The 259103-nt window shown below is 45.9% G+C and overlaps 1 protein-coding gene across 13 annotated transcripts; it reads left to right on the top strand.

Annotated features, from left to right (window-relative positions):
- The first annotated feature begins 65894 nt into the window (after positions 1–65894).
- On the top strand, positions 65895–257392 carry Pcbp3 (poly(rC) binding protein 3). 13 transcript variants are annotated; one of them, XM_057751299.1, is made up of 17 exons: positions 65895–66065; positions 133035–133133; positions 197587–197719; positions 221067–221221; positions 222355–222378; positions 223379–223411; positions 223979–224095; positions 231137–231268; positions 232383–232511; positions 235470–235544; positions 238699–238740; positions 246468–246608; positions 249834–249912; positions 250550–250609; positions 252684–252736; positions 255999–256168; positions 256756–257392. In XM_057751299.1, exons 3-17 carry the CDS (start codon positions 197710–197712, stop codon positions 256790–256792), a joined length of 1257 nt encoding a protein of 418 aa, XP_057607282.1. In that variant the 5' UTR covers positions 65895–66065; positions 133035–133133; positions 197587–197709; the 3' UTR covers positions 256793–257392. The 13 variants fall into 13 exon arrangements, with proteins under 13 accessions (XP_057607282.1, XP_057607278.1, XP_057607279.1 ...); XM_057751295.1 differs by having other exon boundaries at positions 235470–235613; XM_057751296.1 differs by lacking the exon at positions 133035–133133 and having other exon boundaries at positions 235470–235613.
- The last annotated feature ends 1711 nt before the right edge of the window (positions 257393–259103 follow it).

Raw genomic sequence — 259103 nt, 5'->3', positions numbered from 1 at the left:
AACCTCAGAAGCTTCTAGCTTCCAGCCACAGTTGTCATTACAAGTTCACGATCCACAGACATCTGGAGGAGCATGGGTGGGCTCTGCAGCTCAATCCCATATATTAAACCCATGCAGAGGTTCCCGACTTGTCCCCTAATATCAGCATTATTGTCCCCAGAGAACAAGTGTCCTTGCCCACCCAGCATCATCCAAAGTCAGTCCACCAACACCCTACCTCTCCAGTAAAGGTGTGAGAGGCAAGGCTGTCTTGTGGGGTCTGGGCTCTGAGGTTAGGAGCAAGCAGTCCATCTCAACTCGGGGGTACCTCTGGGGAGCCCTTTAGCTCCAAACCTACTACCAGTGAGACTGAGTGGCACTTCTGCTATGTTCCACTGTGCAGGGGAATTTGAAGAATGAGATGGGTACTTGGCACTATCCTAGCCCCTGGCTGGCAGGGCTCAGAGGGAAAGAACCCCAACTGTCACTTCCTCCCACAGTCCAGGCTTACTTGAGAACATTCGGGTCCACCTAGGACAGATCCAGGAAGAGTAAGAACAGAATGGGGCTCCCCTGCCAGGCCCACTCCAGCCAGGGAACCCAGAAACCGTGCTCACTGTTAATGGTCCCAAAGTCCATAATGTTCCAGACCAAGGACCTGGCCCCTGGGGCCAGCCTAGCCTTTGCCCAGCTCCATGAAAGCCAGGCCTCACATCTCCACAGCACCAGGGCCAAGCCAAGCTCTACTGGGATGACTGTTTTCCAAGAACCCACCTTCCTAGACCAGTAAGCAGCAAAACATAGCCCAAGACCCAGTGGAAATCTCAGTGTATACTGGTGGGAGAGGCCATCCCTCCCAGTCTGAACCATGCCTTTATGGCAACTTGACATAAACGAGCATCATCAGGGAGGAGGGGGCGTCAATTGAGAAAATGACTCCATAAGATCCAGCTGGAGGGGCTTTTCTTAGTGATCGCTGGGGAAGGGCCAGCCCATGGTGGGTGGGGCCATCCCTGGGCAGGTGGTCCTGGGTTCTGTAAGAAAGCAGGTTGAGTAAGCCATGAGGAGCAAGTTGGTAAGCAGCACCGCTCCATGGCCTCTGTATCAGCTCCTGCCTCCAGGTCCTGCCCTGTTTGAATTCCTGTCCTGGCTTCTTTCAATGATGACCAGTGATGTGGACATGGAAGCCAAATAAACCCTTTCATGGTCTCATCACAGCAATAGTAAGTCTAACTAGGACAAATTGGGGCCAGGATAGTGGGGTGTTGCTGTGACGAGCCTGGCCATGCTGTTTTGGGGAGGACTGTAGAAGAACTTTAGAACTGGGCTATAGAAAAACCATTGAGCCAGGCACTGGGGGCGCAGGCCTTTAATCCCAGCACTCGGGAGGCAGAGGCAGGCGGATCTCTGTGAGTTCGAGACCAGCCTGGTCTAGGAGAGCTAGTTCCAGGACAGGCTCCAAAGCTACAGAGAAACCCTGTCTCAAAAAAACCAAAAAAAAAAAAAAAAAAGAGAGAAAGACAGAAAGTCAGTCATTGGGTGTCAAGAGCTCAGTGAACTGCTATGCAGGAACTTGGAAGATGAGAACGTCGAGAGCAGTGGGGATGACGGAGGCCTGGCTTGTGAAGTTGCAGAGGGAAGCAAAGACTCCACTGGGCCTCCTGTGTGAAGAATCTGTGGATTTGGTCAGCTGGGGCTGAAGAATCAGCTGGGATTAATATGAGACGAGAATCAAAGAGGCGAAATCTTCCGGGCAGTGTTGCAGCACGCAGAACTGCGTTCCAGGGTGGCTGAGGCTGTACCTCACGTTGGCAGCTGAACTTGGTAGTATCAGAGTCACCCAGGTGATGTTGGTTTTGAAGGGGTCATGGAGACCAGCTGAAGCTTGGCAGTGTGTGCCAGGGTTGGAACCACCGGAGAGAGCCCAGGAGAGGCGATTGGTGAAAGGGCACCCCAGTTGCAGCAGAAGACCCCAGCGTTTTGGAGACGTCAGCGCCACAGGATGGCCACCAAGAACAGCAGCAGTGGATGGGTGGAGCCAGCCAGAGCCTAGAAGACAAACTGTGCTGCAGAGGGCAGAGCCGGAGAGGTGACCTTTATGAGGAGCCCGGAAGACCGTGAGTGAACCCCAGACATTGGATGTTGAGTTATTTATACTGTTGGAGTTTGGTTTTGCTTTGAGTTGATTGTGACCATGCCCTGGTTCTTCCCCTTTGGAGTAAGAAAGCGTTTATTTTTGGTTTTACAGGAGCCCTTAGTGCCAAAGAGCAGCCAGATGGCCTTCAGCCAGTGGAGGAGTTGAGTCCCACTGCCATCTAGGATCGGGGGCAATGGTCAGTTTGAAGCATATCCAGTGAGGGGGAAGGGAGCTAAGGTGACCATCCAACCTTGGCAAAGTGAACCCTGGGCCTAAAGTAGAGAGCCAAGGGAGGGGTGTATGGAAAAAGAGAGAAAGAGCAGAGAGGGAGCACTTGGGGCATATCCACAGCACAGGGTAGAACACTAAGGGCCTGGTGCTATGTGTTGGAGGAGCATACGTACCATCTCTGTGGCCAGGATGAATCCCAAATGCCTTAAAGGCAGTGGGATGTGAATATCCCTCCTCCACAGCCCCTGCTTCAGTGACATGCAGATGCTGAAGCAAGGCTTAAACCAGCATATGGACATGGGCACACAGGTCCACAGGCCTAGGATGGTCCTTCCATCAGCACTGACATGGGCATGGGGACAGGAAGAGTGGGCAATTGTTCCCTCTGCCAGGAGGGCCCTACACTCACTTCCAGGTCAGTGAGAGCTCAGGGTAGTGTTTGAGAGGTCCTAGTGGAACAGAGTCCCAAGCTCATCTTAGGAGGTTCTCTTTTCCTATTCTGGGCAGGTCATCTCAAACTGTCACTGTGGATGGTGTCTCTCATTCTCAGGATGGTCTGAGTAGGCACCTTAGGAGACCTGCTACCCACTCCCAATCCTCAGGTCCCCTTAGGGAGCCTCCTCTCTAGCATAGGTCTGGATGCTTTCAGTGGGGAGGAAAGGCATATGCTAGACCCCCGTCAGCAAGGAAGGAGGGTAGAGCAGGCAACCTGGTGAAGGGCCTGCTGTGCTACACACACACACACACACACACACACACACACACAAACACACACACGCGTGCGCACAGTATGCATTCACATACCTCTGAAGTCCTGAAAGGTGATGCATGAGGCCCTCCTTGTCCCTGGACCCTCAGCACAGCCTCGGTGTCACAGTCCTTGGTACCACTTCGGGCTTCAGCATCCAGGCTGGCCTGGACAGGCCTTTCCTCCACCCCTTTCATCTCATTTCTGGCCAGCAGCTCCCTGGGGAGAAGATGGGAGGAAACTAAAGTGGAGCCTTCAGAGTTTGGCCCCGGCCCTCTGGTCGGGCGGTCAGGCACACTTCTGAACGTGTGATGCTTGTCTTTCTCCTGATACCATCCTTTGCCCTCTTCCCTCGTTCTGTGGGTGCCTGGGCTCAGGAAATCCATTTCTTGTTGGTTTGTCTGTTATGTTTTGTTTTTTCCAGACAGGGTTTCTCTGTGTAACAGCCCTGGTTGTCCTAGAACTCAATATGTAGACCAGGCTGGCCTTGAACTCACAGAGATCCTCTTGCCTCTTTGCCTCCCAGGTGCTGGCATTAAAGGCGTGGCCATCATGCCTGGCTTAGGCACCTCTCGTGAAGCTGAGGAGTTGGTCTCTGCTGGTGCCAGTCTTGTACTCCTCAGAGCCACCTGGGCCGGGAGGGGTTAACTGGGAGCAAACAAACTATTAAGGTGTGTCCACACAGAGCTGTTAGTAACATGCTCCCTGACTCCTTTTTTACAATGTGCAGTTCAAGTGTGTCTTCATAATACAGAATATGAAGGTGCCCCCATCTGTCCTGTTGTCCCCTATGAGAATGGGATGGTTTATTCTGAGCCAATATGAGGGACCATGGCTCAGGAATGCAGACTCGGGCTGCTCTGAATAACATGCTCCAACACAGAAGCAGTCACGTGAACTTTTATTATCACAGAACAAAAGAAAGTCATAAATCAAGGCATTTTCCAAACACATCGGGGAGGGAGATGACAGAAAAGCAGGGGCGTCTCTGCTTTAGGCTTCAAATGCTGTCCGATGATGTTCTTAGCTGGGCGCTTGGCGGAAGCTGTCAATATACTCTAACAAGGAATCCTGCAGAAGATGGGGAGGAAGGGTTATAGGAGTCGGAGGGGTCAGGGACACCACAAGAAAACCCACAGATCAAATAACCTGGGCTCACAGGGGCTCACAGAGACTGAGCCACCAACTAGGGAGCCTGCATGGGACTGACCTAGGCCCTCTGCATATACGTGACACTTGTGTACCTTGATCCTCTTGTGGGACTCATAACAGTGGGAACAGGGACTATTTGTGACTCTTTTGCCTGTTTGGGGGACCCTATTCTTCATACTGGGTTGCCTTGTCTAGCCTTAATACTAGGGGAGACACCCAGTCTTATTGTAACTTAATATGCCATGTTTGGTTGATATGAGAGGAGTGGATGCAGGGACTGGTGCAGAGGGGAGGTGGGAAGAGGGATTTCAAGGGGAAGAGGGAGGCGAAACCGTGGTCAGAATGTAAATAAAATTATATATATATGTGCATACACACATACACAGACACATATACACACACACACATATTCTAAAGGTTTTACTTAATAATCTAAAAGGTGTTCGGTCAGACACAGCCAAGGGCAATTGGCTGCTATTCAGGAGACTAAAATAGCCCAAGATAAATTGGCTCTGGATCCGCAACATTCCGGAGCTTCGCAACATTGAGGCTCCAATCAGTGGATCAGTCTTGTGAAATCGCCAACGCAAGCACGTGGCTTTTCTGAAAACCACAGTTCACAGCGCAAAAATCCTAATGAGTCTGTTGGCAATCCCAGGAGTCGGGAAGTAGTGAGAAAAGGGTCAAAATTTCATGGTCGAAAACCGAAACTAAACTAAATGCTGGGCATGGGAGTGCACACCTTTAATCCTGGCCCTCAGGAGGCAGAGGCAGGGGGATCTCTGTGAGTTTGAGGCCAGTTTGGTTTATGTAGTGAGTTCCAGGAGAACCAGGGCTGTGCAAAGAAACCCTGTTTCAAACAAACAAAAGAGTTCACCTTCAACCCCAGCTACACAGTGATTTCAAGGACAGCCTAGGGTTACATGAAACTGTCTTTTAAAACATGGCAATAAGCTGGGCGGTGGTGGCGCATGCCTTTAATCCCAGCACTCGGGAGGCAGAGGCAGGCAGATCTCTGGGAGTTCGAGGCCAGCCTGGTCTACAAGAGCTAGTTCCGGGACAGGCTCCAAAGCCACAGAAAAACCCTGTCTTGAAAAACCAAACCAAACAAAACAAAACAAAAAAAACATGGCAATAGAGACCACAGGACAAGAAAGGTGTTTGTAAAGGACTGGCTCTCAACAAAAGCATCTTGCGGAGGAAAAAGACAGTCTTGAGACGTCAAGGAGTTCAAGAACACCCGAGGTCCCTGTGGGAACAGAGTAAACAACGTGAAAACAGGAGCTCCCCAGGATGTCATCCCAGGCCCTGTGGGGGAAGGGCAATGCATCTGTATTAACAACTTCAGATGAGCCTCGTACCAACTGCTCATCAGCCAGCCAGGAAGAGAAAGAACCAGGCAAAGGCTGGATCCAATAGTCCCCTTCAAGGTCGTGCACGCAGTGACCTAAAGACTTCCCATTAGGTCCCATCCTTTGAAAGTACCATCCCCATTCTGTAATACCACACTGGGAACAAAGCCTTCAATGCACAAGCCTTCAGAGGACATTCAGCATCCAAACTGTTATGCTAAGTTCTGGGACCTCATCTAGAATGCCAACGGCAAGAATCCTTCCTTTAGGCAGGCATTCAGAATCCAGAAAGCAAAGTCTCCAAAATGAAGAATTATCAGGCAGACATTAAAGGGTACCAATAAATGAATAACAAAGCAACCCACATCTGGAAGAAAAATAGACATACAGGGCATATATACAGAATACATAAACAACCCTCATAGCTCAAGACTAAGAAGATGAGATGCCCAAATTTTAAAATAGGAAAGATCTGTGCCAGCAGATGGGTTAAAGGCACTTGTCACCAAATCTGACAACCTGAACTCAATTCCCAGGATCCAGGAGAAAACTGACTACTACGAATTGTCTGCAGACCTACACACGTGTGTTGTGGCAAGCACATGTGTACATGCGTGCACACAATAAATAAACATAATAAAAACAGATTATGCAAGATTTCAACAGATGGGTACTGAGCTTGTGAAAATATGCCTGATGTCACTATCATTCATCACCGATCAATGGGGACCACAGCGTGTTCTCAGAAAAGGCTAATATTTAAAAATCAGACAATGCTAAGTGCTGGTGAGGACATGCAGCAATCTCGGGAGTGAAAGCGGTACATCTGTTTTAGAAAGAGTCCAGTGTGTACACCCCCCGCCCCCCGTGCCGCTCACACGGGGCAAAACGTGTTCCCACAGCACTCATGCACACAGGGTTGTCACACTTGAATTCAAAATTGCTGACAATTAGCCGCAACCCAGGCATGCCACAGGACATGGAGGACAATCCCAATGCCTCCATGGAGACTAGAGCACTGGGTGATTCCTCAGTGCCACAGGAATGCTGAGTCTTGGTGACAGGACGCCTGGGCAAGCATCCCTCCTGTGTGTGATGTCCAGGGACAAGGTTCTGTCGTGGTAGGAAGCCTGTGGCTAGCAGAGGATCTCAGCTCAGGTGGGACCCCTCTGACAGGCAGAATGGGAAGGGTGTGAACGTTAGTCACAGCCTCTTTAATCAACAGTGCGTGCGGCTCTTCTGTTAACCACACCTCAATAACATTGATTTTTCTGTTCTGCTGTACATGGGTGAAAGGCCTGGGGTGGGGGCAGATTGCAGGCTCCTCTCTGTCCTACTGGATTCAGGCCAACCCAGTCATGAAGACAGCAGCAGGAAGCTGGGTCCTGGGAGGCCATGGGTGGTAGGGACAGTGGCCAGCTGGATGGTGATACTCTGGCCTTTAGTCACAGGTGGAACACAATGTCCCAGAGTCAAGATGTAGGGTTCAGGTCTGGTATGTTTCAGCCACACAGATTTCCACGTGAATAAAAACACTAAGGAAAACTAAACGATTAATTTTCTTCAGCATGTTCTCTGGTGAGGAACATCAGCAGTGTGACGTGGTCTCATGGACGTTAGTCTAGTAGCAGGATGCTGGTCTTGTTTGATTTCCTCTGGTCCATGACTCAGTAGAAGAATTAAAATGTTTTCAATGCTATGATCTTTTTCTCTGTGTATACATGCATGTGCAAATGTGTTCCTTCTCATGCATTGATAGATGTTGACATTGGGTATCTATATCTCTCTCTACTTTTTAAAAAAATGTATTTTATTTATTGTGTGTATGTGTGTATGTGTGTGTGCACCTGCTATGGATCACATGTAGTGACCAGAGAATAACTTGTGGAAGTGGGTTCTTCCCTTCAACCCCATGGGTCCTAGGAATTGAACTCCAGCCCCAGCCTTGAGCAGCAGTGAGCCATCTTACCAGCCTTTCTGTGTTGTTATGTGTGAGAGGGTCTCTCACCAACCCTGCAGCATACTGTTTCAGATACATTGTCTAGCAGACAGCCTTTATTATCCACCTGTCTCCACTCTCCCAGCGCTGGGGTCTCAGTCATGCACTGCTAACCAGGTTTCTATGCGGGTACTGGGGACACACTCAGTACAGCAAGCACTGTACCCGCTGAGCCATCCTCCCAGCCCCCCAATGCTAGGCTGTAGTGTACTTTTTGTTGTTGTTTAGTTACTGTTTGGTGTTACAGAGTTAAGATCTGTGGTTTATGGGTTTTTTGGGATGGGGGAAGCTGAAGAAATGGTTCAGAGGTTAAGAGAACTTGCTGTTCTTACAGAATCTGGATTCTGTTCCCGGTACCCACATGGCTGCTCACAAGAGAGAGTGAGTAGGACAGAATAGTTTTGGTCCTCAGTGATGGTAGATGCGAAGGTTCAGCTTGGGGCAGGATCACTTCTGGGCTTTGAGGATTCCATTAGTTGGTCTGGGTGGTCTCTCAGCTGTGCACCCACTTCCTGTAGTCAGCTGGGGCTGGGGACAGAAGCTAGCCTGGCGGCGCTGTCCTGACAAGTCAGGTGTTTTCCTCAAGTTCTGTGCTTTTCTGTAAATCTCAAGGCTGGTGGTTTCTGATTATAATGGGCGGATCCCGATAAGCTGCCTTTTCTGAAAGCCTGGACCCTTGCCTTAGCTGTGGAAGAACTAACAGCAGGGAGAAGCCTGGCAGCTCTGTTTTGTATCTGACTTCTTCACTTTGGATGGGACTTTGGCCTACTACACACAAGCATGCTAACCACCCAAGGAATGTGTCCAACCAGACACCAGCGAGACCACAGAAACCAGGAATAATCCTCAGAACACACCAGAGTGTGTTCTCCAGACACTGTCCAGACCCTCAGTCCCCTTAGGTTCCAGGAACGTCAGAGCCAGATAATCACATCACCTGGGATGAGGTCATCGCCCAGGGGAACACTTACCTCAACAGGCATCCGCTGAAGCCCCGGGCAGTAAGAGTTCTCAGAGCCTCCTTGCTGAACCAAGACTGAACCAGTGATCAAACCAAGCGGCAGCACCTCTTTCCCTTCCCCCAATCACACAGGCTGAGATGCCGGGGAGGGGGGGGGAGTTGGGGTGGTGATGGTGTGTCTTCGTCTTCCCAACATTGTTTGTGAGTGGCTAGACCCGATGTGATGAAACCTCTAGCATCAGTTACTGGTCCAGGACTGCAGTGATGCGATCTTGCCATAAAACTCTGCGGCACTCCTCATGGGGGAAACAGGGCACCCTTCACCTGGATGCTGGGAAGCTTTTCTGTATCACCTCGTGCAGCTGCCTGTGAATCTGGAATGATCTTAAAACAAGGAATCAATCCAAATAATCCCCACACGGGCCTATTAACCAGGAAAGAGTCAGATACTCAAGGCAGGGTGGGGATCGGCCTTGGCAGGCATCTGTTGCATTTGGCTGCGGTTCAGGGAGATGCTGTAATCAGGCACAGGTTGGCGATACCCTCTAGTCTCTCATGCCACTGGCATCCAGTGTAGTGCCAGACTCCTTGACCCACTTCGCAGGAGCCACCGTTGCCGCCTGCACGGGCACAGATGGTGAGAGCTCAGCAGCTGACAACCAAGCGCCAAGTGTTGTCTTCCTGCGCGCTGGGGAGCCAAGGACCCGGGGACGAGGGAGCTTGTCTGCTCTTCCTGGTCTACTGGGCCCTGCATGCTCTTCCAGATTACAGAGACGGGTAGTATACTGGACATCACTGAGCAGGAGCTGCCCTACAAAGAACCCTCGGATCTCAGTGTTTGTGTCGCTCCACTGTGGCAAGAAGCATTCCCTTCACTGCTGAAAGCGGTGATGTTGAGCTAACAAAACCCAACAGAACTGATTAGAGATGGTTGCCAGTGCATGTAGGTGTACGGTTATGCCACTAGGGGGCAGTGTGGTTACACGATGGCTTCGGGGCAGGTGCGGGGGGGGGGGTTCTTAGCAGGTCAGGTTGGGCCTAATGCCTCCCCTTGGGATAATGCCTCCTCAAGTTCAGGCCAAGATAGTCCCAAGACATCTCTGGCTTCCAACCCCAGGATGCAACTGTCCCAAAACTCCCCGGATGAGGGACAGATCACCAACACTATCCACGGTGGCATAAAGGAGGTACTCTGCCCAGGACAGAGAGGTAGAGAATCTTTCACCTCCCAAATCTTGGCCTGATGCTATCCTTGACTTGGAGGTATCCTTGGGGCCCCTAGATAGAAGGAACTAGCTGCCGACCCTCATTGTTGCCAGCAGGAAGACATTTTAGGTGACAACATTGAATCTCTTCTACACTGGCCTGGGACACAGCTTCTTACCTCCCTGAAAACCCAAGGGTCCAAATTCCTCAAATTCAAACTGTGTGTGTGTACAATACCCTAATGCAGCACCCCCAAAGTTCACCTGGCTCTATCCAAAGATGAGTCTAAGGATGAGGAGAAGCCTTCATTAGCTCAGGAAAGCTTAGCTTTTGACATGGCCCTGCTAAAGCTGGTGGCTGGCAGGCTGTGGGGCCTCCCCTAGAGGGTGTGTCTTCCCCAGGAGGGTCTGGGAAGCCAGTGTGTCTCCAGAAAGGAACTGACAGAGCTCATTGGGGACAGTCTCTTCTTGTTCTAAGGTAGTGGTTTTCAACCTGTGGGTTGCAACCCCCTTGCCAAACCTCTGTCTCCAAAAATATTTACATATTTTGCATATGTAAATATTATACAATATAATATACTACATAATACACATAATAATATTTATATAATATATTAAAATTCATAACAGTAAAAATTACAGTTCTGAAGTAGCAATAAAAATAATTTTATAGTTGGGGGTCACCAGGACATGAAGCACTATATCAAAGGGTCTCAGTGTTAGAAAAGTTGAGGACCACTGTTCTAGGGAGAGCAATTGTTACACATCTAAGACTTATCATATCTGAGGCTGCATCCCCCTGGTAACATGATCCCCAGGGATCAAGTCGCAGTGGATGAAGAGCAGGATGGTCCTTGTTCTCAGAGCAGACCCCCATCCCACCCTGACGGGCCCTGTTGTTGTCTGCTACGACTTTATTCTTTTTAGTGGACAGTAAAATGCATGTAACATGACATTTATCATTTGAAGCACTTTCAGGTGACCAGCCAAGCAGCAGAAGTCCTTTACATTGCTGTACAATCATAACCACCATTTCTAGAATATCCTATCGCCCCAAACTGAAACCCCACCCCCATTAAACACAGACCCCTTCCCTCTACCCATTCCATGCAGCACCTCTTTTCTTTCTTTATCGATGGGATGATTATGGCAGGACCCTCAAGAGTGAAATCAATGGCATCTGTGGTGGTTTGAATAGGTCTGGACCCCATAGACTCATGCATTTGAGTGCTTGGTCTAGAGGGAGTGACATTATTAGGAGATGTGGCCTTGCTGGAGGAAGACTGTCACCAAGGGAAGGGCTTTGAGGTCTCCTATATGCTCAAACCACACCCAGTGAGACAGTTTACTTCCTATTGCTTGCGGATCAAGATGTAGAACTCTCTGCTTCTACAGCACCATCTCTGCCTGCATGCCGCCATGCTTCCTGCCATGAGACAATGGACTAAACCTCTGAAACGATAAGCCAGCCCCAATTAAATGTTTTCCTTTGTAAGAGTTGCCATGGTCATGGTGTCTCTTCACAACAATATAAACGCTAAATAAGACACCATCTTTCCTGTGACTGGCTTGTTTCACTTAGCACAATGTCTTCAAGGCCCTTCCATGCTGTAGCATAGTCTAGACAGCTTTTCCCTTCTAAGGATGCATAAGAGTCCATTGTGTGAGTGGGCTTCATTCCCTTTCCCTATCACCCATGATGGATGTGTGGGTGGCTTCTGCCTCTGGCTATTGCTAATAGTACTGAGTTTCATTTTTCCATGACCACCATTGCCAGATTGGTAAGAATTGCCCTAGTGTTTGGGTTTTTCAGTGTCCTGTCTTGATTTAGCCAACTCGACCACTGTCCGTTGATTCTCCTTCTTCTAGCGAAAACTGCTAGAACCATCAAGGGTCCTCTGCCTCCCTCTATCCCTGAGGGTACCGTTACTTGGCAAGGATCAATTCCAAAATAACCACACTCTGATATTTCATCAGTATTTCTTAGCAATGGTTCCTCATGCTGCGCTCTGGGAACTTGATTTTCTCCAGTTGTTTTTCTTGAAACTCACAGTTGACATGGAACCCTGTCAAAGTCTGGCACTGGGTCCCTGGCTCAGCACTTTCTTTGGGGCAGAGGTGCTGAGGTCGGATGCAGGCTCCAGGCGGGTCCCCTGATTCGGGAACACCTGAGCCTGTGAGAGTCAGGAACTGGACTACAAAAGGCAGGACCATAGCTTCAGAGACTGTAGCCCCTAGGAACCCTGGGATATGTGGTCACGTGCTTTCTGTCTAGGTTGGGCTGCCATCTAAGATGGAGGAAATGTGAGCTAATATACCTGCTCATGTTGGGTAGGGTGGGCTGCCCTCTGCTTTGCCCATGCGTGCTGAGTGTCTGTAGCTGTCCCCTCTACTCAAGGTCCTCTGATGCCAGCTGGCCTGAGGGAACCATCCTAGCTGGTGGGGGTCATAGCTGTTGTAGACAGAGTTGGGGATCCATGGTTACAGAGCTGAATGATGCTTCTTGGTGGTGGGAAATCACTCAGTTCTGATCCATGGCCTCCATTGGCTTCATAGGAAGATGGCCTGCCTGCCTGCTGGCCTGCCCGCCTACCCACCCTGTGTCCTTGAGACTCTTACCATCCCGCTGCCTGAGAGGCTTTGAACTAACACGGGTTCCTGATGTGGACACAGAAGGCAAGAGGACTCCCACCCCCCCAAATCCGGGGCCCTGACTCCAGAACTAGAGGTTTTTCTCACCATAGCCAGTCTCTGCATTCTTTGTCCTCTGAGCCCCCAGGACCAAGACAGGTAAGGAAGGGCAGGGTATGGAAGAGGGATGGTGTGGAGGAGGCCAGGCAGGGGCAGTCCTTTCACACTGCCTCAGCATCCTGGCTCCCACAGATTTGGGGGGGGCGGTGTAGATGAGATGAGAGTGGCAGAAGTACTGAATTTCAGCATTTTATGGGCAGGGACCAATGAACAACTCTTCAAAGTTCATAGGTCATGGTAAAGAGCCCCAAATGGCATGGGCACTGGTACAGGACTACACAGAGCTAGGAAGCAGGACCAGGGACTTGGGGAGCCAGGAGGAACAGCTTCTCAGACCCCAAAGATTCTGTGGAAAGAGTAGGGAGTGATGGGGTTCTATAATGCAGGCAGAAGTCTTTAGGGCCCAGTCCACGTGACCCAAGCATCACGCAGGCATCCCCAGGTGGGAATGCAAGCTGACAGGCATATTGCAGGCAGTCAGCGAGGCGTGTAGGTCTTGGAAGGGAGTCAGGCCCTGATGGCCACCCTCAACATCTGCCATGTCCGTGTTGTTTCCAACTTGTAAAGAGGAGCCTCCAGTCTGAAATTCTTGGGTGTAAAGCCTGACTTTTTACTAATTAAGAGTTTACAATTAGTTAAAACTAATTAAAATGGATTAAATTTGTACTAATTAAAACTAATTGAATTCTTTTCGAAATGCTGCACAGACTAAACCAAGCGATGCCCAGCCTCCTGCCGCTGGAAGTGCAGGAGCTTCTGGGATGTGGCAGCAGGGACAGTGGTGATGGTTAGGGTGAGGGTGGCTATGGCAGGGGCTCCTTTGCTGGACTGTCTGTTAGTTCTGCTATCATACAAGCATACTCAGGTGGGACTGCCAGCCTTGTGCCCACCTTGTGACTGGTTTGGAGGTGTGGCTAGCCACCTCCAGTCACTGAGTTCTGATTTTGCCCCAGGGAAGAAGAAAGGACTTGATTCTGTTGTCATAGAGTTGGGAACTCCTGAGAACTGCTGGAGGGCCGAGAGGATCTCAGGGGGGTTGGGTAGACAAGTCCACCAGGACTCATTCAGCAAGCTGGCAAGCAGGGGAGCCATGTTCTGGTGACTGGCATGCTGGGTTGTGCAGTGGCTTGACCTGGGCTTGACTGTGGTATGAAGTGGCTATGGCCGGTGGCTCTGGACTCCTTGATTCACCTCCACTAGCAGCCTTCACCTGGCCTCTTGTAGCCAGGACTTTGAGCTAGTGGGTAGTGACTGTCTGTAATGCTTCTTTTCCCCCTGCCCTCTCTGTCTTCCCAGAGTAGGAACTCTGGGCTTAGCTTGGTTGCTCGTCTCTGAGGTGGTCCAACTATACCAGGGCAGGGATGAGGTGGGGCTGTTCCAGACATCCCATGCTGGACCACCCTCTGCCCTGCCTAAGTAACCTTTTAAATTAAGTAAAATGTCTACTGTGGTTTCCATGGAGCCAGACATACTCTAGGCACTTGATCGCTGCATTTGGACACTGAATGCCCACTGTTCACGTTGTCCAGAGAACCCTCGGGTAGCCCTGATCCAGAGAGGCCCCACAGCCTTCTAAACGTGTCTCTGGTGAGCATCACGGGGACTGAACCCGAGGGGGCTACCTCTGCCCCACTGTCTGCCTGTAGGTGCTCCTTCTGGTCAGGGCCCAGAAACAGCATGAGAGGAGCAGAGAAGACATGAACGATGATGGTGCCCCCAACATGAGGTGTGATTGGGTACTGGTTTCTTAGCCTGCATGGCCACTGGGCCATAGATTGGGGTACCCACAGAGTCAAGTGGAACACTGCCAGCCAAGAGAGGAAACTGTGGAAAAATAAGTGGAAACTGTGTTCTGTGTCTCTGGCCATCGCTGCCAGAGACACAGAACACAGACAGGAAATGTTAGGGTACTTAGAAGTGAAATGTGGAAACAGATAGACTGGGTATGAGAAAACGGCTGAAATAATGGAGGCCGGGTCCCTCCAATGCTCCCTGGGCAGTGCTCCCCGGGCAGTGCTCCCTGCGGTCAAGATTCCTGTACCACGGGTGGGTGGATCGAGACAGTCCACAGGCTGCAGCAGAGGCAGTAAGCAGGCTTTGGGTTTGTCCGTGTGGAGAATGACTCTCCAGCACATGTCTAGAGCAGGTGGCTAGTGACAGGTGTGTGTCTATGTGTGTCTGTGTGTCCATGGGTCAGTGAAGAAGAGGGAACCAACATACACCCACATTCCTACCCATGCACACACGAAACAAGAGCAGCAGCCTCCAGCTTCCAGAGTCTGAAAGATTTTATTCAGATTGCTTTTTTTTTGAAGTGATCTTACAGTGGAAGATACAGGTTGACCATGAACTCACAGTGATCCTCCTGTCTCAGCCTTCTAAGTGCTGGATTATAGGTGTGAGCCATCAAGGCTGAATTTTTGGCCAGGAAAATTCTTAAAGCTTTTGTTCTATTAAATGGACAGCTAATTTGCATAATCCAAAGGTTAAAAATAAAGTACAAACCCACATACAGTGTAAAGTTTCCTCCTACTGCCCATACCCTGTTCCCAGTGTGGATAGTTTCCCATCTGTGGCTCCCATTCAGAGAAACACGGGGCCTGTGTGGAGCAGAAGTTCCCAGGCAGAGCTCGCAGGTAGAGGCTTCCATTTAGGAGTTCTAGGTCGAGGTGCCCAGGTAGAGGCTACCAGGCAGAGTCTGGCCAGTACACACATGCACACGAACACACACACACACACACACGCATTCACACCCCCCCGCACGTGCGCGCACACGCACACACACACACACACGTGCTCACTTGCACACACATGCACGCGTGCGCGCGCACACACACTGGACAGCAAGCCAGCGGCACTGCTGTGCATGTTCACTGAACATCTTGGAGATCGCTCCACACTCGCTCTCAAAACACATCCTTGTTCTTTTTTAACAGCAGTGAAGAACAAACCGCCTGAATATTCATGGCTTCACTCGCACACCAGGATATTTATAAGGTAAATCGCTAGACACAGAGTTCACTGCCACCGTGGCCCAGGGCAAGGCAGAAATATATTTTAACCCCATCATTCCACACAGCCCATGCTTCCCACCATGGGGTAGGCACCCAGCCCGCAGCTAGAGCCCACCATATGGGAATGAGCTCAGTATTGGGGCAAGAATTGGAGTCCAGGATTCAGGCAAGCTCTGGAAGTGATGGGGCCACTATGGCATCGAGTGAAATGCTCTGAGGCTTGACTTTTCAAATAAGTGACCACAGCCCCACACAGTGACTGCAGTGACAGAGACCCCCCTCTTCTTGCCACTCTGAGATCTCCTGTGCTATGGGATGTCTTTGATTCTCAGTCACTCTTGGAATCAAGAGAAGAAAGAACCAAAGACAGGAAGCGGTTGAACTCCGTCCCCTCCCCACCTTCCTGTTGCGGCACTTGTCCGCTGTACATGGAGAGACGCTGACACCAGGCAGTCTTGTGCGATGTTGCAAGTTCAAGGCCTGGATGACTCATGGCCATTGCCTCAGACCCAATACTAAAGTAACAAGGAGGGGCAGTTTGTGACCTTAGCCCCTTTGCCGAGGCACTGTGCATGAGGAAGTCAGACTCTAGTTAGGGCAGGACTGTGTATCTGTCCTTGTGCGTGAAAATGACATCACAGTCCCCTTTCCCAGGCGTGCACCACTGGGTCACTAAATCAGAGCTGAGGCTGGGTGTGGAAGATGTACTTCCAAACATACGCCCTGAATCTAGCAAGACTCCCTCAGTTCTACAAGGAACGTTCAGCACACCAAGCCTGCTCCTAGGTCACACACACCTCACACCAGAAGAGAGCACCAGATCTCATTGTAGATGGTTGTGAGCCACCATGTGGGTGCTGGGAATTGAACTCAGGACCTCTGGAAAAGCAACCAGTGTCCTTAACTGTAAACCCATCTCTCCAGCCTCGAAAATAATGTTTATTTTAAAAGAAAAAAAATCATATTAGAAAAGATTTTGCTGGTGGCAAAAAAGGGGCCTGGTCTTTGAGAGTGTTTATAAGGGAGTTCTGAGATTCTCTATCCCACCTTAGGGATAACTATAGATTCTGAGACAGAATCTCTCCTTCCTCAAATAACTGAAGGTGGGGTACTTGGCACTGTGGTGCTGGGGACCTGGATGTCAGGGATGTGCCATTGCCCTTGCTGTTGGTGGTGGTGGGGACTAGATTCAGATCAAGATAAACCAGGGCAGGGAGGCCCGAGCTTGTTGGGGATTGATGTCCTACAGCTAAGGACGCAGAGGTAGATGCCTGAGAGGCAAAGATGGCTGAAGTCATAGAGGTAAGAGATAAAAGGCGGTCTGCCAACCTCTGAACCCTTCTCCACACACACACCCTGCCCAGAGCATGCTGGGCAAGCACTCTACTGCCTGAGCAGCTGCATCTTTCGGTCCCTGGATCTTGGTTTCAAATCTGTGTTCTGTGACAGGAACCAGGGTTCCACGGACAAGTGACTGAGCCTCTGGTCTGAGTGATGAATGTACATGATGAGCCTGGAGCATCTGCTCCCGGGGGGTATGAAGTCACATGACAGCAAGGGACCACAACGCTGATGGGCAGTAGAGAGGGCATGGAAGCGATAAGGGAGACACCAGAGGCCAACACTGGGAAGTATTACCAGACTATAGAACCCATGGAAAAGTAGAGTCCACACCAAGGTAGTAGGTGAGTTAATATGTAAGGGAGAACACAAAGTCCGTGAGACTGTTTTTTAGGGGGCAGGCGCCAAGCCCCACTCTGAGTGTGTTTGTGCTGGTATACTTTCTTCTGAAGAAGACACCGAGAAAGGAGAGATGGAGCAGTTGAGGGACCTGGACACCTGCAGCAGGGGCCAGGCCTGCAACGCCGTGCTGAGTTGGGCTTACTGTGTGCTTCCTTACATGGCAATGAAAATGATTCTCACATGTGGCTTTTTTTGAGACAGGGTAGCCCCCATTGTCCTGGGCCTCACTCTGTAGACCAGGATGGCCTCCAGCGCAGAGATCCACTTGCCTCTGCCTTCCGAATGCTGGGATTAAAGGCGTTCACCACCACTGCCTGGCTGTACTTGGGGTCTCTTTTCCCCAACAACCAGGAGCCCAGATGACTCTGAAGAAAACAGTGGACACCCACAAGTGTTGGTGCAGAACATTCTGCACCAGTATGGCCAGGGCAAAACCAAGGAGAGTGTAGAAACTGTCACTGCCTGGAAGGGCCCGAGGAGGTATGGATTGTCTTCAGTGTTTCTCTGAATGTGATCTCTGAGCAGAAAAAGATAGGAGAGGGAAATGAGGAAACCAGAAGGACAGGTTTTGGCGGCAGTTCCTTAGTCCTGGTGGATAGCAAGGCCAAGTTTCTCTTTCCAGTGGGAGGTGCTGATGGTGGGACTGGTGTGGGCCCTGTGGGGACTCCGAGGAAGGGTCACAGCTTCCCTGTGCATCAAAAGCTGCTAGGGAAATAGGGTTTATTTATTTTATTTTTATAAATTATTTTTCATTTCATGTGCATTGTTTTTATTTATTTTGTTTTTTTCCCCCTGAATGTATGTCTGTGTGAGGGTGTCAGGTCCCCTGGAACTCAAGTTACAGATAGCTGTGAGTTGCCATGTAGGTGTTGGGAATTGAACCGGGGTCCTCTGGAAGAGCAGCCAGTGTTCCCAACCACCGAGTCATCTCCCTATCCCCAACACTGGGCCTTCTTTTTAAAATTTAACTTCTAAAATCTGCTTTTTAAAAAAGTTTTATTTATTTATTATGCATGCAGTGTTCTGTCTGCATATATGTCTGCACACCAGAAGAGGGCACCAGATCTCATTGTAGATGGTTGTGAGCCACCATGTGAGTGCTGGGAATTGAACTCAGGACCTCTGGAAAAGCAACCAGTGTCCTTAACTGCAAACCCATCTCTCCAGCCTTGAAAATAACGTTTATTTTAAAAGAAAAAAATCATATTAGAAAAGATTTTGCTGGTGGCAAAAAAGTCTATGGAAAGTTGTCATTCGTTAGGGACATAGCGTAGGTAGCCCAACACCTGCTGCAGGGGTGAAAATAAAAATGAACCGAACAGGGCTGAATTTCCACACTGGTTCAGCACCTGCCAGGCACGAAGAAAGCCTGGGCTCAGCCCCAGCTCCATTTAAAAAATATGTGGTCAAGGACAAAAGCAAGCAGAACATGCAGAGCGGTGTGAGGAAGAGGACGGCTTGCCCTCTTAGTAGGGGGAAAATAACAGGAAAATAACCACTCCCTCTATAGAACGCAGCACGGCAGTTCCTTCAAAAGTTAAATGTGGAGAGGCTGGAGGGATGGCTCAGTGCTTAAGAGCGCTCACTAGCTGCTCTTGCAGAGAACCTGGGTTCGAAACCCAGCACCCACATGTCTGATTGCAGCCGTCTGTAACTCCAGTCCCAGGGTATCTGATGCCCTTTTTCAGCTTCTTTGGCCACTGCACACATGTGGTGCACAGACATACATGCAGGCAAAGCAACCATACACACAAAGTAATAAAATACAATGATGGGCCTCTTCTGTGGTCAAGCCATGGCTTTCCAGTGTTTCCCAGAGAGAAATGGGAGTAAGTTTTGATCAGCTTTATGATGTTAAAATCTAGACCCCAAATCTCCTTGTGTAGATGAGTGGGTAGGCTAGGCTCATCTAGAGAGGGAAACACTACACGACTACGAAGGTGGATGATTTACTGACCCACATGACGTGGGCAATGTTTAGAGGGATCACACAGAGTGACGGAGCCAAAGTGCCCCCGCCGCCCTTTGGCCTCCACAAATCTATGAAAAGGGCAGGTTTATCTACAATGGCCAGATCAGGATGACAGCTGCCAGAAAAAAGGAGCAGATTCCAAGACCACAGAGAAATTCTGGGTGGAATGTTTACATGATCTTGATCTTAATACGTGTGTGTGTGTGTGTGTGTGTGTGTATATGTGTATGCTCGCTCGCATGTTTGCACAGGCACATGTTTAGGTGTGTAGCAGGACAAATGCATGTGGAGGCCACAGGTCAACTTGGAGTGTTGTTCCTCGGGAGCCTTATTTTTCTGAGACAGAGTCTCTTATTGGTCTGGAACTTAACGATTAGGCTAGTCCAGCTGGCCAGTAAGCACCAGGAGTCTACCTGGCTCCACCTCCCTGGTCTTGGGATTACAAGTATGAACCACCCTTTCCTGAGATTTTTTTAAAAGTTTTGTTTATTTATTATGTATATAGTGTTCTGCCTGTACTTCTGCCTATAAACCAGAAGAGGGCACCAGATCTCATTATGGATAGTTGTCATTATGGATAGTTGTGAGCCACCATGTGGTTGTTGGGAATTGACCTCAGGACCTCTGGAAGAGCAACCAGTGTTCTTAACTGTTGAGCCATCTCTCTCTCTCTAGTTCCCTTCCCAGGATTTTTACATGGATTCTGTGGACCACACTCAGGTTCTCAACCTTGTGCAGTTAAGTGCTTTACCACTGAGCCATCTCCCCAGCCCATGATGTCGATCTTAAAGACAGTTTTGTAAGAGCGGATGTGTCAGACTGTATTGTTAAGAGTGCCATTTTGGCCACAATAAATCTGAGAGGGGGATACAAGACATTGGGCATGAGGATTTGGGGGTAAATTATGATGTAGTAATGTAATTTCCAGGACCATAGAACTTGGCTATTCTCCATCCCTCACAGAATGTTTTCTTTCTGGATTTTAATTATATATATATATATATATATATATTTTATCATTTTATCTTACGTATATGGGTACTATGTCTGCATGTCTGTCTGGGTACTATGTGTGTCTTGGTGACGTTGGAGGCCAGATTCCCTGGAAGTGAAGCTACAGACAGTTGGGAGCCACCATGTGGCTCCTGGGAATTGAGCTGGATTCTCTGGAAGATAAGTGTTTTTAATTACTGAGCCACCTCTCCAGCCACTCTTTTCTGGATTTTAGAGTGATAACTAACTCGAGCTCCCCAAATCTACAAACCCAGCAACCTGTGCTGGTTCACGTAGCAGAAGCTCTACCACTGGAAAGGCCAGCCTCGTCCACTCTGCTTACACAGCCCGTGGTCTGGGTAGAGTGGAGTAGAGGCCGGAAGTTGCATGCAGCTGCAGATGTCTGTCTTTGAATATGTCTGGGTTTGAAAACAAACCCGTGTTGTTCACTCCCCGGGCAGACCCAGGGTAGGTACCTGGTGGATGGCTTGGAAGGAGGACCAGAGCCTGTAACAAAACCTAATGGGGGTGGCCAGACTGGGTCCCCACCACTAGCACACCGACGGAAATTTCCAGAGATATTTCTACCCCCCTCACATCTTTAATTTTTCAAATGGACCTCTCTCCAGTTGCCAGGTTAGCTCCACTGCCAAGGCCAGGCGGACGCTGGCAGCTCCCCAGGGAAGCATTTTAATCTCCTGCATCAAACCAGACCCCTCTCCCATCCGCCATCTGCCTGTCTCCAGCCACCTCCACCCAGGGAAACCAGGATGGGGCTGAGGGCCTAATCGGATCACAGCTCCCGAGCTGTGCACTAATCAGATTGCTCCACAGCCTGGCCCTGCCAGGGGAGCCTTCAGACTCCAGTCTGAGCCGGCTCAGCATGCACACCCTCCTCCCATCTCCGTTGGAAAGGAGGGAAGGTGTGTCTGGCATCTCAGAACTGCTCAGAGGTCTGCCTTAATGCAGTTTGCTTGGGGTAAGATCTGGCTCCTGTCTGTGACCTTGGGAGAGCAAAGCATTCTCTCTGGGTCCAGTCTCTGGTACCCAGTGGTCAGTAAAGAAATCCCTTGTGGCCGTCATTCTTGAGCCCTCTTGGTATTTTTATAGGATGTAAACAACCAGCCATCACATTCCTCTCGTGTAAAGTGAGTATCCTTCACGGCCCTGCTGTTTTGCTTCCAGGGAGAACAGGTCAAACTTCCCCAGAGCAAGCTGTGCAGCTGGGTCAGAGGTCAAAGCCAGCCATTTGGCACATGCAGAACAGACTGCAGGGGGATTGTAAGGGAGGCAGGGGCCTTGGCAAGAATTTTGGATGTAGGTTGGGCAGCAGCTCTGGCTCTAAAGGAAGGGCAGAAGCTAAGGGGAAGGAATGGAGGTAGCGGCACACCTGGTTGCCCCAGTGACTCGGAACCTGGAGTGATTGCTTTCTACTGTGTGCTGTCTGGGTTTGATAGGCCAACTGTGGCCATCCTTTCCCTGTGACTTCATATCTATACCCCCTCCTCCTGCTCTGCCTGACTGTCTGTCCATCTTCCCCCAGGCAGACACACCCTCCACAATGGGAGTGTCTGCCCTGGTAATGTGAAACCCAGGGTCCAGCCTCTGCCCAGGTCCTGTTCTGGAGCAGGCAAACCACTTCTACCATCAAGGCAGCCACTTCTACCATCGAGGCTGTTTTGTGGTCAGTGTTTGGAAGTCGCAGATGGACGTGCCCCCTCTTTCTCGGATGGCCCTGGGTAGGGTATGAAGTCTGAAAATGCTAACGTGATTGCTAAGGCTACTTTGATACTGTGAGGAAGGCTCCCTTGAGGATACCTTTTAAGAAACGCTGCCTGCCAGAGCAATGAAACTGGAGCCCAGATAACTTGGAACCTGTCGGCTCTCTTCTGGACTGTCTAGACTCAAGAGTCAATGTTCAGACCACACCACAGTTTGGACCTGTAGCTCTAGTATTCTTAAGGCTTGGGGTCCAGGTCTACGTATTGTTTACCTTCAAAGAAATAACTAAGTGGTTCAGTTTCACGAAGAACGAAAGGAAGAAAACATAAGGCAGTTTGCTCTGAATATCTTTGAGATTGGAGGGTGCTTCTGAACAGTCCTGATGTCTCTTCTCACACAGCAAAGCCCATGGAGCCCTTAGCTGCTGGAGTTATCTTTCTTAATATCCCTATGGCACCGCTCTGTACTCGGCCCTGTGTGAGCCCTGTGTGGCAGTAACCGTGCCATCGTCCTAGAAACATTGTGAATTGAAATCGTACCTCTCTCCAGAGATGGATGTAGTAGGGAGCTGTGGGCCTCTTCCCACAGCCCGGCTCATGACTGCCTAGCTAGCTTATGCCCCAAAATAATGACACACAAACTGTATTCTTTTAAACACTGCTTGGCCCATTTCTATTCATGTGTGTAGCACCCCAAGGAGCGCTTACCGGGAAGATTCTAGCCTACGTCCATCCTGGGTCGGAGCTTTATCGCGTCTGCCGGGGAGAGGGGAGCATGGCGTCTGCTCCAGAGAGCAGAGCTGTCGAGTCTGAGCTCACTTCCTCTTCCTCCCAGCATTCTATTCTGTTTACTCCACCTATCTAAATTTTGCCCTATCAGATGGGCCAAGGCAGTTTCTTTATTAGCCAATGACCTTCCTCCATCATTTCCCCTTTTTCTGTTTAAACAAAAAGGAAAGGCTCTAACATAGCAAAATTACATATAGCAAAACAGTTATCAAGTAAGAATTACAGTTACAATATTTACATCTATTTTATCTTTATCATAACTAAAGAAAACTATAACTATCTATCTATTCTTCAACTCTATCAAAGACTCCAGAAGGATATAATATTACCTAAGCAAACAAGAAATAAGCAACTTCTAAACTCTAGAAATGACAGAGACATCTCGCTACCTTGACAGTCACCCAAAGTTTCTCTGTACCGTTGGGGCATCCATCTTCGGCCTAAAGGCCCATAGTTTCCAGCACACATTTCCATGAAGCAGGAAATTTCAAAGGCAGTTCAGTCACTATCTGCTGTGTCCTGCAGAATGTCTTACATGAATTCATGTCTCTTTCATGAATCAGGAACCCCAAAAGATCATCTCACCTTTAGGCAAGTTCAGCAGTCCTCTCTCTGCGGGTTCTTTGTGTCCAGTTTATACAATAGTCCAGGCAAGAGCAGTTTCTTGCCCAAATAGCTATCAAACTCCATAAGGTGCCTCTTCGATGCCCGTCTTCTTTCTTCTTGAAGTAGATTGGTGCTGCCAGGAGCAGAGTGTCTCATTGTCATGAAAAACCCTAAGTTATTAAAGCACTTAAAATGCCATATTTTATAATCTTTGAAAGATATGAAGAATGTCTATCTAAAATGTAAGCATGCACATCTAGAAAATCTAACATGACTACAAACTTGACTATTATTGATAATTATCCATTAACAACCTATATACATTACATTTTTAAGTGAACTACACAATCACAATACCTTAATCAATATCAGAAATACATATACATATAATAAAATTGACCTTAAATTAATATCAGTAAACCAAGATTCATATCAATGCAAATTATTCACATCTATATTATCTCCCCCTTTAAATGTAAAATAACATTTATAAACAATATATGGGAACATGGGCGCAGTTTTTTCTCTCCAAACTGCTTCCTGCTGAATGGGGGCGCTGTTATTCAGATCTTTCATGGAGTAACCTGTGTGCCAGGGTCATCTCAGTCGGCAGTTGAGTGAAGTAATTTTCTGAAGGGGTTCACAGCAACCTTTCAGGAGGGCGTGGTCTATCATACCATATTGGAATAGAAAAAATCGACAGGGTCTCATCCTCTGTGAAAACAAAAGAAGAAACTCCTTTCCAAAGCATCATGTCCTTAGATTCAAATTTTAAAGTCAAGGTATTTTGAAAATATCTATCTTGGATTAGTTCAGCAGCATTTATAAACAAATATATTTTAGCATCTGTTGCTCCTTCCTCAGCATTCAAACAATTCAAAGAGAGCATAATAGCATACAGTATCAAGATTCTCTGTGTATTTTCCATCTTTGTGCAGCTTTATTTTAACTCTATTTTGTTTATTTTTACTTTTGTTTTATATTCTCTGTATATATTTGTCCTGGAATAACTCTTTAGACCAGGCTGTCCTTGAACTCTCAGAGATCCATCTGTCTCTGCCTTCCAGGCATTGGGATTAAAGGTGTGTGCTACCACACCTTGAAGTCACAGAGGTCAATCTCCTTTGCCTCCAAAATGTTGGGATTAAAGGTGTGTACTACCACACCCAACTACTTTCTTTCTTCCTTTTTTACTTTTAAGAACTAAATTTTTAGCCTGCATATATTTTTAACACACTGTAAATCATTTAAACATTTTCTTTGACTTTGAATCTTTCTTTTACTGTATATCTCTCTTTTTCTGACCACACGAGTCTTTAATTTACCAAGCAATATCAGTAGGATGAAAGCCGTGGCTTTGACGGCTGGATCCAGCCATTCCTTAGCTTTCCAGCCTCATGGCTGAGGTACTGGCTGTAGCCATGTTTATCACTACAACTCTGTGGCGTTTCAAGGTCCTTGCCAGCAAACAAGCTACAACACTCAAATGCTCTCTCTGTAGCTGACCTCCTGCCTCAAAGAGTCAGAGTTTGCCCTGGCAGGACGGCCCAGAAAGCCGGCATTTTAAAACAGCACAACTTTTTTCCTGCTAAGGCTGAAAACCAAAAAGCATGCCTTCAGCTTTTCACCAACACCGTTTTAAGTATTTCGTGGCAGAACCTCTTAAATGAGCTGCAAGGTTTCACAGCTGAAGCTGAGTCAGGAAGCCTCTCTTAGATGAGAGCACTTGCTTGCCTCTAGCAAGTAGAGCAGACACGAGAAATTGTTGCTACCAAGAAAACATGCTTTACTCTATTCTTTCCCAAGCTTTCTGTGGATTCAGTTGTCCACACGTTGGGGGCCATCTGTAGTGGGGGCTGTGGGCCTCTTCCCACAGCCCGGCTCATGACTGCCTAGCTAGCTTATGCCCCAAAATAATGACACACAAACTGTATTCTTTTAAACACTGCTTGGCCCATTTCTATTCATGTGTGTAGCACCCCAAGGAGCGCTTACCGGGAAGATTCTAGCCTACGTCCATCCTGGGTCGGAGCTTTATCGCGTCTGCCGGGGAGAGGGGAGCATGGCGTCTGCTCCAGAGAGCAGAGCTGTCGAGTCTGAGCTCACTTCCTCTTCCTCCCAGCATTCTATTCTGTTTACTCCACCTATCTAAATTCTGCCCTATCAGATGGGCCAAGGCAGTTTCTTTATTAGCCAATGACCTTCCTCCATCAGATGGAGACCCGTGTGAGGAGGATACTGATCCCCTGCTGCGGTACCCAGTGGGAAGGGCAAGATGGTAGCTCTGAAACTCCAAGCTCAGTCACTTTCCTGGGCCTGCCTCCTCTCCCCTTCCTTCCCTTATCCCTGCTCACACCCTCCCTCCCTCCCCAGCAGGTGCGCTGTTGTTGGAGGAGAGTGGGCAGGCAGTTTCTGTAAACAGCATTTTCTTGGTGTTTTCCCCTTCCTAGATCACACAGAATGGTTTCAAACTCTATACTCCCAGCATGCATCTGTTTCTCCCTTTGACTTTTAAGAAACGTCATCATAAACGTTACTCTTGCACATCCACAGATTCCACTTCGGTTTAGGGGAAAAATCTGCCATAGAGTCAGCAATTCATTTTTTTCCTATCTGAATTGTTTTGAATTTTTCAGAGAATGGCTGTCCTGGTATGCGCCATCTCTCATGACTGTGCCACCTCTGTTTTTCTTTCATGTGCAGCCTTGTTCTCCAGTTCACAGATCACACTCGTGACTGTATCTAACCTGCGTTTCACTCTGAGAGGGCGAGACCCGGAGTCTTGTACTCAGGTTTCTGGAGCACCCGCCTTCTGCCCATCTCATTCTTTTTGTGACTTCCTGCTACCTTGTCACCGGGCAGAGCCTGGCGCTCCCATTGTTCTATTTCCTGCCTCGGAGCTCATCTGGCTGAGTCATCTCCCCTGTGCTACCAGGCCTGGGATGTGCGGAGCCTCACCTCAGCCTCTGTCTCTCTGCCCTGCTCTGTCCTAGACAAACTGCAGTGGTTGCTGAATTCTGTGATGTCTTAGGAGTCGGGGGCATTGCCCACGTGTCTCTGGGGCATGTCTGCCCTGAGTGATGTGTGATGTCTTTACAGGACTGTGACATTGGAGAAATGCGCTAGGAATCCCAGGGTTTGTCTGGGATATGTCCTGGGCTCCCATCTACATACATCACAGCCTCCGTCCACCCTCAACCCTATGCCGCCCAGGGCTGTCAGTAGGCAGGGTTGTCTCGCTGCCCTTTCCCTGACAGCCATCTTCATGTTGACCCTTCCCTTGTCCATTTTCAGGCTGCTTTTGGAGGGAATGGGTTCCCCAGTTGCTGTAGCTCCAACAGGGTGATGGGATGCTCCAACCTCACTGAGTTCTGTGAGGAGACGTGGGGTCTCTGAGAATCACTCTAGTCCACTAGAGGCCGTGAGTTGGCTTCCTGACCTCTCTCCAGGTTCCACGTTTCCAGGTAGAACCTGTGAGTGAGGCCTGTTTATTTCTCTGTATTAAATTTATCTTGGTGAGAACTTACAGAGGGTTTCTTTCTTGAGAACAGTTGTTAATATCACAAGTTTAGGAAGTTCAGGGTTTTGTGGCGATTCTCTCTCTCTCTCTCTCTCTCTCTCTCTCTCTCTCTCTCTCTCTCTCTGTCTCTCTCTGTGTGTGTGTGTGTGTCTCCATCTTCATCACCTATTCTCTGCTTCCTTCTCTCTCTCCCTCCCTCCCTCCCTCCCTCCCTCCCTCCCTCCCTCCCTCCCTCCCTTTCTTTCTGGCAGGAGAAAAATCACAAAACACCTGGCACTTGTTTCCCATGCTGGAGCCTGAGGAAGATTTGACTCTGATCGATGTCAAAGTTGTGGGGCAGCCACATGGCGGGGGGGGGGGGGGGAGTGTATGGGTGGCCTTTGGTGACCTCCCTGTTTGGTGGAGGGCAGCCGACCTGAGTGGCAGCAAACAGGCTCCCAGGTACTGGCCCAGCAATCGAAGGCACTGTTGCCCATAGTCAAACCAATGTAGGGGGCCACCCAGCCCTGCCCAGGGGATATGCAGCCCGGGGACAGGCTCTATGTCCTACAGCCAAGGCCCTCATACCTGGTCATAGACCTCCTCTTGCTGGTTCCCCACAAAAATCTAGTCAGAGGCTAGGTTCCATGCCAGCCTGGCCTCCTCGACTACAGGGTCAGAAAGATGCCTAGCTCCAAGCCAGAGCGTCTGTCAGAGGGCTCCTGTTACAGGGTATTTTCTGATTGTGGGTTTAGTCTGGTCTAGACATTTCTCTTGCTCCTGACCTCTTTTAAAAACATTTGTTTTAGAGTGGGCGAGGTGGCTCAGAATGTGAATGGTTTTTGTCCCCCAGTCTGGCAACTTGTGTTCCATGAGACCCACAGGTGAAAAGATAGAACTGGCCCCTGTAGGTTGGCTTCTGGCCTCCACACATGTTCTGTGAACTGCGTGCTCACACAAATAACACACATGGACAGACACATATGCACACAAATAAGGCAGTATAATACATAGTCTTACATTGTGCTTCGGGGCCTTGAGCTGCATCTCTGTTGGAAGGGTGTTTGTTTAACACAATAAGGTCCAGGGTTTGATCATCAGCACCTTATAAACCAGGTGTGCCAGCTAGTTTTTTTTTAAAAGAATTTTTTAAAATTTATTTATTTATTTTTTAAAATTTTATTTATTTATTAAAGATTTCTGCCTCCTCCCTGCCACCGCCTCCCATTTCCCTCCCCCTCCCCCGATCAAGTCCTCCTCCCTCGTCAGCCCAAAGAGCAATCAGGGTTCCCTGCCCTGTGCGAAGACCAAGGACCCCCCACCTCCATCCAGGTCTAGTAAGGTGAACATCCAAACTGCCTAGGCTCCCACAAAGCCAGTACGTGCAGTAGGATCAAAAACCCATTGCCATTGTTCTTGAGTTCTCTAGTCCTCATTGTCCGCTATGTTCAGCGAGTCCGGTTTTATCCCATGCTTTTTCAGACCCGGGCCAGCTGGCCTTGGTGAGTTCCCGATAGATCATCCCCATTGTCTCAGTGTGTGGGTGCACCCCTCGCCGTCCTGAGTTCCTTGCTCGTGTTCTCTCTCCTTCTGCTCCTGATTTGGACCTTGAGATTTCAGTCCAGTGTTCCAATGTGGGTCTCTGTCTCTGTCTCCTTTCATCGCCTGATGAAGGTTAATATTCAGGAGGATGCTTATATGTTTTTCTTTGGGTTCACCTTCTTATTTAGGTTCTCTAGGATCACGAATTAAAGGCTCAATGTCCTTTATTTATGGCTAGAAACCAAATATGAGTGAGTACATCCCATGTTCCTCCCATGCCACCTGCCCTCCCAGGTTCTCAGGGCTTGTGGTTAGCTTTCTGCTCATCATGGTCTGTGTCCATCTTGTGGAGGAGGCTCTAGACAGTTCAGTCTGCAGCTTTGGTCTAATGTGAAAGACCCTGCACTCAGCCTGAGTGTGAACCTGTTGAGGTTGACATTCCACCTGTCCCCACCGAGGCCACCTGTCCCCGGGCCCAGGCCACCTGTCCTGCCCGAGGCTATTGCAGGCCTGCCTCCTGCCTGCCTTATCCTCTCATTACTTCATCTGACTGGCTTATTCGTCTGTCCTAACTGGATAGGAATCACGCATAGGGTAGCAACCTCAGACCTGTAGGTGAACGCGAATAAAGTAACCCCACACTAGCTCAGAACTGAGTATAATAAGGGGTTCTTTATTTAGGCAGGGCTCATAGATCACAGTCCTCTGCACAAATGGGGAACAGGAACTGAATCCAGCAGCCAAGCAAGAGAGGAGAGAGAGACAGAGAGACAGAGAGAGCACACAGGCGCGCAAGCACACACATTTTTGATACCCAAGGCCACACCCAACCTGGTCCAGCATCTCAAAGGCCATTGGCTGAAGGAGGTTCCCCAGCACCTCCCCCTTTTGTCTAAATAAAATAAACCCAATACAAAACTATATACAATAAAAAGAGACATCAAGTATAAAAATTAGAATTACAACCAGCATAAACAATTTTAAGCAAGAAACATATACCAAATGTTTTAATAATTATCCTATCCTAAGGAGCTTAAGTCTTATATTAGAAATGGCTTGACTAAGTCATGAGATGAAAGTAACTATGACTATCTAGTCTTTAACTCCATCGAAGATCTGAGAAGGGAGATAATATTACTTGAGTAGGCAGGAAGTGCAATCAAGCAGCTTCCGAAATGTGCAGTAAGATAGAGACTGGCTACCAAGGCAATCACCCAAAGTCTCATTTGCAATGTTGGAACTTTGGCCATTTTCAGAGGCAGGAAATTTTTCAAAACTGTCTTACCCTGTCTTGGCAAGGTTTGGCAGTCTTTTTTTTTTTTTTTTTTTTTTGTAACCTGCTTGTCCAGTCCAGATACCATGCATTTTGTCAGTGGTTGATGCATGGGCAGTTCCTTGCCCAAAGACCAATTTTGCCAAGAAGAAAACAGGTTCTAAGTGGAGTGTTTTTGGTGCTCAACATTTTCTTGGGAATAAATCAGTGCTGACAGGAGCAACTGTGTCTCACGTCAACAGAACCCTAAGTTATTTAAATGACCTCAAAATGTAAACAATATATAAGAATCTTGATCAGAGGTAGAAACGTATAGTGCAATATGATAAATATGTCCTAAAATTATATCAATATACAAAATATCTTAAACAGAGGTAGAAACATGCATACATACAATATGACAAAATAACTTTGCATAGGTGTATAAATATTGTAAACAGAAATAGGAGCATATTCAATATAACAAATATAATTTGAATTTGTATTAATATACAAGAATCTATACAATGTATATTGCCTATAAATAATAGCTCACAAATATTTGCGCTATTACTCACTGTTAATAGTGTGAGTATTGTCACACTAATCTATCTATTATACCATTCAATTTTCCTTTTTTTTAAAAGTGAGATTCCTGAGCCTACAAAACTTCCACCCCAGTCCCCAATCCTATACCAGTTATAATCAACCTCTAATTGATGTTCCTAACCCTGAGGACAAACTCTGTTGGGAGAGGGGCCGTCGTCTTTTAGAATTACTTCCAGTTATCATGGGGGTGATGTTCTTTCTATGAGATCCTGTAAAACTAAAATGATGGTTAAGTTTCAATTTGCAATTGTATAATTGCAAATAGTCTCTGAGTAGTCAATAGGGTTTTTTGAAGTTTTAATTTGGAGTTCTGACCAGAACATTGTAAGAAGGTGCACCATTTCAGCTAACCAAGTTGGAACCATCTTGACAGTTGTACCAAAAACCAGTCTTAGAGTAGTGCCATCAACATCATGACATCGTATCAACCAGGTGGAGTCGTTGTTGTGGGCCCCCATTTTCTTAAGGATATATTATGAAAAACAAAGCTAATTCCAAAAATCAAATAAATGGATGTATAATAAAAATTACATAAACCTTGCAGAATACGATCTATTTTGTAAGCAAAATGGTTATTAAATTCCTGCATGGTGATATTGTCTGTAATTGTATAACTTTGAAATTTATTAATTTTTAATACTTACCTCTGTTAGAAGATTTCAGTAAACTGTTGTAGGTGTAATAATCTTTATTGGCCAGCGGGTGTCTTGGTTGCTGCCGCATGGTGGAGAGTCACGACCAGTGGCAGGGTGAACAGTCCCGTTGGTGCTGCGCATTGGTGCCTGATTAAATACTGACAAATATGCTCTGCTTGCCAAATTAAGAGCAATTATTAAGAACAATTAACACAATTCTGTACACGGAGAGAGTCTTTTGGTGTCCAGAATATCAAGAAACCCAAAGCTTGCCAGCAGTCATGAGCCGTGAACAGGGCCTGTGTGCAGTAGGCGGATCACGGTGGGAACAAAATCCGGGGAGGGGGTGCTGGAGAGGTTGCAGCAGTGTGCGGCAGGCCGGAGGCAGTTGCGGGAAGTGATGAGCTGGTCCCAGTAGATGTGGGCGGGCTCATACCCACTTTGGACGGCAGATGTAGGTGAACATGAATGGAGTAACCCCACACTAGCTCAGAACTGAGTATAATAAGAGGTTCTTTAGGGGGGGACTCACAGATCACAGTCCTCTGCATGAATGGGGAACAGGAACCGAATCCCTCAGCAAGGCGAGAGAGGAGAGAGAGCAGGTGTGTGAGCACACACCTTTTTGGTACCCAAGACCACATCCAACCTGGTTCAGCATCTCAAAGGTCATTGGCTGAAGGAGGTTCCTCAGCACCTACCCTCCAGCGTCCTAAGCCTAGGTCTGTCCAAGGGCTGGCAGAGCAGAGACTTAGGGCTCTGAGCCCTGAGAACTAGGGACCTGTTATTTTAGGACTCAGAGATATCACACTGACTTCAGCAGGTGTCATCGTTCTCCGCTTCCAGAAGCTCTGAAAGCAGCAGCGGAGACCACTCCACATCACTGTGTGGCAAGGCTAGTGTTGCAGCCTCAAATCTCTCTGTTTTACATCCACAACCACTCCAGACCTGACTAGCTGAAATCCTTGGTTTTAAGTGTCAGCCTGTCCCTAGGACTTTCCCAGTTCCATGTTTTCAGCTCTTTACAGCCCTTATATCCATCACCATTGCCCCTGTCATTTCTGCCCTGGCCGCTCTCTGAAACTCCAGTTGCTGCCTCATTGCTTCAGCCACCACTGCCACCATCACTGCTGTTGTTGCTCCTAAGTTGCCAGCTCAACCCACTCTAATGATACGGATCAAAAGTGGGCAAGTAGATCGCCCCAGAAAGGCCTTTCAAGGACCTAATGATGCAGCAGCAGGAAACAGCACGAGGGGGTCCTCCCAGCTGGCTCAAAAAGTGAGCCAAATGGCTTGCTTGTTATGGTTTGTTTTTCATTAGCTTTCTGTTGGGACAGGAGGAGAAGTGCTCTCTGCTATGACTTGGGTGAAAATGGCTGTGGGGTTATCTGGAGCAGGACTTTTTAAACTTTTCTGCTCATGACATCTGTGTGTGTGTGTGTGTGTGTGTCTGTGTCTGTCTGTCTGTCTCTCTCTCTCTTTGTTCTCTTTCTCTTTTCCTCTCTCTCTGTCTCTGTCTCTCTCTGTCTCTCTGTCTCTCTCTGTCTCTCTGTCTCTCTCTCTGTCTCTGTCTCTCTCTCTCACACACACACACCACTAAAGTCCCAAACCTGTGAATGTTGATGATTGATTTCAAGAAGGGCTTAGAAGGATCCTATGAAAGTTCCCATCAAGTTACCTCACCCTGGGTATGTAGGTACAGTCAATAGATAAATCAAACATGTACCTGGGTGTGGTGGTGAATGCCTTTAATTCCAGGACTCCAAAGACTGAGGCAGGTGAATATAAGTTCAAAGACAGCCTGGTCTACATAGAAAGTTCTAGGCCAAGCTATGATCACATAGTGAGACCCTGTCTCAAAACAAAAACAAGTCAAACATATACGGACTACAAATCATAAATTATATTTTGAAGTGACTTTGGTATACATATAATTTAACAATTTATTAAAGAAGAAAGAAAACTTGAATGCTGAGGTGATATACTATGTAAAGAGCCGTGGACATGGCAATTCCTGCCACCTCCTGTTTTGGCACATCTTGCTTGCTTGAGCTGCGGGTCCCACTGGCTTGACTGGACTGTTGGCGGGACCCTGTGTACAGCTCTTTCTCCTCTTCAAAACAGCTTTTGGGGCTGATTTGTATTTTAAACACAGAAGTGCCATGGCTCCCAGCCTTGCACACTGCATTACGTGGCCTGTCCTGGTTCCATTAGCTAATTATGCCTCTTATCATCTTTCATTTGTAGAAATAGAATTTGGCTGGATCCTCCAAGCTCTTTCAAGTCACAGTGACTCTCTTGTCCCTCATTTGTCTTCATAGTTGACAGCAGATCTTGCCCCAGCCTTCTTGGCCCCACCCTGCCCCTCCCTGGGAAGCACATGGTTGCCCTTGTCTTGTGCGTTACTGTTCTTATCTTTGTGAAAAAAAAAATACTTGACAGAATAACTGAAGGATGGAAAGATTTATTTGGACTTGTGGTTTCAGAAGGTACACTCCGCCATGATGGGGAAGGCAAGGTAGGGAAAGGCATCACATCATAAGATCTAGGAAATAAAGAGTATCAACACTATGAGATTTCCTCCTCTTTCTCTCTTATTCCTGCCACACCCCCTAGCCTGTGGAGATAGGATAGCCAGGGTAGATTTCAGTTCATTCTTTCTAGAAACACTCTTATGGGCATTCAAAAAAGATGTGCTGTACCAATTTCCTAGGTGATTCCAAATTCATTGTAGCAGAGCTCAGCTCCAGCCCTGAGTAGGAGCAAAACAGCGCCTAGGATCCTTAGGTGACCGCTGGAGTCTTTGGACTTGTTCAACCTGCTGCAAAATGAGGTGGGAGCTTCCTAGTTTAGGCTCCTGGATTTCATGAGCCATTGGCCTGCAAGTTGGCATCAAGGTATAAGTGACTTTGAGACACCCCCTCAGTTCCTGTAATGTCTGGCCACTTTCCTCAAGGTGAGATGTCCCCAAGTACCACACAGGCTGAGCCAGGAAATTCTAGGGCCACTCAACAGGTAACAACTGATGAGTACCACCGGGGACACTCTTACTGATCTGTGTCTCCATTCTAGCGTCTTTCCGACTGGATAGACTTAGGTGGGGTCTTGATGGAACACAGGAAAGCAGTCTCTCCTTACCCCAGCAAATACCTTCTGAAGATCCGACTCCTCCCAGTGGTACTTGCCTTGCACCAAGGAGGATCAATCAGCAATGGGTTGCTGACCCAGTGTATTTGTGACCCTACTTCTTGACCCTGGCCTTCCGCAGAGCCAGGCTTACTGGCCTGGGATGTTTGTGACCTCACCCTCCTACCTGCGTCCTTCCTGCAGGGCCTGGCCTGATATCCTTATCACATATTTGCATCCTTAAGCTCTGAGCCCCACTTAGAGACCGTGCCAGAGTTGATGCCCCACCGCTTCCCGTGGTCTGACTGTTTTCCTAAGAAACCAGGAAGGCAGCTGGCAGCTGGGTGAAGGCTCTGTCCTCTGCTGGCACAGATAGGGTTACTGAGGACAGACGCAGCAGACCAATGAAGGAAACTTCCAGACGGCAGAGGTGTAGCATCAGGCTACAGTTAACATAGGCCTGTGTTACCAGGATACTTATCCCCAGCAGGACAGTGGTAGCCCTGTACTTATGACCCCGGTGACAGTAAATTTTCACCATGTGACATGATGCTCTCCTGGGGATACTTCTCAAGGACCTCAAGGCTCAGTATGGAAGTAAACCTCTTATGAGCCTCCTCCACCAGTTGTCTCTATGTCCAAAGTCTCTTGGAGGGTTTGGGAACAGGGGCCAATCAACTGGGTTTTGCTCACGTGGCCACCTGGCTTGCCTGTGGCTCCCCATGGACTAGGGAGTAATTTTCAACTTTTTGCTGAGAAGAAAGGGTACCTAGGGGATTGCTAGTGTGATGTCTCTCTCCCCGAGCCCTCTTCAGTAGGAATGGGAGTGATTTATTAGGAAACATGAGTTTTGAGCTGCTGCCAAGCTACATGAACCTTGGAGGTGAGGGGCAAAGGTCCTACTTTGCCCAGATAACACACAGCCAATGCTCTGAGAACCGGGTGACTCTCACTGACAGGCACTGAAGCTACAGGGTGAGTCCAGGACCTCAGGAGCTCCGTGAGAAGAGGCTTTTCTGATTTCATAGGCCCCTCCTTCCAGAAGAGTATGAAAAAAAAATCGTTTTCCAAATGTGTTGATAAAGAGAACAGTGTGTTAATAATATATGTGAAATATTCTCTTTGACCTAATGTTCTTTTTTTTCTCTCTCTTCTTAAAATGTTAATAATAATTGCAACCCTTGTGAGAGCTTGGGCCTGGCCAGGGAGGCAAAGGGACTGGAGGGATCTTGGAGGCAATGTAGGTGAGAATTAGGGCACAGGGGACATCAGGATCCACATGGGAAGCAGCACACAGCCTCTGTGTGTTGGAGGGAGATTGACAGGCCAGTGTATGACCCATGAAGGGAGTCAATCCTTGTTCAGGGGCTCAAATCCAGATCCCTGAGACTTGCTTCTGCATGAGATGCTAATCCTTACCTAGGACCAAGAGATCTCTATTTGGAGCTGTTCTCAGATGAGCTGTGGCAACCTCAGGGTGCACGTCTGATTGAATTTCAGTGCTCCCAGATCTATCCTGTGACCCAAGGCAGACCTATGGCTGCTTCTACAGTGAGTTATCATTTGAAAGACTGCTCCCCCTGCCCCATAGCTGGCTGGTTCTTTGTGCTGGGCCCCACTGCTGCATCTCAGGTGTTCCTTGAGAACTGCGAGAACTCAGCAGTGCCTTAAACCCACTCATTCAGACATGATCGTGTCTGCCCATGACTGTAGCTTCAGAAGGAAGAACAGGAGAGAGGGTCACAGTCCCGTACAGATCCCAGGGGACACCAGGCCTGCTTCTGGCCTCTGGCCCAGCTGAGTAGCATCACCACTTGGCTCCAGGCCACTCTGCAGACTCCTTCTCAAGGGCAACCATGGGAACTGTATCGGAGGCAGCACGACCTTGAGTGTGTGCGAAGGTTCCTGCACACAGTACAGTTCTGCCAGGTGTGAGGACTGGGTGGAGGGAGGAGGGAACATGAGCGATGGATGAGGATGCTTCTGGTTCAGAACCCTCTTCAGAGATCCTCTGGGACTAGTTTGCAAACCATGGACGCTGGTACGTATCACAGTGAGAGACAGGCCTCAGCCTTATCAAATCTTTGTCCAGCTCCTTCTGTGAGCTAGTGCTCATTCAGCCTCTCATCTACTCATTCATCCATCCATCCATACTCATTCACTCACTCACTCACTCACTCATTCATTTACTCCCTAATTCACTTATTCAATCATTCATGCTTTTCTTTTCTTTCTATAATCATGCATCCTTGGGGTCGCCCTATGGTGAGGCAAAAATGTCTGAAGCACTAGCAACTCAAGCATGTGAGTAGTAGTTCAAGATGGGTTCCTGTCTGGTTGCTGTCCAACACGGGGAGTGCCCCATCCCCTCTCCATCCTGCCCTTCTCTGTGGGCCCTGGAGAAGGTGGGCGGAGCTTAGTGGAGGCAGTGGCTTTATGGGATGCTAGAGATTCTCAAGAGCATTTTCGCCCTGTAAGGTCTGTCATGTTTCGGTACATATTTCAGTTTCATCATAAATAGACTGATGCTCAAATACAGCATTGCTTCTCCCCTGAAGATAGATTTTGGGTAATTATTTCTGTCACCAATCTGAATTGACACAGTAATTGGGAAACCAGCTGGATACTGTTCATAAGGAAAGTTAATTAATTAAATTTTAAACTATTTTTTTCTTCCCTTCCTTTTTTAAAAACAGGGTTAAAACTAGTTGATATATGTGCATGACAAATTTTAAACAGGATAAAGGTGGTAAAAAAAAAAAAAACAACTGGAGACAATCTTTCTCTGTCCTGTCTTACACAAGTCTTTCAGAAAATGATTCACAAGTCCAAGTGTGTATGTAGGAGAATGTATGAGCCCACACAAATAAGTTAAAACCATCAATGAGATCACACTATGTAATATAGCTCTGTGTCTTGACATTGAATAAATAACAAACTGGAGTGCCTCATACTTTAGTTTGAATAAGACCTAGCTTATTCTTTTGAACTTTCCTATTTTTCCCTAGTGGGTTGCTGTCTGTTATTGGGGAAGATGTGTGAAACTTCTCTTATGACCGGTACTGTTTGCTTTCTGTGTTTGGAGCCATGGTCTTAGGTGTATATGGATTTGTCACAGTCTTAACTGGGGAGCCATTCTTGTCATTGTCAACCATCACAGTGTCACCTAGGTTGACTTTGGCAGGCAGCCATCATGATTTAAAAGTTCTCAGATGGGTAACATTGGTTTAATAAATCCCCAAGACTGGTGGGCAAGCCTGTGAGGCAATTTCTTGATTAAGGATTGATGTGGGTGAGCCCAGTACCACCATTGGGTGAGTGGTCCTGGATGCTATAAGGAAACAGGCTGAGCAAATCATGAGGAGCAAGCCAGTAAGCAGCACTCCTCCATGACCTCTGCATCAGTTCCTGCCTTGAGTTCCTTGCCTTCAGTTCCTGTCTTGACTTCCCTAGATGATGGACTACAAGTTATAAGCTAAATCAAACCTTTTTCCCCTCAAGTTGCCTTTGGTCATGGTGTTTGATCACAGCAATGGAAACCCTACCTAAGACAGACTCTAGAGCCCTGTTCTCCCTACCAGGGTCCCACAGAAGTCAAGCACACAGCTCTCAGAGTGGGAACTGATTTGTAGGCTCAGTATATTTCCAACAAAACTCCCATGCTGATGGATTTCTGTCTTTCCTTTTGTGTGTTGTGTTCTTGTATCTGTGTGCATGTTTGTATGTGTGTGGCCAGTACGTGCACAGGTGTGCAGACATGAGTGAAGGCCCCAATTTGATGTTGACAATTATCTTGATTGTTTCCCCCCTCTCATTTGGTGAGGCAAACCCAGAACTCATGGGTATGGCTTGCCACACTAGGCAACTTTCTGGGAGGATCCATATCATCACCTTCTGAGGCTGGGATTACAGGTAGGCACTCCACCCACCAGATATTTTACATGGTTTCTGGGGAATCTGAGCTCAGGTCCTCACACATGTGTGATGAATGCTTTAACCACTGAAGCCTCTCCCCAGTCCCTCACCCTGGTGAATTTTAAACCAAACGCTGAAGTTGAGTTCAGAGTGGGAGGAAATGCAGCCACACAGTGGGGCAGCTATCTCTTGATTCCCTAAAGACATTTGTATCTGTAGCCTCAGGGTGTTGGTCACGGTAAGGCATGGGGGATAATTAGAAAGCAATGGTCTAAGCATCTACTGCCTTTTTTTGTTTTGTTTTTTTTAATGTATTAATTCTGTAGTAGCAGAGCAGCTAGCCGCTAGTACATATTCTCTATGAAATCCTCAGAGCGAATGGGGTGTCCTGTCTTTACAAGTCCTCAGACTGAATACGCTGAGCTCCTGTCTCCTCTCGCTTTATATTCCTCTTTCCGCCCAGCCATATCCCTTCCTGTCTCCAGATTTAATTATATAGTCATATTAATTTAGTTCATGGTGATGACTGGGATTCACAACTGGTTCACACTGAAAACTCAACAGAGCTCCTGATGCTGGCATGAGCCACCTCTGGCTCACTGCTAATCTGTATTTTGTTTGCCAAGAGATTTTGTTGTTGTTGTTTCCGAATATACTCTACCTTGCAACCCACAGATCTTGTCTGGCTTTGTTTGCTATATGTTATTTAAAGTTATATGTGAGTGTGAGCCAGGTTGGGATACCCTGTATCAGAGATGGGCACTGGGTACCAGATGGGAAGTCAAGGGTGCTCAGAGGAATTAGTCCATCTGTGCTGCCCCAGACCATTGTTGGTGTGAGTGACACCCACACAGATGCAGGCTTCACACCCAACCGTGCCTTTTATTCCATGCTAATAGTGCTTGTGACACTATAATCTTCATCAAAACTTGGATTTCCTGTAAATCTTATAGGCTCTCACTCAAACAGTAAATACTGTTATAAATTCTTTAATCTCATGGAAACAGTCAATGAGGTGATTTTGTGTGTGTGTGTGTGTGTGTGTGTGTGTAATACTGGCTGTCCTAGAACTCACTCTGTAGACCAGGTTGTCCCCAAACTCAGAGATCCACCTGCCTCTGCCTCCTGAGTGCTGGGATTAAAGGTGTGTGCCACCACTGTGCCTGGCTAGAGGCACTTCTTAAAAACTTCTGAAGTCACATGCAGTTGACTTGAAATACTTCAATAAATCAATCTTTGCTATGAGATATTTTCTTACTTTGAGAATGTTCTGATCCCTGGAACACATAGAAAATAGTTCTAAACTTAAGCAAGTGTTCATGCCTTTGTACTTTTTTTTTAACTTAAAGATAAAAAAAAAATCCTTAATGGGGCTAGAGAGGTTTCTCTATGGCTAAGAACACTTGCTACTCTCACAGAGGACTTGGGTTTGGTTTCCAGCACCCACACTGGGCAGCTCAAAACTGCCTGGAACTCTAGTCCTAGGGGATCTGATGTCATATTCTGGTCTCTATGGAGACCAAGCATAAACATGGTGCCTGCATGTGTACCATGTGTACCATGCAGGTACTCACACATATGCATAAAATAAAAATAAAAATATTTTAAAAGTCCTTTATTATTTCATTTATACAGACCAGTATCCAAAGACTCAAAGGGATTTTCCTGCAATTGTATACACACACACACACACACACACACACACCCTTAGCTTCCCCTTCTCCCTTTCCCTCTTCTCAGACCTGGAGTCTCCTCTAAAGACTTTTGAAGGTTTGAGCCCAGTGCTGCACTGGTCTCAGAGTAGGTGGTCCTTCATCAATGGGCTAATATAGTTGTGGCTTTATAATTTTATGGATTATTGGGAGTTGGTGGAAACTGTAGGATGTGGGGCTTAGTTGGAGAAAGTAGGTCATTGGATGTGTGCCTTTGAAGGACATGTCTCGTCCCCACCTCCTTCTTTATTCTCTCTGCGTCTGGGCCACCATGAGGTGAACATCTTTGCTCATGTGTTCCTTATCATCATGAGTTGCCTGTCCTGGGCCCAGAACAATAGAGCTAACTGTCGACGGAATGAAACCATTGGTTCAGTTAAATCTTTCCTCCTTGAAGCAAACTTCAGATATTTTGCCACATGGTGGATAGTAACTAACACATTCTGCCACCCTCTCTCCTCCAGCCCCTTCTTCTCTTGAATTCCATTCTTGCAAATTCTAGCTCCTCTGGTTCCATCAGAATTCTAGCTCTGTCTCTAACTCAGCAGGCCCACCCCTGTGCCTTGCTTCTGAGCATTCTGCTTGGGTCAGGGAGACTTGCTCTCTTGACGTAGCCTAGGGGACCGAGTGCTCTCACCTCCCTTGTTTCCCCCATACCCCATGGCAGTCTCTGTTCGATGTTGCCTGCTGTCCACTGTCTGAGAAACTGTTCATATACTTTGCCCAGATTTCTACTTGTTTAATGAGAATAAATCTGGACCTGATTATTCCGTTATGGCCGTTAGTGGAAGTCAGTCTTAGTTTAACTGCAGACATTTTTGTCTTGCCATCTTTTGAGAGATAATTTCGTTGAATAAAGAATTCTCAGTTAAAGTTATTTTCTCTCAGACCTTTGAAATACTCTTTCATGACTTCCTGTGTTGCTGTTTGACTGGCACTTAATTGCGATTTAATTAAATTACCTTTGGTTTTTCTCTCGAACTGCTTCTAGTCTCTCTTTGTCTTTGAGATTCTTCCAGTTTGCCTTAGATATATTCAGATGTGACTTATTTGCTCTTCTTGGATTCATGGGAGCTTTAGGGTCTGACTGACATGTGGGACTTTTTTTCTTGGTCCAGCTCTTTACCATCGCCTTGGCTCATTCCATCTGTTTTCTCATTCTAGTTCATCCCAGCCAACGCCACGGATCCTTGACATACTAAGTACTACCTCTAACACTTGTATTTCTCAGTTCCATCCCTCTGTGCTATGGACCGGTGCTGTTATTGTTTGAGTATGAAATAGCCCACACATGTTCAGTAGTTTGAATAATTGGCCCTCAGCTTATGGCACTGTTTTGGGAGGCTGTGGAAACTTAAGGAGGTGGGTGGCATGGGCCATGGGATGCAGGCCTTGTGGGATATAGCCCAGCCTCCTGGCTGAGCAGTCTGGCCTCTGACTAGCACTGTGAGGTAACCAGCTACTTCCCTGTCCTATTGCCCCAGCCACAACCTCCTCCAGCCGTCCTCCTTTTCCTGCCGGGAGGGACAGTAAGCTCTCAACTATGAAATGAAATAGCTGAGATGAAATAGCTGAAATGCCTCTCTCCCCTAGGTAGTTTCCGGCAGGTATTCTGTCAGAGAATGGGGAAAGTGACTGATGCACTTCAAGTTCAGATTTCACGCACATCTGTGTAGGATTTGTTGCCAACCCATTCATTGGTTTCAAGCCCATCCATCCTTTTTTTAGTTCTGATTGTGTGTTTGTATCTGCCGCCTTGGTTTTGATGGTCTCATATCTATCTATTTTCAGTACCTTATTTCTTTATTTTTTAGACAGGGTCTTGCACATCCATCCTTAAACTCAAAGCCCTACTACCTTTTTCCCCCACATGTTCTCTCTTCTTTGATTTTTTTCTTTTTTGAGATTACTCTCATTCCATGTGGTTTTGATGACCTCATATCTATCTATTTTTAGTGTCTTATTTCTTTATTTCTTAGACAGGGTCTTGTGTGTCCTTGAACTTGCTATGTAGCATCTGGCATATGTCATCATACTCAACTTACGTGGTGCTGAGGATCTAACCCAGGGGTTTCTACCAACTGAGCTGCATCCCCAGCCCAATCCCTTCCCTTGTTTACTAAGCATCCTTTCCAGAGGACACTGCCAGCTCAGGGCCAAACTGAGCCACATTCTGCCATGGGTTCCTGGGAGGTAGTGACTCATACCTCATGCCGGCTGTTAGAGAGGGCTCTGTCTTCCTGATTGTAACTTCTCCTGACCACTTGGCTGCCTCTAAAGTAAAGGTTTCCTCTGGAGGCATGATCCTTTCAGTCCAAGTGTCTCTCCTCATGGTCCCTGTAGGTCCCAAGCTCATTGTTGTCGTTTAGAATCGGGGAGCTTGTTCCCAAGAGTCCTAGTGCCCTTGAACGTGGCTGCTGTAGGTGTTTTGGGACCCCACAGATTTCTTTCCTGATGGTTCCCCAGTCATGCTTTAGACACTGGGAACAGCTTGTCTGCCATGATGATTCAGGGATTCTCTGTTGGAAGGGCTTGACTGAGAATCAACTTGCCAATGGAAAAACGGATTATTTCTGAAAATGTCCTTGCCTCCAGTTTCCCCCTGTGGGGATGATGTAAAGAGAGAAGGTAACTGGGGAGTTGCTGGGGGTAGAGGATTTGTGGGCCTCCTTAGCATTATTTCTCTATGTCCCTTTCACATGTTGGGGAGTGGAACACAAGAGGCAAGGGAGCATGGAGGTTGGAGTCCAGACCCAGCAAAAGGCCATAGGCTCTGCCTGCTTTCCCATGAGAGGCAGGCTGGAGGGGCGCAGACCTGGGCTCCAGCGGCTACAATTTGGAGCTCAGCACCAGCCTGTTCATTCAGAAGCTCTTGTGTACCTTACCCCATCCTGGGTTCCACAGGCTGCAGCCATACCCAGGATGTTGTGTTCTGGACTTCCAGGACAAAAACCATTTCTCTATTCCCATTGGAGGAATCCTTCCCAGGTGTCACTTGAGCCCTTTAAGGGAAACCTGTAAGAATTTCTCCCTAATGTTTGTTGTTGTGACCTTCCTGTCGTTGCCTAGTTGTTCTCGTTCCTGCTACGGAAGCACATAGCTGTGTCTGCTGCAAATGCGCATGCTCAGAGCCCTGATCTGTTCTCATTAACTGTAAAGCCGCGCTGGGAGTGGGTCTGTGGTTCTATGGAAGGATGTAACAGGCCTCACCAAACAGAAGGTGGGCGCTGGTTAGGGAGAGCTGGAGGCAGCACCTGGTGGGGCTAGGGGCTCTGGCTGAACCCACCACCATGAGGTTGTTGTCTGTGGTGACCTCTGCCAGTACGGCCTGATTCATATCCAGTCTGTCCTTGTTACATTGAACCCCATGTTCTGCTGGTTACTGAGCAAGGCTTTGGAGTTTTCTATGAAACTATAAATGCATCTATCCCCTTCAGACTTTGCAACTTCACTTTCTGTATTTTGAGACTTCTACATGCAAACAAACTCAGCCATGTTTTCCTGTAGAACAGCCGCCCTAGTGTACCAAGACCCCTGCTCTCGCCTCCCAGGGCTCCTGGCCCTGTTCTCCACCTGTGGGTGCCCTTGTTCTGCTCTGCTCTCTTTTCACACCTCTCGATCACACCTTTTCGTCAGGACAGAGGTCCTGTCCTACACAGTCTTACAGTCCTTACTTTTCGGCCAGAACATGGTTCTTTTGCATCTCAATTAACTCCATGGCTTGAACTCAAAGCCCCACTATTTATATTTTTTTCCACATGTTCTTTCTTCTTTGATTTTTTCTTCTTTTTTCTGTTTGTATTGAGTACTCTTATTCCATGTTTATCCTCTCAGATCCAGTCAGTTATAAATCATGATTCTTTCCATGGTGACCTTTGGGACTGGGTAGGAATGGCTTTAGATTGCTGTAAAGGACTCCTATCTCAGGCCAGGGCCCCAAGGACTGGGGACTCTTCAGAGGCACTTTCCACACCTACATCATCCTCTCTGCCTCTCCTTCCTTCAGCTCCCTTCCTCACCCCAAAGCCTTCTTCTGGGACCTCATCCTCCTTCAGAGTGGGGCCTCATGGATGACACAGTGGTATCTTCACAGCAGATACCACTTTTGTTGATTTTCATCTTATAGTCTTTGGCATTCCTTCCCTCCCTCTTCCCCTCCCTCCTTCTCTACCCCCTTCTCTTCTTCCCTCCTCTTCCCTCCCCTCCTTCTCTTCCTCCCTTTCTCCCTTCCTTCTCTTCTTTCCTCCCTCCCTTCTTCCTCTTTCCTCCCTCCTTCTCTCCCTCCCTCCCTCTCTTCTTTCCTTCCTTCCTCCTTCCCTTTCTTTCTTCCTACCCTTCTTCCTTCCTTCTCTCCTTTTCTTCCTTCATCCTTCCTTGCCTTTCTCCCTCTCTCCCTCTTTCTCTGTCCCTCCTGTGATACTAGGGATTAAACATAGAGTTTCACAAATACTAGGTAATACACTATGACTGTGCTAAATTCCAAACCTTCTTTTTTATTCAGAAAATGAAACAAAAACTTTTGAGCTATCAAGACCTGAGTTAGATCCCTGGTACTCACATAGTTAGAAGGAGGGAATGGATTCCTGTAAGTTGTCATCTGTCTTTATATGAATGCCATGGTGTGTGTGTGTGTATGTGTGTGTGTATGTATGCACACTTTAATGATTGGTGTGCAGGTATGTTTGTGCATATGAGCCATGGTGTTTCCAATGACTTTTGTTTTCTCTCTGGATACCCTGGCCAAGCACCCAGGATATTAATGGACATTGTCTTAGCCCTTTGATGTGTTCTAGAGACTTCTGCACAGTGTAGAAAGGAATGGACTGGGCAGATGCTGCCTGTGGTGGATGACACTCCCATTGTCTTCTCACAGTGACAACAGACTCTTTTGGGCTCTCCTGGAGTCAGATATAGGAGAGAACCAGAGAACCAACAGAACCAATTAAGATCTTGTTTAGGAGGCCCTGAAGTTGCCTGCTGAGCCTGGAATGTGCTGCAGCCCCAGGGAGGAGCCTGCCTGAATCTTCCTGACATGGCAGCAGAACCTTATGGACAGGATCAGCTCTTCAAACAGACCCTCTGCCTTGTCCTTTTCCACCGCACAAACATTTATTTAATTTAAAGTTTGAAGGCAATGGTTTAAAAACGCAAAATCTCAGAAGCACCTTCTGCTTGGCAAGACAGATCATCCTAATTGGAGTGGAAGCCGCGTGCATCCTGCTCTCAGACAGGGTAGCGGGCAGCTGACAAGGACACACTGTGCATTTCCATCCCATTCCAAGAGTGCTCGCAGGTCTCTGGGGTAGAAGGACCCATGAAATATTCAGAACAGAAGTGAATAAAATATATAGGATCTAGACATGGGTGAGGGCAAGCTCTGGGTCCCATAAAACCCATGAAGCAGAGAATGTGCTGGAAGGGATGACCAAGCTCTCCAGTCCTACCTGGAACATGTATGAGGTAAGCTAGGTGCCAAACGCAACAGATACATTTTGGTGGGCTGTGGTTTTGCCGATGGCAGGGGAGGGGAACTGGATGGAGACACCCATGCCTACTGGCACCACACCACATAGCTCTGGACCCTTTTTGCCATGTCCCCATGTCGTGGCAGATCCAGGCACAGCTGCTCTGTGCAGTCATCCACTGTCAGCATTGTGCGGTGCAGACATCCAGCAAGGCTAGAACGGATGCAGCTCAGTCTAGAGATTGTCCTGTCCTGCAGAGTGTGTGTCTCTGCATTTTCCAGGTAGACATCAAACTGTCGCTTGCCCTCAGAGCTACTTTCACCATTTCTAGTATTACATAGAGGGAAATATCCATAAAGTGGAAGACAAACATTCTTTGGAAAACAGCGCAGCCTGGTTTTCTGTTTCTTTAATGTATGCTGTTTTTGCCACTGAGCGCACAAACCCACAAGAAAGCCTGGCGTATGATGTAAGATCTCCATCTTACTCTTGATCATGTATTCATGGGCAGCATTTTATAAAAGACATACAAAGCCCATGGAGCTACCTGTGGCTTCTGGGCAGAGCAAGAACTTCTTGATGGTATCACCTGCAGGGCATCTATAGTGTAGGGCACGTGCCTCCTGCCAGGTTTGCCCTCGCATTCTAAGAGGTCAAGTCCTGTCTGGCTTCAGACATCTCCCTTCATGGTGTCCCTTCTTTTCTTAAGCCCCGCCCCCAGCACCATGTCACAGTTGCAGCCTGCCATACCAGTAAAGGGCATGCAGTTTATTCACCTGTGTCCCCAGAAAGTCTCTTGGCCAACCTTGGATGTAGGACCAATCCTAGAGCTGTCTGCTCGATAGAAGGAGCTGGTAGCTCAAGGATTTGGCTTTGCCTGAAACCCTTGTTACTCTCCATTCCGAGGTCCTCATTCTTCACCGAGTTTGCCCCAGCCCTAGCTGAGTCCTTGTCCCCTCAGAGCTATCCCCATCATTACATATATACAGCATTATATAGATGGAAAAAATCATCGTGGGGAAAACAAGCGTATCTTGGAAAACAGCGTGGCACATTTTTCATGGTGAGATCTGCGTGATAAATACTGCACAGGAGGAAGAGGTTGGACCAACTTTTATCTCCCTCAGACCTCACTGCCAGGGCAAGAGAGGCTGGGTCACTACCTTTGAGGACCTTGATGCTTCCCTAGAGACAGAAATAGCTGAAGAGGAGGCAGGCTTTCTTTAAAAACAAACAAACAAACAAACAAACAAACAAAAACCTCACAAGCCCTAGCTCCCACATCTCTTTTGGACTCCAAAGGTGGTCTGACCTTCCCTTGGGAGCCATCGAGATTTGTAAGTTGGGGCTGAAGAGATGGTTCAGTGGTTAAAACACATGCTGCTCTTATAGAAGGACCTGAGCTTGACTCCAAGCACTAAAGTCTGTGCCTCAAAGTGGCCTGTAATTCTAGCTCCGTGGGTATCTAACACCTCTGGCCTCTATGGGCACCCATATTTGCATTCCTGTGCCCACTCAAGACCCCCATATACACATAATTAAAAATAACCAAATAAGCCGGGTGTGGAGGCACATCCCTTAAATTCCAAGCATTCAGGAGACAGGGGCAAAAAGATCTTTGTGAGTTTGAGGTCAGCCTGGTCTACGGGGTAGGTTTCATGACAGCCAGGAATATATAGTGAGACACTGTCTCAAAAAGAAAAATAAAACTTAAAAATCTTCAGTTTTATGAGGCCAAAGGGCTCTGTGGTGAGGACCTGGCAGACAGTGGCCTGCACCAGAGGTGTGTCCTGGGCCTGTGACATCAAGCCCTGTCCTAAGGCCCAACTATTTCAGGCACCATAACTGTCCAGAGAAAGAACACCATGTGTTTATATAAAAAAAGACTTACTCAAGAATGTTCTTAGCAACTTCATTCATACTAGCTCAGAACTGGAAAACACCCAAGGGTTCATTGAAAAGTGAGCAGGTAACAATGATTGAGAGGTATACAACAAGCCAAGACGAGTGGTATTGATGTCGGCAGTACACAATGAATTTCAGTATAATCACCTCTGGTCCAAAAGAGGTCAGGTAGAATGTGATTCTGTGTACATAAACACTAAGTGCTCACATGCCCACAGTGGCAGAAACACATGGTGTTTGTCTGGACTCCAGAGTATAGGGAGGAGGACCGCCATGGGCTGGAGGAAACTCCGGATGATAGACATCTTTCTTATCTGCGTTGTGAATGTGGTTTCATATAAGAGTGTACCAAGGTCAACACATTGTAAAGTTTAGCTATGTGTAGTTCATATATGCCAATTTTGCCTCAGGAAACCCAAAAACAAACAAGGTAGAGTAAACACAATCCATTTAATGTATTCATTTAAACATTTATTTATTCAGAGACAGTTTTTCTTTGTCTCTTGTGCCTGGGTTTGGAGGGCTGCCTGTTTGTTTTTAAACCATATTATACTTTACAAGTAGGAAAATGCATGCATAGATACACACATGCATATAAACAATGCATGTATGCATGCACAGATATACACATGCATACAAATGATGCATGCATGCATAGATACACACATATGCATACAAACAATGCATTCATGCATAGATACACATGCATACAAACAATGCATTCATGCATAGATACACACATGCATACAAGCAATGCATTCATGCATAGATACACACATGCATATAAACAATGCATGCATGTATAGATACACACACATACATACAAACATGGGGACTTCAGCAATCTGTACCAAGCTCTACTCCTTCAAATAGCATCTGTGTCCCACAGCTGCCCTCTTCCCCTCATCAGGTACTATCCCATCCCCATTAGCAAGACCTCCTTCCAATTTCCAACTTCAAGTTTTCTTGATGTCACATGGAATGTGTGTTCTCTTGGGTTTGACCTCTTTCATTTACTCTGCTCTCTGGGTATCATATGTGGCCTGCTCATAGCTGGGATAGTTAAGTAGTGTCTTGCACTATGGATGTGCTCTGGTCAAGTTGCCCACACACCTGTTGCTGAATGCTGGTACTATCCTGGTTCCTAATATTTGAATAAGACTGCTGTAAACATTATCGCTAAGGCTTTTTGTGGGCAGAAGCTCCTGTATCTTTGGGGGTAGCAATTATCTAGAAGTGGAATTGCTGAGCTTATGGGGTGGAAACTCTCAAAATGTTTTATGTAGTGTCGGCATCATTTATACTGCCACCTGCAAGGTATGAGTTCTCACTGCTGCACATCTCTGCCTGCACTTAGTCTTGTCGGTTTGTAGTTTTAGTTATACAGAACAGTGAGCAGTGTTTTGCCCTTGGCTTGATTTGTGTTTATCAGATAAGTAATAGTATTTGCTGTGAGACTTATATATGATAATTGACAGTCAGGCTCTCTCACACACACACACACACATACACACATAAATGACAGCATTTACTAGGAAAATAGATCTCTTAAGGTGGTTTTTGTTCAATCTGGACCATCTATATCAGCTCAGATCCACACCTTGCTGACTGTCATAAATTCTACTTGCTTTTTTGCCATTTTGTTCTTATCTCTGTCTCTCACCCCCAAGAGAAATCCTTGGCAGTTTGATCCCCAACAAATCTTTCTTCCTACCCATGGAGTGGTCTCTCTAAGCCATTGCTTGTATTGCCTATGTGGGCTTGCTCTGGTGCAGTCTGCCAGCTTTATTGGATTGTTATTTTTTTAAAATCTGGATGGAAGTTCTTTGTCTTACAAATATCTTATCAATGTCTTCACCAGTTCAGGTTTGTGATTGCATTTTCTCAATGGTGTCTTTTGATAAGCAATTTTTTTTAACTTGATGCAATCATATTTGTTGATTTTAATTTTACTCTGAGTATCATTTTTATCCATTTTTATCCTGCCTGAGGAATCTCCACCAGTGCCAATATCAAAAACCATTTTTGATACTTCCCCTGGAGGCTCTGTAATGTCTTTGTCCCTTCTCTAGCTCTTCCCATTTATGGTCCAACTCACATCAGTCTTTGTGTGGTGTGCAGTAAGGGCTATGGCTCCTCCTTTCTCCTGACATCAACTGTTGCAGCACCCTGGACAGAGACCATTTCTTTATCCATCCCAGGGGCTATGACTGTGGGTCTCGCTGACAAGCTGTGTTCTAGAGAGATAGGATCAAGTGCGGGGTACTTCTTTTTTCAGTGTTGATATGAAACCACGGCTCTTAACTCAAACACAATAAAGAGACAGTTTATTCTGAAGTCAGAGTTGAGTGACCATGGCACAAGGTCACCCCAGTTTTCATGTTTAGATATGATAACAGTTTTGAGGGTTTTTTTTAATACTGAAGGAACAAAGACCGTCCTAATTAAAGTAGGTGTGGTGGTGCATGCCTTTAATCACAGCACCTGGAAAGTAGAGACTGGCAGATCTTTGTGAGTTCTAGGCCAGTCAGGGCTACATAGTGAGACCCTATCTCAGAAAAAGAAAGGAAAGAAGAAAAATAAAGACATAAATCGAGGTGGCTTTTAACAACAGTGGCATTAATGTCAGCCAAGGTGGGAAATTTCAGCCATTAGGCCTCAGATGTTGCCTGGTGGCACTCTCAGCCTTTTGATTGGTGGAGAACAGGTCTTTGTTCATTGTTAAGTAAATACAGTCCAAAACGTTTCTCTGTTTGTCAGCCACAGCATGGTAGGTCACACACAGAGGTGGACAAGGGATGGCTATTCAGGGGGCTAAGGATAGCCCAAGATAAATTTTGATTAGGTTCTGGACCAGCAACATTCCAACTTCTTTGTAATCACTGCAGTGCTAATCAGTTAGCTTTGTAGAAAGTTCACTTGGAGATCAGTATGGCGGTGTCTCAGAAAATTGGGAATCAATCTACATCAAGACCCAGTGATACCACTCCTGGGCATGTACCCAAAGAATGCATGCTCACACCACAAGGACACTTGCTCAACAATGCTCATAACAGCATTATTTGTAATAACCAGAACCTGAAAACAACCTAGATGCCCCTCAACTAAAGAATGGCTATTAAAAAAATGTGGTACATTTACACAATGGAATATTACTCTGCTGTACAAAAAAATGACATCATGAAATTTGCAGGCAAATGGATGGAACTAGAAAAAAAATATCCTGAGTGAAGTAGCCCAGACTCAGAAAGACAAACACCTATGTACTCACTCATAAGTGGATATTATATGTAAAGCAAAGGATAACCAGTCTTCAGTCCCATGATCCCAGAGAAGCTAGGTAACAAGGAAGACCATAAGAGGGACACATGGATTGAAAGGGAAATTAGGTTAGATCTCCTGGGTAAATTGGGGATGAGGGGGGTAAAAGGGGGGATGGGAAATGAAAACATGAGGGAATGGGATGTTCATGGGGGGGGGAACTGGAGTAGGAGAGCAATAAAAGAGATATCTTGATAGAGAGAGCCTCTACGGGGTTAGGGAGAAGCCTGGTGCTAGGGAAATTCCCAAGAATCCTTAAGGATGACCTCAGCTAAGACTCCTGGAGCAATAGTGGAGAAGAAGTTCATTTTCTCTGTAGTCAGATTGGTGAATACCCCAACTCTCATAATAGAGCCTTCGTCCAGTAACTGATTGAACCAGGTACAGAATTCACAACCAAGAGAGAGACGAGGGAATATATGAGCAAGGGAGATCAGGATCATGATGGAGAAATCTGCAGAAATAGCTAAACCAAGCTCATGGAAACTCATGAACTCTAGACCGACAGCTGTGGAGTCTCCATGGGACCGAACTGGGCCCCCATATGTGGGAGATGGTGAAGCTTGGACTGTCTGAGAGGCTCCTGGCGGTAGGACCAGGCTCTGTCTCTGGTGCATGAGCTAACTTGTTGGAGCCCATTCCCTATGGTGGAATGCCATGCTTAGACTTAATGTGAGGGGAGGGGCTTAGTCCTGCCCCAACTTTAATGAGCCAGACTTTGTTCACTCCCATGAGAGGTCTTACCTGCTGGGAGGAGTGGATGGGGAGTGGGCAAGGGGGGAGGTGAGGGGTACAGGAAGAGGTTGGAATATAAAATGAAACTTAAAAAAATAAAAAAAGAAAGTTCACTGGAAACTACAGTTTCTTTCTTGGAAATTCTGTTCATATCATTTGGCCTTTTTTTTTTTTAAATCACAAACAGAACAGATAATTTTAAATGTTTTCTTTCCCTATCTATTGAGTAGGTCATATGATATTTTTTTCTCCTTTATTTTGGTGTTTGGTGATGATGTATCATCTTTACTATGTGTGTGGCTCTCAGAGGGGTTTCCATGCCAGTTCTGTGAGGAGCTCTGGCCTGGGGGTTGTGCCATCAGGTGAGCAACATGCTTGTCCCATCTGTTTTCTGGCTGTGCACATATAGAAGGCATTTGTTCTTCCTTAAAGGTGACAGTTATCAAGTTATTAAGCCACCAATCAGGCTAGACACGAAGATTCTACATCTAAAATACACACAGGAACTTTCAAGGTTCGGGTATCTGCCAGTGGTCTTGGCGGATGGATCTGTTTCATCTGGCACCAAACTTCCGGAATCTTCTTTGTATGCAACTGATGACCAAAGACCCATTAGGGATGTTCAACTCTCAGGGCTGACAGCTGTAATAACTGCGTTTCCTTTACTTGTTTCTTCCTCTGCCGATCTCATTGATCATTTAGGAGATCCCAGCTTGGATTTGGTTGATTCTCCAACCCTTTCCACGCATGTTGGCCCCCATTATTTCTTTCTGTTCCCTCTTAGCTGAATGTTTTAAGACCATTGAGATAGTTCCCCCAATTCTCTTCATCTTTCTGTCTTGCTGTAGAGGTTTTTGTGCCAATTTTGGGGGAGAAGAAGCCAGAGAAGCAAGAAGCCTCTGGATGGACTTAGGAGTATAGCACTGCTTCTTGCCGTGTGACACACTGATGTCAGAAGCAGGTGTAGAAACGTTGCCATGGAGGATGGGGTGGAGTTATTCACAGTGGTTGCAGCTGCTGCTTTGGATAAGGAAGAAAATCCATTGTCTGTGCAGGCTAGGTGATACCACAGCTATCCTGAGCTAGTTATTAGTCGCGGTTATGTCCCACAGAGAGCACCAAGCTGTAAATACAGTGGTAACTCCCAATTACCTCAGCTTGACAGGTCTCACTTCCTAAGACCTACTAAGGTGAAGCAGGAGACTTATATCACCAGTCTTTGAGACACTTCTTTTTTTGTAGACAGGGTCTCTCAATTGTAGCCTTGGCTATCATGGGACTCACTATGTAGACCTGCCCTTGAACTCACAGAAATCCACCTGCCTCTGCCTCCCAGGTGCTGGAATTAAAGGTGAGTGCTACCAAGCTCGGCTAAAACACCAATGCTTCTGGAGACTGACCGCATGACAGCACTTCCGGAGCAGGCAATGGGTTGCTCACTTTCCCGTGAGTTTCTCCAGGTATACTGAACAGGAGCAGAGAGAGTCTTTCTTCCTTCCTTCCTCTGGGTACCATTTGGTGCTAGTGTAAGATCACCTCTGAAGTGGTGGGAGGCTAAAGGTCCACTCTTGAGCATGTGTGAGGGGGTGTGGCAGACCAGAGGGCAACAGGGTCTCAACCACAGAGCTGTCCTGCCTGTAGAGGCAATTGGGACCCCACAATACCAAGGTCTGGGGACACCCTCATTTCAGTAGCAGCAATCTATCTGGGGTCTTGCCGGGGCATTCATGAAGCAGTCACTTCCCGTTCTTTTCCTACATGTTGTTCCCATGATGAACAAGCACCGTCAGAAAGCGAAGAGGGGTATAGACGGTGGAAGATGGAACTAAAAGGAGAACAAGAGGCAGGGAGCAAGCCAGACCCTTCCCTTGCCAGGAGGAGCAGAATAGGGGAGTCCTATGGCTGGGACCCTTCTCTACTGAGTCATTTGGCTTGACCCAGGGATATTGTGTATGACCTTTGGATGCTGAGTATTAACCGACAATTTGACAAAAGCTACAGCCACCTTGGAGACAGGCTTCTGGGTATGCCTGTGGTGGCTTAAATGAGTTAACTGGGGTGGGAAGACCCACCCCACTGTGGGTGGGCCATTCCCTGGTTGCCATCCCAGACTGCACGAGAGGAGAAAGGGAGCTGAGCCGTAGTGTGCATTCATTAATTCACTAGATGTGACCAGCTGCCTCAAGCCCCTGTAGCCTTGTCTTCCCCACTCTGCCACGGTGGAGTATGTACTTGGACTGTGCGGAGGAATAACCCCTCCCTCTTCGAGTTGCTTCCATTGCGGTGTCTTATCACAGCAGCCGAAGGTGTGTATCGTCTCAGGGTCCCGCCTCTTAGAGAATCAGGCATTGGCATGAAGCAGGTGGTATCTGGGCCTGGGGTCATCCGCTGCCTGCTACCTCCGAGTGTTTCATGCTTTAGCTCCTCACACATGCCGGTCACTTGGAAGGGTACCAGTTTTCCATGACTTTGGAAATAAATATCTTCACTTTGTAAAACCTCTCTTGGGACAAAGTATGTGCCGGGCAGCTTAAAGGGGGTAAAAATAAGCTTAAGCCAAATACTTGGGTTTCAAGTGACAGACAGCAAGAAGGGCAGTGTTTTCTGTTTCCAGGATTGAGGGCTTTAATCCAAAGCCCTACTCATGCCGAGACACAAACTCCCAGGAGGGATCAGCCACGTCATCCCCATCAAACTCAGTCACAGATTTTTCTCCCCTTGAACATTTTTAATTCCGGTTTTGTCCTGAGATGAGTGTCATCTGTTATCACTCGAAACACACAGGGTGGTGGCTTCTCAGGCTCTCATGACTGAGCCACTTGAAGGCCCGTCCTGCAATGAGGTCACAGACGTCCCAGGATTCATGCTGCTATGGTTCTGAGCGGCTAATCCCAGGCTTATGGGGACCTGTCCCAGCTTTGGGCTGATTAAGATTCTGCTGCTTTTCCCATGTGTTAAAGGGACAGGGACATAGTGTCGCTTCCATTGCTGCTGCTGCTTTTGCTTTTAAGTAAAATGTAACTCGATACCTACCTCATGGCCATGTGCTGGACAGCACTCTTGGCAATCACCAGCTTACCTTGAAGCCAGTGAAGGTCCTTGTGAGAGGCAGGGAGAGGGCATAGCCCAGCCGCCTCCATTTAGAAATTAAGATGGCTGTTGTAGAGTCCTTTATTTGTTGCTGTGATAAAAACACTCTGACTAAAACCAACTTGGGAAAGGAAAGGGTTTATTTCATCTTAGTCCTTCAGGTTCCCTTCTGTCTCTGAGGGAAGCCAGGCATGAAAACTCAAGGTAGGAGCCTAGAGGCAGGAACCGCGGAAGAATGTTGCTTACCGGCCTGCTCTACCTCCACAAGGCCTTGCCAACATGGCAGTGCAGACTAGTATTTCGCACAGTGGTTCAGACCCCAGAGAGCCCAGAAGAGACAGAGTGGCAAGTACTGTCCTTTCTAGTCTGACTCAGGGTCTGGTTGGTCACCTTTAACATGCTTTGAGTGGGACCAGTCATGAGAGTTCAGGGGAACGGCTTCTGCCTTGTGTCTTCAAGAGCGACTAGCAACTTCGGAAGAATATATGCCAGAAACATTGCCCCTGCATAGTATAACATAAACCCTTACACCAGCTCCTTTATGCTTCCTTTTCTTCACCTCCACCATGCTTAGGGTGAAGGGCCGATTGCAGGTGGATGCGGTTCTTTCTTGGGCATTCACGCAGTTCCCCTGGTAAGAGCAGGGCATACAGATATGGCAGCTACTATGTGCCAAGTGCTGGTGACTCAGGGCTGTTCATCTGACTCTTCTGCCAGCCCTGAAACCTTTTCTCACTCCTGTTTTACAGTTAGGGGTTCAAGGTGAGGGTTTGTTTCACAGACTTGTCAAGAGAATAAACAAATATCGTCATCTATAACTCCAGCCAGCTGAACTTGTTCTAGATTTGGTTTCAATTTCCCTTTTGATTGACTGTAGGTTTTTTTTTTTTTTTTTTAACTTTTGAAACCTTTTTCTGGGGCTGGAGAGATGGCCCAGTGACTGGGTTCAATTCCTAGCACCCACATGGCAGCTCACAACTGTCTATAATTTCAGTCCCAGGGGACCCGACAACCATGGCAAGATATTAATACACATAAAATAGATAAATTAAAAACAAAATCCTTTTTAGCACTAGGGGTATGGATGGGTGCTAACTAGAGTTCATACCTAGCATGCATGAGACTCTTAAGTTCAATCCCCAGTAAAATGCATGCATGGATGTATGGGGACACACACTCATATGCTCTCTCTCTCTCTCTCTCTCTCTCTCTCTCTCTCTCTCTCTCTCTCTCACACACACACACACACACACACACACTCATATGCTCACTCTCTCTTTCACACACACACATGCACTCAGTCATACACTCACACAATTCACACACACACACATTCACACACACACTCATACACATTCATACACTCATACACATTCACACACTCATACACATTCACACTCATACACTCACACTTATACTCTCACACACTCATGCTTACACTCACACACGCTCACATACATAAGAATGCATAAACATGCATGCAAGTTAAATTTTTTAGTATGATGCTCTTTAAATTTTTTTTTTGGTTAGTCAGCCTATCACGTGAATTGATTTCCTCAAATATATGTGGTTAATTTAACTTGAAATACTAAGCACCGTGTAAAATATACCCAAACTCAAAAGGGTTGAGATAAAATGAATAGTTAAAAAAACTTCTACTATTTTACAAAAAAACTGCACTGTGCATGCAATTTAACACAATTACTAATTTAAAGTTACTAATTTAAAATGAGTAATTATGGCACTATTTTAGGAGGCTAGTGTGAATGAATATGCTCTATTATTTGAAACACCTCGGTTTAGTGTCTTGTGAAACTGGGATTCCAAGGGTCTCATCTGAGACTCTTGCTTCAATAGCTGGCTGTCAGAGCTAAAAAAAAAAAAAATCTTGGAAAAATACACAAATTGAATGTAAAAAGTGTGTTTCTGGCTGTACTTACAAAAATCATGGTATTCTTTGTTCAGGCCGTCCATCAATTATGCAAAGGCTTTTGGTGAAATTCGGCTGGTAAATTTCCATTTTCCCCGACATCACTGTCCTAGCATGCTAACTGGAAAGTACACCGTTGGAACATTTCTAAAAAAAACTAACACAAAACTCACGGACATCTTTCATCTGGAAGAGGTTTATTTACTTATCTTGGCATATTAGAAAACTGTCCCCTCATCTTAAAATGAACACGCATGCCCACTGTTCTTTATAGGACACAGGTTTAGCAGATTTTAGAAACAAAGATCCCAGTTCTGGATGTCTGTTTTCACAATGACATCGTGTCTGTCACTTCTCCAAAGGACAATTCTTTTTCACTGGTTGTTGAAAACACTTTTATCTAGAAGGGACAGATTCTTTATAAGATGGCCAAGGTTCTGGTGGCATTGCTCACTCAGGGAGACAGGAATGCAGGGGCTTTGTTCCCGCTCTGCCTTTGGATAAAGCATTAGGGGAGGTAAGGAGGGATGGTAGCCTCAGTGTGGGTTACGGTCCAGGGGCTGTGTGCACCCATGTTCAAGTGCCTGTGTAGTGAGAGTCTTCTAAAGTAGCCTGTCTACTTTGTGAGGGACAGTTAACGACATCATCTAATATCCATACCTAGAACAACTAACTGTCCCTGGGCCCATGGGAGTCCTCTCAGGGCTCCTCTGTCTCCACCCTGTCTTTCCCTTACATCTCAAGACAGTAGGGCCAAACCAATATCTCTACGAAGATCTCATAAGTTCCCTTGTAGATCCCAGTCTGGGTCCCTGGACCAAGTCCTGGAGTTCCCTGCCAGCTTTGCTAGCATACTATCCAAAGATGGGGTGGCTCCTTCCGCAGCCAGTGGCTGGCTGGTGGTAGGTTGTTTCCAGGGAGTGATAGAGTGACTTGGCTGGGCAGGTCATCCCCTTAGGAAAGGACAGTGTTGTGTGATGTTTTACTCTTTTCTTTTTAGGCTTTTGAGGGGGCACTACTCAGTTCCCAAATAAATCACATGCAAAGGCTTACTTTTAGTTATGAATGCCCGACCTTAGCTTGGCTTGTTTCTTGCCAACTTTTCTTAAATTATCCCGGCTACCTTTGCCTTTGGACTTTTTCCTTTTCTTACTTCTGTAATCTTATTTTCACTCTTACTCCGTGGCTGGCTGGGTGGCTGGTTACTGACATCCTCCTCCCCTTCCTCGTGTTTCCTTCTATTTTTCTCTGCCTGCCAGCCCCGCCTATCCTGCCTCGCTACTGGCCATTCAGCTCTTTATCGGGTGTTTTCCACAGGCGAAGAATCACAGCTTCACAGAGTTAAACAAATGCAGCACGAACAAAAGCAGCACATCTTTACATCATTAAACAAATGTTCTGTGGAATAAATAAAAGTAACACACCTTCAGATAATATTCCTCAACAGGATAGGGCTGGCATGTGAATTGGGGAGATCTGTATCACCTGCAGGGAGGCATACTCTGTACCCCTGAGAGTGGACACCGGCCCACTTCTCCACAGTAAAGAAGTCTGGTGTGGGATGCCCCTCTGTATGTTGTGACTATGCTTTATTACCATTGGTTAATAAAGAAGTTGATTTGGCCAGTAGCCAGGCAGAATAGAGCCGGCAGGAAATCCAAACAGAGATAGAGAAAGAAGGCAGAATCAGGGAGACACCAGCAGCAGCTGGAGAAGCAAGATATGAGGTGACAAGTCTTGTGGTAAAATATAGAATAGAAATGGGTTAATTTAAGTTGTAAGAGCTAGTTAATAATAAGCCTGAGCTAATAGGCCAGTTTGTAATTAATATTAAGCCTCAGAGTGGTTATTCGGAAGCTGGTGGGTGGGAGAGAAACCTCCAGTTACAGAATTCTGGTTAGTTAGCGCCAATGGCCTGTCAGGTAGAGGCTGAAGATAAGTGCACTGAAAAGTCCCAGGGATTCCTCCTGCAGCCCAGCCTCAGTGATCACACTTCTGCCTCCCTTTTAGATTCTCCATACCAGTCACTTCCTTCTTGGCTGCCCATGGCTGTTCATAGCACACAATCTGAAGTGATTTATACAGGGAATCCATCACACGACTCTTTGCATTTGGTGTCACCTTTGCATTACTCTAACAAATGCAATCAATTTGAAAGGAGGAATGTTGGGTCTAGGGTGATGGTTAAGCCGGATGACTGCAAAAGTGAGGATCTGAGTTCAGATCCCCAGTGCCTATGCAAAAATCTTGGCATGACATATCTGTGATCCCATTGTTTGGGAAATGGACACAAGAAAATCTCTGTACTTCAGTAGCCAGCCAGCCAGCCAGCCAGCCAGCCAGCCAGCCAGCCAGCCAGCCAGCCAGCCAGCCAGCCAGCCAGTCATCCAGCCAGCCAGCCAGCCAGCCAGCCACCCAGCCAGCCAGCCACCCAGCAAGCCAGTCAGCCAGCATATCTACATTGGCAACTACCCAGGTCCAGTGAGAGACCTGTTGTAAAAGTAAGGTGGAGAGTGACTGGAGAGATGTTCTGTGGTTAACAGCATAGCTGTTCTTTTGAAGAATCCCAGGTTCCAGTCCCAGCACCCACATGGAAGCTCATAACTGTCTTTAACTCCAGCTGCACGGGATTTGACTCCCTCTTCTGGCCTTTGTGGGTACCAGGCAAACTTGTGATGTAGGTTAAAGACCCATTACATATAAAATAAAGTAAAATAAAAATTAGGAAAGAAATAAGGTGGAGTGCTGGTGAGATGGTTCAAAGGGGAAAGGCATTGGCTGTGCAAATCTGGCAATCTGAATTAGATCCTCAGAACCAACATAATGGTGGAAGGAGAGGCCTGGTCCCACAAACTTGTCCTTGGACTTCCACAGGCACACTGTGGCCCGGGTGCCCTATTTATCATGCCTATATACACAATAAATTAGTTAAAAAATAATAAGATGATGAGGGATTGACGAAGTTAGCTGATGTCAACTTCTGCTGCCCACATGTGTCTGCACACGAAACTGCACTTGTGCACAGACCCTTGATCATGTATGTATAATACATCTGAGTAAGAAAGCTCTCTTGCGGCTGCTCCTGGAACTCCATCTTCTCCGGGCCTCAGCTCCTCCTGCTTGGGTTGCACCTTTCAGGAGCCTCTTCAGAGATGGTCTGTGACTCTCTCAGCCTTTGTATTTGAACGATGGGTTAATTGGGCTTGTGGCAGGAGTCGATACTCTTTCAGCTGTCCAGCTACTGGGTGCCTTGCTCCTTCCACAGCTTCGCTTGTTGACTTGATCACCGCTGCCTCTGCTATTCTGGAGTTTCCCCTGTTCTCTTCTGCTTCTTTCTATTCCCGACTCAGGCCACATTTCTGAGAGGAGACGGGGAGAAGAACTGGAGGAAGCTTTCTCTTGGGCCTAAAGCAGTGGTGTCAAGGGGGCAGCATAGGAAATGTTTCCTAGGGCTCACTCAGTGAACTTGAGGCTGCTTCTTATACAGACTGGGATATTTGGACCTATCACAGTTGTTTGCTTTGGACCAATCCCAACCTCAGTGCTAATCATAGGTTTGTGTTTGAACCAATCATCATCTTGCTTCTTGACCCGGTCATGGTTATGGATGCTGTTTTGGTTTTGGCCAATCACAGCCTGGCCTTTAGCAGCTGCAGCAGTCCCTCAGCCAGACCATCAGTGTCGCAGCCCCCCTTGTCCAGCAAGGATGACGCGACCACCGGAGCTCTTCTCACTGCAGTTTTATTCAGGACCTTTTGACAATTGTAAAATCTCTCTCTCTCTCTCTCTCTGGCAAACCTCTCCCAGCCCTTAAGTAGGCCTGGGCCGCCAACCTCAGATTGCCAGGTGGGCACTGCCCATAGGTTCACGCATATGCAAGCAGCTGACAGTCATTGCGTGATAATAGCATAAGTCAGGCCTAGTTAATATTAGAAGTTGATTATCACAGAGAGCACTCGCTTTCGGGATCGCGGAGGGCGGGAGCCAGCACCATCAGGTGTGACTCCACACAGCTCTCTACATTGCCAATCAGGTGTGGCGTCACGCAGCTCGCTACACATCAGAGGGAAGCTCTCCCATTTGTTAAGGGAGAAATTCTCGCAGAATTATGTGGGGCTGTGATAGCAAAGAGTTTGGTATCCATTGTTTCGGACAGCCCTGGGGGAGTTCATGCCTTCAGCTGTGGGCCAATCAGCTGTGACTGTTGTCTAGTTATACCAAGCCATCTGCGGAGTTTAAGATGACTGGTACTGGGCTATGGGTGGTATGACTGGCTCTTAGACTGCCCATTGTTCTGCTCAAGGGAATAAGGGAGAGGCCAATAGCTGCTAATTATGGAGTCAAATTGCCCGTCTCCATTGTCTTTGCTTATTTACAGGAAAATGAACATCAGAAAGAGTGTTTATGACAGAAATATTAAAAGTGACTTCTCCCCTCCCCCCCAGACATGGTCTCACTATGTAGCCTTGATGGGCCAGGAGCTTGCTATGTAGATCAAGCTGGTCTTGAACTCACAGAGTTCACCTGGCTTTGTCTCCCAAGTGCTTGGGTTAAAAGTGTGTGCTGCCATGACTACGAATCTTAGTAGATTTTAACAGTGTTTTAACAATGCTTTGCACCTGCTCGGTGCCCCAGGGAGAGGCAGTGCCCTTACTTTATTGCAGAGGAGCTAGTGTAACTGTTTTTTCTGGGACCTTTCGGCTGAGGCAGAGGGTTGGAGTTTCAGAGGAGTAGAAGTTGCTTTGAGGATACAGACTGTCCTGGGCCGTGTGTGTGTGTGTGTGTGTGTGTATGTGCATGCGCGTGTGTGCGTGCACGCATGCATGTGAGCGTGTACATGTGTGTGCGTGCGTGTGCAGGTAGAGGAGGGCTTCTGCATCCCAGGCTCTTAGTAGTTGCCTGCATATTTTCCATCATTCACATTGTTGAATTTTCACCTTAAAACATTTTCCAGAGCTCTTTAATTACAAGGGAGTAGAATGCACATCTATTTACTCTATCGAGAAAATTGGTAAAGTCTTGGTAGGGTTGGACGCCTTCCCTACCAGCTTCTGTTACAGGAATTGTCTAAATAGTGCCACCGTCTTAAATCCTCTGTGGATATCAGAGACGATCATGTCAATGGAAGTTTAAGGTGGCTCTAGTTTTAAAAAGCAGCAGGTGAAAGTGAAAGTCCATTCTAAACCCTAATGGTTGGCAGGTAGACCAAGGTCAGGCCACTTGCCCTCGTCAGTCTGCTCAGCCTCTCCCCAGGATCTGGAGTCTGAAAGCATTGCATCTCCTTCCTAGTATCTTTCTAATTACCTAGCGGAGATTTGGAGGGAGGATGGTGGGTGCCACGGGGCTCATGACTTAAACAAAGAGTGGTTCTAATTTTAGTCTTAATGGCGCCAGTAGAGGCACGGAGAAGGGGAGGGGTGGTTGGCCGCCATTTCACTGAAAGTCTTCCTGAAATAAAACCCCGCTGACCCCAGTGCTCTGTTGCCACGTGTCATGAACAAAGATACAGTTTTTTTTTTTTTGTTTACACAAACACATTAGAAACCTTGTAAAAGCAATGAAGCTGGAGCTGCTTGACTGCAAGTAGGGAGGGGCCCAAAGCTCTTAGGATACAGAAGTAGCTAGAGTCCCCACCCATTTTCAGCAATGCAGGCTCCAGGGTCTAAGAAGCCTCGGTTTCAGAGGTACCTTCTTCAGAGCAGGTTGCTGACTCACTTGCCTTTTGATAAGAGTACTGAGAGCCAGAAAACTGCATCAGCTCTAGTCTACTGGGGACAGTGGGTTGTAGGACCCGGGTCCTTTCCCACAGTCAGATGTTGGAAACCCCACAGCTGTCACCAATGGGCTGGTACACACAATCCTCCTGCATAGGTCCAGTCCCCCCCTCTTTTTAGGGTTCCCTGCTTGGCTGAACCCGGGTTACTGACTCTGAGATGCTTTCCTTGTCTGTAGAAGAAACATCCATCAATGCTGACATTTCCCACGGTACAGCCACCCACAGGCAGCAAAACAGGGCTCGTCTGTCTCTGGTCCTTGTGCTCACCATGGTCTTTGAGGATTGGGGGACAGAGGACTACAGGGAGGTGTACCCAGGTGAAAGGTGACTATAGCCTTCTCAGGATGCGGAAACCGTGGACTCCCACAGAACATGGTTCTGGGGGAAGGTCTAGGAGGCAGGGAGGCTGGAAATGCAAGTTATATCAGCTGTGAGAGAAGACTGCGTATATATGACAACTGGAGGCCCGCTGCCTTTCCCTGGAGGTCTCTGGGTAAATATGGTACCAATTCATGCTCTCCACAGCTCTGCCCCCACAGTTGGGGACCCTCAGTGGGGTTGTCCATAGCTTTACTGTCTCTGTAGCACTCTGTCCCTAGTCACAAAGGACAGGAGCCTGTCAAGTGAGGCAGCATATGGCTGCCATGTGTGACCGTTGCCTCTTACACAGAGCCATGAGGCAAGTTAGGAGCCCTTTACTGGCCCCACCCAGTGGCAATCAGTTTCAAGATCAACCAGCTACACTAGGTGAGATGTATTTATTATGTTAGGATTCTACTGTCTAGAAGGAACCAGCCTTGAAGAGGAAGATGATGATTGCAGTTCTATTCAGTGCAGCCCTGGCTTCTTGCCTTTTGATTTTCCCTACACCGCCCTGGCTCCCAGAGTTTCCTAAGAGCAACCTGCTTAGCTCAGGCAGCTTTTCCTGAGAGAGCACAGCAGCTGTCCTGGTGCAGGGAAGGAGTTAGCAGTAGAAACAGCTAGAGATATGGCCTGCAGCAAGAGGGGCGCAGCCTCTCCAGTTTTCCACTAGGGAAAGTGTATGCTCCTGTTCCCTGCCTAGTGCAAAGGGCCGTTCTGATGGTCAGGTGGGTCCTGGCTCCAGGAAGGCTCAGCAAGGAAGTGGAGCCCAGCTGAAGGTCAACAGAGGCACTCAGGGGCCTGCCCCATACTCTGCCCCTCTGCTCTCTGCCCACCCGAAGGAGAGGGGCTGCAGCTGTAGAAGTGGTGTGGCTTGGGCTGCGCTCCACTGGGGGTGGGGGTGGTAGGGGGGAGGGGAAGGCCTGCACGCCTCAGGGATTTGACATTAATTACCTCGTGAGTACTTTCCATGTGTAACTATTTTACAGGCACTTTGAGCCGTCTAATGTAGAGCTAAAGGGGCTTCCACCACCCCCACCTGTCCAGATGTCCCAGCCTTTGGAAACTGCGGCCTCCCAGCTCTCGGGTGGCAGGGATGAGTGCAACAATCTGGAGGGCCAAGTGTGCAGAGACTTCCTAGGGCTTGGTCTGACATCACAGTAAGCAGATGATAATTACAAGGTTCCTTCGCTCCCCACTCTCCACACCCCAACAAGACACCATGGAGTTATTTATAAACGCAAGCCCCCGGGTGCACTTCTCCTGGGAAGGACCACGCTGACAGTGCACTAGCAGTGCTAATGGAAGACAGGAAGGCTGCCTTTGGAGGGATGTAAGGATCTGTGGAGGGGAGGGCAACGGGTCAGCAGCTGCCACAGCCAGGGGCGGGGCTGCCTGCCCTGGCTTTCAAAGAGCTGCTGGGAAACTGAACTGAGAGCCTTACTCGATTGTCTTTCATGTCAAGGGTGGGACCCTGAGTTGAACTGCTTTTTCTCTTCCCAGGGTTGACAGGAACTGGAAATAATTGAAAGTTGTTAGGGTCCAACATGCTGCCTTGAAAACACTATCATTAGTCTCCTAATGACTAAGTGTGTCTTCCAGGAGATGTAGGCAGCTGAGGCCCCCGGCTCCTGGAGAGCGGAGTAGGAGGCTGGCAACCTGTAATCTGGATAAAGGGGGGGTTGCTTTGGCAGAGCTTGCTTCAGTTCTAGCCTCCGGAGCCTCTGTGCAGAGCCTAGGGAGCCGATGGCCTGCACATGCTGCTCCTGGAGGCTTTGGATCTTAGTCGAAGACCTTGCTCAGGTCTGGGTTTTACTGGTGGGCTGGCCTCAAGCCTTCGTGTTCATCCCCCCCGCCCCCCCGAGATCCTTGCCTCAGTGACTCCCAGCATGCTGCCCTAGGCATCCTCCTCCAAACCTCTGTGTTCTTCTCCACCACAGAGTACCCTTCCCTCTGCCAAGCACAGGATTAATGTAATGTGCACTAATGCTTGCCCACATGTTCACTCGTGTCCCCCGGTGGGAGCCCGTAGCCCTGCCCTGAATCCCTTCTTTGGAAAGAGTCACGGTTTGCTGCAACTGGACTTAGCCTCTGAGTAGGGCTCTCCACAGCCCCCTCTTGCCCACACCCAGGCCCTTTCTTCTAAAAGGTTGCCGCTGAGTCACACAGGTGATAGTTGAAGACAAATAAGAATGCACCGCTTTCTGACCCTCCTATCCCAAATGACTACTGTATACGATGTGGGGTTCAGAATCCCTCAGAGTGGATTCCAGAACATCATCCCTGCATGGCTCTGGGAATTCCCAAAGGCCACATGGTTACTGTGACAGGCTCCAGCCTTACAAAGGTCTTCCTGACTCTACAAAGAGGTCATAATTGTAACAGGTGGAGAGTTGAGAGCTATGTATAAATCCTTTTGTATGTATGATATATCATCATTGCCATCAAAGTGAATTGTTGGTGGGCTTGAGGCCTCGGGGCAGGATGAGAGTTTTGTCATCTCTGCTAGAGTCCCATTGTCACCTGCTTCTCTTCTCACCCACCTGTACAACAACAAAGAAGTCATCGCGTTTCCCAGAGATGCTTCCTGCATGTCTGGTGGGTAATCGGAGAACTGGATCACTCTTCCAACCTGTGAAAGGCCAAACTCTGATTGGTCCAGGCTGCTGTAGAAAGATCTTAGGAAACCTGGATGTCTTGGCACTGGTGGAAGGCAGGGTCTCAGTACTCTCAGCTTGTTCCAGGGCTGGGATGACAATATGGCTTGGTTCCTTCCCTTCATGTTGTGCAGAAAGGATTAAGTCTAAGCTGATAGGGTGCAATCAGATGAAAGATAGTTTATTTAGTGTGATGAAAACCATAGTTAATAGAAACAAACCAGAGCAAGACACCTCTCTAGAAAGGTGCACAAAATATAGTAATAATAACAATGACAATAATAATAGTAATAATAATAATTAATTGACATGTTGTCCAATAGCTGCCACAGCCAGTTCTTCTGCCGGCCTTCAGCCTTGAGTCATTTGTGGATAGGTGTGCAGGCCCAGCAGATGAGAGTACCTGGACGCAAGTTCTGCAGTCTGGGTTGCGTGGGCTAGCAAAGGCTCCGGTCAAGAGGGGCAACCCACGAAGGGCTGCTGGTCAACGGATCAGGCCTTCATGGTCGTTAAGGGCCGTGGGTCCAACTGACCACCCCAGAATACCAGAGCGCGAGAGTGGGTGTCTTCAGTCTCCCGCTAGCCGCGTGTGCGAAACACACGCGGGCACCTGCAGGCGATCGCACCGGAGAGGCAGGCCGCGAAGCCATCTCACATCCACGTAGCACACCCTTCCCGCTAGCCCTCTGGAGGCCCCGCCCCAGCCCCGCCCTCATGCTGCCCCCGCCCCCACCAGTTGACTTAGCCTACCCAGAGGCCCCGCCTCATTCCAGCCCCAGCGTGGGGCTCCGCCCAACCCTAACCGCCCTTCGACGCTAAACGGCTTCTAGCCGGAGAGCTTCCCGCGCTTGGATTGGCCGTGCTGGTCACCGTCCTGCCGTTCCATAGGATCCCGGCGCCCGCTTTCTCAGGCCCTGCCCTTGGGCGGGGGCGGGGCCAGAGCCGGCGGGCTGCGCGGGAGTGGTTGGCTGCGCGGAGAGGGCGGGTCCTCGCCGCGCGCAGTGCTCGGGCCAGAGCTCGAGGCACTGCTTACCGTCGCCTGAGCTAGGAGACGCCGCGGCCGCCGCTTGGTCGCCTCGGGCTTCGCGTCGCGCCGAGTCTGCCTCCTCTGCCTCCTCTGCCTCAACCGATTGGCGGCGTCGGCTCCGCCTGGCCCGCGGCCTCGCTGTCCGTGGCGGGGCAGGTGAGTGAGTGGCGGCCGGTTGAAGTGGAGGGGGGGGAGTCCAGCGCGGGTGTGTGGGGGGGTGGTTAGCTCTCACGCCGCGTCCCAGGTCAACTGAGACCCCGCGAAAGGCCGGAGGACTGGACAGTTCGCGGTCACAAAACTTCATCCGAGCTGGGGTGTTGGGGATCCTGGAGGTGGGTTGAAGTTGGCGATGTCAGGGCTAGGGCCGGAACCCCAGGTTGAGGCGAGGGTCCCAGGCTGAGGGCGGAGGTCCCAGGAGAGAGGATAGGGGTACCAGGCAGAGGGCGAGAGTCCCAGGCTGAGACGGAAGTCCTAGGTTGAGGGTGGGGATCTCAGGACTGAGGGCAGGGAATCTTCCCTGCTGAAGGCTGAGGTTCTAGGGCTGAGTGCGGGGTTCCAGGTTTAAGGGAGGGGATTCCAGGCTTGAGGAGAGGGTACCAGGCAAAGCAAGAGGATGAGGTTCCCAGGCAGAGAGAGAGAGAGAGAGAGAGAGAGAGAGAGAGAGAGAGAGAGAGAGAGAGAGAGAGAGATTGAGTAGAGTGGTTCCTGTTGGCCCTTGGGCGTGGAGCTGGGGCCAGAGCAGGGTCCTAGAGGGAAGTTTCCAGCGATGGGCTCAGTCTCCAGCCCTGCATGGTCATGCCAGAGGGTTCAGTCAAGGCCCAGGGTCCTTGTGAAAGTCTGATGGTAACTGGCCCTTGCCCATGTCAGGGAGCCACTCAGGAGAACGCAGGCCTCTCCACTGCCTCCCCAAATTCAGAAGTTGTCAGTGGGCACATAACTCAGCAGGCTTTCGGGTCAGCTTACAATAGCTGCGAGCTCACTGGGACTTGCAAGGCTTGGACGGGTGTCTTGTGATTGAGATGAACAGGGGGAAAAAAAGGAAACTCAGAGGGATAGATGTGGGGCGAGGGTGGGGCGCGGCCTCTTCTCCTCTCCCCTCCACTGCGGTCTCCTTTCTCTCTCTCTCTTTTCTCTTGGCTTTCCTTCTGTTTTCTGCGCCATCCATTAGAGCCAGAACAGGTAGACCAGATAGAAACTGGTTCCTCTTTTTGATCACTGCATTTTCTTTTTTGGGAAAGAGGTGTGCTTAGACCTGTTTTTTATTGTTCCCCTAAGAGTTTTGTTTAATTTGAAAGGGTTTAGCTGTCTAGCTTCCTTCCTTACTCTGCACTATATTGTTTGTATAGGAAATTTGTGAGTTAATGAAGTTGGGTCCCAGGATTGGTGATTTTCCTTCTACTTTTCTTTTCGGCACCATGGGCCTTCAAGTCTCATTAGCTTTGTATGTGAGCCAATGGTTGAGGAGGCTTTTTAGTGGGTGCTGCACCAAAAGGAATCCTGGGTGCCGGGGCCTTGGAGGCCAGGCTGAAGAGCTAGCATGCCAACTCTCCCTCTCAACACATTTCTGTGACACAGCCTTCCAGAAACTTAGTTTTCTGAGGCAAACTTGTGCCCCATTTCTCTTCTTTGGATTGAATTGTGATTTGGGTTCCAGAGGAACTGCAGGGTGTGTCTATCTAGAGAACTGACCCTCAGTCCCCACAACAAGGGCAGTTTATTATCTAACATCCGAGATGCCCATTTTGTGTGTACAGAGTACTGCTCACTGGAGATGGCTGGAGCGTCAGAGGGGCTGGAGAGGCTCTGCACGATGGCTCGAGATGTGAGATGCTCTAGCAAACTGGGAGTTCAGATGTTGTTCACCTGAGGCCTTCTGTTTCCAGCCACGCTGCTTTCACGTGTGTGTAGGTGCCATTGTTAATGCAGCGCACCTGCTTTGGAGTTCATATCACTGCATGCACATAGTTAGACCTTAATATTATAAAGTTTTGGAAAAAGCGTCTCCAGGCTGGTGGGGTGGCTTAGAATGGGCCTTGCAAACCAGATGATCTGAGTTCAGTCCCTGGAAACCATGGTGGAAGGAGTTGTCCTCTGACTGCTGCAGGAACTCTGTGGCATGCGTGTTTGCACATGCATGGGCACACACACACAACAGCAAAATGAATTTGTTAGAAATAGGGTCTTTATAACTGAGAAGATTGTACACTGTATCTGGAATTCAGAGCTGGTGTTGCCACCGTGATGTCATTTGTAGGTAGAAGAAAATTCACACAGATTTATGATTTGTTTTTACAACTTTTTATAAGAAAAAGGCACGCAACATACAATATACAAGACATGATTACATCTTGTCATTTTTTTAGTTAGGATCTTGCTCTGCAGCCCAGTTCCAAGCATGTCACTGTGAGACAATATTATCATCTACATAGTCTGCATGCAAAACTGAGTTACAAAATAATCACTGAAAATATTATAATGTTTTTAAGTTTATGATATTGTGTTAGCTACATTCATGTAGCTACATTCATGGCTATTCTTGGCCTCATGTGGCTTCTGGGACACAGGTTAGACATGTCTGAAACTTGAGATCTTTCTGTATCAGCATTCCAAACGATGAGCTTAGGCATGTGTCACCGTGCCAGGCCTTGTTAACTGTCTTGAAGAGGCTGTCCTTTTGGTCTGTTGGATACCAGAGAGCATGCTGCATGTGTAAATTGTAAAAGCCCCATGAGGTCCTTGAAACAGTCCCGACAGTTGAAGGTGGATTCTCTATAGGTTTCATTGAGATCTGGCATGTACTGATGTGTCAGGGGCAAAGTCATTTCTGTTTGCACAGAAACCTCAGGGCTTTATTGTGCAGGAGATAAGTGGAGCAGATTGGTATAGATGTATGTTGTATTTCCCCTTAGTGGAGGAGGGTGGTGTTTTGGAATATAATAAAAATAACCTGCTCACACGTTGAAATTGTCTCCCCCTAGGCCTTTGCTGAAATGCTGAAATCTTGGGGCAGCTCTGAGCCTGTGACTGGCAAGTTGCGGGTCCACTGTCCATGGTACTGAATCAGTATTTTTCCCTCACCGCCTAGGCTTTCCTTCAAACTTTCATTTCAGTGAGAGTGGGATTGGGAATTATGTTAGAAATAATTTCGGGATTCATATTACTAAAGAAAAAAATGGACAGGCTAGCTTTGTTGAACTTGGATGAGAGATGCCTTTAAAACAAATTAATTTCTCCTTTGAAAAAGATAGTTATTTTTTTTTTCTCTCCCGGTGGGGAGTTTTATGGCTGTGGACATCAAGTAGTGAGCACTGAAATTAAACAAGTGTCTGTTTTCTTAATAACTACCATCAAACGAAAAGAACCCTTGATTGCAGTGTGCATAGGTGTCTGCTTGCAGGGCAGCTTTTCCCTAAACAGGGCCACTTGGTACACCCTCACACTTAGCCTCTTTCTAGGGAAGGTGATTGTCAGGCATTCATTTTATGTTGAAGCAGTGTCTACTTTTATGTGTATAATTTTGAGGAATGTAAACAATAAAGTCTTTATTTCTCTTGTGGGTAATTTTGTTGGTTACTTTAGAGTTGTTCCATAGGTTAGCAATAAAAAATGGTATGTGTCACTTGCATAAGTTCCTTCACATGGCAGGAAGTTGTACATCAAGCTGAGTGGATAGTTCTGCTAGTGGAATAAGTACCTGAACTAGAGGTCTGGCCTACATTTCTTACGGCATTTCTTTTGTGGCGGAAACTTCAGGGATGCCCCCTCCTTTTTCATCCGGGTTCCAGGAGTACTGTGAGATACAAGGACCCATTTCTTGCTGAATCCTGTGCTGTGATGTGGGAGTCCCTTGGGGGAGGGAGACAGAGTTCTTGTCCTAGAAGTGTTCACCGTTTGGCCCGAGGAAGAGCATGTAAACAGATGGCTGCAAGTGCCTACACCGTGATGCGGTTGGGATGCATAGCCTGCTGCGTGTGCTGCAGGATGATAAGCTGGGAGCATCAGAAGGCATCAGGGAGGAAGCAGCCTCTGGGGTAAGCCCTAAAGGACGAGTCGTAAGTCTGGCACAGATGGATTAGAAAAAGGTGAGAAGGTCAATGTAATTGGAAAACAGAGTGTTGATACGGAAGCGGAGGACATGTGTATGGGTATTACCAAAGAGTTGGGATTCCGGTGGGACATAGGGGGTGAGTTGAAGAGGGGTTGCGTGGTGTGTAGAATGATGGGATGGCTTCCTGAAACTGTGCCCTCATCCCCAGAGCCTGTGATGTGTTATGTTGCTTGGCAGGAGAATTAGGATCACAGATAGAAAAAGGTTGATCATCATTTGGTTTCAAAATAGGGAGGTGATGCTGGATTGTCCGGGCAGGCTCACAATGATCACAAGCCTCCTTAAAGATGAAAGAGGAGGGCAGAAGAACCAGTGTGAGAGTGATGAGAGGCGAGGGTTTTAGACGCCAGCGCTAGCTTTGACGACAAAACAGGACATGCCAAGGGTTTAGCAGCCTCTGAAAAGGACAAGAAAAGGGTCTCAGAAAGGATCTTGGCTCCTAATTTTAGCCCAGTGGGACCCATATTTGTCTGCTGACCTCTAACTGTTGGGTAGCAAAGGGTGATATTTTTTTTTTAAGCTAATACGTTTGTGGGAATCCATGGTAGCAGCATTAGGAAACCAATGCAGCTTGGGTCTCGGCTTTCAGCCGCCTTAGCTGGAATGTTTCGGGGGAAGTCACATAGTCAGGTTGGCCCTAGAAGATAAGGTGATCCCTACTGTTTGGGAGTTTGTTCCAAGTAAACAAGATTTCGATGCATTTCCAGACAAGACGAGTATCCGAAGCCGCCGTATCTGACCCGAATTTTACTTTCTTTCTCCCCCTAGCAGCTCGCTCAGCCTCTGTCTGCTGGTCTTCATGCTCCGCTGGCTCTCCTTTGCTCTGCTCTGGGCCCCAGGGAGTGTGCCTGTAAACACACAGACTGGGGCTCACAGCCTCCTTGTTGTCAGTTACTTTCAAAAACTTGGTTCCCAGCCACGGGAATTCTTTAATCTTTAGGTATTTTGTTGCCAATCAGGTAGGTGGGTAATATCTTACTGTTATAATTTGCATTTCCTTGATCACCAGTGAGTCTGAGGACATTTACTACCCCACTTCCATCTTTCACTGCATGGATTGTCTTCCCTATCAGTTGTAATCTTACCTTGCTCATCTATTTATGTCTGGTTTATGTCCTTCTTGTACCTTTCCTGAAGTTCTTTATAATATTTTTGATTCTACTTTTGTCCCATTCCTTATTCTTTAAAAAGATATTGATTTGATGAATAGATATTTAATTCTAATGTAGTCGAATTCATCAGTTTTCTCTTTACGACTTGTAGTTATTGGCTCTTATTTGAGAAATCTGTGTAACTTCAAGACTATAAGACAGTCTTTTAAAATGTTGAAATATTTGGCTTTTATATTTTACTTGGAATTCATTTTTGTATGGATTGTGAGATAGAGATTTGCTTTTAGAATTTTATTTCAAATGCCTAACTAATAGTGCTATTACCATTTATTACCACCCATCCCCAGTGATCTGCAATGCTGCCTTTGAAACGCCGAGTTTCTCACATGGTGTGGGTGAATTTCTGGTTTGTTTTTCTTTTGTTTTTGCTTAAGACAGGATTTCTCTGTGTGGCCCTGGCTGTCCTGGAACTCACTCTGTAGACCAGACTGGTCTTGAACTCAGAGATCCATCTGCCTCTCCCTCTCAAGTGCTGGGATTAAAGGCGTGCGCCACTATGCATAATCTTTGTGTGTGTGTGTGTGTGTGTGTGTGTGTGTGGTATGTTTCAACATAATGATAATCTATTTCTTTATAGTCCTTAAATCATTTATTTTTTGTTTTATTTACTTTATATGGAATACTAGGCGAAGCTCCTAGAAATTGGGTAAGATTATCCTTGTATTGATTTTCACTTTGAGAATAATCCTGTAAGAGCTTTAGTTATGAACTTTGCTTCTGTATTTTAGTAGATTCCTTTTATTAGGTTATGGATTGTCTCATCTACTAAAAGTTTAGTGAAAACTTTTTTTTTAAAACGTCAACTCAGCATCATGACAGATGCGTGTAATCCTAGCCCTCAGGAGACTGAGACAAGAAGGAGTTTGAGACCAACCTGGACTACACAGTGAAACCCTGTGCCAGAAACAAGAAATACATTTAATTAAATGTTTTAAATATACTTACTTAGATAATTTTGTGGTTTTTCTTTGTTACACTTACATTGAAATAAGAGCTTAAATCTTTAACTTTGAAGTTATCGTTGATTTTCCTGGGATACACTTTCTTGGTCCTGATGCACCACACTAAACTGTATTGGTATTGGAGTCATACTAATATTTCATTTAGGGTCATCACACATGTTTATAAGGGGGTACTGGCCAGTGATTAGCTTCTCCTGCATTGCCCACTTCAGGTTTAGTGTCAGGGTGGCTGGTGCTTCACCCTCCCTGGAAGAGTTTTTGAAGGGGAACATACTTTATACTTCAGAAGTTGATAAAATTACCTTTCTTTGATGTCTTGCTATGTAGTCGAGGTTGGACTTAAGTTCCTTGGATGCTCTGGGTCTGTTCCTTGGAGAACCTGGAACTTTTGGCTGGACAGTCAACTGGAAGGGCTGCGTGGAATAGTGAGTGGAATAGTTCACGTCAAGTATAGGAAGTCTGAACCCTGGGAAATACTAGCAATATTCACCAGGCTGAAAAGACTAAAGGATGTTGGTGTTGTGGAGGGCACCCAAACCCTTAATGTGTTGCTCTCAAGGTATTAGGTCTCTCAGATTTTTGGTTATAAGAGACCAATGAATGTGAAGCTGGACCTCATCTGTGATTTGTGGTTTTATGCATAACCTCGTGAGTCAGTCAGCTTGGCATCTCTATGCCGAGTGTGATAACTCCGTATGCAGCAGAGAGAGATTTACTTTGATTCATGATTTTGGAGGTTTAATCCCAAGAAGTCCCTTGGGTTTGGGCCTGTGATAGGTAAGTATATAATGGTGTTAGCATTTGCCACATCAAGCCAGTGCCATGTCTTCCAATTGAGAACCAGAAACCCTGGTCTCACAATGCACTGTGTGGGCTCACCACCACATCACCTCCTGGTACAATTACCTGGGGACTAAACCCAGGGTTTACATTTGGACCTTCAGGGAACACCATTCTTTCTCTTTCTAAAACTTGTCCTGGGCATGCTGCATTTCTATAGAGAGAAGTGCCCCTTTCTCTTTCCCTATATCTATATCTTAATCTTCTTTCAAGGTGAGTACCCCTTTTGGACTTCTTGTTGGTATTCTCTGTGTTCACTCTGACCCTTAGTGAGCTCTCGCGTCTCCTCTTTTTTTTTTTAATATTTATTTATTTATTCATTATGGATACAGTATTCTGTCTGTATGTCTGCAGGCCTGAAAAAGGCACCAGAACTCATTACAGATGGTTGTGAGCCACCATATGGTTGCCGGGAACTGAACTCAGGACCTTTGGAAGAGCAGGCAATGCTCTTAACCACTGAGCCATCTCTCCAGCCCCTCGCATCTCCTCTTACAGCGCTGTCCTGCCTTTGCAATGCACAGAGCAGGGCTCTTTTCTTTTTGGTCAGCTGAGCGGAGAGCTTCAGATGCAAGCACATACTTCCCTCCTTTGCCTGAGCTCTTTACAAAAAGCTGGATGTAGTTAAGGTGGGCCACTCATCCCCAAAAGGAAAAAAAAATCCCTTTTGGTGAATGTGGGTAGAGCCTGTGACTTTCTTCTAGACCACAGAATATGGCCAAGGTGACAGTGTCCCTTTCATGTTGTATTATAGAATACTATCTTGTTGGGGATTTGATTTGTAGGTTCTTTTTTTTTTTTTTTTTTTTTTTGACTTGATGAAGTAGGTAGGAAAGCTAGGGATGCATTAGAGCCTCCCGAGTCCACCTCCTGGTGGACTCAGAACCAATAGTCAGAAGCAGGGAATACTTAGTTCAGGGAAACAAAAACTGTTCATTACTTAAACAGACCCCCAGCCCAGCACACACATGGGTTCCATCTTCAGGTGAGAGAGCAGCCTGACCAGCAACCTTGCGAGTCCCTACATGAGGATCAGTTAAGCCTGTGTAGGCTCGTGACTCACAAAGGTGGTGAGATGATACGGGTATATTGTTTGAGCTTCTAAGTTTGTCACAGCCTATACAGCCATAGAAAACGAATGTGCAGACGTCTGCTGGCACCCTCCCCCTAGTTAGACCCATGACAAATACATTTGGATTGCTGGAGTCAATCTATTTGAGGTAGTTTATATTTAAGAAACATTTTCCTACCTATAAAGTAATATGGATGCTTTGTACAGAAAAACTAAACAAGAAGAAAAGTAGATAATCATCAAAAGATACCCAACACTTTTCACCCTCTCTCTTTCTCCCTTTCCCTCTCTGTGGTGTATGATATGCCAGGCATTCTTAAAGTAGTTGTGATTCATTCCATAACATAGTCCATGGCTAATTTTTTTCCTTTAGGCCTGGGATTGTAGCTTAGTGGTATAATGTATGTTTAGCATTCATGAGATCATGTGTTCTTTCTGCCACTCCAAAAAAAACAAACAAACAAATGAGTAAATTTTCTTCTAAATCATAACTTCTATCCTATCATGGGTAACCTTCTGAAATATGGTTATAAATGGCTACATGCTATTCCAGTAGATATTCCAGTTTATTGAACAACTTTCTTATAACTGAAAATTTAATTTACTTTCTGCAGTATTTAAGCTTTGGTAAATATTCTATACAGAATTATCATGTATTGAGGCCAAAGTTTTTTAAACCTTTTGATACCTTTCTATCTAGCTTGCAACATTTCCAGACAATACCGTCTAATTTAAATGTCTGTTCCTATAACGTGCCAGGTTGGAATAGGAGAGAAGCATTGATTTTTGAGCATTTAGGTTCCTGTTTTCTTAACCCTGTTTGCAAAGTACTTTTAAATTATTCATTAAAGTACAATATAGATTCTATTTATAGATGTGTGTATATGAGACAGTCCCTTAATATTTGGGAAAAAGCTGGCTATTTTCATCACTTCCTGTCTTTGTAAATCTTTTTATATATCTATCTGTCAATTGTTTCTGGGCATTTGAATAGAGACAGAAAGACATATAAGGTGTTGTGGGCTTGTATTACTCAGATGAAATGGCTGTTCAGAGCTTGCCTCGTTCTTGCCATTTATTAACTGGTTGACCTCATGAAGAGGGAGATCAGTAGGATATTAATTACTAAAAATATTTTCATAATCTTAAAGTATTATGAATAAAGAACAGCATTAAAAGCAGAATGAAAAAATCTGAATAATCTTGCCACTGTGGAACATAACCGTGGTGCCACCTTATTCTTGTGATGTATGGTTGGATTCTGATGACTCGAATTTTCTCTTGGAGACTTGTGCATCCACGCTGTGAGTGAAGCTAGATTCCAGTTCTTCTTCCTTTCGTCTTCTAATCTGAGATGTATACTTAAGTAATCCATAGTTTTCCTTTTTTCTAATATATGTGCATAAGGTGATATATTTCCTAGTAGATAATACTTCCACTGTATCTTACAGAGTTTGATTTGTTTTTATATGTTTTATAATTTCCATTATTATTTTTTCCTTTGACTGACAGGTAATTCATAACACTATTGAGACGTTCCTGACACAATATTTTCTTATTTTGTTTTCCAGATAGTTAATTGTTCACTTTCAGTCAGGTGTGGTGGCGTATGCCTTTAATCCCAACACCCAGGAGGCAGAGGCAGACAGACGTCTGTGAGTTCAAGGCCAGCGTGGTCTACAGAGTGAGTTTTAGGACAGCCAGGGCTACATCAAAATCCTGTCTTGAAAAACCAAACCAAACCAAAACAAAACAAAATCTTACTTTCTATGAGTTTTATCCTTTGAAATTTGCTGATAAATTTTTGAAAGACATTCCTGTATATTTGAAAAAATTAAGTTCAAAGTGTTACACATTATATTTAACTAAGTTGTAAACATATTAATCATAGCTGTTTTCTTATTAGTTTAAGTCTGGTTATATCTGTTACCAATATGATCTCATTATTATTATGGATGGCCCTATTTCTCCATGTAGAGGTGTTACATATACATACATACATATATATATATATATAATATTTGAGGCCATATTATTAGGAACATGCAGATTTAATTTTTTTTTTTTTTTTCACTTTTGAGGCCGAGTCTTATGAAGTACAGGCTGGCCTTAGCCCGTCCTGCCCTGCTGCTCTACCGCCCATGAGCTGAGATCGGCAGCACACTTAGCTCACTTGGTCTTCTTAATGATCTGCTTTTTTGGCCTTGCTCATCTCTAGTCCAGTGTTTGCCTTTATGGTGGGCGTGTATTGTGTTCATATAGCCAGACATGATCATTTTAATCTCATAGCTACAAAATATCTTTGTTGATGCTCTGAGACTTTAAATATCTCCCTTGGAAGGAAGGAATTTGTTAGATTTTTTTTTCATCTAATTTGACAATTTTTGTCTTTTTCTTGGAACATTCAGTTTATTTACGTTAAATGTAATTACTGACATATTTGAATTTAATTTCATAGTCCTGTGTATTTATCTTACATTACATTTTCAGTGTTGATTTTTCTCCCATTTAGAATTGATATTGTGATTTTGAAAAACATCATTTGGTTTTCCCCAGCCTCTCCCATATACTGGGAGCTCTGTTCTAGTTTTCTTCCTTTTAGTAGTTATCGTGGTCAGAGAGTGTGTTATAGGCCCTCCAGATAATGTGACACCCTTTACCCCTTTACCTCGTTTAAACTTTTTTTGTTTTAATTTTATTTCGAGACAGGGTTTCTTTTTTTTAATTATTATTTTTATTCTTTTTTAATTAAAATTTCCACCTGTCCCCGTTTCCCATTTTCTTCCCCCTCCTCCCAAATATTGCCCCTCCCCCCACTCCCCTTTCCCTATCCCCACTCCTCTTCTCCTCCCCCCACTCCATTCCCCCTCCCTCTCGATACTGAAGAGCAGTCCAAATTCCCTGCCCTGCAGGAAGACCAAGGTCCTCCCACTTCTATCTAGGTCCAGGAAGGTGATCGTCCAAACAGGCTAAGCTCCCACATAGCCAGTTCATGTATTAGGATCGAAACCTAGTGCCATTGTCCTTGGCTTCTCATCAGCCTTCATTGTCTGCCATGTTCAGAGAGTCCAGTTTCAACCCATGCTTATTCAGTCCCAGTCCAGCTGGCCTTGGTGGGCTCCCAATAAATCAGTTCCAATGTCACAGTGGGTGGGTGCACCCCTCGTGGTCCTGACTTCCTTGCTCATGTTCTCCCTCCTTCTGCTCCTCATTTGGACCTTAAGAGCTCAGATCGTTGCTCCAAATTGAGTCTCTGTCTCTATCTCAATCCATCGCCAGATGAAGGTTCTAAGGTGATATGTAAGATATTCATCAGTAGGATAGGATCATTTCAGGTTCTCGAGTTGGAGCCTGTCCTAGAACTACTTCTTGTAGACCAGGCTGGCCTAGAACTCAGAGATCCGCCTGCCTCTGCCTCCTGGGATTAAAGTGCTGGGATTAAATGCGCCCAGCTCTCCCTAAAGCTTTGATTCACCTTGGTGTGGCCTTGCTCTTCCCTGTCCTCTGGTGTCTCACTTCCTTCTAGGACTGTTCCCCTGTGCGGAGTCTTCTGTAGATGCTCTCAGTTCAGCTCAGCTGCTGTTTACTACTTTAGATTTTCCCTAAAAATATTTTTATTTCACTGTTTTCCAGTTAATCAAAACGTTTTTGGTATAACTGACAGAATTCATCCTTTTAACTTTTACAGTTCTGTAGCTTTGGCATATTTATAGTGTATTCAACCGTCATCACTCCATAATTCTGGAATCTTTTCATCATCTCTAGGAAAACTGGGTGTGGTGGCAAAGACCTTTAATTGTAGCACTCGGGAGGCAGAGTCAGCCGGGTCTACCGGACAGCCAGGGCTGCAGAGAAACCCTGTCTCAAACAACAACAACCCCCCCCCCCCAACTTCTCGCACGTTAATAGTAACTTCTTGTTCTTTTTCCCTCCCATCATTGGCTCCTTTTAGCTTATTTTATGTCTCGAAAGATGTGACTACTGGAGACATTTTGCCTGAATGGAATCGTATGACATGTGGCCTTGTGTGCCTATTTTCTTTTATTTAGTGCAGTATTTTAAAACTTCTTTCATGCTGTAGTGTGTCGTAGTGTTTTATTCCTTGGTTTATAGCCAAGGTATTTTATGTGTCCAGTTACCCCTAGGTGGACATTTGGATTATTTTATCTTTTGCTTTTTTTATATATATATTCTGAGACTTACGCGTCTATTATGACTGACTATGTACACGTTTTTTTTCTTAGTTTTTTGGATTTACATCTAGGAGTAAGGTTTCTGGGTCAGATCTTTGTTTAGTTGTTTTTGATGAGCTTCTAAAGTGTTTTTCAGAAATGCTACACCATTTTACATCCCCATCAGCAGTGTATGAGGTTCCAGGTTCTTCATAGCCACTTGAACCTTTTATATTTTCCAGTTTTTTAAATCATAATATCTGAGTGGGTAGGAGGCGGTATCTCACTTTATGGCATGAATTAGCATTCTCTGATGACTAATGGTAGTGAATACCCTTCCATGTACTTATTAACCATTTGTACATTTTCTCTGGAGAACTGGCTGTCCAATGCTTTACCTGTTGGGGTGCTCTGTGTTGTGTGGGTCAGTTGAAGAAAGAGGTCACTCCGAGATGAAATGTTAAGGCCTGTGTGACAGCAGGCAAGTCAACTCATGATGAACTGAACCCCGAACAGCCGTACAAAGGCATATTTATTAATTTTTATACAAAGTTGTTTTTTGGGTATTTTCTCATACCAAAGTCCCTAATTTAATCTGTATGTCTCTCCAAGGAAAGCATCTCATGCCCTCATGACGTCAGTCCTTTACTGTGTATCCTTTGTAGTGCACAGTAATCCAAGAGCCTCAGGTGTGCCAGAGGCATCTGTGACCAAGGTCATGCCAAGGCTGTAACGCCCATTCATAAAAATGATTCTACACATCACGGAAAGCAATCAGTGCTTTCCACAAAGATTCTTTACTGCTTTCCATAATGATTCTTCAAGGTCAGAGTCCTTCTAGAAAGCAGCTCTCACTCTCGCGCTTGCGACAGACACACTGGGAACTGTTTGCTCTAATGTCTACCCCGACCCAGAGACTCTGCTCAACTCCTGTCACCCATTCTAAAACTGGAGTCTTTGTCCTCTCACTGCGGCCTCGCAGGAGCCCTCTTCACTAGCCCCACACCCTTGCCAGCACTGCCTACGGTGAATGAGGGTCTCCTTTCCTACATCCTATCCAGCACTACCTATGGTGAATGAGGGTCTCCTTTCCTACATCCTATCCAACACTACCTATGGTGAATGAGGGTCTCCTTTCCCACCCTTGCCAGCACTTGTCAGTTGTTTTGTCGATCTTAGCCATTATGACTGGGATGAGGCAAAATCTCAAAGCTGTTTTAATTTACGTTTCCCTGATTGCTAAGAATGACGAACACTTTTTCAGGTGTTTCTTAGCCATTTTTTTTTTAAAACAAATTCTTCTATTGAGAGCTCTCTGTTCAGATCCCTAGCCCATTATAAAAAGTTATACAATATATTCCCCCCTCTTCAACTTGTCCTAGCCCATTTTGATTGATTGGGTTTTTTAAATTTTCTTTTTGTTTATTCTTTGTGTCTTTCACATCATTCATCTCCATCCCATTCATTTCTCTGTCCCTTCGTATCCACCCTCTGCTCTTGCAGGCTCCCTGATCCCCTAAATAAAATTAAATAAAATTTAAGAGAAAAATAAAAGGAGAAAAGAAACAAAAACAATCAAACAGAAAATGAAAAGGAAAAAGCAGTCTCATCATGGAAGCTGTAGTGTGACCAGTGAGTCTTGCAGTAATCCTTTTATCCATATAGCTTGACGTGCAAGCGTTCACTGCAAAGGGTCATTGGTCAGGTTCGAGGCCTCTGGTTTCTGCTACACTATCGATGCTGGGTCCTAAGTGGGACTCCTCTTGGTTTTCCTATTGCCCTGTGTTGTGGAGATCCTGCAACTTTGGATCTGCAGGCAGGACCGGCTCCAGCAGATCACAGATGGGCTGGATATTGGGGTGGGCCAACTCATATCCCTGGTGCTGGGCCTGGGTAGTTGCAAGGTTGATCAACCAGTCAGCTCTCCCTTGTCCTCACCACCAGGATGAGCTCTCCAGTTTTGCCCTGGCTACTTCATCCCTTGCAGCTGTGAGCTAGGGGCGGGGCCAGTCTCCTGCTTTCACAGCCTCTGGGTCAGCTCTCCCAAACTTACGCCTTCAGGCCAGCTCTACTGTGTTGCCCAGGCATGGTGTAGGGGCTACAGGGCTGCAGCTGGGGAAGGACAGGGCCAGCTACAGCTCTTAATGACCTCAGGGCATGATCTCCCAACTGCTTAGGCATCAATGGGCGGAGTTTGGGATTGGGGAAGGCCTCCCCCCACTCCCTCACCCAGGCCATCACATGACAGATGAGCTCTTCCATGCTCACAGCTTCAGGGCTGGCTCACCCTCATCTCTGCCAACAGGATTGGCTCTGTTGTGCTGCCCAGGTGCAGGACCTGCTCTCCTGAGTGTTGCAGCTGCGGGGGACAGAAGCGACTCTCTTGTTCTTAAGCTCTGTGACCTCAGGGTCAGCTTTCCCCCTGCCTTAGGTGTTGGGGGGTGGAGGGTATCTTTCCCTCGCCCTGCCCTCACCACCACATGACAGATGAGGGAGGGGTGTGGCCAGCTATCTCATTCTCACACCCTCATCCTAGTCCAATTTTAATTTGGACCATTTTTTTTTTGGGGGGGGGCTTGGCTGTTTGTTTTTTTTTGGTGGGGGGTTTGTATGTTCTGGATATGAATCCTCTGTCACATGGATAGCTGACGGAGATTCTGTCCCACCCTGTGGGCTTCTTTTTCACTTAATTGACTGTTCCTTAGCTGTATAGAAAAAGGTTTTAGTTTTGTGAAGTTCCACTTGTCAATTGTTGGCCTAATTCCTAGGCAAATAGAGGCGTATTTGGGAAGTCCTTTCCTATACTGTGCCTTCTAGGGTCCAGCCTATGTTTTCTCATGGCAGCTTTAGCATTCCAGGTTTCAAATTGAGGTCTTCGATCCACTTGGATCAAATTTTTGTGCAGGGTGATAGCTATGGACCTAATTTTATTCTTTTGCATGTGTATCCAGTTTTCCCATTCATATTTTTTTCTCCAACTGTAATGGTATTTTCTTGATAGTGTCTTTTGATCCACAAAATATTTTAATTTTGGTTAAATTTAGTTTGCCTGTTTGTTTCTTTTGTTGTGTATGCTTTGCCACTTAAGACACCAATGTTGGGGTGGTAGTGTAGCTCAGTAGTCGAATGCCTTCTTAGCATTCCACGGGATTTGGGTTCACTTCTAGAACTATAAGAGAACAGACAAAAATATAGGAAGGTTTAATCCCAGGTCATGACGATTTAAACAACCAAAGCAGCCAATCTAGAAGACAACAATGGTTAATCTCAGGTCATAATGATTTATATCTTTGTTTTATTCTGAGAGTCTCTCAGCCCCCTCCCCCCTTCACTATGCACCCAGGTTAGTCTCAAAACTCATGATGCTTCTTTCTCAGCTCTGGAGTAACTGGGGTTACATGTATGTACCATATATATGCCTGCCTATTTTCAGTTACTTTTGTTTTGTTTTTTGTTTTTCGAGACAGGGTTTCTCTGTAGCTTTGGAACCTGTCCTGGAACTCGCTCTTGTAGACCAGGCTGGCCTTGCACTCACAGAGGTACACCTGCCTCTGCCTCCCCGAGCGCTGGGATCAAAGGCGTGAGCCACCACTGCCTAACTTTCAGTTACTTTTTTGCACTTGATGTGTAGAGGAGTTGAAGTTCTTTGTTCTGGCTGCGTTATCTAGTTGAATACAGTGTCTAGTACTAGTTGTTGAAGAGACCACTCCCTACTGAATGCTCTGAGTGCTGCTATAAAAATAAGTCAGTTGACTCTAACTTTGAGTTTATTTCTGGACTTTTAATTCTGTTGCTCTATATACCCATATATCTTATATTTATACAGCTCACACATGGATCAAACACCCCAGTTTAAAACATGGACAAACTGTTAGAAGGAAAACATAGGCAGTGTTCTATAAGATTAGTTACAGGGAACACAGGAGTGTTCCATAAGATTAGTTACAGGGAACACAGGAGTGTTCCATAAGATTAGTTATAGGGGGGGCTGGAGAGATGGCTCAGCGGTTAAGAGCATTGCCTGCTCTTCCAGAGGTCCTGAGTTCAAATCCCAGCAACCACATGGTGGGTCACAACCATCTGTAATGAGGTCTGGTGCCCTCTTCTGGCCTGCAGACAGAATATTGTATACATAATAAATAAATAAATATTTTAAAAAAAAATTAGTTATAGGGAACATAGGAGTGTTCTATAAGATTAGTTACAGGGAACACAGGAGTATTCTATAAGATTAGTTATAGGGAACACAGGCAGTGTTCTGTAAGATTAGTTATAGGAAAGGACTTCCCTGAATTTTTTTTTGTGTGTGTTTGTGTGGTCCTATGGATTAAACTTAGGGCCTTCGGCATTCTAATAAGCAATTATATTCCTCATCCTCTTTTTAGTTTTTTTGTTTGTTTTGAGACATTTGTCCACTAGGTTGCCCGGGTTGACCTTGAACTTACCTTATTGATCATGAGGGTCTTGAACTTGTGAACCTCCTGCTTCAGCTTCTTAAGTAGCTGGGATTCAAAGTCTTTCCTACCAAGCCTGGCTCACACAGCCTTGATTACTATAGTTCATGGGAACATGTGAGTTCTCTGCCTGTGTGTTCTTAAGATCATCTGGGGGCCTGGGGACTCAGTGCAGATGGTAGAGTGCTTGCCTACAGTTCATGGAGCTTTGGGTTCGGTTCTCACCATGTAAAGCAAGATGGCAGTGTCCACCTATAATTCCATACTTGGGAAGTGGAGGCGGGTTCAGGAGTTCAAGGTCATGTTCCTCTGTACAGCAAGTCTGAAGCCAGTCCCTAGTGTAGTGGTGACATTGCTGCTGTGCTGCGGGCTGGTGGACTCTAAGACTTAGGGACCAGCAGCAGGTAATTAGGTCCGCAGTGGGGTTAATACTTTTATCTAGGATCACTTTCTCATAGGAAGTGCTGAAAAGGCAAGTTGTTATGAGAGAGCTGACGCCTGTGAATTTCCTTCCTTCTCTCACGTGTGCCCTTTGTGCTCAGGGCAGCTTCCTTTGTGCTTCTCTGCCATGCCTGGGGGGGTGGTGGTGGTGGTGGAAAGGACTATGGGGGCGGGATAGCCAGGATACAGGCTTCATGCTGGTTGGAGTTTGTAAACACCAGAATCAGGAGTCAAAGAAGCTTTTTATAAGTTGCCCAACTTCAGCTATTTTGTAAATAGCAACACAAAATACTCTAAGAGATGCTCCCCACGGGAAGGCTTACCCTCTCTGAGGAGTGGATGGGGGGTGGAATAGGGGGAGGGAAGGTGGAGGGAGTGGAAACTGTATTTGGCATGTAAAATGAGAAAAGATAAATTTTTAAAAAATAAATAAAAAACGGAGGGAGGGAAGGAGAGAGGGGGAGGGAGGGAGAGGGGGGGAGGGAGAGAGAGAGGGGAGTGTGGTGGCTCAGGCCTTTAATTCCAGCATTCAGGAGACAGAGGTAGTCAGATCTCTATGAGTTTGGGACTAGCCTGGTCTACAGAGTGAGTTCTAGGCCAGCCAAGGCTTTAAAATGAGAGCCTGCCTCAATAAATAAATAAAGACTAAACATGGGCTATTGCCATCTTAACATTTTTTTTTCCATTAACACGTGTGAAGGATTTCTCAGTTACAATAACTTTTGGTGGATTTCTGATGGCTTTCTATCCTTAATGTGATTCTTTTGTTATTTAAACATATTTAAGATAAATTATTTAAGATTTTTTATATTGTAAATCCAATATAGAAGCAATTCTTGTGAGTGCTTCCCCCATAAATGAGCTATGCTTTCTTGTGTCATAATTTGTTGAAAATTCTCTCTCTCTCTTTGTCTCTCTCAGGATTTCATGTAGCCTAGGCTGGCCCCCAAACTTGATTTTTTTTTACACGAGGATGATCTTGAATTCCTAATCCCCCTTTCCACCTCTCAAATGAGATTATAGGCATGTGCCATTATGCCTGGCTGAAAGCTCTACTTTTAAGTACTATAATGTGGCAACTCCAAAAATTGGATTCTTTTTCTCTCCCAAATGTGTTGCTGTTGTAGGCACTTACTGCTTTAGTTTTTGATTTGCTTACTGACTTTTTTTGCTGTGCAGCTGGCAGTTTTGCCGCATGTCTCAGCCTTTAACCTGCCAGCTTGTAACCTAGCCTTAGCCCTCACTTCTTCCCACTTGTATTTCATCTCCCGAGTCAACTCTTTGAGTGCTCAGGACCGACCGGCGTCTGTAGAACCTTGAACTCTGATGGATATGGCCCCCTAGCTTTCTAGGAACGTGTCGGGGTTCTTCAAACCCATTCCTCAGCTTTCCTTGTAAGCTTTAGGGGATATTTTTAGGCTATTATTTGCTCAAACTGCTCTCCAGTGTCGTAGGTAGTCACAAAACCAAACAGTGGAGGCCACAGTTTTAATAACAACGTGTGAAGAAGGTTCTTTGTGTGCTGGGTGAGTTCTGAGTTGGGCCAAATGAAGGTAGCCTTATAAGCGTGTTCTACGAGCTGGGTCAGCTGGCGCTCTTCTGGGGTGGGGCTTTGCAGCTGTTCTCTCTGTAGTGGCTTTGAGGCTGTTGGTTTTTGAGACTCCTGTGATAGAGGGATGGAGATAATAGGAAAGGGGAAAGTTATAACACTGTAGATATTCGTGAATATTCAACTGTTTCTTTTTACCAAATGCTTCTCGGTCTATGACAAACTTCTAGTCAAATTTGAGAATCCTGAAATTGGTTGCTCCAGTTTTTGCCATTTTTCACTGCTTACATGTGAGAGATTTTGGATGTGTTTCTTTTTCTGTTTTCACTGACACCCCTCTCACATTTGTTCCCAATGTTTCCCCTATATATCGAATTTAACGCTGACATTGTTGTCTTCCAGCACATTGGAGGTAATTGTCCGAAGTACTTTTCTTGTTCTTGGTCAGCCATCAGCTGTCAGTGTAACTTCTCTGCTTGTAACCCATGTGTCTCCATTGCCATTAAAGGGTTTTCTCCCCGCCTTTATGTTTCTGTAATTTCACTTAGTTCAACACACATCAGCCTGAGATGTGCCGTGCTGGTATACTGGGCGTGGTAGTCCTCATAAATCTGGAAATTTTGCTGCCACAATTATTGGATGTTAGATCCTTGCTATCTTCTTTCCTTCTGGGACTCCAGTTAAATGCCATGTCATATGTTTTCATGATTTTGACTGCAGATGCTTTGGTTTGAATATTTTCTTTTGGCCTAATTTTTAGTCCTTCTGTTAGTGTCTTAAAACTTACCTATGATTTTGTCATGTTTCCATTTTAGATTAAAAACTTAAAAACTCTTTACTTGTTATAGTTCCTGATGACCAGTTTTTGCTTTTAGTGATAGTACATATCGTTACTTCTTTAAAAGATTTTTTTACTTATTTATCTGTGTATATGTGTCTATGCACACATGTGTATGTGGGTGTGTGCATTTGTATGTGTGTGGAGGCCAGAGAGGGTATGGGAACCCTCAGGTCTAGATTTACAGGTGTTTACAGGACATCAGACTTGTTGCAGGTGCTGGGATCTGAACTTTGGTCCTTATTACTCTTAGTTGCTGAACTAGCTTTCTAGTCCAAATACAGTTTTTTTCTATCATTGTCAAGCATATATAACATAAGATCACCATTCACAGCATATGTATTTAGAGGTTTATTTTATTTTATATTTTCACTATTTTAAAAATATTTACTTAGTGTATGTGTGTGCCTAAGGTTTTGTATGTAGGAGCCTGCAGAGGGTATCAGATCGCCTGGAACTAGAGTTACACCACGTGGCTGCTAGGAATCAAACTCAGGTCCTCTATGAGAACATTCACTACTCCCAGCCACTACACCATCTCTCCAGCCTTTTATTTTTTAGTTACATGTATGTCATGGTTTGTGAAAATGAATGCAGATGCCTGCAGAAGCCAGAGATGCCAGCTACCCTGGAGCTGGAGTTACGGGCTGTTGTGAGCTGACCAAATTGGGTGCCGGGACTTGAACTCAAGTCCTCTGCAGGAATTGTGAGCACTCTTAGGTGCTGAGCCATCTCTCCAGCTCCTTAAACATACACTTTAAGGTACAGTCGTGTGGCATTAATTGCATTCATACTGTTGCACAGCCGTCTATCTCCAGGGGTGCCCTCTTTGTAAAACACTGAGACTTTGAACCAGTTAAACAATAACTTTCCTGTTTCAACTCCGAACATCACTATTCTACTTTATATCTCTGAATTTGACTATTCTAGGTGTCTCACACGAGCGGAATAATAATAGTACTGTCCTTTTGTGACTGTCGTACTCACTCGTTCATAGTTGATCCATGTTGTAGTATGTGTCAAAATTTCATCTTTGTTAAAGGCTAGATACTATTCTGTTCTCTAGTGTCTGAGGGCTTCTATTGCTGTGATAAAATACCATGATCATAAACAACTTGGAAAGGGAAAGGCTTATTTTAGTTATAATTCTCAGGTCATACTCCATTGCCAAGGGAAGTCAGGGCAGGTGCTCAAACAGGGCAGGAACCTGGAGGCAGGAGCTGATGCAGAGGTCATGGAGGGGAGCTGCTTACTGGCTTGCTCAACCTACTGCCTTAATAGTACCAACCTCTAGGTGGTACCACCCACCATGGGCTATGCCCTCTCACATCAATCACTAATTAAAAAAATGTCCTACAATTTTGCCCACGGGACAAGCCGGTGGGAACATTTTCTCAATGAGGTTCCCTCTTCCAAAACTGTAGCTTGTACTAAGTTGACATAAAACTAGCCATCATATAATTTTGTATATTACATTTTCTATGCCCATTTGCCCCTTGACGCATGTGAGTTGTGTTTTGTTTACCTTTTGACTATGGTGAATAATGCCATCTACATAGATCTATGAAAATCTGAATCTGTGCTTTTACAAACTTCATTGGAGTATGTGCTCCAAAGCATACATTATTTGTCCATAAGCTTACCGACATTTGATTTCTGTTTTTTCCCTTTGTATTAGCCATTATTATGAGTGAAGGTAGTTTCTGAGATTTGATTTGCATTACTATAATTAGTAGTGCTGACCAACTTTTCATGCACATGTTACCCATTAGTGTATCTTCTGAAATATTTATTCAGATCTTTCCTATTGTTTAATTGGGTTATTTGCATTTTTATTATTGAGGACATTGGATACTTCTAACTTCTGTGTCTTTACGGCTCTACTTGAGTGTGTATATTGGGATATTGTTTTTCCTTCATGGTGTCTAATTTCTTTATGTGTGCTAGACATATTTGTAGAATTACTTGGAGGAATAGTTGAGAGCCTTGGTAACTGTTGTACCTGTTTTTATTGGGTACTTCCATATTTCTTTAGTCTTTTTTAAAATTTATTTTTATTTCATGTGCATTGGTGTTTTGCCTGTATATATGTCTGTGTGAGTGTGTTGGGTCCCCTGGAACTGGAATTACAGACAGTTGTGAGCAGCCATGTGGGTGCTGGGAGTTGAGCCCGGATGTTCTGGAAGAACAGTCAGTGCTCTTAAGTACTGAGCCATGTCTCCAGCCCCCAGTTCTTAATGAAGGCACTGTAATTCAGTCCTGTGGCCATGCAGATAAACAGAAAAAAGCTATTGTACCTGGGAGGGCTAGATTGCTTCTCAGGACTTTTCTAGCTTTAGATTTTAGCCCTTTGTGGATCCAAAACAAAATGGGAGGTGCTTTGCCAGTATATGATCCATAGTAGGCAGGGAGGCATGGATGGGAGAGAACCTTTGTGAGCTCATCTGTGTGACCAGCTGAGCTGTTTCATTAGCTAAGTATTTGCCATGGGCCTTGCTGTTTAGAATACAGTCTTGCATCTTATAGGGCAGGGGTGGCTTTTTCCACTCGGCGAGGCCCATGTTTTGGAGCTGTATCTAAATGCTTTTCTGCCTTTCTCAGATTAGCATGGTTTTGCCTAAGCGTGACTCTATGTGATGGCTCAATTGAACCATTTCTGTCTGTCCCAGACCTGAGGGTTGGGTTTGTATGTGGATTGCCTTCGGGTAGTTGGGGGTAATACTGCCACCAATACTTTGTGATATATAAAGCAGTTCTTCATTCTTGCTGTCTGACAATGGGCTTTGTTCTGGTACCACTTCTCTTCAAGGAATCCTTTTCTGTCTCTTGTAATATGTATTTAATGATAGGAAAGTTTTAAGAGAGGGAAATTTCTGATTTAGCTGTTTCTTTGGAAATTATTTGACCCATTTTCTACTTCGTTGTGTTTCTCCATTGCCTGGAAATGAAGTGGTACATTTTTGGCAGTTTTCTGGGCAGATATTACAAAGGCATGGTAGTCTGTCTTTTTTATTTTTAACTGTATCCACATGGGAAAAATCAAGTCTTTTCTGCTATTACAAGAAAAAGATCCCAATATGCTCCACTTTTTTTTTTGAATAAGGCAAAAGGTAAATACAGTAAATGAACTTGATGAAGAAAGCAGTTTTGAATACAGTTTGTAGTAGTGTAGACACTTTGGAGTAGATATTTCTTCTTGTTCAAGGGAGCTGGTTTCTGGGCCCATTCCCTGAGTATGTTTCTGTTCGGAAGAAAGGCAGATGGAATTGCCTGGCCTGTGCTTCTCCTGGGGCCATTATGGACGCAACGTGAGATGCCTGATGTGCAAACATGTTCAATAGTAAAAGCTTTCTGAGTAGAGAAGCCATTATTATTTTATCCTGAAATACTTTTAGGGAATTAATAATTTATTTAGCTCACTAAGTTCGTCCTCTGAGGCTGACCATTCCTATTGTCTGGTGCCTGAGCCAGTCCTGGGGACTGGTAGTGTTGCCGAGGGAGGGAGTGTTACGAGTTAACCCGCCTGGAGTATACTGAATCATGCTATATTCGTCGGCTTTGCGTTGGTAAAATACCTGTGACATTTCAGTTATAAGCTGGAAATAGATTTTTCTTGATGATAGTGTTGGAGGCCCTAGCCCCAAATCTGGATGCGTCATAGCTTTAGTCTTGTGATGAGACTGCACGGCATGGTGGGAGCTCATGGTAAAGTGAATCCCTTCAGTGTGGTGCACACCTTTAATCTCAGCACTTGGGAGGCAGAGGCAGGCAGACCTCTGTGAGTTTGAGACTAGCAGCTACAGAGAGAGTTCCATGACAGCCAGGGCTACACAGAGTAACCCTGTCTTGAAAACCCAAGAAAAAAACAAATCGCTTTAATTGGGGTCAGGAAGGAGAGCCGGACAGAGAGAACCAGGTGAGGGTGTGCCCTAATGACCTAAAGATGCTCTACCTTCTTTCGGGACTTGTCCTGGGGATTACGTTTTCAGAGGTATAGGCACAGAGACCATATTTAGATTATAGTAGTCATCTTGTCTTTTTCTCTTCTTTTTATTTTTTCTCCTTTTTTTTTTTTGGTTTTTCGAGACAGGGTTTCTCTGTGGCTTTAGAGCCTGTCCTGGAACTTCCTTTTTTGTTTTTTAAAGAGACATGGTCTCATTCTGTAGCTGAGGCTGGCTTAGAACTCATGATAAGTCTGCATCAGCCTCCTCAGTGTTGGGATTATAGGTATGAGTCATCATGTCCAAGGCAACCTCATTTCTTATTCTTATTAATGTCTTCCATAATCCCTTTTGATTAAACGGTTGCTAAATTATCTGCTTTTCTTTTTTTAAATAACGTCTTCCTTTATAGCAGAGAGAGAGAGAGAGAGAGAGAGAGAGAGCGCGAGCGAGCGAGAGAGCGCAATGTCTCATCTGTGGCTGAGCACTCCACAGATACTTCTTTGTACTTGGGCCAGTTGTGATGTTTTCATTAACTCATCTTCTGTACAAGGGAACTTCTTAGATAAGATCTGAAAGCTTCACTGATCTATGGGTAGAGGGATACAAATTTAGAGGGAAGTGTGATACTGTGTCCATTTAGCAGAATGATAGTAGATTCACTTTTGTGAACTCCCCAACTGTGTGTTCTTGGCCAGTTTTACAGCACCTAGCTGTTTTCTTCTGTGGAGTGGGCCTTAAATACAGCCTGGAAGTGGGTGGTTACACCCATATGTGCCACTATTGCACCCATGGGAATGCTATTGTGCCGTGTCTATCATTATTGTAGTCCACATGATTCACAAATGACAGCATTTTTGACTGTTGATGAATTTTTCTTCCTAGAAGCCTGCATAGCACCTTCATACTGTGAGAGCTAGCCAGCAGGGAGGAAGCTTCTGGTTAGTACCAACTTGATTTCTCTATATCCTGCGACCAATCTGTGTGGTGTTTTTCCACCAAGTGCTGGTGGGTAGAGCAATGACAATAGCCTGTATTTCTTTTTGAGGGGATGGTCTCTAGGACACCTCTGACTAACAACTTGAAGGGAGGTATTCACTCTACCTGGTACTGGGCTTTTGTCTATGGCTTCTGTGTAACGTAACTCCAATTAGACTCCTTTATAATGTGTGTGTATGTGTTTGTGCGTGTGTATGTTTGTGTGTATGTACACATACATACTTAGTATATATACATACACATTCATGTACATATCTTTTGAAGTAGTATGCTTCTGTGTTTGGTTAGTTTTTTTGTCACCTTGACCCAAACTAGAGTCAGCTGGGAAGAGGCACTCTGCATTGAGAAAAATGCCTTCATAAGATTGGCCTGTAAGCAAGCTTGAGGGTATTTTTGTAATTAGTAGTTGATATGCCAGCGCTCAGCCCACTGAGGATGTGCCTCTCCTGGGCTGGTGGTCTTCACTTGTGTAGTAAAGCAGGCTGAGCAAGTCATGTGGAGCAAGCCAGTAAGCAGCGCTCCTCCGTGGCCTCTGCGTCAGCGCCTGTCTCTAGACTCTCCAGATTTCTGCCTTGAGTTCCTGCCCTGACTTCCCTTGATGATGGACTGTGATGTGGAACTGTGAGGTGAAATAAACCCTTTCCTTTCTGAGTTGCTTTTGCTCATGGTGTTTATCACAGAAACTGAAACCCTAACTAAGACAGCTTTCCATATGGCTCTTTCAAACATCCTTGGTGTTATATATATTTTTAATATTGTTGTCTTATCATGGAATTGGAATTTGCATAATGTGCATCTGTAGGTGGAAGCACAAAGGCTCTTTGGAGGGAAAATGTTTATGCCTTTGTTGGATTGGAAATTAAGCCATGTCCTCCCATGCAGAGCTGTTTTTTTCTTTGGGGGCGGGGGAATCAAAGCAAAACCACAAAGACTACTGGTAAACTGTGGTTACTCCAACTTGTGATTTCGGCAGACAGTCTGGAAATTAGATACGTGAACCTGCTACTTCAGGAAAACTGCCTGTATTTCTTGCAAATGATACAATTTGTGGCTTCAGGCAAAAGTTAGAGTTTTGGTGAACTTGTATCTACCATGGTTGGTTTGAACTCAGGTGTGACTAACGAATGTGAATTTGGCACGTTGTGTGATGAACTATGTTCTTAGGGGACATGTGTCATTCAGTGAGGTCATATTTGTCATTAAAAGACTATACAGAGGCAAAATACCCGTTGTAGAGCAAGGCTTAGTAGGTGGTACTACGTAGTAGTCTTCATAATTGATTGGTAGTGTTTCAGGTTCCGCGGTGCAGCTAACTTGTAAGAAAACTACCAGTCCAGTTTTAATGTTCTATCAAACAAGAATGATTTGTTATGCTGCTTGAATTCTCTGTGTGTGTCCCACCACGAGTCTGTGTGAGGCTGGATTTTCTTCCCATATTTTAGCCCAAACAATATAGCATTTCAGACTGAACCTATAAGTACATGTGCCAACGAGGCTGCTTTCTGTTGATCTTGGTTTTAAAGTTTCTTCTAAAAAATTTGCTTTTGCTGTTAATTTTATTATTTTAGTATTTATTATGTAATGAGTTTATGATTGGTTATAAATGAATTACTAAGTCAATAATTTAAAAATCTCTTTGTTAATTTCTGGTAATGTAAATTTCAGTAGCTAGATCCTTCCTCAGGCAGTTAGAGGTCTGGCAGTGTAGTGGATAAAGTTGCTTGCTGGATTAGCCTGGTGATCTGAGCTCAGTCCCCAGGGGAGAGAACTGAGTTCCACAAACTGTCCTTTGACTTCCACTGTGGTGTGCGTGTGCACTGTGACACACATGTGAACCAATCCTCACTGTGCTTGCTGGTTTTTTTCATTTGCTTTTGTTTTTTATCGTGATACAGACTACAGTCATCCAAGAGAAGGGAGCCTCAGTTGAGAGAATGCCTCCAGAAGATTGAGCTGTATGCAAACCTGTTGGGCATTTTCTTAATTAGTAGTTGACGTGGGAGGGCCCAGCTCATTGTGGGTGGTGCCATCCCTGGGCTGGTGGTCCTGGGATCTATAAGAAAGGAGGCTGAGCAAGCCATGAGGAGCAAGCCAGTAATCAGTCAGAAACGACCTCCCTGTTGTTGTAGGGCTTAGGATATTACGGCACCTGAGGAGAGAGTACTGTCGTCAAGCTGTCCGCCCGACCTGATTCTGGGTGCAGTGAAGACTGACTTGTTTGTGTTTTTAGGTGATTCTTGTGGAATGACAATTGTCTGAGGGATTCATTTTAAGTATAATTACTGTAAATACTTGCAGAAGCTGATGTCAGAATTTATTTTGTTTAGTTATTTGATTTTTCAAGACAGGGTTTCTCAGTGTAACAGCTATGACTGTCGAAACTTGCTTTGCAGACCAGGCTGGCATCAAATTCATAGAGATCCACCTGCCTCTGCCTACTGAGTGCTGGGATTAAAGACATGAGCCACCACCGCCCAGCTCAGAATTTATTTTGGAGGCAGTCGGCCCTACGAATGACCCCACTCTGTGGCAGAGGTCTGACTCAAGTGATTTTGTTATCCAGCCACATTTATTAGTGCTCGGGCTGTAGATGATTCTGCCAGGTGTGGAGGAGAGGAGCTTGGGTGCTGTGGAGGAGGGGAGCACAGGTACTGTGGAGGAGCATGGGTTCTGGGGAGAGGAGCACGGGTGCTGAGGGGGAGAGGAGCACGGTGCTGTGGGGGAGAGGAGCACGGGTGCTGAGGGGGAGAGGAGCACGGGTGCTGAGGGGGAGAGGAGCACGGGTGCTGTGGGGGAGAGGAGCACCGGTGCTGAGGATGGCCTTTCTACTCATATGAGAATTTGTTGGGTTCTTTAGGAAATAAAGGAAATTGCTAGGGCATGCTTCATTAAACCGAGAAGCTGCAGAAAAAGAGCAAAGATGAGGAAGGGATAGGAGTGTTGGTGCTGCACTCTGTGGCTGCTTCTACAAGGACTCTGAGTAGGAGGGAATAGGCAGCTGTCCGCAATGACTGGAGCAATGTGGCAGGCTAGACTCGCTGGACAGGAGTCACCTTTCGCTGCCTGTTGTTAGGAAGCATAGCCAAATACCTTGCATTTCCTGGGGCATGTAGGCATTGTGCAGTGGAGAATCAGCAGTGAAGGGACCACGTCTTAGTACCAAGGAGCTTGTCACTGGGTGCCACGGATAATCTCAATTGTCTTCTTGATCTAGAATCATTTGCGAGATGGCCCTGGGCATGCCTGCTGGGGTTATCTTGATTAGGTGGTTTTGAGTCTCACAAACGTCCTTTGTGACAATGGTGCCACTATGGGTGGCACCATTCCCCTGGCAGGAACCCTAGACTGAGCAAAATGGGAGCTGAGCGTAAACACTCAGCACTTGTTTCTTGATTATGGATATATATATACACACACATATGGCTAGCTGCCTTGGGCCTTTGATGTCATAGCTGCCCTGTGGTGGCTGACATAACCTTGAACTGTGAGCTCGTCTAGTGTTTTATCTCAATAGGAAAGGAAATGAAGATACTGGGGAAACTACTTGTGAAAGCAGTTGTCCTAGAGGAGTGTGGGAAATGGGGACAGGGCTGGTGCTGTCGTACTGTGTGTTCATCCTTTCCGTAAGGGCAGCCCCAGTGTTGCTTGTGAATCTACAGTGAGCCTCTTCCTGTGGGGACCTAAGAGTAAGGAATCCTGACTGATTGCATTTCCTTTTGACCATCTTTAGACTAGTTCTTAATCTGTATGGCTGTTTCTGACTTATTCTTACAACACATTAGACTCGAATAGATCTTTCTAATCGGGATTTTGGAGAACAGCATCCACGGAGAACTTTTCCTGCTGTGACTGCAGTGAGCTGTGGCTGGTGTCAGGTGGGTCTGGTCTCTGAGCTCCCTGAACATAGAAATGAAGTCAGGAAGTCTGAGTAGGGACAAGAGCCCCATGACAAATGCCACATGTCTTTGGACTCCCCTGCCTACTGTAGGGTGATTCTCGTCACCTGGAGAAGTGTGTGGCTGAGGTTCCTGCTGAGTGCAGTGGAAGGAGGGCAGATTGAATTTGACATATTTGTTAAGTTCCATCCCCTCTTGTTTAAGAAGAGCCGAAGCCTTCCATGCAGGATTCTCAGCGTGGAAGAGCACCAGGAAGGCTGGCAGTGACGTGGGACAGTTTCTCTTTGCTCCCACTCAGAAGCCCTGGGTTGCTTCTGCCTAAGGACTTACTTTCTGATCCCTTCAGTAGTACAGGTTAAATGATCCATGCCTGTTTGATTTTTAAAAAAATTTTCTCCTTTATTAGTGAATGAAGCCTTTTCTCTATTTGTGGACCATGTTTGAGTTACTATTTGAGGCGCAGGACTATGGCGGGTGATGTTAGTGGGCTGGCTGGGCCTTATGCAGCATAGCTCCTACAGAGGGAACCACTGCTTCATAGCCTGGTTGTGAGGAAGCGTGTTCTGAGGTGATCCAATGGCTGGCATAGCATTTGAAAGTCACTAAAATGCTCGGGCTCCTTCCCTGCGAAGGATGGCTGGGAATGGCGCCCCACAGTAGAGAAGCTTCCTTGAGTGTAGACCGGAATCATTAGTCATGATGCATTAGGCTTAGGTTAAATCCAAATGAAGAATGGCCATGGCAAAGTCTTGATTATCGGAAAGTTAGTCATTTGTTCTCTGAGTCAGCTTAATGGTGTATAATGTTCACATCAATTTCTCTTGGGGCTGGGCCAAGAGGCTGGCACGATTGCCAGTGTTTTAGCAATGAGCTAATCAGCCCTTGGCTTCCATAGCTCTGGCCAAGAGTTGCTCTGGAATTAGTGATATCACTGCATTAGACCCAAACTCTCATGGAGATTTTCTTTTTCTTTTCTTTCTTTTTAAAAGTTTTTCGTCTTAAAAATACTTCTTTTAATGGGTGTGATGTTTTGCTACCATGTATGTATGTGCGTCACATGCATGTCTAGTGCCCAAGGAGACCAGAAGACAGTATTAGATCCTCTGGAACTGGAGTGAGATGCTTGTAAGCTAGCATGTGGGTGCTGGAAACCCAACCCAGGTCTTCTGCAAGAGTAGTAAATGCTCTTAACTGCTGAGCCGTCTCTCTAGCACTTCCTTCCTTCCTTTCCTCCTTCCCTCTCTTCATCCCCTCCCTCCCTCCCTCCACCCCTCCCTCCTTCCTTTTTTCCTTCCTTCCTAAAATAGTATTTTATTGTTTAGCACTTTCATATATCTATCTATCTATCTATCTATCTATCTATCTATCTATCTATCTATCATCTATCTATCTATCTATCAATCATCTGTCTGTCTGTCTATCTATCTATCATCTATCTATCATCTATCTGTCAATCATCTATCTGTCAATCATCTGTCTGTCTATCTATCTCTATCTATCTATCTATCTATCTATCTATCTATCTATCTATCTATCTATCTATCTATCTATCTACCTACCTATCTCACATTCACCCTCTTACCCCATCCACTGCCTCTGGAATCCTTATTTCCCTTCTTTTCCTTAAATTCTCCTCCTCCTTTGATAATTTAAAACAACAACAACAAAACCCACTGAATTTAGTTAGGGTTGGTTGCATGTGCATGGATGTGGAACTGGTTACTGTGTTCTGGCGAGCTTAATATACCCCTGAAAGAAAGGATTACCCGTTCCCCAGCATCCACCTCTTTCTTTCCTGTCTCCCCACCCTTTCTTATAGCTTTCTACCGCCCAGAATTCCACTCCCCCATTATATGTGTTCTACCATCCCCTTTCCACCTTAAGTCTCTCCCACTCCCCACTCTCACGAGCACTTTCTAGCTTCCTGATCTCTGCAGATACTCCAAATTAAACACACGTGGAAGCTAGGATCCTCACATCAGACAGAACAAACAGTACAATTCTATTGTGACTGAAATGGTGATGCCTCCCGTTGTATTTTGTTTTTCCTTTTCACCTTTAGAATTCTTTTGTCTATCCTGGGTCTCTTGTGTTTCCAAATGAATTTTATGATTGCTTTATATTTTTTGTGAAGAGTGGTACTGGGATATTGATTGAGATTACATTGAATCTGCAGGTTACTTTTGGTAGGATGGTCATTTTGACACTGTTCATTTTTTTTCTGATCCATGTGAATGGGAAGCCTTTCCATCCAGTGTTTTTCTCAATTTTTTCTTCATTATCTTAACAGTTTTCATTAGAGAGGTTTTTTCACTTCCCTGGTTAGGCTTATCCAAAAGCTTTTAGGTTTTGACACTATTGTGAATGAGATTTTCCCCAGTTTCTTTCTCAGTGTGTTTGTCTTTGGCAATTAAGAAGGCTGCTGATTTTATTCTGACACTTTGATGAAGTTGTTTATCAATTATAAGAGCCTTTTCTGTGTCTAGTGAGATGACCATGATTTTTGCTATCGAGTCCATTTATGTAGCTTATTATACTTATTGATTACATATATTAAATGGTCCTTGTATTTCTGGAATAAACTCAATTTGATCATGGTGAATTACCTTTTTGATGTGTTATTGTATTTGGCTTGTAAATACTTTGTTGAGAAAATCTTCATCTCTGTTTTTTAGGGAAATTACTCTCTCTCTCCCTCTCCCTTTCCTTCCTTTCTTATCTCCCTCTCCCTCCCCTGTCTCTGTGTTTATCAGTGTTTGGTATCAACTTCATAAAAATAGAGTATGATCTTAAATTACTGCTTGATTATCAGTGTTTGTTATCCAACTGTTCAACTTGTTTATCTCATCTTGACTTAATTTTGGTAGGTCATATGCATCTAGAAATTTACATGTTTAGACTTTCCAATTTAGTAGAAGTAAGACATAATAATTTTCAGAATATTATTGGTCTCTGTTGTGAGGGTTACTTTTTCATCTCTAGTTTTATTAAATTGAGTGTTCACTCCCTTTCTTTTGGTTGGTTTGACTACAGTTTTGTCAATTTGTTTATCTTCAAAGAGTCAGCTCTTTGTTTCATTGATTCCTTTTTTCTCCCATCCTGTTAATTTCTGTTTTATCTTACTGATTTTTTTCTGTTTACTGATTTGGGATTTGGCTTGTTCTTCCCAGGCTCCTAAGGCGTGTCAATAGGTTATTTATTTGGGATCTCTCTGATTTCTTAATGTAGTCACTCAGCCATAAATAACTCTCATGTGACTTGTTTGTGTCCCGTAGGTTTTAGTATGCCATGTTTCCATTTTTGCTTGATGCCTGTAGTGTTTAATCTGAATTTGTGTTGTAGGATTTCTTTTGCTGTTGGTTTGTAGTTTTATTTCATAATACTCAGAAAGAACATAAGGGGTCATTTTTGTATTTGTTGAGACTTCCTTTGTGTCCTGTATATGATCTCTTAGAGAAAATTCCATAGGCTGCTCAGAACATGTATTCTGTCATGTTTGGATGTGATGTTCTGTAGATGTCTATTGAACCCATTTGCTCTGTGGTGTCATTTAATTCAAATATTTCTATTTTTTGTCAGAATGACCTGCCAATTGGTGAGAATGAAGTATTAAAGTCTCCTAGTTAGTCAGTGACTTTACATCTAGTAGAATTTGTTTTCGTTTGTTTGTTTTTGAGACAGGGCTTCTCTGTGTAACAGCCCTAGCTGTCCTGGAACTAGCTCTTGTAGACCACTCTGGCCTTGAACTCACAGAGATCCTCCTGGGATTAAAAGCGTGCACCACCACCACCCAGTGTAGAATTTGTGTGTTTTTTTTTTTAAAGATTTATTTATTTATTATGTATACAACATTCTGCCTCCATGTATGCCCGCACGCCAGAATAGGGCGCCAGATCTCATTACAGATGGTTGTGAGCCACCATGTGGTTGCTGGGAATTGAACTCAGGACCCCTGGAAGAGCAGCCAGTGCTCTTAACCACTGAGCTATCTCTCCAGCCCCTAGAATTTGTTTTATGAAATTGAATGGACCTGTGTTTGGAGCATGCATGTTCAGAATTATAATATCCTCTTGATGGACTGTTTCCTTAATCAGTAGGAAGTGACCTCCTCAGCAGGTTTGGTTTGAAATCTGTTTTGTCAGATGTTTGAACACACACACTCGGTCGTTTCCCAGGTTCATTTGCTTGGAGCACTTGTTTCTGTTCACCCTAATAAAGTGTGCTGTTCAGTTTTTTTTTTCTTTCAACTTAACGGAAGCTAGAGTTATCTGGGAAGAGGAATCTTAATTGAGAAAATGCCTCCATAAGATTAGCTTGTAGGCAAGTTGAGGGGCATTTTCTTAGTTAGTAATTGATGTTGGGGAGCAGCACATTACGGGTGATGCCACCCCTGGGGTGGTGCTCCTGAGTTGTGCTAAAGCAGCCTGAGCAAGCCATGGGGAGCAAGCCAGTGAGCAGCTCCCCTTTGTGGCCTCTGCTCCATTCTTGCTGAGAGCCTGTGCTTACTTCGCATCATGATGGACTTGAAGCTGCAAGGAGAAACAAACCCACATTGGTTTTGGTCAGTATTTTTATTACAGTATTAGAGTGCAAGCAAAGACAAGATAGTGTCTGTCTTTTCATGTGAGGTATGTTTCTTGGTGTCGGCAAATAGATGCTTTCCTCTGCTTGGTCCCATCTATTAGTCTGTGTCTTTTAACTGGGGGACTGAGAGCATTAATATTCAGAGTTCCTGCTGAAAGATTCCCTTTCAGGGCATAAAGTAACATCACTGTAGACTTCTGGTCTCACCTCCCATCCATATTGTAATTCACATTTACCTGTTTATATTCCCCTTCTAGTTCTGTAGGTCTCATTGACCTTAGATTGTCTACCTGTGCTCTATCTAACATTAGGTCCTTAGTGACGATTACCTAAGGAACAAAAGCCATCAGCATTCTCAATATAGGTGAGTGTAAAGACCAAGTTTCATATCTGTAGTTGCTGTTCCTAATCATTTCTGTTCATTATTGAGCCCACTGCAAGTGCACTTTGCTGCATTATCCCACCATGCAACCTTTCAGGATCGCCAAAGACACGCTTGACTGGTGCATCCAGCTGCCCTGTCATAGCATCTGGATCCAGTCAGAGCTTCTTAACTGAAAAACAAAAACAAATTTTAAACAATATTTCTTATTATTCCATGTGTAAAAGTGTTTTGGCTTCATGTACGTATGTGCATGGGGGGGGGGTCAGAAGAGGATATCTGATCCTGGGTGGTTGTGGGTAAAGTGTTTGCATGAAGACCTAAGTTTGGATCCCAGGACCCATGTGTAGCTGGACAGAATAGCAATGCCTGTTATCTGTTAAACAATGCTTTTCGATTATTTAAGATGTCTTGTGGTACGTTCATCAAACCAAAATTATTAAACAATGTCCATATTTTACTAATAGAAAAAGAAATGGACAGTGTCGCAATGACTCTGACTAGATTGCCATTTTCCTTTCCATTAAGATTAAAGAATAATAATATTTGCTTATATCTACCAGGCTTCTAAAATTATGATTTCTAATGAGTCTAACCTTTTGTTTCTATCACTATTATTAAAATATTTGGTACATGGAATAAAGATAATTCTGTTTAAAAGGAATTACAACTAACATTATATTGATATCTGATTTCTTCTGTAATATAAATATAATTGCCTGTTTACTTCCCTGAGCTGAAATCTGATATAATATTAGTATTAAGATACTAGAAGATACCAAGTTATCATTCACAAGTAAGAATTGTAATGGTTTAGATATTAAAAATGAATCTCTAAGAATTAGGGTCAGTGATTCCATATGAACTTAGAGCTGTAAAATCAACTTGACTAAAATATTACTAAAATGAAAAGATAATGAATTATGTTAAACACCCAAATGTAAAATATTTCATAGAGTTCAAATAAATGCAGGGGAAAATAATCTAGTTTTAAAATTATATATAATTTTATTTGGTTAAATTACCTCTCGTTTTATACCTTCACTATATTAAGGTGGACAGTATTTTTGATTATTTTAATTTTCAACATAAGACTATTATTATATGTTACATATCAATGTTTTATTTGTCACATATAAATGTTAGATGTTATATCACATATAAGTAGTATTTAAACAAAAAAAAAAACCCTGATACCCAGATAATGATGATGATGATCTGACCCAGCAGTTTATTCTTTGATCGACTTAGAGGTTTTTCTATCTCCTGAGAAGGCCTTCCTATCTATTTAGCATCAAGTATCATCTGTATCAGATCCTAGGATGATGAGTCTTCAAACAGGGCAGGACCCTGGAGGCAGGAGCTGATGCAGAGGCCATGGAGGGGTACTGCTTACTGGCTTGCTTCTCATGGTTTGCTTAGCCTGCTTTCTTATTGAACCCAGGACCACCAGCCCAAGGTTAGTACCACTCATAATGGGCTGCCCACCCCCATCAGCCACTAACTAAGAAAATGACCAATAGGTTTTCCTCCAGCCGCCTCTTATGGAGGTGTGTTCTCAATTGAGACTCCCTCTTTTCATGTGACTGTAGCTTGTGTCAAATTGACATAAAAACCAGCCAGCACATGTGCATATATTCCTAAATAGAACCTGATCAGTCTGTATAATATTATTTGTATGTATCTTTTCAAGAATGACCATTTGGTGTTGGGTTTGGTGTGTTTGTTATTCCTTAGGGAAGACTATTTTTCCTTTTCTCAGCATTCCTTAATTGCCTGTAGTTTCTGTGTAGGCTTAAGTTCTTGTGGTCTTCCCTTGTCTACGCTGCATTGTCTACTGTTGTTGTCCTTGTTCAGTTCATGTTTAGGTGATCATGTTGGTGGGACTTTCTGGCTGTAACTTCAGACATTAGTAGGAGACAGTCTTACAGTAAATTCCTTAATACTCTGGTTCTTAAGTCCTTCTAACCACTCTTCTGAAATGTTCCCTGAGCCTTAGTTGTGTAGCTGCTTTGTAGATGCATTGATTGGTACTGGCTCCACACCTCTGTGTTTTGATTGGTTGTGTGTGTGTGTGTTTTATAATAGTTTCCCCATTTTAAAGAGACGTATCCTTGATGAGGGGCGAGGACTACACTTATCTGCGGGTATAAAGACAGGTATTTAGAAGGTGGGTAGAAATTATTTACTCTGGTTTTAGAAAGTGGTGGTTGTAGCTTCTCTTCCAGGATCCATGATCCATGACTTCAATAGCCTTAGGTAGTGGTTAGATTTCCAAGACCAGGCATGGTTTCCCACTTGTTGAGTTGGTTTTAAAATTCATTTAGAGAGCTGTTGGTGACTGACAAGGTATATGTGCCACTATTGCATGCTTAGGGTTATCATGCCGTTCTGGTTGTGGTTCACAGGTACCATAGCTGGGTATGGCTGTCGATTGCTTTCCTTCCTTTGGAAGCTTGCATAGTGCCTATTTCTACTATGAAAGCTATTCCTGAGAGAGAATTTTTTTCAGATCATTGCTTCTCAGGGTTTTCTGGGCTCTGTGATTGAAGTGTGTGATGTCTTCATCAATATGAACTTATCTTCCACCTCTGGGGGGCAACCAAAGGCAGTAACAATATCTTCAATGCTTTGGGAGTCTTTTGGACAACCCTGACCAACAGCTCATAAGAGAACTTCTCACGCTGGGTGTTGGGGTTTTATTGAGTGGTCTTCGGCTCTTGGGGGGAGCATTGTCAACTCAGACAAGAAAACTTCATGTAAACTATGTATATTTATATATAGATGCCTGTGTATTATAATTTTTAAGGTGGACAATAATGATTCATGACCTTTTCAGATGCTCTTGGTGTTATTTTACTCATTTCCCTCCATCTTGTGTTTACTTCCCTCCCCTCCTTCATTAGAGCCCCTTCCCTCTTTCCCATTTGATTAGATTTCATGTACCCTACTGTTCCCCTCTGTATTGCTCCCCAGTACCACCCACCCCAACAATGGCTTCTTTTTCCTTTCCTGCTTTCTGCAGTTGCTGCAGAAAGAAGACTTGATCTATGAGCTGTGATGAGAGGCCATTTGCAACACTTATCCTTCTTCTGGGATCGGGTCAATATGATCTTTTCTACTTTCATGCATTCACCTACAAAGCCCATCATTTCATTTTTCTTCACACCACTGAATAGTGTTCTATAGTGTACATGTGCCATATTCTCATTATCCATTCCGCAGTTAGTGTATCTGTACCATATTCTCATTATTCCGCAGTTAGTGTATCTGTACCATATTCTCATTATTCCACAGTTAGTGTATATGTGCATGTTCCATATCCATTCTGCAGTTAGTGTATTTGTACCATATTCTCATCATCCATTCCACAGTTAGTGTATTTGTACCATATTCCATATCCATTCCGCAGTTAGTGTATTTGTACCATATTCCATATCCATTCCGCAGTTAGTGTATTTGTACCATATTCCATATCCATTCCACAGTTAGTGTATTTGTACCATATTCCATATCCATTCCACAGTTAGTGTATTTGTACCATATTCTCATCATCCATTCCGCAGTTAGTGTATCTGTACCATATTCCATTATCGATTTTGCAGTTGAAAGACATCTAGGTTGTTTCCATTTCCGAGCTGTTGTTCCTGAAACAAGAGCGAGCATGGTTGAGCGAGTGTCTGTGAAGTAGATGTTGAGTCCTGTGGGCACAGGAGTGGTAGAGCTGGGTCATATAGTAGATTTATTTTTAGCTTTTTGAAAATTCTCCGGGCTGTTTTCCATAGTGGCTGCACCAGTTTGCAATCTCACCAGCAGTGAATGAGCGTTCCCTTTCTCCTGCAATGCCCTCCCCCAGGATGGTTGTTGCTTGTTTTGTTGATCTTTGCCATTCTGATTGGGGTAAGATGAAATCTCAAATTGTTTTGGATTTCCCTAGGGACTATTAACATTTTTTGAGATATTTCCTATCTATTTTTTCTTTCTTTAAGAACTTTGCTTGGTTTCCAGGCCCATTTTTTGAATAGGTCATTAGGTTTTCGTTTTTCTTTTTTTTTTTTGGGGGGGGGGCTCTTTCTGTAGTCTAGGTGTTAGACTTCTGTCAGATGTATAGCTGTCAAAGATCCCCTCCCTTTCTGTGGAGTTCCTCTTCACCCTGTTGATTGTTTTATTTAGCTGTGCAGAAGCTTTCTAGTTTTATGAAGTCCCACTTGTCAGTTGTTGGCTGTAATTCTTGGGCGAATGGAGTCTTATTCAAAACGTCCTTTGCTGCACCATGTCATGTAAGGCACTTCTCATGTTTTCTTCTAGCAGTTCCAGTGTTTCAGGTTTTATGTTTAGGTCTTTGATTTATTCAAAGTTATTTTTGTACAAAGTAATAGAAGTCTAATTTCATTCTTCTGCACGTGGACATATGCTTTCCCAGCACCAGTTTTTGAATATGCTTTCTTTTATTCAGTATTTCACACCTTTGTTTAATATTAATTTGACAAAGTTATGTGTCCTCATGATTGGCTGTTCGGTTTTGTTCTGTTGGTCTACATGTCTGTTCTCGTGCCAGTACCATATTGTTTTTATTGTTATGGCTCTGTAATGTTTCTTAAGATCTGGAATGGTAATCCTTTCAGCATTGTTCTTTTTGCTCAACATTGTTTGATTATCCAGGGTCTTTTGTGATTCCATATGAATTTTCGGATAGTTTTTTTCTGTTTCTGTGAGGAATGAGATGGTGGTTGTCATTGTGTTGCACCAGATATGTAAGTAGCTTTTGGTAAAATGGCTGTTTTCACAATGTTATTCTACCAACCCATGTGCAAAGGATGTCGTTATAGTTTCTAGTGTATTTATCTCTTTATTTAGGGTTTTACAGTTTTCATTATAGAAATCCCTCACTTCCTTGGTTAGGTTATCGCTAGAATTTTATCCTTTAAGGCTCTTGTGAGTGGGAGTGTGTCTGTGATCTCTTTCCCTGTATGTTCGTTGTGTAGAAACGCTATTGGTTTGTGCTAGTTTATTCTGCAACCTGCTACATTGTTTTCTGGTAGAATTTTTGGGATCTCTGATGTATTGCATCATCCCATGGCAAAGAGGGATAGTTTGACTTCTTTTCCTATTTTATTAGTATCCCCTTCATCTCTTGCTTTATTGCTACAGCTTTGTTGTTGTTTGTCCTCAGTGGCGCTTTGTGCTTTAGTAGTTATGGCTTCGTCTTCATTTCCACCCTGTCTCTGCTCTGCTCACTCCTCTCTTCAACCTGAAATACTGCTTCCGGTATTTTCTTTAGGCTTGGTTTGCTGGATATCAATTTTTTAGGGTGTATTGCAAAAAAGTTTCTCTTTTTCTCCTTTAATTATGAATAATTTCGTTGAGTTATTAGTTTAGGCTGACATCATAGTCTTTTAGGACTTGGCATGCATCACTCCAGGCCCTTCTGACTTTCAAAGTTTTCATTGAGAAATCAGCTGTTATTCTGATGGGTTTTCCTTTATATGTGACTTGTGTTTTTCCTCCTGAAGCTTTCATTACCCTTTCTTTGTTATGTATACTTAGTGTTTTAATTATGATATGCTGTGGCAACTTTCTTTATGGTCTTGTTTATTTGGCATCCTTGCGCTGCTTATGTCTCTGTATGGGCGTGTCTTTCCTTGGTTTGGGGAAGATCTTGTTGAAGATCTGCTCCATGCCATCGATGCGGGATTCTTTTCCCTCATACACCTATAAAGCATATGTTTGGTTTTTTCATGATTCACATTTCCTGTATGCTCCTTTCTCGTAGATTTGTTGTTAAATTGTAGTATTCTTCATTTTAGCTTGAGTCCTCTTCAGCCTTTCTATCTCCTTATTAAATTCTCTTCCTGTCTTGGAGTGTTTCCATCATTTCCTTCAGCCTTACGTTTGTGTTTTCTTGGGCACCTCTTAAGGTATTTCTTTTTAAGCTTTGCAGAAACTGGTTACAAGTACCTGACAGAGTCCTTCCCTTCAGGCTGAACGGAGTCTTGGCTGCTACATCTCTTCACAATTGATGAACCCATCAAGGTGTTTTTTATTTCCCAGGGGCTCACTGTGCAATTTTTAGTCTTCACATTTAAAAGTCACTCATAACAGTGTATGATTTCCTTTAACAGAGATAGATAACATAGTTTTTCATTTTATTTATTTATTTATTTATTTATTTATTATACAATATTCTGTCTGTGTGTATGCCTGCAGGCCAGAAGAGGGACCAGACCCCATTACAGATGGTTGTGAGCCATCATGTGGTTGCTGGGAATTGAACTCAGGACCTTTGGAAGAGCAGGCAATGCTCTTAACCTCTGAGCCATCTCTCCAGCCCCATAGTTTTTCATTTTTAAAATAGGATTCCCAGTGCATATTTAATAGACCCTATTTTACAAATAGGGTCAAGTACTTGGGAGTGTGGTCTTCCCAAGGGAAAGTGGCCTTTACAAATGGGACTTCAAATATAGCATGGGCTCTCTTTTGTTGTAGCTTTAGAAAAGTTTTATTTGATCTAATTTATTTTATGTGTATGGGCATTTTGCTTGTCTGTCTGTATATACATCACATATGTGGCTGGTGCCTGCTGAAGCCAGAATAGAGTGTCAGATCCCTGGAACTGGAGGTTCCAGATGGCTATGAGCCATCATCTGGTGCTGGGAATCAAACCCAGGTCCTCCGGTAGAGCAGCCATGATCGTAACTGCAAATGCATTCCTCCAGCTCCCTCTTCTAGCTTTTATCTTAAAATAGACCATATCCTATATGGGGAGATACCAGTAAAAGTCTCATATAGTAACATATTTATTGTATGACAATTACTGTTGTCTGATTCATCAAGCCATTGAGTTTATTGAAATTATAGGAATATAGGTGAGGGGTCACTAACCGAAGAGTGGACAGCTCAAAGCTGTCCATCAACAAAAAGCCCACTTAAGCATGAGTGATAACAGAAGTTACAACCGTGGAACTCTCTGTATGAAACTCAGGCAGCTCAGTAGATTGGGGTGTCCTCCAAACAGTTTGCTTGCTTAGAGTGGGTCCTCTTCCAGCAGCTGTTTACTGCTTCCATAACCATGTGGAGGGAGTCTTCTAATCCCTATTAGTTCTAGTAACTTCTTGATGCTTGTGAGTTGTTTACTTCTTGAGTCTCATCTGGAGGGAATGTTCCAGTCTAGAACTTTGTGAGCCTTAGGGAATCGCCCTCCAAGATAGATCCACCAATATGGAAGATATTGTTATACAACACTTCTCGCTCCCTCTTGCCCATCATTTACTCAGTATATACCCTACTGGCCTCCATGTTTTATGTAGACCATGCTGGTCTCAAACTCACAACGATCTCCCTGTCTCTGCTTTCTGAGTGCTGAGATTACAGGTGTGGATGCCATGCTCAGCTTCCCCTTCTGAGTGCTGAGATTACAGGTGTGGATGCCATGCTCAGCTTCCCCTTCTGAGTGCTGAGATTACAGGTGTGGATGCCATGCTCAGCTTCCCCTTCTGAGTGCTGAGATTACAGGTGTGGACGCCATGCTCAGCTTCCCCTTCTGAGTGCTGAGATTACAGGTGTGGACGCCATGCTCAGCTTCCCCTTCTGAGTGCTGAGATTACAGGTGTGGACGCCATGCTCAGCTTCTCTCTTTCGCTCTTTCTTTTGTCTTCCCATGGTGTTTCTTGAACTTTTTAGGGTTGGTATAGACACTAAGGATAAACGTTGGGCCGCTGTGCCACAGCATCAGTCAGCCACTTGTTTTGTCAGGGGTGTGTGTCTCTGTGGGACACCATCTCCTGCAGAAGGTAGCTTCATTCCGCAACCAGTTGCTGCTGACAATAGCAGCAATCTCTGGGTATAAGCACAAATATAGAAGGCAATTTAATGGGCACATCAAATCCTTAGCAAGATAATAGTAGTGACCTTTATCCTGGGACCTGTGATCTCCTAACCATATGTTTTGTCCTGGCTAGCACCTGATATATCTCCTGTGAAGTGGCCTTAAAGCCAATTAGAAAACCATTTGTTAGATCATGATAGTTCTGCCACAGTTGCTCTAGAAGGCGCGTGTTGCCTGGTATTTTGGTACCATGGCCTTTAGCATTCATGGCATAATAGGCATCTTGATGACAGTGTCCTAGCAGCCTGCACAGCACCTGCTGGCACTATGGAAGCCAGCAGTAAGGAGGGAGTTTCCAGGTCAGTTGCTATATAACACCATAACAAATTTTACATTTTATGTAGAATTTTGCTCTATTAAGAGGCAAAGATGGACGAGGCAAGGCACAGAAGGCTAGATGAGAATTAAGAATAGAGTTTTCCAGATCTACAAAGAGGAACTCTGTCTTGAAAAAAAATGAAAAACCAAAAAAAAAAAAAAATTCAAGAAAAAAAAGAATAGCAGTTTCAAATTTTATCTTCAGTTCTGACATAACCTCTAAACTTTAAAAACTGATTTCCTATTTAATTTGTAAGCTGAGCTGAACAGAAAATTCTCAAAAGAAGTTCAAATGACCAAAAGACACTTAAGATCATGCTCAACTTCCTTAGCGATCAGGGAAATGCAAATCAAGACAACTTTAAGATACCATCTTACACCTGTCAGAATGGCTAAAATAAAAAACATCAATGATAGCCTTTGCTGGAGAGGTTGTAAAGAAAGGGGTACACTCATCCATTGCTGGTGGGAATGCAAACTTGTGCAACCACTTTGGAAAGCACTATGGCGGTTTCTCAGGAAATTCGGGATCAACCTACCCCTGGACCCAGCAATACCACTCTTGGGAATATACCCAAGAGGTGCCCTATCATACAACAAAAGTATATGCTCAACTATGTTCATAGCAGCATTGTTTGTAATAGCCAGAACCTGGAAACAACCTAGATGCCCTTCAATGGAAGAATGGATGAAGAAAGTATGGAGTATATACATATTAGAGTACTACTTAGCAGGAAAAAACAATGACTTCTTGAATTTTGCATACAAATGGATGGAAATAGAAAACACTATCCTGAGTGAGGTGAGCCAGACCCAAAAAGAGGAACATGGGATGTACTCATTCATATTTGGCTTCTAGCCATAAATAAAGGACATTGAGCCTTTAATTCGTGATCCTAGAGAAGCTAAATAAGAAGGTGAACCCAAAGGAAAACATACAGACATCCTCCTGAATATTAACCTTCATCAGGCGATGAAAGGAGACAGAGACAGAGACCCACATTGGAGCACCGGACTGAAATCTGAAGGTCCAAATGAGGAGCAGAAGGAGAGAGAGCACGAGCAAGGAACTCAGGACCGCGAGGGGTGCACCCACACACTGAGACAACGGGGATGTTCTATTGGGAACTCACCAAGGCCAGCTGGCCCGGGTCTGAAAAAGCATGGGATAAAACCGGACTCGCAGAACATAGCGGACAATGAGGACTGCTGAGAACTCAAGAACAATGGCAATGGGTTTTTGATCCTACTGCACATACTGGCTTTGTGGGAGCCTAGGCAGTTTGGATGTTCACCTTAATAGACCTGGATGGAGGTGGGGCATCCTTGGTCTTCGCACAGGGCAGGGAACCCTGATTGCTCTTTGGGCTGACGAGGGAGGGGGACTTGATCGGGGGAGGGGGAGGGAAATGGGAGGCGGTGGCGGGGAGGAGGCAGAAATCTTTAATAAATAAATAAATTAAAAAAAATTTGTAAGCTGCCAAACTTATTGTTTGTTGTCTTTAGATGTTTTAAAATTCTAGTTAAATAGAGTGCTCATTATGCTTTTTTTTTCTAATTACAAACTAACTTTATTTCTATAAAAGAATAAAAATAGATGCTGTGAAATATTAAGACATCAGCTTGCTTAATTGCAAACATCTGTATTTTTTTATGGATTGGTAGATTAGTTTTTTTTATTTTTTATTAATTTATTTATTTATTAAAGATTTCTGTCTCTTCCCTGCCACCGCCTCCCATATCCCACAAAGCCAGTATGTTGATAGCCAAAACAATCTTATACAATAAAGGATCGTCTGGAGGCATTACCATCCCTGACTTCAAACTCTATTACAGAGCTACAGTATTGAAAACAGCTTGGTATTGGCATAGAAACAGAGAAGTCGACCAATGGAATCGAATAGAAGACCCTGGCTTTAACCCACAAACCTATGAACACCTGATTTTTGATAAAGGGGCTAAAAGTATACAATGGAAAAAAGAGAGCATCTTCAACAAAGGGTGCTGGCAAAACGATGTCAATCTGTAGAAGAATGAAAATAGATCCATATCTATCACCATGCACAAAAATCAAGTCCAAATGTATTAAAGACCTCAATATCAGTCCGAACACACTGAACCTGATAGAAGAGAAAGTGGGAAGTACTCTACAACACATGGGCACAGGAGACCACTTCCTATGTATAACCCCAGCAGCACAGACATTAAGGGCCTCATTGAATAAATGGGACCTCCTGAGACTGAGAAGCTTCTGTAAAGCAAAGGACACTGTCACTAAGACAGAAAGGCAACCCACTGACTGGTAGAAGATTTTCACCAACCCCGCAACTGACAAAGGTCTGATCTCCAAAATATATAAAGAACTCAAGAAACTAGACCGTAAAAGGCTAATCAACCCAATTATAAAATGGGGCAAGGAGCTGAACAGAGAATTCTCAACAGAAGAAGTTCAAATGGTCATTATGCTTTTTAAAAAAGTCTTTTGCCCAGGATGTTTAGCTGAGCGTACAGAAACAACTTAGAGATACTAAATAACGTTCCTTGTCGATTGAACCAAACTGTAAAGCCCAGTTCTCTTCACTTAGATCCTGTATTATGTTTCCATCGCTATGATGAAACACTAGAACCAAAAGCATCCTAGAGAAGGAAGGGTTCATTTGGACTTTGAGTCCATCTCACTGGGGGAACAAGGCAGCTAGTGGCAGGCGTGGTGGCGGTAGCAGGATGTCGAGAGCTCACATCTCAGTCTTGAGCATAAAGCAGAGAGGAAACTGGAAGTGGTGTGGTCTCCAAACTCTCAGTGCTGGCCTTCAGTGATGTACTTCCTCCATCAAAGCTGCACTTCCAAAAACCCCCAAAACAGTGGCACCATTTAAGGACCAAGTGAACCAATGGAGGACCATTCAAACCATTACAGATCAGACTTCCCCCACCCTCAATTGCAACCACCTTTCAAAAAATACTTGCAAGTTGAATTGACACAAGTTATCAAACATAAAATCAGTGGGAATATTGAATATCTGTTTTTCTCCACACATCCCTTCTCTTGCACTAAGATATGGAGGAGGGGCCAGAGAAAAGGACCGAATGTTAGCAGTTTAACAAAGTAAAAGGTCAGACACTAAAATGCTTTCAAAGCAAACAGGAAACACTGATGCTTCAAACCAAATGCTTTGAAAGTGAACCAAAGGCACCTAATAAATAGGATGCAAAAAAAGCCAGCATGGAATAAACAAATAGACCATCACCCAAACAAAGAGAGGTCTAAGACCCCAGAAAGAACTCACCAGCATCCACCCAAGGAAGCAGCCTTTGATGGCTGGGCACAAGGGGCCCATGATGGTATTTGGCTCTGATCCCAGTGGCTTTTTTTTAAATTTTTTTTTTTTATGTGTGTGTGTGAAAAGTTGATGCTGGGTCCCATATTGAGGACCTAAAGAGGATAAACACACACAGCTCTGATCTCAAAGGAGGCCAAGGAGAGTATATTCCCAAGTCCAAATATGAGTGGTCATGGCTTGGTAACACAGATTTAGTTTACTTCATATTCCATGTTCCGGTGCGGTGAGCAATTAATGAATTATGTATAGTAGCAGAACAAATACGGTTGTAAAGACACTTTTAAAATATGGTGGGTTATCAAATAGGGGACTAGCAAAGCAGGGAAGCCTTGGATGCTGTTGTGGTGATGGTCTTGCTTTTGAGTCAGTGGGAGTGAGGGTCTATTTATTAATGTTAAAAGATTTCCCTAATTAATAATCACAAGATGCCAGGTCATACAGAAGTGAGCCATGAGTGGTTATCTGCATATACATGATGATGTGGAAAATCCTTGGGATTTAAAACAAAACCTACTATAGCTAGTCATTGATTTTTACAGTAAAAGATAAACTCAAACATTAACTTGATTCTTGTATATTATCAACATTTGCTCATCAGAATTTAACAGTGTACAGTCACTGAAAAATGAGCATATAGTTAGCAGAGATCTAACATAAAACTATAGGACTGTGATGCTGGAAGCTAAAATGCTGCTAAATCTTATGACTAAATGGAGAAGACATACAATGGTCATGGAGTGGGAAATTTAACAGTAAAGTATTTCTTCCAAATTACTATATATAAAAGGCAGAGGATCAAGAAGAGCTGTAACAAAAGAAGAACAGGTAAATCTGCCTTAAAGATTTACTTTCTTTTCTAGACAGAGTCTCACTATATATTTCCATATGGGCTGGAACTCACAAGAGCTCCACCTGCCTCTGCTTCCCAAGGGCTGGGATTAAAGGCTTCTGTCATAGCTACGTGATGAAGGTTACAAGCTGCTCTTCAAAAGATCAGTACACACATCTGTGGTGCAGAATTGGAGACCCCGTGTGCACTGCAGGAGTCCTCCTGAATCATTTATACGTTTCTCCAATCCAAAAGCCAGGAAGTGGAGGCAGGATGACCTTCCCAGCAAATGGTGTCAGAGCAATCCTTCACAGGCTGAAACCTTCTCCCACAGCGTGTTTCTCACCTCATTATAGTTAACTCAGAATGAATGCCAAGCTCAAATCTAACATTGTAAAACTCAGGGAAAAGAATAAGCACATTCTATACTCAACATCAAACTTTATCTGTAAGAAAAAGATAAATTGAACCTCATCAGAATTAAAAAGGTCATTTTGGGAAGATGCAAAGATAATTTTAGACGGGAAATACTTAAAATCATACACTCGAGGAAAGAGTAGTCCTATACTATATGAAGAGCTCTCAGAACTCATCAGTGGCAAAATAAAGGGTTAAATAGAAAGGGTACAAGACAAGACATCTAAAGGGGTATACAGATGGCCCATAGCATATGAAAACATCTTCCATATTATTGACTATTTAGGGAATGAATGAAAAAAGATTACAACAGCAGCAAATGACAGCACATGGAAGAAGTCGATTCCTCATACTTTGCTGTTGGGTTTGTAACATGGTACAGCTCTCTAGAAAACAGTTTGGTAGATGCTTAAGATCCTAAGTAGCTGTTACCATGCAAACTAACTATATCAAGTCTTGAGTATTTATCCCAGAGAAATGAAAATTACGTTTATTGAAAACTTATTCACACATTATCTACAATAAGTCCATTGAAGTAACCAGAAGCTGAGAAAGGCCTGGGTAGACGTTCTTCCGTGAATGGACAAACAAGTAAACAGATAAACCTATCTGTGACATAAGCTCACCCAGCAATGAATAGGACTGATCTCAAAATAGAGTGCCATAGTGATTCAGTCCCCAGAAAAGTAAACTGAGGAAGCACTGATCCCTGAGGACTTTATACTGTGCAATCCGATTTCAGCGTCACTATTGAAACGAGATTACGAACCCAGAGAGCAAATGAGAGGCTGTGAAGGACTAAGGAGTGGTCTTTGGAGGGATGTGCTTATGGCTATGCGAGAGTCATAGCACTGTCTTAAGAGGAAGCTGGGTAAAGGGTGCGTGAAGCGTCTCTGCTGTTTCTGCAATTGCATGTGGATTTATGCTTACCTCAGAATCAAAAGCACAGTTATAAAATGGCAGCTGCCCCATACTGATGCTCTTTCCAAAGACTGGTATGTCCCTCCCAGTAAATGGGAAATGGGAAGTGGAGGAAGGGCGGGTACTTGAGAGGTCATGGCATCTGAGGACAGGGCACAGGTTGCAAAGGCCCTTAAAGGCCAATGGGAGAATTCAGCTTTTCTTTGGCTGGACTAGGAAATCATTGCAGGAATATTAACAGATGATGAATGACCTGGACCCTCACAGGGTGACTTTGCCTGCTATTCCAGAAAACCTGTTAGGCGGCTCTTCCATTAACTTGGGGGAAAGCATGCTGGTGCCTCCAGTAGAGATGTGAGCCAGGTGGGTGCTAGGTATGATTTGAAGCAGGGTTTTCAGTGCTTGTTTAAAAATGTGGATCTGTAGAGCCATAGGATGCAGCGGCCACAGACCCACGGTTGCAGTTTGGATGCTTCAGATTGGAGACAGCAGTATGTTCTGCATGAGTTTGCTTTTAGGAGAGAGATGTGGTTTTGAAGTGTAGGGCTGATTTACCCTTGGTGGATGGACAGGGAACACAGGAACCAGTACCCAGGACAAGGACAACTCTGGAGGTAGCTCCAGGAGGCATTGGCTTTGGAAGTGTGGAGTTTCAGGAGGCCTGGGGAAGGGCAGGCGTGGTCCACTGTGAAGTGAAGTCTGACTGGAAAGAGGGCAGCTGATGACTGCTGTGATTGTTTTGTTGTTGTTTGTTTTGAGATAGGGTTTCTCGGTGTCACTCTGGCTGTTCTGGAACTCACTCTGTAGACCAGTCTGACCTCGAACTCAAGAGATCCACCTGCCTCTGCCTCCCAAGTGCTAAGATTAAAGGTGTGTGCTGTCAGAAGTGATCCTTAATGTAGCCTATGGTTGGATTCCTGTAGAGAAGAGGGCCCAGGAAGTGGCTCTCTGGGTAAAGTTGATTGTTATGCAAGTATGAGACCTGAGTTCAATTCTCCAGCACCCACATGAAAGCCAGGAGGGACAGCATGCCCATGTAATCCCACCACTGTGGCGAGGAGGCGGGAGGATTCCGGGGGCTCTGTGGACAACCAGTCTAGCCCAAACAGGTTAGGTGAGAGACCCTGTTTCAAAAAATAAGGTGGAGAAGCACTTGAGAAAGACATTCCCACACTAACCTTTGACCTCCACATGTTCACACTGATAAGCATGCAACAACATGAATGCACCACACACGGTAAGAAACTGGGTGGTGCTTAGCAGAGAAAGCAGGACCAAGCAGGATTTTTTTCCCACCAAGGTAATTTTGTATTAATTTTTAGAGCCAGCATACATAATAATGGGTATCTTAATGATCCTTAATATATGTTTATTATTGTACTTTGCCCATATTTAACCCATTACTGCTTTTTCTTGTCTCCATTACTGCTCATGCTGGTCTTATTCTTTTACCCACATAGTTCTTTTTGTCTCTCTGTCTGTCTGTCTGTATCTTCTGCATCTGTCTCTCTGTGTGAGTCTCCAAAGGAGGAATTTTATTTAAATTAAAAAAATCCTTTAAACATTTATTTATGGTGTGTGTTATATGCCCGCATGTGTGTATCATGTGTGTATATATGTGTGTGTATGCCTACACTCAGTGTGTGTCCATACCATGGCACATGTGATATTTAAATTGGGTACTAAAAGGCCTCCTCATGCCACTCAGAATTTGTGCCCACTGGGCCAGTATTTACTATGTGGTCAGAGGACAGCTTGTGGGAACAATGTCCCTCCATCCATCTTGTGGGCTTAAGGGGATTGAACTCCGATTGTCAGGCTTATGGAGTGCTTTTTATTGCCGAGTCATCTTGCTGGCCCCTTCGAAGCAGACATTTTTTAAAGTGCAAGATATATGAGCTTTTGTTTAGTGTGCTCGAGGAGCTGGCTGCAGACGAGAGGCTGCCGGAAGTGCCCCTCCTACCGCTGCCGCTGCCGAGATCTGAGGGAGTGCTGGGTGCCATGGAGGAGGTAATGGGATAGAAGAAGATGCAGGCAGACATGGAGACATAAAACACTGTCTAAGTGAAGGGCAATCGTATTTGAAGTAATTTGAAGATTGACAGGAAATTCATAAAAGGAATATGGAGTTCCATTTACAATGGTAAGGGATCGCCTCGTCCATGGCTTCCTGACCTCTGGGAGAACCATAGTTGCTGCTGGCATGGTTCCAAAACATGAAATGTAAAATGGAATTGGATAATCTCTCCTAAATCAATTTTGTGAGCCAAATGACCTACAGAGCGGTGTGATAGAGTGCAGGTGTACAGCGTGGACAGCCGTCTGCTGAATACATCACAACAATTGGGTTTCAAGATCGCCAAATGCTAACTTCTTTGGTTTCTGGGACCTGGTCTCTAGGTAACTGCCCCCGAGCTGTCCATGCGTGTGTCTTTTTTTCTTTGGAGCACTGATTTGAGGGTTGCTTCACTGGGTGTGAGGAGTTCTCTGGCAAGTCTCCTATGAGGACTCAGCCTGTGTGCATGGGGTGTGGATGACCTCAGGCTGCTTCCTGAAGGCGTGACTCCTTCCTGGGTTTCCTATAATGTTGCTTTTTATACTTATCCTGGGAATACCATTGAGGTCAGGGCTTCCTCCTTTGAGTAGAGGCTTCCTCGTGAGGTCACTGAGCTGGCCACGGTGTCACTAACCAAATCCACCCAGGTGGGATTTGTGGGTACAGTGGGTGACTTTGAGGGTGAAATATAGTCAATACTCCTTACCAGCTGAGATACTGGACTGATAGAGATTCCTATGCTGTTTTGGAGCCTCACTTGGTTGGACCATCCTCGGTGAGCATGGAGACAAAGGCCTCTCTAGCTGTTTCTTAGTGACCAACAGTTAATTGCTGGGTTTCCTTTCCTTGAGATTTTTGGGATAAATGATAGCCCACTTCTACCTAACTTCACTTTTTAAGATATTTCAGGGTTCTCTAGTATTTGTTTGTAGGGAAAATGGCTGCCAGAGTGGACCTGCACTGGTGACATCAGTTATTTGGGGCACTAAGAACCAGGGATTTGCATCTGCTTTTGTGTGGTTACATGTAGGTAGGTTCATCGATCTTTTTCCCCCTCCTTCAACTCTTTTAAAAACCTAGAAACCATTCTTAACTATAGGCCACATAATAACTTGTAATCCACACTTTGCTATCCTTTGCCATAAGTCCAGGAAGCAGAAGTAAGATACTAAGCTGGTCACATGTCACTAACTACATCCACCCAGGGCCAGAGCAGAAAGCATGACCAGGGAACACTGTGCCGGTGTGAAATTTGGTCTTGGAAAGGACCCTTACTTGTCTGTATTATAGACTTCCACCATGAGTTGCCAACACTGTCTTGTATTTAGAAATTATTCACCTTCCCTGTGGCTGTAAGAACACCAGGCGCATTAGGCCTAAGCAAGTCTTTTCTTTTCTTTCCTGAAGCAGGAAAACCTCTAGGAGTGGGGAGTTCAGCCATGCCCTCTAGCCGGGAAAGGCAGAATCTCTGGGGAAATCACAGTTGGTCAGTTTTTTTTTTTTTTTTTTTCCCAGAGCCACTGATATGACGCTATATCCTTAGCGCCTGGCAGCATTGATTGACTCTGTCTGCCCCACCTGTGTCTTCAGGCCACGGATCTCTAGGGCAGAGTCTTGAACATGGTCACTCTCCTGATGGCATCGGTTTTCCTTTCCCTGCGTCTCTGTGCTCCCCTCTTCCTCACCAGTACTTTCTGTTCCTCTCTCCTCCCAATAACCCCTCTTTACATTTCCTTCTGTCCTTCCTCCAAATCCTGTAAATGCTGTACAATGAGGTTTTTACTTCATCAGCAAATACTGGTCCAGTGGGCACAAATTCTGAGTGGCATGTGGAGGCCTCTTAGTACATGCCAAAGGGACAGGTACTGTGGCTGAGGCTCTTCCAGCGGTGAGGCCAGGGCAGCTTGTTGGATCACTGAAGCTTTGGTGCTAGCTCTGAGGCTCACCCCTGCTCACTTTGGTAACTCAACATGCACATTTCTTGCTGGAAGAAGGAAGGGGAGGGAAGGGAAGGGGAAGAAAAGGAAAGGAAAAGTGAAGGGGGGAGGATGGATGACTGGAGGGAGGAAAGAAAGATGGAGGAGGGCAGGAAGGAGTGGCCATCCATCTGAAGAGCAGGTCCTCGGGTCTGATAGAAGCTCCAGGAAGGATTGTGTTTTTGTCTTCAGAGGTCAGAGCTTCTCCATCTCTCAGGTGTACAAGACTACTGAGTTTTATTTTATATGCATGAGTGTTTTGTCTGCATGGATGCCTATTCACCATATGCATGCCTTGTCTGTAGAGGTCAGATGAGGGTGTTGGATCCCCTGGAACTGGAGTTACAATTGGTTGTCGGCCACTTTACGAGCACCAGGAGTCAAACTCAAGTCCTCTTGCAGAGCAGTCAGTGCTTTTACTTTTGAGCCATCGCCCCAATCCCTCTCCTGAATTTTAAAACTCTAGATCTACATCCAGTAGATGTGAGGGTTGGGAGTCTGCATTTTTCCCCCTGTCTTTCTTTGAGAGGCCCTGGCCCAGACACATGATCCTCTGCAGACATAATCAGATTTGCTACAATAGTGGCTGCCAAGTATAGGTTGTGTTATTAGGATCAAACCGTCCAAGTGCAGTGGAGGCTCTGATGGAGGGGAAAGTCCTGCTTTCCTGTGTGCCGCCTGTTCATTGTTTGGTTCCTGTGAGGCGGGGAAGGGTATAGGCGGGAATGTGTCAGGAGGCTCCATGGTGAACCATCTGCTTAGGTCCTCATCCTCATCCCAGTGTCAGCCCAACAGTGCTTCTGCATCCTTGGGCAGCTGGCTGCTCACAGGTAAGATAGACGCTGAGGTTTAGAGCAACTGGGATGAGGGTATCCCTCCAGGCCAGCTCACTGGGTCATGATTTAGCTCAGGCTGCTCTGACTTCAAAGCCCCTGTTTACTGGAAATGGCAGTACTGAGAAGGTGAATCTGGCTCAGGGAATCCTGACTGCTCATTCTCTGTGCTTCCTCCTGTGCGCATGAGCGATGCTGTCTAAAGGACTGATGTTGGAGAGAGCCGACTGGTCCTGTGGGAAAGGAGCATATTTAGAATCACCATGTGGGTGCCGTGTGTGTGGCAGGGTGGATTGCAGCATCCTGCCTCACCACGGAGGTGAGTCATGCTCTGGTCACCCTGAAAGTGTCCTGATGCTTTTGGGACCACTTGGTGGGAGGAGGTATGCCTGGAGGGGTGCAGTGGGAATCGGATGGCTTTTAAAAGTCTTGTCCACATTAAGTGGGATGGACTTGGGATGTAGTGTTAACCAAGAAGTCAGAGTTTTGGACATTATAGGACTTTTGGAATCTGTTTCAGAACCTCCCATGTTCAGGAAATAAAGTGAAGGGATTATTTGTAAAACATAGCTTAACATGATATACACAGAGAAAGGAGTCAGTGTCTCATTTAAGGAGAGCAAGAAAAACCAGCCAGTGTAGCATGTGGAAGGGAGGATTTGATACAGAAAAGGGTTAATCCCTTCCTGGCTCAGAACCACCCCAGAGGAGTACTGGCCAGGAGCTAATGCATATTGATGGGTGTGACTCACATGGCTCTGGAAGCTTTTAGGCCCTGGCCCTGTTTCAAGACAGACCCAAGACGCCGCCTGATCTTTCTCTGGTAGGAAGAACCCTTTGTCCCCGTGGGGTTCTTTGACTACTCAGGGATGTGTTCATTGTTTAGAGAGCTCTGTTTGTGGAAGGGTGTGGCTGTGTTACAGGTCTGGTGGGCACATCTTCTTCAGTGTAGCTATAGGCAGAAGGACCCTGAGGATGAACTGTGGAACCTCAACCTGGGAACCATGACTTCAAAGACTGGCTCCCTTGCTTGCTATGAAACTTTTGGGCAAAGTATTTAGCCTTTTGGGCCTTAGTTCTCAAATCTGTGAAAAGGAAAGTGTAGTCCCACATTTGCCAAGCTGGTGTGAAGAGCACAGCAGAGGACAGGGAAACACCAAAGGTGGCAGGTGCTCACCGAGAGGGTCTTCATGAGACAGTGACTCTCTAATGTGCAGAGTTTTCATGTGTCCAAAATGATATCCCCCCTTTTTAAATGAACATTCAGTGTCCTAAGTTGAATATTCAACATTGGAATTAAGGACTATTTTTGAGTTAGCAATAGTATGTTGCTTTGTGTCTCTTAGAACCATGCCCACCCCATAATGTATGGCAGGAATTCTGCTTCTTAAATGTACTACAAGCAGCACAGTGCCTTAGATAGCAGCTTTGGGTTGTTTTACCACTTGGTTGCCCAAGTTCTAAACACATCTGTCTTTGCTCTGTCATCTGTGACAAATTTTCAGGATTTGAACTGCTGTGAAAAAATGGCATTTCCCTCTAGGAGTAGACAGTGACCTGAGTCATTTTCTTTAATGCTTTTTTTTTTTATTTAAAAATGTTTTATTTTAGAGTTTTAGGTTTCTAGAACTATTGTGCAGATTATACCCCACACTCAGCTGGTCATTTGACATTGGCAAGGCACTCTTGTCCTGGCCACCGCCATCGCAGAGGCTCTGCTACTGTGGTCCAGGTTTCCTCAGTTTCCCTCTCGTCATTTTCTCTTCTGTCGTAGGGAGGCCACTAGTTAGTTCCCGGCCGCTCACACATACACACACTTTTGTGTGGATGGGTGTTTTGTCTGCATGTATATCTGCACCACGTGAGTGCAGTGCCTACAGAGGCCTTAAGTTGGGTTCCTTGGAGCTATTGTAAGCCACCAAATGACTTCTGGGAATAGAACCCAGGTCCCCTGGAAAAGCGGCAGCTCCCTTAGCTGCTGAGCTCTCTATCCAGCTCTCATTCTCCTATTTTTGATGACATTGACCATTTTTCAGAATGTTCTTTACTAATACCTGCTGGGGTCCATTGTAAGTGGCCTGGGGTCCTGAATGTTGGGAAACAAAGCCACACAGAAAAGGTCTGTATGTGCAGGGAACACTTGTAGAGAGGTGTGCCCACTTCATTCTCTACAGAGGATCTTTATGCGTGCTTTGGAATTACCTTTGGAGATTTGTCTGTTCTCTCCTATTTATTGGTATGAAGTTGTCTATTTTATACTTTGGTTATACTTGTTTTATACTACTTTATTTTTCAAATTATTCCAACTTTGGGCTTTTGAAGTTCTTTCAATTGACTTCTGTATCTTGTTACTATGTCCCTCCCACTCTCTGTTAAGAACTTTTTTCTTTCTAGGTTTTATGTTCTGGGTTCACTTTGTTTATTTCCTGCCCCTGTCCTGGGATCATCCACATCTCTAAGGATTTCTTTTTTTTTTTTTTTTTTTTTTTTATTTTTATTCTTTTTTAATTAAAATTTCCACCTGCTCCCCGTTTCCCATTTCCCTCCCCTCCTCCCAAATATTGCCCCCTCCCCCCACTCCCCTCCCCCTATCCCCACTCCTCTTCTCCTCCCCCCACACCATTCCCCCTCCCTCTCGATACTGAAGAGCAGTCCAAATTCTCTGCCCTGCGGGAAGACGAAGGTCTTCTATCTACGTCCAGGAAGGTGAGCTTCTAAACAGGCTAAGCTCCCACAAAGCCAGTTCATGTATTAGGATTGAAACCTAGTGCCATTGTCCTTGGCTTCTCATCAGTCTTCGTTGACCGCCATGCTCAGAGAGTCCGGAATCAACCCATGCTTATTCAGTCCCAGACCAGCTGGCCTTGGTGGGCTCCTAATAAATCAGTTCCACTGTCACAGTGGGTGGGTGCATCCCTCGTGGTCCTGATTTTTTGCTCTTGTTCTCCCTCCTTCTGCTCCTCATTTGGACCTTAAGAGCTCAGACCGTTGCTCCAAATTGAGACTCTGTCTCTACCTTGATCCATCGCCAGATGAAGGTTCTAAGGTGATATGCAAGATATTCATCAGTATAGGATAGGGTCATTTCAGGTTCCCTCTCCTTAGTTGCCCAAGGTACCAGCTGGGGACATATTCCTGGACACCTGCGAACCCCTCTAGAGTCAAGTCTCTTGCCAACCCTAAGATGGCTCCCTTAGATAGGATATATACTTCGCTGCTCCCGTATCCATCCTTCCTATATCCCAACCATCCCAATCCCCCGAGCTCCTCCCATCCTCCCCTTCTCATATTTCTCATCCCATTTCCCCTTTGCCCCATGCCACCTCACCCGCAAGTTCCCATTTTTTGCCCTGCAATCTTGTCTACTTCCCCCTCTCCATGCGGAAGACTATATGATTTTCTTTGGGTTCACTTTCTTATTTAATTTCTATAGGATCGCACATTATATGCTTAATGTCTTTTACTTATGGCTAGAAACCGATTATGAGTGAGTACATCCCATGTTCCTCTTTTTGGGTCTGGGATACCTCACTCAGGATAGTGTTTTCTATTTCCATCCATTTGCACGCAAAATTCGAGAAGTCATTGTTTTTTACTGCTGAGTAGTACTCTAATATGTATATATTCCACACTTTCTTCATCCATTCCTCCATTGAAGGGCATCTAGGTTGTTTCCAGGTTTTGGCTATTACAAACAATGCTGCTATGAACATAGTTGAACAGATACTTTTGTCATTTGATGTGGCATCTCTTGGGTATATTCCCAATAGTGGTATTACTGGATCTTGGGGTAGGTTGATCCCTAATTTCCTGAGAAATCGCCACACTGATTTCCAAAGTGGTTGCACAAGTTTGCATTCCCACCAGCAATGAATGAGTGTGCCTCTTTCTCCACAACCTCTCCAGCAAAGGCTATCATTGGTGTTTTTGATTTTAGCCATTCTGACAGGTGTAAGATGGTATCTCAAAGTTGTTTTAATTTGCATTTCCCTTATCGCTAAGGAGGTTGAGCATGACCTTAGGTGTCTTTTGGCCATTTGAATTTCTTCTGTTGAGAATTCTCTGTTCAGATCAGTGCCCCATTTTTTTATTGGGTTCATTAGCATTTTAAAGTTTAGTTTCTTGAGTTCTTTATATATTTTGGTGATCAGACCTTTGTCTGTTGCAGGGTTGGTGAAGATCTTCTCCCAGTCAGTGGGTTGCCTTTTTGTCTTAGTGACAGTGTCCTTTGCTTTACAGAAGCTACTCAGTTTCAGGAGGTCCCATTTATTCAGTGTTGCCCTTAATGTCTGTGCTGCTGGGGATAAACGTAGGAAGTGATCTCCTGTACCCATATGTTGTAGAGTACTTCCAACTTTTTCTTCTATCAGGTTCAGTGTGTTCAGACTAATATTGAGGTCTTTAATCCATTTGGACTTGAGTTTTGTGCATGGTGATAGATATGGATCTATTTTCATTCTTCTACACGTTGACAACCAGTTCTGCCAGCACCATTTGTTGAAGATGCTCTCTTTTTTCCATTGAATACTTTTAGCTCCTTTATCAAAAATTAGGTGTTCATAAGTTTGTGGGTTAAAATCAGGGTCTTCTACTCGGTTCCATTGATCGACTTCTCTGTTTTTATGCCAATACCAAGCTGTTTTCAATACTGAGGCTCTGTAATAGAGTTTGAGGTCAGGGATGGTAATGCCTCCAGACGATCCTTTATTATATAAGATTGTTTTGGCTATCCTGGGTTTTTTGTTTCTCCATATAAAGTTGATTATTGTCCTCTCAAGCTCTGTGAAGAATTTTGATGGGATTTTAATGGGGATTGCATTGAATCTATAAATTGCCCTTGGTAGAATTGCCATTTTTACTATGTTGATCCTCCCTATCCAAGAGCAAGGGAGATCCTTCCATTTTCTGGTATCCTCCTCAATTTCTTTCTTCATTGACTTAAAGTTCTTGTCAAATAGATCCTTTACTTCCTTGGTTAGGGTTACCCCAAGATATTTTATGCTATTTGTGGCTATCGTGAAGGGTGATGCTTCTTTGATTTCCATCTCTGCTTCCTTATCCTTTGTGTATAGGAGGGCAACTGATTTTTTGGAATTGATCTTGTATCCTGCAACGCTACTAAAGGTGTTTATCAGCTGAAGGAGTTCTTTGCTGGAGTTTTTGGGGTCGCTTATGTACACTATCATATCGTCTGCAAATAATGAAAGTTTAACTTCTTCCTTTCCGATTTGAATCCCTTTGATCCCCTTATGTTGTCTTATTGCTATTGCTAGAATTTCAAGCACTATATTAAAGAGGTATGGAGAGAGTGGACAACCTTGTCGTGTTCCTGATTTTAGTGGAATAGCTTTGAGTTTCTCTCCATTTAATTTGATGTTAGCTGACGGCTTGCTATAAATAGCTTTTATTATATTTAGGAACGACCCTTGTATTCCTAATCTCTCTAAGACCTTTATCATAAAGGGATGTTGAATTTTGTCAAATGCTTTTTCCGCATCTAATGAAATGATCATATGGTTTTTTTCTTTCAGATTATTTATATGATGGATTACATTGATAGATTTTCGTATGTTGAACCAGCCCTGCATCTCTGGGATGAAGCCTACTTGATCATAATGGATAATTTTTCTAATGTGTTCTTGGATTCGGTTTGCCAGTATTTTATTGAGTATTTTTGCGTCGATGTTCATGAGTGAGATTGGCCTGTAGTTCTCTTTCTTGGTTGTGTCTTTGTGTGGTTTTGGTATCAGAGTAACTTCAGCTTCATAAAAGGAATTTGGCAATGACTTCTCTGTTTCAATATTGTGAAATACATTAAGGAGTATAGGTATTAGGTCTTCTTGGAAGTTCTGGTAGAATTCTGCATTAAAGCCGTCTGGACCTGGGCTTTTTTTGGTGGGAAGGTTTTTTATAACAACTTCTAATTCTTCGCGACTAACGGGTCTATTTAGATTGTTCACCTGGTCCTGGTTTAACTTTGGTATATGGTACTTATCTAAAAAAGTGTCCATTTCTTTTACATTTTCCAATTTTGTGGCATACAGGTTTTTGTAGTAAGATCTAATGATTCTCTGAATTTCGTCTGTGTCTGTGGTTATGTCTCCCTTTTCGTTTCTGATTTTATTAATTTGCGTATTCTCTCTCCGCCGTTTGATTAGTTTGGATAGGGGTTTATCAATCTTATTGATTTTCTCCAAGAACCAGCTTTTTGTTTCATTGATTCTTTGGATTGTTTTCTGTGTTTCTATTTTGTTGATTTCAGCCCTCAATTTGATTATTTCCAGTCTTCTACTTCTCCTAGGTGAGTCTGCTTCTTTTCTTTCTAAAGCTTTAAGGTGGGCTATTAGGTCTCCAATGTGTGCTTTCTCCGTTTTCTTTATGTGGGCACTTAATGCTATGAACTTTCCTCTTAGCACTGCTTTCATAGTGTCCCATAGGTTTGAGTATGATGAGTCTTCGTTTTCATTGAATTCAAGAAAGACTTTAATTTCTTTCTTTATTTCTTCCTTGATCCAGGTGTGGTTCAGTAGTTGACTGTCCAATTTCCATGAGTTCATAGGCTTTCTGGGGATAGCATTGTTGTTGAATTCTAACTTTAATCCATGGTGATCTGATAAGACACAGGTGGTTACCGATATTTTTTTGTAACTGTGTAAGTTTGCTTTGTTACCGAGTATGTGGTCTATTTTCGAGAAGGTTCCATGAGCTGCAGAGAAGAAGGTATATTCTTTCTTATTTGAGTGGAATGTTCTATAGATGTCTGTTAAGTCCATTTGATTCATTACCTCCCTTAATCCTCTTATTTCTCTGTTAGGTTTCTGTCTGATTGACCTGTCCATTGGTGAGAGAGGAGTGTTGAAATCTCCTACTATTAGTGTGTGTGGTTTGATGACTGCCTTGAGTTTTAGTAACGTTTCTTTTACATAAGTGGGTGCTTTTATATTAGGGGCATAGATATTCAGGATTGAGACTTCATCCTGGTGAATTGTTCCTGTTATGAGTAAAAAATGTCCATCTCCATCTCTTTTGATTGATTTTAGTTTGAAGTCAACTTTCTTAGAAATTAGTATGGCCACACCTGCTTGTTTCTTAGGTCCGTTTGCTTGATAAACCTTTTCCCAGCCCTTTACTCTGAGTAGATGTCTGTCTTTGTGGTTGAGGTGTGTTTCTTGTAAGCAGCAGAATGTTGGATCCTGTTTTCGTATCCAATCTCTTAGCCTGTGCCTCTTTATAGGTGAGTTGAGTCCATTGATATTAAGTGATATTAATGACCAGTGGTTGTTAACTCCAGTCATTTTTCCTTTCTTTCCTTCTTTCCTTTGGTAGTAGAGTTTGTGTGTTTCCCTTCTTCAAGTTGTGCTGGTGAAGGGTCATTAGATGTCTGAGTTATTGTGGGCATTGTTGGACTCCTTGGTTTGTGATTTTCCTTCAATTACTTTCTGAAGGGCTGGATTTGTGGCTACGTATTGTTTAAATTTGTTTTTATCCTGGAAAATTTTGTTTTCTCCATTTATAGTGAACGAAAGCTTGGCTGGGTATAGAAGTCTGGGCTTGCATCCATGGTCTCGTAGTTTCTGCAGTATATCTATCCAGGACCTTCTGGCTTTCATGGTTTCCATAGAGAAATCAGGTGTAAGTCTGATAGGTTTACCTTTATAGGTAACTTGACCTTTTTCCTTTGCAGCTCTTAATATTCTTTCTTTATTCTGTATGTTTTGTGTTTTGATTATTATATGACGAGGAGATGTTTTTTTTTGATCCAGTCGATTTGGTGTTCTGTATGCTTCTTGGACCTTCAAAGGAATATCTTTCTTAAGGTTGGGAAAGTTTTCTTCTATAATTTTATTAAATATATTTTCTGGACCATTGAGCTGTAGATCTTCTCCTTCTTCTATCCCTATTATTCTTAGGTTTGGTCTTTTTATTGTGTCCCAGATTTCCTGAATGTTTTGTGATGAGAATTTGTTGGTTATGCTGTTTTCTTTGATGAGAGTGTTTATTTTCTCTATGGTATCTTCAGTGTCTGAGATTCTTTCTTCTATCTCTTGTAATCTGTTGGTGGTACTTGTCTCTGTAGTTCCTGTTCGTTTATTCAAATTTTCCATCTCCATCCTTCCCTCGGTTTGTGTTTTCTTTATTACTTCCACTTCATTCTTCAAGTCTTGAACCGTTTCCCTTACCTGTTTGATTACTTTTTCTTGTTTCTCTTGGTTTTCTTGGGTATCTTTGAGAGATTTATTCATTTCCTCTACCTTTTTGTTTGTAATCTCTAATTGGTTGTGGCAGTTTTTCACCTCCTGTTTAAGGTCCTCTATTATTTTCATAAAATTCACTTTTGAGTCGAATTCTTCTAATTCTTCTGGATTAGGGTGTACACTTCTCATTTCGGGATTCCTGGATCCTGGTGATGTCACGTTGCCTTTCAAGTTGTTGGGGGAATTCTTGCATTGGCGCCTGCCCATCTTTTCCTTCAAATGGAGCCAGGAGAGGCCTGATGTCTTGGACCAGTCTTTGCTGTGACTAACTCTCTAGGTGTATCTCCTCAGTGTAGGGGCAGGAACCGTTCTCTTCCAGGTGAACTCCTCAACACCAAAACATGGATGCGTGGTATTCCAATGACCCGCGTAAAGAAGGCCGAATGCAAGGGGTCGGGCGGGGTCAAGTAGAACACAGGCGACACTGCAGTACAAGCTGGAGGTGCCTGCGCTCCCTTTCGGGGGTTGCTGAGGCCTGCCCGCTAGGCAGGCACTCACTGCTCTGGTTGGGTATCCTTAGTGTAGGGGCGTTTGTGCTCTCTACCGGGACCGTCCGCCCCAGGATAGTACACACTCACCCGTCCCGATGAAACTTCTGGCACCTACACAGGAACTCCTGGATGCCCCAATGAGCCAGGGACTAAGGGAAGTAGGGCGCAGGCAGAGCAGGTCCAGGAGATCACAGCAGAGACTGCAGCCCCAGCAGCAGGGGCCCGCTTTCCCTGGCGGGGACCTTGAGGCCTGCCCTCTAGTCAGGCACTCACTGGTCTGGGCTGGTAGCCTTAGTGAAAGGGCAGGAAACTGTTCCACAGCTAAGGACCTTGCAGACAAGGCAGGCTTGGGGGTGGGGGTGGGGGCGGGTGTGTAGGAGAGAAAGCCTTGCAGCAGGAGCTGGGGGAGGGGTGTTTGTGCTCTCTACCGGGACCGTCTGCCCCAGGATAGCACACACTCACCCGTCCCGATGAAACTTCTCGGCACCTACACAGGAACTCCTGGATGCCCCAATGAGCCAGGGACAAAGGGAAGTAGGGCGCAGGCAGAGCAGGTCCAGGAGATCACAGCAGAGACTGCAGCCCCAGCAGCGGGGGCCCGCTTTCCCTGGCGGGGACCTTGAGGCCTGCCCTCTAGTCAGGCCCTCACTACTCTGGGTTGGTAGCCTCAGTGAAAGGGCAGGAAATTGTTCCACAGTAAAGGACCTTGCAGACAAGGCAGGCTTGGGGGTGGGGGTGGGGGGCGGGTGTGTAGGAAAGAAAGCCTTGCAGCAGGAGCTGGGGGGGGGGGGCGTTTGTGCTCTCTACCGGGACAGTGCGCCCCAGGATAGCACACACTCACCCATCCAGATGGGACTTCTCAGCACCTATGCAGGGATTCCTGGTGGCCCCAATGAGCCAGGGACCAAGGGAAATAGGGGGCAGGGAGAGCAGGTCCAGGAGATCACAAGCAGAGACTGCAACCCCAGCAGCAGGGGCCTGCTTCCCCTGGCGGGGACCTTGAGGCCTGCCCTCTAGTCAGGCACTCACTGGTCTGGGCTGGTAGCCTTAGTGAAAGGGCAGGAAACTGTTCCACAGCTAAGGACCTTGCAGACAAGGCAGGCTTGGGGGTGGGGGTGGGGGCGGGTGTGTAGGAGAGAAAGCTTTGCAGCAGGAGCTGGGGGAGGGGCGTTTGTGCTCTCTACCGGGACCGTCTGCCCCAGGATAGCACACACTCACCCGTCCCGATGAAACTTCTCGGCACCTACACAGGAACTCCTGGATGCCCCAATGAGCCAGGGACAAAGGGAAGTAGGGCGCAGGCAGAGCAGGTCCAGGAGATCACAGCAGAGACTGCAGCCCCAGCAGCAGGGGCCCGCTTTCCCTGGCGGGGACCTTGAGGCCTGCCCTCTAGTCAGGCCCTCACTACTCTGGGTTGGTAGCCTCAGTGAAAGGGCAGGAAACTGTTCCACAGTAAAGGACCTTGCAGACCTCTAAGGATTTCTTATTTCTTTTTACCAGCAAACAGTATAAGAAATCAATACCAGGGTGTTGGATCTCCTTGCTCTCCTGGGTTCTGTTGCTTTTGGTCCCTCTTACTTGACAGTTCCATGGAGGTATACATGTCTACCAGCTTCTAACTCTTGCCCTTTGTTGTGGATCATTGTGGCCTCCTTCTCTTGCTTCTGAGTAAACCCTGCATCCAACAGTGAAGCATCTGGCCACCACTGTCCACCAATCTGAGTCATTCAGCGCAGTGGACATGTGGAGCAGTGTAGGGACTGTTAACTCCTGTTCCCTGAGAGACGGCCTCACCAGCCAGGACACAATGCTTAGGAGAACTTTATTTCACGTTTGGCCTAACAGACTTGTCATCTCCAGAATGAGATAGATGAGCACCTTTTCCCCACCCCGTCAGTGAGAAGTTTTACTATTTCTGTGGTAGTTAATGCTGTGTTGTTAAATTCCACATCCTGTCTTAGGGTTCTCCAATGTTCTAGATTATTCCTGTACAACTCTCATGCAGTCGGGTTTATATTTAGTGCTGTAAAATGCTGTGGATCTTTCATAATTGCTTTGTATCTTTGTAGCTGTCATTACACATCACACAGGACAGCTTTACTGCCCTAAAAATTTCTTTTGCTCCCGTTATCCATCTCGCCTCTCAGCCACTGATAACTACTGATCTGTTTTCCAGCTTATTTTGCCTTTTAGTCAAACAAAATGTATCCTTTTCAAACTGACTTCTTTCACTGTGATACACATTTATTTATGAATCATCTGTGTCTTCATCGCTTGTCAGCTCATTTCTTCTTAATTGCAGACTGAGATTCTATGAATGAACCCACTTGCTTGCCCATTCACCTACTGGAAGATGCCTTGGGTGCTTCAACTTTTGACAGTGTAAATTAAGCCAGTCTTTTTTTTTTAATGTTTATTTATTTATTATGTATACAATATTCTGTTGTGTGTCTGCCTGCAGGCCAGAAGAGAGCATCAGATCTCATTTCAGATGGTTGTGAGCCACCATGTGGTTGCTGGGAATTGAACTCAGGACCTTTGGAAGAGCAGGCAATGCTCTTAACCACTGAGCCATCTCTCCAGCCCAATCAAGCCAGTCTTAACGTTTGTGTGTAGGTCTTTGTGAATGTAGGTTTTTCTCTCATTTGGGGACACTGCAGGTAGCATAACGGTGAGGATCTGTGGTCAGAGTGTGTTTGTTGGTAGGGAACTATCCAGCTGTCTTTGTGGGCGTGGTTCCACCATTCTGTCTCACTTCCCTCCTGCACCCACATGCTGATGAGAGTGCCCACATCTTTGGTGTTGCCAGTGCTTTGCATTTTAGTTCTAGTATGTTTGAGGTTATAGCTCATTGTTTCAGTGTGCAGGTTCCTGGCTTTGCTGGGTTTTAAGTGGTGAACCAGTTTTGAAAACTGATTCTCTTGGGCCTTTCTCTTCCCCCAGATGACTTGCCTCTGAGTCTCCTAGGTGACTGTAGATTCTGTCAAATTGGCAAACGGCACTACCCACTACAGTTGCTATGATAAAAACACCACGGTAAACTTCCTGGTAGAAAGAGTTATTCTGGTTCATGGTTCATAATTTTTGATGGCTAATCTTGGTTGTCAGTTTCACTCTCCTGGGAAGAGAGAGCACGAGTTGAAGAAGTTCCTCCATCAAATTGACCCTGTGGACATACCTTTGGGATATTTCCTCCATTGGTAATTGATGTAGGAGGACCCAGCCAAATGTGGGTGGTACCATCCCTTGGCAGGCGGGCCTGGGCTGTGTAAGAGGGTGTCCGAGCATGAGTCTGGGAGCAAGCCGGTCAGCAGCATTTCCCTGTGGGTTCTGCTTTGGTCCTGCTTGAGCTCCCACCCTAATGTCCCTCAGTGATGGACCGTGACCTGGAAGTGTAAGCAAAGAAATCCTATCCTTCTCCAAGTTGGTTTTGCTCAGTGTTTTATTGCATTAGCAGAAAGGAAAGTAGAGCACAGCCCATCATCACAGGGGAAGACATGGCACGAGTAGCTGCCTGGTGGCAGGAATATGCTGCTGGGACACCTCATAGCCAAGCAGACCAAGAAATAGGAGCAGGGCAGGAAGGGGGGCCAGTTTGTGATTAGTAAGGCCTTTTCCCTCCTTAGAGTTTCACTTCCCACAGGTAGGCCTCGCCTCCTGATTCTACGTTTCCTCCAAATGCTCTCAGCTGGGGACCCCGTGTTTGAGCATGTACGCCTGTAGGTGTAAGTCTATAGCTTTATATCCAGGCTATAACTAGAACCAACTAGACCCCCGCCCCTTGCTTAGGGAGTCTGCTGCCTGATGGCTGGAATGTCACATGCACAGAGATGCTTGGTCAGAAGCTGCTTGCCTTTGCTTTGGTGACCAGAGAGATGCGAGTGCTCCCTGTGATGTGGCGGTCTGTGCACATGCTCCTCTGCCTGCTTCCTTTTCAAAGGTTTTCGTTCTTCAGCAGAAACACTTTTGTTTCCCACTCAGAAAGCTTTTGGCTCCTTTGAAGAAAGTTGTTAAAACAGACCACAGGGGCAGACATTCACCTTAGCCCAGGCCTTCAGCAGTCATGGTCATCAGCATCACTGTTGTCTGCTGCTTCTTCCACTGGAAGGTCTTCCAGGCAAACGATGCTCATGGAGACAGTTTCTTCTGGAATATCCCCAGAAGGCCAATTGGAGGCTGCTTTACAATAAACATATTTTTTCTAAGTAGAAACACATGAAAGAGATGATAAAGATACAGTACAGTAACCATAGTCTATGGTCATTGTGAAATGCTATATACTGTGTGTAGTATTTGTGTAGTACTTTTATGACTGGCAGTATTGTTTTGTTTATACCAGCATTGTGACACATGAATAAGGCTGTGTGCTGTGCCAGTACAGTGGCTGCTATGCCTGCTACACCACTGGGAAACAGGATTGTTTCCTAGGCTGACCTTGAAGTCCTGGGCTCAAGCAATTCTCTCCTGGCTCAGCTCTGTTATAATCTGCTAGGACTTCGGTGGTCGGTCACTGGCTGAAACATTGTTAGGTGGTATCTCACTGTATCTAATACCTAAATCACAGAATATATAGAATACTTACATATATATGTAATAACTAATGCTCATACATAATGCATGTATATGTAATAACTAGAATGCTTACATATTTATGTAATAACTTTATGTAATATTTATGTAGAAACTTCACAGAGAAGAATTGGCGGACTTGGAAGGAAAAATTGATAAATAGACAATCATGTGAGCTACAGTAATATTCCTTTTTTAGTAGTTTATAGATCACATTCACACACAAAGAAGTACTGAGGTTTTAATGACCCATACCAGCTTCACTTATGTGGTCATTATACAATAACTGCAGCCGGTAGACAATGCTATGCCATTCGTGCGTGCTGAGGATCAAGGTCAGGGCTCTCCCTGGTAAAGTGCTCCATCACTGCACTATCCCTGATCACTTGGTCTTGCAGACCTACGTATTTCTGGATTCAATTTGCTAGTGTTCTGTTGTGATTTGTTTATGAGGTGTTTGTCTTGGGCTTCTGTGAGGTTTCTTACATGGTTTTTGTGTCAACTGTCGCTGGCCTCATAAAATGTGATGGAATGGAAGAGGACAACGGCATGTCCTTTTCTCTGTGTTCTCTGGAAGAGCTGGTGAAGGACTGCTACCTCAGTTAGGGTTTCTGTTACTGTCTGATGAAACACCACAGACAAAAAGCAAGCTGGGGAGGAAAGGGTTTATTTGGCTTACACTTCCAGATCATAGTCCGTCACTGGAGAAAGTCGGAACAGGAACTCAGGCAGGGTGTTGTGTGGAGCTGCGGGTTGCATTCCTGTCACCCAGCTCCCAGCCACCTGGTTAGCTTATGCCCCGAAATAACAACACACAAACTGTATTCTTTTAAACACTGCTTAGCCCATTAGCTCTAGCCCTTACTGGCTAATTCTCATATCCCAATCAACCCATCTCTAATAATCTGTGTAGCACCAGTCTTACCGGGAAAGATTCAGCATGTCTGATCTGGCGGCTTGCTTCATCGAGTCTGGCTCTGAGAGGAGCTGCCCTGCATCTGAGCTCACTTCCTCTTCCCCCCAGCATTCTGTTCTGTTTACTCCACCCACCTATGTTCTAACCTATGAGGGCCAAGCAGTTTCTTTATTAATTAACCAATGACCTTCCTCCATCAGCAGGGCAGGAACCTGGAGGCAGGAGCATGGAGGGGAGTTGCTTACTGGCCTGCTTTTGCTGGCTTGCTCAGCCTGCTTTCTTATAGAACCCAGGACTACCAGCCCAGGGATGGCACCACCCACAATGGGCTGGGCCCTCACTTATTGATCACTAATTGAGAAAATGCCTTACAGCTGGATCTCAAGGAAGCATTTCTTCAACTGAGGCTCCTTCCTCTCTGTGACTTTAACTTGTGTCAAGTTCACTCTCAGAACCAGCCGGTACAACCGGTGTTCATTCTTTTAAAAACCTTTGGCAGAATTTACAGAAAACCACCTGGGGAAAGTTTTTTCCTAATTCGATCTCTTGTTTCAAGTTTATATTTTCTAGAGTTTTTTTTTTTTGTTTATGTTTATAGGAATTTGTTAATTTCATCTAACTTTGATACAAATTATTCACTGTTACCTTATTCTTTTGTCTTTGTAAGTTTAGTAGTAATGTCCTTTATTTCTTGATTTTAGTCCTCTTTTTGTTAGTTTAGGGATAGGCTTGTCAGTGCTTTTCAAGGAACCAACTTTTGATCTTATTTTCCTGTCCTTCCATTTATTTTTAATTTTAAAATTTACTGTTCCTTATTACTGTATTTGGGTTAATTTTCTCTCCTTTTTCTAGTTTCTGGAGGCACACGCTTCACTTACTGATTCGCAATTGTTCTTTGTCAAATGCAGGTGTTTTCGCTGTAGTGAAACCCTGCTCTGCCCTCTGGTTGCTGCTGCTGGCTCCTGACCCTGAGCTTTTGCGGAAGCTGGGACTGGAATGAGAATAGGGTAAGTTAGAAATGCCACAAATGTGCTCTGCTTACTATGATCCAGTTGTTTTTCCTTGAATAAATAACTCCTGGATTCCTCCAGCCTTTTATTTCCAGAGTTCTTAAGCAGTTAATTGAGAAGACTTGCTTTGTTTACATGGAAGAGAGAGTTCTGAAGGTGGTTATTGCTCTTCCATTCCCACTTGTGTAGTTTATGCTTAAGAATTAATAAAAAGAATGTGATTACTATAAGGTGTTTTATGGAAGTGGATTATACTGGCTTATAAAGAAATGAACTGTATAAAGTTTGCCAGTCAGTTTTGGGAAAGAACAGCAGTGTAGAATCACTGATTACAATGTCAAACATTCCAAGAAGCAGAGGAAATGAAAACTGTGTCCCTCTAGTGCAGAGCCACTAGAGAGTCTGGAGGCAAAAGAAGGCTTGTCTACAGAGAAGATGCACTGGGTATCCGTGTCCAGGCGGGGTGTGGAGACCAGCAGTGCTCCAGCCGTGGCTATCTGGGTATTCACAAGTCTCTGCCATGAGCTAGGTCAGTTGTCCCTTGCGTCTGGGCCTGTATTTGATGCTGAGGAGAAGGGTTGTTTCTGCAGGGGAAAGCTCCTGGGTTTCTACACCTGAGGCAGGGAGCACCTAGAGTTGCTATTGCTTGGGGAATTGAGATAACCCAGGAACTATATGGCAAGAAAATCTGTACTCTTGAAACAAAGTATGAACAGATTTTTCCATTGTGAGTTCTTCAGTCATGACACCGCATCTGGGAGCTAACAGAGGGCCAAATTTCTAAGGTAAAGTTTACCACATGTTGAAACTGAAAGGCTAATAGACGGGAACGGTGACTTGTAGTCAAGCGACCAGCAGGCTTAGCACTTGTGGTTTGGCAAACGAGTGATGAGAAGTGACAAAGGGCTTTAATACCCGAGAGGCTTTTGTTTGGAACAGTCACTACTGTTTGTTCTTTAAGACTCAGTAGGTTTTATACTAGTCTGTAATTTGTGTCCCTGTTAGTGAATATTCTCTTCAATACATTGGCTGTGAAAACATACCAATCTAAAATTTGTGTCCCTGTTAGTGAATATTCTCTTCAATACATTGGCTGTGAAAACATACCAATCTAAAATTTGTGTCCCTGTTAGTGAATATTCTCTTCAATACATTGGCTGTGAAAACATACCAATCTAAAATTTGTGTCCCTGTTAGTGAATATTCTCTTCAATACATTGGCTGTGAAAACATACCAATCTAAAATTTGTGTCACTGTTAGTGAATTAGTCTCTTGAATACATTGGCAATGAAAGCATGCAAGAAATGTGGTGACCACAACATTTATGGCGAATTTAGATCTTTGAAGATGCTGGCATACATCAGCTCCTAGCTATTCTTGTAGGGCCATGGGAGCCTCACTTGCTGCCTTTTGTATATACAGACATAAGGATAACTTCAGTGACCCTGAAGTTCTGGCTTAGATCACTAGAGAGCAGACTGTACACATTAGACCAGCCAGCTGGTGAGCTAGACCACTTAGTTGCATATTCTCAGATGGTTTAGACCTTGAGTTCTATCTGATCTATGATTCAGAGTTGAAATGAATGACTCTTATAGTCTTGCATGCCGGGATAACTGTCGCTTGGCCATAGCTTCCTTTCAATAGAAGCCATGTAGTAGCATCAGGCATTTGAGGGTGTCCTGTTTACTGGTGACCCACTCCCTTCAGCCAGGTGGAGAGTAGTATTGGAGTCTAAACTCTTGGCTCAGGCATGTCCACGAGTATTTCTGGTGAGAACTGGAGGCAGACCTTTGTATACTGAGTTCATTGTGCTTTTCATCCCTGTTTCAGTGTTAGCATGACCAGATTCATTAAAAAATAATTCTAGTTTGAAAATCCCGATTTTTGTCTTATGTGCTCACCTACATTTGCTGTATCTTTGCTTTCTTTTTGTGTTCCTCCTGTGTCTCATCAGTCCCATGCATATGCTTGTCTGATGTTGAGCAAAGCATTTCACAGTTGGAGCCCAGCTCCCAGCAAGCTCAGAGTGAGGCTGGCCCTGCCATTCCTAGACAGAGTCAGTGCATGGCATCACTGTCAGCCATCTCAGTGACTCATAACTTGAGAAGATTTGGAATACTGTGTCTTGGCCATGAAGCCCCGAGCCTGGGAGTGTCATCATGTCCCAGGATGGCCTTCAAATCAGGTTTCCAGAGGGCACATTGTTCATCTGTGTGAGAAACTTTAAAAACATTTATGAACTTTTGAAATTTCCACCCTTCTGAATTTACCTCTAGGATATAATCAGAGAAATACTAATTTTATGTACAGAAAACACTATTATAGTATTAACTTAAATAATTAACAGTTGGAAGTGAGTCAAATGCTCCAAAACAATAGAGGATTAAGTAAATGAGTTATTGTATTTCTATAGCACAATGGAATATTAGATTGCAGTTAGTGTTTATAGAACTGATTCAGGACATGAAAAAAACATACCTAGTACACTGGTACATGTGAGTAGCATGTGTAAAAAGTAGTGAATGGAACATAAAGTCACCAGTCTGTACGTGTGTATGGCGCATGTACATGAACATATGAATTTTAAAACCCTAAGAACAGCTAAAGGCTTGTGATGTCTCGCTGAGAGGTGGGGACAGTGTTGTTCAGTTTCACACATTTCTGAAATTTTCTCAATGGGCTCTTGTTACTTTTATGTTCATGGGAGAAAGGACATATGCTTTTAGTTTAGAGAATAATTATGTGACTATTAACCTGCTCTTTGTATTCTTATAGGAATGTTTTTCTAAGTAGTCTCCAGTAACAGATGTCTGGTTTTCATAGACAGATTTCTTTGAGCCACAACAAATATTAAAAGGCTGTAAAGGTGTACGTTAAAATTATTACATACATGCATATGTGGTAAATTACTCTGAGGGGACATACGGTTGATGTCATTTTGTTTTAAAACAGATGTTAATTATGATAAAATACTTAGGGAAAAACACGCCACCGTCAGCCCTTCTGTGGGAGAATTGGGGTACTTTTAAATGTATTTCTTGTGCTTTCCAGTGTTTCCCAAGGCCTCCACACACAGAACAGGCCTACGTTTTACAATGGCCCATGCCAATAGAGAGCAGGGGGTGAGTGTATGGCCTGTTTTCTGTGCAGGGTCTGCTTATATGGGGAGCTAGCTGGCCTTTGAGGGTCTGGGGCAGACCTGGGCACAGCTGATTTCTCTGTCACTGATTTCCATATGGTAGGTTGTCTGGAAAATCCGGCAGATATTTTTAGGTAGTGGTGGTGAGTGGGCAGATAGATTGAGTCTCGTAATGAGAATGACCCACTCTTAAGGCTAGGAACTAAAAGTAAGGAAGTTTAAGATGATTTTAACCTATGTCCACACACAATGACACCAAACCTTTCCAAACCATTGGAGACTTATCATAAAAAAACACCCACGTAATTAAAACATTGAGACATGTGTATGCGCATCTATGCCTACATTTAACCTAAAGTGTGATCCATTGTAAGTAAGAAAATAAAGTAACCACAACAAAAAACTACATCCTCTTTAGATGTGGCCAGGTGCATGGGAGGTGGCACTAAGCTTCTCCATGGGGGATTTCTCAGGCCTGAATATCTGCATGGTGGAAAGGGCGCAGGCTGATGGCAGGCCAGCATCAGCTAGTCCTTTGAGGTCTGCATCCTCCCACCTCCACAGATGCATCAGGGCCGCACATTGTCCTCACAGTGCTATTTTTTGAGCTGGAGGAGTAAACAAGCTCATCCCCAACTATTTCCTTCTCTGTTGCTCCGAGGCTTAGAGTGCTAATTATTTAGAAATGGTAATTGTACCAGTGAATCTGTGATGGGAATTGAGCTGGAGCATCCTTGCCTGTCCTCCCCCAATAGAAACCCTTGGAAGCCCAGCTCTTCCTCCTCCTGAATCTTGTCAGCACTGCAGCGCTCTCATCTTAGTCTGCAGTTGGAGACAGGGTAATGGATACTCTGCCCCCTAGATCCGCAGAAAGAGTCAAGGTCGCCCCCTTCCTGAAGTCAGATCCTCACTGTGTCTGCTTAGTTTGGGAGTTTCTTTATCCATGAACCTCAGCGCCTACAGACACGTTTAGCAAAAATGCCACCCGTGAGCACCTAAGCACCCATTTCCAGATGTGTCCATCCATAGTGCACCTCGCCCAGTTCCAAGGCATCAATGTGGCCTGTGGAGCGGTCTGGTAGAAGTGCCCACAGGGCAGTCCTCAGTGCTGCCCTCCCTGGGCTGGTCTTTCCCCGTGTGCCCCTTGTTTATCTTCTCCTAATGGGGAAGCTCCAGAAGCCCACCCCGTGTCTGGAGGAGCCTCAATCCTACCCTGGCATGGCATGGACACAAAAGCCCATGGAAGATGCTAGCTGCGCACTGAGGATGTGCAGGGAACGAGGCACATTAGGTGTTTGCTTATTGCTATGGCAGAGTGTGGTGCCAGGGACCAAAGCAGGGGAAATCTGGTGTTAGCTTGGAATTTCAAAGGGTTTAGAAGAAACCCCCTTCCTTAGCAGGTTGCTGTCTGTTTTTGGCTGGTGTGACATAGAGGATACAGCCATATCCAGAAGGAAGTCTACTCTTGCAACATGCTCTGGCTAGAATACTGCACTATGCCACAGAACTGTGTGCCCAAAGTAGGAAAATTCCAGCTAAGAACTCAAGGAGGAGAGCATGATTGTCTGTGCCATTCTCAAGTTTCCCAAAGGCATAGCACTTTACTTTTACTTTTGCCTTCTTGGTAGTCTCTGCTTTAGAAATAGTATCCTGATGAAAAGTTCTGTTGTGGATGAGCAGTTTCACTTAAGTGCTGAGCTCTACATGTAAACCTATGCCATGCAAAAGCCTGGCTCAGCTTGTGCCACCTGGATGCCCTTAGGACCAAGTGCATGCGGGAACTTGCAGAGACCAGAAAAAGGGATCAGATTTCCCAGGACTGGAGTTCCAGATGGCTGCTAGTTGTCAGCTGGGTGCTGGGAACTGAACTGGGGTCCTCTGCAAGTGCAGCCATCACCCTCTCTAGTCTCCTTCTTACATTCTCTTAAAGGTCTCACTTGCATGTTGTGCTAGTGTCTTGCTGGCTCCTCGTGTCTGGCTTCATATCAGGGTACATGAAGCACCCGTAACTGGTCCAGATCCAATGACATTGTGAGTTACGGCCCTTCCTTCTCTCTGTAGAGCCGCGGTTTAACCCAGGCAGTGCCCTCCTTTTCTGTTACCATCTCCAAAGCCAGCTGACCTGATGGATGGTCCAGCAGGGGCCTTATGGGTACCACATAGGAGCCAGTGAGCAATGGGAGTGGAGAGGACCCTGACCCACAGCAGCATGCATTCAGCCTGGGTTCTGAATTGTGATCCTGATTCCAGTGTGCAAACTACTTTGAGATAATTCAAAAATTTTAGTTTTTTTAATTTTTGAAATTAAAATATGATTAAATTGTTCCCTCTTTCCCTTTTTACCCTCTAACTCTTCTTATGTTATCCTCCTTTCTTGTTTTCTCAAGCTCATGGTCCTCTGAGCTTTTTTCTTTAATTGTTCTCTCTCTCTCTCTCTCTCTCACACACACACACACACACACTGTTTAGTCTATATAACATTACTTGTATGTATATAATCTCAGGGCTGACCACCTGGTGGTATTGGATAACCAAGCAGCGGGTGGGGGGGCATTTTCCTGGGGACGACTATTTCTCTATTTCTCTTGCCCTTAGTTTTTCTTAGTTGCTCTATTTAGATACCCTTTTCCTAAGCTTATAAAGGCTATTTTCAAAGTTTTTTAGCAGGAGACTTATTTTTAAGCAGTCCTTCGGAAGAAATCTATGTAATTGTAAAAGCTGCTAATATTAACAAAGCCCCTGATTTGCACTGACTGTCTTGACTCAAATGTCTCCGTTAGTGCTTAGCTCAGCCCCGTCGTGCTCCTCGAGATGGGTATTGCTGTTTCACTCCCCTCCTGAGGCTTAGAGGGTGAAAGAACTCTTGTATTATCTGGATCGCAAGCAGTAGGCCAAATCTGACTCCATGGTGGTGGTGCAGGAGCTCTCAGAGCTTACCTCCCCCTGGGCCTGACAGTAGACTGTGAGACTGGGGAGAGCCCAGCAGTCACAAACCACTGCCCTCCCCAAGCTGCCACAACAGAAGAGTGGTCACTTATCCATAAGCCTCCCACGAGAGGTAATATGAAAGGCTGGGGACTTGCGACATACGTAGTCCTGGACTCCTGACTGTTATGCACAGAGATTTTTATTAGCAAATTGCTGGAGCAATGACTCCCTTTGTTCTTTCATTCACTTGTGGGCCGGATGTTCCTGGGAAAGGCTGGGCATTCCTCCAGCATATTGACATCCTTGTGGAGGACACAAAACATGGCTGCAATCAGCTAATGCATTATATCGCATGTCCGGTGGTAAAGACTGCCATAAAGGAAACAAAGAAGGGGGAATGTAATGTTGGTTGCACGCCGATAGCCTGGTTAGGGCAGCCTCTGGAATAGGTATTTGAGGAAGGCCTTGCAGGAGGTCCTGAAGTGAGTCTGATGGTGCTGGTAGACGAAGGGTTCCATGCCCGTGGGTACTGGCACAGAAGGCTGTTGGGGACATGCCCAATGTGTTCACTGGGCTGCAAGGAGACATTATGGCAGGAGCAGTATGCGTGGGGGGGTATGAAGCAGAAGTGAGGGCAAGGTGGTATGGGGCACTTTGTCAGGTGTTTTGCAGGGCATCCTGAGACTAGCTCTTAGTCTGCATAGAGCAGGAACTGAGAATAGAACACGTGGGGCAAATATGGAATGGGGTGCTGCAAGCCTGTCTTCTCTCTGTGCTGTAGGTGAGGGCTGTAAATGGGTGCTGTTAATGATACTTGCTTCTTAGGGAACACACAAACAAGTCCCTGTTGCCCGAAGACCACCTTTATAACTGCCAGTCACATCTAATTTTCACAGAAATCTCCAGGGAAGGCCTCTGGATCCCCAGCATATAAACACCTTCTATTTGCTAGGCCTTTCCCGTCGTATATTTATGCCAATTTATACTCCTGGCAGATGGAGGCCTTGAGTTTTGATCTAGCGTCCCATGTTGGAAATAAAGCAGGATGCTGGGCCAGAATCCATCATAGTTACCTCAGCTGTCTGCTCTGCACAGTGGGCTCAAAGCTAGCGACAAAGCAGCCAGGCTGAGAGGCTGGGTGAGCTGCACAGTGTGAGCCATCAGGGCTGCGAGCAAATGGGTTCTGGCGGGCTGCTGCAGGCAGATTTTGGGAGCTCCCAAAGGCCTTAGTCAAGTGGAGGCAGGAGCATTTTAGTAGGCACCCGTGGCCTCTACTGCAAGTCAGGCGGGAGCTGTTAGGGGTACTGAGCTGCTAGGAACAGAATGGCCCTCCTGCCGTGGGGGATGTTGATTGGGCACTATAGTTGCTTCCGGTGGGATTCCCGGCTGGTGTGCCAAACCAGAGCAGAGCTCATCTGCAGCAATGCTTCCTAGAAGTGGTAGCTTTGGAAACACTTGGCTTCCATTTCAACATCCCCCAGAACTTCCCAATTTCCTTAGAGCCAGATGGATGCCACCCTCCATGGAGAAGCCCAGGGGTCCTTCCTGGGTTATGTGCCTGCAGTCTGCTGTATGACCCCTGCCTCTCCTCGGCCACTCCTGGTCCCGTCTCAGAGTTCTTTCTTCTTCACCTATACTAAAGTCAGAGAACTGAAAAAATAACAAGTCCTTTGTTAAGCGTTTTAGTGTCCTTCGTTCTTTTAATGTCAAGTGGTTTATTTGCTTTTTTTTCTATTTATTCAGATTACTTTGAGAACTTACAGAATTGGAAAAACTTGAAATTAAGCAAAAGTTTCAACTCATCTCATTATTGCAGATGTAGTTTTTGGAGCCTTCTTGTCCTGACTGGGTGGTGACTTGCCCCAGCTCCTCAACTTACAGTCAGTCATCCATGCTCTTCATTTCGTTGTGTGTGCTGAAGGTCATTTAGACCGAGGGACAGGGCTGTGGGGAGGCTGCACAGCCACTCACGCTGGCTTTGTATGTAGTCTTTTGGGCCAGGGTTTGACTATGCCCTGGACCTGGCCAGTCCCTGCAGCACTCCTGGCAGACTGAACCGCCTCTGTCACTCCCGTTTCTCTCTCTCACATTTCCAATGAATCAAATGTCAGGCTCTGCTCAGGGCTACACTGCTCTCAGAGGGAAGGACAGAAGCATTTCTCTGTCCTCTCCCCAGTCCCAAGGTCTCAAATCACTTCTCAGACTTGTTTGTTCCTCTACTGTAGAGCTATCTACTCTAGCTGTGGGTAAGGTCACCTTCCCTGTTTTCTTAGGAATATGTTCACGTGACCCCGTGCTGTTTCCTATGCCCCGCCTACTAGCAGCCCACTTCCACTAGCTCCCAGGATGGCTCACACTCTGCTCTCCCCCACCCTGTTTTGGACTCTCACACTATCACATTTGTTGGCCTCAGGCTCCCCCCCCCCCCACAGTCTAAGTACTGGGGGTACAGATGTGTTGGCCTCAGGCTCCTCTCCCTCCCACACAGTCTAAGTACTGGGGTACAGTTGTGCAGCAGCGCTCCAGGCTTGATGTCCTCTCTGAAAATAAAAAGTTGACTCCCTTGACTTAAAAAAGAAAAGAAAGGAACAAATAAAATCAAATGGCAGATAAAATTTATAATGAGCCCGTCACTGTCACTGCCTTCTTTGTATTTGAAAACCAACCAGCTGAAATGGGACTAAAGATAAAGCCCAGTGGTAGAGCTCTTGCCTGGCATGTATGATGCCCTAAATTCAATTTCTAGCATCCATAAACACACAAAAACGATCAACCAGCCAACTAACCAACTAGCCAACCAACCAACCAACCAAATCAACCAACCAATCAACCAGCTAACTAAACAACCAGATTCCTCAGCAGTTAAAAGCACTTGCTGCTCTTTCAGGGGTTCCAAGCATCTATATCAGACACCTCACAGTACCTGTAACTCCAAACCCAAGAGACCAGGCACTCTCTTGTATCCTTTTTGTGTACCACACACATGTGCACATACACACAGGCACAGACACACACACATAAATAAATAATAAAAATCAACCTTTAAAAAGAATCACTCAAATGATAGAAACACATGGTGTCTTTGCGAATGTGCATACATGTATGCTTGGGTGTAGTGTGCACACTTAGATATGTAAGCATACATGTGTATTGTATGTGCACTATATGCAGATGTATGGTTCATATGTATTCCTGTTATATGTATGTGCCGGGAGAAACTAAGTGTCCCCTCCTGAGTCTCACTTGTCCACCTCTGAGAATGGAAGAGGCAGTAGGAACAGAGGCAGATTAGGAAACGGAGGAAATCTTATTTGAGAAACAGTCTTCTACTTTACTCCTTTCCAGCCTGGCAGAAGAGTGAGGACCCTGCCTTTCAAGTGACCTAGGTGTTCATGGACCCAGTAGGGGAGCATCCCAGGCAGAAAGTTGGGCTGCATTCTAGTGGGTTTCTGGTTCTGGAAACCTAGGATTGCTAGAGGAGAGAAAGGGCTTCTAGAGTGAATGAGTCCAGATGGAGGGTGTCCTGCCTCTGGGAGCAGCCCAGGAAGGTGACAAAGGGAGAGAGTTTTCCTGGTGTCTGAGTAGATCTGAAGGTAGTTGGGTCAATGCCTGAGTTTGGAGAGGAATTATATAGAGTGTGCAGAAACACAAGCAAGCTGAACTTAGTGGTCTGGGAAGGACTTAGCTCTAGGTGAGCAGAGAAATAGCATTGAGGATGGAGAAGTGGGTGGGAGCCCAGGAGAGTTAATGCTCAACCTCGCAGAAGGAAGTTACAGTGTAGGGTGTCATCTGTTCAAGTCCAGGATAGCAATACAGACCTAGGAACTAGAAATGTGGAGCTGGATAGATATAAAAAAACAAAACAAACAAACAACAAACAAACAAACAAACAAAAAACAGGCAACCAGAGAGAGGTTATGTGGTACAGAAGCAAGGCAGTTACTGGGGCCACTATTGCTCATGAGAAGCTTTGTTCAGTTATTTAATTTAAAAATTTTTGTTTAACTAGGCAGAGCCAGGGGAAGAAGAGGGGAAGGAAGGATTGATTGTAGGAGCCAGAGGGACCGAGGACACCACAAGAATGCAGCCCACAGAATCAACGAAGCAGGACTCATAGGGGCTCACAGAGACCGAAGGGACAGTCTCGGATCCTGTGTGGGTTTGACCTAGGTCTTCTACATTGATGTTACGGTTGTGTAGCGGCGTGTTCTTGTGGAACTCCCAGTAGTGGGAGTGGGGGCAGCTCTGATTCTTTGGCCTGCTCTTAGGACTCTTTTCCTCCTACCGGGTTGCCTTGTCCAGCCTTGATATGAGGGCGTGTGTCTAGACTCATTGTAACTTGTTATACTGTGTTCAGTTGATATCCCTGGGAGGCCAGCTCTGCTATTGAAAGGAAACAGGAGGAGGAGTGGATCTGGGGGAGAAGAGAGGTAGGGTTGGAGGAGTGGAGGGAGGGCAAACTGTGGTTGGGATGTAATGTATGAGAGAAAAATAAAAAAATAAAATTTAAACTTGCTATGCTTGAGAGACCAAGAAAATTATATGTTTACAGCTTTATGAAAAATGAACATTAAAAGGCGATAGCAAATGTTTTAGAAAAAAATCATGAAATTAAAGCTCCCTAAGTTTTCTTCCCTTAAGTCTCCTGCCAGGGCAGAGCTCAGACACAGTCATCACAGTTGTGGGAGGGTTCCTCCCTCCATCTTACATGGCCTGATTTCTGTCATGCAGAATATGAGGGACATGGGTCTCTCCAGGCCACTGGAGTTCTGCAGGGCTGACCCCCACACCCTCCCTCCATTTCTGGTTCCCTTTCTGAGGCTCCTTAGACTTCACTCTCCTGGTTTCTTGCATGTTTCTGGAGTCCCGTCCCCTCACTGTCCTTATTGTGCTCATGGGTCCACATGGGTACAGTGTTTGCCTAGTGATCAGGGTGCCTGAGGTCTTCTGCCTGGCGGGGTGGAACGGATCCACTACATTTTTGTGTTGTGCATTTTCTACTGCCTAGCGTGCTGTGAAATGTTCTACCTAGTCTGGGCTGTGGGCCTGTTTAGAGGCTTGTGTTGTTCCTTCTGCATGGGTGTAGGCACGGTTTGTTGGATTGTTACCCCTTGGCACACTGTTCGTCCCCAGCAGTGTTGAGGTGAGCATCCTGCTGCACAGCGTGTCTCTGCTGTGGGCCCTGTGCCTGCGTGTTGAACTCCTAAGTTGGAGAGGGTAGCCACATAGAACTGCCCGGCTGGTCTAGGTTACTAGTTCTTTCCAGCCTTAGGCCAGTCAAACCTGGGCTTTATCTCCCCTGGAAATGGGCCCTGTGCACACCTGCACCTTGGCGTAAGGAAGCAGTGTTCCAGTAGGACAGTTTTAACACCCAGTAGCCTTGCGATCTGCTCTGATGTATAAGTTGAAGACATTGTGTGTGTCCTTCTGGGAATTTTTTTTCCAGTTGTATTGTTTGCTTTTGCATTTGCTCTGTGGCACGTTGGGTGACTCACTTCATATTGCAATCATACTACCATCTTCTAGCATTTACACTTAGAAAGGCAACCACTGTATGACCTGGTTTACTCTTTTACATTTACTGTGTAATTTACTAGAGATTTAGTTAGAAACATAAGGTAAAGACCTAAGTAATTTTCTCTCCTTCCTTCCTTCCTTCCTTCCTTCCTTCCTTCCTTCCTTCCTTCCTTCCTTCCTTCCTTCCTTCCTTCCTTCTCCCTTCCTCCCTTCCTCCCTTCCTCCCTTCCTCCCTTCCTGCCTGCCTTCCCTTCCCTTCCACCCTTCCTTCTTTTCTTTTCTTTTTTTTTTTTTTGTTCGAGACAGGGTTTCTCTGTGTAGCTTTGGAGCCTGTCCTAGCATTTGCTCTGTAGAGCAGGCAATTTCTTTCTTATAAATATTAAGAACCTCACACACTGGAAAATACTTCCCAGCGATTGTGCTACTGTTAATGCGTGATACACCATGTTTCTTCACTGGTCTGTCTGTCTTTCTGCCATCATGCCTCTCACTTGTTGGAATTGCTATACTCATATAGGATACTGATAAAGAATCCCACTCCTTTAATTACTTGTCTGGCTTTCTTGGCCTCTTGCTGTCTAGATGAACTTTAGAATGATTTTTAAGTTACAGAGCGAATCACACTGAAGCAAGGCACAGTGACGTAACTGCATGCCTGTAATCCCAGGACTCCAGAGGACCGCTAGTTCCAGGTCAGCTCTGCACAGAAAGGAGATCCTGTAAACAAGAGACAAAATTATTCACATTGAGATGTGGGTCTAAACAGATTAAACACCGACTGATGGAGACAGCAACTTGCTGTGTATTCCTGACTGGCCTGGTATTTATTGTGTAGCACAGCCTGGCTTTGAACTAATAGACATCTTTCTGCCTCAGAGTTTTTGAATGTTTGGATTACTACCGTTCCCAAACCTATAGTTTGCATTGGGAGCAGTTGAAGGATCTTAAGTTTCTGATGTAGGGGACCATGTTTGTCTCACTCCCATTTGATTTCTTTGCTGTAAATTTCTCTCTTCAACTCCTTCTCCAATGGTTATGCCATCTGTTTATTGGAATTGGGATTTTGATACTGCATTTATCTAATACTTAATAGTACAGAGGAAGATATGTTTGGATGTGCTGTGTGTTAAGATGTTTTTAGATGCAAGGGCATTTCCGGCTGAATTTTAACGTACCCTTTACTTGACCCAAATACTGCTTGCTGTAGCTGGCTGCTAAATAGTCTTCACTAAGTTTCTTCACAGTTTCTTTCTATTGTTGCTTATCATTTGTCTTTGAAAATTGCAGTTTACTAAGCATGTTAGTTGCAGCTGTTTTACGCAGCTGGGGCTGGAGAGATGGTTCAGTGGTAAAGTGCTTACTGGGCAAGCAGCATGAGGACCTGTGTTTGGATCTCCCAGGCACGGTGGTGCACATCTGTAATCTCTACACTGGGAGGTAGACAGGAGGATCCCGGTGGTTTGCTGGTTAGCCAGTCTAGCTGAAATGGCACACTTGAGATTTAGGAGAGACTTGTTATTTTTTAAAAAAAAAAAAAAAAGGTAAAGATTGGTAGAACACACCTGTCATTCACCTCTGACCTCTACATTCATTTGCATGTGCACTCCCACACATGTGCACACATACATTACAAACCCAGACTACAGATACTCAGTTGATGACTTCACCTCTTAATGTAGTGAGTTTCACTGATGAAATTTAAGATGCTGACTTTAGAGAACAGACCTATTAGATTTTACTGATTCTTTTCACTATTTATCCAATTGTAATATGCTCCCGATAGTTTATGGGGCCTAGCATAAAGGTTAGAGCTCCAGTTAGGCCGCTGCTAAGGATGGGGTTTGCATAGCATTAAAACTATTGCAAAACTCAGGATCAAGGTCAGTGCAAAGTTCCTCTGAGGTTAGGATTAAGGCCAGCGTGATTCACATTCTCAGTTCTTTTTCTCTAATTTCTTTGTGCATATGTGGATATGCATGTATGTGTATTTTTATGTGGGTGGGTACATGTATATGTGCATGGGGATGGAGACCAGAGGACAACCTTGCATGCTATTCCTCTGATATTCTCTTTTTCTCTCTTTCTTTTCCCTGTCTCCCTTCTCCATTTTTTTTGAGGCAGAATCTGTCACTGGCTTGGAGCTTAAGCAGAATAGGCTGGCCAGCCAAGGATCCCTGCCTTTTCAGAACCTGGATTACAAGCCTGAGCCATTATTTTCATTTTTTTTTTAAAATGGATTCTTGGGGTTGAATTTACACTTGCATGTCAAGCATTTTATCAAGTGAGCTATTTCTAGCCTTGTCTCCTTTATTTCTAATGTTTATTATTTATGGCAGGTTTTTAGTCAGATTTATTAGATGTCTTTATTTATAACCTTCATATATATAACCTCATAATTTTGTTCACTATTCCGGAATTTATTTATTTTTCTTCCTTCCTTTTATTTTTTTACTTTTTTTCTTTTTTTGGTTTTTTGAGATAGGGTTTCTCTGTGTAGCCTTGGCTGTCCTGGACCTCACAATTCAAGAATTTCTTAGTTTAACCTATAGGATTTTGTTTTCCCCCTTTAGATCAGTAGTGCTTTTTAAATCCCTTGGATACATTGCAGCTGTCTTTAATAAAAAATTAAATATGGGATGATTTTTTTTCCATAGGGAGGATCCTCTTTTTAAAGAATTGTGAAACTGTGCTTTCTAAAGTTCAGAGAAGATGGCCTGTGTGAGTCAGGAAGTCTCAGGTCAGAGGCAGGAGTGCTTCAGGGCTGTGCTCGTCCTGTAGGGAGGAGTGACGAAAGTGTAATCTGGGAAGGCAGCTGTGGATTAGGGGACCAATAGGAGCTATTCACTGGGAGCGAGTCACAGGTCTTCAGGAATGATAGAGGTGTGACTCCTCAGAGAGGTGGAAAGATCACCCCCAGAGGTGGGGTCCAGAGTCTGTGGGGAGCAGGATAACTTCTCTGATGACCAGATGTCCCAGGGAAGCTGCAGGAAAGGGTGTGTGTGACCCTGAACCCCCTGGGGACTGCGGGAGGAAGAGTCCCCTAAAGCAACTGGCATCGACAAAGTGAAGTGTTTCTTTTTTCTCATACAGCTCTCCTTTACGTTTATTTATTGTGTGGGTGTGAGTGCGCATAAGTGTGCGTGCCACAGTGCAGGTGTGGTGGTCAGAAGACAGTTGGGAGGACTGCTGCTTTTCTCTGTTATATGTGTGCTGGGGGCCAAACTCCTGCCTTTAGGCCTGGCAGCAAGCAGGGCCATCTGGGCTATCCCACCGAGCCATCCTGCCAGCCTGTGATGGTTTCCTTCTTTGATGTCATAGTTCTTAGGAGTGGAAGTACTGACGTCCCCCAACCCCACCAAGCTCTGGTGACCTGCCGTTCTCTGTGGTCTTGATCTCTTGCTGTGTCATCATAACCTCAGAGCTGAGTGGAATCAGGTGGATTGCTTGTGGCAAGGAAGAAGGTATGAGAGAGGACAAATTCATTCTGGGATCTTGGGGTCCAAGGTATGTCCGCATGTATCAGTATTCAAGACCAGCTCTATGCTGTTGATACAAAACATAGTTCCATGCCAAGTGAATAAGAGCTACTTTATTCTGAGCCAAATATGAGTGGCCATGGCACAGGAACATGGTTTCAAATAGTTCTGAATGACATGTTCCACAGTAGTAGTTACACAAACTGGTATCATCACAGAACAAAGGCAACCGTAAATCAATGCACTTAGCAATTACATTGGTGGGGACAACAGATAGGCAAGCTACATACAGCACAGCAGAATGAGGGAGAAAGCACTCTGCTATAGGTTTTACATTTTATCCAGAACATAGTCCTGGCTTCAGTGCTGGTGGAGGCTAGTGATCTGCTAAGAACTAGCTCAAAGGTTTTCTGTCATAGCCAAGATGGGATGTGAGGTCAGATCGAATTGGGCAATAAATGGCTATTAAGGAGAGTAAAAATAGCCCCAAATAATGCTGGTTCTTAAACTGTAATCTATAATGTTCTTACTACCTAAATAATATTGGCTCTTGATCTGTGATCTGTAACATTCTTATTTCCCACAATCATGGAAATTCTAACCAGCACCTTTAAAAGAGGTGTAATCCAGGTTGGTCAGTGTGTCCGTGACTCTCTGTGGTTGTGTGATCAGACCAAGTGTGCTCTGCTGGGCTGCTCTGTGCTCTGCCAAATCTGTGTTGCCGGGAAGGAGGGCAGAAGGTCTTGGGGGAAGACTGTCTACCATAGGTGAGGCCTCAGGTGTCTGGAAGTGCTCAGCTGAAAAGGGGGATGTGGAAGCATACCCGGGCAGGGATTTACTGGGTTTATTGTGGGAAAGAAAGATAGATATATAGCTGGCTATAATGGTGCATGCTGTATAATTTCGAGGCCAACATGGACTACATAGTGAAGCCTGTCTTAGAAAAAGAAAGGAGGTTGGGGAGAAGGCCAGTTAGCGGCTGTGACATTAGCACAAGATCGCTGACATCTGACCTAGCAGACAGACTTACCCATGGGGAACTGCTCGCTGTACACAGGGCAGCAGTCTCTGTAGTCCCGACACACCAAGGAGTGTCATTTATGTCTTTGAGAGAGCAGCGCAAGGCAGGCATGACAGTGGAGGCCTCGGGTCCCACTAGCCAGCCGTGACTGCAGTCCTGTCCTCCACCAATGCCTCCTTAGCCAGCAGGCGCCCTGCAGTTTCCGGGAGCTCCACGGAGGCTGAGCTACCCAGCTGGGGGATGTCAGATGGTAGTTTACTTCCTCTTTTTCTAGGGTCCTCTGGGCCTTCTTCACTCTGCCTTTCCTGCCAGGATTCTGAAGTATCCTTTTCCTCTCAGAGACTCAGATCGAAATGCAGCTTGCCATTGAGGAGTAGACTTTTTTTGCCCCCTTAAGGATGAGATGACTCATGTACCCCTCTCTTGCCTGCTGCCAGACTGTCTGGCGAGCCCACAAGGCAGAGACAATGACTGGAGCCACAGTTGCTGTGGCTCGTCATTGCTAGAGAGGGCACTTAGGGTAGAGAACTGTTACCTCTAAGACACACTGACACAAATGCTTGGTATAGACGCTCCACAGTTTTTCTTTTTGATATAGATATACATATATAGATATATAGATATTTATTGAACTCTATATTTTTCTCTATTCCCCTCCCTGCCTCTCCCCTCCCCCATTCAGTCCTCCCCCAAGGCCCCCATGCTCCCAATTTACTTAGGAGATCTTGTCTTTTTCTACTTTCTACTTCCCATGTAGATTAGATCTATGTAAGTCTCTCTTAGTGTCCACATTGTTGTCTAAGTTCTCTGGGATTGTGGTTTGTAGACTGGCTTTCTTTGCTTTATGTTTAAAAACCACCTATGAGTAAGTACATGTGATAATTGTCTTTCTGTGTCTGGGTTACCTCACTCAAAATAATGTTTTCTAGTTCCACCCATTTTCCTGCAAAATTCAAGATGTTGTTATTTTTTTCTGCTGTGTAGTACTCCATTGTGTAAATGTACCACATTTTCCTTATCCATTCTTTGATTGAGGAGCATTTAGGTTGTTTCCAGGTTCTGGCTATGACAAACAATGCTGCTATGAACATAGTTGAGCACATGTCCTTGGTATGATTGAGCATTCTTTGGATATATACCCAAAAGTGGTATTACTGGGTCTTGAGGAAGGCTGTTTCCTAATTTTCTGAGAAATCGCCACACTGACATCTATAGGGGCTGTACCAGCTTGCATTCCCACCAGCAATGCAGAAGTGTTCCCTTTTCCCCACAACCTCTCCAGCATAAGTTGTCATCAGTGTTTTTGATCTTGGCCGTTCTTACATCCAAGGGAATAGGCTCCATAGTTTTTCAGCTGTGCTCCTGGGGCGGCGTGAGAGATTGGGGATGGGGGAGTGAGGGACACTGTGGGGTGGTTGCCTCATCCTCTACGCTCCAGCTCAGGGTAGCTGGTGTCTCCTGATCCTTAGGAAAGTCACCTGGGGTGGTGGGTCCAGGATGCTGATGTTTCCTGGTTAACGTTTTCTCACTTTATTTGCCCTCTTATCTTGGGTCTCGTCTCCTTTTCCCACAGAGCAATAGTATGTGTTAGGTTGCTCTCTCCTGTTCTGTGGTTGGCCACCAAATGAGCTACCTTAATCATTTCTTCAATGCTGCCTTGGCTTTTCATATGAAAGGCAACTAGCAACAGGCCCCAGAAACCCTAGGCTATGGTAAAGGAGGCTTTCAGTGTGTGTGTGTGTGTGTGTGTGTGTGTGTGTGTGTGTGTGTGTGTGTATGTGTATGTATGAGCGTGTGCATGCATGCGGTGGGAGCTTTATTCCCTGTGTCCAGGTTAATTTCTCTTCTACTGGACAAGACTGTTATCTACAGGTCTGCTGACTTTGTTGAGAAAGTGTGTTTGATTTCTTTTGTTTTTCTTTTTTTCTTTTTTCTTTTTTTTTTTGCTTGTATCCTGATTTCTTAACAAGCTGGTGAGGGACTACCTCTGCCTCTACCCCCCCCACACACACACACACTCTGAAGGGTCTGGGTCTTAGGCTAGACCTCGTAGGCTGCTGTAGCTAAGAGAGCTGGTTTGAGGAGCGCAAGAGCGAGTGCGGCTCTCCATCCCCTGTGTTCATCCCCAGTCTGGGTGGAAACAAGTCATGGGGATGGAGCTCGCTGAGTGGAGCCTAGTTGGGCTGGGGAGTCAGGTTATAGCTCGGGAATGCAGAGGTTTCAGACTGCTTTTCTTGAAATCACTCTGTGACCTTGGCAGGTACATCCGCATAGGATGTACCTGCGTAGTCCCATAGGGAGGGGATGTGGGCAAAAACTTGTAGGCTGTTTCAGCTGCTATAAGATGTTGCGGGGGCAGGGGTTAACTCTCCCTTCTAGGAATAAATATATGACCAGATGGTTTCTGTAATGAGTGTAATGTTCCCGGCAGAAGTTCCTCCCTGAATCTTCAAGGTCTTGGTTTTCCTATTTTACCACTGAAGTAGCAGGAACCTGAGGTGAGTCATCATCGGACAGGCACAAGCCCAGGCTCCTAGCTTTGCCCTTCTCGTCATCACTGTTAACCCCGAGAAGTCTGGAATGCATTCACTGTGGCTTCTGCCAGTGCCAGGGTTAGTGTCCGTGTCTGAGGCCCGTCATCACAGATGCTTTCCTTTTTTCCAGCAAGAAGCTCAGAAATGTAGTGAGCTAGAGCCAGAGAGATGTCCTTGGGCTGTCATCACCATCGTGAGGCAGCTTGAGTCACTCGTGTTGAAAAAACTGAAGACTGACGGGGGCGATGGATGGGTGACTGTAAAACATATATGACTCTGAGATATGGAAGCATGCTAATTGAAATTTATTTTAAAAACAAAATAATAAAAATGTGTGTGTGTGTGTGAGAGAGAGAGAGAGAGAGAGAGAGAGAGAGAGAGAGAAAGAGAGAGAGAGAGCGCGCGGGGGGGGGGTATGGGTGGAGGGATGGGCACATGGCATGCCATTTGTTACATATTGAAGTCAGAGGACAGCTTTATGGAGTCTTTTCTTTCCATGAACTTACATTGTCAGGTTTGTGTGCTTTTCCATGCTGAGCGATCCTGTCATTGCCAAATGTCTCCTTACAGAGTCAGGACCCAGACTGGGCATGGGACTATGCTGTATCGGATGTGGCTGTGTTCTCTCTTCATTTGGAGTGTTTCCACAGACTTCTGTCAGTTTTGTGATGCTGATATTTTGAAGAATACAATCTCTTTCATGAAATAGAAGATCTTGAACTAGTCTGGCATGTTGGCCCTACACTTGTGATGCCAGAACATGGGAAGCTGACGTGGGAGGGTTGCCATTAGTTCAAGGCTAGCTTGGGTTACATAGCCAGCCTTTTTAATGTTTAGGCTAGCCTGGACTACAGCGTGAGGCACTGTCTCAAAGCCCAAATCAAACCGAACCAGTTCAAAACCACATGTTTGGGTTTGTCCTTAAGATCTAGTTCATGCATTCTTGGTGAGATATTACCTGTGTTATGGATCACTTTGGCTTACAGAGTGTTTACCTGCCCTGTTTGTGGAAATAGAGTGACCAGTTAGGAGCCTTGACTCTATGGACTCACATGCTCTCTGGAGGGAAGACCAGACAAACTTCTGCCCATCCTGTCCCTATCAGAGCCCTGGGTTCAGCATCTCCTGCTATGCTCTGCCTGAATCAGTCCTTACCACAGTGCCTGAATGCACTGTCGGCTCAGTTCCCGTACCATTTGCACCCAGGCCTTTTAGACACGGCCATCTGCCCTGAGGAAGAACCTTCCTTCTCTTTTTCCTATTTACTAGCTAGTATTATCAGTTTTGCTTTGTGAAATTTCTGATTTCTGATTCATTACTATCTGGATGTATCATTCATGGGCCTCTGTGATTTGGGAGTTCAAATGTCTAGGTCTGGCCAGAAGGAATTTTGAGGCTAATTGTGGGAAGAGGGACCATTACCTTGCCCTTTTCTTCTTCCGAATCCTTTTCTTTTCCACACTTTAAAAAGCAAACTGAATCATTTCATTATTTTCCTATTTAATGTTTTAAGCTTCTCTTGTATTTAGTCTTCTCAGCTTCATCAGGATTTCCTTCAAGGCCCTCGGTTCTTTGTAATATAGAAATATTCAAAAACGGAGTTCTGGGTATAGGTGCACTTTTTACTATTTACTATAGGGCATTTTTGCTTCTAGCTCCATAAAGGTCAGCACTAGGAAGTGACTAGGTAGACACACAGAGAAGTCACTATGCGTACAAGTGCACACACATACACATCCCTATTTGTATACACACACACACACAACGGAATTCATCATGGGTATACAAACATACATCACTGGGTGCACACACAATGTGCTCACATATTAAACATTCAGATGTGTGTATATAAACATCATGCACGTATACATATTTACAGAAATAAAAAAAAACCCTCAAGGCTACATGTCCTTTTTCTTCCTACAACCCCCACCCCTCAGGTGGCACTATATTCTAAGACCATCCTTTACCTGTTCCTGATAGTCCCTGTGTGTCTCTTCCTGGCTCTGCTTGGTAGTTTCCTACTGTCAGGAGGGTATGTGTTCAGAAAGAAACTCCTCTGGCTTGTGCTAAAGGCAGACCTTCCTGCCTGTCCCATAACACTGAGGGTTAATTTTTAAAGTTTCTTAATTATCTTTTCTTGTAAAAATCAGATATATCCATATTTGCAAATGTTCTCACATAGAATATATATAACATATGTTGCCACATATGCTCCTTTTTCACTATTTTGTTATAAAACATATAGAACAAAATTAGAACAAAATTTACTATTTTGACTTTTTCAGGCATAGAATTGAATGAGATTTACCCAGCGTGCCTTGCAGCCTTCCATGCCTGTGTTTCTGTAATTTGGGATTTCCTGTGGCTCTGTCTTCTTCAAGTCATGCAGGGCCAGCCCATCCTTTCCATCTCAGTCCTCCAGGCTGCTTTCTTGTCTGTTGGGGTACCAGGGAGTGTAAATTGTTCATAGTCTCACGAAGCTGCACACAGTGCTTTCCTGAGTGATGACCCTGACCGTTTGTATTCTTGTGTTACTGAGCCTTCCTGGAAAGTCTGGCAAGTGCCCTTGGGCCCGATGGCAGCACCGTACACCCTTCCCAGAAGAGTCACCATGTCCCAAGCCACCAGCACAATGCTCAGTGACTTTGCAACCAGGCCTGGGCCTCCAGAGTCTGCCCAGAAACTCTTGAGTTTTTCCCAAAGTGACCAGTGAGCATGATAGCTCTGGATGGTTTAAGCTTCATGTCATAATCTGGTAAATCATTTTAGTATTTTTTTCACAACTTTTACATATTTTTTTTTTGTAAAGTTCTTGATCTTTTTGCCTTATCAGTTTAGGATATTTTTACTGATGGATTATTGTTAGATACAATAAAGATACTGTTTCTTTTGTTGTGATTAATGCTACAGATACGTCTTAGGAGTTAACACCTTGTGTTTTGAGACTAGGTCTTTTACCCAGGACTGAGGCTTACTGATTAGGCAAGCTGGCCGGCCAGTGAGTCCCAGGGTCCTTGTGCTTGTTTGACAGCTGCTTTGGTAACTTAGCTATCTCTTTAGCCCTCTTAAAAATATTCTCTGAAATTCACTGTTTGTACTTTATTTTTTTATCGTGACATTTTTGCTATGCCAAGCACTTCAATTTTAAGTGTATCTGTTCTTTTATCTGGATTTTAAATTTTTGAGATAGTTCCACTGTGTATTCCTGGCTGGCCTGGAATTTGCTTTGTAGATCAAGAAGACATCAAACTCAGAAGTCCTCCTGCCTCTCCCTCCAGAGTGCTGGGTCTAAAAACTTGTCTCATGCCTTTTTCTATACCTTCATTAGAGGAAATCATTCATGTTTTATTCTTATATTTGTGTTGTGGTATTTTAAATTAAAATATATTTTTACTTTAAATTTAAATATATTTTGATTAAATATGTTTTTACCTTCCAAATCCTTCCAGATTCTCTCCCCACCCCTACTCATCTAACTTTTAAGTTCTTCTCAAAGAACAAAATCCCAAAACAAAAACACAAATCTCCCCAAACCAAGAAAACAAAATAAAACTACTGCTACCACCCCACAGACAACACCCCCTGAAACTATAACCCAATAAAAGCACACAGACTATAGAGTCGAATTATATATTGGTCAACTATTCCTGAACATGAAGCCTGTGCTGGGGTGGTCGACATGCCCAGTGTTATATTGAAGAAAACTAATTTTCCCTCTCCCAGCAGGGGTAAGTGACAGTTCAGCTGTTAACCTTCACCCTAGTGACTAGGTTTTCATTGATTCATTCATTTATTCATTCATTCATTCACACACACACATATAATAAAAAAATAGTTTTTATGTTGTGGTTTAGATGTCCAGGCCCCTTCCCTAAAGCTCCCATGTTGAAAAGACTGGGTCCCCAGCTGCTGGGTCCCATCATTGAGAGGTGACTGGATTGCGAGGTCTGTGACGTAGTGGATTTACTTCCCCGATGGACTCATAATGTGAGAGCTTCATTGGGAGATGGGATTTAGTTGGAGGAAGTGGGTCACTGCTCTGGTTTGCTTTCTGTTACTGTGATCGACCTGAAGATCCAAAGCAGCTCAGTGATGAAAGGGTTTATTTCATCTTCCCAGCATCTAGGAAGCCAAGACAAGAAGGAACCCAAGGCAGCAGAAACCATAAAGGAATGCTGTTTACTGGCTTGCCCTCTCTCTCCCTCTGGCTTCTGTTCAGTTAGCTTTCTTAAACAGCCCAGACCCATCTGCCTAGGGATGGTACTGTCCACAGTGGGCTTGGTTCTGCAATATCAAGTAGCAATCAAAAAAGGCCCTCTTTCTTGGTAGATTGTTCTAGGTTGTGTATAAAAACAAAACAAAACAAACAACAACAACAAAACAAAGCAAACATACTAAGCAAGCCCTTAGTCAAGTGGCTGGATACAAGATTAACAACAACAATAAAAAAATCAGTAGCCTTCCTATGTAAAAGCTCTTTTAGGGAAGAAATGAAGTGGCACACGAGAAATTACAAATACGGGCAACCAGGTTTCAGAGTCAGTGGTCCTGTAAATCTTGCTAGACAGGTTTACCTCCATCAGAATCTGGTGGGTCGACACCTGACTTACCAGTTTCCCTATGCTGTTTATTTCCACGGCCTTCGACAGACAAACATCATGAAATCTACACCTATATCTGTAACGTAGACTGCAGGGTCCACATCTGACCAAGATTGTTGATAACAGTTTTCCCTCAGCAACCTGCATAACACAGTATGTTTAAATTTGAGGAAATATTCAACTGTCTTCCAATGGTGCTTTGCCCTTTGACAGAATAGGTGTGTGTTCTGGTCTTTCCCACACTTGTCCACACTTGTTGTCTCTCTTTTGTGTCACTGCTACCCTGGTAGGTAGGAGAGTATCTTGTTGTGATATTGTTTAGCATTTTCCTCATACATAGCAGTGTTGAGTGTTGCTTATTGTACATCTTTTTTGGAGAAACAGCATTCAAATTCCTTGCCTACTTTTGATTGAGCTGTTTGTCTTTTTATTGTTGAGTCACCAGGGATCTTTGTGTTTTCTGGATATGATACAATTATCAAATATAAGATTATTATAAAATTTCTTCCACTTTATGGATTGCCTATTTACTTTTGGTAATGCCATTTGACACAGAAAAGCTTTTAATTTTGTTCAGGTCCAATGTATTCATTTCTCTCCCCTTTGGCTGCTTATACTAAAGGTGGTGTTCAAAAAATTGTTGCCTAGTCCCAGGCTATCAATAATATATATATATATAATCTACACCTGCGTGTCTTCTAAGAGTTCTCTAGTCTTGGCTGTGTCACCTGTTCTTAGCTTTCGCATATGGTATGATTAGGGGTCCAGAAACACTCTCTTGCATGAGGCTATCCATTTGTCAACACCATTTGTTTGGTTGGTTTTTGTTTGGTTTTGTTCAAGTTAAAAAAATATTTTTTACATGATTAGACATTTTACATATTACAGCTGAATACCAGATAATCCCCAGAACCCACATACATTCATACCCAAGCAGCATGTTAGAGATTAACAGAGGGCAAGCAAACAAGAAATATTTTACTGTAGTCTGCATTCTACAATGAAAAGACCAATCACTTTATTACTTACCTTGAAAGGCAATCTTATAAGGAACCACAAATCTAAATTTTTATGCATGAAAAAGAATCAATAGGGTAAAAACCCACTCACCAATAAGCGCGCGCGTGTGTGTGTGTTTGAGGGGATTAAGTGCAGAAATAGGTACAAGGAATTAATCATCACCTTCGGTCATCAGCCAGTTCTAGCAAGAAAGACCCATCAGCTAATGATAACTGGGCTGCTTTGTATTTGTTCCCTGGACTTAACAAGGTCCTCATTCATCTGTGTGCCTTTCTAAAACTTTATATTGTTTTCTTGGGGTTTTCACCTAAAAGCTCTTTGACAAAAACATCTAGTATAAACTTATATTTTTTCTTTTTTATATTCCTTATTTTATCTTATTTTTTTAAAAAAGAAAACAAGCTATCTTTTTTCATTTTACATACCAATCCTAGTTCTCACTCCCTCCCCTCCTCCCATCCCCTCCACCTACCCCCACCTAACCCCCATCCACTTCTCAGAGAGGGTAAGGCACATTGCTTAGGGGAAGGTCCAAGGCCCTCCCTACTATATCTAGGCTGAGCAAGGTATCCATACAAGAGAATGGGTTCCCCAAAAGCCAGTACAAGCAGTAGAGATAAATCCTGGTGCCACTGCCAGTGGCCCCACAGTCTGCCCCAGCCATGCAACTGTCAACCACATTCAGAGGGACTAGTTTGGTCCTATGCTGGCTGGTTCCTTCCCAGTCTGGCTGGGGTCAGTGAGCTCCCAGTAGCTCAGGTAAGCTGTTTCAGTGGGTGTCCCCATCATGGTCTTGACCTCTTTGCTCACATTCTCACTCCTCCCACTCTTCAGCTGGACTTTGGGAGCTCAGCCCAGTGCTTTGCTGCAGGTGTCTGCCTCTGTTTCTATCAGTTGCTGGATGAAGGTTCATGTTCATCTTTCTGAAACACTATTTGTTGAAAAGACGATTCTTTCTGTGTTGAAACGTCTTAGGATCCTAATAAAAAGTGATCTAGTTATAGATACGAGGTTTATTTCTGAATTCCCAGTTCCAACCCATGACTCACATGACTCCTTATGCCAGGCTGTACTCTACACCAGGAAGTTTCAAACATGCTTTGAAACAGGCCAGGGTACTCAGGCTATTCTGGTTTGTTTGTAATTCAATGTGAATTTACTCCTGTAAATAAGGGTGGTTTTGCCAAGGATTGCATGAATCTGTACATAATCTGGGGAGCATTTCCGTGCTAACAATAGGAAGCCCTTGAATCTGGGGAGATAGAATGACTTAAGTTTTAGCCCTTTTATAAATCTTCCTACGATGTTTTATAATTTTTACATGGCAAGGTTTGCATTTGCATTCAGTTTAGTTCTAATTCTTTTGTTCTTTTCCATACTGTTCCGAGTGTAATTGATTTCACCTTGAATTTTCCTTGCTAGCATAAATAAATACAACCGATTGTAGAATATCAAACTCGCATCTGACAGTCTTACTTTATTGCTCTTGTTTTTTCTCACGTGACCCCAATCCATGTGCTCTTTTATTTCTTTCCCTTCTTTACCGTAAGCACCAGCGTATCATGTGGTTGGTGATTAGACATGACAAGACTGGCCAGCCTTGCAGCATTCTCGCTCTTGGGATTTACTCAGTGTTCCTTATGGAGTGTGGTTTTAGCTGAGTACCATGATAGCTGCACGTAATGAGCTTAAAGAGAACTATGAATGTTTGCTGAATTTTGTCAAATCATTTGTGATTCTGTTAACTTTTTTCAAGAGCTTTATTTTGTTAAATGCTTATTGAAATGTATGCTTTTTATTTTTAATTATAAAATGACAAATCATGTTGATTGTTGCTTGCTGAATTAACATTAATGAGTCAAATCCTATACTTGGTTATCATTTTGTAATCATAACCACCAGGGGCTGTGAACTGTGGTTTTCCTTCTCAAAATAGGCATTTGAAGTTTTCCATGAAGGTGGTCTTGAGCTCACCAAGTCTTGTCTGTCTTCATGGGGCGTTAGAGCTCTGTCCTCCATGTTTATTAGGCCCTGCAACATAAGCACTTGGGCTCATAGTTTTCTTTGTGGAGAATTTTCAGCTAGATGGAGTTTCTAAATGGTTATCAAGAATATCTTTGTATATATCCACAATTCTGTTGATATCAGAACCCTTTCAGAATAGCCTCTGTTAACATTTAAATCAACCAACCTGTCAGTCAGTCCATTTGTCTTCCTTTCTTGACACTGTTTCCCTATGCATCCTGTGTACTCTGGCTTGGAATTTACGTGTAGCCCAGGCTAATGTTGAACTTACTATCTTCTTACCTCACCCTCCCATGTGCTGGGGCCCCAAGAGTTGGGCTATCATGTCCTGTCTAATGTATCACATGTCCAGCATTGGTTTGCTCTTCTTTAGCAGCCTTAGCTACACAATAGTCCATGCTCACTGGATTCCCTTTGTGTGCACCTTCCTTCTGTAGCTTTTCACTGTGTCCAGGATGCAGGAGACAGAGACATGTGAAAGAAGGGATCTCAGATTGGAGTGAGGACCCTAAAACTTCACACAGGATTGACTGTTTTTTCCAGAAAGAGGAGAAATTAAAGTAATATTTCGAAAAATACTAGCCAGCTGTTTTCCAGGATCGAAAGCTATCAATGTACGATTTGGGAAACCCTGACCGGTACCAGCCAGGCGAGATGGGAACAGATCTGCTTCCTGCCAGGTGGGTAAAACCCTGGGTGCTAAGGACAGGCAGAGCCCTTAGCAGAGGGAAGTGCTACCTTTCAAGAAATGAGTAACATTAGCCTTGCATGCCACAGGAAGGGGACCTGGATGGGCAGCATCTTATCAAATGGGAAGAAGGTTGGCATTCCATCCTTATGAATACATCTTTCAGGAATGAATAAGCTGAACACATTTTAATACAGATAAAACCAGAGATAATTTGATAGTGAAGGGCCTTTAGCAAAAGCATTTCCGCATGTTCAAGTTTGGAAAGAAGTCGCACTGTTCCGTAAGCACAGTCTGAAGTTGTCTGGAGCTGGAAGCAGGTTTAAGTGCCTGAAGTTTGGCCATGTGGCAAGTGTCCTCCAGAACAGCCACGACTGATGCTTCAGGAAGTTCCCACAGGTCAAGAGTGGAACAATGAGGGTTACAGGCCCTGGGGTTGTCTGAGTAAAGTGTGAGGTTATTAGACTTTGATCCTCTAAGGACTTAAAGGGTTAAATCCAGGATAAAAAATAAGATCAGAAAAGTATGTAAAATCGTGGAGGAAAATGCAAAGCAAGGCAAGTGACTTCAAAGATCTCTAGAAAGAAAATACAATATAAAACATTGTGTAAATCCAGATGTATCAGAAACCTCTACAGATATCAAGGGGCTAGGCACTTTGGAAAGTTTTATGCATGAATTATTTCCTTGACATCACTGCGCTGAATTGTGGAGATTCATTTTCACCCTTGGTTACCTAAATGCCATCATGTCTGGGCAGGGACTTGCTTGTCATGTCTCTTCCTGTGTGCCATGAAAGTTGGGTCTCCTCTCGATGTTCCCCACTGCCTCTCCCCTTTTGCCCCCAGCTCCATTTTGTAGCTTTCCATTCTCTCTAAAGGTGGTATGTTAGGTCTACCTCTAGAAGTATGTGTCCTCTTGTGTACAGTCTCAAGTCCAGGCCTGGGACATTTCACTTGGTGATTACTGTTTTCTTTCTGTTCGCCCTAGTTGCATATTTCACATAGTTCGACACCAGCATACCAATTTCCCCGAAGGTATTTCTTTGTTACCTGGGAAAGTTTGTCTTTTGAGAGTGCTAGGTGCTCACCATGGCCTGTCACTGGGAAATAGTGCAGTGTCCCTGTTGTCCCATGAATCCTGAGTGCTCACTGTGGCCATGGCACAGACTTGGAGGTGGGTATAGGGTGCTCTGGTCTGTGTGGTGTCCCATGCCTACAGGACGCACTATGACTTTCTTCCTTGTCTGTGTGGCGCAGAAACTGCTGCCCAACTAGGAAGGCACCAGAGGCCTAGCTACTTTCCATGCAGTAGATTTCCTACATCTGCCCGTGGGCTACAGCTGTCTCTCTCTATTTGACTTTTCCATGGAACCTGCAGTTCCCCTGACACAGGCTTTTCCTGACAGTTCCATCTGTAGATTTCATTCCACATGCTTTCTTCCTAGATAATGTTAGGTCACTTAATGATGGGAATGCATTTAGAAAGATGCCCCATCAGGTGTTTTTTTTCTTTGTCCAAACCTCTTCCCATACATTCACACATCCTGGATGGCACGTGTTATGTTATCTGAGATGGCCCCGTGGTCGTTAAGGTGTGTAAAGCTGGTGCTGGTGTCTCACAGCTTATGGGAATATTCTCTGCCCTTCCAAGGGTGAAATGCTGTAGAACGTTTGTGGAAACAGTTTACAATCACCTTGTTCTCATAAAGGAATTCCTCAGATTTTCTCATGGTCCGATAAGAATAAAGAGCCATGAGAATCCATATCCACATTCCAGTGCCCTCGGATTTTCTGCCTCATAACTTCTGTGGTTATTGTCATAGACTTTTCTGACAGCCTCCCCCACCACAATATAAAAAGACACCGTGTTTAACTTCCTTTAGTGTGGCAAGCTCAGTATTGCTCTGACACACACCTCTCTGAAGTTCCCAGACCAGGTGTCCCTGGTCTGATGACTGCACTAGGGTCTCAGGCTGTTCCTCCACAGGGGCAGTGTGTCCTGTCCTTGGGCAGTGTGGTCCCGTGGAACTGAGCACGGCAGTTCTGTCTATTGCTGTGATACGCTCCCGTTCATTGTTTAAGTGATACTGTGGGAGACCTACTCAGTAACTGCTGTAATACTCCTCGGGGGGCATGGAGGTTGGGCGGACAGAGCAGCCACTGTGGCTGCCAGGTACTGACAGCACTGAGCTGCAGTGCAAATTACAGGTGGGAGCATTGTGTGAGAAAGACTAAGGGCAGACGGTTTGTTATTTATCCTTCAATTCTGTTTCCTCTAATTTAAGTGTAGAGAAATGGTCAAAATACAAGTGTGTAGAAGCCAGAGCTACCCGAGTAGAAGAGGAAGAGAGGAGGGGCATTCATAGAGGACCCTCCCTGATGGGGAGACTGAGGCCTGAGGTTGCCACTCAACTGCCTTGTGCGCCATTGTTAGCTTTGTTGATGTAGGATTTGATCAGTGACCTGGCCAAGGCTGGTTACTGGATGTGGGTTTTGGGTCAGTCAGCAACTTATACCCAGGGCAGACCCACGCCTGCCAGCTGTCTCCTCTGCCTGCTTACCCAGCTGTGTCTCCTCTCTGCCGAGCATCTTAGGATACTCTGTTCGCTGGTGCTGTGGTCTCAGTGAGGTTTAGTCTGATCACCAGTTCGGCTCAAGATTTGTTTGCTATAGAGGATAGATTGATTTTGTCCATATGAAATGATTATTTTAGGTCTTAGTAACATGGGTGTTTAATACAACATGACTTTTATTTCCGAAATAAATAAGGAACAAGTAGCTTTATGTGGAAGTGTGAAGCTGGCTGCTAGGCACCCTTTCTTTTCTATTAAGGTCACTGCTTTTATGATACAGTGTCAGGAATACTGGTCCTGGCAGCCCAGACATGCCAATTACATGCTTACCACCTTTGTGGGAGGCACTGTGGCTCTGCCGCTCCCTACTGACCGTCTGGTACACCCAGCTGGGGCAGACCTCCTGCAGAAGGGAGGGGCACACAACCGTGGATAAGAGTGCGTGGCGGGAACAGCGTCAACTACCTCAGGGTGTTCTCGTGCTTTAAACTTCTATAGACTCATAGACTGCCAAAAATAGCTTTACAATGTTTTCTGTTTGTCACATCTTGGCAAGGGAAAGAGTGGTGTCATCATTCTGTGTGCTTGCTAAGTGATAATTACAAGTGTGGAGACAGATGTGGCTTCGCGGGAGCCAGCAGGGCCTAGCCAGAGCGTCTTTGCTCCTGGAAAGAAGTGTGTAAAGAGCAGCCTTGTTGGCTGTGACAGTGGCCCCAGAGGCTTGGAGCTGGGCAGTTAGGGCAGCTGTTTCTGGTCCAAGGAGGACAACGGGGACTGAGCCAAAGAATGGATTACAAAAGAGGCCATGCATGTCAAAGGATCCACATGCATGGGGACCAGCACGCATGATGACATGATGCCAGTTAAAGCCCTGAGTGAAGCCACTGATAGGCCACACTGCCCATATATAGGAGGAGGCAATAGCATGGTACACCTTCCAGGTTTGTAGAGTGGGCAAACTGGAAATGGAACCTTTGCCTGAGCCATGTCATCCTGGTACGCTGCTCACGTGCTCCAGCTCCCAAGGAGTGTCAGGAAGAAAGTCTCTGCTGTTTAAGCTACTTAAGAATTTTGTCATGGCAGCTGAACAGATGAAAATGCCCCGTCCGTGAGCTATACACACTCGGGAGAGCAGTGTACCGTTGCCTAATGGGCGTAGTCCCTGCAGAGATAAGTAATGCTGTCCAGCCACTTGGAGGCCGATTTTTTTTTGTGGTTGCCAGGGCTTTGCTTAGCCTGAGAATGGCTCCTGTTCACTTTGGGTCCCATGGTTAATTAACTCGTGCATTATTTAGAAGTAGTTTTTTAAAAAATTTAAATGAAGTGGGAAGAGCAACACATAATTAACAGCAGCACAAACCCAGATGATCAAACGTGGGCTGCTAGCACTCCTTGTCTCGCTCCCTCGCGCCTCTTTCCCACTTCCCCCATACCACTTCCCGACCTGCACAACTCTGTGAGGCGATTGCTTTCATGTGCGCAACTGAGGGGTAATTCACATGGCCTAAAGCTCACCGCTTTTGGGTGATCTGTTGTCAGTGTCTTCGTGGCCTGTACGACTTCCACGTCTGTTAAGACCTGGTCCTGTGAGCCAGCCCTCCCCATTCACTGGTCTACTTTTCGTCTCTGCTGCTCTGCCTCTCAGAGTATACATGTACTCAGATAATACAGCCTCTGATAGACTTTATTCACTGAGTGTTCACTTTTAAAGTTTATCCAAGTTGTGAAATGTCTCAGAACTTTATTATATTATATATTGTTATATTATTTATCTTTAAAGTTATCCCATGGCCTTGTGCATGTTATGTAAATATACAACTGAGCTACATCCCCTAACTCTGTTAGTTTTCATGGCTGAATAGTAATTGTAGAGATATGTCACACTTCTTTACTTCATTTTTCTGTTGATGAACATTGGGTTTTTGTCTATTTTTTGATTGTTTTAAATAGCACCATCATGAAGATTCTTATATGCTTTTGTTTGTGTGGGGGGGGTGGCAAGTCCACATTTAATTTACTAAGGAACCACCTGACCTTCTGACAGGCTGTTCTGGCACCAGTAGAGGCCAGCCATACTGTTAGCCACGTGTAGCCAACTGTCACCAAAGCCCCGCATTGTGACAGGGAGCCTCCTTGATGTTCTGAGCTCAAACGCATGATGAGATGAAGACTTGTGCCCCTTGCGGGCTCACTTCTGAAAATGTGTTGTACTTGATACTGTCTTTACACCTAGTGTGCTGCTGCAGGCATTACAGCTCCACAGTGAAATCATTAGCAGAGCCTTTGCAGCTAGCATCGCATGTGCAGTGCAAGCCTGTTTCCTTATGGTGGCTAAGCAGATGCTGCTTAGAAAAATTATTCCCTGGTTTTAGGATCTCATAATTGCATCCATGGGTGATGGCCTCCAGGAGGCCCATGTGGATTCTATGTAGTTTTAAGTTGTGGAGACCAACTAGTTTAGCAAAGGAAATATGGAAGATGGCTTCCCAGCACTCCTATCCAGCATGGCCATCACGAGGGATGCTGGTGAATCAGCATTTGGTTACTCGTTCTAGCCCATTGGCATGTCAGCCCTGCCTAATTGGGGGTGGGAGTCAGGCCTTTTAAAGGATGGGGCATGTAGGTAGGAGAGCCGGATGAAGAGCACGCCGTCATTCTCTCTGGGCAGGGAGCTGGGCATCTCGTCATAGCTGCTCCGTGGACTTCAAAGGTGCTGTCAGGGTTTGAGAACTCAGCACAAGAGGCAAGCTGATGTAGAGTGCTCCTGTGTCTCTGCCAGGGCATGCTTGGAATTGGGCTTTGGTCTGACTCCAGCACTGACTGCATGGGCAGGGCCACCGTGATCAGCTCCTAACTGGGTTGGGCTCACTCAGAGGCCTAAGTTCCAGGTTCTGGGATTGCTGCTGGAGCACTGGATGCCTCTTGTTAGCTTTCACAGTGTCTTCTGCATTTAGTCTGTGGCTGCAGTTGAACAGAAGTGTCTCTGCAGTGGTTAAGATCGGTAAGGCCTATTATTTGAAAGTGGTCCGTTTAAGACTGTACTTAGTTCAAGCAGTCATATGCTCGTGCTAGTTTGCCTGTTCCAACAGGTCTGCCTGTGTCCCATAGTGTGGACAAACGCTGGGCATTGGCTCTGTGCAGTGATGGCAACCATGGTTGCTTTGCTCACATGGACTCCTGCTGGCGGTGCATTGTTTAGTGGAATTCCTAGAATCACGGCTTTAGGCATCTCCCTAACAGATGGGAACCCACGTCCAGATGACGTAGACACCTTCTCTCTTTTCTCTGGGTTGGAATACAGGTCACCTGCCTTTACCTCACATGTTACAGTCTTCTGAGTTTTCAAGTCCCATGTTTCTTCTTTCTATTCCATATCTGGCGGTTGTCTCTGTATGAAGGTCTTTATGTTTGTGTGTGTGTGTGTGTGTAAGAGAGAGTCAAGCAGAGAGAATGGCACTTGTTATACAAGTGACATAAGCGAGGTGTGACATCTCTCAGAGAAAGCTTATCACAGCCTAGTGATTGAATCTAAAGCTCAACCAAGTCAAGCCTGCACCTTTCTTGTTAGAGAAACACATCTCTTAGTTAATTCAGTGAGAAGAACAGAAAAAAAGAACACACTCTTCCCGGGTTCTGCCGTAGTTGCTCCATACGGTTTCTGGAGGGACTCTACGAGCTCTGCACTTGTTCCTCAGCACCTTCTGAGCACAAGAGAGGCTGCAGGAGGCCCTTGGCGTTATATGTCACCAAGGGGGGGGGGACCACACCCCCCTCTTGTACATCCTCCATTGGCTGAAACCATGCAGAGCAGTCTGTGCTCTCTAGCCGACAGATCTAGTGAGCACACATTAGGAGACAGAGGAAGACTAGACAAGCAGAGTTGGAGATTGTTTTCTTTTATAACTATATGGAGTTTCTCCTCATTTTTTTCCTCAGTTTTTGTGTAGTTTTTTGAGACAGAGTTTCTCTGTGTAGCCCTAGCTGTCTTGGAACTCATTTTGTAGACCAGGCTGGCCTTGAACTCACAGAGATCCACCTGCCTCTGCCTCCTGAGTGCTGGGATTAAAGGTGTGCACCCCCTCTCCTGGCTAAGAAGAGTGAAACTTTTCCTAATTTTCTAAATGCAATATGTTTTGATTACATTTTCTCCCTACCTTTTTACCTCACCCACTTGTAAGTTTATTTCTCTCTTTTCCCTTTTAAAAAAGCCCACAAAATGAAAATAAAAACACTCTATAAGTCAACAAATGCAAAAAAAAAAAAAAAAAGCAAAATGAAACAAGAACACCTCCTCCAAAAAACAAACAAACAGAAAAACTACATAGTCTGTTTTGTTTTGGCCAACCACTCTTGGGCCTGTCTCGAAATGTGACTGTTATACCCAGTGAGACTCCTTTGGAGAAAACTGAGTTTCCTTTTGCCAGAGGCTATCAACTGCAAATATCTTCTTGGATAAGGTTGGGGCTCTGTATGCACTTCTCCCTCTCAGTGCTGGGTCTCCACCTGGTTTGAACCTGTGCAGGTCTTGTGTGGGCTGCCACAGTGTTCGTGAGTTTGTATGTGCACCAGTCCTGTTGTGTCTGGAAGTTTCCTTGGAGTCATCCATCACCTCTAGCTCTTACAATCTTTCCACCTCCTCTTCTGCATAGGTCACTGAATTGGGGTAGTGGTGTGGTTGATGAAGACATCTCTTCTATGATGGAGTGCTCTAAAGTCTTTCTATTTACATTGTCCAATTGTGAGTATGTATTAATTCCCATCTACTGCAAGAAGAAGCTTCTTAGATGAGGGATGAATGAGGCACTGATTTATGAGTATAGCAGAATGTCATTAGGAATCATTTATTGCTATGTTCCTTTAACAGAATAGTAGAAGTAGGTTTTCCCTTGAGCCCATGATCTATTTAGACTCAGGTTTTTGGCCACTTTTGTAGTGTTAGGTATGGGTTCCATCTCATGGAGTGGGCTTTAAGTCCAATAAAAGTGTTTGGTTACTCCCATAACATTTGTGCAGAATACCTACCAGCTCCATGAATGCTAGTCAGTAGAGGTGAACTGTCTAGTTGGGCACTAGTTAGACTTCTCCATTTTCAATGTCGTAAGTGTTATCTTTATCAACAGGACCTTACCATAAGATTATGGAGAGCAATTCATTGGCAGTAGTTGGTGATATTTTTGAGGTGGGGGGAAGTTCTTGGGACCCCTTTTACCAGTGACTCAACACTAGCACTGAAGGCTTTATGTGGTGGTGTAAGATGTCTAGTTGGGGCCCTGTATCTCCTATTATATGATGACTCTGTTTAGATTCCTTTCATATACGTATGAAACTTTAGGGTTAGTTCTCCCACCCCATAGTCCCCCCTTTACTCTGTTCTTCCTTCCCTCTCCTCATTTAGGTCTCCTATTCTAGTTTCCCCTTTATTTATTGCTCCCTTCTTGGAAACTCGCTTTCCCCTACCCTCTGGTCTCTTACTAGGTACCTAGCCTCATCGGTTATTCAGATTGTAGCATACATATCAAAAGTCTAAAAGTTAACACTGTGGGGTTTTTATTTTTGTTTTTGTTTTTTGCACCTCATTGAGACTTGATATTGTTGGAATTGTCTTGTTTTTTTTAACATGTTGTAATTGTTATAATTGTTCTTTGGCCTTCCTACCCCTTCTCTTTAGACTGCTATCTTGAGGGCTTTTACACATTCATTGAGTTCTTGTTTTCTGAAGCACATACAGACTGTTGATTAAAACTAATTAATTTTATTTTGTACATATTTCTGAGCATTCTCATTCTCTCTCTCTCTCTCTCTCTCTCTCTCTCTCTCTCTCTCTCTCTCTCCCTCTCCCCCTCCCCCTTTTTCTCTATGTGTCAGGATGTGCTCATGGCTTCTGTTGTTTCTCCCTAAAGGATAAATCAATTTGGGTCTTAGTTTTGTCTCAATGTGTGTGTGAACATTTTAGATACATGCTCTCGGTTTTGTCTAGTTCTCTTTTACAGGACTTCACACATACAGGCTGTTTAGTTGGGTTGTGCCCCATACTTGCTCCTTTCCCTCATCAGCAGCTACAAAAGGGTGTTGTGAAGAGGCTGGTGACCTCTGGCTCCTATGAACACTTGTTCTGTTGGGTCCAGTATCCTTTGTCTTCCTGTGCCACCCAGCATCTCCCATGTCTGCTATTTCATGGCATATGCCTTTCAAGGAATGCTGGAGATGATCCTCGAGACTCTCACCATCCACATTTCAGGGTTAGAGTTTGAAGGGCCAAGTGCTTTGTTTGCATGTTTTCTTCATTTCAACTCAGTAGAAGTTTGAATGCTTTCCCCTTAAGAAAAGGACTAAGGGTGGAAAATCTGTTCTTACCCTTTCTGTTTATTATTGTCCTAGAGATACTAGAAAGTTCATTACGGTGAACATAGAAATAAGAGGCTTTGGAACTGGAAAGGAAGAAACAACCTGCTTTTATGTTCAGCCAATATGCTGTCTACATAATATCCAAAGCAAACTAAAACTAAGAGTAAGTTCAGCAGGGACAGAGGGTGCAGGGTCCACCTTTAAGAATCAATTGTCTGTCAGCTGTCAGTATCCTAGCCACAAACTCAGGGTCACATAAGATGGCCCTCCTTAAACTCTGTGGGAAACTAAAAAAACAAAAACTGGAAAATATGTGAGGAAGTTTTTTCTAACTGAAAATATTTTTCATATAATATATTTTGATCACAGTTTCACCTTCCCCATTTCCCCCCAGACCCTTCCCTCTTCCCCACCCATCTAACTCCACATCTTCTTTCTCTTTAGAAAAAAAGACAAAACAAACAAGCTGGAATTAAAACAAAAACCAAAAATGTACAAGAAACATACACACCCTCTCCATAAAAACATAAAATCAGAAACATAATAATACATAAGCAAAAGATTCAGATACCATACTGTGGGAGGCCAAGTCAAAGGCAGGATTCAAGTCTTGCAAAATTTCACAAGGCAGCAGTGCCATAGAGAATAACCCACTGAGCAGGGTATATATGTGTGGAGGGGTGATGACACACACACGCTAAAGAAGCCCCACTAAGAAGGGTATGGTGTGGAGGGATGCTGGTATATATACACATGATGGGTATATATACACATGCTGAAGAAGACACTAAGTATATAGAACAATTGAAATGTATTGAAGGCTGCAAGAGAAACACCAAATTACATACAAAGAACTATCAGAAAGGAAACATTCTTCTTGAAGGTAGAAGATTTAGTACATTCAATCAAGGACAGCAATAAAAGTTTTAGAAGTATAAATAAACATGCAGGAAGATTTTGGGATTCAGTGAAAACACAAAATTTATAAATTATGGACATAAAAGAACTCAATGTCCATGTCATAAAAGCATTTTCAATACATGAAGAAGGATGCTTAAAAGAAATCCCATACTAGCTCAGATTGAGTATAATAGAGAGTTATTTATTTAGGGGGTAGACTCACAGATCTCAATCCTCTGCTGGAACAGGGAAGAGCAACCGAATCCCAAAGCCGGAAAAGAGGCCGGATGTACACTTTACATCGGCATAAATAGTATAAGAGGTCACGCCCAATACCTGGGGGGGGGGTAACTTAAAGGCTACGGGCAGTAGGAATTCCTACAGCAAATACAATCATAGCAGAACATTTCTTACATTTCCTGTGGGCAAAGAAAGGCCATTCAAGTACACAAGACACAACTTACCTAACAGAGAAGCCCAGAAATGGAGCTTCCAGGTCAGAGAGCTCATACACTAAATAGGGGCAGTAGGACAGCTTACCATGAAAAGCATGATGATGAGCCTTGATAAACCTTGAGTTTGATCCCTGGCACCCACGCGGTGGAAGGAGGAGCCTTCTCTGCAAATTGTTCACTGACCTCCACAAAATACCCTGATGTGTGCACTCACACACACCTAATTTAAAAACCACTCACCATACAGGAAAAAGTTATTGGGAGCTGTAAGAGAGAAACACCCAGCCACATATAAAGAAGGCTCACTAGAGTCACATCTGATTTCTCAGTGGAAACTTTAAAATCCAGAAGGGCATTGAAAGATCAAAGCTATAGACCCAGATTACTGTATCCCCAGCAAAACTGTTGTAACTACTGTAGAAAAACATTTCATGATAAAAGCAGGCCATAGCTACTAAGCCAACTTTGCAGAACATACTGGAAGATCTTCACTTGAAGAGAAGGATATTCACAATGAAGAGACTTCAGGGGAAGGGTGCTATTTTAGAACAGTAATTAAACAAATGAGGATTATGAAAACATGAAATAGTACAAAAATCAACCAAATGACCAGAATCAATACATATTTTCAGTAATAATTCTGAATATTAATAGTCCTAATTTCCCAACTCAAAGATATAGACTAGCAGATTGGCCTAAGAAATGAGATGTATCTATTTGATGCCTTCAAGAAACATCTCACTGTTAAAGAGAGTTGCTAGCCAGGCTGAATGATGGGAAAAGGTGCTGCAAACAAATAGAAATAGGAAACAAATAAATATCAGTGTTCTACATTTGATAAAAATAGTTACCCAATCAAAACTAGTGGGAAGAATAAAGAAACTCTCTTTATACTGGTCAAAGGGACAACTCATCATGAAGACATTATTACAATTTTAATATATCCACTGAACACAGGCATACACAATTTTACAAAGCAAGCACTATTAGATATAAAGTTATTATGGATTAGCCCCAACACATAGTACTAGGTGACTTCAGTACCCCAGTGTCAGTAATATACCCACTATGTGGTTTAAACAGAGAAACAGTGGAGTTATGTGATACAATAGATCAAATCAACTTAGCAGACACTTATTCCCATCCAAGCACTCCAGAACACATCGTTCTCACCAGTCTGTGGAATACCCTCTAAAATAGGTCATATATTTAGACACAAATGAAGTCTCAGTAAACGCAGGAAAAGTGACATTATTTCCTCTATTCCATCTGGCCACAGTGGAACAAGCTGCAAATCAGCAGCAATAGAAGCTACAGTGAATTCACAAACTGATGTTGTTTCAACTGTACACTCTTCAATGTGATTGAGTCACTGAAGAGATCAAGAGGGAAATTTAAAAATTCCTAGAATTGAGTGAAAATGAAGATACAGCACACCAAAACCTATGGGATGATACAATGAAGCCTTAAGACAGAAATTGATAACTCTAATTGCCTACATTAAGAAATCAGAGACATCTCAGATAAATAACTTAATGATGTACCTTCTGCCTTGGGAACAAAGAACAAGGCAAACTTGCAGTGCAGTAGATAGAAATAGTCAAGATCAGGGCGGAAGCTAATAAAGGAGAAATGAAAAAATATAAAGGAACATACAAAGAATAAATGCAGCAAAGAGCTGGTTCTTTGAAAAGATAAGAAAGATCAACAAACCCTTAGCCAAACTAACTAAAAGAATGAGATGGGACCCCATACAGTGGTGTTAGAGATAGAAAGGGGGACATTAAAACAGATACTAAAGAAATTCAAAGTAGGAGAGTCTGAAAGAAATGGATTTCTAGACACATATTACCTAATAAAGTTGAACTTTAGTGAGATAAGTAAGTTGGACAGATTTATCACAAACAACAAGAAGCGGTAATTAAAACTGCTCAACCGAAAAAAAAATCTCAATCCCAGATGGCTTCACTGCAAAATTCTACTAGTCCTTTAAAGAAGAACTAATGCCAATCCTTTTCAACTTATTTCATACATCAAAAAAGGAAGGAATGTTTCCAAACTCATTCATGAAGACAGTATGGAGCATGTTTCAGCACAGTAAAGGCTATAATATGATACATACAGCCAGCATCATACAGAATGGAGAAAAACTTGGAGCATTTCCACTCAGACAGGGTTTTCCACTCTCTCTGCTCTTATTTAGTATGGCACTGTAAGTCTTATCTAGACCAGTAAGACAGGAGAAGCACATAAAAGGATACCAGTAGGTAGTGAAATAAAAATAATTCTTATTTTGTCAATAATATTCCCGATATATAAGAGACCCTAAAGATTCTACCAGAAAACTCTTAAAACTGGTAAATACCTTCAGTAAAATAGTAGGATGCAATATTAACACAAAACAGCTTTACTATATATTAAAGACAAACATACTGAGAAAGAAATCAAGGAAACATCCCCATTTACAATAACATAAAAAACAAAACACCACCACCAACCCTGTAATAAGCTTAACGTAGGAAGTGAAAGATCTCTATATGAAAACCTTAATACACCGAAGAAGGAAGTTGAGGAAAATATTAGAAGATGGAAAGATTTACTGTGTTTATGGAGTGAAAGAATTAATATTTTAAGAATGACTGTACTGCCAAAACCAATCTACAGGTTCAATGCAATTCTCATCAGTATTTCAATGCACAGAAATTAGAAAAAAAAAAAACTTTAAAAGTTCATCTGGAAACAAAAGATCTTGTGTTTTAGTTTTGTTTCTGTTATAATAAACACCATGACCAAAAGCAACTTGGGGAGAAAAGGGTCAATTTTTTCTTAGGTTTTATAGTCCTTCATCAAGGGAAGGCAACACAGGAGCTTGAAGCAGACACCACAGAGGAATAATGTGTACTGGATTGTTGTTCCCAGGTTCATGGTCAGTACCTTTCTTGTATTGCTCAGGCCCATCTGTGTAGGGATGGTACCATCCACAATGGGCTGGGCTCTTCTATACCAACAAGCAATTGAGAAACACTCCATAGACATGCCACAGGCCAGTTTGATGGAGGGAATATTTGAATTGAGGTTCCCTTTCCAGGTTTATGTTAAATTGACAGCGGAAACTAACTATGACATCTTGGATTGTCAAAGCAATCTTGAGCAGAAAGAATATAGTTGGAGGTATCCCTATACCTGGTTTAAATTATACTACAGAGTCATCGTAATAAAACAGCATCTTATTGGCACAGAAAACAGGCATATAGGCCAAGATAAAAGAATAGGGGGATCCTGGCTATTAGCCTACACAGCTTCAGTCACTTGAGTTTTGAAAAAGATGCCAAAGTTCACATTGGAAAAAGGATAGCATCTTCAACAATTGATTCTAGGAAGATTGGATCTTTATTGTATGAGAATGAAACTAGACCCTTTTCTCTCACCCTCATAAAAATCAGCTTTCAATGGATTACAAACCTTCATGTAAGACCTGGAACTTTGGAATCATTAGAGAGGCCTGCAGTTCCTCAGGAAATCAGGTCAGTAGTCAACAAATAGAACCTCATGATAAAAGCTTGTGGATAGCAAAGGAAGCCATCAGTGGGACGAAGGGACAGCCCACAGAATGGGAGCTGTACATCTGATAGAGGATTAATATGCAGAACTCAAAAAATTAAGCAAGGAAGCAACCCAATTAAAAGCAGGCTAAGGAACTGGACAGAGTTCTCAGAAGAAGAAATACAGATGGCCAGTAAATATTTTTAAAAGTGTTCAACACCATTAGCCATAAGGAAAATAGAAATTAAAGGACTCTGAGATTTCTCTTACAGCAAGAGTCCATTCCATCCCGGTTAGATTGACTATCTGTAAAAAATATAAATAAATGGGGGTTGAAAAGATGGCCCAGTGCCTAACAGCACCTACTGCTCTTGCAGAGGTTCAGGGGTTCGGTTCCCAGCACCCACATAGTGGGTCCCAACTGTCTGTAGATAGTTCTGAGGATCTGCCACACTCATCTGGACTCTGCAGTCATGGGAATGCATGCAGTACACATACATACAAGCAGACAAACACTCATGTACATAAGATAAAAATAATTTAAAAGAAAAAATAGATGTTGACAGAGGTGTGGAGAGGGGAATCTCCATTATTCACTGTCAGTGGGAGTAGAAACTGGTGCAGGCACTGTGGAAATCAGTGTGGGAGTTTCTCACAAAACTAAAAATTGAGCTTCCATATGACCCAGGTATATCACTTCTGGCCATTTACCAAAAGGACTCTCTATCCTACCACAGAGGTACTGGTACATCCGAGCATATTGCTACCATCTTCACAATAGCAAGGAAATGGGACCAGCCTAGGTGCCCACCAGCTGGTGAATGGGTAATGGAGATGTATTACAGAAAATCTTACTCAGTCAAAAAGAAAAGTGAAATTATGAACTGTGTAGGAAAAATTGGATAGAACTGGAAAATACATTAAGTAAGGTAACTCAGGCTTAGGAAGACAAACACTGAATTTACTCATATTTGGGCCCTAACTTTTAACTTTGTAAATTTGCTTTTATGTGGAAGCGTATTTGCAGAGCCTGGGAATCTAGAAAAGTGGGCCTATGAGACAGGTAAAAAGAATCTTTAAGTTGTGTGAGCGGTGGAGGGTTGTATAGAACACATGTCTAACATTGGAAGAGGGGATTCTGGGAATGGAACTGTCTAAGTACACACGGAAGTGGGGAGATAGGGAAAATGCAAGGGTGGTAGGGGCATCTAGAATGATGTGTGAATAGGTCATAAATCTGATACTTGATAAGCTCATCAAAAAGTTATAAAGGACTTGGAAGAGATGCAGACAAAGCTGCTTCTAGAAGCCAGGTGTTAATAAATAAAAATCCTGATGTTGTGTATGTGCTATTCTCTTATGAGTTGTGGTTGGGGAGACTCCTGAAGTCCCCCAAACAATATAGGCAAATGCTATTGGTTACCCACTAAAAGTAGATTGTAAGCTCCTGTTGCTGAAGATGCGACATGCCTTGGTCAGAGGACATAGAGAAATCAGGCTACAACTGGACTGGAAGCTTCCTCCCTTCTTGCTGGTCCTCATGGTGGCAGTTGCTATGCAGGCTGCTGAGGAAGAATAGCATCACCAGTCTTAGCCTGAATCTGCAGGCAGCAGTACTGACTGGCTGAGCCCGCTGGTACAATAGGGCAGATCTAGTCTATGGTAACCAACTGCCTTCTTATTGAATTTGATGGCTGCTTAGCAGAGAGTATTCATGACTGATACTCTGAACCTGGTCAAAAATCTATGACTGGAGAAGTAGCAGGCCTTAGTGAGGAAGCTACTGCTGTTAAATGGGCCTGTCAATCACCTTCTAAGCAACGGTGTTTATGACGTTAGTGCTAACGTCAGCCTTGATCAGTGAAGCTTCCCTTTACACAGCCAGCAGTGATTGAAGTGTGCTGAAAATAAATGACTATTGGGTTTCTAGCAAGTGGAAAATCTGTATCACCTCCTCCAGGGTTCAGAGAACATAGCAGAAGAAGGGATGGAAAGAACATCCCATCTGGAGGAATTTGGGGTCGGGCAGCAATAAGGAACATATTGACATATGACATCTGGATGTGATGTGGATGCTACACTCTTGAACTCATGGTACAAATCTGAACAGGATTGAACCTACTGGTATCCTGGCATGGGAAGGTGAGGGTCTCATGGGAGACACTTGGGTTTTATATTCACGTAATGGTTGATAGAAGGAAAGAGAGACATTTTTCTGCAGTAATGTAGCCATACAACGAGCCCTCAGGAAACTCACAAGGGGAGGCATGAAAGTGGAAAGGGGAGCCAATTGGGAGGAAGTTTATTGGCAGAGGAGGAGTGGGGGTGAATATGAGTGAAGTACATTATATATGTGTGTGGAAGCTTATAATGAAACCCATTATTATGTATAAATAATATATGCTAATAAAATGTTTAAAAGATGTAATGGCTGTTAGGGCCAGAAGGCAGCATTCTATAACACTAGAGTAAGACCCTCCCCGTTGACTGCTGGGTGCTGGTATTACTGCATACAGAGTGGTGGCTTCGCTTTCCTCCTCTGTCACTGTGTTCCACAAGCTTGGCTAACATAGGCAAATCTGGGTACTTAAGTCCTTCGAAGATGTGTGGTTGGATTTCAGAGCTGCAGTTCTGTTCAGTTCTGCGCTCACTGAGGTTGCAGACTGTTCTGAAGGTAAAGGTACGGAGTGGCCAGAGGGGCCTCTGGGGTGCAGCTCTGACAGCAGTGTGCTGCTGCACACAGAAGGCTGGGAGAGGTGAGGCTCTCCCGCAAAGGCTTTGTGTCAGGACTGGACAGGGTCCACAGTGTCTCTTTACTGGGGTACACTGTGAGCCAGAGAACGTGTCTGACAATTGCTGGTGGGTACCATATCTAATTTCTGTGAGCATCTTAGACTCAGAGGGACTGAACGGGGTCAGGTGGGGTGTGGCCTATGTGCCTTCATATTAGTGGCCTTGTCAGGCTCCTCAGCTAATGTGACGCTTCTTCCTTGCTTTTTGGTAGATGGACAGTCTCTCCTCGGGGAGCAGGTGGGCTGGCAGGACAGGCGTCCCCAGGCCGGGAGAAGGAGGCGCTCCCAGGTACTCTCGTCCACCCCTGCTGGTGACTTGCCCACCCAGCCCCATCCTGTTCCAGACAATGGCCACCTGTGACCCTGCCTGCCTTGACCTGCTTTGCCCACCTGTGCCTGCCTGTGCCCGACCTCAGCCCAGAACTCCCACCCTTCCCACCCCAACTTAGGACCGGTCCCGACTTCTAGTTCCTGCCTTGCTTTTCCACTCTGACCCAATCCCCAGTAACCCCCTTTGCCATGTTACACCACAGGGACTTCTTAAGAAGGAGCGGTTAGAGCCTATCGGTTCTGTCTGCTTCTCATCTGTTGATTTTCGTTCAAAGGGTAATTTGTAGTGACGCGAAAACAAATGTGTGTTTCTAAATGATCTGGCTTGATTCCATGGTGAATGGTGCTTCTCGTCTATACAGAATTCTGGCGAGTCTTTATTCTTAGTGGTCATTTTCATCAGGTTAGAACAGCGGGGGTAACGAGGGACTTCAGAGCAGCGCTGGCCTGAGGAGTGAGTGTAAGTGAGGCTGGAAGAGGGAGCAGCTCCAGGGTCAGCAGACCAACAGGAGCAATGTGGGCTCTCTACCAGGCTCTGATTAGACTTGGGACATATCTACAAGTGAGAAGTCTGGGCAATCTGTGCCTAGGGAGGGCCATCCAGGGTGGATTTTACATCTGAGAAAACCAGTGACAGATTCAGAAAATGAAGGAAAGGGGTAAAGGAAAGGGGCCAAGAGGGAATGGGTACATACATGTATATTAGTGTAAGTGTGCATACACACAGGTATACATGCTTATACACATGTTAGTGCCTGTGCACGTGAATGTAAGTTCACATGGGTATGAACAAGCACATAACACACATGGGTGTGGGTGTAGGAATACGTCTATACACGTTCGTGTTTGTACATACATGTGTCGGAAGGTGCATATGTGTGGTTTTGTGCATGTGATAATGTCTATGTCTCTATGCACATGGGTGTACATGTTTGTGCTCTCTTGTGTATGTGTGTGCATGAGTGTGTGTGTACATACAGATGTGCACACACGCACTTGCCCCACTTGACAAAGGGGCATTTCTGCAAAGGTGAGAGGAAGCAAGCTACAAATGAAGAGCAGCCCTGCAGAAGAAATGGCGAGCATGAGCGTTTTGAGCAGAGGAATGCCAGGCCAGAGAAGAGCAAGCATGAGGCAGCTTAGCTCTGAGAGGCAAGTGCAGTCCCTGCAGCATCTTACAGCCTGAGTGAGAGCAATTGCTTGATGTAAGCAGAAGGGAGCCCAAGCTGGTGGTTTGTTACAAAGTAGCTGTGGCTTCTGGGTAGGATAGACTCTCAGGCAACCCTCGGTGTGAGGAGAGACCAACTAGGAGACTCTGCCGGGGCACATGTGAGAAGCAGTGGTGGATAGGACCACATGACTAGAACAGGTGATTGCCGCCCTTTTCTTTACCTGCTGAGTGTATCTAGTTGTGCTCTTTCCTCAGATATGGAGTCTACTCTGGATCTCTGGGGTAGACCCCCCACCCCCAGTGTTACTGGTGAATCTGCCCCAAGTCTCCCCAGAGCCTGGCCCAAAGCTTATATTTGGCCATTGTTGACTTAGTGACTTGGGGAGAACATAAGGCTTTCCATCACCTTCTCTAAACAGAGAAGCTTGTCTGTGACAAACGGCTTGGAGAACCACCAGGCTCTAGATGAATAGTGAATGATGGGAAGACCAGCAGTGCAAAAGCTGAGGCGAGACTTCCAAGCTGAGAGGTGCCTGGCATGCAGAGAAGACAAAGGAAATGTAGACTTCTGCTTGGTCAGCAAATCCATGTATGGCTGCAAACAGCATGGACCATTGAGGGTGTAATAGACAGAGGAGAGGCTCAGGCCCTGGCCTGGGGCTACCAGCCTCAGTAGAGCAGGGAGGCAGAGGAGTAAACAGGGATTGAGCAGTAGTGAAACTAGGGATGGGCGGAGCCATGAGGCTCATCAAGCAAGCAGCCTCACCTGCCAGGGTGAGAGTACGGACTCTTAGTAAGAGAGTCTGTGGAGTCACAAGCAGCCATGAGCTTTCTAGATTCAGGGAACAAGAGTGATGTGTTTGTGCGAGGGGCTGGAGCTGTGGTCCCATGGATAAGAGTTCCTGCTGCTATTACACAATTCCAGTCTTCAGTTTCTAACACCAACCACCTGTACCTCTAGTTCAGGGAATCTGATGTCCTCTCCCAGCATCCTCGGGCACTGCATCCATGTGGTACATAGATATACATGCAGGCAAAAGCAAACATATAAAGTAAAAATAAAAAAAAATTCTTTTTAAAAAAATGTGTGAAGGTGGAATACATTAAAATGTGGGATGGCAGACATGGTGGTTTTCCCAGCTGTCCAGATCAGAAATAATCACTCAGAAACTATATTATTTGCAATACTGTTTGGCCAATAGCTTAAGCTTATCTCTAGCTAGCTCTTATTTCCTAAACTAACCCATCTCCGTTAATCTGTGCATCATCACAAGGTCATGGTCTACCGGCAAAGTTTTGGAAGGTTCCAGCAGAGGTATCTGTCTTCCTGCGGCGGCTACATGGTATCTCTCTGACTCCACCTACTCTCTCTATATATCTTTTCCAGCCTGGCCATACTCTGTTAAGTCATTGGCCAAAAGTAGCTTCTTTATTAACCAATGGCAATAAAACATCCTAGCATACAGAAGGGAATCCCACATCATGGTGGAAGTCACTTTAGAGAGTTTTACTGACCAGGAGGAGAGAGGGGAGAAGGAAGCTGGTTTCTTGTGGAAACCGGAGAAGCAGCAACATGAATCTGAGGTGCACATACAAGCAAGAGGGAGAGGAGACAGCCCTGAGGCCAGTGCTGGGTATTGTGGGTACCAGTGGTGAGGTCCAGCAAGCAAGGCCTTCCCTAAGAAGAGGACAGCAGAAGGCAGAATGTCATACCCGGCTTCTGTTCCAGTTGTTGGTGGTTGTAACTCAACTGCTCTCCAAGCGGAAAACAATCAAGAAATTACCCCCCCACACACACACACATACACACTTTTCCAACTTAGAGAACAGTCCTTGGTTTCCATGGCTATTGCTGTTTAGCTACACAGCAAGTGTTATGTAGTATCACAAGCTAATTACAGGCAACAGAGAAATTGCAGGCTAAGTTTTGAATAAATACAGAGTAGATGTATGGGTTAGCCTCTGCTCCCGGGATGATGTGCAGTTTACTTCTGCTACGTGTGGGAGCTGGGCCCTTGGACCTGTCACCAGCCCAGAGCTGTGTTTCTGGCCCTTAGCTTTCCCTTGCTCTATCACATAATTGGACTACTGCTTCTCTTCTGTGCCTGGACCTCAAGGCAAGCAGTCCCCAGCCCCACCTGGCCTTTGTGGCACCTTGCTTAAGTGAGACTGGGAAGGAGGTGCAGGCCTTCTGTGGCCCTGCAGTCTGGAAATGTCGTCCGTCCTTTAGGAAGGATGTTTGGAGCCTAAAGATAGTGCACCCTAGTCTCCTGGTGATGCATATTCTAACAGGAAGATTGCAGAGAACTGTCATCTGCTGTCATCTTAATCCAAAGCCTTCAGAAAAGACACAATTCGAGCAGCAGCTACGGTAGGGATGGAGAGCCTGCAGCTAGAGGGCCAGGAATATAATTTGTATGAAATAAATGATGCTTGTGAATGCCATAGGACATGTGGAGAGGCCAGGAAGAACTAGAACTCTGATGCACAACGGGGCAGGAGAGAAAACGGGCCCCCTCTCCACCCTGAAGTGCTCTATAGTGAGCTCCAGAGGTATATACCCTCCTCACATTGAGAAAGTCGTTTGTGGGTTGGGCCTCAGCATCTGTAACTCCAGAGAGGAACTGGAAACCACTTCCTAAGACAGTGCAGGACAATCAGACGAAAGCTTTGCAGAACTGTGCACACAGCCCAGCTCCATCACACACTTGAAAACAAAGAGCAGAAGAAAGAAGCCTTACACACAATAGGAAGGAAGAACATTCAAGGGATGGTTTAAGAGCATAACACGTGAGAAAAAGATTCAGATAGAAGGCATTGCTTTCTCCAAAGAAACAGCCAAGGACTTTGAGAAGCAGCAAACATTTAGGGTAGGAAAACACATGAAATAGGATGGCGTGAGTCACACAATGAACAAAACCAAGAATCACTGACGTCCTCTCTAGGGTTCCTGTTGATGCAGTAAAACACCATGGCCAAAAGCAACTTGGGGGGGAGAGGGTTTATTTTATCTACAACTCTCAGGTCACACTCTGACATTGAGGGAAGTCAGAGTAGAACCGCAGAAATCTGGAGGCAGAAGCCACAGAGGAACTCTGCTGATTTGCCTTCTCCTCATGACTTGTTCAGCCTGCTGTCTGATAGTACCAGGATCGCCAGAGCAGTGGTATTTTCTGCACCGTTGCTGTGTTATTCCATGGATGTATGTTGATTCCACCTGTGTCCCTAGTCTTGGGCTGCGGAAATAATGATGTACACTAAACAGTATACTTTCGTGGGAGATTCAAGATGACCAGGGCCTAGTAGGCCAGGCAGGAAATTGACCCCAGACAGACCCTGAGGTTGCACACAGAAGCAAAAACAAGGTTGAAGTCTGTGGGCACTGGCTTAATGAACGTGACTGGGGTTTCCACACACTGGGGTTTGTGACTAGGCTAAAGTCAGGGACCAGAGACTCCTGTTACCATGATGCCCAGCAAAAGTAGGAGAAGGTGGCACCGAGTCACAAAACCTTTTCCCTGGTGAAGGGAAGGCTGGGTTCTGTTAAAAGTCAGACTGCTGAGATGGCTCAGATGAACTGCCTGGTTGTTTTGTTGCTTTGGTACAAGCTTAGAGTCATCTGGGAAAGGGGGACATCCCTTGAGGAATTGCTGCCATCAGATCAGCGTCCTGTAGGGGTCTCCCCACTGCTGCACAGGAAAGGTACATTAGTTGCCTAACAAATGCAGCTTAAGGAAGGATGGAAGGACTTTCATGGCTCATGGTTTGAGGGGCATAGGTCAGACGGCCAGAAAAGCATGCCATGCTGATGGTAACACGAGGTAACCAATCACATTGCATCCTCAGTCAGGAAGCCAAGAAGTGACTGCTTGTTTGCTTGTTTTTTCATTTTTATTCAGTCCAGGACCCTCGCCCGTGGGACCGTGCTACCCACTTTTAGAGAAGATCCCCCTTCTCAATTAACTTCCCTAAAAATACCCTAAGAGCCATGCCCAGACATATATCTCCTAAGTGATTCTGAATTCCATCAAATTGGCATTGAAGGTTTAACCATCACAAAGGATGTCAAGTACTGGCTACAGAAATTCTCCATTGCTTGACTCCATGGTGATACACAGTCCTTCTGGGGGGGGGTACTTTGCATCCTCCCCTCCCCCAACTGTACCTGTGCTAAGGCCTCAGGCTTCCTTGGACTGCCTTGGGCATCCTTAACCTGCCACCACAATGGCCATATGGGACACTATCACACTGGAAACTTGGCACCGCTGCCTCCATTTTGGCCTGTGCTCTTCTGAGAATGCAGGGCCTAAGGGTGTTCCCCACTAGGGGCTTTGCTCCTTTAGAAAAAGGAATATGGTTGCATGCATGGGGAGTTGGATGCTCCCCCTACCCAGGGTAGATCAAAAGAAGGGAAGTAATTTGAGCATTCTGGATGGGTGGTGGTAGTAGCAAGGGGGAGTTTGCCTGGACTAGGAAAAGGTGCCGGTGAGATCAGAATCATTCTTCTGAATCCCCTAGACCCCATAACCCTTCAGACAGTCTATCCCGTAGTGGATCATTGGGCCCTGGAGTTGGTGCCATTGTGTTTGTCAGGTAGGGTTCTCTAGAGTGACAGAGCTTATGGAATAAGTCTCATTCTATCTATCTGTCTGTCTGTCTATCCATCTATCTATTTAGAGAGAATGAGGGGAGAGAGAGAATGGATGAGATATATAGACAGGCAGACAGATAGATGTAAAGGGGGTTTATTAGAATGGCTTACAAGCTGTGGTACAGCTAGTCTTTTTAAAAACAATAATTTATTTTTACTTTGTGTGCATTTGGTGTGCATGTATGTCTTGTGAGCATGTCAGATCTTGGAGCTACAGATGGTTGTGAGCTGCCATGTGAGTGCTGGGAATTGAACTTGGGCTCTCTAGGAGAACAGCCAGTTCTTTTAACTGCTGAGCCACCTCTCAAGCCCCAGCTAGTCTTATAATAGCTATCTATCAATAGAAGGTCCAAGAATCCAGTAGGTGTTCAGTCCATGAGGCTGGATGTCTCAGTTGGTCTTCAGTGGACACTGGAATGCTGAAGAGGTAGGCTCCAATGCTAGTGAAGGACTGGACTTGCTAGCAAGGAAGCACAAACACAGCAAAAGCTTCCTTCTTTCATGTCTTTATATAAGACTTCCAGCAGAAGGTGTGGCCAAGATTAGAGGTGAGTTTTCTCAGCTCAAAAGATCTAGAGATTAAAATTGTGTTTTCCTACCTCAAAGATCTAGATTAGAAGTAGATCTTCTGACTTCAAATTAAGCAAAAGCCCCTCCCAGGTATGCCGTCCATTTTGGGGTTTTAGTTCATTCCAGATGTAGTTAAGTTGACAAGCAAGAGTGGTCACCGCAGTCATAGAGTGGTTGGGCCTTCGGGGCAGTGTGGAGCTAGCAGTGCTGGAAGAGAGACAAGGCTACTTGCTTCCCTTTGTGTCACCAGCTGGAACAAATACCAACATGCTTATGCTGTGACAGGAGAGGTGTAGCCCACCCCATCCTGCTGCATGGAGGGTGGGCATCTCCCTCTACCTTGCCTGTACCTTCAGGAGACCGAGAGAAGAACTGGCAGGATGGCATGAAGAGACATCAAGAAAATCCCCCTCATGCCTTCAGGGACAATATCCCCTGACTAATTTTGCTTGAGGTAGGCGCCAACCCTGCTTAGAGAAAGCATACCTGATAACCAATAGAAGAAGGAAGGCCTGGCAAAGGTCTGGTCACAGAGCCAGTATGACAGCGTCACATGGATCATGCTATCTGGGCTTCTTCAAAGTGGTATAAACTGCAGTAAGGGAGAACACTTCATTGTCTGAGTTTTTGTCCTGCCTGGTTTCTGTTCTCCCACCAGGTCCCACAGCCTTTTAGCCCCAAAGAAAATCACACAGAAGTCTATATTAGTTATAAGCTGATTGGCCCATTAGCTCAGGCTTCTTATTATAACTTATATTAGTCCATTATTCTTATCTATGTTAACCACATGGGTCAGTACCTTTTCCAGTGGGGCAATCACATCTTCCTTCTTCTGTGGTTGGGACAGGACTGGAGAGGAATGGGCTTCCTCCTTCCCAGAATTCTCCTGTTCTCTATGACCCACCTCTACTTCCTCTCTGGTTGTCCCGCCTATACTTCCTACCTGGCTACTGGCCAATAAGCATTTGTTTAAAACATAATTGACAGAATATAGACAATTGTCCCGCACCAACACTTGAGCTGATGTGGGCTACCCCTCAATCTTTAGAATGGGAAACAGGTTAGGTTCTGAGATGGGTTATGCAGTGTGTACACATCCATTCTTCACCCTATACCAGCAGACAGTGACATCCTGGTACCATTTGAAGCTAAGATAGTAAATGCATTCCCCATGCTTTCTCTTGTCTCCTATTTTTACTGTGGGATTATAGAAGGGGAACAAAACCTAAAATTCCCCCATTTGTGTAACATTTTACAAATTATAGAGTACTTTGCACAGCCCTGAAAGGTGGGTATTTCATGATCCCCGTTTAGAACGAGGAGCTGAAACTGAGAGGAACTGAGTCACACGGTTAGCAGTGGGAGGGCAAGTGGAAGGTTTTCTGCAGAGCAGGCCTCCCATGGCCATGGTCCCAGGAGTGGGCTCCTACCTCCCAGAATGCATCTGAGCCAGGTTCTCCTTCTGTTTGTTGACCCAGAGAACAGAGCCTTGGCATCGCCTTCTGCTCAGATGCTACTGTGACCAGCACCCATTTTATACAGATGCTTATGCCCTAGGATCCCCCTAATTCCTTGCTGATTATTCTTTGAGAGTTTTATATTTTGTCTGCACAGCCAATTTTTCTTTTGGGAAAGTCACATTTTAAACATTAATTTCTAGGCGTTCTTTCCATTTATAAGTTCCTACTTTTGATTAAGACATATAGTTGTCTTATTCATTGCTGAGCTCTATAAATATTGAATGTTGTGATAGTTATAAGACTCATCAACCTAACGGGATCTGGAATCTCCTAGGAGACAAGGCTTTGGACAGATCTGTGAGGAGGTTAGGTTAGCCTCTGGCTGTGCTTGTGAGAGATTATTTTGGTTAACTGAAGCAGACCCACCCTAAAAGTGGGCAGCACCATTCCCTGAGCTTGAATCTAGACTGCATAGAAAAGAGGAAAACTGGCAGCTGTCACTCTTTGCTTCGTGACTCAGGCTGCAATGTGACCAGCCACCTGGACTTCCTGCTGTGATGGACAGTTGAGGATTCAGTGTGGCCAGCCACCTGGACTTCCTGCCATGGTGTATTGAATTATAAGCCTAAATATACCTTTTTCTCCCTTAATCTCTTGTTTATCAGGGAAATTTATCACAGCCACAGGGAAAGCTATTAATGCAAATAGTTTCTTGTATGTATTATTTTACATTTTTATCTCTGTCTAGAATTTATTTTGATGATCTACAGTTCAGGATTCAGGCTGGAAAGCAGTTGTAGTAGGGGGCTGCTTGTTCATCCCGGCTGCACAGAACTGAAATAATCACACAGAAACCATATTATTTAAATCACTGCTTGGCCCATTAGCTCTAGCTTCTTATTGGCTCATTCTTACATCTTAATTTAACCCATTTCTATTAATCTCTGTATAGCCATGTGGCTGTGGCTTACTGGGTAAAGTTCTGTCCGGCTCTGGCGGGGCTACATGGCTTCTCTCTGACTCCGCCTTCTTCCTCCCAGCACTCAGCTTAGTTTTCCCCACGTAACTCTGTTCTACTCTATCAGGCCAAGCCAGTTTTCTTTATTAATTAGCCAATCATATTACAGCATGCAGAGGGAAATCCCACATCAAGCAGTTCTTCTCCAAGCATTCCCAGTAGAGCTCACTGAAACTGGTTAGCAAATGATAGTGGGCCAGAAGGGCAGAAGCAATAAGGAAAGGACTTGGGAGCAGAAGAGAGCCCACTGGGGTCAGAGTGACTCTTGTTCCGAACCAGGGCCCACATACCTGTGCTAGATTACCCACCTGCCTTGTAAGAGATGTTAGAAGTTCTTTAGAGAGAGGGAAACTGTTAAAGCTACATTCAAAATTGTTTTGAACTAGATGAAAATGAAACCAGGGTGATGAGAATCATTGAAGTAGAAATAAAGATTGAAAACCAGGTGACATAGAAAATAGTAGACTTTGGTTAGGCAGAGAGAGGAGAGGAGGAAGAGAGGAATGAGAGAGGGAGAGACAGAGAGAGGAGAGAGAGAGAGAGAATTGAGATTATCTTTAAGGGCACACCTCCAGTGAACCAACTTCTCCACAGTGGGCACCACTTCTGAAAGCTGTCAGTCCTTCCCAGTAGAGCCCTAGGCTGGTACCCTATCTAGCCTTTAATATCTATGCCATAGGAGGACACTTAAGATTAAAATGAAATAGGCAAAAACTGCATAAAATGCACAAAGTTAGTAGATTATTACAGCCAAGTTTCAAGATATAAGGCTAATATACAAAAATAAGAGTCCTATATACTAGTAATGAACAAGCAAAATTATATTAAAACACAATGCCACATTAGCACCCTTCCTCAATACTTAGGCAAAAGCAGCACATATACATATATGAAGCAAGCTATTAGAAAAAAACTGATGAATAAATCAAAGGAGAATCAAATGCAGGGATAAATGTTCGATATCGAGGATTAGATTCAATGTTGTGAAGGTGACACTTTGTCAGAACTTGGTAATAGAGTCACCACAATACAAATAAAATGCTTACTGCTTATATTTTGGACATTGACAAAGTGACTCTGAAGTTTATTTGGAGAAAAAAGAAAACAAAATAAAGAGGAAAACAGCAAAACTGACTTCAAGACTCACTAGATGAGCCAGCCCAGCAGAGACTTGCCACCAAGCCAGATGACCAGCGTTCAATCACCAGGACCCACATGGTGGAAAGAGAGACCTCTGATCTCCGAATGTGTGCCTTGGTATGAATGTGCACACATTTGCACACATGTGTGCATTTAAATCTTTAAACTACCATATCATGATAGTGTTGTATTGGTAAAAGAATAAACGCTAATAACTGAGAAGATCTCAGCTGTAAGTCACATAAGTATAGCCAGCTGATCTTTGGTCAAGAAGCGTAGGCGAACACAACTGGAGTCCACATGCCCTAAATAAATAAGCAAACAAATAAATAGGCAAGCATCAACTCAGAATAGATCATAGACCTAAACACAAACTGAACTAGAAAACATACGAGAAAATCGAGATGGCTTTTGGTTTTGCTGATAGGATGTTAGAGTGACAGTCAATGAGGAAAGAAGTGGTACATTTTGTTCAAATTTTCTGCTTTGTAGAATAGGATGCTGTCAAAAGAGTGAAGAAATAAGCTCCAGATTGGGAAATATTTACAGACGATATAGCTGGTACAGCACTGTTATATAAAAGAAACCTTAAATTCAGATCCTTCACTAGAAAGGAGATGTCCCACATCATATGTCATTAGAGAAAAGCAATTTAAATGAGCTGTCATGGCGTGTCTGCCAGAACGGCCAAAGTGCAGAGTACCGACAACAGCACAGGCTACTTCAGTGTTTGCTCTCTCCCTCCCTCCCCGCTCTCAGTGAGAAACAAAACGGTATAGCCACTTGTGAAGATTTGATCCGTTTCTTACAAATGACACCTTCTCGTATTTTATGATCCTACGATTATGTTCCTTGATATCTACCAAAATTTGTTGAGAAGTTATGCTCACACAGAAGTCTGTACAGCAGCTTCATTCATAATTCCCAAAAAAATGAATACAACAAGGTTTGCTTCAATGGCATAAGTAAGCGATGGTACATTCAGTCAAGACTGTAGTCAGTGCTAAAGAGAAATGAGCTACCATGAAAAGACATGAGAAACCATAGATAGTTATTATTGAGTGAAAGCTGATGAGAATAGGCCATAGACCATATGATTCCAACTACATGATGTCTTAGAAAAGGCGTAACTACAGAGACAGAACAAAAGTGAGTGATTGCCGAGAGGTTGAGGGTTGGGAAAGCTGGGTGGAGAGATGACAGAGGGCTTCTTAGCGCAGTGACAGCAGTTTGTGTGACACTGTAATAGTGGGTTCACGTCATTCTTCCTTTGCCCGATGTCAGAGAGTGTGCGACAAGTATGAACCCTGATGTAAAGTCTGTGTTGTCAAGGAGAGAGGTGTCTCATGCTTGGCACAGCAGTTAGAGTAAGTGTGCTCTGGTAGGAGATGTTGGGAAGGAAGGGGACTTGTCAAAGTAGGAGGGGATACATGGGTAATCAGTTGCTCGTGAGCCTAAAACTAGTCTTTAAAAGTCTATTAAAATACTGGATGGTGACGGCACACAACCTTAATCTCAGTACTCGGGAGGCAAAGGCAGGTGGATCTCTTGAGTTCAAAGCTAGCCTAGTCTACAGAGTGAGTTCCAGGATAGCTAGGACACAGAGAAACCCTCTCTTAAAACAAAGCAAAGCAAAACAAAACAACACAAACCACCACCCCCCCCCAAAAAAACAAAAACAAAACCTAAACAAAAAAACAAAAAAAAGAAAGAAAAGAAAAAGATCTATTAAAATAACAAAGCATTCAGAGTTCCTGAACACTGTCTTGTGGAAGCGGTCCCTTGACTATGAGGGACGCAGCGATTGTGTGTTGCAGTTTTCCCACGAAGAGAAACTCTTCTGTATGTTGTTGATTGATGGGGCTGAGAAGGCTGATCAGTGCAGTACATCACTCAAGCGGGCACAGTACAGAGACCACATCTGGCTCGGCACTAGCAGTGGGGCTAGCACTTGGTTGGTGGAGGTGGGCAGGTTTGCCATCGACTTGTCCATCCTTTGAAGTAGAAATACAGTGGGGTCGTCACAGGTTTAAACTGCTTTGTGACTGTAAGTCCTTGACAGCAAGCTGACTCCACAATCTTCCCAGATGCTATTTGTCAGGGTGAGGGTGGTTCTCAGAGACCCTACCTGACCTTTTTCCTTTCCGAGACCAGGGAGGAAACTAAGGAGATGGCTCTGGCGCCTGCCCAGCGTCTCCACCCCAGTTGTGTGATCTGTAACGGGTGAAAATGTACAGCTGTCACTTGACAGCACAATGGCCCTCGTGATGCAGACTGGGGCAAAGATTCCACTTGTCAGTTTAATTGGGGTTCATGATAGTGTTTAGTCCGCTGAAATGGGCAGAGGAAGGCCCAGTATCTGGTAATTTCTGAAGGCCTGCATTTACTGATTTCTGCTTGCTGCTTGCTGCTTTCGGCCACTCAGGGAAGGATTTGGAGAAAGCTTCTTACACATTGTAAGGTTGGAGGTCTCCTTCCCTAGAACCTAGCCTCCCTTTCAATCATGGGCTCTGCTCTGTGGGCCGTACAGCCTGGACAAGAAGCCCTGATTCTTCTTGACTGAGTTAACACCTATTTCCATTACACATTGTCGTGTACACCTTATCCTTGAGGTCAGCACACCCGTGGCCCAGGCAGGGCCATCAGAACATTGCACCCTCCTACTCTATATCCCATTGGGCTACTCGGTCAAGACTGGGGCCTTGATGCCGCACGCAGTGCACAAGCCTCTGGAAGTAAACTGTGTCACAGAAAGGTGTTGCTGATCCATGAAAGTGGCATCAGGCAGTGGGCACTGTCTGAAGTCACATAAACATTGTGACACCTTGTCGCGATGGATTAGTCAGGCTGGCACATACTCTCTAGAGTAGCCGGGAAGGAAATAGTCTCAGTCTTGTAGTATAGTTCGCTTCTGCCTTGGGAGCGAGAAGTAGCTGTGGACAATAACACGAGCAAGTGTGGGTTATTCCTGTTAGTGTTAAAATTATAGAAGCAGGTGCTGGGAGGGCTTAGCGCTGGGCTACAGCCAAAGCCCACCGGGACACATTTTTGTCTTTGAGGACGCGGTGTGCTTGATCAGGCTATAGTGCTCTGCTGCCACCTAGTGGCACTGATATTACATACTCAATGGCGTCACTTTATTTTCATAGTTTGGGCTTCATCATCAACGGAAAGCACCCAGACCATGTGTACCTTTCTGAAGTTGCTCTATATGGAAGTTCTGTTGACTACAGCAGCCAGCCTTCTCTGGGGAGTCTTGGGTTAGCAGCCCCATGTACAGGGCACAGATCTGAGCTACAGCTGTGACCTGTGTAATTCTCTGTGTAGACTCTCTAATGTATTCTGTCCACCAGCTCATGATCAGAACTAACGTGCCTGGAGCTACCCGTCAGTTGGCTTGAGTTTTCCGTGTTTCTGTAGCAGCATCCTTTCTCCAGAAAGGCACAGTGTGCTTCATTAGTTGTGTTCTTACCCTGGCTTCTGCTCTTTGCTGAACTCTAAACTGGGCCTTGTCCCCGAAGTAAGCAGAAGGAACGTTCACTCAGTGAAAGTCCATTCCTTAGATGGCTTTCTTATGGGGCTTCTGCTGGAAATTGTGTTCTGTTGCAAGAGGACCGGCTCATATTCACAGCTCACAGGGGGCAGGTCTTGAGAGTCCCATGCTGGCCAACTCCCTGAGATTCTCGTGACCTCAAGGCCCAGGCTCATCGCTCATCTCCAGTCTCACGTGTGCTTGGGTGAGCAGCCCTGTGTTTGCTGCCCTCTCCTGGATCCCCTAGGACTCCTCATCCCTGGCAGGTACCCTCACGCACCTTCACTTCCCACGCTTCTGGTCCTAATGAGATTCCCATCCAGACACAGCTGGGAAAACACATAGGTAGTGGGGGAAGGCAGCTGCCACCGGCTCCCAGGTAACAGAAGAGCCCCTCTGTGAGCTGGAATGGGAACAGCTTTATCATCAGACTGTGTGACTGACTTTTCTTGATTCCAAATGTGCCATGGTTGCCAGAGCCTAGAAATGTGTCTGCCTGTGTTCATCCAGCCCCCTACTTTTCTACAACCTGTGGCTAAACTCTGGGGTGAGGGGGCATGGGATGAAGTTGTGTGTCTTCACATTCTGAGATTAAAATCATTTTTGGGGTGCCTGGGGAGAAAGAAGGTGCTCACCTTTGTTCAGAGCTTGTGCGTTGCGCCTAATCAATCATCTCAGCTCCTGGCTCAGCAGTGACCTCCTTACCACTGCTCTTCCCGCAATCACTCTTCTCATTGGCCTGTTGCATGGCTCCCGTGCTTTAAGTCGTCTCTGGGCTTTTCACATACACTTTCAAACGCTCTGTGCTGAAAGCATCAGGTAGTTAGTGCTACTAGCCGTGTGCAGTGAGCAGCCAGGGCACTTGAAATACGTGTGCATCTCAGGTCACTGTGCCTCCTCACTGAAAACCCAGATATAGGAAGAATCAAATTCCAGAAAGTTCTTGTTGATTTGGTGCCTGCTGCTGATGCGCTGGTTGGCTCAGGTGCCCTGGGTCTCTGCTGTGCAGGATCCACCCTTCTGCCTGTCCTAGAAGCCACTGTATTTGTCACACTTCACAAAAGGGGAAGCCTGTTTCCCCTAACCTCCTACAAACTGGAAGGTGGTGCCCAGAGCACCTCAGGACTCGGTCTCACCAGGTCGTAGCAATGGGCAACAGCTCAGTGTTTGCCTGCCCACTTTACAGCTGTGGCCAAAGCCCTGCTCTCATCTGTGGACCTTTGCTCATGTCCCCTAATGTTCCAAGAGCCTATGAGGCTGTAGCCCCAGGGCACTGTCTAGAGCCCTGGGCACTGGGAGGCCACCTTCACCTGTCCTTTCCAGAGCCCACACGGAGGCCCTGTGACCTGTATCTTGAGGTACCTCTTCTGTGATTTAGATGAGGGCTGTGCTGAGACGGACCACTTTATCACACCCACAGCCACACTACAGCATCTGTACAGATGTGCACCAGGTGACACATCTGGATCCTGCAGGCCTGAGTCCCATGTGTACTGACTCCTAAGAGGCGTTCGGGCTCCCTCCTCTGTAGCTGAGAATTCAGAGCCCTCTCTAGTGTGTTCTTGGACACACAGCTTTACAGGAGCCTCTAATGTATTGATGTCACCATACAAAGGCAGAGCCTCAACCTATGAATAGCAAATTCATTTAGAGTAGTGGTTCTCAACCTGTGGAGTCAAATTTGGGGTCAAATGAATTTTTCATAGGAATTGCCTAAGACCATCAGAAAACACAGATGTTTACATTACAATTCTTAACACTGGAAAATTATAATTATGAAATAGCAACAAAAGTACTTTTATGGTTGGGAGTCCACAGCGTGAGGAGCTGTATTAAAAGATTACAGAATTAGGAAGATTGGGAATCACTGCTTTAGAGGGAGTAGACTGAAGACAGGAGTCTTAAGTGAGTCATAGAATATGATGCCAGGGTGGCTGCACCATTGGGAAACTGTGTGTGAGCATGTGCGTGTGTAGGGTGTATATGTGCATGTATATGTGTGTGTGTTCATGAATGTGTATGTCCATGCATTCTCGCATTCTCCACCCAGACTTGGAATGGACTTTTAGGGGCACTGAGGGGCAATATCTGAACAGTTTCCTGAGTCGGGTGCAAACAAGGAGCAGTGTGACCCTGGACAGCCAAGGGCTTGCTCGGTGTGTCCCTGCCCAAGCTATGAAATTGTGTGTGTGGGGGGCTCTTCTCTAATGAAATGCTGTTCTTATTTATGAAAGACATACTGTTAATGAGAGAGGATAGCTATCAAAATACTGATATACACTCACACGAGGCCAAGCATATTTCACAATTAGGCTTTCCCCAATGGGAGAGGAATCGAAAGAACAGAGTCACCATCTGCTTTGTCCCTACTGTATACAAATAAGCAGCTCTTGCCTTTTTCTCCCTTCTCCTGCCCCAGTGCGGCATCCCTTCCCAACCTCTGCAGCAGCTGCTTCCTCAGCCCGCATCTCTGCAGTTCATTCTGCCCTCCTGGTGCCTCGTCCATCTTTCCTGGCCCCATTTAAAGGTCTCCCGAGGGCTTCTTTGCAGCTAGACTGCTCCGAGGACCTGGCTCTGACTCTCTGAAGCTGTGGCCATGTCCCGAGACTTGCCAGGTTATGACTCTCCCATGATACCCCAGAAGTCCTTGCCCCTTAGATATAACCCAGCCTTCCTGGAGGGCCTTCCTGGGCTCTATGATCTTGTGGAATGATGTGGTACCAAGGGTGTGTTCACTGCAGCCCTTTGGTCTCACCCATTGGGTTATGGCATCTGTGTCACAGTGCCAGGGTACTTGTGGAATCTGAAATCTGTTCGTTTGTCCCTCCAAACCTACCATGGACCACAGGTCTCACAGCTGGAAGAACTATGGTGAGGCATAAGCTCCACTTCGTTGTGAGGAAGGAAGTGGGCCACCCCTGCCACCTCAGTTTTCCTTGTCCTTAGAGCCGTGACCTGCAAGGCTGTGAAGAATGGTAAAGCTGGAACACTTTGAGAGGTTTTATTTTTCTCTTCTAATAAATTTACCAACACAACTGAAGTGTGTGTGCACACGCGCACATGTATGTATTAAACAGATGATGGGATTGATCATCAAAATTCTTAAAGTGATATGGAAGTAGCAGAAGTTTCTAGAGTATCAGTTTTCACCCTGCATACTTTATTACACAGGCTTCAGAGCTCCATGCTAAATGGAAGCCATCTTTGAAAGGTCCATGTTCCAAGGTGAGCCATGGTTCTGGCTCTTTTTAGGGACAGCCATTGAGCAGAGCCAGAAGCAGCTAAAGAAACTAATGTGGCCAAATTGAGCTTCACAAAAACAGCCACTTAGTGCTCATGTGGGCAGTCTTGTGGGCCACCTCAAATGCTAGCCTCTTAGTGTGGTGGACCGAGGGACTGTCTCTATCCAGCATGGAGTCAAAGGACCAAGCCATAGCCAGTCAAGCAGCCCTCCCATCACACCATGCTCCTTGAAGAAAGGACCAAACAACTAGGAATCAGACACAACATTTTTCTTTAATGTATGCAACAGTTTTGTACTTTTCTGGGAATGATACAGACATTAATTTTAAAGCTGATAAAAGTAGGGTTTTTCACAGCGAAGCTAATAGAGCCCTCACTGATGGCCACTGTGATGGCCACTTGTCCATGTCCCTCCTTTCTACATGGACTCCTATACTGGTTTCTCAGTGTGTTCAGGAGAGCTACCTTTCTGGCCTTTGGCTGATTTGTTGAATGAACCATAGGGAGCAAGGAGGTACTCCCTATTTCTCCAGGATCTCATACTTGGCTTGCCTCCGAGCCTGGCCAGACACTTCCAGAGACCAGGCCTCTGGCCATGTGCTAGACTGGTCAGCACGTATGCCAAGGTCAGAACCAGAGGCCAGGAGCCCTGGCAGTGCTATTTCTCTGAGTGGGGCACAGGCAATCCACACACACATAGCAGACCTGCAAGGACAGGCCAGCGTCCTCACCTCACACTCAAGGGACTGAAGTGATTCTGGACATTAGACCAGGAAAAGCAACATGAGACCATGGCTGTGCCCTTCCTCTTGGCACTGATCTGTAGGAAGAGGGTTGCATTTACATTTATACATTTGTTACTCGGAGGCAAACTTCCATTAGTTCTTACTCGGGACTTAGAGGTTTGTGGCACCAGCCTGGATCTTCCTTATGAAGAGATCCACATGAGATTCTAGCATGCCCTGCGGGTGCAAAAGCCCACATTTCAGGTTTCTAGAGCCATGGTTGTTCTTAACCAGTTTTAGAAACCTGGAGTCATTGCCAAATAACTCCTCAAGATATAGTGGCTGCCCTGGCACCTGGGAGTCAGAGAAGTGGGCAAGGAAGCCCTGTCAAGGACAGCTGGGCATACCGTGTTCTGATTGGTTCATTCCTCATGGCACAGCGTGTGTACAAAGAGCCTGGGTGACACGGTTTCTTCTTTTGTGCCCACACACATGAGAGAACATTGAGTGTTGCCTGTGTGCCTGTGTGTTATTTGTAGCTGCTATGTCCCCGTGGGAAATGTGATGTGTTTGGGGTCCTCATCCTTTGAGACTGATATTGCCTATGATGGCCTAATCATCCAGACTTCAAAATGGTTGCTGCTGTTTTTCCTAGTGGACCCCAAATCAGTAGATGGGAGGGAGCTACATTCATGATTTGACCTCTGCCTCTCCCTGGTGGCATTCCCATTGTGAATAGAAATAGGGACTTCCTGGACTTCTATTGTCTCCTATCTAGCTGCAGGGTGGGGTCTCCAGGCTTCTCTAAGTATTGGTAACAGAGGAGGAATGACTCTGCAGGTCACTCTGCTTTCTCTTGGTGACCAGTTTAATGATCCTTTCCCTAAATTTTCCTAATATTGTGTAAGTGGTGTAAATTGGCTAGAGTTATTTCTGGTTTTAGCACATCGGGACCAGATACCACTGCCTTCTGTCCCTTTTCTGTTTCATATAAAACTTTATGGGATTGTTCTCTGTGACCTACAGTAAGCTGGGTTTTAGGTGGATGTTTCAATTTGGAGGGCCTTGGGCATGGACCTGGGGTCTCATTGTTTAGTTGCTTTCCTGTTGACATCCTCATTTTAATTTTGGCATGTCACTGTCTTGTCACTAAGCCCAGAACCTTAATGAGTCACATTTAGAGGGACAAGGTCATTATACTTCCTCCTGGGATGAGCTGTGATGAGAGGACCAAAGGTTCGCTGGGCTGCATTCTCTCACAAAGGCTCCACTGGGATTCTTGGGATGCTACTGTCCAGTTCCTGCAGTCCCCCTGAGCTGCTACACGAACAGGGCTGTGCAGCATTCACCACTCGTGGCTCAGGCTCAGTTTCCTTTCCTGCATTGCCCCATTCGCCCACGTGCAGGTTCCAGTCCTGGTTCTTTGCACAGTTCCCATTGTCCTCTCTGTGTGGGTACAGATAGGGTTGTGCCCTTTTCGTCATCAGTGTCTTATCCGTGTGGCTCCAAGGTGGGGAGAGGCTGAAGATGAAGACAGGCTAGTGTTGCAATAATTAATAGGAGACCTCTCTGATTCCTACCCCCTAGTATGGTATTGGAGATCAGACCCAGGGTTTTGTGAATGCCAGGCAAATATTCTTCCACTGCTCTACATCCCTAGCTCTTGGAATTTTCAATGAAGGTCTCACTACATATTGTAGGCTGGCCTTGAATTTGTGGTCCTCCTGCTTCAGCTTCCCAAGTGCTGAAGTTACAGGTGGAAAATACCATACATGTTATTTTGTTTGACATGTGTGTGCACATGTAGGTTCATACTATGTGCAAGTGCACACACACATATGTACGTATATGCAGTGGTCAGAGATTGATATTAGGTATGTTCCACAATTGCTTTCCATCTTATTTTTTGAGACAGAGTCTTTTGCTGAAACTTATCAGTCTGGTTAGACTAGCTGGTCAACAACCCCCAGGAATCCTCCTGCCTCTCCTTTCTCACCTCTGGGATTATAAGTGTGTGCCACTGCATTTTGCTTTATACGCAGGTGCTTGGGGATGAACTCACGTCTTCATGCCTGTAAAGCAGGCACTTTCTCAGCTGAGGCATCTCCCTGCCCTCTTGTTTAACTTGTTAAGTGTTACTTTAGTTCATCTACGATACATTCAAATGACCTTGCTATCCCACACACTGACTTCAGGGCCCAGTGCCACATTTGTGCAGCAGCTTTCCCAGGTATAGAACTCTTGAAGAAGGGTGGGATAGGTTTCTGTCAACCTTGGCTAGCATGGAATCCCTTTGCACCATATCTTCTCTTTATTTGGCTCAGAACTTTACGCTATGGGCGAGTAACACACAGCTGCTGGAGACAACCTCCCAAAGCTGATGATCTGGACCACTCTGGGAAAGGCAGGCACAGCCTGGGTAGTGACTACTATTGGTGCATTGATCTCACAGGTCCAATCACACGATGCTGTTATAAGTAAGACTTTTAGATGTCCCTATGGTCGCCTGTGAATGTCATGACTGTGTACCCATGAAGAAGTGAGTGCTTGTTACTAGAAATCGAGGTCTAGTGTGGGCACCAAACACAAATTCCTAAAGTGAGAAGCCGAAATACAGGCCAAGGCTGGAGAAACCTAGACAGTGCAGAGGGGGCTCCAGTAGCAGCGTGGCACGTTGAAGTTGAAGAGATGGAGAAGATTACAACTGTCATTTTAAACTTGGTGCCTATGCAGACGTATATGCAAAATATTACAAGTGGAAGATATGTATACTAAATGATATAAGTAGATGATATAGTAAATATTATAAGCAGATCCATCATACAGATTCCTCAGAGGATCTCCTCTGGGACGCCTGTTGGGAAATGGACACCTTCATCATGTTCCTTTGCCGGTACACAGCCTTCTCACATAGCCTTAGACTTGTCCATTTCAGAGACATTTGCTGCTCTGATGAATGGGGCAAAGAAAGGCGGCCAAAAGCCCAGTCCTGGGATCAAGGCCTTGGTGCTCAGAGCTCATACTCCCCTGTGTTTCTCTTTTAGGTAGGTGAGCTCCAGATAAGCCAGCCCTGCCAGTGACCTCCGTGTTTGGTGGCTGGTGCTCTGAGCCACAGTGCGCATCAGAATTTGGATCTATGGACCTGCTTTGAACCATAGAGCCTGCCTATGGGGGAAGGTGAGTTGCCCCAAAGCCCCTTCTGTGTATTTGTTTATTCATCTGGCATGGTGGAAACAAAGTCTGGCTCACCGTTAAGGAACACACATGCTGGTAGTACTACTGTTCTTTGTTCTATCCTGCTCCATTCTACCAGACCCTGAGGGTCTGTGTATACTTTGGAGAGTTGGGACTCCTTTCCAGAGCTGTGAGCCAGTTATGCTACCCACACAGGCTGGAACCTGTCTCCTGGAGTTGGCCTGAGCAACCAAGAATCATAAGGCCAACACAGGTTTAGGGAATGGAGAACAGAAGCTGTGCTAGGCTAGCGATGGCCAGCATGGGTACTGATGGTCACCTTTGGTACTGATGGCCACCATGGGTACTGATGGTCACCATGGGTACTGATGGCCACCATGGGGTTTTAGTTCTATTTTCTGCTTTCTGATACTATGGTAGAAGGAATTGTTTATTTTGGATTGTTCATTGGCATTCATGATGCTTTCTTATGATACGGCTAGTGCTTTCTGGTTGGGCACATTGACACTAAAGAGATTTTAGTGCCAATCATTGCAAGTTTGGATGCTGTGAGTTCTGGAAAGCAAAGGACAGTGGGAGACATAAGGGCCCAAGGTTACTTTCTCTGTTCCTTCAGTGCCTCCTCCCCAGGCTCACTGCAGCCTGGACCTGCATGTTGAGTTGAAGCCTGATGAGAGCTCCCAGGAAAGGGTGAGAAAGGGCCCACACTGCAGTTAAAGGCTTCAGTGCACAGACAGTGAGGTTAAGGGTGCACCTAGGCCTTGTGCGCAGGTGCTAGAGGGGCCACAGAGCAACTGACAGGAGGGTTAGTTAGTACTTGGGGAATCACTCTGCTCGCCACCCCCTCTGTTCTTCAGTCCTGGCCTGCACCCCTACTCTCGGACCTTACCAGTCCCCCAGGGAACTTCATGGATTGTCCCTTGCTGGGCCAGGCAGAGCTGGGTGGCAGAGCTGTGAATTGTCGAGGTGGGAGAGGATTTGCAGAGAGTGAAATATATTGGGCAGGGCCCCAGGTATGGCTGTGCGTCAGAAGGAACAACACCATCTCATCCTGTGTCACATGACTTTTCTGAAGAGTTATTTCTATTCATCCCAGATAGAGAGGACAATGATGGACCAAAGGAATGATTCGATCTGCTTGCACCTTGGTGAACTAATGAGGTTATTGGAATCAGTGACAGCAGCAGAGATAAGAGGTTACTTATAGGAGCAAGGGGAAATTATGGGTAGACAGCTATATACCACTAAAGGCTTCTTATACCTCCGAACCTACCCCAGCAATTACTGGGTAGAATACTGCTGGGGGGGGGGGAACCTGGTGAACTTTCCACTTCTTCTGGGGTGGGGGTTAAAGGGACTGATTTGCGGATCTTGTAAAGGTTCCATAGAGGTAATTAAACTCTAATTTCAAGATGTTAAGGGCCATGCTGTGCCTGGATGTCAAAGTCCTACCACACGCCCTCTGCGGGGCCAATGTCCTGTGCTGACTAGACTTCCCACTGCTGTGTGCTCTAGGATGAGGTGGAGAGCTCCCTCTCCCACCTCTACCCAAAGGAGACTAATCCTCAAAGGTTCAGTCGCCAGAGAGGGTCTGGAACAGTCTGTCTCAGATCTAGAACAGTTGGTGTGACCAACAAACTCCTGAAGTCCCCATTCCTACAGCCATGTCCCTGCACTGCCCAGAGCACACCTCTAGGACTTGCTGTGCCCTATGTGATGGTCCATGGTCCTTCCCAGGCACACATTCCCTGAATGAGAGGCCATGCAGGCTCATGGAGCAGCAAGTTCAAGTGCTGAGATCGCAGGCATGCATACCTGACTAATTTATGTATTTTTGACTCAGAAATTATATGCTGTAAATATACATGGTGGGGAGATCACAAGAGAAAGGGGGCATTCTCAGGACTAGATAAGTGACACCCCCATAAACCTATACAGTTCTAGAGGCTGGAAGCTCAAGATCAACAGGGCCAGAAAGTCTACTGGTGTCTGGTGGGGATGCAGATGCTTCCGTGTGGAACCTCCTGAAACACTGCCTCCTTTGGAGACGCAGATATGTGTTTTCATGTGACAGGAGGACCACCGACAAAGAGGGCCAGACTAGTCTCCCTGAGCCTCTTGAGACACTAGTTAGAAGGTGGAGGTCACAGCTTTGTCACCTTTCACAGGCCCCAGTACTGTCATGGTGGAGATTGATCTAGCTATCTTGGTTTTTTGTTTGTTTGTTTGTTTAAGTAGGTTCTCACTATATAGTCCTAGCTGGCCTAGAACATGTTGTAGACCAGGCTATCCTTGAACTCACAGAGATTTAACTGTCTCTACCTCTTGAGTGCTGGAGGTGTACACTGCCACACCTAGTATATTTTCAACATGCAGATTTGAGGGGAAACATATGCCTCAAACCTTAGCAATTTTATTACAACATTGCTCAATATACCAATTTAAAATATCTGGCACACAACTATTGTGGACTCCTTATGGTCCTACACACTAAAACATAAAACAGGGTACCTGAAATCCCATTTACAAAGTAAGATATCAGGAATTTGGTACTATTGCCTAAACCTAAATGCATTAACAGAGGAACGTATTTACCGTATAATACTAAATGCAAGAAAAAGGACAAATGTGGGCAGTTTGGTCCTGTTTTGTTTAAAAGATACAGTGATGGAACCTAGGCAATACACCTCCCAACATTGCAGATCCCAGGCTGGTGGTCTTTCTGGGGAGCACTTAATACGTTATTTCTCGATACTGGATATCCATTGCTTTTATTATTTGCTTGGTGAGGCTTTGGGACCCTCTTTCTTTTCTGTGCTGTGGTGAGTGAGCATTGCAGAGTTAGCAGCAATGTCTATGCTCATAGTAACTGACTCCTTCCATGGTACAGTCTGCCTTCTGGTACAGCCCATAGCTCCTCCTAGCCTTTTCCTTCTCATATATGCTTGCTTCTGTCTCGGTCATTACCTCCCCTGATCTTGTATACGTAGCTGGATAAAGTCAGTGTATCAGTATCAAGCAGCATGGGATAGCTGTTCTCTCCTGCTGGTAGCAGAAATGCTCAGCCTGATGGTGGCCAATGTGCATGCTATCCCTCCATTTAGGTCTCAAGTACTTGAACCTTGTGCACATCACAGCCCACACCTGGACCACCTTAAATGATGCAGCATGCTCATCCCCTTCTGTGTGTGTGCATAGGCTTGCTTCTCAGGGTTGACTACAATTAATTAAAAATGTCGAAGGCAAGCATTTCCAGTTTGTCATTTGGGGTATCTAACCTTTGTGAGGACTTTCCTGTTTACCTGGTTCCTCGAGAACTTGCAAGTGTGTCTCCAGTCAATCCAAGACAGCCCATAGTCAATGGCTAGAGAGCTGCCTCTGCCCAAGCTATACATGGACGGTCAGCACAATGACAGTGTCTGATACGAAAAGCTGTATCTGGATTAATGCTGTCCAGCCCCCCTCCCCATTTCAGGCTAAGCTGCTATGTCCTGCAGGCACACTGGCTTGTTCAGTCCTGTTGGGGGCAGGAGCCATTGAAATGACAGCCATGAGTGCTGGGTGCCCCTCCAAAGGGCACAAGGGGAGCTGGGCGAAAAGTAGGTCACATGTGCCTGGGCGATGTCACGCGGTTCCCACCCCAGGCCAATGGGATGGGTGGCCTCTTTCGGTTGAGAACAAAACATCACTCTAATTTTTCTCTTAGCATTTCATCTTCTTTAAACGGGGAGAGTAACCATCTGTCTGGCTCCCACACCCAACTCGATCCTCTTGACCCCACGGGGCTGCTTTGTTCGGAGGTAAGGGGATTCTGTGGGCCTGGGTGAGTGGTCAGCTGAGCAGGACAGGTGGCCGAGACTGACAGAATCCTAGCTCAGATCTCCAGGTGGTGTGGCAGAGCCTGCCAAGGTCATATATGTGATGTGTTGGGAGAAGGTGCCGAAGGAACTGCCATGATGGTGCACAGACCTCTGCTGGGCAGTGGGAAGAGCGGAGCTGGGTTGTATGTACTAGCGGCTTTAGATATTTCGATAGTGCGTCTTCTGCTTTCATGCAGTTCTTTGCGGGAGGACCAATGGCATTTTAATGTTCTTTACTATTGAGGTGGCGTTATTTGCTAAAAAGAAAGCATACAATTTTACGGATGTTTTGTCGGCTAGAAATACCAGCTATGGAAAGGAATATGCTCTCTACCCTTGACCATATGAACCATCCTTAGGAATGAGGGTCCAGTGCTGTCTGGATCAACTAGTTCCTTCAGTCCTGTTAGAGACTTAAACCTCTGAAGTTACTTGGAAAGTTATTTGTTTCCACGGTTAAGAGTACTATGAAGCTCAAACTCAGAACCCAAATAGCAAAAGATCTGTGCACACTTATCATTAATAAATGGAAAAGTATACTTTGGAGTTTAATTTTTGCATTGAACAATTTACTAGTTCTCTTATTGCCAGGCAGGACATTGAACATGGTCACTACCACCACATGGTAAAGTGTTTGTGAATGTATAGTAGTTTTTAAATATTTATAGAAACAAATATACATTTTATAGCATATAAATAACAAAATTTCACATTTTTCCTGTCCTGTAAATGAGCTCAAGTGTGCAGTGCCTCAGGATGTTCCAATGTCGCGCTTGGCAAACAAGTTGCATGTTTAACAAGCATATATGTGTTTGCAGGCTCTATCTATATCTCCCATATTCAGACATGGGGAAATGCTTCCAGAAATAGTGGACCAGAACAAGAATTATAGCAATTTAACCTGAGGTGTTCCACCAGAATTTTTTTCCTTTCAGATGAAATTTGTGTTTATTCTAGTTCTCTGGGGAACATGGGTGTGTGACCAACATTGTAAGGATGAGCACCAGAACTTGGGGTTATGCCCTGTCGTCCATCTCTGTTGTGTGGCACAGTAGCTATTCCTTTGGTGACAAAGCAGGGCTCACAAGGACTCCTTGTACAATCAACCTACAGCCTTAGAGTGAATCTTATATGTTTTCTAAAGAGTATTTCTTTAACTGGCTACAATCTTGAGGGAGCGGGGAGTTTCATTTGTTTGGGTTTTTGTTTGTTTGCTAAGACAGAGTAGAAATGTGCAACATTTTCCTTATGTGTAGCTATTGATCTGATGCCTGGAGAAAGCCCCATCCACTGATGCAGTTTTAGCATTACCTCGTTCTTTGTGTCTCCTGTAACGTGGGTCCTGGAAACCAGACTTAATGTGAGGACTCACCCGTAGCATGTGAAGACAGAGGTGTACAGCTGTGACAAGCACACATGCTCATGTGACATTTGAAATCATAATTTTCCCATTATTTCTTAGGTGAGGGGTGAGGGCTGCTGCCTCTGGAAATGAACCCATTCCTGGAATGTGGGTATGCTTTATGTCCCCCATACCCATTAGGAAAGATTACAGCACCAAATATAGTTATGCAGACGCAATAGAGCCATGTCCTGGGGTGATGTACAGAGGAGAATCCTAACCCAGACTGGAGTGCCTGACTCTGTGCCTGTCCTCATGCACACTGTACTTGTTGTCCACATTGCCCTCATCATATTCATTGTGCTGAGCCGTGGACTGTGTGGGACTTGAAGGGCCACCTATGAAGTTTGGTCTGGTAGTATCTTAAAACAAGCCACCATCCCAGTATTCTGTGTCTGAGATGTATGTGATGTTCCAGGAGACAGCTGGGCCCTGCTCAGAGGCCAGAAGCCCCAATAAAGCATTCTCTCACTGAGAAGAGGGGCCTGGGGAAGATTTGCAGTGAGGAGAACCCCACAGCTAGAGACATCCTGATTCTGATGGAGTAGGCTTCAGAGGACCATTGTCTCAATACTGGGAGCTGGGATCAGGAGATCCCAAAAGTGCATGAGGCCCTCCTGTTGCAGAACTGTTGGGTACAGCGGTGCCTACCAGGTGTTCCAGTTTAACCACAGAGCATCTGGCCTCTGTGTTTTGGCTGCTGTGCTTATGAAACAGAACAGGTTTGTCCAGGTGTGATCTCTGCACCTCCACCATCCCCTTAGGACCCTGTAGAGATGCAGAGTCTGTTCTGCCTGCCTCAGATCAGTGAAGTCAGAACCTCTGGGCTGGGTCATGTAGGACAGGCCTCCCTGGTGGTATATGTCATGTCCACTCAGAGTGAGAACCCCTGGTGTGGCTGTGACATGAAAATTTAAAGGCGAGACTTCTGATGCAACTGGAGTTGGATGTAGAGGATACGGACTTGAGTACCAGGTCTGAGAGAGCAGAGGATGCTGCTGCCTATGAATGATTCCTGGTTGGATGCAAGCAGACCACCTAGTGGGGCATTTGAGGTCGAGTCACATTGTGTCGAACCAGAGCTTTCTGTAGGAAAGGACACAGGCTGCCCCCCTCCCAGCACCTATTGGAGCTGAGGCTTGTCTCCGGAGATGAGGAACACACTTGCTAGAACTCAAGGTTAGGAATAGCATAAGCCCAAGGCGTGCTGGAGCAAGGAAGATATGTGCAGAAGCTGTGGCTCCTGCTGACTCAGAACTGCCACTGGGAAAGGTAGGCAAAGGGCACTCAGTGGAGTGGTCTGGAGAGGCGAGGAGGCTGCAGTAGCTGCATTTGAGCTCTAGTCAGATAGCCTTGGTGAAGAAAGAGCCTGTCTGTGGCTGGGAAACAGGACGTGGCAAAGCTAAGGGCTGAATGGGACAGCCTAGATGCAGACTCTGTCTTCCTGCTTCATGGTAATGAATGCCACCTGCCTCCTCTTCCTTTACACAGGCACACACATTCTAACTGCTGGTGTGGGGCACAGTCATTAAAAACAATGTGAGGAGAGGACAAAGCAACCTGTATATGACTATGCTTGCCTGGTGGTGGTGACACACACCTTTAATCCCAGCACTTGGGAGGCAGAGGCAGGCAGTTCTCTGAGTTCAAGACCAGACTGGTCTACAGAGTGAATTCCAAGACAGCTGGGGCTACATAGAGAAACTGTGTTGGGGGGAGGGGGGGATGACTCAGTTAGAAAGGTACTCATGGGACCTAAGTTCAATCCCCAGAACCCATGTGAAAAGCCAGGCCTAGTGGCATAAACACTCCAGCACTGGAGGAACAGATAGGCAGATCTCTGGGAATTCGTTGGCCAGTGAAAGACACCCAAGTGGGTTGCACCTTAAGAATAACATCTGAGATTGTCCTCTGGTTTCCACATGGGTGCATGGGTACAAGTGTGCATTAATGCATATGATGTCTGCACACTCATGCTATCAGGAGAATAATCAAAACATCACAAAGGATTAGGGGGCAGGAGAGAATGTCTGGTTTTGTTTTGCTATGAATAAGCTAGTCGTCAATATTGGGTCAAAATGCTATTGGGTCAATTAGTCTTTTTTTTAAAAAGTACTAAATTTAAAACTTCACACAACTTTTGGTATAGAATAATGAGCTACAGGCATAGAAATTACATGCTGACCTTTTTATATGTCTTTTTTTGGAGAAAGCGTTGCAGTCCATGCACCCTGCCCCCCCAGAAGGCCTGAGTGCACAGTGGACAGGCAGGAACACTGTCGGCTCATCATTCGGGCAGCACCTTTCCAATAATGCAGTGTTGCAACAAAGCACAGAATCCTAAGCAGCGGGACAGATGAGTGTGCACAGTAGGAAGAAACTGACAGGCAACCTTGTGCAGGTCAGCAGGAGTTGGGATGGCAGGCTTGGTCGGGTGTGAACTGGCACTGCTTTGTGGAACATGGCTGGTCATGTCTGCCAACATATTAGTGCAGATACTCTTTAACCATACCGCTTTTGATGGAAGTCAGGTCTCTTCCCTGGTCAAACCCTATTGCACAGAGATCCATGTCTGGAGTGGTTTATTAAAAATAATCAAAATTAGCCGGGCGGTGGTGGCGCAAGCCTTTAATCCCAGCACTCGGGAGGCAGAGGCAGGCGGATCTCTGTGAGTTCGAGGCCAGCCTGGTCTAGAAGAGCTAGTTCCAGGACAGGAACCAAAAAGCTACAGAGAAACCCTGTCTCAAAAAATCAAAAAAAAAAAAAAATCAAAATTATTATTAAGTAATAATTCGCATAGTCAGGGCATGTGAATCTTGGCTGAAGTAAGTCTTAACACGGCCCCATAGAGACTTAACCTCTAGACAACAGTGACTTCTTTCCTTGGCTCAGACAAGGTACTGCTGAAGCCATCAACGGAGACACGGCAAGCACTTGTAGTGGTGTTCACATCATGTAGCTCTGGTTTGCAGTATGATCTGTGATACTGACCAAGACCCATACCTGCCACCCAACAGCATAGGTGAATCTCGGTGTCAAAGAAGCCAGGCATAGAGGAGACAGAGGGAGCCCTGCAGTACAGGGCCCTTAGTGGCTCCTGGCAATGCCTTACTTTGGATGGGAGTGTTGTAGGTTACGAATTAGTATTGCATGGTAAGTGCTGAGTGACATTTGAGCTATCCCTTTCACATTTGTGCCATTATTGTGCCTGTGCTTAAAGTGTAAGTCCCACACATATGTAGTATGTGGTACTTGTGCAAGGCAGGGCTAGGCAAAGCCCAGCAACTCAGATGTGGTGTATGGCTAGCTGAGGTCCCCTCCAGGGTAATTCACTGGCATTACTGTTGTTCTTAGAGAAGACTCAGCCCCTGCACTGGCAATTTGAAAAGCGTGTTTGGGTTGACTGAGCTGGGGTATAATATCAGCACAGTGATGGATCCACAGCTGTATAGTTAAAACACTCAAGGGTTCCAATAGCCCTACTCTGATAGGGCATTCTCTTCCTGACCAGTCCCTGGGCTGTGTCCAGTGAACAACTAGTCTCCAAAGACCTTGGGCCCACAGCACCAGGAGAAAAGGAGGAAGAACCTGTGGCTGAACCACAACCGAACATCACAACTTCCTGCCTCATTGCTTCTGGTAGGGACCACATGGGGTCTCCTATAGATCTTGCTCGGTAATATTCCTGTTCAGCAGCCTCCATAACCTACCGAGCTCTTTGTGGCGGAATTCAGTAGTTTTAACTCTAAGGTATCATGCTTGGGCTTTTAAATTATTTTGCCTGGGCAGTATTTAAGTTGATAAATCTGCATTTGGGTTTTGGCAAGTAAATACAGCATTTAGTTTTTCATCTACACATCTGTTTCTTTGTCTATCACACACTGAAATAGAAATGAGCCAAATGCATCCAAAATAAATTAAACAGGCAGCAGCGAGACTTTGGGGATTAAACCATGAGCGGATTGAAGGCAGAGTACTTCTCTGGGGCACTGCTGTCCTGGGGATTAAGTCTAATCCTGAGCTGCGGAGGAGGCAGGGCAGCTCAGTGCCATCACGTGGAATAGAGACTGCATCCTTGAAATGCCTTTGTGTGGTCCCCTACTGAGTCAGCCCAGTCCAGACATTGCCAGACCCTCAGGTGCCCTGGGATCATCTGGTACACAATGTGTGGTGTGAGGGAGATGCTGTCACCCTAGACACATGCATAGGACATCTCCAGGATGCTGATGTGTGTTCACATGTATTCAGGTCCTTGGCAACTATGAGATTTGGGTGCAAGGACTTTGTGAGTGGCAGGGCGAGGGCAGGGGTCTTAGGGAGTTTCTGGGCTGCAGCCTCTGGCTCTGGTCACTGAGCCATTAGTCTGTGAATCTCTGGGGCCCTCGTGGGCCTGGATCTCATGCTGCTTTTCCCTGGGTTTGGTGAAGCTGTCTCCTGCACAGTGCTGCTGAGCCCAGTTGTCGGCTTGTGAGGCTTATTGCCTTAATTTGATCCTTCATAGCTTGTAGTCACACTGGAAACTTTGTATTTTTCTTTTTAGTTTTTTTACCTGTTATTTTTTAAACCTGTTATTTTGTTTCAGATTTATCTAAATTTACTTTTATTTGTATTTTTTCAGTGTGTTTATCTTGCATTTTTTCTTTATGTCACATTGTCTTTACTTTTCAAATCATTTCCTTTCTGTGTACCACGTATTTTCATTCTCTTTAAATGTTTCGCTCATATATGTCATTTCTATTGGTGATCTTATTTAAATGTTTCGCTCATATGTGTCATTTCTATTGGTGATCTTATTTAAATGTTCCGCTCATATGTGTCATTTCTATTGGTGATCTTATTTAAATGTTCCGCTCATATGTGTCATTTCTATTGGTGATCTTATTTTCACTTCAGTCTTTCATCTGTTTTCCTTTTTTAAAAAATCATTTGGAAAGATTCTTAATGATTTTAGTTATGTTTTCTGATTTTTTTATTTTATCTGAATAATATGCTTTTTGCAGGGCAACAGTGAAATTATTGCCCAGACCTTGCAACACAAAGAAATGACTAATTTAGCTTTTTTTTTCTCTCAGGGTTAATCATGATCAATGATTTTGTCTGTGTTGATGAATGAATGTTCTGAAATCATTAATGTGTGCATCCATGGGGACACCCTCCCAGGACAGCTGGGAGCTATGTTCCTCTCTCGCTCCACATTGACCTCCATGGAGATCTTCATGATCTCAGCAGCCACTGTCCTTGTTGCCTGCAGCCTCACGAGGACAAGCCTGCTAGAAGCCCTGACCTGCAGTGCGAATTCCCTTCCCACACGGGGTTGATGGGCCTGTGCCCGGCCACTGTCAGCTGTGTCACCACACTGTGGAAGCTACCTCTGCCCTTGCCCTCATCTGTGTATCAGACAGGCAGTGGTCTGTCTGCAGTTTTTTTCTTCCCACTGAGGAGGCTGAGCTAACCATGAGCCTTCTTAGGACAGAAAATCTGCCCCCTCAGTAAGCACCTGTTGGCACCTACGGTACTCTTTGCATTCTCTGAATAGACTTTCTGGGGCGGGGGTGTCAGGGAAGGCTGCCAGTGCACAGTCCTGGCGTGGGCAGGGCATCCTATCTCTGGACAGTCCTGTGAAGCTGCCCTGTCCTTTCATGCCCCCTGTATAAAAAGCCCAACCGAGGAAGACACTCCTCTTAGTAGAGCCAGCAGCAGGCTACCACTGGGCAGAATGCCTGTTCTCCAGTTCCTGCTGGACCACTTGGGCACAGAGTGTGCCAGGGACTTGAGCTGTATGAGACAAAGTCTCAATGAGGCTCCAGCTGACTGACTTGTAGTAGCCAGTTCTTAGTTATAGCAGGTTAGGCTTCAGTGCTCACGTCTAGGATTTAGCCAAAAGACACATCCTTGCCTGTGTTCTTCTGCATCTGTTATCTTCTGGAAGGACAGCCATGCTTCCTGCCACAGGGACACCGTTGCTTTGGAAATGTGGAGGAGCCAGAGGCCATCCTGGAACAGAACCCTTGTGACACTCTGGGTGCAGGGCCTGAAATTGCTGCTCTGTGGCACCATATTATTAAGGGAGCAAGCACACGCAATAGGCAGCAGTGAGATTGTCTGGCAGTTTCATGTCGCCTCTGACATGCTTCTTGTACCACTTGGCATGTGTCTCGAAGGAGTAAGTTAGGGGCAGTGACGTGGGATGGGGTCTCTCACCAGGAACAAGTTCTGTGGCCCAGTTCAGAGATCCTGCAAGCTACCCTGGACACTTCCCATAGCTCCTTCTTCCACAGCTGCCTAGGGATTTTTTCCCCCATAAAAATATCATTTCCTGCTTAGCTTTCTTGCTTTTCACACGGGTGGCATCTTCTCCTTCATTAGATATGTTTAAAATCTTTCTTGGTTCCTACACTTTTCGTCTGCATTAAGATATTACCTATGGTTCTTTGTTTTAGTAATATCCGGAATTTGGAGTTCTTCAGCCTTGTCACCCACCACCAGTAAAAGTAATAACAAGGACACAGATGTGACACCAAGCATGTGTGTAGGACATTTGTGCGCTAGGGAATTATCTTCTCCTGACTTAAGTGCTTCCTGCTATTCCCTTTGGTTTGATATGATCAGTGAGACTGTAAATTATATTCGGTGCTTTTCCATCATCTGTGCAGGGCTACACATTTGTCCAGATGAGTATCCTGTCCAGTACCCACATCCTGTCTGGTGTCTGTGTTACTTTCCTACCCACCCCGGCTGCATTCCTTGCTTGGGTGTGCTGAGGACTCTGCCTGGCACATGGCGAACAGCTGTCAGTGTTAGCCATTGCTTACTAAAGTGTGTGTGGGTACTGACTTTCTTTCTTTGTTGGTTACGTGGGCAGAACACCTGGTCTTGTATTGCCTATCCACCCCACACTCTGCAAGGCACTGTGCAACATCAGTCTACTTATGAATTGCTGACCCTACATATTACCATTTAGTTTGGACTATTAGTTAGCATTTCTGTCTAGACAGAATTCTGGATTGGATCTTAGTTGATACACGTGGTCCATTTCATTGTTTCTCCTACATCTTTCCCAAGCGAACACACGCACATACAGGAATGCAGATAAGCCAGGAGTGAGTGTCCTAGCTGTACCGCTGCCCTCCAGTGCTTCCTGATAAGACTTTTGCTTTAAAAAAATATTAATTTATTGCATGTATGTAGGTACACATATGTTGCAGCACACATGTGGAGGTAGAGGAGAAACCTATAGGACCCTGTTCTCTCTATGTATCATGTCCTGGAGAAATGCATACAGCATGGCCTTTACCTGCTAAGCCATTTTCTAGCCCTTCTGTTAAGATTTTGTTGTATTTTAGTCATCCTGGTAGGCGTATAGTGACAGACACTGTGACTTTAAATTGCTTTTCCTCTTAACTGCTGAGGCTGACTGCCTTTTGGGAAACAGCCATCCCTCTGTATCCCCTGGGGTATTGGTCCTAGACCTACCCAACTCTCCAAGATCCCCATACATCCCAGAATTCCCTAGATGCTCAAGTGAGATGGTGTAGTGTTTGATGGAACTTTCCCACATCTTTCATGTGCTCTTTGTATTAGGTAAATTAGAATACCTAATGCAATATAAATGCTCTGTACACAACTGCCACACTACTCAAATAATAATAAGGAGAAAAGTTCCGTACAGATACAGTTTCCTTTTTCCAATTTTTTTTTTTCATCTATTGTTTGGTTGAATCTGGTCACAGGGGACCAAGTGGTCACGCAGACCACCCCTTCAGGATGCACCTGTTCAAGTCTCTTGCCCCCTTTTCTACACAGAGCATAGAGATGCTCCTCAGTTCCAAGGCTTAGCAGAGAAGCAACGTGCAGCCAACGCCCACCCATGGGCTGCTTTTCCCTCTGTTGATGGGGTGGGAACCCAGAGAATCTTAATTCTAATATGGCTCATCACCTCATTTGGTCTGAGCAGCTAATAGCTTTTCAGGTGTAACAAGTCCTTATTCTTCCCTTTGTACTAATACCTCGTGCTGTCCAGGGATTCCTGCGATGTTTCCTGTTGGCCTCACTGGGATTGTTCTGAGGGAGACTCTGGAAGGGCATGTTCGGTCCTCATGTTCTACTTGCGGGTCCTCTGACAGGCTGTCCCCTGCTTTGCCATGGTTTTGAGCACCGGGTTCTGACTCTTAGACTCACACCACACACCGACTCACTTGCTGTGACTGTGTGTGTAGAATACTAAGACAGTGAGTCTTCTGGGTACCACAGCAACACAGTGCTGCCCTGGACAGGGAGCTGCAGATTAGGTCAGAAGGCCTGGGGATCGTGTTACATGGTGGATGCTCTCCGTGGGCCCCTCCTACTGCCATCGTGCTCCTGTCCCCGGGAATTTTTCAAATTTGAGATGAATTTTCCCAAAGAATTGTCCCTATAGATCAGTTCGAAAGAATCAATGTCCTCAGCTCTGATTACCTGAGTCTGTCAGGTCCTCTTAGGTCTTAAGTACTTCTCCATAATAAGATCTGGTTTTCTATGTAAAAATTCTGCATATCACTTTTTAAGGGTTATCCCCAACTCTGAATTTTTTATATTCTTCCAATTTTATCTTCTTGAAACTTAATTTTTAACCCCAACTGGAATAAAACGTTAGCTTAGTCACTCTGATAAGATTCCTTATGATGTCATCTGTAGGGCATTTGGGCTTCATGTGCCCACCTTACCCTGTTTCTACATGAATGATATTATAGATCTTGAAATTGGTATTTTAAAAAGTGAGGACATTTGAGAGGTGTGAGTGCTATGGTGGGCTGTATATTAGGGCCCTTTTTCCTGATGTGGTACTGAGAGCTGTCAGCAGCACTTGGTGGAACTGGCCCATTGTTAGAGAAGAGCTCCGTAGGTTCCAGACCATGCTCATGTATGGCCTCCAGAGCAGGATGGAAGCGGTGAGCCTAGCCTTGTCACTTTTTGTCCTGACGCTTGAGTGACAGCTGAACAGTCTGTTTAGAATGCTGACTGAAATCAGGGTTGTGTAAGTCCCAAACATCTTCTAATGCTAACTGTGACTGGCAAGAGCATTAAATTGCAGAAACCTTTCTTAGCCTGGATGGCCTCAAGGAGCTACATACATTTTGAGTCTCTCAAGGAGAATGAAGCAGCTAATCAGCTCTGTCGGCTTCCGCTGCCATTGCCTCATGCAGCCTGATGTGGGCAGTGAGCTGTTAAATGCAATAAATCAAATCTGTTTGCTTGTCCCCATCCCACATCCCTTCTAGACAGCTGAGGCCCTGGGTGCAGCCCTGGACAGTGCACAGCTAATGAGAGAGGCCAGAGCCACTGGCCTTGACAGGCGCTCACTGTGGCTGCGTGGTCACTGACAAGCTGCTGGGAGCGCTCTGCGTCATTACCTCTGTGAGAGCTCTTAGAAAGAGGGGCTCAGGGAGGTTGCGCCCACAGTGGAAGTGATTGCTGATGCAGGATCCAGGATGCCTGATAGCTATTTCTGCTTTTCCCCTGGCGTCTACTTCTTCCTGAGAAAATCTTTCCATCCAGACATTTAAAATATCCGACCTCTTTCCTCCAGTCTGAACCACAGGTTGCTAGCTTTCATTTTTAGGCTGTACGGAAATAGTGCATAATGGGCCTACTGGTGATCCATAGCCTGGCCTGGAATCTGCTCACTGGCTCTCTGCATAGCACATCCTTGCTTAATGTAACGCAGAGGTGAGCATGCCGCTGAGCTAGGACAGGAAGTGCATGTACACAGAGCACACTTGGCTGCAGTGGCCGAACAACACAGCAGTTCTTGCTACAGCAATCTTTACTTTACTAGCATTGATTGGCTCAAATGTTATTTCAAAGAAGGATTAGCCTATTTGGCTTTTCAGAATTTTATTATAGTGTTTCTGGTTATAAACAGATTTTCTTTCCGTGTAGTGAGTATAAAGTTTAAAGGAGGATTTGACAAAACCACAGAGAAACCCTGTCTCGAAGAAAAAAAAAAAAGAAAGAAAAGGAGGATTTGGCTCTAGTAGAATGTAGCACATGCTACTTTTTCCTACTGACCCACTGTGCCTTCTGGGCAGAATGTGTGGGGCAGCTGCTGAAGAGCTGTGAGGTCAGGTACAGCTGGCAGACCGGGAATAAACTAGAACTCTGTCATCTGTTTCCAGCCTGGACACAGAGGCAGCCCTGTCTAGGTGCATGCTAGAAGTTCTGAGAGCAGCACTATACTTGGATACGTGGAGCAGCCAGGGAGCCCCTGGAGGATGCACTGGAAGGATTCCACTATTTGCTTTCCTTTCTTTTATTTTTTTCAATTCTCCGTGGCTTCTTCAAGGCAGTGATGGCCAGTAGGTCTAAACACAAAGGAAGGGGAATCCTCTGGAGAAGAAGGACAAGACCCAGCGTGCAAGGACTGCAAGCATCCCTTCTATTTGTCTCTGTCAGCTCTCCCTGGCCCTGGAGGCACATACAGTAGCAGGCAAGCTAAGACTGGCTTTTTCCCAGAAGTTATTGGGCTCTCAGAGAGGATGACCACCCCGGGGCTTTGCTTTGATACTCTGTTGTGTCCTTGTCAGCCCAACTTGACAGCATGTGCTGGTACAACAGAGTGTCACTGTGAAACCTCTGACGTTACTGTAGCACATGGAGGCCCTGGGTCTGACCCCCTGGGACTTCTACCTAAGATTTATGTAACACTTGCAGCCATAGGTAGTGCTCAGAGTGTCCACACTTGACACAAAAAGACAAAAGCCAAGAATCTCAACCTGGTTGAGAAATGGTGGGAGAAATAATTGGCGAACACCAGCCAGGGATGGTCCAAGGCATCACCAGAGCTCACCTTTTGAAACAGGTATAAAGGGAATACAAGGTGCAAAAGGTGAAGATTTTAGAACTGAAAAATCTAATAACCAAAGTGATGTATTGTGTGGCCTGAGGAACAGACAGAGGGGTAGGGGCCAGTCTGTGACATGAAGACCAGCCCTGCCAGTAACCAGACTGACGAATACGAAACAGATGGGTGAAACTGAGTAGAGCCTGAGACTTTGGGACAGTACAAGGATAATGCTGTGCCTGTGGGTTAGTCACTCAGTAGCCCATAGTCTGCATAAGATGCCAACTCTAAGGCCTACTAATTTTAAGTAATTGAAATTTACCTTCTAACTAGAATGGAATTAAAATGTATGTCAGCGTCCAAATATTTGAAATACCAAAGCATGTACCTCTCAATAATGTAATGGGCAAAAAGTATCAACGGAAATTGGTTGTTTGGACAATAAAAAATAATGTATTCAGGGCAGCAGACGAAGGAGGATCTCTGAGTTCAGGGCCAGCCAGGACTACATAAAGAAACCCTGTCTTGAAAAAAAAAAAAAAAAGTATTAAAGATTTTCAGAGGACATACCAGCAAATTCAGTCTCTAGAAAGAGCAAAAAAATGCTTCATTGAGAAAAAAAGGTCAACTGTCTTGAGTTTCCACCTGTGGAAACTTAAAGAGAAGGAAAACCAGAGCAACCACACAGAAGGAAGGAAAAGCTGAAACAGAGCCAGAGACCAGAGAAGTCAGGGACAGGACCCAGGCTTTCACACTGGAGCAGCTCAGCCAAGAAAGACAAAGCAGGCATTACATTCAAGAGCTTGAAAGATTCCAGTAGAGGGTTTTTTAATGGGTTGGGTTCAAGACAGTTTTCCTGGTCCTGTTCACTGGCCTTGGGGGAAAAAAAAACCTGCCCCTCCTCAGTATGCCTCCTCTCCTTCCTGAAAATGGATGGATTCACACTTCAGGTTGAGCCCTGAGTTGAGAGAATCGTCACTTGGAGGCATGGGGCTGTTTTCCAGATGTTCTATCAAGATTTGCCTGGGCCCCTGGCCCACCAGGGTTCCGATTCCACATGCTTTGTCCTTTTGTGGTTGAAACTATACCAACCCCTACACTTGGAAGTCTGTGCCTCCTCCATTGTACCCTGACCCCAGCAAATCCTCAGTGAGTAGATGACACTATAAACAGGTGAATGCCCAGGGGCGCCATGGAGATGTATCTGTGATTACTGATTGGTTCTCTACGACATGGATGCCAAAATCCAGTGCCAAGTCCCGTCTCTAAAATGATACAGTATTACATATAACATATGCATATCCTTCTGTATATTCAAGTTATCTGCTGATGACTCACAATACATAGATACAATACAAATATTACATAGGTTTATGCCATATCATTTGGAAATAATGACAAGATGTTATCTGTATGTGTTCAAGACATGCAAATCTAACATGGGAAAATGATGCTCCAACTGCACACTAGAGAGACTGAGACTCTAAGCAGAAGGCCCAGCAGGATGTGAACTCAGTACACTGCTAGGCATGGGACAAATTCAAGGCTTACCTTGGGGAGCCTTCTGGGAATTTCTAGAAGGAGAGGTTTCAAATAGCAGTTGGTTAAATCCAAGGGTGTGGCCGGAGCCCATGGGTTTGGGGCACTATATAATCTTGAATGTGTAAGGGCATCAGGATCAGAATTTCTTAGGCTCTGGTTTCAGAGGGTTCTATGAAGCCACAGAAATTGAGCTGGGTTAGGTATTCATTGTATGTATTGTTTGTTCCTTAAATATGTTCTGAGCTCCTTTGGACGAGGAGTAGGACTGCTCTGGTCTGGGGGATTCTCCCAAAGGGCCATATGTTGGAAACTTGGTCTTCTAACCAAGTGTTGAGGTGGTGGGATCTGTAATAGGTGGGGCCGAGTACAAGGCAGTTAGGTTAGGGGGTAGCACCACTAACAGTGATTGATGGAGCTCCTCCAGGTTATGAAGGAGGCCGTCGCATTTTCTTAGCCTACTTTGCATGTGGCCATTTCCCCTTCTGCTGTTCTGCCATATTTTGAGGCCGCCAGAGGCCCTCTCCAGAATGCCACCTTTTTCTTGTTTGGAACTTCCAGCCATCAGTGCCATGAGCCAGGTAAGCCTCTTTTGCTTTATTAAGTACCAGCTCCGGATTGTTACAGCACCACAAACCACACCAACACACAGCACAGTGTGGTGATAGGCCCAGGGAAAATGGAGGTCCTAAGAGTGCCCTTCTGCAGAATTCCTGGGACACAGTAGGAGAACCAACCATCTCCAAAGAGAGTCGGGAAGCTGCGTCAGAGGAACAGGGGTAGTGGTAGATGAGACCTTGTGGGCAGGCACTTAACTCTAGGTTGAGTGGCATGGAGGTGGGAAGATGCGTCAGAGCTCAGGAAGAGGGTGGAGTGGTCTTCCTTCGGGTACTCACTGGGTATCAGGCTGTACATGCCCCACCATGTGTTCCAAAGCAACAATGGTGGGAGCTAAGTCAGTGCCTGTCCGACATGGAGTCTGCTCTCTAACGTGCACATGTGTGCACACACACAGAATGTCTGGGCCTACACACAACAGGTCAAGTTTGGCCTTTGGTAGTTGTCCTTAGACTTTGTCATTTTAAAAACCTTGTATGGGTACTGAAACTGAAATGTGTTAAATATTTTTTTCTTATATTGACAGGACTATATTTCTTCTGTTAATCTGGTAGCTTGCACTAGTTCATTTCCAAATCCTATTATACCATGTATAATTATTTTCATGTATTGCTAAGTTCTATTTATCAGTGTTTTCTGTGTACAAAGTGACTCAGTCAAGCAAATTAATATAGCCATCACCTCATATACTTACTTTTTGTGGTGAGATCATTCACTATAAGTCAGTGATTCTCAAGAGTATGAAATTGTGAACTCTAATGACCATGCTATAAGATACATGGTTAGCAAGCCTTCCTCCTAACAGAAACTTTATACCCTTTAACCAGAACTCTCCAAACTCCACTTCACCCGTCTGTTCTCTGATTCAAGTTCAACTTTTTAAGATTCCACATTTGAGTGTGTTTGTGCAGTATTTATCCTTCTGTGCCTGCTTTGTTTCACTTTACACAATGTCTTGCAGGATCATCCATGTTGGACCGAATGACATGTTTTTATGGCAGATTAGTATTTCACTGTGTATATGTATAATGATTTTCTTATTCATCCACAATTATACTGTAGGTTGATTATAGCCTTGGGAATGGTACTGCAGTGAATATGGTGTACAGATATCTGACATATAAATTTCATTTCCCTTAGATCTATGCCAGAGTGCAGTTGCCATGTCCTGTAGTGGTTCTGGTTTGATTTTTGGAAGAATTTCCATACTGTTTTTCACAATGGTAGAATATGTACAGTTTTTTGTTTTCAGGGGGTTTGTTGTTGTTGCTTGTTTTTCAAGACAGGGTTTCTCTGTGGCTTTGGAGCCTGTCTTGGAACTAGCTCTTGTAGACCAGGCTGGCCTCAAACTTAGAGATCTCTGCCTCTGCTTCCTGAGTGCTGGGATTAAAGGTGTGCACCACCACCACCCGGCTGGTAGAATATTTACAGTTCTACCAGTTGGGTCCAGAGTTCCCATTTCCTCATTACCATTATTTTAGTCTCTTGATGACAGCCACTCTGAAAGGCTTGAAGTGACATTTCATTGTGTTTTTTTTTTTCATTTGCATGTCCCTAACTCTTATTTTCCTTAGATTGAGAAATGTCTACTGAAGTGCTTGCCAACTTCCTTACCTACTTTCTTATAAAATGTACTCCATATGTTAGATATTAGCCCATATCAGAGGTTTGGTTTATAGATATTCTCTCCTGTCTGCTAATTGTTTCCTTTGTTGAGTAAAGACTTTTCAGATTAATTTAATCTTGTTATCTAGTTTTGCTTTTGTTTCCTATGCTTTGGGGATCATTAAAAAAAAATTATTGCCCAAACCAACAGCACAGAATTTTTCCTCTAGTGATTTTCTAGTTTCAGATCTTACATTTAACTCTCTAACATCCATTGCTTTTGTTGGTGTGTGTGTGTGTGTGTGTGATACGAACCCAATGTTACTCTTCAGCATATGGATACTCAGTTTCCCTAGCAACTACTCACTGTGGTCAGTTTCCTGTTTGCAGTGTAGGACTGGATGTTTCTAGTCTACTCTCATTTTCTAAATTACACTATTTACATCGCATGTAAATTCATGCCGTTATTGAAATGTTAGGACTCAAACTTGTCATTTCATTTTTAGTTTTCTGTTTATCCTTTTATCTGACTTTTGGGTTTCCTCTCGTCTTCCTGGGAGTTATTAAAGCTTTCTTAAAAATTCCATTTTGATTTGTTAATAATTCATGACATTTTATCAATTTGAAGGGAAGGTAGAAAGCTTGCCTTCTTTTATCCTGCCCTAATATACTGTTCATATAAGACAGTGCAGTAATTTTTACTTTAGCTAGCCATCAGAAATCATTTTAGACACAAGAAACAGAGGCCTATGGTATTTACTCTTATTTAAAAGTTCTCTTTTTCAAAATGACGATTATTAGCACATATTCTACAAACAAGTGGCATTCCCCACGCGTCCATGGGGAATGTGTATGTGTAAGTTGATCGTGCCTAGCTACCCCCTTTCCCTTACCACCTTTCCCCTGCTGGGTTGGTTAGCTCCTCCTACCACTGTGAAGGAAACTTCTCCCAAGCTGTGCTCCTGGAGTGGAGCCGCTGGCAGCCATTTCTTGGTTTTCCTTCATCCTGGAGTTGCATCTTCCGCAAGTCTACTTTTCTGGACCCACAGTTCTTATGTAGCAACCTTTCCACCTCAGCCCTGCCTGTCCATCTGCATCTCTGCTGTTCCGTCGTCTGGCCCACGGACTTTGCCGCCTACTCCTATCCCGTCACTGCCTTCTTACATCCACGGTGCCCCTTCTTTATGTCTTTCATTAATTTAATAAGAATTTTGTTTCTCTGCTGAGCCAATGGCTTGACAGGTAAGAGTGCTGTGCAAGCATTGAGGACCCAAGTTTCGGTTTCAACACCAACGGAAGCTGCCTGCAAACCTGGCCCTGAGGGAAACCTGGCCCTGAGGGAGGGGGATCTCTGGGGCTTGCTGGACACCTGACCTGCTAAAAGAACACAAGTTCCAGAGACCCTGCCTCAAAGGAACAATATAGAGTGACAGAGGAGACACCCAATGGCCTCCGTATGCACAATGCATACACACATGTACACACACCACCACCACACACGAAGAATAGGCCTGGTTGTTCATAGGATCACTGTTATGATGGCTGACTCACAGATGTCATCTGATGTTAATGTCTCTGTCATCTTGGGATTGGCTTTGGCTGATTGCCCTTCATATACTTTGAAATCTCCATAGGTCTTGGCACGACAGGTAATTTCCGTTGAAACCTGAGCATTCGGGTGTTAAGGGCTGAGGCTGTAGCCCTTGGCCTTCCTTCTCAGTTTGTTTCTCCTGTGTCCTGGTGGGAAGGTGTAGGTTTTCCCCGGGCATCTGTGGTCATCTAGGCAGACAGAAACTCCTACTCCCTTGATGATCCCCCTGGCTTTGCAGAACAGCATGGTTCCTTCCTGCTTCCCACAGCCTGCCCCTGACACCATGAGCCAGAACTTGTTGTCCCTAAGGTCTGAGTGCTTCCTGATGGAGGGCAGGAGGTGCCTACAGCTGGGCCCTGCTTTCAGGAGAGTTTGACTGGATAGGAGATGCCGCTTCAGGGTGTCGTCACACTTACTGCTTCCTGCAGACCTCTGCAGGGCTTCAGCTTGACACTTCCATCTCCAAGCCTGAGAGACCCAAAAAACCTCGCTTGTTCTACAGGACGGGTCTTCACTCCCAGAGAGTTTTTGTTACTCCCCCCCACTGTGGGGTGTGTGTGTGTATCTGTCTATCTGTCTGTCTGTCTGTGTCTGTCCTCTCCTCTGATGCAGAAAGGCACTGGCCCAAGTGACTGATCACTCCTGACAGCCTGGAGTCGAAAGCACCAGGGGCAGGCACTGACCTACTTTCTCCTTCCTGAGCTGGAAACATTTATGTAACAGACAGCCACAGGGCCCTGCTGTCCCCATGATGGGTAGGAGATGCCCCAGACTAGCCACAATGTGATCCAGTTTATGGCCCTTGCAAATCAACCTTAGTTGAAACAGGGCTTTCCATAAGAGGGCTTGGCTTGGCTTGTCACAGGCTGTCAGCGTGGACATGTGTTATTTGGTGTTGCATCAATCTCCTGAGCCCAGATGCTTGTTTCCTTCTGAGAGCCTTCTTTGTGAGCTCTAGCCGGGGTTCAGCATTCCTCGGGGCCTGTGGAAATGTCCTGGCCAGCAGAACTTCTCATCTGCTGTGCGTTTTACCCAGAACAGCAAGCAGCCACATCAGCTCCCAGAGAGCCCGACCTCCTGTAGAGCTGAGGTCCTACATTCCTGATTTGTCTTCTCTTAGCATGCTCGCCAGCTCCAGAGCATCTCCTGAGAATGGATAGCTTGTGTCTCTTGCTTCTAGAAACCTTATCTGAGCCACTCCTTCCCCAGCCACTCCCCCAGCCTCCACCGTCAGTCCTAGACCTCCCTGGTGTATGCCCTAGCCTAGCTAGCACTGTTGATATTTCCCTGATGGGGGCAAACCATCCTATTGCTTGCTTGCTGCTTCGTAAGTACTGGTCCATCATTGTGGAGAACTCAGTGATGAGAGACGAGAGCGGCTCACCAGGAAGGCCTGGTCCCAGCTCGCCCACATTGGCACAAAGTCATCATGTCACTTTCCCACAAATACTCTGGTACCTATAATCTTTGCCTGCAGATGAGCTGAAGCCTTAATTTATCCCGTGAAACTGACCATTAGAGGTCGTCCACATAAAGCCTGTGAATGGCACAGACCAGCACTGTGCAGGCAGAGCATCTTAGCTTCTGTGGGAGAACAGCATCAGGTCAGCAGCCAGAGACTGCATTCATCCTGGGGAAGGTTGCCAGTAACCGCGCATAAAGGGACACAAGTACAGGAGCCTTCTAGATAGTTGTAGGCAGAGGGGCTCTCAGGCTGCCTGGCATTTGAGAGGCCATGATGGAGGAAACTGAGTCTACAGAGTTACATGGTTAGGACACAACTCTGCGCATCTCCTATGGTGGTGACAGTGGCACACCACTCTCCTGGAGGCCAGAACATGGTTCCAGGTCCAAAAAAGAGTACATGTGGTCACAGCTGTCCCTTCTTGTTCCAGGTGACGCCATCTGGGCCCCATCCATCCTTCCTCACAGCACCCTCAGCACCTTAAGCCACCACCCTGAGCTACACTTTGGAGGAAAGATGGAATCTAAGGTCTCAGAAGGTGGCCTGAACGTAACCCTTACCATCCGCCTGCTGATGCATGGAAAGGTGATGTGGGGCAGAAACCAGGGCACTGCCTGACAGGGATTTGCTCTGTATTCCTTGTGCTACACAGTCTCAAAACTGCAGCGGTGTTGCATGTGCGGTACAAATTACACCTTTCTTAGAGCTACTCAAGACTGCTTGACCTGGCACCTATACCTCAGTACCCTAGTGCCCACATCCTGCAGGAGGGTGCTGTCCGGCATAGCCAGCCGTCACACCTCCCCACCCCACAAGACAAGGCTGGCCCTGTGTTCTCTGCTTCTACCCTGAGAAATCTAACTCCCAGCTTTTATGCACGATTTCCTGCCAGGGTGGCCACTACAGTGACAGTTCTAGGACATCCAGCTTCCCAGAAAGCATGTCCTCTCGCACTCAGACATGCCTTTTCTGTGGTGGAGAGCATCCTCCCCTCCCTTCTCGTAGCACGCCCCCACACCACACGGTAGACTGGCCCTAGTTCCTGTGACAGAAGGGCTGCAGCTGAGCACTCCCTCCTTGTTTCCTGAGCCCGGACCACACCTTCCTCTTGGATCACAGCAGCTCTGGATTGCTGAGGGCCTGCTTATAGTGGGAAGAGCAGGTCAGACTTTGAAAGAAGTTATTTCCCTTGGCGGGAAGTCAGGCTGGCCCTGCCCCAAGTGACACACCATGATAGAACCTTGCTGGAGCTGGCCTGTGGGCTGAGACAGGCTGGGAGCACTGGTCCCTGCAGGCATTGAAGTACAATGGCAGAGTCATGGGGACTGTGCCAGTGACTTCTCCAGGTGTCCTACATTGTAAAGCAAATCACAGGAGTTGAGGTGTTATTTCCCATCCGTCTGTGGCAGGGTTTCCTTAAGTGTGGGGGTGATTTTCCTCCTGCCAGGCAGTTTGTTGATGAAGCTAAGCTCTGTACCTCATCAGCCCTGGTCAACTGGGTACAGAGGAGCTGGGCAGCCCAACAAAGGCAAGTCTTCTTCACTAGAGTTTCAGCTGTCCTGTGGCTCAGTGAGAGAGTGCCTGTCTGGTACACACAAGGCCTTGGTTCGACCCCAACTCTGTAAAGACCATAAATCCTCCTCATTCAGATAGACTGTTTTCTAAAGCCTCAGCCCCACAGTGCTTGACATCATCTTTCTTGATTTTTTTTCCTACAGGAAGTTGGAAGCATCATTGGGAAGGTAATTATTGAGTGAACTCTGCCTTTCTCGGGGTCTCTATAAAGTGATAGACAAAGACAGCAGTAGCTGCTGGTGCTGACTGGCCCCAGCAGGTTCACAGCCCCGGCAGGCATACTGTGCTAGAGGAAGTCAGGGTCCCAAGGAGCTCTGCCCTGGCAGCCCTGTTCATGCCCTCTCCTTACCTAAACAACAGTGTCATGACTCTTCTTCTTGGCTCTGGGTGAACCATGCGGGGAGCATTCTTCCTGTGCGCTGGCAGGGTCAGTCACCACTTTGAAGCTTATTCTTATGACCTCTGTGGCTGATACATCTGGGTTTCAGACCCCGGGAAGTGTCACCATTCTTGCACTGATCAGTAGTCCTGTAATCAAAATGACCTTCAGGAGCTTAGTAACTCCTCTTTATAACTAAAGCACGAGGGGTTTCCATGGGAAAAGGACCGATGAGAAGCCTGTGTGAGAGAGCAGCTGAGGACCAGGCGCTGCCCTCTCAGCATGCTGTATTTGGTCTTCTCTGTAACCTTGCACCTGTACAGGGAAGCTTCTAATTGCTCACTGATTCAACTCTTTCTTAACATTTCTTTGGAAAGGGCTTCTCAGGGCATCACCACTCATGAGCAGGGTATTTGAACCAGCCTTAACCCTTGCTGGGCATCTCCTGGCAATAGACCACCCTGGTACAATATTCGTGGTGCTGTCATGAAAACGGGCCTGATTCTGATCAAATTCCCAGTGGCCAGCTATACCACTGGGTGGCTATGCCTCCTTTCCCATGCCTTCGTTTCTCCTTCTGAGGTACCCCAGGATTGTGTGGCCCAACAAGCAAAGAGACCAATTAACTCAAAGGGGCAGGCAAGGACCGGGAGTAGACTAGAGACAGAGGCAGGCAGCCCCTCACCATGCTAGCAGCTTACAGCATCCAGGATTGGGCTGAGCTAGACCCATGTCCCCTCTGTGCACCTGGTGGTGACAGACTTCCTTCTCTGTATCTCCATTTCCAGAAAGGAGAAACGGTGAAGAAGATGCGTGAAGAGGTGAGTGTGCTTTATTCTAGATGACGTCCTATCCCCAGGTCAGGTTGGCCGGGATGGGGTGGCACTGCTAGTGGCTCTCATGGACCTGCCTGTGTGCCAGGGATGCAAGGCAAGGAGGGGAAATCTGTCTGCCATGCTCCACGCGCAGTGTTCAACTACAGAGGGCACAGGTTTTCCTAGCAGTCACTGGGACTCTTACTAATTAACATTCTACTCTGGTAGGGCATAGTGGCACATACGTGTAACCCCAGCACCAAGGTCTGGTAGGGCATGGAGGCACATACCTGTAGACCCAGCCCCAAGGAGACAGGGACAAAAGAGCACAAGCTCAGTGCCATTGTCCTCTCCCACTTCACAGGGAGTTCAAGGCCAGCTTGGTTACACGAGACTATTTTTAAAAACAACAAAACCTGAAAATTCCAATTTGCTGGGATTTCTGGCAAGGATTTCACTGTTTAGGATGAGGTTTCCAAGCCTGTCTCAGCACTAGTATCTGCTTTAAGTTGTCTGCTAGCCCAGAGACGCTTTCATCTTCTGCCAGCCTCATTTCCTCCTCTCTCACCTTAGAGTGGCGCCAGGATCAACATCTCGGAGGGAAACTGCCCGGAGAGAATCGTCACCATCACAGGCCCAACGGATGCCATCTTCAAGGCCTTCGCTATGATAGCGTACAAGTTTGAGGAGGTAAGGCACGGCTGGCGCCTGCGTGGGCTCGGTTCCAGCCGCCTCCGCCCATCCATCTGTTTGCCTGACTTGGCCCAGGAGCTGGCTTGTTTTGTGACAAGACTACCTTAGAATTCTCTTTGCCTTCAACCTCTGCTTCTGTCCAGCTACACACCTCCCTGGGGAGTTTATAGAGCTGGGTCCTAAAGGGAGTAGAGGTGGATTTTCAGGTTGGGAGATGTACACACACACACAGGTATATGTGATGCTTCTGTGTGCTCTAGTGAGCTACTCTTCATGTTTCAGTGTTTCCATTTAATGTTTATTCACATATGGTGATCACTGGCATCTTTTTTTTTTTTGTCATAAATGAGAGGCTGTGGTCAGATTTTTTTGGGCTTTGGGGGTATAAGCAAAGACCTCTCTAAATGGTAACAGTGGATTATATATACAGAGCTTGCTGTAAAGATATCAGTCTCCATCACATGTCACTGGGGGAGGGGAGCATTGTGTACTGGACACAGGGAAGATTTTAGGTACGCCCTAAGAATGGGTATGGGTAGGAGAACTGGAGATGACTAACTCCCCGGCAGCCAGGCTTCCTGTAAGAGTCGTGAGAGCAAGAGGATTTGCTCTCTTTGGTGGTCCCTGGCTTAGAATTGGGAGCAAGCATTAAGGAAACGGTGGCTACCCAAGCTTTAATCATCCTGGTTGAAGCCAGAGAAGCTGCTATAGCGGTATGGGCCGTTCTCATGGCACCCGTGGCCTGGCCATCACTAGTTTGCATGCTGAATTTGACGTGTGCCCTTGCAAGAGGCTAGCCAAGGAAAAAAGACTTAAGAGCAGAGGTTCATTATGCAGGGCTCAGCTGCCTTCATGGCCACCAGTGTTGAAGATCACCTTGGCCTTTTGCTCCGTGTCATGACTATAATATACTGAGTGCATGATCGCATAGAACATGTAGGGTACTAGTAGAAAGCACATGGCCACCGTGATAGAAACAAAAGCTCTTTACAGTCCACAAAAGGTGTTTTAGATCCAAGAGCTCTGATGCCCAACCCAGGCCAAGAGAACCACCCAGGAAGTGTGGCATTCCACATCCGAGACCTGATAGGCCCCTCCTTGAGATGATGTATAGCTGCTGGTTGGTCCTAGAATAGCAGGGCACAGTCACAACAGCACAGATGCTCCCATGACCAGCCTGTAAGAAGTCTAGAGTAAGCTGCCATCTAGTGCTGCTTCTGCCGATGGGTGGGGACAGTCCACCAAACATCTGGGGCTCAGATGCCATTAGTCACTTCTGCCAGAAGCAGTTAGGATTGAAGCAGCCTTTTCTCCTGCAAAGCCTGTTGTGGGGGGTGGAGGAGACTCTGCTCTGTTGGTTCTCAGGACAGTGGGCTAGTGACTAGCTTAAGTACTGAGTGATTAGGCCGGCCTTGCCTTGAAGTATCCAACATGCGGATTTTAAGAGTTAAGGGTTCGTATCCGGACATGTCTCAGGGTCCTTTCCTGAGAATCAGCTGGAAACAAATGGGGTCAGTGATGTCTGGCAGAGGCACTTGGGAGCTCAGGACAAGTCTGGATGAGGCGCTGTCAGCAGCGTCACGACTTAGATTTGCAGTCTCTTCTGTTGGTTTAGGGTTACCTGATTGACAAACTGTCATGATTGCTTTCTTAGAAGGAAGGCAAACTAGCCAAGGTATTGATGACCATGTAGGCCAGATGTTTGTGTCACTGTGTGGGAACACCATTGTTGTAGTTCCCTGTGTCGTACTGGATAAAACCAGATTCACCACTTTTATCCTATGCTCTTGGGATTGTAGTAGCCTAGGAGAGCGGGGGTAATGGCTACTATTTGGGGTCATCTAAGAATGGTATTAGAATAAGTATGTTCTATCCTGTTTTCGTAAAATAAGAAAAGAGGTGAGCGAGGACGGCATATTATGAGTGAATGACAACTGGGGCCATTTGAAAAGAGAGGAAGAGAGATACACCAGTCAGCTTTCTGTTGGTGATCCACTCGGAAAGCAGAATGGTTGATTTCAGCTCACAGTTGTAGGGTTTGTAGCCTGTGGTAAGGCAGGTCCCCTGCTTTTAGGCTTCTGGTGGAAGTGGGCCATATGTTATAGTAGGCACACATGGCATAGAAAACCATCCACCTTGTGGGATCCGCCAGAATCCCACAACAGCATACCTCTGATGAGCTAAAATCTCCACAAGGCCCATCTTAGGTGTCTTCTGCCTCCCGACAGTGTCAACTGACTGCTAGGCCCTTAACACTTGGACGTTTGGAGGACGTTACCAATGAAGTTTCACACTTAACCCATAGAGGCTTAGATCCATTTTATAATATAAAATGGATCCCAAAGTCATAACTATTACATTTATCAGAAGCCTGAGTCTCAGAGAGGACAAAGGAAAAGTGCTGTGCACCATTACAAAAATGAAAACAAGTTAGATATGTGAGATACAATGGCATAGTGTAGACATTCCCATTCTAACCATTCCAGAAGGAAGGAACTGGGGACATTGGGAATTGAACCAAAGGAAACACACATACACGAAAAACAAACAAACAAAAAACCCAATCCTAACAGGGCAAGCATTAAATCTTGTAGTCATAATGCTTGGCATCCAAAGCTAACTATGGTAGGCACGAGTAACAAATACTGGAAGTCACAAAAAACTAAGACTGTATACTAGTTGGTGGTTTATTTTTGATTTTGGTTTTATTTTGTTCCTCGTCTCTTTTTCTGAAAGTCATTTGGAAAATGGGAACCTCAACTAAAAAAAATGCCTCTATCATATTGGCCTGTAGACCAGTGGGGGGGGGGCATTTGATTGGAGGGGGAGGGCCCAGCTCATTGTGAGCGGTGCCATCCCTGGGCAAGTGGCCCTGCATTGTGTAAGAAAGCAGGCTGGCTGAGCAAGACATGCAAACTGGTAAGCAGCGCTCCTCCATGGCCTCAGCTTCAGCTCCTGCCTCCAGGATCCTGCCTTGACTTCCCTCAGTGACAGAGTGTGACCTCAGAGTGAGACCTTAGAAATTGGAGTAAACCCTTCCTCCCTGAGTTGCTTGTGGTCATGGTGTTTATTACAGCAATAGAAATGACTAAGGCAGACCGTAACTCCAATACATACTGCCTGGGCTCCCAGACTTCCCTTTGAAAGTTCGATGGAAACCTCCATGATCCTACAATTCGTTCATCTTTCCTGCCTACAAAACCAGCCACATGGATAACAAGCACCAGCGACTGCTGCCAGAAAAAGCAGTGTGTAGCCCCCTAGGTTGTCATCAGTGTACTCAGGGTTCTTTGACCTTAGCTGGGAAGAGATCGCAGGTAGGAAAGAAGCTTTAGACGCTGGCCTCCAGCAGCTTCTGTGTCCTTCAGCACTTGACAGCAGTGACCAGAGGCAGCAGTCAGGTGGAAGCAGAAACTAGTGACTAGCTCTATTAACGCAGTCCTCCTGTGATGGACCACAGGTATTGGGACGTTCAACCCTACAAATGTTCGAGTCCCCATGTCGGCTTCAGGTGTCAGGACTTTTGACTGTTGGCAGGAGTCAGCAGTACAGTTCTCAGCCAGGGGTCTGAGGTCCCATGGTCCTGAAGACTTGGCAGTTTTCTGGACTGCCGGTTCTCTTCTCTTGCTCCTTCTAACGCTTGCCCCTCTGACCCCATTTCTGTCTCTCCACTCCCCACCTCCTCATTTATGCTTCCTTTCTTCTTCCTTCTCTAGTCCTTCTCAAACTTCAGCTGCTTCTCCAGTTATCAGTGACTACTGCCGAGACTTGGCAGTGCACTGGGACAGCGTTTTGGAGTCAGGACGCGGCTGCTCTGGAACCTGAGTGCTTGGAGGGCTAGTCAGGGACTGCGCTCTGGGTGCAGTTGGGCCACTTAGTCATCGGTTTCCCTTTCTCAGGGAACAGGATCTCAGCAAGCAAGCAGGGTCCTACACTGATGCCACTGCCAATGGGGGAGTCACAGGCCTCCACAAGTGGCCACTGCTTCAACTGCCAAGCAGTAGTTACAGAGAAACCAGCACCTAAGACTCAGGAACCAGGTGCCTGTCACAAATAAGGCTGTATAGGAGCTTAGCATCAAAGAGTATTGTGTCTGTGTGTTTTGTTGGGCAGGGAGCAGGGTATCTGTGTCAGGTTCACATGTCACTGGATCTAAAGTTACTGAGTTGTACAAATGGTGTTGGTGAGACTGGGTTCACGTGGAGCCCATGGAATCAAGCCGCTGCTTTTTCTAGCCCCAGAGCTAAAGCTGAAGGCCAGCATTTGTCCAGTTGTCAAGCTGTGCCCATTGCCATCTTTGCCACTGCCACCACGCTTTTCTGTCTTTGCTGCTTCTTTCTTTGTATTAGTAGCTTAGCATGCACCACTAAAGGTAGCAAGGATGACTACCTATGACATGTCTTTACTGGACCTGCTGTTTCAACACCAGGGCTGAGTCCCTGCGTAAGTCTGAGCTTAAGAACCTGAAAAGGAGTGTTTGGACCAATCATAATCACTCATTTGGCTAATCACAGCAGCTTGTTTGGACCAGTCACTGTCTCTCCGATTTGTATTTGGGACTAGTCACAGCCTTGACTAGTGATAGAATATTGCCTCCGCAGGGAGAGCGCAGCCCCTCTGGCCAGGTTACAAGTAGTTCTCAGGGCTTGCAATAGCAAAAGCTCTGCCACAGCTATCCTGACAGCCCTGGGTGGGGCTGCTCCTTCAGGAGCCAGGGCGGCCGGCCCTGGCATCAGTGTCTGAAGGTGTCCATGTGCGCGGGTGGCTGCTGCAGACACAAAGCTGATAGTCCTTTTTCTCAAGGCAGCTCAGATAGCAAGAGAAAGTTCAGTGGCTTCTAATTATGGAACCAAAATTTCATATGCCTAATGATAGACATTAAAAAGAATTCTTACAGCAAACTTGTGGGCCTTATCATTGAAACTGGCAGTAATTTACAAAACAGTTTAGAGAGTGCTTTAAACTTGTCCTGTATTCAGGGATGTGGACTCACTTTCTCTTTGTCACTGCTCTGAGGTCTTCTGGAGCAACTTTTCTACTATATGGAATATTGGATTGTGGTCTGAGCTGAGATACGTGAAGAAGGCTTAAGCATTAAGCTCCCTGGAGTTTCATTGCTGCATTTTTGTTTGATTTGTCTCCTTCAGTGAGGCTCCAGAGCCGCTTTTCTTGGGGAGACAGCGCCTCCTGGTGGGAGGTTATAAAGAAGTACCTGGGAAGCAGCCTAAGCGGGTGATGTTAGACAGGGCAATCTGAGGCCTCTCATAGTATGTTGTCCCCTTTACCTGTAGCAGGGCAGATGTGGTATCAGCACGGAATCCCTAAACTCAGACTGACCAATTACAGGAAGAAAGTATCTAAGTAGTGGGCAGCATGGCCATACAATTGGTTTATCTTGGGTCTAAGAATCTCAAGGCATCTTGGAAACTTGACTTTTGTTTTATGTCAGGGATCAAGCTGAGACCCTCGCCCATTCTAAGTACATGCTGTCACTGAACTACACCTTCAGCCCTGAAAGTGTTGGGAATTTTAATTTCCGGTGATCCTTCTAGCTCCCCAGAGCACTGTGGTAAGGAGGCAGTGTTAGTAATGGGGACCCACCTCCAGAGTTCTTAAGTGCTGGCTCCTGCAAAGCGTGTGCCCTGACATTTGGCATAAAAGTTGCTATGCTCCCAAACTAAAACCAAGCCATTTTTAGCAACTTTAATGGCTATAGCTTTCTGCAAGGAAATGCCTTGTTACCTCCTATAACACACATATAGTAGCTAAAGCACCCTCAACCCAGGAGACAGGAAACATATAAAACCCACTGAGAGGTTCAGAAGGCTTGAACGAGTCTCACCTTCTCATTCCATCCATCCTTGTTTTGCTAAACAGGTGACACAAGCCTAAAAATGCCCTCATTTGTGTCTTGCATCTCTCTCTAGTGTTTACAAATCCTAGCCAGTCTTTTTCAGTCAAGGACAACATAGCACATAGTAGTCACACCAATGCCACCAGAGGGACAAAAGGTCATGCCCCAAGTTCACCGTAAAATAGCAAGCAAAAGTAGTCCCCAGGCTGGAGACAAACAGAAGAACTCAGTACCAAGAGAGTGGGTCTAGATGCAGAGCTGAACCGCAGGCACAGGGGCCTCTGGGTACTCTGTCTGGATAGAGGCTGAGTCCAGGCCTAGAGGAAATGGAGAGATAGGAACAAGCTCCCCAAATGAAGCTGAAGTGGTGTGTGCAGAGCTGGATGGAGCAGGGGGTTAGCCACTGTCCCCCGTGCAACAGATAAAGTGTCTGGGTAGGAACAGTGGCTCACTAGAAGCAAGGCTCCCTGGTGATCACCCAGGAGAAGGGAGGATTTTTGTTTTCTGGGTAGTTGAGAATTAGAAGTGGAGAAAGACATGAGGTCAAATTCTGGCCATTTAGCCCCACGCTCCAGAGGTTTGGGTGTGGCTCTCCAGGATAGCCGTGTATGTTGGTCTCAGTTGCTTTCCCCCAAATCACGCTGCATCCTGTTATCAGGTTCCCTCATGTAGAGGCTTCTCTGGGTTTTCATGGAAACAAGCCTTGTACTCACCAATTCCATCTGACCTGCTAGTAACGTCCCTTGGGAGTGCCCTCCCACCCACCTGCTCTCCACTGGCCCCAGACAAGTCTGCCTTACATATCTGTCTGCCATCCCCATACCCAGTAGACATCATGCTGAGGTCAGACCTGATCATGTATCTTCTTAACCTATGACCTGTCCTGAGTCCCCTGTGACTCCTGACCACCCAGCCTTGTGAATCAATGTGTGTTGTTGGCTCATATGGCCATCTGGCGTATATCTCCTGTTTCTTTTAAGCCTGGCCTGGCTTTGAAGGTTCCATGGTTGCCAGGTTCTCTTACTGAGTTCCTTCACTATGTGGGAGAGGGCTCCTTGAGTTCTTCCCAGTGTCCAGGAAAAACAGGTAGGGGCAGAGATGCTGCTTACACGTCCTCAGTGTTCCCAAGCCACACTGCTGTACTCACTAATATGAATCCAACATGCCTGTTTTCTCCTCCCTAGGACATCATTAATTCCATGAGCAACAGCCCTGCCACCAGCAAGCCCCCAGTGACATTGCGACTAGTGGTCCCTGCCAGCCAGTGTGGGTCCCTGATCGGGAAAGGCGGCTCTAAGATCAAGGAAATCCGGGAGGTATTGCCCACCCTTATTGCATGTCTCCCAAACAATCTGTAAGTGTATGCACCGATACTGCACAGCCTGATGGCTCAAAACGGGTTTCCAAACATAACACCAGTGAAAAACGGGATGTGGAGAACCTTGCCGCATTCACACGTGCACTCAGTGACTTGTGCCAGGAGTAGCCCTGCTTTGCCAAGGACAAGAGCAAGGATGAGGGTGGAAGTCCCTGGACAAACAGGTTTTAGCATCCAAGTTCTGTGGCTCTGGACACACTCTGCTAAGAGATGCTCTTTTGTCCATCAGTCAGGTACTACCTCCTGGGATGACACCAATGGAGCCTGAACCTGATGTGGGTTTGACATTGAAAACATGTTACTTCAAGGGAGGCCAGGTCCTCCTGCTCCTTCTCCCCCATCCCCCCGCCCCCCGTTTTTTTTTTTTGTTTTGTTTTTTGTTTTTTTTTTTTGAGACAGGGTTTCTCCGTAACAGCTCTGACTCTCCTAGAATTCTATCTGTAGACCAGGCTGTCCTCAGACTCAGAGATCCACCTATCTCTGCCTCCTGCGTGCTGATATTAAAGGCGTGCACCACCATGCCTGGCCCAAGCCCTTCTCTTAAGCAGGAGGGCAGCCACCCCTTGTTGATTTCCTTCCTGTCCTCTTCTGTGACTTAGAAGATGCCAGGTTCACTATGTGTGTGGCTTCCTAACATTGTCACTGAGGTCTGTGAATCCGAGTAGTCACTTGAGGTATGTGGTAGGCACACATCAAGAGCAGGCAGGACTCTGGCTTCCTGGCCTCCATGTGACCTGCTTCCAGGGAGGAAGAGTTCCTGGTGTTGGAAAGAGCACTCCTATCTGTTTCTCTGTAGATTCCTGTACAGATCCAGAGCCTCCTGTCCGGCACACTGGCTGAGACGGTGGCACTTTCCAGGAAGTCATAGCTCCCTCAGAAGTGTGCAGAGTCAGGGTTGAAGGAGAGGAGACAGGAAGGTGACCTTTGGGTGGCAAGATGACCAGCTAAGGCCCTGTTCCAAATGAAGGATTTTCATGGTGCAGCCCACCCTGGATGCATCCCCGAGAGTTGGAGGTGTGTGGTGCTGTTCTTCCAATGCCCCTTCTCTGCAGTCCACAGGTGCTCAGGTCCAGGTGGCAGGTGACATGCTGCCCAACTCCACAGAGCGGGCAGTGACTATCTCAGGGACCCCGGAAGCCATCATCCAGTGTGTGAAGCAGATCTGTGTGGTCATGCTGGAGGTACAGTACAAACATCATGGGCCAGCACACGCCCCCTGCCCGCCTTGCTCCAGGCCGAGCTCACTCTCCGTTACTCTCTAGCTTTGTCACTAAGCCTCCTGTGCCTCAGTTGACCCGAGTGTTCATGTGGTCACTTGGGGTGTGGGAGGATCAGACATCAAGAACGGGCAGAGCCCAGGCATGGGCTGGAGGGGCACTCTGGAAAGTGTCACCTGTTGGTAGCCTGTGGCCAGTGTCTGGATGTGAGTGGGAGGGCATGGATGGTGGAGGGGGACAGATCATGGGGTTTCAGCTTTTGAAGTAGTAACCACTCTCACCAGACAGAGGCAGGGTGGTGGCGTGTAAGAGGAAGTCTCCTGCCTGTCAGACCTGCCGGTCTGCAATGTCAAGAGAAGTGCTAGCCCGTACTCAGGGTAGGACCTGGACAGACCCAGGAAGATGCAATGTGCAAAGAAAGCTGTGGGTAGACAGAAGACAGAAGAACCACCCGACAGCAGCACCGGACAGCAGCAGCCTCCTTAAGTTCCCGTGAAGGGTGGAACAGAAGTCACAGTAACCCCTGCACCATGGTCTTCCCTCAGACTTCCTCTGTGACTCTTCCCAAGACAGGACCTTTAGCCGTTTGGAGCACTGCTGCTCTCTGCCCTCCCATAGCCCAAGCTGACGTCACTACCACGTCTCCACAGAACTAACTCCACCAACCGGCTGCCTTGCCATCTGCTCTGTGTAATTACCATCATGGGCAAACCTCACATTTAGCTCTTTGTGAAAATGTTTGCATATTTCTATTTCCCTAAGCAATAGCTGTGAAGTTAAAGACAGCTTTTAAAATGTCATTCTCATGCAGTTTCCCCCCACATTGGTCAGGGCGATAGTGTGGTCTGTTCACAGGAGCCCAGAGGCTGAGGGTCATGGCTAAGGACTTGCAGCTCTTTGTACTGTCATCTGCCCCAAGCAGTGAGAAGCACATGCTGAGCGCAGTGGCAACCTTGGAGTGGCAGTGAGTGACAGTAGCAGTTCTGCTAGACATCGGGGGCCAGCTGCCCACTGCTTAGGACAGTAAACATCGGGGGCCAGCTGCCCACCACTCAGGACAGTGGACATGGGGGACCAGCTGCCACCACTCAGGACAGTGGACATGGGGGACCAGCTACCCACCGCTCAGGATAGTGGACATTGGGGGACAGCTGCCCACCGCTCAGGACAGTGGACATCAGGGGACCAGCTGCCCACCACTCAGGACAGTGGACATCGGGAGCCAGCTGCCCACTGCTCAGGACAGAATATGTGTCCTTGCCAGAAGTTCCTAACAGACTTCCAAGCTAAAAGGAGTGGGACCAATGCGAGGACTGTATCAGAACTCATCTCTAGATGGTATCAGAGAAACATGGCCATGCACATTGTGGATGTCATCGGCGGAGACTGACCTAACAGGGACATCCCGCTCTCATTTGCATGATGCAGTTTATAGAAGCTGAAAGGAGTGGCCCCCTCACCAGGAAGGAAGACATCACAGTGAAAACAGCCTCATTTCTGCCTGGAGAACAGCTACGAAAAGGCATGGATGAATCCAAGACCCAAATTGTCAAAGACCTTTCAAACTTGCTAAAGGGGTGTGCCCTTTCTACCCCCACAGTCAAAGAAAGCAGTGCCTTTAGCATATGCACTTGGGTGAAAGCTGCAAAGAGAGCAACTTTTGCTTTTGTGGACCTCCTGCCTCACAAATCTGGTGCCTCCTGCACCTGTGAGACAGCCTGCATGCCTTGCCTCCCTGAGGATGTTGATGGTCTGAGCCCAGAAGGTCACTGTGGGTGGGTAAAAATGAATCTGGGCCTTCTGAATGGGCACAGGGAGCTCCTGTGTTGGGAGGGTAGCAGCCTGGAGCACAGGTGATTGGCTCTAGGATCTGGAATACTTGGCAGACATGATGTAGCAGCTACAGTCTGTGCTGGACACTGGGGAGCTCCTGGCATAATCTTGTACAACAGACCTGGGCACTGTCCAGGAAGCCTCAGCAAGCCAGGTTTGCACAGAGGCGTTTAGAGACATTTTTTAGGACCCCAGCTATGGGAAATATGGGCATTCCCAAGGGACAGCTCAGACTATGTCCTTCATATTACTGTCAGCTCCAGGGTAAGGAATATGAAGGACCATTATCCTTGCCGGGATAGTTACTTGTTGCTGTAACAAAACACCTGCTAAAAGCAATAACCACATTGCCAAGAGGAGACACCTATATTCTGGACACACGGGTAGTCAAGGAAAATTCCACAGACTTTGACATTGTGGAATCTCGCTCGGCCTCTGTGAGCTACCTAATGTTTTACTGGTGAAACAGAATGATTCTAAGCCACTCTATGAGCACTGCTGTAGGATAAGCAGAGAACTTGGGTTGCTCAGCATCGGTTCCCATGGCAGTTGTGCTCAAAGTTGGCTTTCTCCAGGGATTCAAGAGTATTTTCTGTCAAAGGATGCAAGCTGCTCTTCTGTGAAGTCACTGCCTTATGCCTTCTACCTTCGGGATCCCCATGGGATCATACCAGGAAAAGGGTGGCAACAGGGGGCCTGGCATGCATAGCCTATGGGGGTCAGCTGCTAGCAGTCCCTTTCCAGCAGGCAGGTGATCCACCTGCCCTGCATGCCTGTGGAACCTTGCCCCCACCTGGTTAGCCAGGGGTCTATTGAGGATAGGTAGCAAACATTGCAGGCCTGGGAAAAGGAATGTCCATCCCAAGGAAGAAAACAGTGAAGATAAAGAATCCGGCCTGCCCCAGTGTGCTGGGGGCAGGGTCATCTCCTTTTGATGTCCCCTCCCCTCACTGTTCTGGCCTGTGGAGCCTTTGCCGGCCATATCTGAAGGGCTGGGGGTTCCACAGAGGGGTGGGCATGGGAAGGCAGCCCAAGGCCAACAGCCAAGCTGTTCTAACCGCTCTCTCCCTCTCCTGTCCCTTTTCCTAGTCCCCACCGAAAGGTGCCACCATTCCCTACCGCCCAAAGCCCGCCTCCACCCCTGTCATTTTTGCAGGTGGTCAGGTAAGAGCCGACCCGCTCGCGGCCTCCACTGCCAACCTCAGCCTTTTACTGCAGCACCCGCCGCTGCCCGTTAGTGCACTCAGGTTTTCTCGCCTTCTCACGTGCACGTCTCCTGCCCTGCGATGGACACAGAGCTCTCTGGCTCACCCCAGGCAGTGGGTGGGGCCCGGGGGGCACACCTGCAGCTCACAGCTACATTTCCCAGCGAGATCCCTGACTGAGACAGGAGAGACCTGCAAACTGATGCACATTTAGGTGCTGCCTAACAATCCTGCCAAACCTCCTCTGTGGATGTTGCTGGACGGCTTCAGTAGTTAGTGTGCAGAAACATTGTGGGTGACCATGGCTTGTGTTTGAGTCCCCCAGAGCTGTGGAAACCCGGGTTCCATTTTCCTGAAGCACATCCAAGACCTTACCATATAGGCAGGGAGTGGCAGGCACATCCCTGTGAGGAGATGAGTTACCTCAGGCTAGCCCATCTTTCACTGTGACTGGGATCCATCCCTACTACCCCTTGTGTGCCTGAGTAGACATCCTCACAGGCAGAGAGCTCACATTTACAAACCTGTCCTTGAGGATTTAGTGGCCAGTGTCTGCTTCCTAGAGAAGGGGGCTGGAAGGTAAGATGGGGAACAGCTTCTGTCTGTGAGTAGTGCTGGCCAGGAAGGGAGAGAGACTGGAGAAGACCCCGTTCTGACTTCCTTACGTGCTCACCAAAGCTCAGATGCCCACCTTTGCCATGAGACCTGTCCACACAGATGACTTAAACACGGACAGCCAGGGGTCCACCCAGAAGAGCTCTGTGTCCTGTTGGCCGCGATGTGTGTCTTTGTTCAAGGGAGAGTTAAGTCAGAGACTCCCCATAGGTGACCCAGCTGGCAGAATAGACACAGGGTTTTACTTTAGTATTCAAAAGGAAAAAGACAGAACTTTTTTCTTATCTTTCTTCACGTTATAAGGGAGTCTTCCTATACCTTTCTGGGAAACAAGCAAGTGTAGCATGTGTGGGTCAGACCTGTTGCCCCCATCTCCCTCCCTACTCCCCTATTTTATACATGGATGTATGTGCACATGTGCACTCATGCATGCACACATACATGCAGAGTCTCCTGACTCAGGTCCACCCCATTGTTGGCAGAGTCCTGTGCTGTTAACAGACCCAGGATGTGACACACCCCACTTACAGCAGGTCTTGCCAGCCTCATGCCCGAGGCTCAGGGCAGTACTTTGGACCATGCTGGCATCAGCGATATGGTCACACAGTCCATTGCCAAGCCCATCAAAGCTCTGCCTCCATTGTTCTCTCCAGATTCAAGGCTAGCTGACAGTGACCAATGTGAACTAGCTCTTTCAGGAGGAAATATGGGATTTTATTCAGAAAGCCCTTATGCAATGAAAACTATATGGTGTGGAGTCACAGCCTCGGTTCCAAGGGCAGAACCACTCCAGGAGGTATCATGGCCAGGATCGCCTATGAAACAGTCAATAGTACCCCTATTCCAGTCACAGCACTGAAGGTCACTGTGCTCTTATGTTTATCCCCTGACAGTGTTAGCCTTTCAAAGCCCATCACCGTTCCCTTGGAACTGTCTGGTCTGGCCCTGATTGCCCTGGCTAGCCACAGGACAAACTCTCCTGAGCCATCCTGTGAGGAGGCAGTCTAGTTGGAAAGCCAGAATACAAGCTCAGGAGTAAAGATGGAAATTAGCTCTGGGCCGGTCCCCTCCAGGACCCCACCCCGAGGAGGCTGCCTGGGTGTCTGACACTTTAGGCGAGACAAAGGAGAGGTTTAGAATCCCTACCAGCCGACTCTGCAGCCACTGTTACATACTGGCCAAGCTAACAACCCGGGCAGAACACGCTGAGACATGTGACAACCATGTAAGGGCCCAGAATCAAGTTACCTCGGCTGAGCTCCTGGGTTCGGCTCAGACATACAGGACTCCGAGAGCAGCGGGCCAGGCCAGAATGATGGCATGTCCCTTCCTCGGTGATGCTCCCTTGGGTAACAACTGGGAGATCATTCCTGGTGGCAGTTTTCCAAGAGCCAAGACTATGTCCCAGCCCCATTCCTTACAGAGCAGATACCTATCTCTTTCTCCGTGAAAGTGCCATATCTTAAAAGTTATTTTTTTTCCTCTGCCAGCACAGCCAGACCATCCAGCACAGACTTTGTTTTTACCGGAACTGTGTCTATTTCAAAGCTGCCCTATGGCCGGGTCCCTGTTAGGTAGTCACATGGCTTTGAGCTCCTGAGTTTGGTTGTGATAAGAATTAGCACATTTATAAAAAAAAAATATGGGAGGGTCTGGGTCCATAGAAGTGACACATGGTCCTCTGAGGTAATCCTCTCAGATGCCCTGAGACCTCAAGGGTGGTCACAGGTCTAGACCAGCCAGGTGATGGAAGCCATGTCCTTATGTCTGTGCCTCCACCAGGATGGTACATCACTGCCCGAAGCCAGACAGTTGTCTGTCGTCTTGCCCTCCCTTGACTGTGTTGTCTGTCTGTTGTCTGAGTTCCCAAAGGGCATTATAGCTGAAGGGGATGTTGAGGACTCTGCTATCCCTGGGGCTTCAGGGTGAGGCTGGGTGGCTGCTGTGCTTGGCACAGTCACAGCGAGGAAGCTAAATGAGCCTTGGGGAGACCACACTGACCTTCAGAGAGGGTGCTCCCTATTTGAAGAGACTCTACGTAAAATGCGGTAATAAAAACAAATTAGGTCAGTGCTATGACTGATTCAGACCTATTCGTTAGTACAGCTGCGGCAAAACTTGCTCTGGTTACTTTTAAAACATTTGAATATCTTGAGGGCCAAATATTTCCCCAAAGTATTTGCTCTGATGACCAATAATCAGCGGCCCTCTTACTGGAGGTTAAATGGCTCATCTATAATCTACAGGGTTGGAGGGTATCAGGCTTAGAAGCAGGAGCTGGCCTCAGCTCAGGGAGAGGGCAGTGACACTCACCAGGTATAATTGAGACTCTCTGCCCCCATCTTAAGCAAACAAGGATGGGTGGAGATGCACACTGATGGAAAACACTGGTTCTAGAAGGTTCTTGTCATACGAGGGTGGGTCGCCAGTGGCTGTCTAGCTGAGGTCCCACCACATCCCAAGCTGACTGTCTCTCTCTTTCTCATTCTCCTCTCCAGGCCTACACAATCCAGGGACAGTACGCCATCCCCCACCCAGATGTGAGTTTTCACTCTGCCTCTCTTCTAGCCTTTTCTTCATTATTGTGTACCTTCCTGCATGTTGCTGTCGATTGCTACTAATATTAATATTACACAATAATATTAATCAGTTTTCTCCTTGTCTCTGATGTCTGTTGTATCCATATGACCTCGGATAACTTTTTAACCTCTTAGCACTAATTCTTGCTTGTGTTGAGGACTTGGCCTGACATCAAATTGCTGCAGTCCAGGGCTTCCCTCCCACACACAGGTCTAGCCTTTGGTGGTCCTACTCACCCCCATAATATGGGTGTTACATGCTGGCCTGGAAGAGTGTAGCTTACCACCTGTGGCCAGGGTGGTCAAGGCACTTCCTGTGCACTTAAGTCAGGTGACATTATCAGAACTATTCCATGACAGTGTCCTAAAAAGGCTATTAAATGTACCTGGGTAAGACAAACTTGCTCTTCAGAGAACCCAAATTGAAGCATGGGTTTACCCGTGTACAAGACCTGCTGAGAGAAAGGGGGGGGGGTGCTTTTGCTTCTTCTATAGTTGGTAAGATGCCAAACGTGGAAGTGGACTCCTGGGCTTGAACCTACACCTCTCTAGCTGGACCTACCGCCTGTTCGTTGGCCTAGGTCTGTCTGGGTGTCTCCTGGTGACGGGACAGTATGAGTGTATGGTCTGTATTTGGAGGGCACCTGTGGGGACAGAGAGGGAGTCTTAGTCTGCCTCTTGACTCACCTCCAGTGGAGAGCTGAGTAGAAAAGGGAGCACAGGGGCCACCTGGAGTGATGGTTACACCGAGCCTGCAGGGGCCAGGAGATAATGGGCAGCAGCCATGAGAGAAGGTCATTGTTTAGGGGCCTTAGAGATGCTAGTGGGTAGGGCTGTTCTAGGAGATGCAGGAGGGGAGAAAGATGCCCAGCCTCATAGTATTGGGAACTGAACCTAGGACCTCAAGCATGCTAGTCAAGTACTCTACCACATAACTGTATTTCCAGCCTGAGCCACCTCTTCTTAACGCGGTTTGAACATGTGTTGGGTTTAGGAGCTCCCCTAGGAACACCCCCATGTGTGCACTGCTCAGAACCCTGAGACACTCTAGCACTGGCCAGGGAACTAATCTTGCTGCCTTTCTTATGCAGACCTTGGCTTTTGAGTGGGACTGGAAATAGATGTGTATCAGGGAAAGATTTGTAGGCAGGGCCCAGGGATCTTAAGAATTAACTGCCACTAAATAAGCATCTGAAATATGGATTCACTGTTGCTGCATGGAGATTCTTGTAGTGAAAAATACATGCTGCCTTTTTTTTTTTTAACCTTTTGATAAAACAACACACAAACAATTGAGAAACACCGATTGAAAATCGCTGCCCGGGCATAGCCATACTCACAAGGCCATGTTCTGTGGTTCCTGGTTACAGCTTGGCTGGTGCTGCTATGTCTGAATTCATAGTACCTCACTCTGATCATCATGGCAGACACATGTGCCTTCGGCTACTTAGATGCCGAGGCTGTGGGCCTCCAGGCACCCACAAACACGTTCACCCTGAGCAGAATATACCACTAGGGCTCTGCTCGTCCTGTCCTCAGCTGCCGATGCCAAGTGGAAGTAGAACTATGAACTCATTACAGACAAGGGTGACCACTGTGAATGGGTGATAGAAGTGAGTGAAGGGGACCAGGGAGGGCCAGGAAGTCACTTCCCAGATGGCCTTGTCTTGTGCTGGGGCAGACCTGGAAGCCAGGCTGTTGGGGTTCAGTGAAGCTCTAGACTTGGGGAATTATTCTACCCCTGCTGGGAGGCTGTTGGAGAGATTCAGGCTTATCGGTATTCACCCCAGCAAAGCCATCTGGATGACCTGAAGGTGTCTGTGGGTTTTCTGTAGCTGAGAAAACTGAAGCTCTTGGTGTCCCTTGGGCAGGGTAGACCCTGGAGTTGGTGGAGCGTGTATATTTCAGATCCACCCAATTTACAGACCAGTGAGGCATGTGTGCAAGAGACAGATCATGGTTGGTTTTTCTGGTTGATTTCTGTGTCAGTACCGTGTTGTACCCTTTCTCATAGAGTTCTCAGGATCTCTTAATGGGTAGTTTATAGATTAGTGCAGCTTAATTTAAACTAATATTCAAGTGTTGCTATTGCTATCTATGCACTGTGAGGTTTGAGTACTTGATGCTGTGCTGTGGATGCCTGTATCCTTCTGACGTTCAGACATTCAGACCTAATCACAAAGGTGCCAGCATTAGGAGGCAAGGTCTCTGTGGACTAAGTGGGTCTTTGGGGTTCAGCCTCATGAGTCAGAAGCATCTGAGGAGCTGACTGCCCCTTCATCTCTTCCACCATGTAAGGACATAGCATCTGGGGTGCTGTTCTGGAAAGTGAGCAGGGCACTTACCACACACAGCTTTCTGGCACCTTGATCTTAGACATTTAGCTTCTGTGTTTGGGAAGCAGCAAATTTATGTTGTTGACGAATTGCCCATTCTAAGGTATCAAGAATGATCTAGAATTTTGGCTGTTCATCACAAAATGGCTTTTCCTATGAACGTTAGCCTATTTTCTTTGGCAAGGTTATATGATTTGTAAGCAAAAAGTCCATCTTCTAAGGGTACCTTTATCACATACAAAATTGAAGACTTCGCATGATCCATATGAAAGGAAAATAAAATGGCCATTCTGCGACATGGCTAATGAAGGCCAGGATGTTTAATAAAATGGCCGTTCAGTGACATGGGTAATGAAGGTCAGGATGATTTTTATCTGGGCCAAGTACTTGGGGGGATTTTTAAAGCTTAAATTTCTTCGGATGCAAATATGGCTATAGAAACTGAATCCTTGATAGTGTCATTGAATACAGACTTTATCTCAGCTGCAGTGGCAATTATCACACTCGCCTGAATATGCAGGGCCACAAATCAGACATGGAAACTACCATGAGATTCACCCCTTAGATCTGAATACACCTTGTCGAGATGAGAACGTGTACCTTTTCCAGACCCCATTTTAAGCAATGTTTTAAATTGACCCTTATGTAGAAATCATCCACCTGCCAACAGTGTCTCCTACAGCATTATATCCTTCCTGTGTGCCACTCAGGATAGATTTACTCAGGATTCTGGGTGCTTTCTGAGCTCTCAAGATTCCACAACACAGCCCTGAACTGCAGAAGCCCTGTGGTGCATGCCCACACAGTCCAGCATAAGTCTCTGTACTCAGAAGCCTTGTGAAGTACCATCTGCTTTTACATCCACTTCTCTCGGGTGGCCGGCCACTCAGCCGTAGAAGGTGTCCATTTCTCTAGAATGGTCACTCAGCTTTGGAAAGTGTCCAGGCACTTTTGCATCCCGTAAGTATCAGTCAGGTGTGGTTTCAGAAGTACAAAAGGGAAACAGCACCACGCTCAAGGACACACGAGTGATGCAGAAGGCACATAGAGAGGGTGAGCAATGGGCAGACCGCATGGTCCCTCTTGTCTATGTTTCCATCACCTTCCTTGAATCAGTGCAATCACATCAAGGGAGAAAAACCACAGATGGTCTGAGTTTACAGGAAGCCATGTCCCGATAAAGCCATTATAAGTTGAAAGTTATCCTAAGTTAAAAATTACACGAATACCTCTAACACACTGACCATTCCATGTGGGCACTGCCACACTAGCTGTTAGCTGCTTACCCTAAGGATCAGAGGACTTGGGGAGCTGCCTGCAACTCATCGCTGCTACCCAGCATAGAGAATATGGTCATCTGGTGCTAGCTCATAAAAGTGTCAAGACTCCAAGTACAGTTTCTCTTGCTGCACAAGAGCAGCCTAAGCCACTGTCTACTGGGAACTTCAAAGCTACTCCACCCGCTTCCCTCACTCAGCACCCCCACTATTTAAAGGGGTACTGAAAGTGAGCAAACGTGAAATGACAGCGCGAAGATATTGACAAGAGTATGTCTCTGTAGGCTAGCCTGAGTACACGTTCTCACTTGGGCCCTGTGCTCTAACCTGCACCTTGCACAAGGCTGGGAAGTAGACTTCAGGGCCATCAGTCTCGCATCACAGAAGAAGGTAGTCTTAGAAGTCCCCTGGGCAAGGATCACTGGGAGTGAGTGGGAGAACTGGCATGCCAGTGTGTCTGCAGCAACCATTTAGCAAAACCTCTTGACCTGGTAGGTCTTTGTTCTTTTGTTGGTACATCTTGAAATATAGAGGCATTTAGCCAGATGCTGCATTAGAAACGCTCACCGTGGCGTCTGAGGCGATGGCACCTTCTGAGATAGAACGCACCCTGACGAACAGAGTGCTGCACAGCTACCTAGCATGCTTCCTCTCCCCTCCTATCTGTTCGGTATCTACTTCTATAGCCTTGTTGGAGTGGGTGAGAATGCCCTCCCCAATGATAGTGAGAAAAAGACGAGCTAACAGCACTCCATGGCCATCAGCTGCCACTAAACCTTCTGGCTCTGTTCCCATCCTGGAACATGGCTGCTCAATGGGCCTTTTTTGGTTCTACCTACTAGTAGACAGGGCAACTACAGTAGACCTCACAAAACTGAAGGCTCAGGTAGCCTTGTTGGCTGAAGTTCAGCCTTTTCTTCCTTCCCTGATCTCCTTTGTGGCCTTTTCACTGCCAAGCCAACCAGCGCCTTGGTTCTGGCACAAGGTTGAGGAACCTCCCATGCCCCCGTGTGACTTAGTAACATAATCAGAACCTAAGAAGACACCGTGGAGGAGGACGATCTGGTCCTGTGCAGCCATTAGAGCCCAGAAGACACCATGAAGGAGGACGATCTGGTCCTATGCAGCCATTAGAGCCCAGAAGACACCAGGATGGAGAGGGATGCCCCAGAAGTCTCTAGAATCAGTTCAAGAAGCCAATCCTCACAGCTGTCCCAGCAAACTTCAAAAGGATAAACAGAAACAACCTCTTCTATAAATAAATGAAAAGTATGTGTTAACACTAAAGGCCAAAGTCAAACCCCAGAGACAAGTGAAAGAGCACAGCAAAGGAACAGCAGCGGGAAATGCAGTCGGCTTCTCACCAGAGATGGCGGCATAGTAGCCGGAAGTGCTACCATCCTCAAGTCTGTCTCGGGGGAAGGACTTCAGTGCAGCCATTTGTAGAAAAACAGAAGCCATAGGACCACAGCCATAGCCTCCTGATGCATGCCATTCAGGGAAGAGAAGGGGCAACTCAGGAGGAAGCTGGTGGTGAGCAGAGAGAGCAGTCAGCGTTTGAGAAACACAGATCACAGAATAAGTGTCCTCCTATTAGTGCTTTATAACTGCTAGGTTAGCACAGCAGAACCGAACGTGTAGAGATATCAGAGCGCACGTGCTGAGCACGTAGAGTTGCTTAGCATGCATAAGGCCCAGACCCAGTCCTCAGTACCAGGTACAAGGAGAGAAGCACATACAAGATCAGGATGTGGGTGAGGGAAGTAAAACAATGGCTGAGTCACTGTGCCGTCCCACCGGACTCGAGTGACCAGAGCTGGGTCACTGTGCCGTCCCACCGGACTCGAGTGACCAGAGCTGGGTCACTGTGCCGTCCCACCGGACTCGAGTGACCAGAGCTGGGTCACTGTGCCGTCCCACCGGACTCGAGTGACCAGAGCTGGGTCACTGTGCCGTCCCACCGGACTCGAGTGACCAGAGCTGGGTCACTGTGCCGTCCCACCGGACTCGAGTGACCAGAGCTGGGTCACTGTGCCGTCCCACCGGACTCGAGTGACCAGAGCTGGGTCACTGTGCCGTCCCAATGGATTCAAGTGGCTAGAGGTTAATATGGGGTTAAAACTTAACTGCCTATGCCGAGTGATCACTAACAGAAAAGGAGTAAGCTGCCTAACACTGGTAGTAGAAAAGAAAACCATGAGGGGCAAGTACTCCAAACGTTGAAAAGTGAAAGACAAGAAAATCCCTGGAAAATAGAACAGTTAAAAGTATCAAATAAAATGGCAGAAAATAAAAGAACTTAAAATTCCAGTTTAAAAAAAAAAAACCCAAAGGCTGTCAGACTATATAATTTTTAAGGTAAATAGATAAGTATAAAACTGGAGAAATTTCATTTGTGTTCTTTCAAGAGATGTGCTCAAAGGATGAGCCCCATAATTGAAGAGTAGAGAGCAGTACTAAGGAAATGCCCACCAAAAGAAACCTGGAGAGCCTGAAACACCACAGAGGAACTGCAGTATCTTTCCCTCCCCTTGGGTGACGTCTTCCCCTCCCCATGAGTGACATAATTCCCTCTCAAGTGTGTTGTCCTGATATGATTGCCATGCTGAATGTCATGCCAATGCAACTGTAGAATCCCTAGAAGTATTTGCAAAATTTTATCATGTACCCAACCATGAAGCAGATTTCAGAATTTGGAATCATATAGGTCATACTCTTAATGTAAAACACGAAGTGTGAAATTGATAAGGAAAGGTGACTTTGGAGGGGAAGGCTAGCCTGGTCTACACAGTGAGTTCCAGGAAAGCTATGGCTACAAAATGAGACTGTGCCTAAAACAAAACCAACCAACTGACCAGACAACAACAACAAAATCTGCCTTTGTTGCCCAGCACTCTGGAGGCAGAGACAGGAAGATCCCCGAGTTTAAGGCCAGCCTGGTTTACAGAGTAAGTTCCAGAACATCCAAGGCTAAACAGAGAAACCCTGTCTCAAAAAGCTAAGCCAAGCCGAACCAATGAAGCAAAACCCTGTCTTTTGAACGATCCAAACAAAAGTTCCCACTAAGTGAAGATGTGGAATCGGTCATAATTTCAAAGGTACCAGTTCTTCCCAGGTTGACGTACAAGTGCAGTGAAAATCCAGACCCCCAAAAGACCTTTTGAGGAAATTATATTGATTTCAAAGTTGCATGAATGAACATAGGCCTAAAATCTTGAAGGTCTCATTAAGGAACGTGATAAAGGGATTGCCTTTATAAATACAAAGATTTACTGTAGGGTGACAGTAATGGGCACAGTGCAGTTTGGGTCCAAGGAGACGCTGGGAGCCAGCCTGGACTGTTGATCTCTAGGCAGCATAGGGTCTGGAGATACTAGGTGAAGAGGCCTGACCTGCCCAGCTTTCACTGCACTCCCAAGAGAAGGGACTGTCTACAAATAGTGCCCAACAGTGAGTCATCCAACACTGGTTCTTGCTGAAAGCCTCATGCATCAAGAACTCCACAAGGGGAAAGGGTGGTGCGTTTAGAAAAAAAAAAAAAATACATAGGAAAATATCTGTCTGTTGTTCTCTGGTGAGGGAAGGGTTTCCTAGAGAAAGTACAAACCCAGGCCAGAGCTGGCAGTGTTGATATGTCAGCTTCTCTCGAGAGGAACATTGGAGAGGTCTGTGCAGTATTGAGTCAGTAGCAACTGACCCTGTTGGAAAATTGGGCAGAAAACACAGCTATTCCCCACGATGCAATGAAGTGCAGATTAGTAGGTGCCTCTGTCCGAGTGGTTGGCTCACTGCCTTCGTTTCCTCGTGATTCACTGAGCTGCAGCCCTTAAAGTGGGAAGAGCCATGGGAGTTCCTACACTGTGACATCTTGCCTCTTTCCTGTCTGCTTGATGCCTGTCTTTCCTTTCTTGCTCCTTCTTATATGTCCCTCCTCAATAATTTGGAGGAAAGGGTTTATTCAGCTTACATTTCCTGTTCACAATCCATCAGTGAGGAAAATTGGGGAAGGGACTGACGTAGGAACCGTGTTAGAAAGCTGCTTACTGGCTCATGTTCAACTACCTTTCCTGTATAGCCCAGTCCTATCTGCCCAGAGATGGTGCTGCCCCATGCCCGGGCCCTCCCACATCAGCCTTCAATCAAACAATCTCTTATAGATATGACCACCGACCAGTTCAATCTGGACAGCTCCTCAGTTGAGATTCCCTTCTCACAGGTAACTTTGGGTTGTGTCAAGTTGATAATCAAAGCTAACCAACAAGCTACTCCTTGTCAGCTTGACACACAAAAATATCATCACTAAGCCATAACCTTCCCTTTCTCATTTGTCCCCAAGATCTCATGTTAATATCAAAAATAGAATACATTACAACTTTTAAAAGTCTTACAATCTTTAAAGTTTAACAATTTAAAAGTTGAGTCTTTTTTTAAAATACAAAGTCTCTGTGGTCCCCTATAAAATAAAATTTAAAAAAAATTACATTACTTCTTAATCCAAATAATCCAAAGGGAAGAACTGGGCTAGAAAAAAAACCAGATCTAAGCAAAACCAAAATCAGTAGTGAAAATCTAAATCTTGCCGAGCGGTGGTGGCGCACGCCTTTAATCCCAGCACTTGGGAGGCAGAGGCAGGTGGATCTCTGTGAGTTCGAGACCAGCCTGGTCTACAAGAGCTAGTTCCAGGACAGCCTCCAAAACCACAGAGAAACCCTGTCTCAAAAAAAACCAAAAAAAAAGAAAAGAAAAGAAAAAAAGAAAATCTAAATCTTGTAACTCAGTATCTGGCATCTGGGATTCATTAATGATCTTTGGGGCCCCCTAAGGGTTTGGGCAACTTTGCTAGTCACTGGCTTGCTCCCCCAAACTGATCTTTTTACGTGACATAACTATCAAAAAGCAAAAGTGGAAGAGCTCTCAGCACTGAATCCTTCCCACAGTTGTGGAAATTGAGTTGTAAGGTAGCCTGATGAGAACAGAGCCGTACCAAGAAGAGGGTCTTGTCTACGCTCCGCTCTCACAGGTGCTGCCTCAGCAGATGCCCACCGGGGCCCTTCACACACTGGCTAATCTTGTCCCTATGACGTCGCTGCATTTGTTTGCTAGTGTGGCCATATATATAAGAAGATCTGTGGCAATGGGGGAGAGGTTAGAGACTCTAAGCCTCTGAACATCAGAGTCTGGATATGAGCAGAGCCAGCTTTATAGGTCCTATGGTTTGGTTTGCCTGTACCCTGTAGTCAGTGAACTCTGAAGCCCACCCTGAGACCAGCAGGCGACAAAAGCATGGTGCATATGGGCAACTGGAAATCCTTGAAAACTACTAGCCCTTGCTGATGCATGGCCGCAGCCCACAAACTGCTGCGTAACCAGATGAAAGAGCCAAGGCCTGGAGTCTGTGCACAGCTGCTCCACGTTAGATCCATCGGGCTTGTTCCCTTGGCACTTTGCCTACATGCCCTGTTCCACATTCCACTGCCCCTGCCGTCTTGAACCATCCATTGCTCCTTAGTCTGTGGGGACTCAGGCAGATGAAGACAGCTGTATCCTCAGGGGTGCAACATTGCAGCCAATGGACACGGAAGTTTAGAAACAGTGGATATGATTGCAGTATAGCTGCTAAAACCCGCTAGGCCTGCAGGCATCCACACTTAACACCTCTGCTAAGGTCCCCTTGCAGATCCAAGCAGGACTGTACTTTCTAGGGTACCTTTCTGTGGTGTATATCAGAAATGCTGCCTTCACCAAGGCTTCAAGGTGGAGCAGACAGGGTCTTGAGTTCCTCAGGCCCTTCCCTGTGGAGCCTCCCATCCCACCTGGAGGCACAGTGTTAGTCTTGAGATATGGCCTGGTGACAGGACTTATGGACATGTTCTTCTGCCTTCGGCCAAGCCACTCTAGCAGCATGGTATGCCCACTGCTGTAGAGTCAGAACAGACACAGATGCAGGCCAAGTTCAGGATGCAGCCAGGTCTCCCCTGTGTAGCCCAGGAAGCCAGACACGTCTAAGGCGAGTGGAGCTGCAGTTAGGATCGCCCATGTTTCTGGGGAGGGTCAGACACGGGAAAGGATGAGTATCCCGGGGCCAAGGTGGCTTCTACAGATGCTAATACCATAAAGCCTTGTGTTTATGCACCAAAGTTCTGTTTCAGAGATGTCACCCAGAAGCCACAGACACCCAGCTTCCAGAATCAGGAAAGGAACGACCAGCCAGCAAGCACCCCAGAAGCCATCCTGTAGGTCAACATGGACTCCACTGGCCATCAGGAAGGGCCAGACCAAGGCCATCCCCCGCCTTCACGGGGCACTAGTCTAAACTTGAGGGTACCTTGCACTTAGGAACCTAGTGCAGGAAGGAAAGCTCCTTGAGACATCTAGACCAGCCACTTCATCCTGTGACGCAGCACAGGACCCTCATTCACCAGGCACCAAAACAGAGGCACAAACAGCCCTGTTTCCAGGTGCCCACTCACTGGCCGTAGTGCCTTTGTCAGTGTCCCACAGCCACTCCCAGCCCTGCCAGCTCTGTCCCCTGATGGAGGCAGCCACAATCCAGGCCAGACTCCAGAACCCCACTAGTTGGCATGCAGCCTTGCTGGGACCCGTTGGAGGGAGAAGGGCCAGCCTTCCCTGTAGGTATGCTGTTCTGCCTGCTGGGCCCCCGTCCCACAGGAAGCCCACACCCTCTGTACCAGTGACCTAGATTCTCAAAAGGTCAGTGTGGTTGAGAGCGGATGTCCATCCTAGCCTGCTCCTCTGCTCAGAGTATGTTTTCTGATGTTAATTTGAGAGTGAGGCTCAGAGAAAATGAACAAGCTCTATTTGTGAAGCTGCGTGGCTGGTGGGAGCAGAGACATGGCCTGTGGGACAGTGGGGAGCAGGATCAGCGCTGCCTCCATGGAGAACCTCGTCCTCAGGGGCCTCTGCATCTATCACTTGTGCCCTGTCCCCCACATAAGTCGAGAAGGTGGTTACAGGGCAGGCGGGGAGCTCTCCTTGCTGTTCCCTAGCCCTCCTCCCCGACTCTACATATGAACGGCCTTGTGTTAAAGTGAGGCCTGCTGGCCAGGAGGTGAGTGAAGGGTAGCAGGAAGTTGGAACCGTGGCAAGGTTTAAGGATCTGCTAGTTTCTTAGGAGCCCAGCTGGCCCTGCTCTGTGTCCCTCAGACCTTCTTCTCAGAGCCCCAAGGGCCCTGGCCCCTCCCCTCCTCGCTAGCCTGGTAAGGGAAAGGCTCAGCTCATTCAGGTTCTTGGCTGCTGGCAGCCAGGCCCATTGGTTCCCCTCCAGGCCAAGTCCTTGCGTCCTGCTGCAGTGTCTGCCATGTGTCCGCATGGCCCCTCTGAACCTCTCTGTGCAAAGTTCTGTGACTGCCATTTTTAACTTGGTGTGACTTGTACTCGATGACAATAACCTTCTTAGCTCTCGTGTCCCTCCTACCCCCAGCAGTTGACCAAGCTCCACCAGTTGGCCATGCAGCAAACCCCCTTTCCTCCCCTCGGACAGACCAACCCCGCTTTCCCCGGTACGTACCCAGCTGCCCTTTTCTGACCTTCTCTTCTCACCTGGGGACTCGCTTTCTCTTTCTGAGCGCTATTCCCAAGCTCTGAATACTGAATCTTGCAGTGTTAGCACAGTGGGCTGCACACAGCTGAGGCCGGGTGGGTCGGTCCGTCCTCCATTGTGGACGACTTTACCACTCCCCGGCTTCCTTCCGCGTTCTTGCCCTTTGAGGTCTTATGTGCGTTGCTGGGCTCTGTGTCACTCACAGTCCATCCCCAGGTAGCTTTTCCTACAAAGGCTTCTACCTAGCCACGCTTGGATCCCATCTTTTTCCCAGATCTACATTCTGAAAGCAGGAGCGACCCCAGCCTTAGTCTGTGTAGCCCTGCCTAGGATAGCACGGACAGAAGCTAGCCTGCACTCAGGCCTGTGGTGAAGTGATCAGAGAGGCTGGCCACAGCCTGCCCGGGCATCTGCAGCAGGGTGTCTGTCCCTCTCCCAGAAGCAGAGCCGCCTGGTGGCTATGGCCAGTGAAAACACACTGGCCACGCACGTCGGCTGTGCATGCTCCAATCATATTTTGAGCTTTCCTAGTTGAAGGGACCTTGCTTCTCTCCTTGAGGGCAAAACATTAAACCTCTCTCTTCTTTGCTCTCCAGGAGAAAAGCTGCCTTTACACTCCTCCGAAGAAGCTCAAAATCTGATGGGCCAGTCGTCAGGTAAAGCAGACCACAGAACTGGGGCAGCAGGCCAGGGGACATGTAGAGGACAAGGGTACCCACATCCATGACATCTGAGTGTCTAGCACCCACCCAAGTCGGCTAGCAATAAACAATTTCCATGGGGCACAAGCTGTGGACTGAGCCATGGGGACCACTGAGGAGCCAGGTGGTGATGGAACTGTTCATTATTGGTGACCTGTGGGTCTGAGCACGCACAGAGTGCGGGTGGCATAAGGCACCTACTGAGGAGAACTGTTCTGAGTTACCACTTGTTCTCCAGCTGTGCAGTGTGTAGGGGTGCATAGTGAGAGCATGACTGTGGGGGCCATGGGATGCTATGTGCATTTCCAAGATGAGTTTCCGTGGAGATAGGCACAGACTTAGAGGATGGATCTGGGCTGGCTGTGTCTACACCTTCTTCTGGCTTTCATTTAAATGCCTGCTCCCGGGACACTGCAGGGTGTCTGGTGTCTGGAGACTGATATAGGGACCGAGGAACAGCCTCAGGAAAGGCGATAGGCTGGAGCTGAGTGTTCTCTGGGTCCTAGGAGGGAAATGCCATACACGTTATACTCGTGAGCCACCATGGGTACACACAGCCAATGCTGCAGCCTCCTGGCTGCCACCGTGCTTTGATGGAACAACTTGACCAAAGCCCTCGAGACGTGCAACACAAGTTCATGTGCATGAGCGTGCACTCGCATGGCAGCCGCAGGAAGGGTGTGTGCTGAGTCAGCCATTAGCTGTGTGGTGAAATGCAGCTGGCTTGGAAACCTTGTCCCCAGTACTGGCTTTAAGTGGACAGACAAGCCCTTATCTACCCTCTTGACGTTGGTGTCACTAGAAAAGAATTCTCATTCTCCACTCAGTCGAGTGTCGAATCCAACAGATATACCCTGCTGCCCCAGGAACTCCTGCTCAGCTTTCTGAGAGTCCTAGGGAACCCTTTCAAATGACATTTTACAGGTCTCTGCTCCTAAATAGCCAAATAATTATGTTAAAAACTTATTAGAAGAAAGGGGATAGAAACTCCAGACTTCAGTTGTAAACAAAACTGCAAAGTTGGGATGAATCAGTTTGTTGAACACTCCCACCTGGGCCTGACTGCTGGCCTCCTGCCATTGGGGTCATGCTCTGGCAGGAGCCACTGACCATGTGAGACAGGACAGTCAGGAGGTCACCCACCCAGTGAGTGGAGCAAGGCCAGAGCAGGAGCTGGGAGAATGAGGGGCTTGCTGAGGTTGTTGTGGGGGAATCCTGCCTATACGGATATGGTACTGAAGATCCAGGGAAGAGGCAGGACAGTAAGAGCACAAAATGAAGAGAGGACCTGGGTTCTGGGGCACTCTGAAGGGGTGTGGGTAGAACTGGCCATCTGGAAAGGACAGAGTCTGGGGTCTGGACCTCCCGTCCCATGCTGGACCTTTGCTGAGCCTAGAGGCAAGAGATCAGCTCTGGAATGTACAGGCCTGAGCTGTCTGTTGTTGAAATAGGGTGGCTGTGTACAGATGTGCTGGCCCAGAGGTATAGCCATTGCACCTTCCCCTGTGGCAACCCCTGGAGTGTGTTGTCATGTGACTGAGGCAGGAGAGAATTAGCACATGGATTGTGAGAAGCCGCCCGTTATCTGGAGATGTAATGAGACTCGCAAAGGTGAAACCTAGAATTAACCATGTGCAGTGGCCTTTGGCGAGAACTGTGTTGAGCAGTTAACAATACCTGCGGCAGAACCGCATGGAATCTCGGGAGAGCAGAGTGGGGCACAGCACCCACAGTCTCCCTGAACACAGGGAGGATAGGCATTACATGTCAATGTGGCCCGTGTTGCCTGTGAGGACCTGAAGTGTGATGGCTGCCCTCTTTTTAGCTCAGGGCCTGCCAGGCTGTGTGTACAAGGAGTGGGAGTTTCTTCTGAGAGAAACTAGAACTCTGGAGGTTGGGTTCCTCCTGGGCCTGGATCCCTGGGTGGTGCTGGCCTTCACCTCAGCCAGCCCAGGGAAATATGGACAGGTCTGGATATGGCAGTCAGCTGTTTCCCTTCAGCCTAACCTTGTTCCCTTGGTGTGCCCAGGTCTGGATGCCAGCCCCCCGGCCAGCACTCATGAACTCACCATTCCCAATGATGTGAGTATGCCCCCTGCACCCTCCTGTCCTCACAAAAGACTGTCCCAGGGACAACTCTCGAGCCCTTACTTCCTTCGCCACCTTAAACTGATAGAATGCCCATGAAAGACGCAGACAAGAAAAGAGCCCCAGGCACAGCATGGGGACTCAGAAGTCGGCACCAGGGCTAGGCTGGGCATCTGTGGTCACAGCAGCAGCAGCCTGGCTTAGGGACCTGGAGAGCGGGGTGGCCCAGGAATGTTCTGGAGTGCTATGACTCGCACTGGAGGTTTGAGTTCTCTGGGACACGAAGGTGGTTGGATGTCACAGGTTGTCTCCCTCAGTTTACCCTCAGGAACACCACACGCTGTGGTCTCAGGGCTGCTGGCAGCACACATTGTCCTCCCAGGCTGAGCAGGGACCTGGGGAAGTGGGGGCAGTCTCCAAATAAATGGATCACCCCCAAACAGTGAGACCAGGGAAGGAGAGTCCATGTCTTTGAGAGTGGCTGCCAGCATAGCAGAAGGGACAGTCTCTGTGTGAGCCATGCAGGGGTTATCCCCTTTCCAACTTGTACAGTATTTATGCTATCTCTGCCCTAAGCTACTTTGTTTTGAGACAGTCTCTCACCAGGACCTAGGGCTCACCAATTACACTAGGCTGGCTGGTCACAGAGCCCCAGGGATCATCCCAGAAGTCTTTGTAGGGAGGGAGCTGCTCCTTCAGTAGTGCACTCAGAGCCTACCTTTCACCCCTCCCAGGAAGGCCATAGGATCTATGGCATAGATGGTTCCTGCTCACCCAGACCTTTCCAGAAAGGTCTAGGCTACCGGCAAAGATGAAGTTTCCCAGAGCCAATAGTCCACACCTGATGGCCACCACATTCATGGGCAGAGGAAAGAAACATGATTATCCTGACCATTTGTGTCTCTCTCCTGGTCACAGTGAGTCAGGCCAGTGTCCATCTGTGTCCTCACCCCATCTGCAGAAAGACACCAGATGGTGGTGTATCTGTCCTCTCAGGTCCATGCAGGCCTTCAGAGGCTGAAGCCCAGGCCTCTAGATTACCAGGCCCAGAATTCGTTCCTAAAGCCCACTGCAGAGCCAACTAACTGCCCTAAGGCATTCCGTAAAGCTCAGGCCTATCCCTGGTGAGTGACTCACTTGCCTGGAGTATTTTGCTGGGAAAGGAAGCTAGGATTCCCACACAGCTGTGAGAGGAGAGGGCCAGTCAGTGTTGCCACAGTGGCTGGGAGTTGGATGGGGATTACATTACGGAACCTCTCCTGTTTTAGCATGTTCCTATAGCTTTATTTGAATAGACAATGAGAAGAAAATGAGTGGGAATAGCATGAGCTTGGGGCTGCGTGTCAGTGGGGTCCCAGCGAGGCTGAGTGGAAGAGCACCTTGAGCTACTACCAGCTGGCGGCCTCTCCTCAGCCAGCCTAAGGGAGTCTCACAAGCAACACCAGTCACCTCTCATACCCCTAAGAGCAGTGCCCACCAACGTTTGTGTTGGGATCCAGGTGGGTTCCATTCCAGAACTCCCAGCATGAAGGAAGGAGAGAGATTTAGGGCACAGGCCACAGAACACCTCAGGATTTTGAGGTATGAACCCAGGAGGGCGAGCCACCCATGAAACACACCAAGGTGTAAAGAAGAGGGTACAGATCCTGATGGAAAGGGAAAGGAAGGGTGATCTGGGGCTAGGATGGTCAGCATCCTCCAGTGCAGATTGGAATGAAGACAGCAGTGTAATAAGATCTGTGCTGTGAGGTTGACAAGAGTCATCCACACCTGATGTGACACCAGAGAGGAGAGCTGATCACAGAGCAGCTGGGGGTGGGGGTGAAGAAGGTCACGCATCCCCATGGTGCACCTTCCTGGATAACGGCGCCTTTAGAGACATGCAGCCTAAGCACAGGAGCCATGCTCCTACCCGTGGCTACCTTACCTGACCTAGCCTTGGTCACAGAAGAGCCCCATAGCTTTTCTGCCAGAGAAGAGAGCACCAGTAGGCAGGTTAGTTGAGCCATGGTTGTGTGCAGGTCAGGAAGCCCTCCCTGCCACAAGAGCAAGCACCCTTGGAAGAATTGACACAGACACTAGGAACAGGAGCAGGCTGTGGGCAGAGTCCAGAGAGGGGAGCAGTGGGTGGGACTGGGAAAATGAGGACCGGGTGAGGCCAAGAGATACAAGGACATGACAAGATGCCGAACAGCTCAGGTTTCCCTGGAGCGGGGGTTTCACTCTGTTCATAAAGAAACCCCCTTCACAGCTCAGTGAGTGAGATCGACAACCAGCAGACTGCCTTAACCATGAGCAGAACAGTGGTACCCATTGTGCAGGCCCTGGAGCAGACTCCCTTCCTGTACCTCTCAGGGCCAGCCCAGCCTTCTGCCTGACATCTCACTGCATTAAACAGCTTGTGTCCAGTCCCCAGGCCAGGGCCCAGCCAGCCAGGTGCAACTGAACCACTGGACCTGAGGTGACGGCTGGCTGCAGCCCCGGCTCTCAGGCCTGTCCATCCAGTGTCCTTTTCCTTACCCTAGAGCACACAGTGCGGGCGTCTGGATGTGGGAATTCTGTTTAATCAGTGATGGAAGTTGAGGGCCTCATCCAGCTCCTCTGCAGTCTTTCCTGGGGTCCAAGATGCCTCCACCTTGGGACAGGGTAGATTGAGAGGGCACGCTCGTCTCTGAGCTGCCTTAGAGATGGCCCTCACTCCTGATGACTTCCTTGACCACAGGCCTCTGTACCCAGTAAACACTTCACCAAGCAGATACCATATTTGTCCTCTGCTTCATCTGAGAGCATCAAAGATAGGTTTCGGCAACAGTGACCGTGAGGTGCTCCTTAGTGTCTGTGGTGCTCCCTCCCTGTAGATCCATTCTCCCTGTGAGGGTACCCCCAGAAGGCCCTGGCCCTGCCTACACCAGAGCTGGTATGGGATTTCCCATACAGTTTGCATCGTCTGTCTTCAGGTTACTTCTGACCAAATAGAGAAGCCAGTGGGGTGGTGACCATTGTCGTGTTATATGGACTTTTTCCAGAGGGACACTGAGCAGAGGTGATAAGACTGTCAACAGGCAGAGCCAGGCCTCTCTTGTGTTGTCCCAGGGACCAGTCTTGGGGCTTTGCAGTGCCTTTTTCTTCCACAGCACTGAGTTCATAGGCAGAGCTGGAGCCTGTCCGCTTGGGTGTCCCCGCAGGGCTCTTAGGGATGCCATGAAAGGGACGTCCTGGGCTGTTCTCTAAGAGATTCCTCCATCTTTTCTTCTAGCTTATAGGCTGCATAATTGGACGCCAGGGCACCAAAATTAATGAAATCCGGCAGATGTCTGGAGCGCAGATCAAAATCGCCAATGCCACTGAAGGGTCGTCAGAGCGTCAGATTACCATCACAGGGACCCCAGCCAACATCAGCCTTGCCCAGTATCTCATCAACGCTAGGTGAGTGATTCGTAGGCATCGGGGCCCTCCACAGGTCCTCGCTAACTGTAGCCTGCAGCCCCATACCCTTGCTGATCCTGTAAAGTCCAGGCATGTGGGGAGGCGTATGATAGAGTCAGACTCCAGACTCATGGGCCACTCTGTTCTCCAACAGGGAGCTAGGAGGCTGTGCCTGTCTGCCTCAGGCAAGAGGTGCTGGCAGACTGGTAGTAAGTCTGAAGTAGGACTCAGGAAAATCCGAGCTCCTGCCTCACCTGCCCCAGATCCACTATAAACTACCATCCTCAAACTGCTCAGGGTTCCCACTCACGTCACAGCTCCTATGACAGCCATGAAGCCCCTGCTTAAAAGTCTGGAGCCCACCCCCTCCAGAGGCAGGCTGGTGCTTAGCCCCTGGCCCAGTGCGCCAGCCTGGCAGGACCCCAACTCTCCCAGCAGGACTGAATGACAAGCACAGGGACAGGTAAAGCTCCACAGGTGTGGCGCCCATGGCCACTAAATGGTGACCTAGAATTGGAGCGGTGCCCTCCCCCACTGTCCCATCTCATAAGTCTATGGTGTGTCCCTTGTGCCTTTGTCTATTTCAGGCTGACGTCTGAGGTCACTGGGATGGGTGCACTCTAACTTACCCAAGATCCTCCATTCCACACATCGGATGGCTCCAGCCTGCAGCCTCACCAGCCGGCACACTGTACAGACCGCCTGTCCTTCCTTGCAGATATGAATAGAGCGTTTCTTTATAAACAGACGGTAGTGCGTGTCTGCCCACTCAGGCCCTGTGCGCTCCGTGTTAGTGTAGCCTCCACGCATTGGCATGCAACTCTTTACTTTAATGCTCAACATATTCCCAAATGTGATGTTTCAGAAATTTATTCCTCAGTATTCATGTGACTGTCTGTTTAAAAGTTGGTTTGATGCTCTAACAGCACTTCCTATGTCCTGCTGCCCCTTGTTCTTAGAGACCCTCCTCTCTCAGCCGGTCTACGGATTCATTCCTACCCTAGGTTGTACGCAGGGAGCATTTGGAAGAGGAGGGACTTGGGGGTGTCTACGGAGCAAAGCAGAGTGCCAGAGGGCGGGTGGGACCTTTGCTTTACTGGGATATCTCGGGGAGGGGGTACTCATGGCCCCCATATGTCTTCCAAGATGACTAAGAACAAGGACTTGCCAGAAAGTTCATCTCCCCCCATCAGAGTTCAATAAATGTCGTGTTCTTCCCCCGTGGCTCTGGCTTCTCTCTACTTCCCTTATCCTCAATGCCCATGCCCACCCATGAGACACACCAGTACTCAGCCTGAGAGTCAGAAGATTTAGGTTCTCTTGCCCAGGTCCTAGAGTGCCAGGTTCCAACCTGTAAAGCTGCCCAGCATGGAGACTACCTACATCTGACCTGCCAGGGCACCAGCCACACAGCCTTCCACCATACAAGGGGCCTTGCTTCTACACTGCTGCTGCTTAGAACCAAGGTCGCTCTCCTCCCTTCTCTTAGTGATGCACTCAGAGGGCCAGGACAGAGGTGGAAACTTCCCAGGGAATGCGGCTTGGTGTGGCCCCTGGCCTAGATCCAAGGGCTCTGGTATCCATCCCCACCTCTGATCTTGGAGTTTCTGGCAAGAAGGCCCTGGTAGACACCAGCTCAGGCCCAGAGAGTTACTCTGCAGTTTCTTCTTGAGGCTCAGCTGTCCAGCATATGCCATCTGCCCAGGAACCTGTCCTCATCCATGGGTACAGTGACCTACTCTGGGATGCTGGGGTATGCAGCAACCATCCTGACAGGAAGAGACAAAGCCAGGTGTGCCTCAGGCCCAAGCCCTGTATTTTAGCCAGGAATTTATGACGCGGCTGTCTAGATACAAACTGCCCTCTGCTGTGGATGGTGCACAGCGTAGCAGCAAGCGTGAGCATAGCACCCTGGCCACTCTTCACACCTAGTGAGTTAGGGCTGAGATTCAATCCTGCTTCCCACATTGAACCCCTCTCAGATACGGGGTCTGAGAGATGACAAGGACTCAGAGGGCACAAAGCCCACCCCTAGAGGCAGCAGATGGCCTGTCAACCATGAGTACCATAAAAAATAATAGCTACTGTGTGCGTGAGGTTAAAAAGAAAAACCCAAACAGCATGGGCGTCGAAGTGCAGGATCAGATGGGATCCATGGGAGGCCCCAAAGGTGATGGGACACCGAGTGAGTTGATACATAGCTGTGCATGCACCTACAGAGAAGGGATCAGGTAGAAGAGCACATGGGTAGGGCCGTGTGTCGTGTAGGTCAGGTTATGGAGTAAGGGAGCTCCCACTGGGCTGAAATTGCTTGGCTCCTTGTTATTATATGGAGACGATGGCAGTGCCCTTCAGGGAGAGTGTGGGTATGGGTTCTCTCACCATCTCCCATGCCTACTGGCTCCACCAAGAATTCTAGCTTTAGGAGGTCTGGTACCTGCCAGGCTAGAGAAGTGGTTGGTGTAATAGACTCGGATCTTCTCTACACATGGTAATCCCAGTCACGCCTCTCTGGCCAACAGAGGCAAGGATGGTGAAGCCTTAGAGGCAGGAGCTTGATTCTACATCCCTTCCTGTGGAGACATCCCAACAGCTGGGTCACAGAGGGGCACGGTCCCACAGAGTTCACTGGACCGGGCTTGTTCTGCATCTGATATATGCTGAAGGTAAGAAATGACCATGATAATGGGATCTCAGCTCCACCTGACATCCCAGAGGATCAGCATGTAGGAGACATGCCCCCTGCCTGAGCACAGGGTCTGTTCTATGGATAGAGAACTGGAGGCAGGAGGCTCCAAAGGGTGCAGTGCCCCGGCAGCTGGGGAATTCTGCTGGATGTCTACTTTTGTTTCTATTAAAAGGCCCGGGGTAGTTGAGGAATTGCCCATATCATATGGACATTAGGCAACTCCCCAAGACTTGCAGGTCAGTTTTT

This window comes from Chionomys nivalis, chromosome 19 (genome assembly GCF_950005125.1).
Source record: "Chionomys nivalis chromosome 19, mChiNiv1.1, whole genome shotgun sequence".
Lineage (NCBI taxonomy): Eukaryota > Metazoa > Chordata > Mammalia > Rodentia > Cricetidae > Chionomys > Chionomys nivalis.
The sequence above is the reverse complement of the archived record's forward strand: the minus strand, read 5'-3'. Positions and strand labels throughout refer to the sequence as shown.

Coding starts and splice junctions, on each gene's coding strand:
- Pcbp3 (XM_057751296.1), top strand. Junction 231,269..232,382: donor AGATCAAGGAAATCCGGGAG/GTATTGCCCACC, acceptor CCTTCTCTGCAG/TCCACAGGTGCTCAGGTCCA. Junction 249,913..250,549: donor GACCAACCCCGCTTTCCCCG/GTACGTACCCAG, acceptor TTTGCTCTCCAG/GAGAAAAGCTGCCTTTACAC.